Source organism: Furipterus horrens, unplaced genomic scaffold, assembly GCF_987537825.1.
Source record: "Furipterus horrens unplaced genomic scaffold, mFurHor1.1.pri manual_scaffold_11, whole genome shotgun sequence".
Lineage (NCBI taxonomy): Eukaryota > Metazoa > Chordata > Mammalia > Chiroptera > Furipteridae > Furipterus > Furipterus horrens.
Window position 1 is genome coordinate 98,322,660 of NW_028327181.1, and position 243,438 is coordinate 98,566,097.

The following is a 243,438-nucleotide window of genomic DNA, read 5'->3' on the forward strand; positions in this document are numbered from 1 at the left end:
CAATTTTTATCAAAACTGAAGAGTGTTTTATGATGCTTAGGAATGATACCCTGGGGAGTGTCAGAATAGATGGTTCGTTCCGACCAGAAGCTGGGGTGTCAGATTAAAGCGAGGACAAGGGAGCAGCCCAGGACATCGCTGCCGAGCCGCACCCTGGGGAAGAAACCAGCTGGTCCCTCAGTGACCCGCCCTCCGATGGTCCCAGGCTGTTGGTCAAGGGAGAGTGGCCAGGCCCAGGGTCTGTCTCCTGGGCCAGCCTCGGAGAAGCCACACTCATTGCACATGAGCCAAGCAGCCAGCGTGCACCTTACAGCTCACAACCACGCGAGGTCACTTCTGCTCTTCTCCCTGGTTGCGGATGAGGCGTCTGAGGCCCCAAACCAGGGATTTCGGTTTCCTGTGTCCCCAGCAACTCCCCTGACGCTGCTCTTGGCCAAAGGCGGGTAGAGTGTTTATCTGTTCAGCCCCTCTCAGCCCTCTTCCAGGGGAAACCACAAATATCCCATCATCTGCTGTCTTCTGCCACTACCCTGGGACGGGGACCTCCCCAAACTCCTCACTACCCCCTGCCACCTCTGATCAGAGAACCCCAGGCAGGAAGGGAAGGGGCTGGAACTGGTCCTCTCCGTGTGAACATCAGGGACTGCAGGCCCCCCCAACCCTGCAGTATTGGGGGGATGGAGGCGCCATCCACCCCACCAGGGGCGTGGAGAGGACAGCAGAGAAGGCCCACACAGAGCCAGCTGGTTCTGAGCTACCGAAGCTTCTCCCTTTCCCAGGAAGTCCATCTTCGGAATTCTCCTAATTTTAGCAACACGGGCCCCTCCCCCAGGCACAGGTGTGGGAGCAAGATTCCAGGACTCTTCACCTGTCAGAGGGGGAGCTTTCCCAGCTCTGCAGTTAAAGCCCAGCCAGAAATGGGAAGGGGGAACACCCTGCCCTGGTAACTGGGCCGGCTGTCTCAGCAGCTAGGAAGCCCTGATCATTGTCTTCCTCAGGGGCAGCCACAGGACTTGGTGTAGGCCTGGCCTCACCCAGACTGTTTCCCTCCTCCCTGCATTATTCCCCGCCCCACCTCCCCCTCCAGGGCTGACTTCTCGGCAGCAGGAAACAATGGTGGGGGGCGGGGGGTAGAAGCCAATTGCATCACAGCATTGAGACCAACTTCCCAGTTCTCCAAGCCAGCACATAGATTGCCTCCAGAAAGGGCCACCCTGAGCCCGTCCGCCTCTCTGGACCTGGGAAACCAGGGGTTCGAACCAGATGCTCTACAGACGGCCCCAACTCTGGGCTTCTGACAACTCGAGATGGAGCCTTCTGGCTCCCCAGCACACCCTGACCGCTGCACCTGTGGGTGCCCCACAGCTTCCAGTCTACAGCCCTTCTCCCCAGTCCAGCCTAGAACCCCCTTATCTGAGAAGATGCCTACGACCACCGTGTGAATGAACAGTAACCTACAGGACAACCATTTATCAGTTACTCATGCCTGGGGTCACTTCTGAAATTGCTGTTATGCCATTGCTGGTCTCTGTTGTTTCTACTTATGTTTCCTTTGATTTATTGTTTCTAAAAAAAAATGACTGACTCCTAGCAGGCAAGGGTGTTCCCCACCGGCTGCTCAGGTACCGAGCGCACTGATGGGTATGCTGATTGTAAGGTCTGTCACACAACCCAACACCTGCCCCAAGGGAAGGGGGCTTCAAAAGGATTTCAGTACCTTGGGATTTGCAGATGGCCCGCGAGCCTCCAGGCGCAGCGCTACAGAGTGGCTGAGCGGGAAGCCATGGGCCTCCTTCCAGCCACTGCCCACCCCAAAGGCCAAGCCATTTTTTTTTTAGACCAAAACTGTGCTCTGAAAATGTAAACCTGTGTTAATGTACATTAGATATAACCGCAGGGGAAAAAACAAGGCCTTCTTCGTCACTAGTGTTCTAAGCCCAGAATGTTTTCCCCTGAAATTGATTGGCCTGACCAAGTATTTCTTTCTATCATCTTAAAAACAAGTTACACAGGCAGGAGCTCTCAGCCCTAGCCACTCTCCAAGGCCCTTTGGAGAGGAGATGGAGGCGGGGTGCTCCTGGGCTCCCAGGATCAGGTGCGGGCGAGGGTCTGTTCCAGCCAGTCCCCCTCGGGGTTGTGACGAGCCGGCCCGGGCAGCCCCAGCCCTACAATGGCACAATTCGCCCATCGTGTTCCAATGAGGATTTGTTTTCTGATTTATACACAGCACGAGCCATTCCAAGAAAAAACTGGTTAAAAGGTCTGTTTGTCCTTTGCTATCAGGTGAAAACGGGGTGCAAAGGACAAGACACAGGAGAGGAACCGTGTGCAGCTCCTCCAGGCAGCTCCGACAAGGGTGCCACGGGCAAGGACGTCAGGGTCAGAAATGCCAAAAGTGCACCCCGGACGCCACCACTGATCTCCTGGGCATGTTTTACAACCCAAGCCGGGGACAGGCCCTCCTCGCAGGGCTAATAGGTAACTAGGGGGGCAGGGAGGACAAGGCCCTCCCGCCTCCAAAGCGGAAGGGACTGCCGGGGCGGTGGAAGTGGGGTACCCCACAGCCCAGGGGGGCCGAGGCTCAGGTCTGGGGCCAGCCAGGGTAGGAGAGGAAAGCAAATCCTCGCCGCCGCCACTTCTATTTCCTGCACTTACGTATGTTCACATACTGAGATTGAAAGCAAATGCCTGGCACTTTCTGGTCGAAATCTGTACGTCCTCTGTGCTCAGGGTACATCCTTTTTCCAAAAACAGGAAAGAGAACGTACTTCCCTCGGCTGAGCCCAGCCCCGGGGTGGGTTTATCCCTTTACAGTTCCCTGTAGAGATGAGTTGTGTGGATGGGGGTGCTGCCAGCCCAACACCAAGAGGGGGCTCCCCCTCAACAGACGCTCCAACTCCCAGCCCCCCAGGGTCCTCCCTTCCCTGGGCGCCCAGGTCCCCGAGCCCCCTTCCCACTCCCGGCCCCCCTCGTCTCCCTCCTGCCCCTCGCCGCGCGGAGGGCCCCGGGCACATGGCTTTCGGTCGAGACCGAGCAGCCCCGGAGGCCGGACCACAAAGTTGGGCGAGCCGGCCGGCCCGGAGCCGCTCTTTCCTGGAAGACATTTTGGCTCTTTGTTTACATCGCGGCGCGGCGCTCCCCGGCAACATGGCTGTCACCGCCGGCGGCTGACAGCGGCCCGGCCCGCGGCCTCGGCACCCGGGGCTGCGGCCCCGCGCGAGGCCCACCCTCCCGCCGGTGCCGGCCGCACTTACCATCTGGTGGTGGTGGTGGCTGTTGGGAATGTTAGTTTCTTGGAAAAACGTGCTCAGGGCGGTCTGCGGACAAACACAGTGGCAGAGAGGCGGTCAGCCGGCTCGGAGCAGGAAGCCCACGGGCCGGCCTCCGCCGCGTCCGCTCCAGGGGCATCCCCGGGCCGGGCGCAGGGCCCTCTGCGCCGCCACCGGACCCCGCGCCCCGCGCCCCGCCGCGGATCGCCTTACGGGAGATATAAATAGGGCTCCCCCAGCCGTCGAGGCGCGCGGCGGGGCGCCCCAGCCCGCGCCCCCGCCCCGTGCCCGGGACCGGCCGCCGCGCTCGCCCCGACCCGCGCGCACCTCGAACTGCCAGTGGGCCGCCTGCAGGAGCTGCTTCGCCTGGTCGGCCGCGCAGCCGGCGGCCAGCACGAACTGGTTGATCATGACCTGGTGCCGCAGCTCGTCCGTGTTCACCGACATGGCTCCTGCCGGCGTGCGACCCGGCTCGGTGGCCGCGCGAGGCCCGCCGCTCTCCGCTCGCGCTCGCCGCCGCCCCCGGCCTTCGGGCCTTCGGACCCTCGCAGCCCCGCGGCCGGCCCGGCGAGTGTTGTGGTCCGGCTCCCGCGGCCGCCGACACACAAACAACAGCGCGGGGCGGGGCTGTGTCCCAACGTTCGGGGGCCGCGAGCTGCCGCCGCTGATTGGCCTGCGCTGCTCGGCCAGCACCCGGCTCCGAGCGGACGTTCGGTTCGAATCCTGCGGCCGGAGGCTCCGCTCTGTTTCTCTTTTTGCCCGGCCGCGCCCATTGGCGGAGGCCGGCACCGTGGGGCGCCCCGGCATTGGTCGGCCGCTGTGTTTTGGCTCGTCCGCGCTCGTGGTTGGCCGCGGCCGGGAGTTTGGGGTGGAGCCGCGCGCGCTGATTGGTCTTCCGTGGGCCTGTTTGAACTCAACTTGAAAACCTTGAGTGCCTGCTGATTGGCCCAGGCCCCTCTGTTTGGTGTTGTAGGCTTGGGGGTGGTGCGGCGAGGTTCATTCATTACTTCATTGAATATGAACACGCTCAGCTGGAAAAGCAAGACAGAGTGGCTTTGACTCATTTCCTCTGAAAGATGTGGTCATCTCGAGAAACAGAGTGATCAAAATAGAAAGCAGATAGAGCCTCTGCAGCTGCTCAGGTCCCAAGATTGTTTATTTTTTTAAATCATTCAAGCAGTTCTACTTTTTTTTAGCATTTTAGTGAAATATAAAAACATACCCTTTCATGCCTCCTTCCAGTCACTACCCACCCCAGAGGCCAAGTAGGTTTTTTTTGTTTTTGTTTTTACGTTTTTAGACCAAAGCTTTACGCTCTGAAAATGTAAACCAATGTTAATGTACACTAAATATAATTGCAAGGGAAAAAATAAAACTTTCTCAGTTACTCACATCCTAACCCCAGGTTTTTTTCCCTTAAATTGATTGACCTAACCAAATATTTATTTTGTACCTTATTAAAAAAAAAAGGAAGAGTGTCATACAGGTACTTGGCTCTCAATCCTAGCCATTTGAAAACAAAGCTTGTTTATAGCATTCCACCTTCTAGATTAGGATTTCACCTTCAGAGCTGTGTTTGGGAATTGTGGGGGTGGATAAAGAACTAGGAATTTAAGCAGACTGAGGAAGGGGCAGACAGGTTAGGAAGGTAATAATTCTAGGGATTACTGTTAGAATATCTGTTTCTGAAAAACAAGAAGAAGAAAGCCAGCCATGGTTCTATTCTGAGTTTGCCGCAAGTGGATTTAACTCCACGGAAGAAAACTTGACTATATAAAATATAGGATATAAATAGGGAAGAAATTACACCCAATGTTTATTACTGGTGAAAAACAGCCTCAGCCACTATCATGTGTTTACTCCATTAAGTTAGTCTTTTGTTTGCTTGCTTGTTTTGAAGGGGGAGGAGTGAGCCTTTTGCCTGCTGAGATCCAGTTCTCTTGCGGTAATTAGCCTTGGCCACCCCGAAGTGCCCACGGGCTGAGGCCTAGAGTGGGCCGGAGAGTCAGGTACGGCTCGGAGCTCTTCCCTGCCAGTAATTGCAAGGTGAAAACAAAAGTGAGCAGCGGGCAGCTTATACCGCCAGGGAGCCCGGGCCGTACGCAGCCCCAGAACAAGGAAGTACAGTAGTTGTGAGACTCTAGTTTTCACAAGTACATACAGGTGTCCAACATGCCATGGCCATGAGTAGTAGGATCTACCTGGGCGGAGAGAGGTATTTCAGGCCGTGGGAGCCCTGAGGTCTTAAGCAAGTTCTCAAGGAAGTCTGGGGTCCTGAAAATGCCAAAAGTGCCAGATCTACTGTCTCCTGGATACCGAGGCCGTCTATCCTGAAGGTTTATTTAATGTTTACCATTTGTAGGGCACTGGGCACCTGGGAGAGGCAGGAAAACAAGACCCCCAAGCCAGGGAGACCAGGGTCGGGGTTACCTTCTGTGGACATGCGTTGCTCCTGGCTGAGTGATTCCCCTTCTCAGGCAAGTTAAGGTAGGTGTGTTCCCCTCCTGGGAGCACGGGGAGAACGAATGAGGTCATGTTTGTAGAGGGCTTTGAGCTGTAGGGATGAAAGCAACTCCCCAAGTGCAAGGTATTATTAACTAAAGGTGTTATTATTCTAATCTGTGAGGACAATGTGCAGCAGGTAAAACAGAGCAATAAAAACATATCCATTAACAACAAATAAAACGCAGTAGTGGCCTTGGAAGGAGCAAAATCCTCCTGACATCAGGGGCCTAGGCTACAGGGTGGGCCACGATGCAGCCATCAAGAGGAGCAACAGTCTTAGCCAGTGTTTCCTTGGGGTGGGATAACAAGGACGTTCCAGGTGGAAGTCACTGAGCTGGAGCTGAGACCAGCGACAATAGCTGAGCTCTGTCAAACAGCTGCCACTTACCGAGAACTTCCTGTGAACCATGCACCCAACACTTCAATATCAATCCACTCATTTCAGTCCTCAGAACAACCCAGAGTGCCATCTCGCAGGTGTGGCAGTTAAGGCACCAAGGACAGGAGCTTACCCAACGTCACGGTAAAAAGTGGTGGGGTGAGGCATCGGCCCAGTCTACTTCCAGAACCTTGTGGTTCCCCATTACCCCATACTACCATCCTTGATGCTGTATTTGTCGCCTCAGGGGGGCTCACAAAGGGGCCCTTTGCAAACAAGAACGATCGAGGGCTTCAACAGGAATGAGCCTTCACGGGGCAAAAGCGGCACCAGCTGCTTTGAGCAATCATGAGGGAGGGTGAAGAACTGATCATTCCAACCTCTGTCCCTGCAGTGCATTCAGGTCCTATTCCTTTTCCCCTCCTTTCTTTTACTCCCCTAACCCAGAAGGACCCCCCAAAGCCGATGGGGAAGTGGAGGGTGGGCTCCCTGTGAAACTTTGTATACCGCTGCAGAGCGTTTCTGACTTGGAACTCCCATTGACCCGAGGCTCAGAGAAGGGAGGAAACCTCTGCAAGGTCACACAGCCTCTGCCTAATTTGTGGCAGCAATGGGATCAGATGGGTTAGATCAGGTTTGATTGATGCAAGAGCTCATTTCCTTTCTCCCCTCCTTTCCTTTCCTTTCCTTTCCTTCCCTTTCCTCTCTCCTTCCTTTTCTCCTTCCTTGAATTATCTTTAGTTTCCCTTTTGCTGCTGTAAGATGCCAAGAAAAGGGGCCGAGGTGGTTGGGAGAAGCAGAAAGGTATTGAGAAAATGAGAGGATGATGGGCAAGGATGCAGCGGCGCAGATATGAAGGACAGAAGGGAGCGAAGCAGCACCCAGGCCTGCTGGGCGGCTCTCCCTGAAGCTCGGCCAAGGGGGGTGGCGGCTCAGGGACTGAAGGTGGGCTAGCTCCCCCTCTCCCTGACGCCTAATGCTGTTCCTGGTGTTTGTTTAATGCGACATCATTTTGTTATTACTACTTTTCATTGCGGATTTAGGCCATTTCTACTAGGTCTTGTGTGAGGAAGACCTTGCCACTCTTGAAGCATTCCTTTTTTTTCTTTTCTTTCCCCTTAAGGCAGGGTGCTCCCGCTCCTCCAGGCAAATTCCAGCCGTCCTCTGTGACATTTGAGAAGTACAGCTATGAACTCAGCTCTGCTACATTCTTTTTTTGAATTACCTTAATTAACACAAGGACCCAGCAATGTGGGGGCTGTGCATGGCCTTGGTTCACACGGGGGGTAGCAGGGGCAGAGGGGTTAAGTGACCCGTTCGAAGTCACTCAGCTAGCTCAGCGTGGAGCTGGGATCTGAACCCACGTACTGTGGTCGCTCCCAGAGCTGGTGCTCTTAAATACCACATTCTGCTTACGAGCTTTGCCTACCTCATGGCCACCTTATCTTCTCCCTCGGAGATACTGAAAGGACATAAAAGCTGGTCTATGTTGTCGCAAGTAGCAGAAAGGTCAGAGCTAGTCCTCGAGGGGATGGGTTCATGCTGGTAGCTACGAGATTAGTACATTTTTACCAAATGTCACATACCTTATAAGGAACAAAGGCCATACCACTCCCAATGTAGTTAAGGGCATTTTCCAAAGCAGCACTGTGGGCTGTGCTCTCTGTCCTGCCCCTGCCAGCCCAGATAAGGTGGCCTCACCTCCAGTTGCCAGGTGTGTCTTAGGGTAGGTGAGTCTCTGGCAATCATTTTGAAGAGGAACCAGAGGGTGGGTCTTTGCAAGCAAGCCAGAGAGACAGCTTTCTAAGGAGGGTCCTCCTTCTCAGGGGTCCCTGACTGTCGGCTTGGACTCAGGTCCCCGGCCCCTTTCTCTCAGGGGACAGGAATTGATTGGCGGGGAGCTGGGCCTCTCTAGCCCCACCTCGTGTCCAAAACGCAGGAGGCTCATTGCTGTGGCAGCTGCCAGCTTCAAGGGGTGAGGCAGCCTTCCCGCCCCACCCCCATTTTTCCTTAGAAACGGACCATACACCGAGTTCATGTATTACCTATGCACAGCTTGAAGAATACCAAAAAGTCACCCATGCACCCAACATAGAACTTAAGAAGTCCAAACCAGTACCTTCGAAAACGCTCACATGACCCTCCCCAAATACATATTCTTTCCTCCCCAGAAAAACTCACGATCCTTAAACCTGCATGAATCATTTTCTCTGTCCTACACTCCTGTATGTGCGTATCCTCAAACGAGGCACGGCGGTGTGATAGACTGATTCCACTGAATGAGGAGCTCACCTTTCTGTGGGGCGCAGTCCTGCTCTCCCCTAACTCAGCGGGGCAAGCTCAGCAGGGCCCCCTTGTCCATGAGGATCACTCGCAGCAAGGGCTTGCTGCTTCTGCTCCGTGGCCTCAGACAGCAGCTCGGATGGAGTTAGCAGCCCAGGTCCTAAGGAGGGAGTCCCAGAAGACTGCTTGGAGACCTGAAGCTGGGGAGTAATGGGGCAAACAGAAAGGAGAAGGAAGGGAATTTGTGGAGGAAAGAACAATGGAAACCGAAGCACAGAGTTACTTTAAAAGCAAGTGTATGGCAAGCCTCATCAGGACACGTGTTGGGAGACAGTGGGCTGGGGGGATGCTGAACTTGGAGAGCCGAGGGTCTGCGCCCGCCTGCTGTGGGCCGTGGGGAGGAGAGTGGTCCGTGTCATTGCCTTTGTTCACACACACACACACACACACCATGCTTACCCAAGACGGTGCAGAGACTCCTCCAGTGACCCAGGTGAGGCTGAGCTGTGTCGAGGCAACATGCGATCCTGAAGTCTTACTTCTCACCCTTACGAAGTTCACTGCAGGCGGGTGACTCGAGAAAAACTGCCCTCTGGGCAGTGACTGAATCATCCAGGCTGCAGGAGCTCCCCTGGTCTTGCAGCTCTGAGTTGGCAAATACAGCCCTCGGGCTGCGGCCTGTTTTGGGGACATAGCTCTCTGCTTATGGTTTATGTAGCATCTGTGAGGGCTCTCGGGCTCCAGCAGAGCCCGTAGTGGCGACATGGACCATGAAGCAGGACCTAAAAGGTTCCTCTCTGGCCCTTGGCACCGTCGGGAACAGGCCAGCAGGCAGTTCCACACTTCAGCCCGGAAGTACTACACTCTGTTCGCAGGTCCCAGTCTGGAAGGACTGTGTGGCCGCTCCTAACTTCCAGGGGCCGCGAGGCCGATCCCTGCCCACCCAGTGTCCATGAACGTTAGCAGCATCTGCACGCCCGCCTCGTTGCTCTGTTTCGTTTTTTAATGTATTTCTTTTCAATTAGTTTTATTGTTGTTCTGTTACAGTTGTCCCGTTGCCCCCCACATGCTGCTCTTCCCGGGGCAATGCGATGGGCCTGGGTTCCCTCGCTTGTCTCTAACTTGCTTATCTCTAAATCTCAGAGCCATAAAGGGAGTTAAAATCCACCAGGGCTCAGGAAAACAGGGAGGAATGCGCAAGAGGTCTGGCATTTCTGATGAGACGCTGCTGGAGGTTTCAGAAACCGTCATTCTTTGGATGCCGAGCTCGGGCGCTGTTAACACACGCAGGGCCGTGTTCTGCATAAAGAGGAAGGAAGTATTTCCCGAGAACCGGGGCGCTGGGTTGTACCCGGCCGTGCCGGGAAACCACCGGCGGCATCCGTGCCCACGTGCCGCGTCCCTCCGCAGTCAGATCCCGGCCCGGGCCCTGCCCTCCCGGGGCTTCCGGATGTGAGCTGCCCACTGACCCAGCTGTGGACGCAGCCTGGTCACTAGCATGGGTGGAGCAGGGAGGTGGGGTGTCTGTCTGGGCCTGAAGGCAGTTACAAAGCCCGAGGCCCACGGAAGTGCCTGTGGGAAGGCAGGTGATGCATCTGCCAGAACTCTCAGGATAAAGTTCAAGGCCCAGAAGGACTTCCAGAGACAAGAGGAGATGGAGGGTCAAGGGCTTGTTGAAAAATGGTCCTAACTCACACAAGGAGATGCTATAGAACAAGGGTCCCCAACCCCCCGGGCCGAGGACGGGTACCGATCCGAGCCTGTTAGGAACCAGGTCACACGGCAGAAGGTGAGCTTGACCTGATCTGAGAGAACCTAAGACCAGGGCACGTCTGTCCAGCAGCCCTGGGGATCTGCGGAGCCCTGATCCCCAGCAGTGCGTGGTTTCTGTGGCATAAACAGGCCCAACATGGGCCGTTTCACGCTACTGACAATGTGACAATTAGCTGGCAAAGCTCCTGAGTGATCAGCTCCGGGGAGCAGGCCCCAGCTCACTGAGTTCCCTTTCTGAATCACAAATGCCACATACGTGAAAAGTTAATGGTGACTCAAACACCCCCTCATCCCCTCCAGAAGGATCCAGACCGCAGGGGCTAGGGGGCCATTCACTTAGGGGTGACATTTGCTTCTACTGCAATGGCATGATCTGCGCTTTCGGGAGAAGAAAGTGTGTGGGGGGGGCAGCCTGGCTTTTTCTCTGGCCATTCAGCAGCCGTCACACACGAGGTAGCAGACACGTGTGCCTGGCATTTTGAGTTCCAGAGGGCATGAAATGAGGCTGTCTCGGGAGGTCCAAACCCCTGGGCTCTGCCTCCAGCCAGCGGGGCACCCCCACCCTGACGAAGGCAGGGTCTCCAGTGCACATCCTGGCTCTGAAATTCTGGAACTCTGACTTTTAAAACTTATCTTTGGGACCTAACCACCTCATAACATTTTTTGTTTTTTAATTTAAAAAAGTTAGCGTTGACTGAGCCCCTGCCGGTTGCCAGGAGTTGTCCTAGGGCTTCATAGGCCGTGTCTAAGGGAATGTTCAAACCCTCTCTGTTCTTCTAACGTCCATTCACAGGGGAGAAAACTAAGGCTTAGAGAGTCTGATGCCCTTTTCCCAAGGTGCACAGACAATCAGGGAACTGCTGGGTTCTGAGCCCTGTTCTGTTTGGCTCCAGATCCCTGTGTGCCTTTTGCCATCGGAGGCTGAGGATAGACTGCATATAAGTATCGAAGGAGTTATACAGAAACTCGTCCATCAGCAGGACCTCGGAGAAGGAGAGCCGGGGCCTGGGAGGTGGCTTCCTGGAAAAGGCAGGCCTTCAGCCAAGTGGGATTCACCTGGGCACGCGGGGGTTGGCAGGGCGCACGTGGGAGGGGTTTTCACGAGCAAACGTGAGCAGACTGATGGCTGCATTCGGGGTACAAGCGGGAGCTTTTGGGGGCACAGAGTGAGGAGAGGGCACAGAGATGAAGCGTCCGTTTTGTGTGGGATGATAGGCAGCCATGAAGGAGTACAGGCAAGGGGGGAACGAGATGCCTGCCGCACATCAGGAAAGTTAGCCTGAGCGTAGCCTTTAGAAGGGATGAGAGGCGGGAAAACCAGAGGGGAAGCTCAAGGAAGGGCCAGAGCTCTTTTCATACACAGATTTTATCTCGGAATATAAAAGATAACATTATACAACGAAGCAATACAATAAACATACACCTCATGGCGCATTAAAAAGATCTAAGGCTTCCAACAGTTGACTGTGAGAACCACAACAGTAAGGAGTATCTCTGTTTATGGCTCTGCCAGGCTCCCTAGTGAGGACAGTACTGATCACTTAACCAGGCAAGCAATTAGCTCAGAAAGAAATGTCTCATTGTAAATGAGGTCATTGACTTGCTGGCGGGTGGTGGACTTTAGCCAGACTCAGGCCGGAGCAGGGACACACTCACTCCGTGTGTGTATATGACACTCTTAACCCACTTGTTGAGAACCTGCTCTAACCCTTGGTGGCCGGCACTCCCCTTTCTCATCACCCTTTGGTGCCTGTGCTGGGAGGAGCTGGGTGACTCTCTGCCCTCCGCTCCAGTTTCAGAGATGCAGAGGGAGGGTGCAGGAAGCCTGCAGCTCAGAGAAGCTCTGTGGCTTGCTGATGCCAGTGTGAGGCCCGCGAGGCTAACTTCCATGCAAGAACCAATTCTTGCGTGTCAGTCCTGCCCTTGAGTTAGGGTTCTGAGCTTTGTCCTTGACTTGACGTCTCTTCTGACGCCAGCTCTAGCAGACAGTCTACTCCGCAAAAAAAGAAACCGAACCAGCAGGACGGGTCTCCCATGGCGAGGCCCGGTGCATGCGGCCTGGGTTCCCCGGGTTCTGAAGCACGTGCCCCTCACACCCCTCTCTGGGCTGGGCCCAATAACCTTCAGGCTTCTTCCAGCTCGGAAGCTCCAGCCAGGACACCCGTCGTCAGGGAAGCCCGGATGGAGGAAGAGAGCTAGTGCTCCTTTCCTTCCTCCGACCCTCGACCCTCTCGGTAACTGCGGCTGAGCATCTGGGAGCGCGGCGGGGAACCTGGCACCGCCCCGCCTCATCCTCGTTCCGGCTCCTCTGGGTAGCAGGGGAAGGATGCTGAGCTTTTTGCCTGCTTGCTGGGTTGCCCTGAGAGGGCAGCGAGGCAGCTGACCTGCACCTACTGGGCTGACGTGTGAGCGCTGCGTTTCACACTGACTTTGGCCCAGCGCAGCGTGTGGGGCTGAGCTCACAACCAGGAGCCGGGCAGAGTGACGAGGGCAGGGGGACTGCGTATGGCAAGGGGCTTACAGGGTCTGTGCGTGCTGGGATCGGCTTGGGACTAAACAGAGACAAATAGAACGGACTAAGTCTTTGAACTGGCCCTTGCGGAGGATTCACGTGAGGCCCCTGCCTGACGCCGAGAGTGAGCGCCAACGGAAAGGTTACCCTGGGCGCGTGCTCCTTGCCCTGGGCGCAGCCGCGCTGGCAGCCCCAATGCTGGCTTCCATTTGGGCCTTCGCTTGGAAAGGAGATCTCGAAGCTACAAACTCAACCGAAGTTTGCCGCTCGCTGAGTAGGTCTCCATCATAAAGGGCATGCAGCTGCGGAGGGAATTAACAGTGAGGAGTTCACTTGCGGCGAGAAGCAGACCTGAAAGCCATCGGCTGGTTTCCTAAAGGACAAGGTCGTTTTCCCTAGCAGCCCCTTGGGTTGCCAGGGAAACCAGGTGCAGGGTCCCAAAGCATTCAGGACCGGCTCCTCCGTTGGCTTCAGCCTTGCCCACCGATCTGGAGCAAGAAGGGAAATTCTCTGTTGGAGGTTTTAGCTTTAATCCGCTGAAGCCACAGCCTAGGACACAGAGAGGGGTCAGGGGCCGAGAGCTGGGCTGCTGATAGGGCCCAATTTTTGGGAGAGGCCCTGCGCTCCCTCAGAACAGCCAGGGCTCCAATCTTCCTGTGCCCTCGTAGGGGCAGGAAGGCCAGGCAAGTGGCCAGGAAGGGGCCTGTCCAGCTGCCCCATGTGTGACAAGCTACAGACCCGCCAGGCAGGGCTGTCAGCGGTTGACCTGCAGGCCCTCTCCTTCCGCTTCAAGGAAGCCACGGGAGTCCTTGAAATGGCTGGATGCCACGCAAAGGTGAGCTGAAACCAGGGCAGCCAAAAGGAACAAAATTAAAAGCCCAAAGGGATGAGCTGACCTGGAAATTATGCGTCTGTGTGCCCCCCCCCCCCACTTGTCCCTTCTCCCTTAGACAGGAGGTTGGGAAGGGCTCAGACCCAATGAACCGCATGGCTGTTGCCCCCCTGAGTTCTGCGGATGCTGGGAAGAAACCCCTGCGACCCTGGGCGCTCTGCTGGGATCCCCCCAGGGTGGTGCCGCAGCAGTGGCATGCCCGGCTCGCTGTGAGGCTGTTTACACAAAGCAGACCTGGTGTTTGCATGTAACTTCTCTCTGCGCTCTGTGCTCCCCTCCCCAGGCCGTTCAGTCACGTTAAAAGCATTTTTATAGTTCTCCCCACGGCAGTCACTTCTGGGATTTCTTTTTTTTCCCCCCTCTTGTCTGTGCCATCTTGTCCCTCAGGCCTTCTCCCTGGCCCAGATCTCTGGGAAGGGAGACAGGTGGCGCCCAGGAAGGGACAGAGAGGAATGCAGGGCGGGCTGCCCGGAGGGGCTGCTCCCAGGGCTCGGCTGCTTATCTCCCCTTTGCCCTGGACACCGGCTGCAGCTCTGTTTTCCCAAACTGCAACGCTCTGAGATTCCATTGCGGGAAGTGGGCTCTCACTCAGTCACAGAAAGCCTCTCTGATCTAGAATTTTCTCTGATCTAACCCCTAAGCCTTTCTCTTCTGCCTCATGGCCTTAGGCCTCTGGCTGTCCCTTCTTCTCCTTCCTCCTCCTCCTCCTCACCTTCTTATTTATTCTTTCTTCCTTTTCTGCTACTCCTTCCCCTTCTTTTTCACTGAGCCTGGACTGAATTATTGCTTGAGGGCTGGGCTCTTTCGCAGAGTGATACTTGTTACTGAGACCTCAGCCTGAAGTTACACAGGGTTAGGGTACATGTGTGTCCAACCCAAAACCCAGCGCTTTTTCTCTGCCTCAGTTTCTTCAGCTATAACATGCAGGTGCTAATAGCCCTGGCAGGTGAGTCCTAGTGGACTGAGTGCCATTGTGAGCCCAAATGTTGCTGGTTCGGTCCCTGGTCAGCGCACATGCCTGGGTTGTGGGCCAACTCTCTGGCTGGGGGGCGTGTGAGGGCCAGCCAATGATGCGTCTCTTGCACATGGATGTTTCTCCCTCTCTTTCTCCCTCCCTTTTCCTCTCTCTAAAAAATAAATAAGATCTTTTTTTTTTTTAAATGTGATGTTAATAGCACATACGTTATAGGGTTGCTGTGAGGGATGCAAGTTTCAGTATGTGTAAAGCTTTAAAAAGGGGGCCTGCCCTGGCTGGTGTGGCTCAGTAGATTGAGTGCCGGCCTGCGAACCAAAGGATTGCTGGTTTGATTCCCAGTCAGGGCACATGCCTGGGTTGTGGGCCAGGTTCCCAGTTGGGAGTGCGCAAGAGGCAACCACACATTGATGTTTCTCTCCCCCTCTTTCTCCCTCCCTTCCCCTCACTCTAAAAAATAAATAAAATCTTTAAAAAGTTGGGGGCTGGTACATTGTATTCAATAAGCGTCCCTAATGCTACGGTGCTTTGGTGCTTTGTTTTCCTTGACTGTTCCAGAGTTGATTCCTTACTCATTCGTGGGAAGAGAAACCTAGTTATAGGGTTGGGGAGCTGTGAGCAGGCTGAAGTGGGGCCAGAACAGATTCTTGGGAGCAACACGACTGAGCTGCCTGATTGCATCCCATCCCTGCCTCGCTCTGGCTGGGAAGAAGAAACCTTCAGGCACGGTTAAACCCCTAAAAGGCATGGTACCCCCTTCCTGCTGACAGCAGGAAGAACAAAGGCTTCTATACGGAGCCCAGGATTAGGAGGCAGCGGTTGGCTGTGACCTGATGAAGGTGCTGAAGCCCTATTTGGAAGCCGTTCCAGACTCTTCATGACTCTTAGGTCACCCTCACCAGTAATGACAGGTAGAGCTCGTGTGTGGTACAAGGTGTGTCACAGTGGACCCCAATTCTCAACCAAAGGTTATGTCTGAAAGCTTTCTAGTGGTCAGGGCCAGGGGCTGAAGGGAGGGCCCTGGACTCTGCCAGGGAGCTCTGGGGCTTGGGACAGGCTGCCATCGGCTTGTCTGAGCCAGAGACTTTCCCTGCCACTCAGCCTGCTCAGCGGCAGTCCATGTAAATGACCACAGAGATGTTCCTGCCACCCCAGAACCTTGGGGAAAACCAAGGTACCAGGTCTGTTGGCACCGCCGAAAAGGGGGTGATAGAAAATGCAAAAGGTCACCGGGAAAAGGCAAGATGCTGTACAACGGTGTCCCAAACGCAATCAAGGAGACCAGGCGCTCCCAACTGCGCATTAAGCCTGCAGAAGGGTTGCGAAGTCGGGTGCCAGCAGCTGGAGTTTTTGCTGATCAGTCCACCCTCTCAGGAAAAGAAAACACCAGACCCACAGAGCAAATAAAAGGTTTAAAACACAGGTGTCTGTAATTAAGCTTTGGAATGACGTCTTCTGTCTGTCCAAGCTCCCCACTGTTTGGTGTGGGTTTTTATCAGGGAAAGTCCCCAGTTCTGCCTGCGTTGCCCTGGGGTGACTCTCTTGGAACCAAGCCTTTCCAAAGTTTCTAAAAGGGACAATCAGGGGGTGACTGTCTTGATCTGATCTTGGCTGATGCTCTGCTAAGGTCGGGGCTATAGGAGCTGGCCAAGGGGCCCAGTACGCAGAGCCTTTGGAGAGATGCTGCCCGAGAGCTGGGGCGCGTCACCAGTAGGGACTCACCTCCCCGGGCCCTGGGAGGTGGGACGGGCAGAGCATCTTGGGACTGCGGTGCCCGCTGTGGAGGGAGAGAGGCCGAAGCCTCGTCACCCTCTATGGCTGCCCCCCTGCGGGGCTCTGCCTCTCGTCTTTGCGGATGCCGGTGGCGGGCTGCCTCCCGGCCAGGAGGCCCCGGGCCGCCTTGGGTTTGGGGACAATAGGGGGCCTCGCGCGCCGCACGGCCCTCGGCGCCGGGAGGAGCGGGCTCCACGGGCCACGCGCCCTCGGCCCCACGCGCGCGCCGCGGCCGCGAGCCCGGCCGCCGCTCCGCCGCATCCCGCCGCCCATTGGCTGGCACCGCGCGCCCGCTCCCGCCCCGCCGCGCCATTGGCCGTGGCCGCCACGGTCCCCGCGCGGAGCCGCCGCTGACATCACGCGGCCTGAGGCGGCTGCGCCCCCCGGCCCACCCGCAGCCCCCGCCGCAGAGGCGCCGCGGCGGGCCCCTCGGAGGATGGTGCGCGGCGCGCAGGGGGCTCCCCGCCGCCAGGGCCGCAGCGCCGACGCCCCGCCGGCCGCCCCGGGCAGCCGACCCCCTCTCCGGGCGCGGGGCGAGCGGCCGCGCTGAGACGCCGCGGGCGGCGCGCGCGCAGCGGCCATGGGCGCCCTGACCAGCCGCCAGCACGCGGGCGTGGAGGAGGTGGACATCCCGTCCAATTCCGTGTACCGCTACCCGCCCAAGTCCGGTGAGGGCGGCCCCCGGGCTGGGGAGGGGGTCGCCGCGCCGCTGGACGGGGGCTGCGGGCGCCCTGGGGGCCGAGCGGCCCTGGAGGGCGGGAGGTCATGCAGCAGGAGTGCGGGGGTGCTCGAGGGGCCTTGGCGAGTCGCCGCGGGGGGCGGCCTGCGCTCAGGCTGCCCTGTGACGGAGAGCCGTGCCCGGGGACTGCGGCTCCCGAGGGGCGGGGCGCCCTGGGCGCAGGTGGGCCTGCCGGCTGCAGCGCCGAGGCCCCCTCCTTCCCGCTCGGGGTCCCCCTTCCCTTGGGGAGCTGAGCGCTGGGCATCGGGAACGTGCACCTGTGCTAGGTGCTGGCCCTGGCCGAAGCATCCAGGCCCCGGAGAGGGACAGGCGAAGGTTTGAATTCGCTTTCTCAGGGGACAGCTCCCATCGAAAATGCGTTTGCAGTGCTGATGCTTTTCAAGGGGTGTCAGAAGGAAGAAAACGTGTTTAACAGAAACGTTTGGGAATTGAAGTCTGAGTCACCCCGGGGGCCCCCGTGCCAGGGCTCGGAATGGGGATAGCTCTGGGACGGGCGCAGGCATTTAAGATGGACACAGGTATAGTGTTTGTTTCCAGAGTCCTTGAAAAGATGCCCGTCCCAGCCGCTGGGTTGTGGCGTCGGCCCTGGAGAGGCAGCAGGGTTTTGACAGCAAAGGAGAGGCGCTCGCAGGCTTGAGCCGCAGCCAGTTCTGAGCGTCTGTGTTTCTCGTGGCTTTTCTCAGGACTTCTGGGGACCCACGGAGAGCCTCTCGTCTTTGGCTTTGGGTGGTTTTGGAGAGCTGTCAGGACTGGACAGGAGAATGAAGACGTGCTAATGAGATGAGCCAGTTTCCCAGCAGTGTGTCCGGTTGGTGCCAGGTGCCAGCCGGGACCAGACAGTGACCCCGCGCCCCTGCAGAGTGTCTGCCGGAGTCGGCTGCTCACTGCCCTGCTGCCGAGGGAGGAATCCGCGCCGAGCGGAGCGGGCTTAGGAGCTGTTTGGGGACAGTCTGAGACAGGGCCGGGGTCCGTCGGGTTTTAGTCCAGTTCTGGCTCAGGATGAGACATGCGATGCGGCCAGTGCTGAGGAAGCGTTCAGTTTGCATCTTAATAGGCGAAAATAACCACAAGTATTTGTGAGGTTTTTTTCTCTTTTTCTGAAATCACTTGGCTTTTATTGATCAGGACGTGGGGCGCGTCTTGCTGACCTTGGAGTTCTCAGTACAGTTTGCTGCTGCAGAGCCTCCACGCCTCCTTCGCACGTGGGAATTCACGTAGGCGATTCCTGGGCAGGCTGTCCCCCCAAGGATACTGATCTAAGTATGAACCTTGGATGATGATAACGAAAGGATAATGGACCGAACTAAAAGTTTTCTTAGCCAGCCCACTCTGCACATACAGTCTTCAATAATCCTCTCCACTCTACCAATTTTTTAAAGTCAACCTAACTGATACTCATTTTCCCCCTTTCTTTTAATCCTCACCCAAGGACATGCTTATTGATTTTAGAGAGGGGACGCAGGGGAGAGAGACATTATGTGAGAGAGAAACATCCATCGATGGGTGGTTCTCGTGCACCCTGACTAGGGCCGGGACCGCGACCCAGGCGTGTGCCCTGACCGGGAAGCCAACGGTGACCTTTCAGGTCATGGGATGCCGCTCCAACTGACAGAGCCACACCGGCCAGCGCTGTTCCTCATTTTTAATCAGAAATTTTGGATGAGAGCAACCTTTGCGTCAGGCGGACCAAATTATTTAATGCATTGAAGGTAAAACACAGGAAATAGGAATCGAAACATTCATGTCCTGACCAGCAAACCCTTGTGTACTTGGAAATTTGTGTGGACTTGCATATAGCAGCGTGCGCGGGTCTAGCGCATCTCTCTCTTCATCTGAGCCTTAGCTCGACCGCGCTGTTTATGGGACCGTGGTGTGTTAGACCGGAAAGGAACCTTTGAGAGAGTTTGCCCTAACCCCACTCATTTCTCCGGTGAGCGAATGCAGACCCCGAGGAAGGCTCTGGTTGGCCGGCCCGGGTGACCCTGGAGGTAGTGCAGGAAGGTAGTGCTCTTCTTACTACCCATCAGTCTCTGCCCTTCCCACAGAAGGAGATTTTGAACTTGCCCTTGAAGATTGTGGAAGGGAGGCTATTCTGTGTCAGGGCTGAAACAAACTCAGAGTCCTGTCCCTGTTGAGGAATCACACTGGCTTGGCTTCGAGGTCTCCCTGTCTCAGGCCTGGCCCAGGACAAAGCGAACGGCAGCGCCAGCCTTCCGCCGGCGCCTGACACCGGGCAGGCGCTGAGCCTCATGGCCTGTGCCATGTTGTTCCAGAAAACAGCGCTGTCATCCGCCCCTGCGATGACGGTCCCAGTGCCCAGCACAGGCTGCTTTTCCTCGTTTGCATCTGTAAAGGAAACCCTTAGTTCGTATGTGTGTGGAGCTGCAAACATTGAAAAAATTATTGGCAACAGCCAATTTCATGCCAGAACTTGGGTTTGTAGCTTTTTTAGAGAGCTAGGTGAAAATAAAATAGCCTGCATCCCTGAGAATGACTTATTTTTGGGTACTTCATGTAGTCACATGGTTCAAAGTTTGAAAGAATGAAAAGGCACCCTGTGCAGCCCTGGTCTCACGGCGGCTGTCAGCCCCCCAGTTCTCCTGACCCTCCACCCCTCCCCCGTGCCCACGTAACTGCTCTCCGTTTCTTCCAGAATTTCTTGTGTACACATAAGCAAAACATGCTGCTTAGACTCTTCTATACCCTGTGTTTTCCACTTTGAGAGATAGTGGAGGTATTTTTTTATTATCTCCATGTTGGAGAGTTTTTTTGCTTCTTTTTAAACAATAGTATAGTACTCCTTTGCATTCACATGCCATTATTTTAAGATTTTAGTTATTTAATTTTAGAGAGAGGAAGAGAGAAAGGGGAACCTGTGAGAAGAACATTGATCAGTTGCCTCTTAAATGCACCCAGCTGGGGTCCTGGCCTGCAACCCAGGCCTGTGCTCTGACTGGGAATCGAACCAGCGACCTTTCGGTTTGCAAACTGGAGCTCAATCCACTGAACCACACCAGCCAGGGCTATTTTTTAAAAAAAAAATATTGTCTCCTATTGATGAATATTTGGGAGTCTGTTTTTAGTCGTTTACTATTACAAATAATGCAGCAATGATTAATGTTACACATATGTTCTTAGGTGGTTTTTTGATTTGTTAATCAATCTCTGAATACTAATCATTTAAGGAACAGAAGGCATGGTGGGAGTTCGTTGCTCTAACATTTCTGCTTCAGCAAAGAAAGCTATTTATGTAGCGCTGCTCTGCGTTTGGTTTGGTCTTCGTCATTTTGAGTTAGAAGCTATACCAGCTATTAAATCCTCCTCTTAAGATTTTTGCTTCTTTCCACGGTCGTTTGTTTAGCAAAGGTGTGGCTTTGCTGAGGGGGTGGTTTTTAATGCCTGCCTGCCTTTTGAAAGGGGTGTGCACTGCTAACAACCCACTCTTAGGCCTGTGTTCTCTATCCAGGAAGAAGTCAGCATGCTAGAAAGACCACTTAATTCATTTTAATTCAGTGCCTGATAAATCTAGTTCCTTTCCCACTACATAGTTGAGCAAATTGAAAACTAGGAGAAATTAATTGTGCTCAAGTGTTAAGACATAAGCCTTTTATAAAAATTCAGAATGGTCGTCAGACTCCTGAGCAGCTAACATCATTATCCTCCGTGTTTTTGTTATGTTGGAGGACATATGTGCTCATGAAATGGGTTGGTAGGTCCTGTGGCAGGACCAGTCTTAAGAACAGGGATAATAAGTCTTTGCCTGTCAAATCATTATAAAAGTTCCTCTTAGCTTTTAGGAGCATCAGTTTAATGTTAGTTTTAAAATGAGGAACTTAAAAATATGGAACTTACTACCTAATAAAGAATTATTTGATTTTGCCACAGTCTGACTGATACTTTAACTAAAACTAAGTAGGTTCCTGAAATTTGTAGTAAATGCCTTTAATACCAGAAGAAACCAAAATGTCACTCTGTGTAATGATGAAGTCATTGAGATGAAGAGTTCACATGCTACTGTTGTTTTTTAAAGACTTAAAAGGTGGTACTTCTGTTACTTTAGGAAACTCCAGTGTATTTTCCTTATTTGCACTTTATCTCATTGAGAGCAGACCGACTGCTTTCACTTCTTGATTTTGTCTTAAGAGTTAGGGCCTTTGATTTCCCTGTGTGATGACAGTTACGCCCTTTTGCTCGGTAGCATCTCCTTTCTTGCTTGCTATCACCATGAATGCACGTTACCGGGCACCTGCTGCGTATCATGTGCTGCACTAGGCACCTGTGTGTGGGTCCTGGCCCTATGCCCAGCAAGTTTGATGCCTGTGACGAGCAGCAGGACAAAAGCCCTCAAACTGACTTTGTCATTCACGATGTGGGGCCCGGAGGGACTGCCAACATCACAGGGTGTTCGGTGGTTGTCGAGTCAGGATTCTCCGGATAAAGAGACTAAATAAATATATGTAAATTACTGGCTCATGGGATGGTGGGGGCTGGCAAGTCTAAAATTTGGAGGGCAGGCCGGCAAGCTGGCAGCTCAGACATCAGTTGATGTTGGCGTCCTGAGTCTGGTATTTGCAGGGCAGGCTGGCCACTGGGAACTCAGGCAGGATCTCTGTGTTACGGTCTTGAGGCAGAATTCCTTCTCTGGGGACCCTCAGTTTTTGCTCTTCGGGCCTTAACTGATTGCATGAAGCCTACCCACATTATCAAGGGGTTATTCCCTTGAGAATTACCCTCACAGCAGCACTAGACCAGTGTTTACCCTAAGCTGGTGCCATAGCCAAGTTGACACATGAAATTGAACATAGTGGCTTCCATTTTAACTAATTATTCTTACCACCTAAATGCTACACTTGAATTTTCAGTTGCTGAAAGAGCGCTTGGACTAGGAAAATATGTTTTTTAAGAACTAAACATTACAGTCTTTAAAAATCATTATTTAAAAATTCTTCACCTTCCAAAATTTCAGAGCTTATCATCTGGAGTCAGTGGTAGAATGCATGCATACAGAGGCAGACAAGAAGATAGAATGTACCATCACCAAATGGGATCTGTCCCAGGAATGCAAGGTTGGTTTAATAGCTGAAAAATTGAGTACATTCCTGTAAAAATCCCAATGGACTTTTATTTTGTTTTGACAAAATTGACCAGCGGACCTTAAAATTTACACGGACACGCAGGGGACCTAGATTTTCACAAAACAATCTTAAAAAGGAAGAACAAAGTTTTAGGACTTCCACTGCCCGATTTTAAACTTACTATAAAGCCACTGTAATCAAGACAGCGTCGTTTTGACACCATGAAAGGCATGTAGATCAACACAGCGGAACTGCAAGCCAGAAACAGACCCTTACATTTATGGTCAGTTGATTTTGACAAAAGTGCCACAATAATTCAACAGGGAAAGGGCAGTTTTTCAATGAATGGTGCTGGACAATTGGCTATGAACAAGCAAGAAAAGAATTTAGACCTTTTCTTCACATCACCAAAAATTAACTCAAAATGGGTCATAGAATGAAAACACAACACACAGAATGGGAAAAAACATTGGCAAATCATACATATGATGAGGGATTTGTATATAGAATATATAAAGAATTTGTACAGTTCCATAACAAAAAGAATTAATAAAGGGGCAATGGTCTTGAATTGACATTCCTCTAAAAAAGATATACAAATGTACCATATGCACATGAAAAGAAGTTCAACATCATTAGCCACTTAGAAATGCAAATTAAAACTAAAATTAGATACCACTTCACACCCACTAGGATAGCTGTAATAAAAAAATAATGACTCAGCAATTCCGTATCTATGTATGTATATATATCCATGAAAAGTGAAAAAAAATCCACACCAAAACATGTACACAAAAAACAATAACAAAGGCGAAACTCATACATGAATGCTTTTTCATAACAGCATTATTCATAAAAGCTAAAAGGTGGAAATAACCCAAGAGACCATCAACTGATGAATGAAACAACTGATGAATAAAACGTAGTAAGTCCCAATACAATGGAATATTATTTGGCAATAACTAGGAATGAGGTATTGATACTTGCTACAACATGGATGAATCTTGAAAACACTAATGCTAAGTCAAAGATAGCCGGATGTCTGGGAAAAGTCCAGCCATTGTCAATATAATGAGAAAAGTTTGTGCGACATGATGTAGCCTGGCAGCCAAGGGCAGTGGACCGGGACATGCATGCGTGAACAATGACGCCTTCACTGTACTAGTCGGTGGGGGCGGTAGACGCTGTTGAGTGAGCACATGTGCTGTGTGGCCGTCACATTCAAAATGACTGAGCGAGTAGAGCAACGAATCTGCATCAAATTTGCATTGGGCTTGAATATTCCTCTGTGGAAACTACTCAGATGATCCAGAGGCCGCCGCTATGGGCAGCTGGTGATTGGCAGCTTCATCGTGACAATGCGCCCACTTATGCATCACATCCTTGTGCAGGGCTTTTTGGCAAAACATCAGATCACCCAGGTGGCTCAGCCCCCCTACAGCCCAGATTTGGTGCCCTGTGACTTCTGGCTTTTCCCAAAACTAAAATCACCTTTGAAAGGGAAGAGACTTCAGGCCTTCCATGAGATTCAGGGAAATATGACGGGACAGCTGATGGCAACTGGGAGAATTGTGTGAGGTCCCAAGGTGCCTGCTTTAAAGGGGACTGAGGCGTCATTGTCCTGTGTACAATGTTTCTTGTATCTTCTTCAATAAATGTCTCTTATTTTTCATGGTATATGGCTGGATATTTTCTGGACAGACCTCATATATAATCCCATTTATATGAAATGTCCAGAAGGGGCAAATCCAGAGAGACAGAAAGTAGATTATTGACTGTCAGGGGCTGGGGAGAGGGAAGTGAGGAGTGACTGCTAATGGGTTTCTTTTTAGAGTAATGAAATGTGCTAAAATTAGACAATGGTGCATAGTTGCATAACTCTGTGAATATACAAAAAAACCCATTGGACTCTACCCTTTACATAGGTGATTGCATGGTATGTGAATTATATGTCAGTAAAGCTGATTTTCAAATGGACCATAGACCTAAATACAAGAGCTAACACTATAAAATGATTACAGTACAATTTAAGAGAAAATATTGATTTGATTCAACTTGGGCAAAGAGCTCAGTAATAAACCCCAAAACATAATCCATGAAAAGAGAAAAAAATGGATAAATTGGATGGCTTCCAAACTGAAACTATTTCAGCTTCAAAAGACAACATGAAGAAGATGAAAGACAAGGCATCCTCTGAAATATTTCCAAATCACATAAAGAATTTGTATCCAGAATATCAAGAACTTTCACCACTCGAAAGTAAGAAGACACCTGTTTAAAAACGGATGAGGAGCTGATTAGACGTATCGCCAAAGAAGGTACAAGAACGACTCCTGAGCACGTGGCAAGATGCTGGCTGTCGGTAGTCGTCGGGGAGGGACAGTTAGAACCGCCATCAGGGAGCACTTCACAGCCTCCGGGGTGGGGGGGTGGGGGGGCTCCAGTAAAAAAGGCGGACGGTGCTGCGTCTCTGGGGAGGATGCCGAGCAACGTGCGCTGCTCCCGAGCGTCAGAAACCCGGGACCAGCCCAGACGCCCACGGGCCGGGGAACGCTGCCACGGAACGAAGAGCGTTTGTCCCGTGAAGTAATATTCGGCGATTTAAGAGGGTGAATTCCCGATACATGTCACGCAGCGCGGGTTAACCTCAGAAATGGAAGACTAGGCGACAGGAGCCCAATGCAAGACTGCGCGCTTCTGAGCCGATGGAGACGGAGCGGCGAGAAGAGGCAGGTTTGCAGCGCGAGGGAGCGGAACAGCGTCCGCCTAAAGCCGGGGATGGGAGCGGCAGTTGGCGGTACCCAGACCGGGGGACATTTGGGGCCGATGCGAAGTTTACAGCTGGATCGAGGTCGTAATTAACCAGAGGCACTGAATTGCACCGTGGACGGATTTTCTGCCGTGTGTGTTAAACCTCAGAATGAAACAGAGAAGAGCTTGGTCACCAAGGCTGGGGTCCTTGCAGGCAAGTGACTTTGGAGGCAGAAGAGAACCCTCAAATAGTCCAGTGGGGAGAGTCACATGAATAATGGCAGGAAGGTTGCCAGTGTTCTTGATGGATTTAGAGAATAGTGACTAGATCAGTCAGTTGAGGCAGAGAGTTCTGGAAAGGCAGTGAGAAATAAATTTAGAAGCTAGGTAGCAGCCAAGACAGAGAGGAACCGAATGGTGTCACGAGGGAGACTTACCTGTTAGAGGGGTGTGTGGGGGCGGGGGGACTGGAAGCACAGATTTGCTAGGGAACCGGAGTGTGGGAACCCGCTGTAATCGAGCTGGAGGTCTCGACAAGGATGCTTTTCACAAAGCGCACGTGCAGGGTTTTTGGAGCTTTAACAACTGTGACATTTTTAGCGTGGGGGACCAGAGGAGTGAGGCACCGTGGACAGAACTGGGAATCTGGAGCAGACGCTGTTTTTAAAGGGAGTCCCAGATGTCAGCTGGGGCTTTGCTGTTGCTCAGGATCTAGGCGGATTAGCCAGAACCCCAGCTGCTCCCCCGAGCCACAGGGTACGGACTTCTCGTGCCCACGCCAGGACCTCTGTGAATTCCCCCGTGACTCGTGTTCTGACCATGCTGGGCCCTGAGCTCCAGCTTGTCTTAGCCCCACCACAACTGTGACATCAGTGCATTCTTCAAGTTTCCCAAAACTTCCATTCACAGGAAGTATTCGAAGTGTAGATGCTACCAAAGGTTTGGGGAGTGGGCTGACATTGGGGCTTGCGTTGCAGAAATACAAGCAGAGGGTTAGCGGGCATCCTTCCCCTCCCCGGGGCTTCTGCGACGGATCCCTGCTGGCTCCCGAGCTCACCCACCCGGCCCTTTCTCTGTCTTCACGTCTCTTTCCCCTTCACTCCCCTTTTGGTGACCCTTCACCCCTCCCTCTGAGAAGAAAAGTGGGTTACGAAGCAGTTTGAGTTCCATGAAGTAGCCCCCCAAGTGCCCATACCCTTGGCGTGGCTCCCCGTTCTGAGCAGCCTAATGAGGCACATTCCAGAAAAGGTCCTGCCTTCCCCGGAGGAGGGCCAGGCCAGGCCAGGCCTTAGGACGGGATGCGCTCTGCCCCCTCTCCTGCCGGCAGAGAAGGGTGTGCGCGGAGTGTCAGGCAGAGATGAGATACTGGGATGGAGAGACAGGCCCGGGGGCTGGAGATCTGGACTGGGCCCAAAGGGAGAAGAGAGACGCAGGCGTGGGAGCCGAGTGTGAGACCGGAGGAGCCGCTGGGTGGGGACCGCCCGTGGCATCAGGCCGGCTGCGTGTGCGCTGGTCCCGACAGTCCCCCTTGTGTGAAAGAAAGGATCATCCACTTCACAGATGAGAAAACCAAAGCTCCGAAAAGTTAAATCATGTGTTCTAGGTCACACCGCTGGTAGAAGGTAGCATCAGTGTCCCGTCCGGCTCTGTCTTGGGTCAAGGCCTTTGCTTTGAATCTGTTGGGGGGGGGGGGGAGATGAAAGAAACGAGGAGAGGGTGAACTCTGAGGGACACGTCCACGTCTCCGGCCCAGGCGGAAAGGGGAGCACGTGAGAGGCAGGAAGGGACTCGGGACTGCGAGGGGTTTTTTGAAGCCAAGGAACAAAACCCTCAGAAATGAGGGTCGACGTCTTCTGAGAGTTGCCGAGGGGAATGAAGGGTGAACGGGTTGGTGGCCGGGTCGGCGCTGCGGAGAACAGTGTTAGTGGCGCGGGGAGACGCGCAGAGATTCGAGGGCTGGGGGCTGGGGGCTGGGAGTGGACGGAGACGGGCGGGCGGGTGGGCTCTGAGGCATGGGAGGTGCAGCCGGCTTTTGTATTTGCTTTGTAAGCCGGGGCGGGCCTATGCTTGTATCACAGGCACGTCAAAGTCGGGGGCAGGGGGGGGGGAGGGCGGGGAGAGGAATAGAAATACGGAGGCAGGGGGGTGGGTGAGGCCCCCAGGAGGCAGAGGCAGGCAGGAATGAGAACCGGGGTGAAGACGTTAGCCTGGGAACGCGGGTGGGAGAGTACCCTCCGGAGACCCGAGAAGGCGCGGCCGGGAATACAGGGACCGGGTAAGGGCCCCACACGGAAGAGGCAAGGCGGGAGGGGACAGAGGGGGGCACCTGGGACTGTGGGAGCGGCTCGGATCCGCCATGGTGAGCCTCGCTCTGGAAACCGTGCAGGTACCAGCTACACCGTTTGTGCGGGTTCAGGATAGGATGGAGCCTGGATCTAGGTATGCATAGCGTGATAAAACGGGCGTTTCAAATAAGATTCCAAAAGGGTGGTAGGGACGTTTCCTAGTTGGAAAAAAAGTTCCGATCCTTATCCTACACAATGTGTAAGGACCAGTGCAGGTGTTAAAACAATCAAATAGCAAAAAATAAAATAAAAATATATATTTTTAACTCTCGGCGTCCAGTGGGGATGCGGTGCGATGGCCAAGTGCGCCCACGGGCTCTGGGATAAAAATAGCCGACTTTGGGGCCCGGCGCACGCCTGTGTGACCTCGGACATGCAGTAGGATCAGGCATTTACATACCTTGCAGAGTGGTCACCCCGATAAGTCTGGTGCCCGCCTGCCCCCCTGCAGTTATTACAGTATTATTGACTCTATCCCTCTGCTGGACTTCACAGCCTGTGACTTTTTTTATTTTTTCTTTAATAACTGGCAGTTTGCCCTTCTTAATCCCTTTCACATCCATCTTTTCGCCCGTCCCTGAATATTGAACTTGTATTAGTGTAGGTCATTCTGGGCCCTTCCTTGCGGATTTTTTCCTCGATACTGATATTTATTGTAAAAAATATATAACATCTACCTTCTTAGCTGTGTTTCAGTGTACAGTTCAGTAGTGTTAGGGTCACTGAAACATTTCTTTCCTGCAAAACTGAAAATCTATACCCACTAAACACTAATGCCCCCTTCTCCGTCCCGCCTGTACCTTATGTTTTAAATATAATTTTGGAGACCGTGTGTGACGCGTGTTCCTGTATTTTCCAGTGTTATTGAGATACAACATTGTGTAAGTTCAAGGCATCCAGGTGATGGCTTGATTTACGTACATATATCTTGCAAAATGGTTAGCACAGGACGTGCCTTCTTTGAGCCTGCAGAGAATTCTGAATATGAGTCTGATTAAGAATTACAGAAAAAGCCCCGCCTGGTGTGGCTCAGTTGGTTGGAGCATCGTCCCGTCACCGGAAGGTTGTGGGTTCGATTCCCTATCAGAGCACATACCTGGCTAGGTGGTGGGTTTGATCCCTGGTCCAGGAAGGTAATGTCCCCTGTCCGGTGCATATGGGAGGCCACCAATAAATATTTCTCTCTCTCCTTTCCTGTCTCTCTAAAAGCAATGAAGAAACGTCCTCGGGTGAGGATAAACAAACAAATTACAGCTAAATAATGCAAACCAAGGCATGCATATATTTTCCTTTCAGCAAACAGGCGAAGAGTTGTTTTGATATAAGTTCTTTCCCCCTGCCGTTTAGGACTTTAGAGCTCGGTTCGTGCTGAGAACGTGCACCGTGCTCCAAAGGCGTTTTCCCAGGAGCGGGTGGTGCGTTTGGGGTTAGCACCTGCTGGCTCATGCCCCTGGACGGGGCCGGGGGGGGTGGTGGTGGAAAGCTCCCCCCAGGCTGGGTAAACAGGGCGGGTCTGCTTTTTCACATTGGTCTCATCGGGGCAGGTTTTTAGGGGGGTCCATTTCAGAGAAAGGAGAGGGGAACCTTTTGGTGCAGCTTCCTTTCCTTGTAACTGGTGAGGTCTTCTTTTAAGGGCGCCGGGGGAGAGCAGCTTTTTAAAGGAACTTTGCGCTGATGCTTCTGCTGAAATGGAAAATTCATTTTGAAAATTCAAAATGGATTATTGACCCTAATTTTTGGTCTTTGTCTGTTTGGGCTCCTGATTTCTGATGCAAGGCAAAACCACAGCGAGCTTTAACACGATGTTCTCGATCGTTTCTTTTAATGTCACGGCAATAGAGGGGGCGTCTGTGATAGAGCCCCGGCCCCTGCTTTAGCCCCTCAGCCCCTCACCCCCAAGCCATTAGTGCTGTTCTCTTGCTGGGACCCTGTAAGCCGATTATCTGTGCACGTCCTTGTCCCCACGCCGCTCACAGGTGCTGGGACCTCAGGGCATCCCACCCTGACCTTGGCCTCTACAGCACCAGGCAGCCAGCCTGCTTCCGGCCATTGCCACGGCCCGGGCAAGCCACCCAGCGATGTAAACTCTTTTTACCTTTTCCGGTTTCACCTAATGGATAAGAAACACGCAATTTCTACTGCACAGAAAACGCATTTTACTCAGGGTCCACTGTAAGTGCTTAAATGATTTGAGATGGCCGTTTCTACTTAAGGCAGCCCGGCGCCTCCCTGCTCTATAAATTATGCACTTAGAAAACAGGCCTCGCGAGCGCTGGGCATAAATAATTGAGAACGAAGCTCTCCTAGACAACAAACGCACGCTCGCGTCCGGGCGGATGGCTGCCCCTCGCGTTTTCCGGTTTCGATGGGAGCCTCGCAGGCCCTCCTCGGTGACCGCTCCCGTCTTGGCGGCTCTGGCTTTCCAAGAATCCTCTCCCGCTTGTTGTTTAATCAAAGAATTGCCTCACTGTGTGGCGAGTGATGTTATCTGCATTGTTTTGCCTAAAAAGTGTTCCTAGACTAAAGCTCCATGTGTAGAGAATCCAAACATGAAATATTTGGTTTAGTTTTTCTGTTACAATTGTCCTCATCTTCCTTCCTGCGGCTCCTTCCCGGGCGGAAAGTGTCCCGGGGGAAAGTGTGCTGTAAACCTCCAGCAAAAACTGCAGCTGACTTCGGGGGTTCAGTCGGCATCCCAGCCCATGCGACCCGTGCAGAAGCCCCCCGCCGCTCCCTGTGGCCTCTGCTAACCCAAGAGCCGGGGCGGCCCGCCTTCCCCGGAGGCTGAGATTGCAGAAATTCGGGTTCAGGGGCGTTCCTTTCACTGTCACTGTTGGGACACATCCCCCGGTGGACTCTGCAGTGACCTGAGCCTCCCACGGTGACTGGCCAGGGCCCCCCTGGGCTGGCCCCGTGCCTGGCTCCACCTGGAGGAGCTGCTGGGGGTTAAAAGGAGAACACGACCGATTTTGTTCGGTGTCTTCCGTTCTCCCTGCTGCCATTCTGCTCGTGTATTTTGGGCTGTTGTCCCAGATCCCTCCTGGGGTTAGCGAGGGCCCTGAGTGTTTGTCGGAAGGGCTCACGTTTCTTCGAATCGGCGCTTTCTGCTTGGTTTGGTCTGACTGGTTCCGTTGGATCTTTGTGTCTCCCTCTCTAGGAAGCTACTTTGCCAGCCACTTCATCATGGGAGGGGAGAAGTTTGACTCGACACACCCTGAAGGATACCTGTTTGGAGAGAACAGCGACCTGAACTTCCTGGGGAACAGGCCAGTGGCGGTATGGCTGTCACCTGTTTGCTTCCTCCACGTGGGGCCAAGTGGCCCCCTCCTCCCGTCGCCGGTTCAGCAGCATTTGTCGCTTGGTCTGAGTTGAGGGGGGTCCTGGGAGGCAGAGGGCCACGTCCCTCTCTGGCAGAGCTGGGTCCCTGGTACCTGAATCTGAGCTGTGGAAAGGCCACCAGAGTCTGCCCGAGGCCGCGTCCGTCTCCCTAAAGCCAGCTCTGCCAAGGGTCGGACCTCTGCCCAGGGCCAGCTCTGCAGACAGCCCTGCCCCCGCGGCCCCAGGCCCCCAGCTGCTCTCTCCCTGCTTTTTTCCCTTCTTCGTAGCACTTAATACCGTATACACTTCGATTCCTCTGTCTCACCCTCTGTTTACTCTCTGCGTTCCCCTTTAGGATGCGGATTTCATAGGGCCAGGCCTGTTCTGACAGTCGCACGGGCACCAGAACAGGGCCTGGGGCATGCTGGTAGCCCTTGACAAAGGCGGCTCTGACGCACGGCGGGAGGGGGCCCGTGGTATCTGGGTCGCTGTCGGACGATATCTCTCTCAGTCCCTTCAGTGCACCCCATAAACCGTTACAGAACCCCTTCTCTGCTCCCAGCAGGAACCTGGCGGTTTTGTAGTGGCTGCCACATGGCTACTGAGTGGCTAAGGAAGGGCCTCGGGACTTCAGACGTTATTTCTAATCTTACTTTATTTTATTTTATTTACTTAATTTATTTTTGTATTATTCATTTATTTAGGCGTGATTCTCAGTCCCATTTGTAAGTGAGAGAACCGAGGGTATGTCTTGCGGGCCGGGCCCCGTTCTCAGCGTTGCCCACAGAATTTCCCGACACGTAACAGCATGTGCCAGGCCAGAGGACAGTGACCCTCCTTCCCACGGCTGCTCGTTGCTTCAGAACAGCCTGCCTTCCTCGAGAAGCCCCGAGTTTAGTCGGGCAGGCAAATCACGTGGACAGGAAATGTTTAAGCGGCGTGAAGGTCTGATGCAGCGGGAGTCCGTGGGAACTGACGGGCGCAGGAGGAGGCCAGGGCAGAGGTGCCTGGGTGCTGGGGCCGGGGAGGGGTGGCAGCGGCCGGCTGTCCAGAACGGCTGGGCTGTCAGCAGAGGGCTGGGGGAGGGGCTCCCCGGGAGCGCACAGGCCAAAACGCACTCACGGCTTTGTTGAATAGGCAAACGTTTACTGAGCACCTACTGTGTGCCCAGTACCCTGACAGGCGCTGGGGGTACAAAGCTGAATGAGCAGGGTCTGTTCCTCCCTGGGGCAAATAAGGGAACCGGTCCTGCAGGGGTTGACGTCCACTGATGGCCAAACGCAGTTGGAAAGATGGGCGGGGCTCCGTGACCCGGGCAGGTTTCGGACCCTCCTGTAGGCCGTGAGGGGCTCTGGTGACGCACAGGCAGGGGAGTGACCTGGAAAAAATTTTGGAAAGATTAATCCGAGGATGGCCTTCCCTCGTGAGCTGTACCTTAAAACGTTTTTGCTGGTGGTTTTATTGTTCTCGTCCTGTCTGGAGTGGCCCCTCTTCTAATTCCTCGTCCGGTGGTACTTTTCAAAATACCAAGCTTTTTTGGCTTCAAACGAAGTGACGCCAGCTGAGACTTATCAAATGTCCACTCTGACTTTGCTACGACTACCTTGGCAGGTAGAGAAGAAAGATCTTTTCTTTTCCCTGCCCGAGCCAGGGAGGAATTTTCTTACTCACCGAATCAGCTCACACTGGGAACACAGCCGGCCTTGCCCGTCACGTCAGTTTCTTCCTTCTTTTTTGTCTCATGTCCAAACAGTTTTTGTTTGTTTTTACATTTTTGACCTTTTCAGGCCATAAAGATGATTTTAAAACAAGTCAGCTCTTGTTGAGGTTCCATTCGGGGCCTGGGCTGGCCCGCAAGTGTTCCCAGGGTTTCAGCGCGGTGTTCGTGGCCCTTGGGGAGCGCATGGGCGGCCGGGCTCTGCCTGGAGCGCTGGTGAGCAGCCGCGGCCGTTTTGCTGTGGTTTTCAGGTTGTAATGGTTAAATATGCTTCACAGTGTACAGAGCGGATGTGTTTTCAAAAGACATCAAAATTTCATGTTAAGAAAGCAAGTTAGACACACTCGGGATGTAAAGTCCCGCACGGGGAACAATAACAGTGTGATTGCCAGGCGGTTACTGCCAGTGTTGGGGGGTGGGGGTCGCGTCGTGACGTACCTGATTGTCTAACCGCCATGCCGGATGCCTGAAACCAGTGCAAAGTGACATTGAATGGAAACTGTCATTGAAAAGTCAGATTGAAAAAGGAAAGCAAGCAAAGCCGGGAACTCCCTACAGCAGCTGGAAGTGGAGTCCACAGAATGATGCAGCCCACCGCCCTTTCCCTTCCGTTCGGCTATTTAATAACAATGGGAGCTGGCAGCTGTCTAACACTCACTGTGGGCTGCCTGCGTGTTCTGAGCCAGTGGGCACGTCGTCCTCACACCCTAACAAGGGAGGTTCTCGCCCGATGGATGAGGAACACGAGGCACAAAGGGCTTAAATGAAGGCGCCGAAGCCCGTCAGCGCCCGTGTCAGGACTCGAACCCGGCAGCCCAGCCCCAGCGCCGCGTCTGCTCTCGGATCGGGTGGACTCGGGAGCGCTGCCCGCGTCCTGTCCGCCGGCCGGAGCAGATCATCCAGTGCGCTTGGAGAGACGGGCGGAGGGGCGTCTGAAAGGGGACGTAGCGGCCACGGCGCGTCCTCCTGGAGCATTTCTTGAGAGCGTCCTTGTGGTGTGTGATTCCGTCTGCCAGCCTGCCCCCAGGGTTGCCATCCCTGCAGGTCACGCATGCTCAAGAGCAGGCCCCGTGATGGCAGAGCGGGCAGCCTGAGGTCTGAAGGACTGGCTCCTGCTCTCCGGTAACTTACCCCCCGTGTCAGGTTGCAGAGGAAAGAGAACAGCCTTCGAAAGCCACCCAGCAGCTCGAGGCAAGAGCAGCTCCTCTTTCCGGAGGGAACGAGGATGGGGGTTGAAATAAATTGTTCTGTCAAATAGAAATGCTGTAGACTGCCTGGCTTCAGGGGCTTGTGGTCCTTCCTGGCGTTTCTGGATGGTCAGACTGGAAAGAGCATCGTTTGGGGGACCATCACTCCACCTGTGGTTCTCACAGGAGCCATACTGAGCTACCCCTCAGGAGAACTGGTGAAAGTCATAGGTATCATCAAATCTCAAGGGTCACCTGTAAAGAACCAGAGGAAGCGTACACACAGCAAGATGGTTAAGATGGTTGGAGAGAGGCTGGAACAAGATTTCAGGGGTGTTTTGCCTCATAGCATTAAACTCTTTGTGACTTTGGCAAGTCTGTCACTCAGGCTCTCAGGTTACCCGGTTGTCAAGTGAGGGCGGCCGGACGTCAGAGGAATGTCATGCTTGAAACGTGCCCTGACCCTGCCGGGCGGAAAGAAGCCGGGAGCAGCCTTTCTGGTCAGTTCTCTGTGCAGCTGCTGGTGGCTCTGGGTGGGGAGAAGACTCCCCGCTGTTTGCGTCACAGCCCTCAGTGAGGAACGGGGCTTCTGCGGGCTTCTGTGCTCTGGTCCCTGAGTGGGGGCTGAGGTCGTTGTGTTCCTACCTCACAGTCATTCCATGTTAAGCAAAGGCCACTCCTGCCTGTCCTGGCAGGTGGAAGAGCTGGGGCTGCTTTTCTGCTTTGTTATTGTGTTTGGTCTTGTTTCATGGGTGAATTGCTGCTAAAACCTCTGTTATTTAGAGGCTTAGTGAATTTAGGATTGTGTGGATTTTCCACACATCAGGCTGGAACTGTTAAATAAATTATGAGGGGGACGCCCCCCCAACACACAAAATACCAGAATTATCTCCTGGAGGGCGGGCGGGCCCCTTGTAGCGCAGGCTTCCCCGCTAGGCGAGTGTTCTAGGAGCCCATCTGGATCCGTGCACCAGCTGGCGTTGTTGTGAGAGGCTGGGTTTGGCTTCAGGGAATTTTTTATTTTTAAGACTCAACACATTTGCCCATTTCACGACGGGTGATTTACCAGCACACCTGCCCACACTGTGCTGCGTGTTCAGCAGTTTTTGACCAAAAACAGCATGACCCCCATTCTGCATCCTCCCTGTTCACCCGGTCTCGCCCCAAGTGACATTTTTTTTGTTTCTCTGGGTGAAAAAAGTCCTCACAGGGAAATATTTTACTGGTGTGGAAGAGGTGAAACAAAAAACTGACAGAAGCACTAAAAGGCACCAAAATCAAGGAGTTCAAGAACTGTTTTGAGCCGTGGGAAAAACGTTTTGATAGGTGTATCGCGTCAAATGGAGAGTACTTTGAAGGTGACTGAAGTTTAAACATTTAAGAATAAATACACAAAATTTTAAACATTTATTTGTTTTTAGAGAGAGGGGAAAGGAGAAAGAGAAGGAGAGAAACATCAGTGTGTGGTTGCCTCTCACACACCCCCAACTGGGGACCTGGCCTGGAACTCAGGCCTGTGCCCTGGCTGGGGATAGAACCGGCGACCCTTTGGTTTGCAGGCCGGCGCTCAGCCCACTGAGCCGCACCAGCCAGGGCTAAATACACAATTTTTTATAAATAAATTCTGGTTTTGGGGTTGTCCTGCTCGTATGGTATATCCATACTATGAACTGGTATCCAGCCCCAAATAAGCTAGGTCTGTACCCACTGAGATGAAAATGTGCCCACAACCACATTATTTACGGAAGAAATCAAGTCGCTATATATAACGTAGAGCTGATTTCATGTGTGACAGAATAAGCATGTGTGACAGTTCCCGTGTAAGTACATGCGTGTATATTTATTGGTCCATAAAAGGACATGGACCGCGGTGCATTTTAACCTGTTACAGTGGTAACTCTGGGGGTACGTCATCATGTTCTTCTGTATGTTGTTTGAGTTTTCCCCACTGGACATGTTTTCACTTTTTAATTAAAAGCACCGAAATTTTCTTAAAATATAGAGAATGGGCCGCTGCTGAGCAGAGGAAGGAAGGAGGTGTACGAGAATCTATAGGAGTAGGAAAATGAAGCCGTTCATAAAACAACGGGTGTCATTTTTCCAGTGAAGTGCAGGAAGGGTGTGGCCCGCCGAGTGGGAGCGGGAAGTGGGGAGAAGGATGGACAATCAGAACAGGCAGCGTAAGGAATGGAGCAGGGTGGCCTCATCCTCTTGGAGCACTGGGTTCCGGACGGATGTGCCTGTTTTTTAACAGCCTGAGAGCGAAAGGAAACCCAGACTGCGGAAGAGCTGAACGCGGAATGAATATTCACACCCTCTGAGTGGCTTAGGGCTTTGCGGACACTTCTGCGTAAGGGTTTTAGAACAGCATTTTTATTATACACATCTCCCCATGTCTCGGCGCCCCCAGGGTGACGTCTCTGCCCAGGTCAGCAAGTGGTCTCCTCAACCTTCTCCCTCAGGGTGGTTGTCTTTTAACTGTGACAAAATACGTGTAACCCCAAACGGGACATCGTGACCATTGTAAGTGTGCAGGTTCGTGGTGCTGAGTACGTTCACCCCGCTGTGCAGCGCACGTCCAGACCTCTTTCCATCTTGGGGAGCCGGAACGCTCCGCCCGCGGAGTGTTGCTTCCCCGTTTTCCTGCCCCCGCCCCAGGCAACGACCCTTCCACTCCCGTGTCTGATTTCAGTGCTCAGGACACCGCACGTGAGTGGAATCTTACATCTCGGTCTTCTCGTGTATGGCTCTTGCACGGAGCATCATGTCCTCAAGCTCATGCATGTTGTAGCATGCATCAGAATGTCCTTCCTTTAAAAAATAAATTTGTTTTTATTTATTGATTTTTAAAGCAAGAGGAAGGGGAGACGAGAGAGAAAACATTGATTTGTTATTGCATTTATTGAGGCATCATTGGTTGATTCTCACATGTGCCCTGACCAGGGATTAAACCCACAATCCAGGCGTGTCTGGACGGTGCTCTGTCCAGCTGAGCTACCTGGCCAGGGCAGGACGTCCCTCTTTTTTAGGGCTGGCTCATCCTGTTTTATGGATAGACCACATTCTGTTTATCCACTCATCCACTGACGGACTTGGGTTGCCTCCACTTCTTGGCTGCCATGATTAATGCTGCCGTGAACATGAGTGTTAGGTTTAGTTTTTTTAAGGCATACATGCACACTAGTACTGGCCTAAGGAAGAAAGGATTATTCCGTTTTAGAAAATGATATAAATGAAATGATTTTAGTTCTTCAATTTTGAAATTTAGCTTGCTTTTTGTTCTTAACAAAAAAACTTATTCCGCCCTAGCTCGGTGGCTCCGTGGGTTGCAGCGTCACCCGCCTTACACCAAGAGGTTGGGGGTTCGATCCCCGGTCAGGGCACATACCAGGGTTTTGAGTTTGATTCCCGGTTGGGGCACATACGGGGGGTGACCAATCAATGTTTCTCTCTCTCCCCCTTCCTCCCTCTCTAATATCAATAAACATATTTTGTTAAATAAAAAATAAAAACTTCTTCCATCTATGTTACTTTTTATCCTTAATAGAGATAAAGAAATTATTTCAAATGCCTTCTTCTAGGGAAGGTTGCTTCGGTTTCCTTAGGGAATAAATATTGAACGTGTAAACAAAGACTGTTTCTGCAGCATGGAAATCAACATCATAGTCATAGTTCCAAATAACCAAATTGTAGGTTTTACTCAAGAGTTCGTTCCAACAGTTTCTGGATTCCGGAGGTTAGCTGGAAAAGCCGGTTCCGTGTGTGTGGGGAGCGGGGGAGGTTTTATTGTGCGCAGGTAAGCCCGTAGCAGATAAGCGCGTAGCCCGTGAGACGTCAGGGCCGCCGTGAAGTTAACCACAGCTTCGGAACACGAGGGACAGCATGAAAAAGACGGCTCAGCTGGGTCTGAGCGTTGGCTGCTTGGCCGTACGGAGGGGACTTTTATGTGACTCCCGTTCTGAGAGTTCTCTGCCCTGAGACCTCGGTTTTGTGGGGTTGGGTGTCTGCAGTCAGTGGCCGGTGAGAGGGACAGGGGTCCCCCCGGGGGGCCGGCAGCCGTGGGGCAGAGGCCAGGGAGTGCAGCTGCCCTTCACACCGCAGCCCTGCCCCCCGGGCCCCCCACCATGGGAAGGGCTGCTCCAGGAGACGAACTGCACCCCACTTTCTAACTTACTGTTTTGAAAACAAGAAACAACTGCTTTAAGTTTATTTGTATTTTTATTTTGCTTTTAACTTACCTTCTCTTGTTTTTTCTCTTTTTACTTTCTAATTTTGAATTGTGAAATATTCACGTGTCAGTATGTAAACCTTATACCTACATTTTTAAGAAACTGTGAGCAAACATCCTTGTAACCACACCCAGATCCAGATGGGACAGCCAGCCCCCCCTCCCCCGGCCGCCCTCGGGGCCCTGGGCCCTTGTGTTAGTTTGTTAAACAACAGCTTTATTGAGACATAATCCACCAGGGGCCGGATTTCCATAGTGACCATCTTTGCCTCTGTAGTTAAGGATCTTGGGGAAGATAGTTTGAAACTACTGCCTAGATCTTTTTCTTTCTCTTTCTCTTTTTCTGCACAAACCATCAACTGAGCTTGCTCCCTTCCTTAGCTACCGACCCGCGGTGGCTGAGGTCAGCAGATAGGATGAGTGTGTGTGTCGGATCTACCGCTTCGCTTGTAGATGTGAGGCAGGGATCTGTCTGGCGTGTGGACCTCAGGGCACAGTTTTAGGGATTAAGTGACAGGAAGGGGTAACCTGGAATTAGGAGGAAGGAGCGTCTCTGGGGAAGAAGCTGGGCTGGAGGCGCAGGAGCAGCTGGAGCAGCTCTTAGTAGCTGGTAGCCTAGTGGGTTCCTTCTCTGTATGAGAATTTCAAAACCAGTTCAGGTTGTAAAACTCAGCCCTGGGAGAAGGAACTAGAGGGTGTGAGAACAGTCAAGGGGAACCCGTTGTCCGAATGAGCCCTGATGGAAGTCTGACCTCGGGGAGCAGCAGCGCCCCGGCTCCGGTCCCCAGAGGTCCTTGGGCCCCTGAAGGACGCGCCCAGCGCTGGCAGACCCACGCCCACTCCGCTAAGCCTGTTGATCTTTTCTTCCAAAGACTGCTGGGCCGGCTCCGGAAACATTTCGCGTGGCCCGTGGCTTTTCCAAGCTCCCAAGAGACCCTCTCCCTGGCATATATTAGACCCAGCGCCCTTGTCAGGGTGTTAATCCTGTGTCAGGAGAGGGTGGCTCCGTAGCAATAGGCTTCCTCCTTCCGCTCCCTGTCCCACAGCCCTCGACCAGCACCTCAGGCCCCTCCACGCCCACCGCCGCTCCTGCCAGCGCCTGTGAGCCCGGCCCCACGCACCTCTGCCCTTACAGCGGCGCCTCCTCTCCTGGCCGGCCTAGCGGCCCCGCCGAGTCATACAGAGATTTGACCCCCGTTTTGGTCTGGTGGCCAGGAGGGAAGATGGGGCCAGGCCTTCGCAGGGCATTGTCTTGTAAGCGCTTCTCTTGTCTGGGACGGGGGGCACAGTCTTCAAGGAAGGGGGCTCCTCTGTCCTGCAGGGGGAGGAAGTTGACCGCTTTGCAGGCCCCGGAATCTGGGTTTGTGGTTCCCAGGTAATCCACACAGACACCCTCATCTCCAGCCTCCGAGTTCACGCCTTCCCCATTGCTTCTTCCCCTGACTGGCTTCGGAGACTTGCCTGGGCGGAGAGTTTTCGTTCTGCCACTCCTTAAAATTGGGTCCTTTAAGTGTCCCCAGATGAGGTAGGCTGGTCGTCACACTTGAGTTTAAATGGTTGACAGCTGGATCCAAGACTGTCTTTTTTCCATTTTCAGTGAACTTTGAATAACAGCCGCCCCGTTCCATTCCCGAATGTAACCATTGCTCCCGGACCTCGTGTTCTAGGGACAGTACCCCTGCCCCATGTCCTACTACTACCAGGGACCACACCCCAGGGATGGTCCTCCCCGCCGTCTGGGTGGGGGACCACCTATCCCCAGAACTCCCTCCGCAGAGCCCACGCCCTAGGCCACTGCCGCACCGCTGCTCTCGGTGTGCCTCCGGGGCGCGCCTGAGCCGACATCTCTGCAGAAGCTCTCTGTGGCTGGAGCGCTTCCTGGAGAAGGGGGCCCCGGGAGTCGGGCAGGGCGGGGGCGCAGTGCTGAGCAACAGTGTGGTCTTGGCACACATGTGTCAGCCCCGTCCCTCGGGAAAGCTCTGGGGTACGGTTTGTACCAGAGTCACTCCATCTGGAGGGAAGGGGCCAGCCTGCGGTGCACCCCACCGGTGAGTCACCGGCCGTCAGCTGTCCTGTGGTGGTGCGATGGAGGAGGAATCAGCCCCTGTCACGGGCCAGGTGGCGCTGCTTCCTCATCCCTGAGAGGGAACCACTGGGAAGGAGCGGGACAGGCTGTGTGCAGCCCCGGTTCTCGCAGCTGGGGGACGGCAGCACGCACCCGGCGGGGTGGGGCGGGGCGGGGCACCCACACGTCGCTGCACACCCTGTACACGCTTCTGCGCTTGCTGGTTAATCGGTGTGTCTCGGCGATCGTTCTAGATTCACTTACACAGGGCTGGCTTAGCTTTTAAAACAATTATGCTTATTGAACTCTAGCAGATACTGAAAGTCGGCAAATCACACATGTGTAGCTGATTCTGATAAAGTGAACGCACCTCAGGGACCAGCATCCGGATGAAGACATAGCCTGTGGCCAGCCCCCCAGAAGCTCCCCTTGGACCCCCTCCCCACCACGACCTCTGACCCAAGGTAACCCCAAGCCTGGCTTCTTCCCTGCGTTGCACCTGATGTAAGTGGGACTGGGAGCTGCGTGCCTGTCTCCGCTGAGTTCCGCAACTCAGAGCGCCCGTGAGGCGTTCATCCCCTTGCATTGGCCGGCCACCTCCCTGTGCGCTCTGGGGGCAGGGGTGTCGCAGCCCGTCCCGCGCTGGGCAGCCTCGGCCCGCTTCTCTATTTGGACTCGCCTGGGACTCGCGTGGGGGCATAGGCTGCTGAGCAGTTTTGCTCCCACCCGCAGGGGTTACAGTCCTCAGCACCCGTATTTCCCACCTTTTTAAAATTTTAGCCCTTCTGGTGGGTGTATAGAATTACTTTCCATTTTCCTGACGGCGCGTGTAAATAATTCATTATGTGGAGTATAAAGGGATGGTATAAGCAACGTGGTTTAGGCTCTGGAATTGCAGGTACAAGAATTTTCCTTCCACAGAAATTAAATTTGTTTTTCAAAATGGCTGTCATGTGATCTGTGCAGCGCTACAAAGTGACCTGCGGTCCCGCTAGCTCGGGATGCGCAGGGCACTGGACCGTCCTTTGTGTTCACGGGCCTTGGTGCTTCCCCCAACGGGGGCCCGGCGGTGCGGGAAGCACTTGCGGGCACAGAGTGACTCCGCGCGAGGCCAAGCCCAGTCTGACAGGAGGAAGAACGTTCTGTGAAACCCGGGCTTTTCAGTTTAACAGGATTTTCTCACGCATCTGTGTTCCGCCCTCGCCACAGTAATCCATGTTTTCTTTTAACACCAGAACTTCACCTAAACTGGAAGGAAATCTGGTGGTGTCTAGGACAGAGCAGTCGTGGGAGAGGGAAGCAGTGTATTTCTCTAGGGACAATTTGAAATAAAGAGGCCTTCGGCGGGGGGAGGTAGGAGCGGGTAAAGGGGGGTAACTGGTAACGGAAGGAGGCTTGACTCGGGGTGGTGAACACAGTACAACATACAAATGATGTGCTGTAGAACTGTACCCCTGAAACCTATATGATTTTATTAACCAATGTTACCCCAATAAACCCCATCAAAAATGAATAAATAAGTAAAATAAGGGGTCTTTGTGGATTGAAAGAGCTGCCTCACGTCTCCCTAAGACGGGCCCTGCTTTGGGCAGAGCGGGCAGAGGCCTCTCCGGCCGCGGTGACCTTGGCCGCCCTTCATACCCTCAGACCCTGGGCTCCCCTCCTCCGCACGTGCACACGCGCCGTGACCTGTGCGAGCCGAGCGAGGCCCTGGGCTGCTCCATGTGAGCCCTGTAAGGAGTGCGATGTGTCTTGTCATTCTGGAGACGCAAAGCCACAGGGTGAGGAAGCTGATCAGGAGTCGCCAGGGACGAGTGGGGTGGGGCAACCGCACAGGGGCAGGAAGGAGCGTTTGGGGTGATGGGATGCCCTGTACCTCGATTCTGATGTCAGTTACGTGGCTGTTTGTGTTTGTCAGAATTCATAGCACTGTACTCTAGAAAAAGTGAACTTTACTGGATGTAAGGTATACCCCGATATACCTGACTTTAACAACAGCAACAAAAAACATTTCTTAGAAAGAAGGGGTGGGTCACAGACATGCCGCGGAGCCCTGGGGGTCCTCGTGTGTACGTGTGCCACCAAGAGGTCCAGGCACCGTGTATATGTGACCATGGGAGGTGGCCGGTCAGCGTGGCTCCGCTCAGCAGCCCTCTGTCAGAGTGGTTAACCCCAGCCCCGTCTCCAGTGCTCAGAGCTCCCCGCCAGACGGACAGACGCTGCCTGGGCTTTCTCTCCACTGGAAGCCCTGCTTGTTCATCAGACCACCCAGGGCCACAGCAGGCGGGAGGCTAACTTGCTTTATGCCCATTTTATGCTAGCCAGTGTCTCCCATCAACTGAGACTCTCAGACAAGCTTTCAGTCACTGTGGGGAGGACTCGTGTGTCTCCGTGAGGGGTTGCTCTTCCCAAGGGGTTAAATTCCAACGGCGTGGTGGGAAGGGGAGTCACAGTAATTCTCTGGGCCACAGCAAAGGAAACATCCAGGTGGGTTTGTTCCAAGCGCGTTGGTATTCATAGATAAGAGATGCTTATCTAATGCTGGTATTTTACCCGCACATTCTTTTAGCCAAGTATTCAGAATTGCGTTCCAGGTGGAATTCCTTAAAGGAGATAATATTATCACTAACGATAATCACATCACTAATGATAGCCTGTGTGGGCTGCAGATTCCATTGTACGGGTGAGGACTCTGATGCCCGGGTCTTATCTCGGCAGGTGCTGACCCGAGGCCCCGAGCCTGGGTCTTCCAGCTCCTGGTGTGGCTCCGACTTGGTCATGTCAATTCCTGTCCACTCTCTGGTCTTGCATACAGCTCCCTGGTGGGGCCCGCGGGTCTCAGCTCCTCATACCCTTTATTGAAAAACCCCTGGCGGACTGTTTTTCAGTTACTGTGTGGCATTCATTGTGCCAGCCTGTCATTTCATCGGAGGGACAAACATTCAAAATTTGGAGTTGCCACAGGCACATGGCCCACTCACCCCAAGAGCTCACCCACCCATGCCTGCTACAAATCCCCCTCTGCCTTCCCGTGCCGGCCCCGGCACTCTGGGTCACACAACGATGACTCACGTGGATTCGCCATGAAACTCACAATCTCGTGGGAAGATCAGGTATAGACACACACGGGGGGCAGGGGGAAGGGACGTGTAGACCATCTCCCGGAAGCTTGGAGAGAGGCCCTTGATGACATAGTTTTGCTGACTTGGAAAATGCCACTACATGCTTGAACTTTTGGTTTGTTGTCAAATGTTAGGTGTCTTCACAAACCAGAGCTCAGAGAGTTCTGTGGTACTCGGCCGTGAAACCAAAGCAAGTGTTGTAGGAATTTCCTCGAAATGTCTTTGAAAGGTCCCGAAACCTGGGGTGCACACTCGCCTCTCTGTTTCCTGTTGCACACCCCGCTTACGGGAAACTGTGCTTACTGGTGTCGCAGTTCAAAGAAAAGTTTCGTTAACTTTTTCAACTTTTAAAGAGATGCATAGTGGCCTTAGCTTGTCATGAAACTGTTCTACAAAAGCCTCCAGAAGTCAAAGCCCTGTGGGTCAAACAGCTTCACAGTCGGTAACCTGTCAGCGGCTTCCCCAAGCAGCGCGCTAGGCCCTTCCTACAGCGGTCTCCCGCCGGCGACAGAGACGGAGCCCCGATTATTACAGAAACTGATCAGAAGTCGCCTTATCTTTGGAATGCAGCCCTGAGCAGCGAGCTTTGAGGTGGAGGTCACCTAATTACAGAACAGAATGCAGTCCCTAGCCGTAAGCCCCAGAGGCCTATCTCCTCCACATACTTTTTTTTTTTTTTAAAGATTTTACTTATTTATTTTTAGAGAGAGGGGACAGGAGGGAGAAAGAGCGGGAGAGAAACATCCGTGTGTGGTTGGCTCTCGGGCGCCCCCAGCTGGGGACCCGGCCCGCAGCCCAGGGATGTGCCCTGAGCAGGAATCGAACCGGCGACCTTTTGGTTCACAGACTGGCGCTCAGTCCACGGCGCCACACCCGCCGGGGCTGCAACACACTTTTAAAAGAGCCTAGGAATTTAATAGACACTATGATCAAAATATGATCTATGCCAGCGGGTGACATTTACACTCACATTCTTTCACAGCGAACATTTATGCCCCAAAGCACCCTCTGAGCTCATGCTCCCTGCGCGGCTGCGACTGTGTGGGTGCCGTGTCCCCACAGCCCGCCTCTCGCTGCCGGGCTCTGCCAACAGGGGCGCCAGGGGGCTGCGGGCTTCCAGGGGACCCAAGCCCCAGGGGTGAGGGCTGCTTCCCGCTGTTCCTCCGTCAGCCCTGCGTCCCCTGCCGGTGTTTTAGTTCTTCCGCGCCTGTTTGATGAGCCCCGTGTATTAACTTCTCTCCGTGAAAAGAGCTGGTGTGGCTTCTGTTTTCCCGGCTGGGCCTTGATTAACGCCCCCCTTCGTCTCACAGACGGTGAGGTGGCTCTGACTGAGCCTCCCTTACCCGGAAGGAGGTGGGGGCTTGTCAGGGTGCAGGGGTTCCTCGGGAGTCACCCAGGAGCCGAGACCTCCCCTTCCGCCGCGCCTCGAGACCCTCTGCTGCCCGTTCACCTCCGCGTTTCCCCCGCTGAGCTCATTCTTTCAAAGCCTGTGACCTCCTTACAGAAGCACCGCAAAGGTAGTAGAGAACTTCCACTGACCCAACGCTGACACCCTACCTAACCTCGGGCCACTGCGGACTTTATCAGGACTGTACCAGTGCCACCGCTGATGTCACCCTTCGGTCCCAGGATCTAATCCAGGACCCCACGTCACCTCTGGTTGTCACGTCTCCTTCATCTCCTGCCGTCGGGGACAGTTTCTCAGGCTTCCCTTGTTTTTTGTGACCTTGACAGTTTTGAGAGGCATCGGTGAAGCATCTTGCAGAACGTCGCTCTGGGAGGGCTTTCTGAAGTTTCCTCGTGATTAGCGCCGGGGATGGATTTGGTGGAAGAAGCGCAGAGGCCAGCACCATCCTTGCGGCATCACACCACGCACATAACGGCTTGACACTTACGACTGGGGACAGCAGCCCTGACCACGGGTTTACCCACTGCAAACCTTCCCTTTTCCATAACTTATTTGTTGGAAGCCGGACACTAAATCCTCTTGCTGCGCGTTGACTTCCCATTTGGTTATGGGGGCTGTGCTTTCTTGACAGGTGATTAACTAGAATCTCGGTATTGAAGACTAGGCCAGGATCACAGAGCCGGGAGGTCTGACCATGTGGCCCGGCTTGGGGGCTGGCTCTCTGCTGCACCAGTTTGCTTTGCACCGTGTTTGAACTTGGCATTTGGCTCTTTTAGTCTCAGAGAGCTGATGGTTAATGCTCAGACACCTATCTGTTCTTGATGACCTGGGATCACCTCTGACAAGCCTGCAAGTGGACCAGAAAGAAGCCCAGGGTCTCAGTCACAGGCAGGAAATCAGTAGAAAAAAGAGGAGCCATTCAGAGGCGGCTGCTGAGACCCGGGCAGTTGGAGGATGTGGCTCAGGAATGAAGACTTTCAAGGACGGACTGAGAGGTGGTCGGTGACAGACGTGGAAGGATGCCAAGATCTCAGGGAGGAGGCCAGGGAAGGAACGGGGATGGGACACAGGCGAAGAGAGCCGCCAGGGACAAGCCAGCGCAGAGGCGGACCCTGATACCTGCCTCTCGTCTCTGAGTTTCACCATCTAGAACATAACGTTATGCTTCTTTGGGAAAATATGTGTTGTCTGTTTTAAAATGCCTATTTTGACTGATATGGTGCTTACCTCTCTGGGCGTAGTCTTTACATACAGTAGCATCTGAAAGTCTTTTTTTACCAGGGGATTCTTATTTGTGAGCTGGGCGATGAGTCTCTGACCAGATAAAACCCAGAAGCCAGGAGTCTAGAATGGGGTGCTTGTCTGAAAGGCGGAGCTTCTCTATTAGTCAGAATTTACCAACTTGCTGGAGGGAAAAGATGACTGTTTCCGCTTTGTTTCACGAATCTGCATGTCACCCTCGTGCAGGGGCCATGCTAATAATCTCTGTATTGTTCCAGTTTGGTGTATGTGCTGCCGGAGCGAGCACCATTTCTGCTTTCCTAAAAGCACTGCTGTGTCTGTTTTAACTCTTCTTAAAATTAGCTGCTGTCAGTCACACTCCCTTGTCCCTAACACCAGCCCGTCCTGAGGAAGGTCCTTTTATTTTAGCGGCACAGTGGAATGGGGGGTGTTTTGTCCCGCTGGGAGGGATCCCTCGCACTGGGGAACCAGAAGGCGAGTAGGTTGCCCTTGTCACTAGCACAGCACACAGAGCCCCAGGGGTGCCCTTGATGTCTGACGTGCTGAACGGGTTGCCTGGGCTTAGTGCTGCCCATATGATGAGTCAAGACCGAACCGCAGGGAGCGGGGGAGAGCGGGGTAGAGCGGGGCTGTGCTGGGGGCTGGCGGAGAGCCGTGTGATTTTATGGTGGGTGCTTACTCTGCCGTGGATTCTTATCACCACATGAGGTGAACAGAGAGAGTTGGTTAATTGGGCGTACGCATGCTGGGATTTAAACATTCTGGAAAGAGTCCATGTTAGATGTGCTGTCTCTTAGCTGTGACATTGGTTCTGGGTTCTCCCTGCCGGGGGACCTAGCAGAGCTGTTAACAGGACTATAAATAGGCTGCCTTCCTGGTCAAAACCTTTGGTACCTGAACCTGGACACAGAGCATCTTTGTGTGAAGGTCACCTTGTGACACCCTCTTGGTGGCCCCCTCACGTCTTCGACCTGAATGGAAAGGATGTCTTCATCTCGTCAGCTTCGCGATCGCCTTTCTGTTGTGATGGTGAACTCCCCACGAGGACTGGGTAGAAAATGAGTGAAAAGGGGTTTTTTCTGCTGTAAATATAGCTCATTGACGTTCTGGTCTTCAGCAGGCCTAGTGCAGTCTGCCTCGGGGCCGCCGCTGGTTAAATAGGCAGATGTGCCTTCGTTGGCGGCGCTCAAGCAGAGGCTAAACTGCCCTCCCCTGACGCCAATCTAAGAAAATGTTCTAAAGCATCACCAGTCTAAAAATATCTACTGACAAGCCTTGGACACACTGCGTTTCTGAGAAGAGAGGAAGTAGAGAAAGCTGAGAAAATAACCAGGAGTCAAGTAAAAAGGAACTGAAATTTAAATACAAAGCCCTACAATCTATAAAAGAAAAGGTTTATGTGGTGCTATAAATGAGTTATTCATATGACCCAGATGTTGTTCTCCGTGGTAACTCTCATGTGACTCTTTGGCACAAATACTACACGTCTGCTAATGTAGAAAATGAGTACCTTTCTGTTTTAATTATAAATCGTCTAAAATAATTTCCTTTCTCTTTGGAAGCAGATTCTTGGCATCTGGGGCTTTCTGTTTTCCAAGTAAAAATTGCATTTGTGTGTATCAATTTGTTTTCCTTAAACACTCCCCTTTTATTTATTTATTTTTTAAAGATTTTATTTATTTTTAGAGGGAGGGGAAGGGAGGGAGAAAGAGAGGAAGAGAAACATCACTGTGTGGTTGCCTCTTGTGCACCCCCAACTGGGGACCTGGCCCACAGCCCGGGCCTGTGCCCCGACTGGGAATTGAACCGGTGACCCTTTGGTTCAACAGGCCGGCGCTCAGTCCACTGAGCCATGCCAGCCAGGGCTACCCACCCCTCCCTTAAATGAAGATTTCTCTCAAGAAATGCTCATTGCATCGTTGTTCCTAATAGTGGAACGTGGAAACGGCCATGTCTTCAGCAGCCAGAGGAGACCAGTGAGCAACAGGCGATCTGAGGCCGACTTCTCTGTGAAGGAGCCAGGGCTCCTTGAGGTGCAGTCGCTTCCAGGGACAGGACTGGGGAAACCCAAGGTGAACCTGGGACACCCTGTGGTGCTCAGAAACAATGGGGCTGGTCAGAGGGCATAGGTGTCGCCTGAAGGGGCCCCCAGGGGCCAAATCGGGGGTGTGAGAGGCATTTAGTCAGGCCTGAAACAAACAGCGAATGTGAGAAAATGGTATACATTTTTAAAAATGTTTAATGGAGTTATTAATTTTTTTGAGAGTATTATAGTCCTTTTTATAGACGTATGGGAATTGCCCCATAAAATACAACTGAAGCAAGATATCCTACTTTCTAATATGCATATGGACCATATTTTCTGCAACAAAAATGTGGGTGCATTCGTAGGGGTAGTTGAACAAAATATTTGAAATTAGAATGGCTTAAAAATATCTAGGATGGGAGGAGGTGAGGGGATGCAGGGACTGAGCACAGAGGAAAAAGGACGCAGGGACGTGGACAGCAGTGTGGTGGTGGCCTGGGGGCGGGGGGATACGGGGACTAAATGGTGATGGGAAAGATACAATAAAGACTAAATTAAAAGCATCTAGGATGTATGGTTGACACATACACGTACGCACGGGCGCGTGCACACGCACACGCGCACACACACACACACACACACACAGTGGCAGTTCCACGTTTGGCCACCAGGCGGCCCTCTGCCCGTGTAAGGCCCTCGGCAAGGACACGGGTGGACGCCAGGGTAGAAGGCCAAAGAGAAACGCGCCCAGGATCCCCCGGGAGCCCTGATTGGCAGCCCCCGCCCCCCACGCCCCGGGCCCACAGAAGGACTTCATCTGGCTGGACCCCCCCTGGGCTCCCACCCTGGGCTTGAGGCGTTTGGGATTTCGTGGCCGAGATTTGGGTGTGTTTCAGCATGGACGCCGCAGGCTGGTCCGGAGTGGGTGCGGTGCCCAGGGAGGGCGTGCGGGACCGGGTATAAGCCGCCGGGGCTCTGCCCCTACAGACGGAGCTAAGAGGGGGTTCCTGGCCCTTCCCGAACCCCAGGCCTGGCAGGGCATCGCCAGAGTGCGGACGAATGGGCAAATGCCTTGGTCCTTTGAAAATAATGTGGAGAAAAAGCCTCCGTGTCTGTCAGTGAGATGCGTCCGCGCACCTTGGGCGGGACATGAACGGCGGCTGCCTGCGGTGTTCTCTGCCGTCGTCCCGCGTGGGACGTCCATCTGTGCCTTGTGCAGGTGCTGGCAGAGCTCACAGACGAGGGTTTGTCACGCTGCGCCGCAGGAAAGCTTTCGTCTGAGAAGGCGCAGGGACTCCTGTTCACGTTTGGGGGTGGGTCCGCTTAGGCACTGCTGCCTGAGCACCGCGCTGCCGCCCAGAGGGCTGGGGCTCGTGCAGGGACCCCAGCCCACGTCCGTGCCTTCTGCAGGCCCTCCACGCTCCACTCAGGTTTCTAGAACAGCCGGGGCTCCCAACAGCAGCCCAGGCGGCGGCAGTAGAGGGAGCGTGGCTCCTGGATCTCAGTCCCGGTCCTGCTGCTCACTAGCCCTGGGACCCCCGGTTACAACACGAGTCTTTTGAGTCTCCGCGTCTGTGTAAGCAAAACGGGGGTGTTACTACTGGCAATCGCATTCAGTCAGCCAGCCGGCATGTTTCTGAGTTCCTCCCGCGCGTCGGGGGTCCTCCAAGAGCTCACAACCCGGCGGACGCAGCGGATGTGAGTGTCAGTGTGGGGAAGGTTAGATACGGAATAAGGGCGCGCACAGACTGGAGGGGGGTGGTGGCGAGGGGGCATGACATGCGAAGGGACTTCATGCGTGCTTGGGTGGGCACGGCGACCAACTTTGTGCTCTGCGCAAGTTACCGTAATTAAATAAAGTAAAATGGGAAAAGAGACCTAAAGAACCCAGCATGCTGCCTGGCACATAGTAGGTACCCAGCAGACGTCTTACTACCTTAGGGAGCGAGTGGAGACCAGGAGGACCAGCTAGAGTCGTGCCCCCCGGGTGCCAGCACCCAGCACACGGCGGCCGGGAACGGGAAGAAGCCGCCCTCTCTGTCTCCCACACAGCCTGCCCCCAGCCCACACCCGGCGGGGCCGGCCCTGCCCCCGCTGCGTCCTGGCTTCTGCCCCCAGCGCAGCGCAGCCCGGGCTTATGGGGCGTCTTCCCGTGTCTCCGACACGCTCTGGAGCAGATGAACTCAGCCGCTCTGAAGGACACCTAATGCAGCTTCTAGAATTCCATTTCACTTTTCGCAGTGAAGACAGGCTTTAGGTAAAGACAGGTGGCCAAAGAGTGCCAGGTGGCCTGCCCGGGGCCTTACGGGCCAACCCTTCGGCGTCTGTGCCTTTGTGACAGAGTCAAGCCTCAGGTAATAAAGTTCTGAGCGGGAGGCTGGGAACACCAGGTTTGTGCCACCCCTCCCTTTGGTATTTTTCTTTTTTTTGGAGGGTGCGAAGGACCTTTTCTTTTTCCTTTTTCTTTTCTTTCTTTCCACTCTGGAGGGGTCACGGCCCCCTCCCCAGTACCTGTGCAGCTATATATGATTAACTTTGCTACTCCAGAAAAAAAAGTGTTTTTAATCCCAAAGTCATTTATTTTGGCTTTAGAATAGACTAGCTTTTGTTCTGGATTTTCCTGCCTAATTACTTTCTGCTTCAGCTTATTTTTAAATTGTTTTAAATTCCTTCAGTGTGTCAGGCGGGGGAGGGCGTGGGGCCTGACCTAGGGTGTCAGCTCTCCTGGGCAAGAGCCTCCGGACACGCTGCCCGTGGGGGAGGAAACTGGAACCAGCCTTCTGGAGGACGATTCGGCAAAAAATAACTTTCGAAAAGTCTTAAAACTGTGCTGACTCTTTGATCCAGTAACTGCACATCTAGCAGTTGGTCCTAAGGACGGAATCAAACAAGCGTGGAGAAGTGTAGGCACTCACCACAACATTTATAGCAGGAACAGAAAGAGTAAAACAGCATAAAACATTGAAGAATATGGAATTGATTAAATCTAATAGGCTCCCATCGCGAACATGTGTGGTCATGTTGTCAAATTACAGACTTTAAGAATGTTCCCCATGCCTTTCGAAGGGAAAGCGACTGTATAACAGTGCGCCCAGTTTGAAGGGGACCATAGAGGCAGAGATGGATGAGGGCGTGGGCAGCTCCCGGAGAAGACGTTCCGCACCGTTAACTTCTGTGCCGCTAAGTGGTGAAATGATGGCTGATTTTGTACTTTTTTGTGTTTTTCAAGTTTTCTGTTTGAATTCGTGTTACTTTGTTATTAGAAAAACCAACAATCATGTATTTTAAAAATACACATGTTTCATGTTATCAGTGAAAAAAATAAAATGTTGCTATTCAGTGCCCACCACGTGTGTCATGGGGATGCGCATCTGATGGCTTAGGTTGAATGTGTTTTCTTCAGGGTCACATTCGTACACGTCAGTTGTCAGCAATCATGTTGACGCCCTAAAATCAGAGGGACTGCAGGTTATGTTTTCCAAGCAAAAGAACCACATTCAGCACAAATCTGTGGGGCACCTTGGAGCGTGACATGGGCGCCTGGTTTCCTGAAGCCACTGTCACAGACTCAGGTTTTCTATAAACTATACGCAGTAATTGCTTATTGCCCCTAAAAACAGCAGAACAATACTGAGGACATTTTAACTCATCCTTAATCTTCTGGAAGCAGTTCCCAGTTAAATCTGTTACTGTTTGTCCCTTCTCCTGTCCTCACTGTCATCAGCCGAGAGCCCCGAGAGTGACAGTGTAAGGTCCAAGCCTTACGACAGACCTTTGATGACCCTGAATGCGCTCCTGGCTCACGCTGGAGAGACCTGTGCCGCCCCAGACCCGCCGAGGGGAAGCCGGCCCTTGTTGGACCGCAGGCCCCAGCACTGTGCATGGGCTGGCCTTCTCTTTCAGCGCCTAAATCCCTAAGGCACCTCGGGGCTTCACTGAAGGAGAAACCTGGCCGGTATCGCTCCCGGTCGTCCAAGGTCAGATGGAAAAGCCTTTGGTGATGAACTTGGCCGCAGTGTGTCGTTGGTAGTTGGAGCTGTGGGATGCATTTTTATTAGTTATCCGCGTGCTAAATGCTGACTCAGAGGAGCTTCAGAGAACGGAAACGGCAGATAAATCTCGCTCTTCCGAGACCCGTTCAAATCCCAGTTGTACTGGCTGAGCCCCCAAGCAAGTTCACCTGGTGGGTCAGAGGTCAGTGTCCTCCCGCAGGTAGGAGACTGGCGCCTGCCCACCTCACCTCGCAGGGTTCTTCTTTGTCACCCAGGGAAGCCCTGGACCCGCGAGGGACAGTCATCGGTCTTTATAAGCACATGGCCTTCTCCCGCTTTGTTTCCGACAGTTTCCTTATGCGGCGCCTCCGCCCCAGGAGCCAGTGAAGACTCTGAGAAGCCTGGTCAACATTCGGAAGGACACGCTGAGGCTCGTCAGGTAAGGGCCCGGGGCTCAGGCCAGCGTGGGTCGGGGGCCCTCCCGCGGGCAGGGGCCGCCCCGCCCCCCAGATCAGGGCGCTCCGCACCCACACGGCTCAGACTCTGGGCCACAGCCTGCGTGTGTGCAGAGCTGTCCCCTTCCTGGAAGTGGTCACTGCTGGCTCCACTTCATGAGTGTTTTTTAAAGAGAAAAAGAATTATCGCAGGAAAAAGTGAACCTTGCAGATACCTCAGTAAGCCTGTGTGAAGACGGGGGTATTTGAACTTGGAATCTGAAATCCTTGTTTATGGCTTCTGTTTCCCACTTACACTTATTCTTAGTCTCTGTGCCCTTGCCCTGAGGCACGCAGAGCGCCCGGGGTTGGTTGCTTCATCTTCATCGTCAGCACCGTCCCTGATTTGCCCCCTTTGTGCCGTCCCCTGACAGGGCCATCGGACACCGGTGCCGCCCTCGGCGGAGCTCACCGGCTCCCTGGGCAGACCGTGTGCGGGGCAAGCCCGAGGTCCCGGACTTCTCCGAGGGGGCGCGGAGGGTGGCCCGGACTGTGTGTGTGGCTTTCGGTCAGCCTTATTAGCTCTAGGACGTTGATTTCTCTCCGATAATTTTGCTTCAATATCACAACTTTATTGAGCTACAGCTCACATGCCACATGGCTCACCCAGCGAGAGCAGACAACCCAGGGGTCTTTAGTATGTCAGTCATGTGCCATGGTCACTGTATCTAATTTCAGAACATTTTCACCACCCCCCAAGATGCCCCGTACTCATTAGCAGTCACTTCCCATGTCCCCGAAAACCCCTCTTCTAGGCCTAAGCAACCACTAATCTATTTTCTGTCTCTTTTCCTTCAGTCTTATACTTTGTTTGTCCCTGAAGTTTTTATTGCTTCCCTAAGTACGCTCCCAGCCGTGGGGTCACCTCTGGGGACAAGGGAGCCAAGGAGGCACCCCTGCTGCAGGACAGTCCCCGGGGACAGAACAAACTGAGGCTCCTGCGGCCATGGGAGCCTCCAGTGGCCAGCGACTCTGTCCCTTCTGTGCCTGTCGTCACATGACCTGCCCCGTGTTTGATGGAGGGGAGGCGGTGAAGGGGTTGAGCCGCGGGCAGTCCTGGCCTCGGGCGGGCGCGGCGGCCCTGGAGCACACGCGGCAGCTGCAAAGCGCCAGGGCCCCGGGGGAGCAGGAGGCCAGGGAGCTCCCGCCCCAGGGCTGCTGGCTTGAGCCTCAGGTTTCTCGTGGGGAAAAGGGGTGACAACCTTAGCTTGCGCGGCGGCCGTCAGAAGTGCACGAGATGGTGGACGGGAGAGCGCCTGGTGCTCAGCGGGGGTGGGGGAAGGGCGTCTGGTTTGGGCTTTCGGAGGCTAAGGGAACAGGGAACAGTAAGTTCTGAGTCTCCAAGTGCCGGGTCAAGGTGGAGGATTGGACGTCTAGTTTGGGTTCCTCTCAAAACCCCACCGAAGAGCACTGTTAAAAGCATGATCCACAAGAATTAAGAGACTGGGAAGGAGCGGCAGAAACAAACTTTTCCGAGCCGGGAACAGATGGTGCGTGTTAAGTAACTGAGCAGATCCAAGGAGTCAGAGCCCGGAGTAAGCAGACGGAAGTGCGGGGAACAGCCCAGCTTGCGCGGTGACATCCCCAGAGGCTCAGGCGCTGGCAGCACCAGGTACCCCTGGCCGTCAGGATGGAAGGCGAACATGAGGAAGATGGGTGGAAAGTCTGCTTAAGAGGTAGTAGGCCCCCCCAACCCCCGCCTTCCACTGCACAGCCAGGACTGCCTTCCGCACGCCCTGCAGGCAGCTGGCAGAAAGGTTCAGAGAATCCCCGGACTTGGGGGACCCCTGCTCAGATAAGGACTGGACACAGCGCTAACGTCAGGGGGGTTATGTGACTTTAGGCACACAGGGCACCCACCCTCCAGCCTGCCCCCCCGATCCCTCCCCCCAGAATGCCGGCAGCCAGGCCTTTTTCAGAAAACAGAGGAATTGGACCCCCCTGGATGGGAAGACCAAAGAACCTGGCATTGGAGGTTCCTAGACAGACTCAGATGAGCCCCCAGGGAGGCCAGGCGTCCCCAAGCCCCCCTGTGCGCTCAGGGTTCCAGTCGGGGGTTCTGCGTTTCTTAAAGAGAAGCAGACGACCAAAGAGTCCCAGATGTGGAAGGAAGGCCTGTAACGCGAAAGAAAGTGACAGCTCAAACCGAGGGGGAAAAACACCACGTGGAAATAAACATTCTGCAGGGAGAGGGAAGCTTCACTTACAGCCTCAGACACAGAGAAGGTGCTGTCTTCCTTACCGTGGCCACGGCGATTCAGCATTCCCGGGGGAAAGGCCCTTAGAAATTAACATGTTAGAATGAGGAAATCAGTGGAACGTAGGAGGAGAAGTTGAAATATTCTGGGAAGTGTAGCAAAAAGCAGAGCTCTGGAAAACAGAAGAGGATGATATGGGGAACGGAGCAGCAGCCTGGGAGGTTTAACATCTGGCAGGTGTTGGGGGAGAGAACAGAGGACATGGCAGGGAAGAAACCAGCCGTGACCTGGACTGGAGGAACTTTGGCCCCGGCTGGTGAGGCTCAGTGGACTGGGCAGCGTCCTGCAAACTGAAAGGTCGCTGGTTCGATTCCCAGTCAGGGCACCTGCCTGGTTGCGGGCCAGGTCCCCAGCTGGGGGCGCACAAGAGGCAGCTGATCAGTGTATCTCTCGGGCACGTCGATGTCTCTCCCTCTCGTTCTCCCTCCCTTCTCCTCTCTCTCAAAGTAAATAAGTAAAATAAAAAAGAATTTCTAAATTGGAAGGACCACCGCGCGCCTGGCACCATGGTGCCTTGGAATGCCCTTTTAAAGTATTTATAACCCAGGATTCTTTACGCAGCCAAACTTTCAATGAAGTCTGACTGTACAATAAAATCTCTCAGAAACTTTATCCCCCAACACGCCCTTTTCCAGGAAGCTGCTGGAAGCTGTGCTCCCTGCAAATGGGAGGAAGCCCGGAGAGGCAGGACACTTGCGATTCCCCAGGAGAGAGGAAAGGGACTCGGCGGGGTGACGGGCAGGGAGGTCCCAGGATGGGGCTGCGGGGAGGTGTGGGGAGGGGCAGGGGGGCACGGTCCAGGCAGAGCAGGGCAGAAGGCCCCAGAAGGGACCTCCTCAAGAAGACAGAATGCACAGAGCACCTGTGGCAGCTGACGGTCCAGAGAGTTCAGTTTTAAGTTCGCAATGAGGTGCAGAGGAAACTAAGCAACTGAGAAAAACCGAATGAGGACAAAGGCTAAGAAAAATGTCTGCAGGAAAAACACCTAATCAGGGACTCCTCTGTGGCTGAGCTGTGACTAGTGTTGCTATAATCAGAGTACTGTGGACACTGATGGACCGAACTAACAGTCAGGCCGTTGCTACACTGGAGGCAGGCGTGGCTGTAACACGGGGCAGAGTGGGGACAGAAAGAAATCCTCCTTTCCACAGCGGGAAGTCAATAGGTGATGCCTAAAGCCGAGAAACAAGGAGTAACCCGAGCATGTTGTTCGGAAACACGCAGGTAGATGATGAGGAATGGGCCCATGAAAGGGGCTTTGCCAGTGAGGCGGAAGCGGGACGCAGTGGGGCCTCGTGGAAACCATTTTGGCCGTGGGACTAGTAGCGGTGATCACGATGAAAACTAAAAATAAGTAGAGCCAGGCGGACACACAAGGGTGGTAGAGTCAGTGCTGCGAAACACGGGAAATCACCCAGCGCCCAGCGGCAGCGGCGAAGTCCTCCGGTGGCGTGTCCAAGGGAGATGGAAGCCAGAGTTTCTGGTCGTGGAGGGAAGGCCGCAGTATGTGAAGTTAAAAAAAAATTAAACATTTAAAATAATGACTTGCTCCCCACCAATGCTGAATCCTCGTGGTTTTCTAGGTGTGCTGAGGAAGTGAAGACCCCTGGGGAAGAGACCAGCAAAGCTAAAGTCCACTACAACGTGGAGTTCACCTTCGACACCGATGCCCGCGTGGCCATTACCATCTACTACCAGGCCACCGAGGAGTTCCAGAATGGCATCGCCAGGTGAGCGCGCCCTTTCCTTCCCAGCCAGGTTAGGGTCTGTGCCTCACGCGCTCCGCTGGCGGGGAAAACAGCCTTTTTCTACAACCAGGTGAGGTCCGGTTCTTGAATTTGGAGTTTCCTCTACAGAGACCCACACTTGCACCTTTCCCCTTGAAACTGCGCCCTCTGGGTGCAGTGGCACATGGAGGCGCGGCCCTTCAGATCATGAAGACGCTGTGGAAACTGTTAAGCTGCCTTTCCCAGGCCGGTGGGGGGGGGGGGAGTCACATTGATAAGTGTAGAAGCATTACCGAGCCAAAGCAAAGGAAATAGATAGCAAAGGAGGTCGGTCTTCTATTCTGTCCCCAGAGCCTGTGAATGATGGAGAGCAGGCAGGAGCCGGAGGAAGCAGTCAGACCCCTCTGGCCCGCACACTAACTCTGGCTTTGCTTCCGCCTTCGGTCAACAGCTACATCCCCAAAGACAACAGCCTCCAGTCGGAGACGGTGCACTACAGGCGAGGGGTGTGCCAGCAGTTCTGCCTGCCCTCCCACACCGTGGACCCATCCGAGTGGGCCGAGGAGGAGGTGAGCTGCCGGGAGACGGCGCAGGGCGGGGGCCACACGGGGCCGCACAGAGCCGCGGGCGGGCCTGGAAGCCGGTTAGGGCCGTGGCCAGCAGCGCATGGACTGCTCAAAGGTCACGATCACCATCCGCCTGTAGCTCCTTCACATTCTTAAAAGGACGCACCGAACCTCGTGATTTGTCTGCACAAACTAGCCCCTTAGCCTAGGGTATTTCAAGAAACCGGTGCTCAAGGAGAAGAACCTGGAGGTCACAGAAACTGGTGGCCTTCGATCAAAGGGACCCAGGCAGCTACGAGGCTGATGAAGGAGGGGCAGCGATGAGGCCCTTCACGACGGCCCCCCGTTTCCGATGGATTCCTGTGCCGTTCAGACATAGGAAGTCCTTCGTTCTTACTTTCTTTTCTTTCCTTCCAGCTCGGCTTCGATCTGGACCGAGAGGTGTACCCGTTGGTGGTCCGTGCTGTGGTGGACGAAGGGGACGGTACGGATGCCCTCTGTCTCCTTTGGCAGACACATCGCCCTTCCGTGGCACAAGGCCTGGGGCGGCTGTGGCCTCCTCTGTGGGGGTCGCTCAGGCCGGGTCTCCCCCACGCTCATATTCCCAAGGCCCTTGGGCTGACAGGAACACCGCTGGGTTCCATAACGCGCCCCTGTCGTGACAGCGCAGGACATTGGCGTGATGGCAGGGAACTGGGGAAGGTCAGAGGGCATCCAGGCCTGGTGTTTGGGTTCCTGCCTCACCTACGTGCCTCCGTTTCTTTCAGAGTACTTCGGCCACTGCCACGTGCTGCTGGGCACTTTCGAAAAGGTGAGTGAGTGGTTCTGTGGGCCTCACGTTAGCGTGTTTGATTCTTCGGTGGGAGGACGCCTGTCACCCTTATTGCCGACTGCCTGAGCAGAGGGGGTGGCTCGGGAGGCTGGACGGGGGTGGGGGGGCGTTGAAGGGACACCACTGCACAACGGGCTGCACTGGGGTTGAGTTCCAGCTCTGCCACCCACTTATGCATGACCTTCAACCCGGGAGGCCTCGGTTAGACCAGCACTAGGAGTCCAATTCCACATGGTGGGTGTCCTGCCACGTGTGTAGCGGAGCGAAGTAACAGCGAACAGCTGGGGCTTCCTGGCCTTCCTCCCTTCTGGTAACTGCCCTGCTCTCATTCCAGCACACAGATGGGACGTTCTGTGTCAAGCCCCTCAAACAGAAACAAGTAGTAAGTATGGAAGGCCAGGGACGGCTGGCATCCCCTCCCTGCCCCCCCCTTCCTTCCTTTTCCCCCTCTCCCTTTTTGCTAAGCACACTTCTTTCCCTCCCACCTCCCTTTTTAAGTCACAGAACAACAAAATGTATGCTTTTATGGTAGAAACTACTTGGGTGGCCTGAAAGGAATACTGATTTTTGGTGTCTTTATTGTCCCAGAGTTGTTGGTTTTGAGCCAGCCATGATCTGAGCAAAGCATTCTTAAAGTGAAAGGACACAGTTTGCCTCCCGACATTAGGTTTAGGGAGACATGCCAGGCCTGAAACACTTCAGGCCAAAGGATAAAGCGCTGGCGTCCTCCTCGGGGCCAGTTAGAGCCTGGGCTTAATGTATCTGACCGATGCTTTTCCAGACGTCAGAGTTCGCTGGCCACCCGCCCCCTCCAGAATGTCAGCCGGTTATGCATAGGTCTGCTAGGAGTCCTGCCCCGGCTGGGGCCCCGCTCTGTCCCCTGTGGCAGAAGGAGGAGGCGAGTCATGGGGGGGCAGGAGGGGGGTGGTCCCTGTGACATTGGCAGGCCCCTCCCATGGGTGATGGGCATCTGAAATCCTACATTATTCATTTTTGGAGGTTAAGCACTGTCCCCTGTTAATGAGGTCGCCCATAGTCAATAAATGCCTTCGTACAAATCAGTGGATAGTGTCCTTTCTAATGTAGTCACTGCGTTACAACGGGTTATAAGAGAGGCAGCGGAGGAGACAGACCTTGAGCCCAGGGTGCCACCTGTGGAGGCCAGGCCCTACTGAGCGCCCCGTGGGAGGCCCCGCTCCCCAAGGTGCCTGGGTAGGGCCGACAGCTGGGCTTGCTCAGTGAGAATGTTCTGTCTCTGTGGCTAGACTGGCCTGCCTAACAGACCTCGTCAGACCAGGAGTGGGGTACAAAGTCAGTGACAGGCTGGGTCTTGGGGAAGAAGCCAGGCAGGGGACAGAGGTGGCCTCGAATAGAGAGGCAAGGGGAGGGCCAGCTTAGCACTGACACAGCCCAGATCAGTGGCTGTGAACTTGGTGTTGACGTTGGGGTTTTAAGAAACAACCAACAGGCGTGCTTTTGCCGCGTGTTGGAGACTCCGTGGCTGGGAGGGGGCCCCCTTCTTTTCCTTGCCCACTTCTCCTCCTCTTCCTTTCTCTCCCACTCCTTTACTCTTGTGATGGCTACACCTCACTTTTACTTCCTCGCTAATGCTACATTTTGAGGCTAAGCCTAACGTTTCCTGTATAGCTGACGGGATAGTGTGAGGCAAATCCGTCCATCCTTTTCTAGTCTAGGCCTTTCTTAATCGCCAGGACAGCGAGGGGCGGGACGAGGTGGCTGCAGCCGTGAGCTTTCGTGTCCCCTGTCGGCACCCTGGTGGTGAATGAAACGTCTGACCTTCATTCTCCTCCCGGAGAGAAAACATACGTTGTCTCGGCCTCTGAGGACGTTTCTCATTCTGCCCCTGTGGTCCTTAGTGCCGGGGTTGGCGGGGGGCGAGGGGCCTCCCTGCCCGTCCCTCAGCCGGCCTGCCCTTGAGCTGCTTTCTGTCTGCTCTCCAGGTGGACGGGGTCAGCTACCTCCTCCAGGAGATCTATGGGATTGAGAACAAGTACAACACGCAAGATTCCAAGGCAAGTTCTGCCCGAAGTCCTGATGGCGCCCTTCCCAAGCGGCAGAGAGAGAGAGAGAGAGAGAGAGAACTCTCTGAGGGAGCCAGGGTCGAGGCCTGTCGGCAGCAAGCTCTCGAGCCGGGGTGGCCCTGGGAGGGTCTTTTCCGGCCCCTCATTTCGGATGAGTGTACTTAAATCACTTGGGGGAATGCACATCGCAGGCCGGTTTGGGGTAGTTCTCTGCAGAGCCCCGTGACCCCTGTTTGCTGGCAGTGCTTTCTGGATACTGAGCCTTGAACCCTCTTCTTCCCTGGGTGGTCTCCTTGGCCTCTCAGCCCCCGACGGTCAGAGAGGGCCGGACCGGAGCCTCGTAGGAGGAGCTTGGGATGACAGGGCCCAGAATTAGGGGGGCTGAGTCTGCGAACGCACTCGGTAAACCTCACTGAAGGTGCGTGAGATGGCCTCGCTGCTCGTCTCCGTTCCTCACGCAGCTGCCTGGCTCAGAAAGCTGTGTCTTCTGCCGTTGGCTCAGCTCCTGTCTCCCCGGCCAGGTGGCTGAGGACGAAGTGAGTGACAACAGTGCCGAGTGTGTGGTGTGTCTCTCAGACGTCCGGGACACCTTGATTCTGCCCTGCCGCCACCTCTGCCTGTGCAACACCTGCGCTGACACCCTGCGCTACCAGGCCAACAACTGCCCCATCTGCCGGCTGCGTAAGCCCCCGCGGGCCGGCCCGCCCGCCGGTGGGAGGAGGGGTCGCCATCTCTGTCTGGCTCCTGCCCCCAGCCGTCCTGATCCTCCCCATCCTTCTTCACAGCCTTCCGGGCTCTGCTGCAGATCCGAGCCATGAGGAAAAAACTGGGTCCCTTGTCCCCAACCAGCTTTAACCCCATCATCTCCTCCCAGACATCCGACTCAGAAGAGCACTCGGTAAGCTGGGCTCAGAACAACAACCCCTGCCAAGCCAGCACTGCCCCCTCCTCGCCGGCACTTCTCCCCTTTGGTCCCCCCTTCCACCGCTTTGCAGCAGGTAATTAAACCTGGCGGCCGCGGGAGCAGTTAGCGAGCTGGCCAACTCTGCGGCCCCCACGCAGACACAAGGGCTGGCTGTTTCCGATTGGAATATGGTTTGCTGTCTCTCTGAACCCCGCAGGAGGACCTGCTTTTCTTTGTCCCGGTTCATGGCTTCATGGGCTGGGAGCTGAGCCGTTGGGAGTGGAAAGCGGGGTGTTGGGGTGAAGGCGCGGAGCTGTGCCGTCACAGCCCAGCGGATACCGGCTTTCTTGACGCTCACACGGTGGTGGAAGAGATTTCTCGTCCAGGAAGCAGTAGCGGGATAGTTAGCTATTTGGGGAGGAAAAACCAGTTTAGCGCTTAACTCCTTACCAGATAACCAGTTCCTCGTGGAGTAACTAGTGAACTGTGTTACAAACAAAGCCGCCAGGCAAAACATAAAAAACTCAGATGAATTATCAGTGACTCTTTGGTGGACTTTGGAAGGGAGAGGCTCTCTAAGCTTAAAAGAGAAAAAAAAAAAAAAAACTGTGCAGGTTTTACCACCTAAAAATTTTAAAACCTCAGATGTGTAAAAGATGACCAAAATTAAAGCGGTAAACCACCAACCATTTAAAGAAAAAAAATACATTCGCAACATTTCCATGGGAGGAGAGGCTCGTGGCTCTGCTGTCGCTCCTGGGAATAAAACGGCAGGTAACTGCTCAAAGGAGACAGAAGAATTCTCAGAAGAGGAACGTAGCAGGTTAACGGTCATTTTTTTAAGTCAAACCCATTAAAAATCAACAATATGCAAATGCAAATGAGTGACCGTTTTTTACCTTTCAAATCTGAAAACCTTTTTAAGGTTTTCTGTCCTGCCTTTGGGAGTGTAACTAGAAGGATTGTTGGAACACACAGACTAGCTGCATACCTCAGGGGCCCTAAACACGCTGCTCCCTGGTCCTCTAAGCTCCAAGACTTTAATACCAAGAAAATAACCTGGAAAAAAGAGATTTACGCACACGGACGTTCCTCAGAATGTTCACAGTCCGAAAGGTCAGGCGCAACTAAAGCCCAGCACCAGCGGGACCATTGGGGACTCTCAGTGCCTTTAAAAAGGGGACGTGTGTGAAGGAGGGTATTTCTGTTCCATGAAATGAGCAGGATATAAAACTGTCACTGACAGACAGACTGGAACTGTGTACACAGCACAGAGGGGAAAATTGGAAAAAAGACACAGAATGTTAATAAAGTTACTATTTTGGGTGATTTGATTATTGATGGGTTTTCCCCTCCTTTCTACTTTTATGTAGTTTCCAAATCCCCTGTAACAAATGTGTATTTCTATTATGATAAAAAGCAAACTCTACTCGGAAGAAGGTCATGTAAAAGCAGAATCTAGGAATATGAGGCCCTCTGACCTGCCATCTTTCTTTGGCCTCTAGTACAGAAGCGTTTTTTTGGTAGACACCCCGCCCCCCCAGGCCAGATGTGAAAAAAGACATTTTTCCAGTGCAGAGTAAGAAACACTCTGTTCTGTAGAACGAAGCGCATTTACTGTTTCAACCTGTCCGACCCCCCAGTCCTCAGAGAACATCCCGCCGGGTTACGAAGTGGTGTCTCTCCTGGAGGCCCTCAACGGGCCCCTCACGCCCTCCCCAGTGGCACCCCCACTCCACGCGCTTGGAGACGGCCACCTGTCAGGAATGCTGCCCGCGTATGGCAGCGAGGGCCACCTGCCGCCGGTCAGGACGCTGTCCCCGCTCGACCGCCTGTCTGACGGCAGCAGCCAGGCACTGAAGCTCCAAAGGAGTCTGTCCAAGTGAGTAGCCGGCACCCAGCAGAGGGGGCCGGCGTCCTTGGTGGGGTGCTCCCAATGGTCCCTTGCCTCCCTGGGGCCAGCCCCATCCTGGGCGCCCGGGGACCTGGGGTGGCTTACCCCATTCCTTGGGGGGTGGGGGTCAGATGGCACACAGGGACTCGGGAGGACCCTGACAGAGGAGTCTGTAGCGCATCCTGCTGGGGGTGGGTGGGTTAGGGGCTCCCTTCAGTCTGAAGAGGAAAGCAGTCTCGGGCTCTGCATATTTTAAGCGTTTGAATCCCCTCGAGCCTTCTGTGGTGGAGTAAGGGAAGGCGTTTTGTAGACAGAGTATGAAAACACTAACTGTCACTGGTTTTTCCCAAGTTCAGACGCCAGTTCAGGGAGGAGCGGAAGAGGAATAGGCAGCTATTTGGGGAGGAGAGACCAGGCATTCCGGCTCCCAGGGGAGGCCTCCGGGCGCTCCAGTTCCTCCCCGCCCTCACCGTCCCCGTCCCCCTCCCCCGTGCCTGGCATGGCCGTGGGCTCAGCCGTCGTCCCCTCGGCTCTCACAGGTCCGTGTCCCAGAACTCCTCCGTGCTGCGTGAGGAGGAGGACGAGCGTTCCTGCAGCGAATCCGAGACGCGCCTGTCCCCGCGGCCAGGGGCGGCCCAGCAGCCTGAAGAGGTAACGGTGTGGCACGGCTGTCCGGTGTCGGACTCCGGCACCAGCCTCCTCAGGGCCCCCTGCGCCATCCCCTCACCAGACACATCTGAGCCCTCCGAGACCGCGGCCAGGGCTGTGTTCGATCCACTCACTTGTGGTGGAGCGTGTGCTGCTTGCCTGTCACTGCTCTGCACGCTGAGGACATGGTAGCAGCGAGGGGCCCGCAGAAGCCCCTGCCTCCCGGCACTCCCATTCTTGATAGTGGGCTGGGGGTGGGGACAAAAGGCAGTAAGTAGAAAGTGCCTGTCGATGGCACTGTGGGTCACTGTGGCAGATAAGAGAGAGGGACTCTCGAGGCCAGAGGTGGGGCTGCTATCTTTAAAAAGTAGCCTCTGAACAGAGACCGAAGTCCACGAGCTCTGTGGACGTCTGGGAAAAGAGGGCTCTGGGCACAGGCCCGGCGGGTGGAAAAGCCCAGAGGCCGGGGAGGGGGGAGGCGGGGAGGGGTGAGCTCCCTGCACAGACTTCAGCTAACGTGGGTTCATTATAGCCCCCCCCCCGGCAAGGCAGGGAGCTCGGGGCTCTGGAGCACAGAGAGATGACACAGAGGTTCCCGTCCTTAGGGACACACAGTCCAGCAGGGACAGGACGTGTACACAGATAACAGCACCGTGCATGGCGCACAGCTGTTGCTCAGTTACGTGCTGAATGAATGAATGAATGAATGAATGAATTGAACCACAGGAAACACGCGTGCCCCACACAGGGACAAGAAGGTGCTGTGGCAGGGGCCAAGTGGAGGAAACCAGGAGAAAGGGCGTGGGGGGCGGCCATGGAGCCGGATCTCAGGATGCTTAGAGGTGAAGGCAGAAGCGAGCGAAGCTTCGGGGCTGGGGGGCGGGGACCCAGGCTCTGCGCAGCTCAGTGGTTCCGCAGGAGCCTCCTCTCCTGAAGGCCACCTGCCGGGGGCGTGGGCCTGGGCTGGGGGCAGGCCGGCTGGGCCGGGGGCATCCTAGGAGCCCAGGCGGGAGGGAGTGCCGCGTCTGAGGTCAGAAAAGAATGGGTTCTGCAGCTAGAACCCGTAAGGCGTGGCAGCTGCTGGCCCAGGTGGGTGGCACGGGCCGGACGGGGGAAGGGTGGTGGTGTGCCTGGCCCGCTGAGCTGGAACTAACCCGACATCCGCGTGGAGGTGCCTGGTCAGCAGGGAGGCCTCTGCCGCTTTTGTGTGCTTTTCCTTCTGAAGAAGAGCTGTTGATAATCCCAGGGAAACCTGGGGTGTCCCCATGTCACAGCTGCTGGGTGACCTGTGTCACCTGAGCCGCAGGCTTTGTGTGGGCCCAGCAGACGCTGTGCCTTGGGCAGGCAGCGCTGACTGAAGCCGGCACCTCCCCGGGGAGACGGCCATGCGGGTCGGGGCTGCACAGGAGTGAGGACGAAAGAGACACCGCCTGCCTCTGCGTGTCACGGACGTTGTGGCCGTGGGAACCTCGGCCCCTCCCAGTGTCCCCTTTCCTCCCCTCTCCCCACGTCCCGTGCCCTTTCACTGTCCCCAACGGTGTTTGACTTGCACCCCCCCCCCGCCCCGTTGCCCCCAGGAATGTGGTGTCACTCCAGACAGCGAGAACCTGACCTTGTCGTCATCAGGGGGCATCGACCAGTCGTCCTGCACAGGGACGCCTCTCTCTTCCACGATCTCCTCCCCAGAAGGTACACGAGGGAGCAAGGAGGGGCCTCGTGTTCCCCCCCATCCCCATCCCCAACGCGCCTGCGTTTCCCCGGAGCAGACCTGGGGGCAGCCAGCTACCGCCTGACAAAGAGGGAAGGGGGCTTGCTCTCCTGGGATGGGGGGCCGTCTTGAGCTGAGTTGAGGGACAAGCAGCCCTCTGGTCCCAGAAGTTGAGTTCTGAGCTCTCAGTGCAAAGGAGCAGAGCCGTGGAAAGCCTTAAATCTGAAACCCTTTTAGGTGAGGGCCAGGCCAGGCCACCGTGGCCCTCGCTGCGTGGTGCGGGCGGGAGCGCCGCTCCTCCCCGGTGCTCTGAGCCCGTGCCTGACCTCCGTCTCCTCCCTTCCCCTCCTGTCTCCAAAGACCCTGCCAGCAGCAGTCTGGCCCAGTCGGTCATGTCCATGGTGTCCTCCCAGAGCCAGCACTCCCAGATCAGCACCGACACGGTCTCCTCCATGTCCGGCTCCTACATGGCCCCCGGCACGGGCACGGAAGACGAGGGAGAGGCGTTCCCTTCCCCGCTGGCTGCCAGCAGGGCCGCCTCGGAGGAAGGAGAGGTGAGGGAGGGGTGCAGGGACATCTGCGGAGCCCCCACGGTGCTGAAGGCTTGGAAGGGGAGCCAGGAAATGGGGAGCGTATAGCCCGAGGTGCCCCCTCAGGCCTGACTGCTTGGCACACCGGGTCCTGAGGGCATGGGCGGGTTTGCTGCCAGGCCAGCGGGGCTTCCGGAGAGCCACATGTGTGTCTCCCTTTGGTCAATCCTCTGCAGGCGATGCCAGCGGCGTCCCCAGACAGCAACTTTGTCGGACTCGCTGAGGAGCAGGACGCAGAGGTAACACCCACAGGGGCGGTGGCGCTGGCTGGGGAAGCAGATGGGATGGGGGCTCTTCCAGAACAGTCCTGCCCCAGTGGCATCTGGTCGTGTGTGGCGTGGAGAGACAGCAGCCCCACGCTCGGGTCGGGGGAGCATCTGGGCAGCAGAGGGCGCTGGTGTCTGTGCCGGGGGCCCACCACACCCGGGGCCCTGGCGCTCTGTTTGTCCCTCGTCAAGTAGCGGCTGGTGACGCAGGACGGCTGTGCTGCAGGCGCTTCCTGGCACTGGGGGCCACAAAGACCCGAGCAGCCCGGTGTCTGCTTGCCCCCCCCCCATACCTTCTGTGGGGGGAGACAGCCTTGACTGAGGCGTGCGGGAGGGCCGGGAGACACCCAGCGCACAGGGAAGGCTCTGGAATGGTTTCTTTTTTTCCTCTAGAACTCCTTCTTAGCCACATGTTCTCAAAGGGGTGTCTGGGGCGCGTTTGCAACCCTCTGGGGTTTCTGGAAGTCTGAAGGTCTCCTTGTTTGCTTCCCCGCTGGCTTTTTATCGCCGCCTTAGAAAACAGTACACGCTAAGCGATGACCCAGGGTAGCGCTGACATTTCTAGCACGCGTGCAAAACGCACCCGGGGCCTGGCCCCTACAGGCCTCACGGGCCCCACCCAGCCAAACCCGCCTCCGCCCGGCGCCCACAGTTCGATACCGTCAGGATGGTTCGTTCAGCCTCCAGCCCGTGAACAGACAGTTGCCTCTTTTCTTTCTTTTTTTAAATTTATTTATTTATTTTCAGAGAGAGGGGAAAGGAGGGAGAAAGAGGGAGAGAAACATCCATGTGTGAGAGCTACAACAATCAGCTGCCTCCCGCACGCTCCAAACCAGGGACCTGGCCCGCAACCCAGGCCTGTGCCCTGACTGGGGATCGAACCGGCGACCTTTTGGTTCGCAGGCTGACCCTCAACCCACTGAGTCACACCTGCCAGGACCCTTTTCTTTTTAAAATTTTTATAACCACTTATTTGAGCCAAACAGAGGACACCCCTGGAAACAAGATTTCATCAGGCTGAGAAAAATGCTCCTGCGGTCGATCCTCAACCAGCCAGGCTCAGACCCGCCTTGCTCCAGGGTCAGCTGCGCTCTCGACCTGCCCTTGGGCGGATGTGCGCGGAGGGCCGGCGGGAGCGCCCTGTGGGTTTTCGGCCGCGGGTGGTCGGTGCCCCAACGCCGGCCCCGTTCCGGGGTCCGCCGCCCTCATTTCCTGCGCCTTTCTTCTGTTGCAGGGAAATGACGTCACGGAGGAAGAGGATGGCTCGCCCACCCAGGAAGATGGTAAAAGACCTGGTCTTCTGCTCCCTCTTACTACACTCTCTCCTGGGGGTTCCTTCAAGGGTGCCAGAGGGGGCACTAGCGGGAGGTGGTGCCACCCCTCCGCGCTGTGCCACTGGGGAAGGGTCGTCTTCTTGGTGGAACAGCAAAGCCAGCAGGGTGCCCGAGCACTGCCGTGGCCCCCCTCCGAGCTCGTCTGCGCCCAGGCCCAGGCTGTCCGGGGAGGGTGCACCGAAGACACCTACAGTTCTCCGTTTACAGGGGGTGGGCCCTGAAGCTTCTCGGGCCACCCCGGTCGCCTGCCTTCCTGCCAGCTGTTCAGCCCCGTCCCCCGGCGCTGCTGTAGCGGCCCCCAAGTTTAGCAACAGAGGAGGGACTGCTGGACTGCTGGTTGTGTTTTGCTTTAGCCCAGAAAGTAGCTGACATTCCGTAGCGGGGACCTTAGGAGCCAGCGGCACAGGGAAGGTGGGGCAGAGACACGTGTTCTGTACTGTGACAAGGATGGTGTCGGAGGAGTAAGTCAGGCCTCCCTTACAGCTTCCGTTGGGAGAATGTGGTTTCCCGTGCGGCTAGAAGGGGCGGGACGATCTGCAGAGCAAGGGAGCAGGAAGAAGGGGGCGGGCTGGGGCTGTCCCCCCGGGGATGGAATACGGCGTGTTCCAGGACCCCGCGGCTCTGGGGTGCCTCCTGCAGAAAGGCACCACCAAAGCAGACCCGGACCGGGGACCCGGCCAGGACGCGGATGCCATCCTAGTTGCTTCTGCTTTAGCGCTGGCCGTTGCTTGGGAGTTCAGGGGTGTGCATGCGGACTTGGCCGCTCTCGCCTGGCCAAGTCGCCCTGAAGGAGGGGACGGCCACCATGGCTGTGACTCCGCCAGCCGAGGTGGGCTGGGCGCTTCACCGACCGGGTCGATGTCACCAGTGCTCGAGGCTCCCTTTGTGACTGTCCCCTCACAGAACATTGGCTTCTGACCCGGGCAAGGCCACAGGTGTTTCCCACCTGACACTCCACAGCCCACCCAGTGGGTTTATGTTTCTTCCTCTCCCGTTCACCAAGAAAACAAAGAGGGAGCTTGAAAAAAGTAACTTCTAAAAGTTTCCCCTTCCCTCGCCTATGTCTGTAGGTTTCAGGTCAGTCCCTTAAAACATACTCAACAAAGTAAATTTCCTAATTCTCCTAAGAAGAGAAATCATAACGTTGTGAATGTGGTGATTCTGACTTGATCTGCAGAATTATGCTCCCTGAGGCTCCCGTAGTTCTGGTGTGTAGCATTTGCAGAGCCCGACGGTGACAGGTGCACCCCGCAGCACCGGCAGACGCAGGCAGGAGCGGGGCGGCTTCCCCAGCGGGTCCCCAGCCTGTCCCAGCCTCCAGCAGAGCTCCGCTTCGGTCACGTTCCCTGGGGAGCCCACGACCCCGTGAGCAGCACCCCCGGGGGTCTGACTTGCTGTGGAACAACGGCCACAGCAGGGTGGCTCGAGAACACACATGTGCCCACACAGTGGGATTCCTATTATTGTCCACTCTTTACCCACCTGATTATTGTCTTCTTTTTTTTTAAACACATGATTTGATTTCTTTTTGTCTCCATCCTTAAGACTTTTATTTTAAGGACAGCAAAGCAGAGAAAAACCCAGCCAGCCCGTCTAACTGCATTAACTCCGTTACAGGCCAGAGGACATGCGCATTTCTAGGTATGGAGTGTGACAATAACAATGACTTTGACATCGCAAGCGTGAAAGCACTGGACAATAAGCTGTGCTCTGAGGTCTGCTTACCCGGTGAGTGGCCGTCTGCTGAACATGAACTTGGTGGGCGACGCTCCCCTGCTCACGCCCCTGCCCTCACCCTGGGACACCCGTCTCCTGGCCTGCTGCTCCCGCAGAAGCCACGGGCTGTGCTGAGGTGCTGGCAGCCCCCTTGCTGAAAGGAAGTGCGGAGCCTCGGGACAGCCCCAGAGCTCCGGGCCCTGAGGGAGACTATGAGGACAAGAAGAAGGGAGAGCTCTTCCTGTCCTTCCAGTCGGGCCGACCAGCCCCTCCTTCAGATCGTGGCCATTCCCGTGGCGTGGCGACCCCTTGGCGGGTGGCCTGGCCTTGCCTTTGTCAACAGGCAGTCTGAGGCAGGCACACCCCCCTGGGGTGGAGAGAGAGCCTGAGCGCTTGGAAAGGGCCTCCGCAGCTCCTCAGAAGGAACGTGTGTCATTGGCTCAGGGAGGAACTTGACTGGGGGTTACCAGTTGCCTTGTACTTGTTAGCTCTGGAACCCAAAGGAGAGGTCAGGGGCCGACGGGGACCGTGCTCCCTGGAGCCCTCGCTTTGAATGTCACCAGGGCTGTCAGTGTGCCCCTTATTCCTTCTCACAGCACTAAGCTGAATCCAGGCTCATTCCCCACAGAGGAGCCACATCAGTCAGCCGCTGAGCACGGCCCTCCTTCGGCCGATGCGCTCACGCCAGGGCTCCGCCGGCCACTGCTCCAAAGCCACGTCTTGCCCAAGTGGACCCGGTCACACTTGCCCTCTCGGGGTCATGGCAGACGCGGTCCCCCACGTGTTTGTAATCTCTCCAATGCCCCTGAAACAAAGACGCCCGTCAGCCTCAGAGCAGCCCCGTCACACCGTGGGTCCAGTGCTTTACTCGTTCAGCGACGTGGGCGCGGCGTTGGAGCCACACCGCCTGCTGTGGTTGCCACGCTCCATCCGCCTGGGAAAGGCGCGGGTCCTCCCACACCCGGGCGGCCGGCCTCGCGAGCCGCTTGCTCCAGCCTTTCGGAGGGCCCTTGGGTCACCGTCTGTTTGGCGCTGACCCAGTCCGGTCTGGACTTCACTCCCTGCCTCCTGCTCCCGACCTCGCTTCTGTCTGTCCGTTTGTTTTCCACGTCTTTTTGCCAAGTGTAAATCTGTGTGTCTGATTTGTTTCTTTTTCAGTTCATTTCCGTTACCTAGACTCCGTGTGAAAGTTCATGTTCGCTCTGTGGCCACACTGCCCCCACCCCGGCTCTGCCGCGCCCGCCCCCGCGCTTGCCGGGCCTGCGCGCGCCCGAGAGGCTCTTGCTTAGGGTCCCATTCCTAACCGCCAAGGGCCCGTGCTCCGGGTACTCAGATTTTCCAAGAAAAAGGTATTTGTGAGGGTCCATGAGTCCCTGAGCCAGAAAAATGAGGGTGCTTCTGGGCAAGGGCAAAGGGAAGGACTGGCTTTGGCCGAGGAGGACCCCTCCGCCCTCCGCCCGCCCTATGCCTGTGGCAGCCCCACCGCCCATCTGCCTGCTGGGCTTCGGGGGAGAACTTGGGTGCTGCCTCCCTGGAGGGGCTCCCCCACACACCCCCATTTTTTGGCAGCCGGAGCTGCTGGGAGTTGTTTCAGCCCACTGAGCCGGTGGGAACCCCTTCCTCCTCTTCCTGACTCCCGCCGCCAGCCTGCTGGTTGATACTTATTCCACTCTCGGGGGTTGCGGAGGGGTGTGAGACCTGGCCGGAAGCAGGAACCCGGGGGTCCTTGTGGGGATCTGGGAAGGGAGCCAGCCGACCTGAGATTAAACTGGGCTCACAACTGAGGCCAGACACGATCCAAGCGCCTGTGACAGCCGTCGGGATAGGGGCTCGGGGGCGAGCGCTGAAGGCACCCCGCCGTCCCCTCCCCGGAGGCCTCCAGGGCCCCTGCAGAAGAGGAGAGCTCACCTGCTCTCTAGGGTCGAATGTTCTCCGGTTCTCCTGTGAGCATCGTAGCAAAGTGCTGGGTAATGCTCTGGAAGTAGGTCCCGTGGAAGGAACAGACCTCTTCTCCCTGAGCCATAAGGTCCAACTTCCATCCTGAGACACCTGCAGGCCAGCTGGGCTCCTCTCGGCCTGCCTGTGGCCTCAGTTCAGCTTCCCAGGCCCTTGGTCTCCGCTTGACCAAGAGGAGGGAGGGCCAGTGAAAAGCGGAGCCTGGGGAGCGTCCCTCCTCGCCTGTCCACATCTCCTGCCCCATGCTCATGGGGCTCATCGGGGGGGGGGGGAGACCCAGCGGTGGCGAGGACCTTGCGGGTCCCCATGGTCTCCATTCTCTTCAGAGTTACGCTGGGAGGGCACCTGTGTCTTTCCAGCCCCTCTTCCTCTAAGAAGGTTCTGAGTGTTCTTGGGCCCCCAAACCAAGGGCGTGGGGGTGTGTTCTGAGATTGCTCTGAAAGGTTCTCAAAGGGAGGCAATCTGAATGGACAGGTACGGGCAGGGAGCAGATCAGAATCTTGAGACCATACAAAGCAAGTTGTGGTTTCAGGGGAGTCAATGGACTGTCACACAAGACAGTGGCCAGGGCCCGAGTGGTGCTCCTGTGGAAAGCCTCTGCAGGGGGGTGCGCGCTGGTGGATAGGAGCAAGGATAACGCAGGTTTAGTCGTGGAAATACAAATAGTTTTTAATGACTGCACTGAGCATCAGTGAGTCTCTCTACTGAAATCTAGAAGTACTGTGGGTTCCTGAAGTTCACGGGGACTAAGCTGCTCTTGGGAAAGTCGGCCCTTCCGAGGCACGAATGGAACATCCGGCTGGCTTTCCTTCCCTGGAGAGAAACTACCAGAGAGTTGAACTGTCACAGCCCTTAAACTTGGCCACAGGAAAGTGGGGGCGCAGGACGGCCCTAAATGTGCTCCCAAAATCCGCCTCTAGAGGTCTCTTCACTCTCCCATTTCTGGATCCCCCGAGATGGGGATGGAATGGAAAGCACCTTTATCTGTCTGCCTCCAAGGGTTTTAAATCTCCAAGCCCCGGCTTCTGGCTGAAGGGGCGGGAGGGAAGTTCTCCCAGCATCCTGGGGCCCCTTCCTGTGGCCAGGGGAGCAGAGCGCAAAGCCGAGTTTCGCTGAGGGCGTCAGCCTGCTTTGGAGGGGCAAGGACAGGGCGCGTAGGTTTCAGAGACCAGGGAGAACAGACGTCAGAGCTGGGGCTTGAGGCTGCCCCAGGAGCGACTGGTGGCAGCCTGGCTAAGGGTTCTAGGATGGCGTGTTCTGCCGCCGGGGCTCGCGCGGACTCGGAGCGGGCCGCCCGCCGTCCGCGGGCTCCTGGTGAGCTGGTGGCGGCGGAGTTCTGTTTTGTGCATGTGTGTGTGCCTTCTCTCCTGTTTACCATGTGCTTTTGGTCTCTCCCACCGAACAGCCGCAGCTCCGGAGTCCTGCCCCATAAACATTGAGGACTAGGTATGAGATCTACCCGATTACATAAGTGAGCACACACGCCTGTGCCGGCGGGGTTCCCAACGGGGTCTGGTCACACGGAGCGTGCCACCCTCAGAGGGAGAGAGCGCCGCTGACCACGTCCCAGACTCCAGCGCCCCCGGGGGCCAGAGGTTCCCCAGTCCTATGGGGGGGCGGGAGATACCGAAGACTTTCCTGTTCTACTCGCTTCTCTTCCCCTGGGGTCCATCTCCTCAGACTGTTATTAGAGCCTTAGAGGGATTATCCCACTGGGACACTTCTGGGAAATGAGCAGTTTATACCCTTAATCCTAGCGTGCCTGCCATTAGGCCCCACACATTTGTGAGCGTGAACGCAGCGAGCCTCAGGCCCACCCTCCAGAGCTGCCAGCCCTGCCAGGATGAGCTGCCGGCCTCGCGGAGGCACTCAGGGCAGTGTGAGAAGGCAGGTGGCCGTGGGGGCTGCTGGGGGGCCCTCTGAACCCCCGGGGCGTCCTCCGGCGGGGCAGCAGGGCAGGGTGTGGGGGAGGCCTTCCCTGACCGCTGCCGGAGTCAGGCCTTCATCCCAAGTGTGTGGGCAGCTGCGGCCCGCCTTTCCTCTCCAGGATGGAGCTGATGGAGTGATGGATGGAGCAAGGCTGTGGGCTGGGAGGGCAAGTAAGGGGCGGGGGGGGCAGGGGAGCGGGAGAGATGAGGACAGCCTGAACAAAGCCTGAGGTGCCAGCCCTTTCTGCCACTCGGTGTCCCGCTCGTCACTCTCCTGTGTGTCCTCATTCAGCCCTCACGGCAGACCTGCGAGTTAGTCTGGAAAGTGCCCTGCCCAGGCCATACAGTCAGTAAAGCCAGGACCTGGGAGTGGGGCCCCGCTGTTCTGACGACAGGTCGGACGTCCTAGGAAGTGAAGGAATGGCGAGGCGGCGGCCTGGATGCAGAGCAGGGAGGAAAGAGAAGAGCAGGACGGGTTCCGGCACAGCGTCCGGACTGGGGGAAGGGGAGAGGGTTAGTGGGCGACACCCGGGGGCCCCATGGTTCTCAGCCTAGTGTCTGCTGGGGTCGATGGCACCCGCAGAGAGCTCACCTCAGTGGGCTGCACGGGTCAGAAAGAGACGAAGAGCAGCAGGTGTGGGGGACGATGGGGTGCTGCAGCCATGGCACTGCCCCGCCATGTCCCCGGCACCCTGCTGGGTAGCCGGTCCCTTCCTGCCCTGACCTGGCTCGGCAGCAAACTCTGGGCCCAAAGGACACACGCTTCTCCCTCCACTCCACTCCTCCCTGCCCTGAGGAAAAGCCCAGCCGGACTCAGCTGCTTCCTCCTGGTCCGACCGTAACATACGGACCAACTCCGGGACAAACGACATGCAGAAGCGGGTCCTGGGGCAAGCCCACAAAACAAGAAACACCTGCGTGGGCCTCTGTCAGGGGGCCGCAGTGGCCGTGACCGTATGTGGCCCAGTGGGGCCAGAGCAGCCCCTGCGCCTGGCGGCACCCTCTTCTGCTGTTCTCCCACGCTGTGGCCCGCACAGGAGTTTCAGGCGACACGCACGTCTCGGTCAGCTTCCATGCCGAGCTCCTGGGCTGCCCTGCTGGCCAAAGGTCTGGCTGTGACCTTCCTTTCTCTCCTCCAGGTACCTGGCAGGCTGATGACAACGTGGTCAATTGTCGGAACAGACAGCGCCGGCGCCTGTCATCCAGCAGCCTGGAGGACGCCGAGAACGGGCCCTGCGTGTGGGGTCCTCTGGCTGTCTGAGAGCCCTGCCCCCGTACCAGAGCTCCCTCCTGTCCCCAGGTTCCGTCCTGGCCTCACCGGACCAATGGCCTCCTGGGCATCCTCAGCAGGTTACATGGAGACTTATACCCACATGGAAGCCAGCTTTGAGGTCTGCCTGCTCCTTCTCCCACCTCGTCTCCTTCCGTAACCAGGATCCCTCCCCTCTCGGAATGGACTGGAAGCCACCCTCCTCCCTGCGGGCTGAAACCGTCTGATGAACTGTGGCTCCTGAGACCCTTTGCGGAGACTCTGAAACATTCCCACTGGGCCGTGATCTGCAGGAGGAGCCAAGGCCCATGTGCTGGCTGTTTGCTGAGCACCCCTTTTCTCCTTGGGGGTAGACGGAGAGCCCTGGAGTCTTCCTGGCTTCGTAACGGGCATCCAGCTGGCATTTTCTGGTTTCTGGGACATCACAACCAACCTGGAACCTCCCGCTTGGGGTGGGGTTGGGACTGACTCCAGGGAGGAGGGAAAGCCGCATGGCACTCTAAGTGACAGTTTCCCACAAGGACAGGAGAAATGGTGGCAACCGAAAGGATGGATGAGAAAACAGGTCTTGCTTCTGGCAGGCGAGCTAGTCTCCGTGCCTGGTGTGTCTGCTTAGGAAGGAGGCCTTGAATTGGAGAATCCCCCCACTCCTTAACTGATCACCCTCAGGGGGTATCTTAGGATGGGGTGCGTTGGTAAAGGCCTGGGACTGCATCCTCAGGCAGCGTTTCAGAAAACACGTTTTTGACCACCCCTGTGTGCCGGGCCCCGCACGAGGGGCTGTTCCGTCACGGGCGCCGTCAGGTGGTACACTCATCCCGATCGTCCCCGTCTCCACCCCTTGCTGTTGGTAGTTGAAGAAATAGGCTGTGAGAGGGGTGGACCAATCCTCCCACTGGAACCCCGGAGCCCCAAAGGAGGTGAGAGAGAGCACTGAGCTGGGGCTCCCCACCCCCCGTGCCCCCCTGCCTTCCCATGCTCCCGAGCCTGGTAGGAGAAGGGGGGTATGGCCTCCCATAGGTTCGTGTGGGATTTGGAGACACTGTTCCTGTCTTGTGCCCGCCCCACCTCAGCCCAGTGTAAGGCACATAAACAGGCACCTGTCATAGCAAGGCCACAGCAGCCCCTATGCTGTTGGCTGTTTCTCTCCTCTGAACACTGGCATCATGGGTGTCACATAGCCTTCTGGTGGCTGCTTTGTCGATTGGCTTTTGGACACGGTGGTTCTTTAGTGGAGCGCAGGATCGGGCAGCAAAGGTGGGAAAAACAATTTAGGCTGTCCCCATCCTGGCGGCTTGTCTTAGTATTTGGAACTGTCACTCAAGAAGAGCGTCCCAGGGCCCTTTCCAAGGCCTCAAAGAGAGCCCCATCCCCAGAGGAACCTTTGCACCTGCTACGTGGCTGCTTTGCACCGCCAGGCGGCTGGGGACCCTCGCACGGCCTAGTGGTTGTGGCTCATGTTCTGCCCGGGTCAAGGGGGAGGCCAGTTCTTCTGACGTGTGACGTGAGCCATGCCGGAATGGAAGCTTCTCTCTTGAGTTCCCGTGTCCACCCTCTCTTGGCTCCTGCAATGGACGCTGCCGGTTCAGGCCCCACTTCATCTCCTTCTTTCCTCCAGTGTTCTTTCAGCCCCTTTCACATTTAAAAGCTGAGCAATAACCCCACTCCCTGATTTTCTTGAAATTTGAGCCCCAGAAACGTCAGGGAAGGGGAGCTTCCCTCGGCCTAGAGGAGTGGTGCGCAGACCCTCCTCCTCTCCCCGCAGGTAGTATTCACAGTGTGGTGTTACCTGAGATGAAGGAGATGCCGGTAAACAGTAGCCACAGCGGCCAGGCACCGTAAGAAGAAGCCATTATCTCCCCCCTTTCTGGGGGGTCTGTGTCCTCTCCCAGGAAGATTCTTCTAGGCCTTGGTTCCATAACCAAGACATCTGTGTTACAGAATGGCCCTTCAGTCCTTGTTTTTCAGACACTTCCTATCCTTCCTCCTACCCCCACCCCTCTGTTCTCATCTAGATCTTTGGCAAACAGAAAATCCCATCCAAAGAGGCTGGTCCTCAGCCTGATCAGGGACCGGGGCAGCTGCCAATGCTACTGCCCATCCATCATCTGGGCACTGTCTTGTAAGCGGTTGGCCCAGGAGAGCGGGCGGGGCCCGGCTTCTCACGCGCGGGGGCCCAGACTAACTGGAGGCCTGTGGCCCCTTCCTGACACACTCAGGTCTGTGCTCTCCCATGGCCCCTGGGTGGTGTGGGAATCCTTGCCTCCCCGCAGAGACATTTTCCCTTCTCCTTCGCAGGCCCATCCCCCCAAATTCATCCCCATGCTGAGCATCTCCTGGGCACAGACCCCCACACCTGAAGCCATCTCACCTGAGAGTGTCCTGTCCGCCTGATGGTGGCACGCTTGTTGCTCACTTTGCTTCGGGGTCTGCACACCTGGTGTGTGCCAGTGTGTACCCCTCTCACTCCCTGGGGTGACACTCACGGGCACACTACAGTGGGGACATCCAGGATGCACTATTTATGGATTGCTGCATGATTCTTAAAACTGAATAAAACTGTTCACAGGGAAGGAGAGCAGCTGACTGCAGTTGGCTTGTCTGTGAGAGTTCCTGTCTGACTTTCTCCGGCACCTTTAATGCCTTTACTCGAGAGGATGTGGACGCCGGAGGAGTGGTAGAGGCCAGGGCAGGAGTCGATGTGCCCCGCTGCCTGCCCTGCACAGGCTTCCTGCCCCAGCCCTCCAGCAGCCCTCGGCCCCACCCTTGCCCTTAAACCGGAGAACCTCCAACACTGCAGCTCCTCAATAATTGAGCAGGAAAGCTGGTGACAGGAGGGAGGCCAGGGGAAGGGAGGAGGAAGGGCCACAGTCCCCGTGTCCTTCCACCCTTAGTCCCTGTCACTTCAAGGTTGGTGAAATTAATGGGGCAAATGACCCCTCTGGGAGAACTTGGCGGGTCCGTGGCTTTTCTGAGTTTAGCGGGCCGGCTCTGCTTCCTGAGCTCTCTGGAGAGGTGGGAGACACTTCCGCAGAAGGCTCTGGAATGTCAGGGGCGGGGAGGCAGCCGCTTACCGGGAAACTGGATTACCCTACCCGCCTTGGTGTGCCTGCGATCGGTGCGGCCATGGCTGCGGACCTGAGCGGCAGGTGGCATCGGAGAGTCAGACCTGCTCGCGGGCACCAAAGCCGACACTCAGGATGGGAGAGGGAGAGGCCGCAGAGCGGGACGCAGTGCCACTCGCAGCCCAGGGGAGAGGACATGAGACCCCGCTCTCAGCCCTGCGCGCGCCCGGGGCTGCGTCCCAGGACCCGTCGAGGCCTCGGAGCAGCGGGGATGGGGAAGCGGGCAGGGCGGGAGTACGGTTCCTGGGGCGAACGGCCGTGCTGGGGGGCCGAGCCTCAGCGGGAGCGCCGAGCCGCGCGCTTCTCCGAGCCCTGAGCGCGGCCGTCGGGCGGGAATGCAGGAGCCCGGCCGCGGTGGCGGGCAGGGGGCTGGATGGCGCGGGACAGGGACGCAAAAGGAGGGAGTTTGAAGAGAATTACCCCCGGAGTGAGTGGCCGGAGCCCGCGGTCACCTTGGAAACGTGATGACCAATGGCAGAAGCGAAAGCTGTTTATGGGGGCGGGGCGTCGCCATGGCAGCCAGAGAAGCCTTCGGAGCCGCTACTTAAGGCCGTTCCCCCGGTCGCTGGCGCTCAGAGAGGCACCGTCAGGCTGGGGCGCGACGAGGGGTGCTGGCGAGGCCCTCTAGCTGAGGGCAGAGAGCCGCGGGGGGTGGGGGTAACTTCTTCCAGAACCTTCCTTTGGCCCGGGCTGCGCTCTGAGCCAGGTAAGGTGCTGGGAGGACTGCGGGCCGCAGGAAGGGAGAGAGTTGGTACCAGTCCACTCTCCCATTCGCCCCGACGGAAGCGGTGGGCCCGGGAACTGACGCCTTTGGAGTTTGGGGGTACCTCACCTCCCGCCCCGCATAACAATATGGCCTGTTCCCTTCCTTCCCCGTGACCTTCGTAATATCCCTTTTCAAGGCTCAGACGCACTCCCCGGTCCCCCATCCCGTCGGATGCCTCCGGGGCTCCCTCTCCCCTTTCTGAGGTGTTGCAGGGTGGGGGTGTCTGGTTTCCCGCTCTTGTGGAGAAGGAACTAGCCTCGGATGCCCCTGCTCTCTTCCCTGATTCGGCCTACAGTCTCCTGTCCGTTATCGAAGAGGAAAAGAAGGGCCAGGCGACCCTGAGGGGGTCAGTCCTCCAGGCACTGCTTCTGTTTCACAGACTTTGGCACTAAAATAGCCTCCCAGCCCCGGGAACGATTTTAGAGGGATTCTAACCCTCCCACACACCCTCCCCTGGGAGGTGGGGGGAGCGTGCTCAGCCCCCGCTGTGTTCCCCGCAGGCCCCACCGTTGTATTCGGAGGAGGCGATCCCGGGTCGCACGATGGAAGCGCTCGCCCGGGAAGCTGCGTAACTGGAGCCGCGGGAGTCAGCGGGCTGGCGATCGCCGCGGGTCACCCTCAGCCCAGAGTGGAGGTTGACCGCCCCCTCGGAGAGTCCCCGCAGATATGGCAGAGAGCTGGCTGCGCCTCTCGGGAGCAGGGCAGGCGGAGGAGGCCGGACTGGAGGGCAGCCCGGAGGAGCCCGACGCCCTGGATGACAGCCTGACCAGCCTGCAGTGGCTGCAGGAATTCTCCATTCTCAACGCCAAGGCTCCTGCCCTGCCCCTGGGGGGCACCGACCCCCATGGCTACCACCAGGTGCCAGGCTCGGCTGCACCAGGATCCCCCCTGGCGGGGGACCCAGCCTGCCTGGGGCAGCCCCACACGCCAGGCAAGCCCACGTCCTCCTGTACCTCGGGGAGCTTGCCCTCCGGGCTACAGGCTCCACCCCCCGACGACGTGGACTATGCCACCAACCCGAACGTGAAGCCGCCCTACTCATATGCCACCCTCATCTGCATGGCCATGCAGGCCAGCAAGGCCACCAAGATCACCCTGTCGGCCATCTACAAATGGATCACGGACAACTTCTGCTACTTCCGCCATGCGGATCCCACCTGGCAGGTAAGGGAGGGTGGGTTGCCCGGCTCCCTCCTGAGCTCCTCCCTCCCTCTCCACTCTTGCAGGACTGGACTCACTTCACTTCTCAGATCTGCAGGCCAATAGGCAGATGCAGTGCACCCAGGGCCCCAAGGGAGGAAGGCCATCGAGGAAGGACGTCCCAGGAGCCCAGGGCTTGGAAAAGCCCCTCATTTGACTTCAGAGAGAAAGGAGGAAGGGTGTTCAGAGGGGGCTTTAGGAGTGAGAATACTGAGGTTCAAGGGGCAAGCACTTGTCACTCATCCAAGAGGCTCAGTCCAAAGACTAGGGCCAGACTTTGCCGTGGACACAGCACCCCCACCCCGAAGGTGACAAACTGAGGGACACATTTTTGTCCCAAGTCTTAAAATTCTAGACTCTGTCCTGCCCAAGGGCAGTTTGTCAGGCCCTGACTCAGAGGTGGAAGCTGGAGCACTGCCCCCTGCCAGGCAAGCACCGCCCCCCCACCGCCCCCTACCCCATCCCCAGCCCATTGCAGTTGGCTGGTGGAGAGGGTAGGAAGTGCCACAGGGTGTGAAGGCCAGCTGTGTCTCAGTGGCCTGGGGATGGGACCTTCCTAAAGCTGCTGTCCCAGCCCCCACTCCAGCCCCTCCCCAGTTTTCTGCCTGTAATCCTTTTTCTCTTCTCAGTCAGCCTCCCTGGGGGGACAATTACCTAAGCCAGGTGCTTCCCGCAGGGGCTCTGCCTCCAGCTCTGGCTTCACGTTCCAAGCCTCTGGAACCTGGCACAGAGCAGCCAAGGGGCCAGGCCACCATGTAAACATCCCAGCCCTGCCAAGAGGCATTACCCGCCCACCCATCCTGCTCGCCCCACCATGGAATGAACAAGGCAGGATGGTGACTTGAGGCAGGGCAAACACTGACCTGAGAGTCCTCCACCGGGAGGATCAGTGGCTAGTCAGAGACAGAGGCCCTGAGGATGCCCAGACTTCCCCGGGGCACCCACAGCCAGCAGGCCACGCATCACAACAGTCCCAGGCTATTCTACGCTTGTTTGGGCCCTGACTGGGGCAGTGCCACCTGTAGCCTTGGTGGGAAGGTCAGGCTGCAGGCAACGGGCCCCAGGAATGAGCACTGTGCTCTTTGCTGGGTAATAATCAACTGGGACCAAACAGCCTAGGGTGGGAGGGAGGGCACGCGAGGGTGGGCCAGGGCCCTTGCCAGCGGCTGGTTCAGCAAACAAGAGGAGTCCTGGGCTCGCACTACACTCGTCCCCACACACACCCCTGTGCAGGCACGCACACACGCAGGTACCCGCACACCCACAGTCGCCCAGTGCTCCCCACCCCAACCTGCTCGCTGGCTTCACAAACAGAGGGCCGGCCAGGCCCAGGAGAAGGGGGATGGCAGTCCAGGCCCTGGGGGAGCTGAGGCATTTGGCCAGAGGCTGCGAACGGTGGGGTAAGGGAGGGAGGGCAGGACAGGGTGGCACTGAGAGCCACCCTGTGGCTCTGGGCTCGGATGACTGAGCAGGCAGATATCCCAGCAACAGGGAACAAAAGCCCCCGACAGCACTCCTGGCTCCCGGTGCCCTGTGGCTGGTGTCCCAGAGCCTCGGTCCCCCTTCCCCCATCAGAGAAGAGATGGCAGGAGGACAGGCAGGAGCACTAGTGGTCACTGACGCTTCCTTCCCGCTCACCTAGTCCTGCGTCCCTCGTCTCTCCCTGTGCCCAGAATTCCATCCGCCACAACCTGTCCCTGAACAAGTGCTTCATCAAGGTGCCCCGGGAGAAGGACGAGCCCGGCAAGGGGGGCTTCTGGCGCATCGACCCCCAGTACGCTGAGCGCCTGCTGAGCGGGGCCTTCAAGAAGCGGAGGCTGACCCCCGTCCATATCCACCCGGCCTTCGCCCGCCAGGCCGCACAGAAGCCCAGCGCAGCCCTGTGGGCCGGGCCGCTGACCGTGAACACCGAGGCCCAGCAGCTGCTGCGGGAGTTCGAGGAGGCCACGGGGGAGGTGGGCTGGGGCGCGGGCGAGGGCAGGCTCGGCCACAAGCGCAAACAGCCGCTGCCCAAGCGGGTGGCCAAGGTCCCGTGGCCTCCCAGCACCCTGCTGCTGACCCAGGAGGAGCAGGGCGAGCTGGAACCCCTCAAAGGCAACTTTGACTGGGAGGCCGTCTTCGATGCTAGCGCTCTGGGCGGGGAGCTGGGCACACTGGAGACCCTGGATCTGAGCCCGCCGCTGAGCCCCGCCTCACACGGGGATGGGGACCTCACTGTCCACAGCCACCACGTCGACTGCCCCCCGACCTGGGGGCCTTCAGTGGAGCAGGCTGCCGACAGCCTGGACTTCGACGAGACCTTCCTGGCCACGTCCTTCCTGCAGCACCCCTGGGACGAGAGTGGCAATGGCTGCCTGCCCCCAGAGCCCCTCTTTGAGGCCGGGGATGCCACCCTTGCTGCCGACCTGCAAGACTGGACCAGTGTGGGCGCCTTCTTGTAAGATGCCAGGCCCCGCCCCACCTCCGGACAGCATCCAAGTCAGGGCCCAGACTGCCCCCCAATACAGGCCCATGGAACCCCACTGCCCAGACAGGGGCTGGGCCAAGTCTCCCGAGGCCGGCCCCACGAGGCCACACATTCCCCAGCCCAGGCCGCCCTCAGATCCCAGCCCCAGAGGCTGAGAACCAGGGCTCAGAACCAGAATCGCCGCGTCCCCTCCCAGCCCTGCGTATACACAGTGTTCCATTGACCCTCATCTCTCTGCCCCAGGGAGCAGCTACACGGACCCTGGCCAGGCTGGGGAGCTAGAGGACAGGGCCCACCCCTGAGCACCTCAGCTTCGAAGATTCTCCCTCTCCCACCTTCCACCCCAGATCTCTATCCAGAGAAAGTTCCCAGGTACAACAAATGCTAATTAGGTGGCTGCTAATTAACCCCCAGAGGCCTCTCCTGGCAAAGCCTCCCTGGGGCTGGGACAGCAGTAGGTGGGAGGAAGGGGCAGGGGCTGAGAGAGGGGGACAGACAGAGGAGAGCACAGTGAGGTCCAGGTGTCTGATGGGACAGGGAGACTTTCTAAGGCCCCCTGGCCCATCTCAAAGTAGGGGCGGGGCAGAGGGTAGAAATCCCTCATTTCTGAGCCGACTGGAGGCTGAGAGCAGCGTGTAGCTGGGGTGAGGCATTGGGGGCAAGGGCAGCCAAGCTGCAAGGGGGAGGGGACAGACAGACTAACGTAGTGAGTGTAGCCGATAGCTGAGCTTTAACGGGGGATGGCCAGCCTTCCAGAACCGTGGGGACCAGGGAGCAGTGGGGATTGCCCGTGCCCCCGCCTGCACCCCAGGCTGCATCCTGAACCATCCTCCTGCCCCATGGGGCAGTTTAACCTTTTTCATGGAAAATTCTTTACAATAAACTTTTTTTGAAAATAACATTTAAAAAAATCTGAACATTGAACCTGCTTGCAACTTTCTTTGGGAAAAGGTGAGGGCAAGTTTTGGTGGGAAGGGCCTTCTCTTTGATGCTGAGGAGGAATGACTGGGAGGAAGTGGGGGGATTACTGAAGGCCTGAAGAGTGTGTCCCCCGCCCCCAGTGAACCCCACACACCCTCTCTGTCCCCAGGGAGAAAGAGGGAGAGGCAGCCATCAGGGGTCCCCTGCGGCCTGGGCCTCAGTGCCTCCTTCTGCACAGTGGGGAGAGCTGTGCCCACAGCCCCCTCCCCAACCCTGAGGACTCACAAAGGCCGAGCCTGCCCAGGGCTCTGCTCAAGCGCCCCCACCATGAGGGCCTGCCCGGGCTTGCCTGTCTGGATCTGCTGTCCCTGGTCTCAGCCAGTCTCCAGCACCTCCCTCCCTCGGTCCTCTCCTGGAGGGGACGGTGTGAGGTCAGAGGCCCCCAGCCCCAGGGGCCCCACGTCCCACCCTGGCATGTGTTCACCCAGCCTGGGGCCTTGCCCCCCAGGCCCACTGCAGGCTGGAGCAGAGGAAGGCCCCCAGGGAAGTCTGAGGGCCCAGACCCTCCTTCCCCACTCACACTGGCAGGTCTGCTCTGTGAGGACCCAGCCTACGAAGGTTCTGATGGGGAAAGCAAGGCACAGAACGTGTCTGAGCAACACAATCCCCTCCCCCCAGCTTTGTCTGGAACCCACTTCTCCACCGAGCCCCTGGAGGGCCACACACACACACACACACACACACACACCCCGGCACAAATGGGCACTGTCCTGCACAGTCCTGCCCAGCCTCCGCGGACCCCATTCCCCCCCAGCCTCTTTCTTTCCCCTCACTCAAGCTTGGCTCTCGGCCAGCCTGGCATTCCCCCTGCTAACTTGCTGCTTTCACTTGCTAATTATTCCAAATATTTCAGAAGGGCACACTGCAGGACTGGCAGGGTTGGGGACTTACTGAGCCCAGAAGCCAGCCCACCCCCTTCCCGCTGCCCCTCTCTGAGACGCCTCTCCCCCCCAAGCAACTCCCCTCCCCTCCCCCACCATCCACCATCCAGCCCCCAGCAGTGGGGGAAGGAGGCGGCCTTCCGCCTTCTGCACTGACCCTCACCAGCCAAAGGGGTTACATCTCAGATTGCCAGGTAGAACATGCCACCGTCGCCCCCGCCTCTCCCTGCGCCTCGGCCCAGAAGAAGGGCAAGGTCAGGGGCAGCTAGAACTGCCCAGGGAGCAGAGCAGGTGCTCTGACTCACCCCCGCCCACAGGGGAAAATCATCGGGAGCTCCTGAAAATCTCTGTGCCCAAGGCCAGAGTGTCTGGGGTTGGGGCCCAGGCACCAGCATCGTTTAAGGGTCTCCAGATGCCACCAAAGCCAAGAGGGAGCTGGAGCATAGGCCCTCCCGGGCCCCCGAGAAGGCAGCACCTCGGGACGGAAAGCGTGAGGTTCAGAGCCTGTCCCTCCTGCTCATCCCTGCCCTGGTGGCTTTTTTAAGAAGATGTTCATTTACTTCCTGCTCACTTCTGGTTCCGTGTACTCCCCATCACGACATGCTCCGCGGCCTTGGCGGTGAGCTGCAGCAGTGGTAATGCCCATGAGCACGAGCGGCTTTAGCATTTGCGTCCTCAGAACGAGAGCACTCCTACCCGACCCCCGTGCCACAGCCACCTTCAGGAGGCTGACGTTGGCCTGGTACCCCAGCTAACCTCAGACCCCACCCAGGTTTTGCAGACTCTCCCACTGAAGCTCCTCTCTGACGAGGTGCACTGAGGGTCCTATCTCTAGTAAGCCACCTTTCTGTCCCCTAACTGGCCACCTGGCCACCTCTGTTCCATCCTCCCTCCACCATGTATCCTTAGCCAGGAATGTGATGAGGGGAGAGGGCAGGAGCTTGGACCTTGGGGTCCCTCTCCCTCGACGCCCAGAGCGCACCCTGTCCCCCTGGACAGACCACCCCAGGCTCCAGTGACTCTTGGGTTGTCTGGAAGGCACCTGAGATTCCCATCAGCCCCCACTCCAAGCTGTCCTGGAGCGAATGGCCAGGCACCTGCAGAGCTGAGCTGAGGACAGGAACCCTCCCCACCCCCACGAATCACACACATGTGGACACAGACTTTCAGAAGGAAGAGGGTGAGCTGGAAGGGGGGGGTGGCAGGGCGGGAGGGGAGGGAGGAGGGCAGGCGGGGGCGATGTGGTCAGAACCAGTGCACTTCCATCCTGGACTGAGGCCCAGAGGTAAACAGGTGTATTTGGGCTCCCAGCAGGGGGCAGGGGGCAGGCCTGGGCCTGTCCCGGGTGGGGCTGTGGGGAGGGGCTGCGCTAACAATGGGGTGCAGAGTGGCCCCAGGTCCTGCCGACACATTCCTGTGTGGTGATGAGGAGACAACTCAGGTGACAGGGGAGGGAAGGCGCCCTGGGGCTGCGGGGGGCTTCGGGAGGGCATCCATGCTGGGGCTGCTCTGACCTGTGTGAGCCCAGGAGGCACCTGGAAGCCCTGGGGGGTCACCGCCCTCCTGGGGCACGTGTGTCTGTCCCACTTAGTGGCTCCAGGTGGGACAGGGACAGGGCAGAGCCACGTAACGGGCATGCTGGGGCCTGGCCTTTCCCTGTGTTCGTCAGGAGCACACAGGGACCAGCTGGAGGGCACTGTCCCCCGGAAGCCAACCAGTCTGCGGGAGAGGGGGGGTGAGTGCAGGGACAGGCAGGGTGCACATTGACCAAGAGGGGGTGGCAGGGCTGCAGGTCTCCATGCCTTGCTCCCAGCTCCAGGGCAGTCCCCCACCCTGCCTGGTGCCTGCTCTGAGGGCAGGAAGGCAGCCTGCGCCCCGAGGAAAGCGGGAGTCCCAGGAACTGGGAGGGACTGTGCGCACACAGCCCACCCTGCCCACGGCCCCCCGCCCCCCCAGCTACCTCACTCCGGACAAGTTTCCTCCGACTTGCTCACAGTGAACTGTGCGGGGCTGGGCCGGGGTGGGGGTGGGCTGGCGGGTTGGTGGGGAGGGGGGTAGCAGACCCGGCCTCGAGTTTTCCGTCTCAGAAGCTCCGGAGTCTGCAGGCTCCTGTGTGCGGAGAACCCGCCTGCCTTGCCCACTCCCACGTTCGCAGCATCGGCAGAGCCCAGCCCCTCAGGAATGAATGAACCAGTGGACGGCTGAATGAATGAATGAGTGCCGGCTGGGCAGAGGGGTGAGAGGCGGAGAGACAGCCGCGCGGCCCTGCCAGGGCTCCATGCAGACAGTGGCCACGGAGGGTTCTCCAGCCGGCGGGGCTGGGGCCGCTCCCGAAGCCCACGGCCGCAGAGCTTGGGGAGAGAGGCCCCAGGTCAGCAGGCCCTTTGAGGGGGGCCCCCGGCTGCCCTGTTCTGGACCCAGTGGGTGTGAGTGGGGCAGTAAGAGACAGGGGGGCCTTGAGTGCAGCTGAAGCTCAGTGGGACCTGTGGCAGGTGTGCGCCAGGTGAGGAGGGAGGGAGAGGGGACATGGGACCAGGAGGAAGGATGGAGGGAGGGGGAGAGGCACGGTCTTCCTCATCCTCGTCTGTTCCCTGGTCTCCCGTCCCCTGGCAGTGGGGACTGCAGAGAGCCAAGAGGCAGGGCTGGTGCGAGAACTCCACATTCAAGGACCCCCTCAAACCCACAGGATCAGCAAACAGGCCTTGCACCTCAGCTACAAGGTCACCGTGACAGAGCTGTGTCCAGCTGAGCTGTCCCTGCCTGGTCCTGCCCCGGTGTGCATCAGGACGGGCCCCGGAGCCACTGAGCTGATGCCCCTGGAGGCCCTGCTGCCCAGTCTCCAAGTCGAGGCCAGGAGACCTGGGAGGAGCACGGGGGCCCCCCAGCGCCTGGTACTCAGCTACAGATGATCCCTGGCCTGGGGGGCACTGCCTGCAGGCGGGCCAGGAGCTGTGCTATCTCACAGGCTGGGCGGGGTTGAGCCCACCAATTCTGGAGAAAGGGGGTGGGTGCACCTCACCCAGGGCCAGGACGCACACCCCATCCACGTTCCCTGGGTCTCTCTAGGCTCCCTAGGTCACGTATGGGCTTTATTGGGCTGAATGGGACATTCAGGGTCTTCCAGCCCTGGAAGAAATGCAGGCAGGGGAGAGAGAATCACCAGCTGGGCCCAGCTCTGTACCTCCACAAAGAGAGGCGGGTCGTGAAAAGCCAATGGTCGCACCCTGGCCCTGACCCAGAGACTCAGTCAGCTCCAAGGCTCGGCCAGGCTCCGGCCCGGAGGGCTCTGGTCTGAAGGAAGAGTTTGGGGAGGGGCAGGAAGATCACTCTGACCCCTGGCTCCGTGTGGCACGGACAGGCGAGTAGGCCCAAGCGTTCAGTGAGCACAGAGGAGGAAACCGACCTCTGTGCTTTTGTCCCTAATTCTGGAGTTGAGTGTCACCATGACTTGACCTGTCGGGGTCAGAGCCCAGCTGATGCCCAAAGAGAGAGTAGTCCCTACACTAGGGTTGCACTTTGACCTCCACCAAACTCCCAGTCCATCTCCCAGACCCCTCCACCTAGATGACCCGTGGTAACCTCCACCGGGACTTGGGAAGGGAATTCCAGCCTAGGAGACGAGACAGGCATGAGTGACAACCAAAGATGTAGCTACAGACTGAAAATTAATCCAGCCTGGAAAAATCGGGGACAGCTGGAAGGAGCGGGCACGAAACAGATACTTGCTGAATTCACAGATGAATGAGTGACCGTATGAATTAGTAAAGGAGGTGGAGCCAGTCTGGGGGGGGTGTTGATGCTGCAGAAGGTCAGCCCGGGTTATGCAGCGGGGACAGTGGAGGCCCACGGAGAGTGGGTGCCGCCCGCCGGAAGGACACAGAGCTGGGCTCAGGTGCAGTCCCAGGGCCACCGGGATGAAGGTAAAAGTTACAGCCCAGAGTGCAGGGACTCCTCCAAAGTGAGGCAGAAGAGGAGGAGAGAGAGCAAGGGCCGAGCCTTGGAAAAGGGCCATTGTTAGGGCCCCTGGTCCCCGCCACACACACACACACACACATACACACACACCACACACACACGCACACCTTTTCCAGGCAAGCCTCGCCCAAAGGAGCCTGCCGTGAGAGTCAACAGGCCAGAGTGGGCTCAGGAAGGAAGCCACCATTTGCCCAGGAGGGCCCCTGGCCCCCTGTGGGACATTCCCTTAGCATGCTGGGGGTAGAGCCCAGAGCCCAAGGGCAGGCAGGCAGCAGCTCAGAGCTCAGAATCCCGAGAAAGGAAGGAGAGCGTGGGCCCCGGTGAGGATGGGCCCAGGGAGAGGTTTGCTAAGCGAGCAAGACCTGCGTGTGTCGGAAGGGGAGTATGTTTCCAAAGAGTAGACATGGATACTCAGTGGGAGGCAGAGTGGAGAGGAGTCACAGGCAGAAGGCAGGAACGGGTGAGGCTCCAAGGTGGGGACCCGCCAGGCTGGCTCAGTACAGGGGAAGGTCAGGGGCCAGGGTGACCGTTCTCAAGTGCACTTCTTTTTTAAAAAATCATTTTATTTATTTATTTGTTTTTAGAGAGAGGGGAAGGGAGGGAGAAAGAGAGGGAGAGAAACATCAGTGTGCAGTTGCCTCTCGTGCACCCACAACTGGGGACCTGGCCCACAGCCCAGGCGTGTGCCCTGACTGGGAATTGAACCAGCGACCCTTGGTTCATAGGTCGGCACTCAGTCCACTGAGCCACAGCAGGCAGGGCTCAAGTGTGCTGCTGACCATGTCCCTCACCTCCCGAGGACACAGCAACGACTTCCCTCTCCCACAGAAGCACCTTCAGGCCCCTAAGCATGGTCAAGTTCTGACCGGGCTGCCCTTCATCTTTTCATTTACCTGTCCCACAGTGACCAGTCACACAGAATCTGCTTCCACCCTCCGTCCCCTTCGCCTGCCCTCTGCTTTGAATGACACCCTGCCGCTCTCCCCCTTCACCTGGGGAACTCCTTCCATGACTTAGTTGCAGGGTCTTGTGGTCTGAGTCTCCAGCTACGGCCCCGCCGGACGCCACCATCCCAGTACCAGTCAGGCCAACCCTTTCTGCACGCTGCTTGAGAAGGCAGTTGGTTACACACATCAGGACCCCAGGCTGGTGCCCAAATCAGTGACAGCACTGGCAGGGCCACACCCTCAAAGAAGGGCAGGGCAGGCTGGAGCAGTGTCCCCGGATCCCTGCTCTGCCCCAGCTGACCTCCCACAGTCCCTCCCAACCTGAGCCCTTTTATCTGCAGGATCTAAACTCAGTTTGGGGCATGACCTCCATCATAATCCCTTTCCATGCTTCGCCCCAGCTGTCTGTTCAGGACTCAAGGTCAGAGGTCAAGGGCTCATGCCCTTCCCCTGCCACCAGCACAAACTGCCCACCTGGGGCTGCCGGCTGCTGTCTGGAGTTCAGGTCTGCTGGAGAAGGCCTTGGGCCACACCCCAAGCTCCAGCAGGCCACCACATCAACTGACTGGGCCGCTGGCAGACCCCAGGCTCTGAGTGTGGTCTAAAGGACCTGCTGGCCCAGACTCCTGGGGTGCGGGGTGGGATGGAGCACGAGGCTGGCCTGTTTGCAGCTGGACAGGTCCATAGTCATAGGGGCATGGACTTCTAGTCTGCAGGAGATTTTAGGGGCCTTCTACATCACCTATGGATGGGGAAACTGGGGTGCAGGGAGAGGACACAGCTCTGAGGCTGTCGGCACAGACGAGGTTGGCTTCTCCTGGGTGCTATTAGCTGGGGACTCATCCGGATGATTGTCACCTCTCTACTCATTGCAGGCTTCAAGCGCCCCTTATTTCACCACACTGGCATTGTGTGTGCCTCTCCTACTGGACAGGGAGCTCCAGGAGGGCAGAGGCCATGCCCAGTTCTCCATGACACCTGCCAGGAATCGGGAGCGGCACATGGTTGTGAAGAACGGATGGAGGGGAGGCAGGGCACGGCCCAATCTCAGTGACCTATTGGGAGAGCTAGATCCAGAAGCCAGAGCTCCAAGCTGGGCAGACAGTGGGGAGCCAGGAGAAGGGCAGCTGGGGCCCATCCACCCTGTCCTCAGGGACCCCAGGCCTCACGTCCCAGCCCAGCCCTGCTCCTTGGCCTCATTAAAAAGCCCGAACTGGAGACCTACCTGTGTGTGGCGTGCCGCAGGCAGTGAGCACTGGGAACCACACACACCTGTCACTGGTCTCTCTGCTCACTCACTCATTTCTTCTGTGAATCTCAATTGGGAAGACGGCCCTTCCTTCCGTGGTGTGCAAGCCATGCACACAACAGACCACATACACGGGCAAGACCAAGTGGGTCCCATGGTGCACTGAGGAATCCCCCTCCCCGCCAGCCCCAGGCGGGGTCATCTCATTCAATCCCCTGCCCTAGGGCAGCTCCCAAGTCCGAGAAGGAGGCCTCCTGGCTTCCCACCACTGGGCAGCGTCCATCAGGGCTCAGCGTCAGGGAAAGACTTGGCCCTCCGCGCCCTGAGCAAGAAGACACCTCCTGAAAAGGGCTCACTGCGCTCAGATTAAAAACAAGAAACAAAAAGCAAACAGCAAACACAAAGAGAGCACCCCGCAGCCATTTCTAACAGGGGGGCCTCTCCCCCAAACTGCACTTCAGGAAGAAGCCTGTACTGAACGACCGGTCTGAGCAGCATTTCTGCCTTAGGACTGAGGCTTCCCCCTTCCAACTGGAGCCACGCAGCTATAGCCCCATCAGCATCTTTACCAACCGATCAGAGCAGCTCATTTCTGACCCGGCAGGACAGTGCCTTTTGGACCAACCAACCCGTGAGGATTGGAGTCCTCATTTGCACGAGGATGGGCCAGTCAGGTCTATATAAGTCAGCTCCCCTCTGTCTCAGGGCGCGCCCGCTCCCCCGCTGTTGAAGGCGGGTGGGGGTGTTCCTTTCCTTGGCCGAACTGAAACACTGAAGCCGGCACGGCTGAGCAGAGCGGAGCGGCCACAGCAGCCCAGGGAGGCGCAGCGCAGAGCGACCAGGGCCCAGGGCCGCCGCACACCCGTGCTGTGCCCACAGCGCTGCGGCCCAGCCGAGCTGCTTTGCAGAGTCGAGTTTCCTTCTTCATAACGTCCCGCATTGGGGGGCCTGTTGGTGGTGAACTGATGGCAATGACATCGGTTGGCAGCCCTCAGCCAGCTCCAGGCAGGACTTCCCTGGGCCCCCTACCCCAGCCGGCAGCTGCAGAGGCCCCTCTGTGCTTCTCCACCTGAGCCAGGCCATTCACTGCCATCTTCCTGCGGCAGCCCGCTTACCTGTGTCCCTGCCCCAGGCCGCCCGCTAAGGCTCTTCACCAAGTACAGCCCAGCTTTGGCTGCTTTGTGCTGCCCGAGGCCACCCTCCCTCCACTCCTGACCGCTCTCCTTTCTGGACACCCTGACCTGTCCCCTACTTCCCAGCTGCCATGAGGCTGGCTGTTTTCCTGGGGTTCTTCTTCCCAGCCTTCAAAATCCAGCCCACACAGCTGTGCCTCCTAAGGCCTCCCTGGTCTGCCTGGGGGACTGTGAAGCTATTTTCCCCAATTCGGGCTCTGGGCCCTTAGTCCCTCCCGTGGCCTGCATCCCATGGGCTTGAAGTGCACCCCAAATCCCCAAATTTTTCCAAGAGATCTATCTTCTTATCTGCAAACTTAGCCAGCAGGAGGGGTCTGGACCAACCCACAGCCTGGCGGCCCCTTGATGGGGGCTCTGTTACCTCTTCCTCCTCTGTCAGCACCCCCGAATCAATGGACAAATGATGGAGCTTGTCCCTCACCCCATAAAGATCCACCCCACCCAGAGGGAGGCATGTGTGGGGGCCATTCCTCTGCGGGGGTACCCCCTGCCCCAAGCCCACAGTGGCCCTCTGAGGCCGCGCTCTGAGAAGGCGCTGAATCGCGTTCAGGACTAGCGGCTCAGGCAGCCAGGCGTTGGGGCGCGGGGTCCGTGGGCTGCCAGAATGCGCCCCGGGCTGCGGGGCTGCGGGAGCGCGCCCAGGGGGGTCTGCAGGGCGCGAGGGCGCGCCAGGCTGTGGGGGCGCACCCAGGGCTGCGGGAATGTGCCCGGGCTGCGGGAGCAGGCGGCGGTGGGTGCGCGGCGGCCCGGCACCTCCGTGGAGGGCTACCCGACCGCGGGCGTCCTCCGTTGCCTGGAGCCGCAGGGCCGAAATGCCGCGGGTGCCAGCGGCGACGTCGCCACGGCCCACTGGCTTGGACCCCTTTCCCGGCCGCTGGGGGGTAGGGGGGCAACGGGAAGAAAGGCCGGGCGCGTTGGCCCCAGCCCGACGGTTTCTCCTCCCCGCCCGCCCCTCTCCCCGCAGCGCCTTCCTTCGTGCGCCCTGGAGTTTTGTCCGTTTATTGGCATTCTTCCTGCCTCCGCGTCCCCCTCCTCTTCAGAGCCCCCTCCTGCCCCCCTCTTTGTTTCCACCCACCCACTGCCCTCCGGCCTCTCCCCTCCCTTCCCTCGCCCCGCTGGCCGTTCTCCGGGGACCCTGCTCGGGGCGCCGCGGAGAGGCACCGGCGGTGTCGGGCGCCCCCTCGCGGCCCCGTGGCCCGGGCTCGCCCCCCCACCCTCCGCCCCAGCCGCCGCCGCCCGCGCTGCGCTTCAGCTCCCGGGTTAGCGGGGGAGCGCGCCGCCCAGCGGCACAGCCGCGTCCGCAGAACCCGCTCCGAGGCCTCTGGGAAGCCGGAGGGGCGACCGAAGGAAGGGACCCCTGAGGCTGAAGGTGCCCCAGGGAGAGCAGGCTGGGGCCGGGCGGGAGTCGGCCGCCACATGGACAGTATTCCCAGGGAACACGTGTCCGAAGCCGGACTCCCACCTGCCCCTGGGGCCTGCGCTGCGTCGGGTGACAAGTTGGGGTGGGGGTGGGGGTGGGGGGGTCCACAGAGGGGCAGGAGGCACCAGCGCCGCTTCTCAGCCACATCTCGGTGCGGCGTTGCTGCCGCCTGTGAGTACGTCGCTGTTGTCTTCAGGGTGGGGAGGACCACAGTGGTCCCCAAAGGCGCACCGACCTCCTCCCCCTCGACCCCCGACTCTGGGACACACACCCACGAGCTTGGCCACCCCTTTGGTCCGCCATCACTTATTTGTTTATTCGTCCACCCCAGATTTGTGGGGCGCCCTCCGTGTCGGCAGGGTGCAGGAGAGGCAGCCCAGGTCCACCTGTCACCTCCTGATCCCCCCCTGCCTGGGGGCCCAGCCTCCCTCTCCCGTTGTCACTCAGCCGTGAAGTCCAGGAGCTCCCTGCCTGCCTTTGATCTGCCCTCAGCGGGGTCCACCTGCTCCTTGTTCCCCGCTGTGGGCCATTTCGGGGGCGGGCCAGCAGGACCCCGGTGCAGCACCGCCCCCGCCCTCCCTTCCCAGGGTCACACTTGGCCTCCAGCCCCGAAGTGCGCATGGATCCCCCCAGCCTCTTTGAGGCCCTGAATTCCAACCAGTTTACTCAGGGGACGTTCAAGTTGCAGTTGCGAAAATGGTTTTTAAGCTCACCTGAAAAAAAAACAAAAAAAACAAAATGAGGTCTCTTTTCCTTCCTTTCTTTTTATTTATTTATTTTTTGAGAGAAAACAAGCCAAGAAAGAATACTAAACATGAAAGATATAATTAGGTTATAGGATTCCGTTGAATCAGCCTTGCTTACCTGAAATAAACCCCACCTAGTTGTGATGTGTAATTCTTTTTTCACATGGTTGCAGTTGATTTGCTAACATTTTGAGTATTTTTGCAGCTGTATTTGTGAGAGAGATTGGTCAGTACTTTTCCTTTCTTGTAATGACTTCTGCTGGTTTTGGTATTAGGGTGACGCTGACCCCTCTGCTTCTGTCTTCCGAAATGCTTCTGTCTTCATTAATGTTTGGTAGAATTCATCAGTGAAACCATCCGTGCCTGGTGCTTTCTGTTTTGGAATCTTATTAACTGACTCCATTTATGTCATAGCTATAGGCCTATTCAGATTATTTACTTCTTGTGTGACTTTGGTAAGTTCTGTCTTTCAAGAACTAGGTCTGTTTCACCTAAGTTATCAAATTTGAGGGCATAGGGTTGTTCATAATATTCTTTTGTAACCTTTTAATGTCCATGGGATCAGTCATGATGCCCCCAGTTCATTTCTGGTTTTAGTAAATTGTGTCTCCTCTCTTTTTTCTTGATTAGCCTGACTAGGGGTTATCAACTTTATTGATCTTTACAAAAAACCAACTTTTGATTTTCTTGAGTTTCTCTGTTAATTTCCTATCTTCAATTTTATTGATGCCTGTTCTAATTTTTATTCCTTTTCTTCTGCTTATTTTGGATTTAATTTGCTTTTACTTTTTCTAGTTTTCTAAGGTGGAAGCTCAGATTACTTGTTTTAGACACCCCCCCCCCATAGTGTATGCATGCAATGCTATAAATTTCCCTTTCAGCACTGCTTTTGATACGTTGCATTTTCCTTTTCATTTACTAAACATGAGATGCCATTTTTCACTTATCAGCTTGGCAAAAATCTTAAAGTTGATAATCTATAGAGTGTGGGTAAGACACAGAATGTGTAGAGGAATAAGCATGGGTATACTTTGGTAAGGCGGTTTGACGTTGTAGTCAACACCGGCAACTCCTGCGGCGCACCTGAAGCCAAGCTGTATCGACTCCGTCTTTCCCTTGGACCCTTCAGCTGCGAAGAGAGGGGGGGTCTGCTGCATGGGCAACAGCAGACCCTCCATATCACCCTGCCCAGGCTCTGTAGCTTCAGCTCCACTGGAGAGGACACTCCAGCGTCATCGCAAGATGTCAATTCAACACGGGAGGAGACAGATGCCATGTCACTCCCGAGTCGGACTGCACAGCCATTCTCGGCGGTGCAGATAGACACTTAAGAAGCTACACCATCGTCTCTCGAGACGGACGGCTGCCGACGACGACGACTTTGGTATGGGAAGTATGTGCGAGTTCAACCATTTTGGATGGCAATTTGCACATTTCTGTAGAAATTTTAAAGATACATATGTTTTAATTTAATAATACAGAGATGTCTGTACAGGTGTGGTCATGCACAAGCCATCTATGTATACGGGACAAAGTTTCCAATAGGAAAAACCTGGAAACAGCCCAAGTGTCCCAGAGTACTGCTCTGTACCTCTGGTCAGTGAAAGTCCAAGCAAACAACGGAGTGCTGTATATTTCTAATACTAATATTGAAAGATGGTCAAGGCATGCTATTAAGTGAACATGCAGGCTACGAGAAAATCTTTATGTGGTAGCGTTTCTGTTTTCTTTAAGAAAAAAAAGAAGAGCTTACTCTTATTTCTATGAATTTATCTAGAAAGTCATAACTGTGGTTACTTCTGGGACAGAGATGCTTGGGGACCAAGGCACAGGAGGGCGCTCTTTGATTTTTACTGCATCCCTTCTTCGCAGTTTGAATAGGATTACATTGAATTTGAAGATAGTTTTATAACATAGATTGCAAATTGGAGCCCACATGTGGCCGAAAGCACGCTAAATATTCCCTTTGCCCCTCTTCCTTATCAGAAAGCACACAGTCAGCTGCCCGCTCCCGGGCCTTGCGCTCCTAGGTCCTTTCTCTCATTTTATATATAAAAGGATTTCAAGGAAAAAACAAAACACCCCTCCTGACCACTCTTGTCAGATGCACTGTTGATGGCTGACAGTTGTTGAGTTAAAAAAAAAAAAAAAAGACTATTTGATTATTACAGAAAAAAGGAAAATCTGTTTTCTTAGAAGCATTTTAATAGAAAGGTAATTTAAACTCACCATCTTTAGAAACTAGAAAAACGGAACATCCCTTGTATTCAACCTACCCTTTTAGTGTTTTGCGGTGTTTTCCTGAGGTCGCTTGGCTGTGCGTTCACAATGCACCTACCGTTTCAGTGGCTGCGGCTCGCGTCGGAGCGTCCACACTCGCAGTGTGGCGGCAGGGCCGGAAACCATTACTTGGGAGGAATGTCACACTTGGTACCGCAGGAAAAGCACCAAGTCTGGAATTAGGAAATTACCAAAGATAGAACACTGTTGGGGGAGGGAGCTCTTCCTCCCTCTGGCACGAGACTCTCCGAGTTGGCCCAGGGGGGCTGGGCCGTGATCGGCACCTTTGTGCCCTGCACGCGTTTGGGAAGGAAAGTCAAGGCGTCTGAAACTGCAGCGGGCACCTCCCGTGCGCCCTGTGCCACAGCGGCTGGTGCTGAGCGCAGCCGCGGAGTGACGGCTTGTACTGAACCAGTGTCTGCTCGTCAGCTCAGGCCTGACATTGGGTTGAGAATGACTTAAGCTCATGTTTTCATTCTGTCTGCCTTTTTCTAGGTGTGGGTGTCAAATATGCAACCTTTTCACAGTGGATTTTCTTGAAAGTCAGATTGGTGTCTTGGCATGGCAACAACCACCCTCCTGAGCTAACAAGCGGGGGGCGGGGTTGAACCCCCTCCGGGCCAGCTGTGTTGACTTAGTGCAGCTGACCTTGCTGAGCCTGGGCTTCCGCAGCTGCGCTCCACCCGGAAGTTCAATGCGAGGCGTAAACAAGATAAGGAGCAAAGAAGGTGTTTGTAACAGAGATGGGCAAACAGAAGGCTCTCGGTGCCTGGCAGCTGGCGACCAAATTACACTAGTGAAGGAAATTTGAGAAACTACAACAGCGCGCGCGCACACACGAGGGGAAACCAATTTATTTATAGAATCTTGTGTATTTCTTTTTACATGTTTAAACCTCAGGCACCTTCAAAGCGCTCTTCATGTGATGCGATGCACCTATTAAGACTATTTTTTCCACTTCTCAGTTTTTGAACTCATTGATTCTGATGCTTTTCTAGGCTTCTGCTGTTTTTTTGTTTTACCTCTTCTACATCGGCAAAACGTTTCCCTTTGAGGACATTTTGTCATCCAGAGGGGAAAAAAAAGTTGCCCAGGGAGAAATCAAGTAAATAAGGAAGGGAGTGCATGGGGGTCATGGTGTTTTGGGTCAAAAACTGAACACTCAAGAGTGGTGTGCAGGTACGCTCGTGAGTCACCCATCATGAAATGGGCAAATGGGTTAAAAGTCTTTAAAGAAAATTCCCTGAAGCCGAATGCAGCCTCTCACAACAACGCCAGTCGGGTGCACTGATCCAGATGAGTTTCTAGAACACTCACTTAGCAGGGAAGCCTGTACTACACAGGGGTCCGCCCTCTAGAAGATAATGCTGGGTTTGGGAGGCCCCCCTCTCGTATGTAGTTCACTTACAAAAGTGGAATGACACTGTACAAAGGCCAAAGTATTTGTTCACAACCATAGGAGAGTCCCTTCCTAAGGCCTATAGAGCAATAAGCGACGCCTTTCTCGGGCTAGGTGCTTCTCAGGGCGGGGAAAGCGCTTAATGAGGCTTTCTGCCCCGCCCACCGCGCAGCCACACTTCCCGGCCACGCCCAAGATGGCCACTGCCGCAGCCCGGCCCTGTGCGTGGCATGCAGGGCACTTCCGCCGGCCACTCCCAACAGGGCCCCCACCAGCGCGCTCAGGGGCGGGGCCTAGGGCGGAAGTGGGTGTGCGGGGACGGAAGCCGAGAAGGCACGCGCACCGAGACAAAACACTGGCAGTGGGAGTCGCGGTGTCGCAGGGATGATCCCCCCGCAGGAGGCGTCAGCCCGGCGGCGGGAAATTGAGGACAAGCTGAAGCAGGTGGGCCTGGGGCCGGGAGGCGGGGGAGTAATTGAGGGAAGGGGCCAAGACCCAGCCCGGGCAGCCACTCAGGGAGGAGGCGGGGTGAGAGGGGCACTCGCGACGGGGAGGTGGGCTTGGCGGCCAGGCCGTGGGGCGCGGCGCGGGGATCTGCAGCCCGGGCTTCTGGTGATGCCCTCCCCTGCGCTCCCCCAGGAGGAGGAGACTCTGTCCTTCATCCGAGACAGCCTGGAGAAGAGCGACCAGCTCACCAAGAACATGGTGAGGCACCTCTCGGCGGGGGTCCCGGAGGCGAGCCCTGCCGCCCCGCGGCTGCGGCCCACCGGGCCCGGGGCGTGATGGCGGGAATGAGTGGTTTCCCCAGCAGCAGGGTGGTGTGAGTCTCACCCAGCCCCCTTCCCCTCATCCGCCTCTTCACGGGGATGCTGCAGCCCTCTGACCTGCACCCTCTGCTCTCTCTCCGGGCTCTCCATCTGTGGGCCTCTCCTTCCGCAAACGTTTGTGAGGCTGACTTAGGGGGGCTGGGTATTGCCCATAGGTCATCGTCAGCTCAGGGGACGTCGGAGGGGGTCGGAGGTTGGGATTAGCACTCTGAAGTCCCTGAAGGCGGTCGGGACTCAGCCGTCACTCCCAGAGCGTTTTGGGGTCCCATGAGCGCTGAAGCCAGACTGCTCTAGGAGGAGCTCGTCCTCACCTGGCAGAAAACTGAGCTGAGCTCGGCTAACTCATCGGATAAAACAGAGACAACGCCAGCGTCCCGGAGTGGCTGTGAAGGTCACAGCAGCCAATACACGGGCACGCGTCTTGTACGGGACCCGGTATACCACAGGTGCTCAAGAAGTGTGCGTTTTCGTCTTTAGTCCTAAGAGGAGACTGTAAAGCACAAACTGAGGAATACTAACTTATGTGTTTAGTAACATAATCATAAAATCCTGGTCCTCATTTAATGAGATTCGTCCTTGGAGAGAGAAGCTTTTGAAAATGCCAGCAATGCTTTCGAGGCTCCTCCACACGAAAGGACTTCCTGTTCGGTCTGGGAAAGCCTCAGGGAGAGCAGAAATTGGGTTTCGGCCTCAAAGGGTGGAAGGGAAGCCATCTTGGGGTGATTAGATCAGGAGGAGTTCCTTTGATGCTTGGGTTGCCTTTGAGTCAGACTTCATCCAGTTTCTTTGGACCACCTCCTGTGTGTCAGCACGTGGTGGGTGCTGAGGATACGGTAGTGAAGAGCTACACGCCGTCCCTTCCCCTGTGGAGCAGGCAGCAAATGCTGACGACCCTGTGGGTGTCTTGAGGCCGTGCTGGGACCACCACGAGGCCTGAGAGCACAGGGGTCCCCCCGCAGGTGTCGATCCTGTCTTCCTTTGAGAGCCGCCTGATGAAGCTGGAGAACTCCATCATCCCTGTGCACAAGCAGACGGAGAACCTGCAGCGGCTGCAGGAGAACGTGGAGAAGACTCTGTCCTGCCTGGACCATGTCATCAGCTACTACCATGTGGCCAGTGACACTGAGAAGATCATCAGGGAGGGGTGAGCCAGGGCCAGGGGGTCACATTCTTAACACCTCCTGGGCCAGCCGCCCTCGGCCTTGGAAGGGAGGAGTAGAATACTCGTATATTGGAGCCTCTGTATTAATTCTCTTTTTTCCCCTTCCCAATGCCATTCCCTGGGTCTTTCTCTTCATCTCCCACCCCCCGAGGCTTACACGGCTGTTTCCCTTCCCAGCCCCACAGGCAGGCTGGAAGAGTACCTGGGAAGCATGGCCAAGATTCAGAAGGCTGTGGAGTATTTCCAGGACAACAGCCCAGACAGCCCAGAGCTCAACAAAGTGGTAAGGGGCCAGCAGGGGACTGTGAGGGCTTCGGGGACACCAGCCCGGCCCTGGTCTCACAAGAGACCAGACCAGCTTGGAGGAGAATATAGGGGAGTAAACAGAGTTATATAATACAGGACACGTGCTGTAGCCCTTAAGATCTCTGCCTCAGGAATTACAGGTATACATTCTTGTTGCATTTATATAACATAACTAAGTTATAAGACATATGTGCAATATAAATTTAACACTTGATTTTTATAAATGCATTTGTGGGTTTTTTATTGCAGTAAAAGTACATGATATAAAAACTTAGCAACTTAACCATCTTTTAAAATTTAGTTTCTAATTGCAGTTGACATGCAATGTCTTATTAGTCTTAAGTATAGTGGTTAGACATTTACGTACCTTATGAAGTGGTCCCCCCAATAAGTCTGGTGTCCACCTGCCACTGTGCGCGGTCACTACAGTATCAGTGACTATTCCCTCTGCTGTACTTTGCGTCCTGTGTCTGTTTTAATAACTCCAGTTTGTACTTTTCAGTCCCTTCCCCCCGTCATCCGTCCCTCCAACCCCCCTCCCATCTGGTGACCGCCAGTGTGTTCTCTGTATCCATGAGTTTACTTCTGTTTCATTTTTTTATTTTACTTGTGTCTTAGATCCCACACATCCGTGAGATGGTAGGGCACGTGCCTTCCCCTGTCTGCCTTATTGCGCTCAGCATAACCCCCTCTCCGGGCCCGCCCCACTGCAGCCGTTTCTGAGCGCGCAGCTCGGCGGCACTGGGCGCCTTCACTGGGGCGTGCGGCCGCACCACCGTCACCGCCAGAGCTCTTCGCCAGCCCAGACTGAGCCTCTCGGCCACTAAACTCCAGCGCCCCTTGCTCCTTCCCCTCTGGCTCCTGGCAACTACTGTTCTACTTTCTGTCTTAACAAAGTTGATCTTTTTGGTGATATCATCTGCAGCACAAAAGTTGCTAATGGGACATAGTTCGATTTATCAATTTTTTTCTTTAGCAAACCCTTTTCTAACAAGAAGACGAATTAATAGGGCAGTGGGAACATAACCAGCTAATATTCATGAAGCATCTACTTATAAAACCCTGGGTTTCACCTGTGAACGTACAGTTCGCAAGAACACGAGGTGAAGATGTAATCAAGGGAGTCTTCCCGGCGTTTCCTGGCTGGGTTAAAGGAAGGGAAAGCCAGGAGAGGGAGCTGAGGGCCAGCTCAGTGCCGAAGCAGCGGCGGACGCTCTGCCTTCCTTCCCTCCGGCCCCGGCCCCCGCAGAAGCTGCTGTTTGAGCGCGGGAAGGAGTCCCTGGAGTCCGAGTTCCGCAGCCTGATGACCCGGCACAGCAAGGTCGTCTCCCCTGTGCTCATCCTGGATCTGATCAGCGGAGAGGAGGAGCTGGAGGTCCAGGAGGAGGTGCCCCTGGAGCACCTGCCCGAAGGCGTGCTCCAGGACGTGGTCCGCATCTCCCGCTGGCTGGTGGAATACGGGCGCAACCAAGGTGAGGGGGGCCGGGCCAGGATCAGGGGCGGGGGGGCCCCTTTGTTTTCTTGATCCACCTGTTTTGTTTCTTGTTTGTTTGTTTCTTGGGAATAAAACGTTTAATAGGAAGTAACATAGCAGTGAATCTACAGCTTATGCATCATATTGTGAGTCTAGCCAAACCCCAGCTTTTCTTTATATACCTTACTTTTCTATTTCTTTACTTTTTTTTTGGATTAATTATAAAATTTTCAAATAGTACAGAAGGCCTCAGGCGAAAAGCGAAAGTCCGCCGTCTCCTCGCTTCCCGGATGCCCGTGACATTGTGCCCCATAGATGAGCCCTGTTAAGGTTTCTTTATACCTTTGCGACTGAGAGTGTGTGTGCGCACGCGCGTCCGTGACCTCTCCTCGTTCCCGCATGGATGGCACGTGCAGAGCGCCCCCCACCGCGGTTCTCTCTGTAGCTCCTAAGAGGCCGTGCGATTGCTCTGCACCAGTCCGTGTGCGTGTGCTTTGGTTTTGTTTAACGGCTGCACAGTATTCCCTCGTGTGGCAGTGCTGTCGTGTCTTTGGCCAGTCCTGGGATTAAGAAACAAAAAATCTTGCATTAAGCAAAAATTTTAGAAAACAAAAGTTCCAATGACTGTTTAGTTTTAAGCCTTTTAGCCCTCCATGCGCCTCTCTTGGTTAGTACATGCGCACGCCAAGTTATCCGTGGGCGTTACATCATCCCCGCCTCCCCGTGAGGGCCGCCTGGTGACAGGTCTCCGGCCGCCCTGCATTGACTGCACAGACCTGTCGTGGTGCGTGTGCCGAGCTGGGAGGAGCCCAGGGCTCTGCAGGAGATTGTCTGGGGTCTTGGATAAGAGGGAGGCCAGCGGACTCCTCCAGACCCCTCCTCACCCTTCAGACAGCCTCTTGCTTCGGCCCATTTTCTACACTGGGGCTCCTTGCGACACATTTGTGGAAGTGCCGCAGCGTGCCAGGCATCGCTCCCTTTTTCCTCGCACATTGGCGTTTCTGGGTTGCCCAGCCTTTCAGTTCTGATGAGCAGCGCCCTCTGAGCATACTTACGTGAGGTGCTTCTCTCATTCAGGGAGTCCTTTGGGGTCTTTTCTCACAGGTGCCACGACCAGAGTTCCTCTCCAGTTAGCTGCGGACAGCGGACCGCTCTGTCCTGCAGCTCTTAGTCTTCTTAGGGCTGTCACAGCACTCTGATTTTTTAGAAGATTTTATTTATTTATTTTTAGAGATAGAGGACGGGAGAGAGAAAGAGGGAGAGAAACGTGGACGGGCGAGAGAAACATCTATCAGCCCCCCCCACCTCGCCGCATCCTCAACTGGGGACCGTGCCCGCAGCCAGGCCAGTGGTCAATCCGCTGACCCACACCAGCCAGGGCTCCTCTGATTTTTTTTTTAGTTTTCACTTTTTTAATGGCTGAAGACAGGGCATGTTTTTCATTCACCGGCCTTTTTTGTCTCTTTGCCTCCTATAAATTGCTCATACCCGTGACTCCTTACGAAGTTGAATCTGGATATTAGCTTTATATGTTTTATCTTAAAAAGAAACTTCAGCTTCAAACCTTAGAAGTTATCCGTTCAGCTGGGGGATCCTTTCCCCTCTGAGAGTCTGCCTGATGTGGGACGAGGCCCCGTACGTGGCTGTGAGCCAGAGCAGGCGCTAGGAAAGGGTTAGCAAGCGGAACTAGAGGGCGCCACTGCCACCCTGCGGAGCGGGTCAGAGAAGACGGGCCGCCGCCACAGCCCTGTCGCCCCGTCGCTCCTCAGATTTCATGAACGTCTACTACCAGATCCGCTCCAGCCAGCTGGACCGCTCCATCAAGGGCCTGAAGGAGCACTTCCGGAAGAACAGCTCTGCCTCTGGGGTTCCCTACTCCCCGGCCATCCCCAACAAGCGGAAAGACACGCCCACCAAGAAGCCCATCAAGCGGCCAGGTGAGTCCCCAACCCGGGCCCATTAGGCACCAGCCAGAAGTGGTGTGGGACCTGGACTGTTTTCGGCCACCTTGGGGTTAGCAGCATTGGCCCCTCCAGAGCTTGTCCTCTGAGTAACCCCCCGCTGTAGGGACACAGGACAGAAAGCAAGTGTCTACCCAGCCAGCGAGGCCCCCATCCAGTGAGGCTCTTCCTTCTACTCAGCAGAGTCTGGGGCTTCCATCACTGTCTGGAGTAGAGAAGGGGGTCACAGATGTGGAGAGGCAGGGCAGAGCCACTTGCTGGGCCCCATCGGGAGGCCCGCGTGCTGCTACAGCCGAGACCGTGGGATGGGTCAGGGGCAGCCTGCGCTTTGCGAAAGGTGACGCACAGCTGAGCGGGGGGAGTTCACACTTCCACAGCCCGTCCTCCCCGAAGGAGTGCCCCTGGCTTGCAGGTGCACTGCCCGGGTTAGGGCCTCGTGGCGGGGCAGCCGAGGGAAGGGTGTTGACCAGGGAGAGGCCTGGGCCACATGTCGCCGGTGCCCTGAGCGAACAGTTCCCTGTCTGTCCTTCTCCCGGTCATCGTGTCCCCTGTCTGTGCAGGCCAGCAGGTCAACAGTGTCCCTTTGTGTGGCTGTCGCTTGGCAAGCCTGGCTCTCTGGCTGCTGAGAGGTGTTGCCCTTGGCTGGCGCATGCCCCAGGCATGGCCTGTGGGGCCCTCCCCCCATGGCAGCAGGCTTGCTGTGGAGCTTATGCTCCTTTCGGGACCCTCGGTCTCTGTTCACTCTGCACAGGAGCAGCTTTGTGTCGGGTCTGGAGAAATGGCAGCACAAGCGCAGGGAACGTTCGGGAGGCTGGGTGGCCCTGGGAGAAAGTGCACTGCCTCCTCCCTCCAGGGTGGGCACCCAGGCCGCCCACCCAGGAAGTCGGAGACCCCGCCAAGCCAGCCTGCTCGGCTGCGGCTGCGGCACGCGGGTCGGCCCGTCTGTTGCTGGGAGGCTGCCTGGGCCCCGCGGTCTGTGCTCACTTGCCCTGTCCCTTCTCTGAAGGGCCCTGGAGGCCCCGGGCCCCGGTGTGCTCCGCCCCAGGCGTGACTGCTGGCCCTGAGGCACCGGGCCCCCTGCAGGAGGGGCTCACAGTGGACCTAACCCGGCCTCGGCTCGCAGACCCGAGAGGAAAACTTACCTGGGAGTGTGCCCGTGGTTTCTGTGGGGTTTCGAGAGTTGCCAGGAGCTGGTGGGCTCAGGACTGAGGTCGGGGTTGGGGAGTCAGGCCTGGGGCCCTCAGTTCTTGGCTCGGGGAGAGGATCAGGGAGGCCTCGGTTGGTGGTGGTGAGCGACACAGACTCACGCCCGTGGTGACTGCGTGCCTGATGGCCAGGTCAGCAGCCCGGGTCGCAGCCACCCCAGTGAGCTGGTGGGGCTCCTGAGGGCTCGCGGCCCCCTGCTGCTGCTCGGCTGTGGGCAGGGACCTGACGTGCTCATGCGCGGGAACGCGGACACCGATGCTTAGCTGGGCACCGCCCGCCTCCCCAGCTTGGTTTTCAGTGGCTAGTGGTGCAAAGAGAAAGCAATGAGCCCCCAGACCTCACCCCTTCACCCCACCTCGCCTTCTGTGGGGCATGTCCAGGGCTCCAGCGGCCTCACTGGCCTCCAGGGTTCAGGGGGCAGCCGGGCGGTCTCCAGGGAAGGGGGCCGAGGTGTGGTCCCGGGCGCCTCCCCGCCCCCAGCATAGGGCAGCTATGCTGCCGGCTGGAAACGCTGGTTTACAGCCCGACAGAGCGGCCCCGGGGTGCCCCGTGCCCACAGGTGGCCGACCCCCAGGCTGGGGCCCGCAGTTCTGTTCTCGTTGTTTTTACTTGTGACGCTGTTGTTTTCTTTCCTGCCCCAAGCATGTACCCTTCCTACTGCCCTCCCTCCGCTTCCTGTGAGGGGGCCTCCGTTACCCCTCTCAGCCTTTGAGTCTTTCCCTTCGCTTCGGTGGGGTGGGAACTCGTGCGGCGGGTGCGCGGGGCTGCGCTCCATGGGCGGGTGTTGGCTCCCTGCCCGCACCGAGCATGCACAGGCCTCCCCAGCCCCCGGCTGTCCCCTCTGGGGTGAGGGCTGGTGATCAGTGACTCTCCAGGGTACTTTTATTTTGGCTCCTCCCAGTGGGTCTTTGCCCCCCGCCCTTCACGCTCTGCACGGCCCAGATGAGCTCCAAGCCAGGACAGTGGGGGTTAGCCACAGAACCAGGAGGCCCATTGCGGGGTTGGGTGTCTGCTCCTTGTCTTCATCGGCTGGGTCTCCAGCAGCCCTCGGGGGGCGGTCTGCTGGGAGAGTGGTGTCTGGGCATGCTCCGTGTCGGGGGGCCGTGGGGGCCGCTGCTGTTTCTCTCACTCGTTTCCTAGGTCTTCTTACCTCCTCTCTGTGTGGCTCTGGTGACAGGGACGATCCGTAAGGCTCAGAACCTTCTGAAACAGTATTCCCAGCATGGTCTAGATGGGAAAAAGGGGGGCTCTAACCTCATTCCTCTGGAAGGTAATCACCCTGTGTTCCTCTCCTGTTCCTTCCCCCCCTCCACCGTGTGTCCCCGCCCCTGGCAGGGCAGAGCCTCCAGCCCCCCAGGAGGGCCTCGGGAGGAACCCTGAGAGGGGACCAGGGGTGGGGACTGCATGTCGCCGTGCCACTCACTGCAGCTGGTGCCGGGACAGGTTTTGGGGCCGGGGCCGGGGCCTGGTCCTGTCTGGCTGATGGCAGCTCTGCCCTCCCTGAGGCTCCCCACCACCCCCTCCCTGTCTCCGTCCTTGTCTCCTGTTTGAACTCTGAGCAAGTTCTTCGCCACGGGCAGCCCTTTCACGCTCAGACCAGCAGTGGCGGGACCGAGGCGGCCTAGGCCTAGGTCGGCCTTCCACCCCCAACTTCAGAAGGGGCGTGTGTGCAGCAAGGGGACAGGCAACTTGGTCAGCCGCGTCCCTTCCTCTCCTGTAAGAGAAAGGACAGCCCCACCCTGGAGGACCGGCCCTCCTTCATAAGCATGATGCTGGGGGACAAACAGAAGGCTGTCCCCGTGCACTTGGCAATGACATTTCTCTAACTGGGTCTCTCCCCATACATGGCAAGATGACCCCTGGGGCCGAGCCTCGGCCCCTGCAGCTGCCAGAGCACTTCCAAACTCCCTCTGGTTCTCACAGCGTTCTTCTGGCCTCCAGGCTTGGAAGCCAACTCCCGAGGGCGGTCCGGGGCCCTGCAAGTCAGGCTTGAAACGGCTGTTCCTAAGGTGGCCTGAGGCAGAGGAGGGGCTCAGAGCCCTCTCCAGTGTCCCTTCCCCGACACCCCCTCTTACACTGCCCCCTGAAGATCGAGGGCTTCTTCCCAGCCCCCCAAGGGCCAGCCCGCCCAGCCCCTGGATAAACGCTGCTTGTATTTGTGCGGCCAACGTCTCGCTAGGTCACGAGCATGATTTCCGAGTTAAGCACCTGTCCGAGGCCCTGAGCGACAAGCACGGGCCGTTGGCCGGTGAGTACCGTGGCCCAGCCCGAGGGCGGCCGCTGCCACCTTCACCACAGTCACCAGAGGGCCCAGCCGGCCACTCTGCTCCGAGGACGGGCCAGACCTGCCTCCTCGCTCTTCCCAGTCTCGCCCTTTCGGGCACGAGGTGTCCTTGCCTCTCCAGGTGGGAGCATGCCCCTGGCTCTCAGGGCGCGGGCCAAGGAGGGAAGCCACTACTACTTGGAAGGCAGGCAGACAGGGGAGGGGGCTCCTTGGAGGGCAGGGAGCCCCGACACCCGACCCCAACAACAGCTCCGGGGGACCCATCCCTGGGTGCACAGAACTAGGTTGCCTGCCGGCGCCCCTGCCCCGGCCTCCAGTGGTGGGGTCTAGTCTCCTCCTGGGGCAGCTGACAGCCCAAGGGCCCTCCCCCGCTGGGGACATCGTCTCTTCCCAGATTTTAAGCCAGCGGGCCTCATGGGCCGTAGTGCGTGGCCTTTGGACGTGCTCCGGGAGGCCTGCCTGGGCTGGTAACCGCCCTCACAGGCCCAGCATTGTGGGAGCTGGATGAGCATCTCAACAGGGACACCGCTCCCTGCCCATCCCTGGCTGCCCTCTTTCCAGTACAATCCAGACCCTCGGTCCTGGGGTCGGACATTCCCTCTCCCGGAAGTCCGTTGCGGGAAACGTCCTCCTCAGCCTGTTATCCATCTCCTACCGCCTCCAGCACCTGGCGCCCTGGGGACGTAAATGCTGTCATGGCAGAGCTAAAAGTGAAGCAGGCCAAGGCTGGACTCAGCCCATTCCCCCTCCAGGCTGGTTAGGCCTTCGGGTCCTCAGCTCCTGCCAGAACAGCCCTCCCCATCCGCTGCCAGGCCGGCCACAGGCCGGGCGCTGGGGAGACCCAGTCCCCGCAGCAGGGAGAGGGCTGTCCCCAGGCCAGCAGCTCAGTGCACTGCTGTCCCCCAGGGAGAGACGACATGCTGGACGTGGAGACAGACGCCTGCATTCACTGCATCAGTGCCTTCGTCAAGCTGGCCCAGAGCGAGTACCAGCTGCTGATGGAGGTCATCCCTGAGCACCACCAGAAAAAGACCTTTGACTCCCTGATACAGGTCCTGCCCTGATACGGGAGCTGTCCCTGCAGAAGCTCGAGCTTGGGCCATGCCCCCGAACCCAGCCGCCACCTGCACCTTGCGCCCTGGGGGTCTGTCCTGGGTGGTGTGTCTGCTCGGCTCCTCCCCATCAGAAGCTTCCCCTGTGCCCCTTTGGGTGCTCTCGCTGTCCCTGGGGACCGGCTGTCACCACTCTGCCCCGCCCTGAGCTGTGTCCTGGTCCCTCTCAGGATGCACTGGACGGGCTGATGCTCGAGGGGGAGAACATTGTGTCCGCTGCCCGGAAGGCCATCGTGAGACACGACTTCTCCGCGGTGCTCACCGTCTTCCCCATCCTGCGGCACCTCAAGCAGACCAAGCCGGAGTTTGACCAGGTGCTCCAGGTGTGTGCACGGGAGGCCTCCCCGGGAGCCACCTGCCCTCGCCTCTGCTCGCAGGGTGGCTGGCAGCCGCTCACAGCTTCTGGGAGTAAGGGAGAGGCACCCCCGGCGGGGAGGGGCGGGCAGCGGCCGGGGGTGGCGGGGCAGGCGCACGCAGCCCGCGGCGAGGCCGGGCCAGGGCCCTGCGCTGTGTAGCCGTGTGCTTCCTCAGGGCACGGCCGCCAGCACCAAGAACAAGCTGCCGAGCCTCATCACCTCCATGGAGACCGTGGGGGCCAAAGCGCTGGAGGACTTCGCTGACAATATCAAGGTGATCTCCCTCCTCCCGCCGCCGGGGCCAGCGCGCTGTGGGCAGGGCCCCCGGTGACCTGGCTGAGGAGCTTCTTCAGAGCACAGGGCTCCGAGCAGGGCGGGTCTGCCGGAGGGACGCTCCTGTGGGCACCCACGGCCTCCCTGTCCTTCCGCCCCCGTTCTCCTGGCACGTCGGGCTCACCTTGGTGCCTTAGGGGCGTCCTGACGCCTGCCCGCCAGGAGGTGGCGCCGCGAGCAGGCTGCCGGGCCTGGGGGAGGGTTGGCGGCCCCCTGGGAGCCCTTTCAGGGGGTCGGGCTGCTGTTCCCACAGAACGACCCGGACAAGGAGTACAACATGCCCAAGGACGGCACCGTGCACGAGCTCACAAGCAACGTAGGTGCTGCCGGCCCGCGGCCGCCTGCGGGGCGGGGGGCGGGGTGCCCAGAGCCACCGGGACAGGGCCGTGACGTGCTTAGCACCTCCAGCCCATCGGGCCTTCCCTCGCAGGCCAGACCCAAAGCGGGAAACGTGACGTTCACAGCCGCCCTTCCCACAGGGCGGGCCCTGCCCTTGCCCCTGCCCCTGCCCCGGAGGGTCACAGGGGGTGCGCTGAGGGAGGTGACCGGACGTCCAGGTCCGGCGCTGACCTTCCTCGGCCCGTTTCCCCACAGGCCATCCTCTTCCTGCAGCAGCTCCTGGACTTCCAGGAGACCGCGGGCGCCATGCTGGCCTCCCAAGGTACTCGGCACCTCCCGGCGGGGCCCCCAGCCCTGCGCCCCCTCCTCCCTCTTGCCTGGAGATGTAGGCTCAGGCCCCCCAGTGGGCACGGGCCTCATCTGGTGAGGTTTCCTTCAGCCTGTGGCGTGGGGTGGAGATGTGGCCTGCGGAGGGACCCGGGCTGGTGGGACCCTCAGGGCTGAGCATCAGAAGAGCGGGGTTGCCTGCCCCTCCCGCCCCGCCCCCCATCTGATTTCTCCACCTACTCTCGCCTTTGCCTGTCCTAATGAGTCTCACACAGCTGACACCTCCGGAGGCTGGCCCCTCAGGGCCCGCCTGGGGTCTCCCTGGGGTCGGCACAGGGGGGTGCACTGCACGCACTGAGGTCCAGCCCAGCACGTCTGGGCGTGGGGCCCTCCCTGCTCCCCCACTCGGGGGCGAGGAGCCGTGGGGCGGCCGCTGGCCTGGGGTTCCCTGGGTGTACACGGGCCCCCAGCAGGTCCGGCCGGGGGCGGCCTGCCGTCTGCGCCCTGGCTGCCGCGGGGAGCGGCCTGCTCGCCTCGGTGGGCACGGCCGCGTCTAAGCTGCCTTTGCACTTCACGTCTTTCTCCCTCTTGTCTCTGCCTCCTTCCCTCTGGCTCTGCCTTTCACTCCGTAGTTCTTGGGGACACGTACAATATTCCTTTAGACCCCCGAGGTAAGCAGGAGGGTTCTGCGGCCCCCCTCCCCCTCTGAGGCCCTGTGAATGAGGCTCCCTGGGGACAGGCAACTGGACAGACTCAGGACCTGTTGGGGGTTGGGGGTCAGAGAACACACGGGTCCCTTTGGGGGCTTCCAGCTCTCGCAGCTCCCCTCACAGCCCCTTTCTGTCTCTGAGGTCACCCAGGCAGCACCCTGCTGTGTTCAGCACCCCGAGTCCACCCCCAGCCTAGCCCAGCAGCTGCCTGTCCCTCCTCTCCCCGTCCTGGCCTTCCACTCTGTGTAGGCAGGTCCCCTCTGTTCAGCAGGCCATGGGAGAGGAGCTGGTGGGAAGTGGGGAAGGGGGAGCCAGGGGAGCCCGTTCTGACTCCGCTGGTGATGAATGGGATGGGGGGCCTTAAATACCACGCAGTGTGGGTCAGGGGTGTGGAGGGCAGGGGCAGGCCCACTCCTGTCCTGCCAGCCTTCCTGCTGGTCATGGGCCACCCTGTCACCATAGAGGGGCTCGCCCTGGCTTCCAGGAGTCCAAGGGAGGGCTCCGTGCAGCAGCGGGGAGCCCCGGAGCCCAGCAGACACGCAGCTCTGCCCCAGCTCCTTTCTGCCCCATCAGCCAGAGGAAGCAAGGCTCGGAGGCACCCCCAGCGTGACCCCATTTGCCCCCGGGGCTGAGGGGAGGTAAGCGGGGGTGCCAGCCGTGCCGCCGCGGTAGCAGGACTTCTCCCCTCGCAGAGACCAGCTCCTCGGCCGCCAGCTACAGCTCCGAGTTCAGCAAGCGCCTCCTAAGCACCTACATCTGTGAGTGCCCCCCAGCCCCTGCCTCCCCCCCTTCCCGTGCTCTCCTGCTCTTCCCGGTCATGCTTCTGAGTCCCCCCGGCCTTGGGATAACACCCTGACCTCTGGCTCAGGGGCAGAGCGGGGCTGGCAAAGGGCCCCTAAGGCTAAGGCTTGTGGAGTCTGAAGTTGGGGAGGGACAGGAGGGACAGGTGGGGCTGCTCTGCGGGTCCTGGGATTGCGTCCTTTTGGTCCAACAGCCATGTGGGCATGGCCACATCTTTCCCTGCGCAGGCAAAGTCCTGGGCAACCTGCAGCTGAACTTGCTGAGCAAGTCCAAGGTGTACGAGGACCCGGCTCTGAGCGCCATCTTCCTGCACAACAACTACAACTACATCCTCAAGGCCCTGGAGAAGTAGGTGGCTGCCGCTGCTGGCCGCTGCCCTCCCGGGGCCGCTGTGTCCGCGTTGGGGGGGTGGGGGGTTGCTGCCCTGGACCCAGGAGCCTGGGTGCTGCCTTCTTAGAGCTCCTGAAGGTCGGCGGGGATGGGCAGGCCCCACTGTGCTGCTGCCCCAGGGCCCAAAGCCTGGGGACCCTGGGGGCCCATTCCGCCCCCTCCACTCTGTCCCCAACCCCACCTCAGGTCTGAGCTGATCCAGCTGGTGGCTGTGACCCAGAAGACTGCGGAGCGCTCCTACCGGGAGCACATCGAGCAGCAGATCCAGACCTACCAGCGCAGGTGAGGGGCTGGGCCCGCTGCCTCCCGACACCTGCACCCACCACTCACGTGCCCTTCTCGGAGTCTCCGGACTTGGGGTGGTCGGAGTGGGGTCAGGACTGGGGACCTGTGGCCCCGTGCGCCCCAAGCCTCTGCTCGTTTTGTAATCCCACTTGTGGGCGGGGCAGTGGGAGCCCCTGCCCCCACCACGCTTGCTCCCTACAAGGCTGCTATGTCAGCGTCTTCAGAGGGTGGTCTGCCTGCCCAAGGTGCAGCTAAGCGCGGGTTACGGGCCGACTGGCAGAGATGCGGGTAATGGTTGGCCCAAGCGAAGGGCAAGGTTGCGCGAGCACTTGAACTTGGCTGCGAATCACTCTGCCGAGCTCCCTCTCCTCCTTCTGGGTTTGCGTGTGTCTCTCCCTTGGTGTTTATTCCCCTGAAAGTACCTTCCTCTTCCTTCCCGGAATCTGTCTTTGCCCCTCCTTTCCTGCTCATCTTATTCTCTATTTTTATTTGCTGTGATACTGATGTGAAGCTTAGTTGATATAATTTGTTCAATTTATTCAATGCTCTGTTTCCTGTTCTTAATTTTAAAAGCAAGCATCTCAGATACTTTCTGTTCTCAAGGAAAAATCTCAGTTGCCTTTTGCTTAGTCGTGACCCAGATCAATCCCTGCCCACCCCACTGCGCTTCAGTACGTAAAGAGACTTAAAACGCAAAGCCAACGAGCCCCGGGACGAAGCAGCTGCCCGAGGTTGGCCCCCCTCTGCCCTCTGCTCTCTCTCCCTCCTGGCAGTTGGTTAAAGGTGACCGACTACATCTCTGAGAAGAATCTACCTGTATTCCAACCGGGAGTCAAGGTGAGCGGAAGGCCTGGGTGGGCAGGGGTGTCTGGCAGGTGTGATACTTGTTGTCACGTCTCTGGGGGAAAAGGACAGGCGTCCCTCTGGGATGAGAGAGCAGAGGACACCTGTGGCCATCAGAGCAGCAGGAGGCGGGGCTGGGTGCAGGCACATGCCAGGCGCTGCTGCTCTGAGAGAGTGTCTCTGGGCCCCCAGCTCCGGGACAAGGAACGGCAGGTGATCAAGGAGCGCTTTAAGGTGAGCTGGTATCCCGTCCCTTCCGCTGCTTGCCGCTGCTGCTGCTCCAGTGACGTAGACTAAAGCATGTGTCTTGGTCACTTCTGTTCCACCTTTCTGATGGCCAGGGCTTCAATGATGGCCTTGAAGAATTGTGCAAGATCCAGAAAGCCTGGGCTATTCCCGACACAGAGCAGAGGGACAAGATTCGCCAAGCTCAGAAACACATGGTCAAGGAGACCTACGGGGCCTTTCTGCACAGGTGAGCCCACGCTCCCCCTCCCCCGCAGGGCCTCTGTGCTCTTCTTCAAGAAAACATGGCAGGGGTGGTGGGTCTGGATGGCAGATCCAGTGCCCTGGGCCAGGCAGGGACGTCACCCAGGGACACCCCCATCGGGAGGGCCTCAGACTATGGTGGGACGGGCAGCGGCTAGGCTGCCTGCTGACCTCAGCGCCCGGTCAGGTATGGCAGCGTGCCCTTCACCAAGAACCCTGAGAAGTACATCAGGTACCGCGTGGAGCAGGTGGGCGACATGATCGACCGTCTCTTTGACACCTCCGCCTGAGCCTGCCCCCGCCCCTGCCTGGTTGCACCAGACCAGCATGTTACTGGACACATAAACCAATGTTAACTTGCCTCTGGGATGGGTGAGTTTGATTTCCTTTGGGACAGGGACGTTTCTTCACTGCCCGGGCCAGGTGTCCTGTCCCAGGGCTCCTGAGCCCTGGTCGGTGCTTCTTCCCACAGACCCCGTTCTCCACCGAAGCACTCCCCTGGGTGCAGGGCTTCCCACTCTCCTTGTGTTTTGTGTCCCTGACTGCTGCCTGCAGGGGCCACAGGATGGCTTCAAGGAAAGGCCAGAGAGCGAGACAAAGGCCTGTGCCCGTAGCGGCACGAGAGCGGGAGGCAGACCACCCCACCGCCCGCTCCGCTCAGAGCTGAGGATGCAGCACCCCCTCAGCTCTGACCTGTGAGTAGAGGCGCAGGCCACGTGGCAGCCAGAGGGCCTGGAGAGTTCACAGGCGGGACTGACCTGCCCTCGGAATCGTGCGGAAAACGCACTCCCCATGGCCACGTCCTGAGGGCCGGGTGTTGCGTCCCCAGGGAGTGTGCTCTCGGGTCCCGCGCACCTGAACTGGTCAGAAGCATTCTGACCTCCCCTGTGATTCTCTGGCCCAGGGCCAAGCAGCAATGGTCACAGAAAGAGCAGTTAGGCTGGAAGCGGGGTACGGCTGGGTGACCGATGGCCGCTGCTGAGAAGTTCAGGAGTGGAGTCGGGATCAGTGAGCCCCACCCGCATAGGACAAGAGTGAACAGCTGAGCTCCGTGCAGACTGACGCTGGGGTGCACGCGGGGGGTCAGTTTATTTCACACGGGTTGCTCGCAGGCTAACAGAAGGGAGAGCTCGGGGGGCCTGGGGTCCTCCAGGCTTAGGACGGAGCCAACCTCCCTGCCCCTCTTTCCGGACACCCTGTCCTGGGCCCTGCGGTTACAGGTTACAGCCGGGGCTGCCCGCCGTGGGGTGCGGCCTCGCCGGGGGCGGGGTCAGACGTGCAGGCCACCCACATCCAGAGCCCCAGGAAGACGAGCTGGCTGCACAGCACCGCTCCCACGTAGACCGGGAAGAAGGCCCGGTCGGTGGCCTCAGCCCAGCTCCGCCGCGGCCCTGTCACTGTCACCGGCCCGGCTCGGGTGGCTCCTGCCGGGGGAGGCGGGAGAAGGAGCTGTGCCTCAGGGCTCGCCGCCCCCTCCCAGAGCAGCAGGGAGCCGGGGGACTGGCAGGGACTGGCAGCCGTGCTTCTCCCTCCCATGGACGCACGGCCCGGGAGGGTGGGCCTGGCCCATTCCGGGCCATCTTGAGTTGAAGAAGGACCCTCTTGGAGAGGCCCCACAAGGCACCGGGCTGTCTCGGGGAGCTTGCAGTCACCCAGGCCTCCAGGGGAGCTGACCTGCTCCCTGCCGCAGACCTGCTGCTTCCGCCTACCTTCAGGGTTAGGCCCCACGTTCTCGGGGCCGTGCTGTTCCCCTCCTGGGGCTGGGCTGGGCCTGTTCTGGGCCCCGAGGTGCTCCCGGGCCAGCAGCCCTGCCAGCAGGACCGTCTCTGTGGTGCTGATGAAGAGCAGCAGCAGCAGGACAGTGAAGTAGTAAACTGGGGAGGGGGGCAGAGGTCAGGGGCCAGGCCTGTGCCCTCAGTGCCCAGGAAACTGGTCCAAGCGGGAGGCGGGCCGCGTCGGGGCGCAGGGCTTACTGAGCAGCGGGTTGCAGGAGGAGGAGCTGGGCAGGGCCTGCACCAGGGAGGAGTGAAAGACGAGGTAGCCCAGCAGCAGGGTCACCTTGTAGGCAGTGCGCTCCGCGGCCTGGAGGGGCAGCAGCCCCCCGCACACGTCGGCCAACAGCAGCGCCTCCCCAGGCACCAGCAGAGCGATGACGGCCTTCAGTGCTGTGTTCTGGAGGCGCAACTGGGAGGAGGAGAGCTGGGGCTTTCCGGGGGGCCGTGCGGGGGGTGGGGAGTACAAAGGCGATGTCGTGCCTCCGGCTCTGCACCTCTGGTGCCCCTGCACCCCTCGGTCAGCCACCTCTTGACTCACCGTCACCCGGAAGCAGGGCACCAGCTGCTGGCGTGGGGCCTCGGTTTTCACATCCCGAACCACGTACTCCCTCTTGACGCTCACAATCTCGTTCACCACATGGGCCTGGAACTCCAGCTCCTTCCCTGGGAGGGAGGGGGTGAGGTTGGTGAACTCAAGATACCCGGCACCGAAACCTCTCTCGGGGGTGGGGGCAGGGACAGGCTGATGCCCAGGGACAATGGAGACTTGTGATGGCTGTGGGGAGCAGACTTGGAGAGGAAGCTGGCCCGTGCAAGGGCTTTCCGAACCTGAATTTGCGCACCCCCCAAATTTTCTCCAGTTAGAGGAAGGGCCTCTACAGATTCATAGGTGAATTCTCATTGTACAAATCAATGCACTTTGTGCCCCTTCACGGAGCGGTGGCGGTGGTCGCAGACTCATCTGCCAGTGTATCTCACGTCTGAAATATCAGGACTTGGGGGGCAGGGGCTGTGCTCCCCGGAGGGGAGGGGAGGGACAGAAGGGGAAGACGTCTCTGCTGAGCTGGACATCGCCTGATGGTGCTCCGGGGTGTTTACTGGGTGGCTACACCTCCGAATGTTTTCAGGGATGAGGCCGCAGTGGCCTGAGCTGGCACCAGTGCCCTGACCACTGCAGTGTGGCCCTGGCCGTTGGGGGCAGTTGCTCCGCAGTAGCTGGCGGGGAGGAGGAAAGACTGAAGGGGGGGCTATGCCGGAGTGGGGAAAGCTGGGAGACAGACTGCTGTTTGAACGAGGGAGAAGCATGTTCTGCCGCCGGGTTTATTCCACCCCCCTAAGCCCAGGGTTAGACTGGTGTGGACATGTGGCCACCACTGCGTCAGACCTGCGCTGGGGGCCAGGGCTTCCCCTCCCTCCCCGACCCCCCAGCTCCCATCCAGTCGGCACCGGTGTGGCTGAGAGCATAGAAGCTGAGGGTGCAGTCGCTCTGGTCCCTGGGGAAGTGGAGGAGCTCAAAGTCGCAGCTGGTCTCCGTGGTGAGAGCCAGGTAGAGCTCAACATGGCCATCTTGGTCCACTTGGGCCCGTGGGCTCTGATCCTGCCAGTCCACCCAGAGCCTGCGGGGAAAGGCACCACAGCCAGAGGCCCGGCCCCGTCTCTGAAGGGGTGGCTGGGGACTCTTAGACATGGGCCCAGCTGCCCTCCCCAGCTGTCAGGGTTCCAAAGGGGGCGGGACCACGGGGCAATGGAGATGTGCCAGTGGTCCGAGAGGGCATGCACTTCGAGGGTCACCAGGCTGTGGGTGGGGAAGACAGGGACGTGCGTGGTGGTTCCTGGGACTAGACTAACTCCTGCCTCACTTACGCCTCCTGGATTGTGAGTCCCGGTGTCCACAGTGAGTCCCAGGGCAGCGTAAGAACGTGCCGTGGGTGCACACTCATGTTCCAGGCCAGGCGAGTGTCCACCCAGGACTAGGGACACAAGGGCACCACTAAGGCTCTGGGTCTTCCTATCCACACGCCTCTCAGCTTGGCAGGTTCACGAAGACCGGCACTTCCGAGCTGGACTCGGAGCGGGTCCTCCTGCCCCGCCTCCACCCTGTGCACACGCCCCTCCCCCATGGGCCCTCACCAGCCGAAGCAGCAGCTTGGTGGACACTGTGTACCGAAGGATGTCCTGGGGAAGAGGGGCAGCACGTCATCTGGGGCTGGCTGCTACATGGTGACCGCAGCAGCCTGGGGACAGTCCTGCCCCCGCCCCCAGCTCAGCCCTTGCCACCCACCCCCAGCCGGAGGAGCCTGAGGACGCTTACCACATTAAACACATTTGTCACAAACACCTGCACATCCATGAGCAGGGGCGCACTCCCGTTGTCGGGGATCTGGGTGACTTCCTGAACTCCCAGGAGCGAGTTGCGGTTGAAGGATGGCCAGGCTGAGGGATGGAGGTCGATGTCACCCATGTACCCTGAGGCCCAAATCCCAAAGCTCATGACCTCACACCATCCCCCTACCAACTGCTGGTGTGCAGAAGCTGCAGCCCCGGGCCAACGGCCGCGTGGTGCCAAGTCTGAGCAGGGCGAGATGGAGCAGGAGCCACAGGGTCATCGTCAGCAGCGGCACAGAGGGCTGGATGCAGCAGCGGTGCCCAGGCTACAGCCTCTACTTGGGTCACTTGTCTCGGGGACTGAGCAGTTGGTTGAGGCACCTGCTCTGGGCAGTAACCCTGGAGCCCTGGACTTGGCTTCCCCCACCCCACACTGGGTTCCACAAACACCCGAAGACAAAGCCCAGGACCAAGCCCAGCCCGCCTCGCACCTGCTCAGGCTTTCCTGTCCTGCTCCATTTCCACCACCTGGAACTGGTTGCCACGTTCAAGGCCAGCCAAGTGGGCCAGGCAAGTACCGAACAGCCCCTCCTTCCCTGACTCAGCCCTTCCAATCTGGGCAGATGCCAGTGGCCTCCCTTGTGTTTCCACAGTGGGCACCTGCCTGGTCCAAGGGCCCTGCACTCAGCGGTGTGAGGTGGCCACACCCTTGAGAGCTTTCCCGTCTCTTCTTAAACACTGAACCCATTTCATGTAAAATACTTGGGCTCAAGGACTCCAGGAGTGGGGTGAACTCGGCATCAGGTAGAGGCTAGCTCGTGAGCAAAGCCCCCGGGCGTCCTGTCCCCGCGCGGATTCTCAGCCTGCCCCAGCCCAGCAGTGACTTAAAACCGTGGCTGTGCCCCCTGGAACGGGACCAGCGGGGGTGCGGGCGCAACTTTTCTGGCCAGAAGGAGAAAACCGAGGGAGCATTTGGAGACCTGATCCCAGAGCGCTGCAGCAATGGAAGGAGACCTGCTAGGGCTGCCGAGGCTCGAAAGGGCCCCAGGGAACTGGGAACAGGTGGCAGGGACGCTACTAGGACACACAGTGTCTGTGTCCGTCATCGACCGACTTTATCAAGTGCACGTAAACACCCTGCCTGCCTGCGTCACGCATTGGCTACGGCTGCTTTGCCGATCTGTGTGCCCCTGGCGTCTTCAGGTGGCCACCGGCAAAGGGCCTTTGCCCCTCACGCTCTCCCCAGCCTCATTAATTTAGGAACTTATACACAGACGTTGGACTCGGCTGTCTTTGGTGCAGATCGCCCTCATTCCCTTTAACTCAGGAAAGAACCTGCACCCAGTCAGCCAAACCTCCCATGTGGAGTCCCAGAGGCTTCTTACCACAGAGCCTCGTGAGATGGGTGGGGACAGAGCATCACTGCGCTGAAATGGTATGCGCTTTTTATTGTAGTAAAAGACGGAACTCCATCCACGATTCCCCAACCTCTGACTCTAATCCTTTAACATCCAAGCGTACTTCCTCAGTGCGCTTAAGTCACATTAACTGTCAAGACGCAGTTTCGGACCTTTTGGTTCGCCCAGGAGGGGCCCTGGACTCTCTGGGAGGCCAGACCGCTGGGAGGCTCCGGCTCAGTGCTGGAGGGCATGGCCGCCTCGCTCAGGTGCGTCAAGTCGGTTGACTCGCGCTCCCGCACGCTGCCGCTACGGGTGCTCTGCGCAGTGATGCACACGCGCCCCGAGGTCCGGGGAGGGGCGGGACGCAGCAGACCCTTGCAGATCTTGCGGAAGCCCTTGCGGAAGTGCCTGGAGACCAGCGCGTAGACGATGGGGTTGACGCAGGAGTTAGCGTAGGAGACCAAGTGCGAGAGAATGCGCAGCGCATAAGTGGCGCGCGTAAGTGGAAAGCGCCCGAACCACACACAGAGGATGAGCGCGTGGTGAGGCATCCAACAGAGGCAGAAGAGTGTTGCCACGATGATGATCATGCGCGTCACCTTGCGCTTGGCGCGCTGCGCGCCTGAGCCGGTGGACACCGGGTCGACCGCGCACCAAAGGTAGCGCAGAGTGTGCGCGTAGGTCAGGCCGAGCACCAGCACAGGCAGCAGGTAGCTGATAACAAAGGTGCAGAGGTCCATGGCGCGGCGTCGGGGCGCACTCCACGCCGGGTGGCACACGGTCAGGTTGGCCAGCCTCGACTGGCGATAGTAACTCAAGTAGGGCCCAGAGAAGAGCAGCGACAGCCCCCAGATGAGCCCGATAGCCGCCAGCGCGTTGCGAGGCGTACGCAGGTCTCGGGAGTGCAGCGGGTAGCGAATAGCCAGATACCTGCGGGTCAGACCAGAAAGGGAGACGTCGGCTGAGCCGGCGGTTTCGCGGGTGCGGGCCCGGACCCTTGTACCTCGAGCCCCATACTCGCTCTCAAGGAAGGTCCTCAGCGAATGGTCATGCCCCGTACCCGGAGGGCGACCCAGTGCATCCCACTCAGCTGCGTCTAGATGTGGGGCGAGACCCAGTAGCAGGAAAGGTGCGCGTGTAGGCCACTCATCTGCTCTTCCTGGGACTATGACCACAGTCAAACTCCACCCGGGAGGGCACCCCGAAGGCTGAACCGGCTTTGGGGTTCTGAGAGGCGGTGATTACCCACCAGTGACGGTGCCCAGAGACGTAGGACCCAGGCGCCTTGAGGCTCTAGCAGGCAGCCTGGAGACAGGTCAGGCAAGGTACCGCGAGGAAACTCCTTTAGAGAAGCCGACGCTCTGTGGGTCCCACCAGCACTCCTGGGACCCACGCACTCTGCGCTCAGTGGAACTGGGAGGTGTAAGCGGAATGCGGCCTCACCTCGCTGCTTTTCCAGGGGAAGTGGGGAGCGCGTTGAGGCAATGAGGGCGGCGGGATACCATAGTCAAACCCGGATTTCCTCCCCAAGAATCATCCAGGTGTCCTTCCAAGCTCCAGCTTGCGGGGTGGGTGAGCTCGGGCTTGTTCTTGTCCCTGCCCTTGACCCGGGCCTGGGGGCGGGGTGCAGAAGGGGCGGGACCCAGCTAGGGGCCCTTGGGCGTGCTCGCTCAGACTTTGGCATGGGCTCCCTCAAAGGACCCAAATTCCGCGGTCCGTTCCAGAGTCGAGTGCGCCGGGCAAAGCGTCGCTTCAAGGCTAGCGAGGTGGAGGCGCCTGAGTTTGACGCCATGAGACCGCTGGCTTCGCGCCCACACTTACTGGACGGGCGATGCTGAGCAGGTCACTTAGGAACTCAGTCTTGTCTGTAAATTGGGCGCAGTAATCCCGCCCATCCCAGCCTCCCAGGGACATTGCTCCTCCAGCCAGACCAAGCATGAGGGGAACGCCTGTACCCAGAAACACTGTGCTTTGTCTGGTGCCTGCAGCACGGGAGAGCTGACGTCTCCAGCCCGCAGCCCCAAAGACGCAACTAACAGAGGCACGCCGAGGTCCCCCGTTCTTGCTCCTCTTTCTCCAACACGCAGCCTTGTCTTTTACACTCTCCCGGTCCCCCTGCCATCTTAGAGTCCTTTTCTACTCCCTGCCCGTCTTTCCTTGACCCTTGAGTCCAGCCCCAGCCTGGGTGACGGACCCCTGGGCTGCCAGGGGGCTTGCTTACCTGTCCAGGGAGACGGCGGCCAGCGTGAAGCTGCTGGCATGCATGGTGAGGAAGATGAAGAAGTGCACGGCCTTGCAGAGCAGCGAGCCGAACACCCAGCCGTCCAGGGTGTAGATGGTGGCCTGGAAGGGTACACAGCACAAGATGAAACACAGGTCGGCCACGCCCAGGTTGAGGATGAACAGGTTGGTGGTGGTGACAGCCTGGCCCCTGCGCAGCAGCACCGCCAGCACCAGTACGTTGCCCACGGTGCCCACGAGAAAGATGAGCGCGAACAGTATGGGCACGATGACCACCTCGGGCTGCCAGCTGCCCTCGCCGCCCGTCTCGCTCCCGTCCTCGGCCCCAGGGCCACCCGAGCCATTCATGGTGCCGCCGAACTGGAGGGTACCCGGCTTCTCCTGCAGCCCTCGGGGTCTTGTGGTGCGCGCAGCTCCGGCGGCCCAGCCGCTACAGAACCCAGCGCGACTCCGCAGAGCTCCGGGCGGAGTAAGCTTCGCCCGGGCAGGCGCCGGAGACGAGGATGCACAGGAATCAAGGGGAGGAGCGAGCAGCCTTGCGGGTGGGATGGTCCCCCGAGGCGGTTGGCCGCGCTGGGGGAGGAAGGGCTGTCGAGTGGCTCTGGCGGGTCCACGCTGAGATACAGGCAGCCCACCCCGCTGGCGCTGGCGCAGGGCCCTCTGGTGTCGTCGGCGCTCTCCAGTCCTGGGTCCCCGCTGTGCCAGGCTAAGCGGCAAACTGATGTCCCTGGCACTCGCTGGAGTGGTGGAGGGGCCGATCGCAGGGACCTACGTGTGAGCCGCGCTGCGGGGAGCGCTCTCCTGGGACCCCGCGCGCCTTGGCGCTTCCCTGCAGCCTGGGGGGGCGCCGGACCTCTCCGCGCTGACCGGGGGGCGTCCTAGAAAGATTTCCTGGCGGGTGCTAAGAGGTGGTGGTGGAGAGGTGACACGGGGAGGAGGCAGATGCGGGGAGGAGTTCGGGTTTTCCAGAATTGGCGAGTGGGACGGCCCTGCCCTGTATTGCACTCCTCTTCCCATTTGTGATTCCCAGGAGGGCAACGCCTCTCAGAAGGGCCGAGGCCGCGGGAGCTCCGGTGGGGACAAAGGAACTTGGTCAGCTTCATTTCCTTCTCTCCTCCACTGACCGTTTCTCCCTCCAATTCAAGCCAGTCGATAGCATTCATTGAGCATCTCCTGTGTGCCAGGCTCTGTCGTTGGTGTTGCGCCTCAATTTCCTCAGCTGTAACCTGGGGTAATAACATCTTCTCAGGGGGCTCTGGGGCAGAGGAGGGAAATGTGTCTGAGCCTCCTGACGCCATTTAGTCGAATCTGAACGGTCAAATTCCTCTCGCTCTCCTTATCCTAGTCTAGTGATGTTCAACCTTCCTCATTTCGTGGCACACAGAAACGAATTGCTAAAATTCTGCCGCACACCAAAAAATATGTTTTGCTGATGTGACAAAAAATAATGTAGATACAATTTTGATTCATCCACACCAGATGGCCCTTGTCATGTTGGCTGTTGTCATTTTTTTATGTGACAGTCTAAGGGAATAGATGTCAGGACCCTAAATATTCAGGTTTTCCATGTTTAAAAAATTCTTACAGCCTAGCACGCCTCTCGCAGCACATGGGTTGAAAATCGCTGTCCTAGTCAGATCTCCAAAGAGGGAAAACTTTAATACAAAGTAACAGAGTTCCGTGTGCCACCAGCATTTCCCTAGGTGGCCAGGAAGGTGTTTAGGTGGCAATAACATGTCAATATTTGTTTTCAGTTTTGACGTATTCGTCATCAAGCATTTGTGGCATGGACTCATGACTGTTTCTGTAGACTTTAAACCCCCCAGTTCACTGAGTATAAAAATCTCCACCTTCTGCCTCTGTGGCTTGATCTCTGCTACTCCTTTTCCTGCCTTGTTCTGTGGCTTCCGGTCAAGACCATTCTTTTTCCTCTTCTCCCAGGATCTCAGCCTCAGGAGCCCAGCTACCTGCTCCTGTGGATAGGGTAACCTTATTCACACCCCTGCCCTGCCTGCCTTTTCCTTGAATAGGAAGGTAGTAACAATTCATGTTTATGAGATGCTTGCCCATTTGTTTATTCAGTAAGTATTTATTAAGCACCTACTCCTTTTCAGGCACTGTTCTGGGTCCTTGGGATCTACCAGTGAGCTCTACGAAGACCAAGGCCCTCCACGAGCTCACTTTCTCGCAGCGGAGACACACAGTAAACATAACTCAAGTAAGTTATTAATCTGGACAACGGTAATGGTGATGGTGCAGTTTAAAATCGGGTGGCAGGCAGACCTCACTAGGAAGGTGACATCTGAGCAAAGACTGGAAGGAGGCGAGGGTGCTAGGTTAGCAGGTATCTAGACAATAGAGAGGACAGCCAGTGCCAGCCCTGCAGCAGGCTTGTGCCCGGGTCTCTAAGCAAGGAGGCTGGCTGGCAGAACAGGAGGTGGGAGGGATAGCATGCGGGGCTTTTTCTATCGCAAAAACCGTGGCTCTAGTCTGAGTAAAGTGAGGAGGCACTGCAGAGTTTTGACTAAAGGGCTAACGCAATCTGGCTGACTTCAAAAAAACTTTATTGGAATATATTTCACATACCATGCGATTTATCCATTTAAAGTCTTTATTTGGTTTTTAGTACATTCAGAGTTGTACAACCATCAGCACAATCAATTTTTGGACATTTTCATTCCTCCCCAAAGAAACGTCTGCCCTTTAGCCATGGGCCTCCCATCTCCACCCCACTCAGCGCTAGGCAACCACAACTTCCTGTCCCTATAGATTTACCTGTTTACATTTCATATAAGGCTATGATATGTAGCCTTTCATGTGGCTCCTTTTGGTTAGTATAATATTTTAAAAACATCTAGGTTGTAGAATGTATCAGTACTTCATTGATTTTTTTCAAGTATTCGTTGCTTTTAATGACAAAATAATATTCCATTGTATGGACATACCACATTCTATTGATTCATTCATCGATGGACATTCGGGAGACTTACTTCTTAAAGATTTGTTCTTAATTGCAGTTAAACACATAAAACATATAATTTACCATCTTAAACATTCTTAAGTGTACAGTTTAGTGGCGTTAAGTATCTTCACATTGTTGGGCAGCCAATCTCCAGAACTTTTTAATCTCGTAAAACTGAAACTCTATACCTGTCAGACAATAACTGCGTTTCCTCTGCCCCCAGCCGCTGGCAAGCGCCATCCTGTCTATGAAGCTGACCACACTAGATACTTCACTGAAGTGGAATCACACACATCTGTCTTTTGTAACTGGCTGACGTGGCACAGTATTTTCCAGCTGCATCCATGTTGTAGCATGTGTCTGAATTCCTTTCCTTTTTAAGGAGGAGTTGAATGGATATACCGCCTTTTGTTTACCCTCAAGGGCCCCTGGGGGGCTTCCCTCTGTCGGCTGCTGTGACCCTGAGTGCACAGATGCCCCGACCCAGGAAACGTGACACTGGCTTCCACGGTGGCCGCACCGTTCTGCATTCCCAGCAGACGCGCGCCTGGGGCCCCACTTCCCCGCGTCCTCACCAATGCAGCATTTTGTTAAGAAAGTAACCGTCCTACTGGGTGTGTGAGGTGACACATCGTTGTGGTTTTGATGTGCATGTCGCTACTGATGAGGGGTGTTGAGCAGAGACTCGCTTTAAAATGCACCAGTTCGTTCATTCTTCATAACCACCGTCTGAATCAGATCTCCCCATCTCACGGATGAGGAAACAGGCATCTGCTAACCAGTAACAGCCGGCACCTCCTCTGGCTCTCGCTTTCTCAGGCTGTCCCCTCGCCCGCAGGGTGCTTCCTTCCGGTGCCTGGGCACCCCGTCCCGAGCCCCGGGCTCCAAAATCCAAAGCCCTTAACCACGCGCCCCCGGCCTCTGGGCGCGGGTCGTGAGCGGGGTCCTCCGTGCGCGGATGCAGGAGGAGCGGGGTTCCAGCCGTCTCCCGGTCCTTCGCCTTCGGTGGACAAGAGGCGCGATTGCCCCGGAAAGGACCTCAACGGCCCCGATCCGTGCCCCGCCCGGGGGGCCCGCGAAGGCGAGCCCGCGCGCAGGCGCACTCCGACAAGTGGGCGCTGCCTGCGGGCAGGGCCGCGGGCGGCGGAGTCCGCCGCTATCCCGGCAGCCCGTCCGGGCAGGCGCCGCTCTCTCCCGCCGCGATCGTCACGCCTCCTCTATCCCGTCCTGCTCTGCGGCGCTGGGCAAGATGGCTGCGGAGAAGCAGGTTCCCGGCGGCGGCGGCGGCGGCGGCAGCGGCGGCGGCGGCGGGCGCGGCGCCGGGGGAGAGGAAAACAAGGAGAACGAACGGCCCTCAGCCGGCTCGAAGGCGAACCAAGAGTTCGGGGACAGCCTGAGCCTGGAGAGTATCCTCGAGCGGTCGGGCCTACCGTGGAATGCCTACGTGTCGGTCTGGCGGGCCGGGGGCGGCGGGGGCGGCGGGTCCCGCAGGGCCGGGGCAGCGGCTGCCCCGCTCTCACCCGCCGACAGAGCTCCGGGGTCTGTGCTGGGGGCGGCCTGTCCCCGCACCTGCAGGCCGGGGGGCGTGCTTTTCCCCCGGGCGGCACGGGACGCTGGGCGGCTTTCTGCAGCTGCCGCGCGGTCGCCGGGCTGGTGGGCTCGTGGCGGCAGCGACGCTCTGGCCAAGCCGGGGAGCTGCTGCCCCGGCCCCTTCGGCCGCCGCCCTGGGGCGAGGGGGCTGCGGTCCTGGCGTCCGGGCTCGGTCCGCGCGGCCGGCAGCCGTCGGGGAAGGGGCGGTGAAGACGACGGCGCGGTGCTGGGGGAGCGCGGGCGCAGGTCGGCGGCGCGGAGGGAGGGCTGTGGCCCGCGTGAGACGCGCACCGTCGTCGCTTTCAGGGGCGCTTGTGTAGTTTCCTTAGGCCCGTGGGCGTCGGGCCGCGTAGAGTCGTTCAGGCGACCTGGAGGGGCCGATGCCCGGTAGCGTCGGCGGGGCTTCCTGAGACGGAAGAGCGGGCGGAGGAGGTGCCGCCGGGCTCTGGAGGGGACACAGGTGACCTGGCGTCGGAATGCGGCCGAGTCTCGGGGGCTCGGAGTTTCACTGTCCGAGCGGGCGGCACCGCCCCCCGAGTGGCCGCGGACCTTGGATCCCCGGGTCCCGTCCCGTTGCCGAGACCGTCCTGTCAGCTCGCGGCGCTTAAGACGCCCCGGTAACGGGGCGCCGGGGAAACGGGGGGAAAGTTAGGGTTGCAGGTGAGGCCGTCGGACTGTCCACCGTTCGGTGCGTGGTCTTAAACTGTGAGAGGGTTCTTAAGAGGGAGAGTTTGGGGAGGGTTTTTTCTTTAAAAGAAAACATCTGTCTGCGAGCTGCGGCCTCATTCGGTTGGCGCGCGGCAGCCGCAGGCCCACGCGGCATCCCAGCTGTTGAGAACGTCCGAGTTGGCAGGGCCGGGAGGTTGTACAAACGGGGAAATCCACGTCACCTGCAGCCTGGTCTGCTGCAGCGAGTGGGTGACTGGGGCCGGGTGGAAGCCCACGGGGCCCGCCCCCATTGCAGCCGCACTTTGAAACCGGCCGCTTTAGTTAAGGGCTAGCAAGGCCCCCCTTTTTCAGCCTGAAAGTGTTCAGTGGTCACGGAGAAGCCCGTCAACGTAGCCCCGGCCTGTGGCGACGGAGCCGTCGAAAATGATGACAGGCGGGTTCACGGGTTCCTGTGCTGTGGTTTGATACAAATACGGACCCGCGGGACCGACGGAGGCATGGTTTGATGTATCTGGGTTCTTGCCATTGGAAGCCTTTTCTTAACCTGGGCTCAAGTTCTTCAGATCATCAAGGAATCCCAGCAGCAGCACGGTTTACGGCACGGAGATTTTCAGAGGTACAGGTGAGTGTCACGTGCGAGATGCGCAAGTCACTGTGGCATCTTCAAACCTAGTGGCCTTTCTTAATAGCCTGCTTCCTCTGCAGTCACCGGAGAGTGTACCTAGATAGTCTGGCCCTGAATTTATATTGAGTCCTCAAAAGGGACTTAATTTTCAAATTTAAAGTTTTATGATGAATAAAAGGGTCCAGCCTTTATCCAATTTGCCTCACAATATTGCAGGTACATTGGAAGCTTCTGCTAAAGTTAATAAGCAGTTAATGGTAATCATCGCTTTTAACTTAACCATATTGTTTAGTCTTGGTTAAATGCAAAGCTTTATAGTATTTTATTTTCTAACTTTTTTTTAAAAGGTTTTATTTATTTTTAAAGAGAGGAGAAGGGAGGGAGAACAGGAGTGAAACACCGATCCAACCAGGGATTGATTGCCAACCAGGGACCTGGCCCGCAGCCCAGGCACGTGCCCTGACCAGGAACCGAACCAGTCACCTTTCAGTCCGCAGGCCAGCGCTCAGTCCACTGAGCCACACCAGCCGGGGCCGAAACTTCATAGTATTTTAAACATATAAGGGGAATTTACATCATCATCATTTATTGGTAAACTTTTATAACAGCCTTTAAGTTGGAAAACATTTAATACGAGTCTAAAAATATAATAGATGCCTAATGTGTAATGCAGTTCAATACTTGGAAAGCAGAGATATCCAGCTGTTTCTATATTGCAGATACTATAGGCTTTGGCTACCTGGCTTTTAAAGGTACCACTGAAACACTGCGCATGTCAGAGTCTAAGGCATCAGCCATACGGTGAAGGGTCACGGCGCTGGGCAGAGTGAGCGAGGTCGGGGAGTGGTGGGAGAGGCGGCGGAAGAGGTGGCGGACCGGCGTTCGTGGGGCCCTGCAGGCCAGGGCAGCTCGGCCAGGTGTGGGGAGAAGCCACTGGAGAGTCGGGCGGGAGTCTCCAGACTTGCTTCGTTTTTAGTTATTAAGGACATGAGCCTGTCACACATTCATTGCCCTGACAAACATCCTGCCCTTTTCAATGCGTCTGTTCCCTCTCTTTAAAAAGAACAAAACATTTTATTGAAGGATTTTTTAAACCATTCTATTGCAGTACGATTTGTATACAAAGAAGTGCACAGGAATTGATAAATTTTTTACAGCTTATAACCAGCACCCAGATTAAGAGACCGAACATTACCAGCATCCCCGAAGTCCTAATCACAGACCCTTCCTCCCCAAGGGTCACTGAGCACAGCGATCACTTCCTGCACCTTAGGTTAGGTTTGCTTATTTTTGAAACATAGCTACGTAGCACCGCATAGTTCTTGTGAGAGCCTCCTTCCCTTCCCCATTGCTGTGCGACTCTTCATGTTGCCGTGCGCGGGTGTCACTCTTACTGTCGTTGCCCTGTGGGGCTCTGCCACGTGACTGTGCCCCTGGCGCCCGCCGTACGGTCGCGGGGTGTTTGGCCAGTTCCTGTCTGGGCTGTTTGAAACAGTGCTGCCATAAACGTCCTTGTGATACGTCTGCTGCCAGTGCGATACTGTTGGGTGCCTGCCTTCAGCCGTAGGAGCATGTTGCCAAACCATTTTCCAAAATCACTGTTCCAGCTTTTCCACGTCCTTGCCAGCGTTTGGTATAGTCTGTGTTGCTTTTTTTTTTTTCTTTTTTGAATTATTTTAAAGCAAATTCTAGACATCATACCACTTCACCCATCAGTACTTCAGTTTGTATCCAACAAATAAGGCTTTAAAAATAACATAACCTAGTCCTGGCTGGTGTGGCTCAGTGGACTGAGCGCCGGCCTGTGAACCAAAGGGTCGCTGGTTCGATTCCCAGTCAGGGCACATGCCTGGGTTGTGCGCCAGGTCCCCAGTTGGGGGTGTGCGAGAGGCAACTGATGGGGGTGTGCGAGAGGCAACTGATTGATGGATCTCTCACACATCGATGTTTCTCTCCCTCCCTTCCTTACCCTCTCTCTAAAAATCAATAAATAAAATATTTTTTAAAAAAGTAACCTAAATACTGTTATCCCATCTAACTAAATTAGCAGTAATTCCTTAATATTATCATATAAAATAATGTAAAGAATATAAAAATGCTGTCTTTATTCAGTTTTTCTTGATTTTCTTCAATAATATTTAATTTTTTTAAATCTAAAATCTCATACTTTCAGAAAATTAGCAGGCACTCTACAACCAACATTTTTTTCCTGAACTATTGCAAGTAGATTGCCTGTCTGATGCCCGGTGCCCGTGAGCATTTTAATGTGTATTTCCACAAACAGGAATGTTCTCCTACCTGACTGCTGTAATCAAATGCAGGAAACTAATAACAGATGGTTAGTGTCTAACCCTCAGACCCCATTCAGAATTCCCTAACTGTCCTGGTAATTTCCTTTATAGCAAAGGAGTCCAGTTCAGAACGGTTGCATGTAGTTTTTATGTTTCTTTTATCTTCACTCTAGCAGTTTCTTTGATTTTTCGAAGTCTTGATGCTTTATTATTTATTTATTCTTTCTTTCTTTTTATCCTCACCTGAGGACACTTTTTTCCCATTGCTTTTAGAGAGAGAGAAACATTGATGTGAGAGGGAAGCATCGATTGGTTACTTTCCATATGTGCCCGGACCAGGGATCAGGAACCCGTAACCTAGGTACGTGCCCTGACCGGGAACTGAACCCGCAACCCTTTGGTAACGGGACGATGCTTCAACCAACTGAGCCACACCGGCCAGGGCAAGGTCTTGATGCTTTTGAAGATTACAGGCCAGTTGTTTTGTAGAACGTCATTCACTTTGAGTTTATTTGATGTGATGTCTTCTGTTGATGAGATCCAAGTTATATACCTTTTTCAGGAACGTCACAGAAGTGATGCTGTGTTTTTACCCATCCAGTGGCGCGCACTTTTAATTTGTCCCACCACCGAGGTTCACTTTGATCACTTGATGAAGGTGGCGTTGGCCAGGCTTCCCCATTGGCAAGTGACTTCTTTTCCCTTTGTCCTTCCTAAGTGTTCTGTAAGGTAATCTTTTGAAACTGTAGAGTTCGTTCCTTCATCAAATTTTGAACCTATTGATATGACTCATAGTTTCCTATTTCATTCTGAGTTGTAATCTGATACCATCACATACGTTTTGATGTTCTGATTATTCACCTAGATTTGGCCAGTGAGGCCCTTGATGTTGGCCACCGTGTCCTTTGACATGTTCTCGTCTTTCTTTAAGTTGGGCATATTGAAGTATTATTCATGTATATTAAAATTCATTGTTTTCAGGTGTACAGTTTGAGGAGTTTTGACAAACATGTATAGTTAGATAACCACTATAAAATCGAGAAGTAGAACATTTTCATCATCTCAAAAAGCTCCCCTGTAGTCAGTCCCCTCCCACCCACCCCCACCCCCCGGGCTCCTGTCAGTCACTGTTCTGGTTACTGTCTTCATAGCCTTGTTTTCCCAGAACGGCATGTTGGTGGTCCTGCTGCACCCCGCCTTTCTGTCTAGAGTCCTTCCCTCCCCGCACCGCTCAGCGGGGTTCCATTGCAGGGATGAGCAACGGTCTGCCCCTCTGTTCTCCAGGTGGTTGGATGCTGGTTGATTCCAATTTCCGGATTATTTCTAGTTACTCATTTTATTCAGTATTGCATTTTAATTGGGGTTTGGGTGGTGAACTATACATGACATTAAAATGACATTAGTGTGTACCTTTATATCTTTAAATACATAAACACATTAGTGTGTGTGTGCCTGCCAAATGGTATTTTTGGTTTTCTAGTTTTTTTCTATGCACTTTTTCATCACTTGCCCATATTGTTTATACAACTTTGTATCCCACTTTTCTTGCCTATAAAAGTATTCCCCACACACGGTTCTTATTAGTTGCACTGGTACCAACACACAGGCACACCACAGCTTACTTACCTTTCCCCCAGGTTGATTATGTCTACGATGGCCAGTTTTGTAGGTTTAAAATTTTTGTTCCTTGAATCTCTGTTCATACCTTTTTACATTTCTGATTGTTTCTTGAATATCAGATAGTATAGAAATTGGCTGGTTGGTTCAGGAAGTGTGAATATTGGATTGGTAACTGTCTCCATATCGCCATATGTTTCTTACTGATTTGTATTTCTCCCCATAATGTCTGACTGTTCCATTTGATGTTTATGTAAAAGGGTAAGTGATAATTAAAGCAAAAATTATGAATTGAAGGAAAAGATTAATTCATAGATTCAGCCAAACTATTATTTTTCTTTTAATAACTTATACCCTGGTAGCTTTAAGACTTAAGATGCTAAAGTATTATTTAAATATTATTCTGTATTCTAAATTATATGCTATATTATGTGGTTAAGATTGGTAAAACTTCGTATTTTTACACTAGTTAAGATACTTTTACTGAACATGTAAATGTTAGGCACTATGCTAAGAAATTTGAAAATAAAGTCATCTTTGCACTAAAGGAGTTTATATTAGACAGACATGCGAGAACATTATTACAACGCTCTGTGCTGTCACAGACACGAGAATAACGATCTGCATTAGAGCGAGGGGGGCCTGGCCTGGTAGGTGTGTCCCCCCCACCCACCCCCCGCCCCCCGTTCTCTCAGAGCCCGTCACATGTCCGCGGCAGTGAAGCCCGAACAAGAAGAGGGCGATTACGTGTGTCCTCTGCAATTTAATTGGACATCTGCCTTGCTTTTTAATTTTGTTGTTTCTTTAATTTTATTTATTGATTTTAGTGAGAGAAGGGGGAGAGAAACACTGATATGTTGTTCCACTTACTGATGCATTCATTGATTGGTTCTGGTATGTGCCCTGACCGGGGATCGAACCCACAACCTTTGCTTATCAGGGTGATGCTCCAACCAGCTGAGCCCCCCAGCCAGGGCCTGCCTTGTTTCTTGGTGACTGTTCTGAGTGGGCCTCCCTGGCTAGAGTATGGTTCTTTGGGAGTGGGCTCTGTGTCCTCTGCCTTCACGCTTTCTGTGACGCCCGTCAGGCAGCCCTGCGTGTGTTAGCTCAGTGACTGTTTGCAAGATGCGGTGTGGTACCTACAAAAATTACAGGAAGGACGCATTAAACCTTGGGCCTTACCTCAGTATAGAATCCACTGTTGAAGGTACTGTCAGCTTGGCTGAGTTTTTTGTTTAATACGGTGTTAACTCTAATATTCCTTCAGTAAACTTGACATTACTTTCTTGGCCTTGTTGGAGAACTGCTGGATGATTTTGTTTGTGGTTTCTTACAGGGGCTACTGTTCCCGTAGACAAAGACGTCTCCGGAAAACGCTCAACTTCAAGATGGGGAACAGACACAAATTCACAGGGAAAAAAGTGACGGAAGATCTTCTCACTGATAACAGGTATTGACTGCTTGGTGCTAAATGAATCGTTCCTTTATTGAACAATTACAGTGCGCCAGATGCTTTAAATACCTCACGCGCTTTTTTAGCAGCTCTGTGAAGTGGGCATTTTTACTGTTGCTCTTTTCTAATAAGATGAGAAAACTGAGGCTCAAAGAGGTTCACGAACGTGTTCGAGAGCTGTGGTGGGATGGTAGATATTAGAGTCAGTGGTTGAAGTGTAGCCAGCTCCTGGGCGATCAGCATGCACCAGTGAGACCTGCTGTGCGAGCGGCCCCTGCCCGCTGTTGGCTGCAGGAGTCCTCTGTCCGGCGACGTGCACTGAGGCCCTCGGGTCAGTTCCTCAGCTCCGGCCTGTGGGCCGAACTGGCCCTCCTGCCCCCGTCTTGTAAATAAAGTTGTGTTGGAACACCGCCCCACCGCTGGTTTAGTAGCGTTTACAGCCACTTTGTGCTGCAATAACAGTGTTTGTGAGGGAGACCACGTGGCCTCCAGAGGCTGCAATACCTGCAGTTGGGCCTAGTATGTGGCCAGGACTGAGCTGGATGCCGTCCGAGGTGTGGAAGAGTCCAGGAGGCGGCGTTCTTGAACCTCGTTGACTGTGGTCGTGTTGAGAGCGGTTGGGCACGTACAAAGCAGGAAGCACTGCAGGAGAGCAAAAATGCCACGTTGCGTGTCGCTGACTCTTAAGGCTTTTGAAGTCTGGGAGGGAGAAATTAGCTTGATGGTTCTTCAGAGGGAGCCAGGAGGCCTGCACGGCGGAGGCCGGACCGTGGGGGACGTGTGAGAGGAGAGAGAGCTGTGTGTCAGAAGCATCACGCCGGGGCCGCTGGCGGTCAGGAGCTGTCATGCTCCGGTCAGTTACCGGCCTCGGCTCAGGCAGCGAAGAGGCTGGGAGCTCGGTGCATGGAGAACAGCAGAGACCCGGGGCGCGGGGCCCCTGGTGGGCTGGGGCAGGGCGTCCTGACCAAGTCCGCTGGGATCAGGTCAGGCACAGTCCACAGCCGTAGGGAGAGCCTGTGTTTTGGAGAGAGGAGGGTCAGCTGACGCGTGAGGACGATGAATCCAGGCAGTAGCTGAAACAAAGATTCGCTGCAGTCACCATGAGGTCACTAGCTTAGATAGCACGCAGTACTGCCAGGCCCCGGTCTTAGCGAGTCACACGTGTCCCTGCACGGGAGGGTCGGGCACAGAAGGGTCAGTGCTGTGCCCCAAGCCACACAGCCAGAAGGGGCGGCCCCGAGTCCAGCCCGACTCCAGAGCCCCTTTCCTAGCCCCCCAGTGTGTTGCCTCCGAGAGCCCCGGTGTCTCCCCGGGTCGGGGGGAGGAGCTGATGCGGGGGGAGGCCGGGCTGTGTGCTTGGACCGCGTGCCTCCGCCGGCCGGCATGCGGGAGGACTCGGTCTGGGTTGCCGCGGAGGCGGTGGGAGCAAGCTTTCAAGTGACGCGTGTGTGGCGGTTGGCGAGCAGGACTCAGAGGCGCCGATCTGGGAGTCCTGCGGGGCTGGGAGAGGCAGCGCGGCGCAGGGGCGGGGGCGCACGTGGAGAGCGGAGAGGCCGAGGCCGCCGCGCCGGGCCTTGCGTGTCCGCTCGCTCACTCCCATCCGTGGCTTAGGTACCTGCTTCTGGTTCTGATGGACGCCGAGCGCGCCTGGAGCTACGCCATGCAGCTCAAACAGGAAGCCAACACCGAGCCCCGCAAACGCTTCCACCTGCTGTCCCGCCTGCGCAAAGCCGTGAAGCACGCGGAGGACCTGGAGCGGCTGTGTGAGAGCAGCCGCGTGGACGCCCAGACCAAGCTAGAGGCTCAGGTGCGGTCTCAGCGCCGGCCCTGCCGTGGGGCGTGGGGGGGTCGGCGCCGGGGCTTTAAGGAATAACGCGAAATGGAGCAGAGCATCTTAGGTTGTAAGCTGATGGTCAGGAGACAAAAAAACTGATCCTGGTTTTTCAAGGGGAAGTTAGTGTCTGTTCTTTTGAGCTCTTGGTTTTTAATAATTAACTCTTAACTTTTAAAGAAAGCTCATGTTTCTAATTTTATTTTTTGACCTCACCTGAGGATATGTTTTTGATTTTTTTAGAGAGAGGGAGAGAAGCATCAATCAATTGCCTCCCATACATTCTCCAACTGGAGCTCAAACCCACAGCCTAGGCATGTGCCCTGACCGGGAACCAAACCCACAGCCATTCGGTGTGCGGGATGATGTTCCAACCAACCGAGCCACCCGGCCAGGGCTAGAAGCTGGTTTTAAGTCAAATGAAGAAAACAAATTTCCTTTATTTTGAAGTTCTCTCCTGGGAAATAAATGAATAATAACAAGTTACCTGTGTCTCAGATTTGATCGGTGAAAGGTTTTTTTTTTTATATTTTACTTATTTATTTTTAAAGAGAGAGGAAGGAAGAAAGGGAGAGAAACATGAACGTGTGGTTGTCTCTGGGGCGCCCCCAACCGGGGACCTGACCCTCAACCCAGGCCTGTGCCGTGACTGGGAATCGAACCAGCGACCCTTTGGTTCACAGGCTGGTACTGAGCCACTCCAGCCAGGGCAAAGGTTTTCTTTTTTAAAGCCAACCTGAATGTGTATACTCTTGAAAGCTGGGCCGGAAGCAGGCTGAGGAGGCCGCGCTGCGCCGGCAGCGCCCAGCCTGCAGCAGCCCCTCTCCCCCCTGCCGCCCCCAGGCTTACACGGCGTACCTCTCGGGGATGCTGCGTTTCGAGCATCAGGAATGGAAAGCTGCCATGGAGGCTCTGAACAAATGCAAGTACGTGCTGATGATGTTTCTGGGAGCGTCAGTGCGGCTTCTTGGTTTTCCTTCCGTTAGAAGTATGGGTGGTTCTCGTGTCTTCTCATCGTGCCTGTTCTGGTCGCTGGTAGAAGGGCCTCAAAGTGCCGGGTTTGGTGTTGGGCCGCTGTGTTCCTTGGGAGCTTATTCTCTTGACGTGAGGCTGCTGCGAAACCTCGTGTCTCGTTCCTCGCAGAACCATCTACGAGAAGCTCGCCAGCGCTTTCACCGAAGAGCAGGCCGTGCTGTACAAGCAGCGCGTGGAGGAGATCTCGCCCAACATCCGCTACTGCGCGTACAACATCGGTGCGTGGGGGCCCTTCTCGGACGGCCTGGGGCTTCTGTAACTTGCCTCTCTTTCCTCCCATCCACCCTTGAGGTGGGGCTTTGGTTGATGAAAAAGGTAGAACTTCATGGACAAAAGAGTACAATAACTCTTAAATTAAAAAAAGACACCAAAAGGCAGACCTGTTAGTCAGCCCTGCTCCAAATTGCGGAAGGCGGCGCCTTTGCTGCATTTCACCCTGCCGTCCTCTGCCCCCCACGAGCTCCTCCAGGGACGGCGTCACTGCACGTGCTGTGCAGGGGCGCCTGCACGCCGAGTCCCGCCATGTGGGTTTGGAGAGAACAGACCAGGCCCGTGACGGTGTTTGCTCGCTCTCGTCCTCAGGGGACCAGTCAGCCATCAGTGAGCTCATGCAGATGAGACTGCGGTCTGGGGGCACCGAGGGTCTCCTGGCTGAGAAGTTGGAGGTAATCTAGCGTGCATGTGCTTGTGAAAAGTCTCTGGCCTAATGAAATCTAGAAAAAGCAGCAATTCATAATCCCATCACCCAATGTAATTGCTATTAGTGCCTATTTATATCTATACATTTTTGGTAAAAACCTTTTATCATTTAATATTTTTAAGTATTCAACATTTTACCATGTTAATTTATTTTTTTAAGCACTATAGGCTCATAGGAGAGGTGGGAAATACAAAAGATGGGGGAAAACAGTCACTTAGGTTACCACCCAGAGGTGGCTACTATTAACTACATGACGAATATCTTGCAGACTTTTGTACGTCTAGGGGGAAAAAGGCGTGTATTTTGTTTGTTTATTTATTTAAAGAATTTATTTAGTTTTGAGCGAGGGGAAAGAGAGGGAGGGGAACATCGGTGTGAGAGAGAGGCATTGATTGGTTGCCTCTCATAGGTCCCCAACCAGGGACCTGGCCCGCAGCCCAGGCACATGCCCTGGCTGGGAACTGAGCTGGTGTCTTTCAGTTTGCAGGCCGTCGCTCAATCCACTGAGCCACCCCAGCCGGGGCAAAAAGGCCTGTATTTTGTCAGTGGAATCAGTATACACTGTTTAGTAACATTCTTTGAAAGTAATAATGTCACGTGTGATTTTTACATTTCAGTAAATACATTTCCACATCATTGTCTTTTCTTGGGCACATGGCGCTCCTTTGAAGTCTGTTTTAATCAACCGCTTCACTGTTACTAAGTGGTAAACAGTATTACCATGAATATCTATGTCTCTAGTTTTTATACACATTCTTAGTTATTTCCTTAGGATCAATTCCTGAAAGTGGAATTGAATGTCTTGGAAGCTTTTGGTACATATTGACAAATATTTTAAGTTTCTACTAATTTACATTTCTGCTTTCGGTGTATACAAATATGCTTTTCTCCTTACACCCATGCCAGAACTAAAATTTGAGTTTCTGTAAGCCAAGGTATATTAAACCAAGGAGGAATTTAAATGTAAGTTTATATCTACCCCACTTTATAAGGTATAATATATTGGTTATAGAAAAAGATGAATATCTGTCGGTTATAGAAGAAGATGAATGCTAATTTCTTCTCACTTCACCCTGGCCACTGGTACGCATCAGTTCCCGCTGTAACTTTCTGATCCTCCCTTCCAGGCACTGATCACTCAGACCCGAGCCAAGCAGGCAGCCACCATGAGTGAAGTGGGGTGGCGGGGGAGGACGGTCCCCGTGAAGATCGACCGGGTGCGGATCTTCTTGCTGGGCCTGGCTGACAACGAGGCGGCCATCGTTCAGGTAAAGGGGAAGCGCCTGTTCTCGCCCCTGTATGGCTCTGAAGAGGTGTGTGTTTAAAGTGTAGTATTTTGTTGGTGTTCATTTATCACAAAACAAAAATTTATCTTAATGCTATTGGGGATTTGGTGACATTCTCAGGGTGCCACCTCTTGAATAAAATGATTTTGAGAGCTGAGTTTATAGAGGAGGTGTTATTATGTTTAAAGGGCAAAGAACTTGACGGTGTCAGTCATCAGCATAAAAACGGGGGCAGTAGAAGAGTGGCTGGAGGTTAGGGGGGCTTCTGGCCCACCAGGGGTGCAGCAGCGGCGCCGCTCTGTCCCTGCCGTCTGACCTCCTGGTCCTGGGCCTCTTACGGAGAGCCCGGCGGAGCCAGCGTGGCTTGTTTGGTACGTGGTGTGTGTGTGGTGTTCGTGCAGAGCTGCTTACTGTGGCGTAAGTGTCGCCTGCTGGGTGTGAGCAGCCAAGTGGGTTTCATAAGACCAGGCCCCGGTGCTCTTGGTCGTACAGAGTAGACGTGGACGAAGGCACCTCTTAGAGCCCCCCATCGGGGCAGGGGGCCCTGGGACGCAAAAGCAAAGCCAGAGCCGGCCTCACCCGGGGCCGCGGGGTTTCCCTCGCGGGGCTTTGCAGTGAGCTGTCGGCCCTGAGCACTGCACGCCGGGCGCTTGGTTAGCTGTGCGGGCGAGCTGTTTTAAGCTTCCAGGCTTCAGCGGTCCCTCTCTGTTCCGCGGGTCACTTACCGTGGCCTCACCGTATCGCGGGGTTTTTAAAAATATATTTAATTATTTATCGCGGCTTTTTCGCTATATCGTGGGATTTTGCGGTACTGTATACGTATGTTGTTAAAGTTACGTAGGTTTAAGGGCGTAGACTATGTTTTAAGAACGTAAGTAGTGTTTATAAAAGTGTGGAAAAGGTTAATAAGGGACTGGGAGCAGTTTATAAGTGTGGAAACGGTTTATAAAGCCTTAAAATATATATAAATACTAAAATAAATGTAAGGTTCCTACTTCGCGGGTTTCCACCTGTCGCGGGGGGGTCTAGAATGTAACACCCGGGATGAGGGAGGGAATACTGTATTCAGGGACTTGTTCCAAAATAGCTGCTCTGGGTTGGGGACAGCTTTCAACAGTGGAGTTTCTTTGTGCCTTTGTCCCAATAGGGGAGTGTGCGAGGCAGCCGATTGTTGCTCTCCCTCTCTTTCTCCCTCCCTTCCCTCTCTCTAAAAATAGATAAATGCAGTCGTTTATTTTATTTATTTTTTCTCTTTAAGAGAGGGGAAGCGAAAAGGAGAGAGGGAGAGAAACATCAATGTGTGATTGCCTCTCCCGTGCCCTCAACTGGGGACCTGGCCCAAAACCCAGGCATGTGCCCTGACTGGGAATCGAACCGGTGACCCTTTGGTTCACACGCCGGGACTCAATCCACTGACCCACACCAGCCAGGGCTCAAGATTCTATTGGCTGTCACAAAACTATCAATGATGTTGTAGCAAATCTTTGTCACATGGATTTTTCTATATTTTGGATTACTATTCTAGAATAAATTGCCTAAAATTAGAGTACCATATAAATTTAAACATATATATTTGACCTCTTCTGATTGAAGGTGTTTAAATTAAGGATTTCCTATCTTAATTTAATGCTTTTATTATTTAACATCTGCCCAGAAATGTCAGGGAGAGGGAGAGTAAAAGAGTCTCAGTGTATTCAGTAGGTTTCTTTGTTCGTGTTATGTTTTGTTATGGTTTTTAGGGTCTTTATCAAGGAAAACACAGTTCTTCAATAAATAGTCCTTTGCAATACTGGAGCAGCTCAGTCATGGAAGTGATGCATTTAAGAACATACTAGTGCCTCTGCACACAAGGGTCAGAGCCCTTCACCCGGGTGTGTTTTACACAGGCCCACGGAGGACTGGTCCAAGGGTCCTCGTGGCGGGTGAGCCGGGGTCAGTAGCCAAGGGTGCCTGCGGCAGCTAGGCAGGCTTTCCCGGCCCAGTGTGGCTGCTCCCGGGTCCCGCTGCGCCGTGAGGAACCCCAGCGGGGGGCTTCTCCTGGACCAGTAGAACCTGGGGTGTGCAGGCACCCTAGGAATCTTGTATGGGTTCTTAATTGCTGTTCCACAAGACACAGCGGGTGTTTGACCTGCGTCTGAAGTCAGGGCTGGAAGGAACCGTATGAGGACAGTTTCAAGTCGTCGGAGGCTGGAGGGCATTGGAAGCTGACGCAGTGAATCACGCTGACGGGTTTCAGCGTTACACCAGCAGCTGTGTGTCTAGGACCACCTCGCTTGGTTATGATGCATTGTGTATATATATATTTTTTAGTATATTTTATTGATTATGTTGTTACAATAGTTCCAATTTTTCCCCTCTCCCCCAGCAATCCCACCCCCCTTAGTTCATGTCCATGAGTCGTGCGATACATTGTATTTTTATGTATTGCTGACTTGACTTGTTACTTTTAAGAATTTTGCATGTTTTCATGAGGAATAGTGGCCTATAATTTTCCTTCCTTATAACGTCATTAAGTTTGGAAGTGCCCTCCTCTGCTTTCAGAAGGAATTTATGTAGTATTGGTATTTTTTCCCTTAAATGTTTGTTATAATTCATCAGTGAAACTACTGGGAATGGAGTTTCTTTGTGGGAAAATTGTTTGTTTGTTTGTTTGTTTTGGGGGGATCAACAGAACATTAGTTTCAACTGTACAGCAATGATTTGATATTTGTGGGAAGGTTTTATAAAATTTGTTTTTACTTGTTTTAAGCAAATATAATTCCTTTACAAGATACAGGGCTATTCAGATTTTCTATTTCTTCTTGTGTCAGTTTGGATGAGTTTTATTTTTCAGAGAAATTTATTAATTTCATGAAAATTGTTTAATTTATTGACATAAGGTTTTTAATATTCCTTTATAATTTTAATGTTTGTAGGCTCTGTAGTGTTATTTCATATTAAGTACCTAGTTAATGTCCTAGTTGTGGCGAATACAATTACCTCTGGTTTTTAACAATACTGCACTGTGTTAGGGTCACTTCCGAGGATCAGAGACTTTGAAATAATGTGGTAGATGAACAAGCTGTAAATCAAACAAAATGTGTATTAATCCCAGAGAATCCTTGGTAAGGTTTTAATATTAAGAACAGTTTAGTGCTTCATGCCCTCTATCACACATATACCAAATCCAGCTGGTAAATAAAATAAGCGTCAAAGGTAATTAAATCCTTAGATGTCAGATCTAGCTGATTAAACGTCTATTGAATGAAGAACCTGGGTTATTCAATGTGGGAAGTACCCTCTGGCCATTGAGTTCACCCCAAGAAGAACCACGTGCCCTGGTGACAGTGCCCGCTGGCTTGGCTGGCTCCGATGGGGCCTCCCCCACCCTGCCAGGCCTGGTGCTTGTGCTGAGTTCTCTGCCCCGGAAGCTGGGAGCTGGGCCTCAGGGAGAAACCCCTCATTCCCGGGCTCCTGACCTGCCTGAGCCCGGTGTCTGCCGCCCTCTCGGACCCCGGCCGCCAGCCCTGGCAGCCCAGCCCTTGCTGCTTGCTTGTTGAGGTTTTCATGCCTTTAGATGCTGAAACAGCGTGCAGGGTTACTAAGAAGCACGGAAGGAAGGAATAATTCAGGGAGATAAAGCACTGGACTGAAGGCCCTGGAGCTGGGACTAGATCATCTGCCCAAGTCCAGTTGCAAAATCCTGAGTCTCTTCAGCCAAGCTCTGCGTCTTCATGTCTTCGATGTTGTCTTACTTTAAAATTTACTTCTATTTTGCTTTAATAATACTTTGTCGTCACTATGGTTGCATCGTGAGGCAGCTCTTTTGGGAGGGGAGGGCAGGGTTAAAATATCTACAGGTTTGATGATTCTTATCAAGGTGTGGTTAATATTTTAATGTTTGTGTGGAAAGGAAACCATTTACCCTTCTCTTTTTTAAAACATCTGTTCGTAAGTGAGGCTTGTAGTTCCCTTACCAGATACCCATGGTTTTTTCTAGACCCCAGTGGGCTGGTCGAGCCGGTCCCATCCCCTTGGTTCTCCGATGGGCGTGGTGGAGAATGTGGTCAGACTGGCCTCGTTTGTTGGTCTCCTAGTCATACCGCCCCCTTCCAGCAACTTCCATAGACAAGTGAAAAGCATCTGAAAGTCCTTAAGGCGGGAGCGTCTCCAGTTAAGGGTGTGCAGCAGCTGGCTTTCCTCTGTCCTAGGCAGCCTTCAGGCGACCTCAACCCACGTCCTGGGATGCGTGAACTTTTTAATAGCTGAGCTGGCGTGTGTGTGTTAGGGCTCAGAAGCACACATTCCTTCTGGGCCTGTGGTTTCTCTGCGTCCTGGGCACGCCCGGGGCAGCGGCCCAGACAGGCCAGAGCCCTGAAGCAGGGAGCTGGCCGTGCGTGTTTGGCGCACCTTCTGCGGGTCCATGGCAGCCTTGGGAGGCCTGCGGGTGGATTCCGAGGAATCCTGCTCTACATGTTCAGAGGTGTTTCTCTGTCCTTTGTCCTTTCAGGATTACCGCGGCCTCCAAGACAGGTTTATAGAATAAGTAGCACCATATGCTTAAAGCTTCCTGTTTGGAGACATTTGCCCGGCCCAGGGAGAATCGGGGGAAGTTCTGCTCCACGGTCAGTGGCCTCTGAGTCACTGCGCGCCGCTGATGAGGTCCTCCCTCGGATGGGCGCTTTCCTTCGCTGTGGTTTCAGACTTCTGCACCGTTGCTGGTGGGACTAGGTGTTGTGGAAGCAGCGGGAGGTTGGCCTCGTTCCGCACCGTGGGGCAGACGGGCCTTCATTCAGAGGGGATGACAGTGACGCGTGGCAGTGAAGGGGGTCAGCGCGTGGCCCTTTTCTTACCTGCACCGCCCGCCCGCCCCGCCCCGCAGGAGCGGAGGCAGACCCTGCACAGCTGGTTGCCCTTTTCCTCCTTACGCGCCCGCCCGTCTCCGAGGGTGTTGGTGGCCGTGTGCCGGGACGGGTGGCGTCCGAACTGGAGCGGGCGTCCTGCCTGCTGAGGATGTGGCTCTGTGGGGGCAGTGGGGTTGGTGCCAAGGCTGTCACAGATCTTATTCGCTGCCCTGTCCTACAGGATTTTTACTTAGAAAACTGGCCAGCAAGTTTGATGAAACGATTATAAAGAATCTTGTAACCTGAAGTGCTTAACAGTGTTTTTGTATGACGTGTGTTTCTCCAGGGCTGCGTTATCCAGTATAGTAGCCACTTGAACACATATGGCTAAGTTTAAGTTAATTAAAATTTCAGGTGCTCAGCAGTCACAGGTGGCTGACATCTGTTGTATGCGATGGTGCCGGTCAGAGCAGCTGTGTCCCCACAGCAGGTCCCTTGGGGGGCACTGCTCTGGGTTTCTGTGAGCTGGTGGTGGCTGCGTTTGCCTTTATAGGTTCACAGAATGACCGTGACCCTGACTTGTCCCTAAGTTAGCATACAACAGGAGAGGCAGGTGACTTACAGATAGAAAAGTATGTTTAACTTACACTGAGTGATTCACAAGGAAGGTTTTTTCCACACTGAAAACTAGGAAAAACATCTGCGTTCTTAAGAGAACAACAGGTTTTTCTTAACCTCCTCCCACCCATCTCTTAAAGGAGGGTGCAGTTCTGGGGTTCCTCTTGGGCTTGCTTAGAGGTCGGCTGAATGTCAGGAGGTCAGGTTGGATGTTAGTTTCTGTGGAAAGGCAAAGGCGATAATGGAATGTTGGTGTGTGAATGGCACCGTGGGCTTGCCGGTAACACAAGTTCACTTCCTTCCTGCCTCTCGTCCCCGTGCACCTGCTCAGCTGGATTCCTCAGAGCAGGGAAGTGGTGTGGCGTGTGCTCGTCCAGTTAATGAATCACTATTCCCTTTCCCCACTCGCTGGTCTCGGCCCAGCCGGCGCTGCGCAGACTCGCCACGTGCTCGCCAGCCCCGTCTTCCCTGAAGGCGTTCTCGGCAGAGCCATCTGGAACGTCTGAGTGCAGAATTTCGGCGATGAAGAGGTCCCGAAGGGAAATAGGTTTCTGATTGGTGCTGACTAGCGACGTTGCCCACGTGCTTGGACGTAAAAGAAATCCAGTGTCAGCAAGCCTGTTGTGTCACGTTTGTGAGGGTGATCCTGCTGGCCTACAGCAGAATTTAAGGCAGTTTGTTCTGGAGGGAGGAAGGAGGAGAGACTCCGGGTGTACTTCAGTGTGAGGTGGCAGTGTCCCAGGCATCGTCGTAAGACCCCCCCGGGGAGGCCAGCTGCAGGTCCTGAGCAGAGGCAGGAGCTTTGGAGGAAAGCAGTAGGAAGTTCTACGATAGGAGAAAATTGGAAGCCTCTGTGGCCTGACAGATCGTTTCAGGTGGTTATACGGATCTATCTTCAGTACGTTCACTTTATTTATATACATAATTCCCATTTCCGTATAAATAATGTGAATATAAGGAAAATTTTATATATGGTGCAGAATAATAACAGTGAAATGCTCTCTGATTCGGGCCCTTCTCGTCGGGTGAGTGATGGGGTATCAGAGCCCCGTAACGCCTTCCTCCCATCAGAGCGCTCGAGCGAAAGCCTTGACTGCGTTCTGCCTTCGTTTAGGCGGAAAGTGAAGAAACCAAGGAGCGTCTGTTCGAATCCATGCTCAGCGAGTGTCGGGATGCCATCCAGGCCGTGCGGGAAGAGCTCAAGCCAGACCAGGTAGGACCGGCGGCGGCGGCGCCTGCGGCGCTGGCTCTTGCTCTGGGCTGGGGTCAGCCTCGCTCTGAGGGGCTCGTTCCCAGGAGGGGTCCCGGCGGTCTGATCCTTGACTCTGCGCCTCTGCTGTTGTGGGCTGTGGGGCTGGCTGACAGACAGCAGGGCCTCTGGGCCCCACGGGCTGAGGAACTGTCTCTTTGTCCTGTTTATCCTGGCGGGTCCCGGTGTCACCGTGCAAGCCTTTGGTCTACGTTCAGGCGGACGTCCCCGGTGCTTCCTTTTTCTAGTAAAGTCACTGTAGTTCATTCAGGCAGGGAACGGTCAGTGCCATTTTTGCCTCTTTCTTCCCTGTCACCCGAAACCCCGCTTCCTCGCCCTTTGTGATTTCTTGTGGCTGCCCGTCCATTTCTCCTGATGTCAGTTCTACCCAGCGGTTCCTCTTGGTCTAGAGCAGTGGTCTCCAAACACCCATGATAATGCGCTCCCATAAGTAAAGTTGAGCGTTTACTGCTGTGCTTATTTGTAAAGGTATACCTTATTGTTCAGCTGGTTTATAATGTACGAAGTTCATGAAAAGAAAGTGTTTAGACATGAAATAAACCTAAGTAGAAATCGTAGCTTTCTCCTTGTGCCCACACCCTTCAGCTAGTGTGCGCCGCACGTTAGAGGACACGGGTCAGCCCACGCAGTTCAGGCTCCTGGGCTGGCGAGCGCGCCTCCCACGCTGTGCGAGGCCCGGCTCCCAGCCTTGCGGCCTCCGAGAAGCCTGCTTGCACTGTCCTGGCCCACAGACAGCCTCTGTTTTCTCAGTATCTCGTACTTACAACCAAAAGTTTTGTTTGACAGTTCATCACGAATTGCCTTTTAGTATTTTGTGTATTGTCTTATATTACCTTTCTGTCATATTTTCTTCAAGGTTATAAGCATCTTCAAAGCGATGACGTATTTTCTTCCGCACCTGCCGCAGTGTGTGGGCATAAGTTGCTGAGTAGCTATTTGTTAGGCTGCAGTGGTCACCTGTGACCCCTTCCTGTTGAGCCACCTTTGTGTGTGACACTTCCTGGCGTCCGCTGACCAGGTGCTTACAGAGCCCAGCCCCACCGCTCGGCTGGGGTCACCGCCACTGAGGGACCCCCCAGAGTGTGATGGGCACGGTGCTGCCGAGGTGTGTCCCTGCTGCTGCTGTGACAGGGCCACAGGCTGCGTGGCTGCAGGCAGCAGAGTTGTCACGGGGATGGTTCTGGAGGCCGGAGGGGAGCCCAGGCAGAATTCACTGCTGTGTCCCGGGGGCGCACCCTCTGGCCCAGCTTCCTTGGCCCCTGGTCCCTTCCTCCATCTTCAAAGCCAGCAGCGTGGCCGCTTCTCTCCCCTCTGGCCTCTGCCTTCGTCTCCGGCCGCGTCACTGGCTCCCGCCTGCTGCCTGTGAGGAGCCTGTGGTCACGCGGGCCCTGCCCAGGTGTTCTAGGCTCAGCCAGAGGCCCTCGTCTTCATCACATCTTCAGGGTCTCTTCCCGTGCAGGAGACCAGCTTCACAGGTTCCAGAGCTGGGGTGTGGTCATCTTCGAGGGGCTCTTACTCGGCCCGCCCTAAAAGGCAGCGCTCATGGCACAAGGGGTGCAGCTTGGCGCTGAGGCCCCGACCCTAAGTGGAGCCGTGGGCTGTGGGGTGTTTGACGTCAGCGCTGGGGTCTGGCCCCTGGGGGCTGCTGGCCGGAAGCCTTCCTCTGAGCTCTGTCTCACTCAAGGCCACTTTTCAGATGCCAGTAGCAACCGAGTGGCATGTCGTCCTCGAGGATGTCCAGCAAGGCTGTGGCGTTGGAGGGCCTCCTCCGGGGCCCTTCGGGGGCCACATCGTTGCGTGAGGTGGGCAGAGCCAGGGATAAGGTCCTCTGTTTTATCTTTACCTTTTCACTTCCTGCAGAAACAGAGAGATTACACCCTTGACGGGGAGTCGGGGAAGGTGTCTAATCTTCAGTACCTGCACAGGTAAGGGTTGGGATCTTCTTTTACTTTTTAAATTTTGTGAAATACATCATTGGAACAAAAGAGTGCCTATAATATTTGTGTGTGTGTGTGTGTGTGTGTGTGTGTGTGTGTTAATGTATAATTTAGTACATAATAAGTAATACTAATGTATGTATGGACATTGTGCCATAGGAGATTGTATATACTGCATTTGGGAATCTGATCTATATATAATTTAAATTTCTTATACAGCCTAAGGACTAGAATACAGCCAATGACTTTGAAGTGCCTGGTTGATTCCTCTCTCCCCTCCAGACCAACCACTCTGTGGTCATCCTCCCGTGTTCCGAATCTCTGACATTGTCCCTTTCACAAATAAGTTCAATTTAAACTCAAGTTTAATTCCACTGGAGTTTATTTTTGAGTGAGGTGAGGATCGGCTTCACTTTTTCTGTGAGGATGCTGATGGCTCAGTGCAGTCGATAGGGTGACTGGCCTCCCGCTGACCTGAGGCGCCGGCCCGGCAGGTGCAGCGCCCCGTCCTCCCTGTGCTCCTTCTCCTTGTCTGGGCTCCTCTGCCCCACTGTCTGCACTTACCCGAGAACAGTGCTTCTCTCTGGTTTCACGGGAAGCCTTGGCCCTGGCGGAACACGCTTCTGGTGGTTTCCTTGGGCACATCCCGACTGCTTGTGTCTTTTGTTCCATCAAATACATTTCCACATCACTCGGTCAAGTTTAATTTTTTTAAAGAAGTGGGTCATTTGTTTCACAGAAAAAAGGAGGAAGGAAGAGCGGCATTTTGGAACTTCCTGGGGAGAAATAAAATTTGTTGGGAAAACTCAGTTTCTCATCAGATCCTGTTCTTCATTGACTAAGAAGTTAAAACTGGCTTATAACGTGTTGGTGGACCTGGCAGTATTCTCACCTGTACCCCAGCCTGCTCGCTTTTTTATAAAAACAAAACCGCAGAAACTTCTTACCTTCGTCGCCATCCTCAGGGCATTTGATGTTACGCGAATGTCACACTGCCAAGAATTGCCCTTAGATGGCCAGTATTTCACCAGCCCGATGGGAAAACTGCAGCTCCGGGCGCTGAGGGACCAGTGTGCGGGTCACAGCTGCAGAGTCCGAGTCCGCAGCTGCCCCAGCTGCGTCAGCTGGGCTCAGGGCTTCCGGCCCTGCTCCCCCTTCCGCTGCAGCCAGCACCCGCTGGGGGGCGCGTCAGAAATCAGGCCGCTCTGGTATTTGAATCAAAGTTTGTGGCAATGTATCCAAGTCCCTGTACCCCTTTGTGAATAATACTTTGTTTTGAGTCTGATTTTTCTTCAAAGCTTTAAGAAATTTCGTCTCATGACCTTCTCTCCTGTTTCTTAGAAGCAGCCATTTTTCGTTCTTTTAACAAAGTTTTTTGGTGCTTATCTTCATGTCTCTGGATGGCACACACGTTGCCGCTGCTTTGTGGGGTTTGGGCATCTTGTGCTGCTTGCAGAGCGCCCTCCCTCACCCACCCCACCCCACTGCCCACCCTGACCCCTCTCGGCCTCATCCGAGCCCTGTGGGGCTCTCAGTTCTGGTACTATTTCAGTTTCTAAGAACTTGTGTTGTTTGAATATTATCTTTAAAATACAGTGTCTCATTCTAAGTTTATGATCACAGAGTCTTTCTGGGGTTATTAGTAAGTTTTCTTAAGTTTTCTGCTCCCTGCAAAGTCTGGTTCTTCTAAGTTGCTTTTTTCCCTCTCAGTTTGGACCTCGTCTGTCTTGTTAGAGGTTGGAATGTCTGACTCACCCACTCCTGTAAAGCCGAGTGCTCTCACGCACGGGGCTCGCCAGCTTGGGCCTCTCTGACGGTGTGCAGGCTCTGTCCCTCCACCGAGGACCCGGCTCTAGAATCCTGGAGGGTTTGTTTCCTGGACAGGGTAGGTGCCCAGGATATTCCAGGCTGCTCTTGCTCTGGAAGCTGAGCGGGGGAACAAGGCTCGGAGGTCAGGCAGCCCTCTGAGCTGGGCCGTCCTTCAGTCCCGGGTTCATTACGGAGCCCCACCCCCAGGCCTTGTTTGAGCCCTTTCCCGGGGTTGCCTCTGGTCTTCTGCCAGAGGAGGGTGGGGCTCCTGAGGCCTGAGCACCTCTGAAACCAGTCTTTAAATGGTTACCCAGTTTTTATGCGCAGATATTAGACGTGCCTGGTGGAATAGTCAAAGTGAGCAGGCTTCGTGCGTAGTTTCTGGTGCACACACACATTTCATGTGCACCGCCATCCGAAGAGACTGCCCCTCCCTCTGTTCCCAGAAAAGCAGGGCACCACTGAGGGAGGCAGCAGCTGTGGGAGCGCGCCGTCCTCGTGGCGTGCTTGCGGGCCGGGCCGGGAACTAGTTCTCGCCCCAGGCGTGAGCCTGCCCTCCGTGGGTCACCGCAAGGGCTGCCTCTGAGATGAGGAGCTCCGTGTGGCTAAGATCAGGTTTTGTCACAAGGTCTTACACTGGTCCCTGCAAATCTGCTAAAAAGCAGCCAGAACCGAGGGCCCCTTCTGCTCGAGGACCAGGCTGGCTGGCTCTGCCACGTGATGCACCCCCACCCCGTGCCTCCCCAGGTCAGCCCTGGCCTGTGGTCCTGTGCTCTTCTCAGCGCGTCGGCCGCCTGAGCATAACCTGGGCTGACATTGGTACATTCCAGCTACCTGACGTACATCAAGCTGTCGACGGCCATCAAGCGCAACGAGAACATGGCGAAAGGTCTCCAGAAGGCGCTGCTGCAGCCGCAGCCGGAGGACGACAGCAAGCGCACCCCGCGGCCCCAGGACCTCATCCGGCTCTACGACATCATCCTGCAGGTGGCCGTGGCACTGGGAAAGCGAGGGCCTGGGCTTTGCATGTGCTGGACACCAAGTGACTTTGCTTTGCGTAGCGAGAGGGTGGTGGTAACCAGCCGCTGTCAGCGTCCTGGTAAACGCCAGAGGTCTTGTCCTGGTACCGCTCCAGCGGTCGGCGACCGCGGCGTGGCACGTGCTGCTGTTGAGACTGGCAAGCCTGCAGGTCTCACTGAGCACCTTGCCTGCATGTGGTATCTGCCCCTGTGCTGCGGCGCATCCTGAGCCCAGGGCCACACTGTCCCGGCCACTGGGAGCTGGCCGGTGCGTGGGCTCGTGAGACACCTTCACATGCAGGCGGCCCGCCAGACAAGCAGCCGCGTGGAGGGGGACACGCAGAGCCAGGACAGCCCCCCCTAGCTGAGCTGCTCTCTGGGGGGCTGGTGTGTGAGCTGGTCAGAGAGGACAGATGGGTTTCAGAGTCCGAGAGGATGGAGGTGACACAGGTGTGGCCGCTGCAGACTGTCCCCTCTAGTCCCAGCTCAGGCCCTTTCTTTTCACCCTCGTCTGTCCTCACCAGGCTTCGGTCAAAACTCGGTCTGGCGGCCTCTTCATGAGCTTTCTTTCTGCATCTTGTGCAGAACCTGGCGGAACTGCTCCAGCTCCCGGGCTTAGAGGAGGACAGAGCCTTCCAGAGAGAGATGGGCCTCAGGACCCTGGTGTACAAGGCTTACAGGTGAGAACGGGCGGGCGGGGCTCCCCTCAGCCCCCCGGAGATTTGGGTCGCTGGCTGTGTGGCGACCTTGCCCGTGATCGGAGAATGGTCACCCCAGCATGTTTGGGGGCGGGTGGGGGAGGGGGGTCTCAGGTTGTGACCGGGAGTTTCCAGTGCCCCTCGTTTGCTCTTGCATAGGTTGGGGGGATCAGAGAGCACACACATCGGCTTCTTCCCCTCCTCTCAGTGGAAAAGGGATGAGTGTTGGGAACGCTGTTAAGTAGTAGAACCTAAGCTGCAGCGGAGAGAAAGCCAGACTTGGATTTTTTAAATGACCCGTGTCATTTCTAACCTGGCTGGCTGTGTAGCCAGAGGAGGCCTGGGCACAGTGCAGACCGGAACCCCCCTCTTTCTGGCTCCTGCGCTGCAGCGCCCTGGCTCCATTCCGCCCGGCCCCTGCGGACGCACTGCCGTTCGGGGCCAGCCGCCCCCAGGCTCTGTGGGTCCCAGGGGACCGGTTTCCGTTGGGAAGAGGATTGTGGGTTTCGTGGTTGAAGGAGAGATGCGCAGAGATGAGCGATTGTGACCGGCTGTGTGGCAGGCGCTGGCTGGGGTCTGTGTGCGACCTTCACTGCCGCCTCCAGCTGCAGGGACAGGTGAGGGCAGCCTGACACGCCTGCCCGTTGAGAAGCTGGTGTCTCCCAGGCAGTGATCCTGAGGTTAAGAAACCTGTTTCCAAATTTAAAATTTAGGCTGAACTTCAAGGAAAGCCTCGCTCCCGGGAAGTCATCTCTTTGGAACCCTGTGGCTCTTTCCCCTTCTCTGTCAGGTGCTTTTTTATTGCTCAGTCCTACGTGCTGGTGAAGAAGTGGAGCGAGGCGCTTGTCCTGTACGACCGGGTCCTGAAATATGCAAACGAAGTAACTTCAGACGCTGGGGCCTTCAGGAACAGCCTGAAGGTGAGTCGGCGGCCTGTCGCTAAGCGGGGAGAAGTGCCAGGAGCCTCTGCAGGGGCTGCTGCTCCTCGGCCGTCCTGCCTGGCCGCCGGGAGTGCCCGGGAGCTGCGGGCTGGGTGACTGGCGGCGGCGTTCCCGGCCGAGGAGGGCTGAGGCTCTTAAGAGGGGAAGCCATTCCTCCGGATGAAATAAACCTGGTGTTCTATTCTTAGACTCAGCCACGTGTTGAAATCTCCAGGGAAGGTTTTTCTTTTAATGGTTGTCTGGGTTCACATTCCTCTTCAGTCCCCACGCACCACGTGATTTATCTTGATTTGCTGCCTTGCGGGGGAGGGGGGATACATGTCTGGGTCGTACTCGTAGGGATTCTGATTGTGATTGGTGTGGGGTCTGGGATGAGCATTGGGGATTTTCAGACTCCCCTGATTCTGTGCGCAGCCAAGCTGAGAGGCGGTGCAGAGGCCTCTCCCCACGCAGCTGCCTGGGCCGGTGCGGCAGCACTTGGGCCTTTGCTGGAATGCAGACTCTCAGGCCTGCCGCGTCGAAGTCTGCGTCATAGAAAGACCCGCAGGCGTATGTCAGAGCGTGTGTGCTGATCTAGAGCACTGGGGGGTGGTTCCTAGTGCTGATTGTCAGGTGAGAGCGGCTTCTTAAGCTCATGGTCTGCTGTGGTGACGCACAGACTCAGCACTGTCTGGTCCAAGGAATCCCAGCGTCTCCTCTGAGGAGAGACTATTTAGAAAGCGAACAAGGGTTTACAGTAATCACACTGTTACGAGCGTAGTCTCAAGGCGGAGGGTGAAAGCCGCTGCTCTTGGACTCGGGCTGTTTGCTCGGCACAGCGGCAGGCCGGCGGGGGGTAGGGGGAGCAAAGTGTAAACCCAGTTTCTGCCCGCAGAAAGCTGGTGGAGTTGTCACAGCCACAAGACCTGCCTGCAGGAGCCGTCATGAGTACAAAAGCAGAAAGGGGTTCGGGAGCAGATGGTGTGGGCGGGGGGGATGTGGAGGCAAACCGGTGTGCTCGCTTCTCTCGGGGGAGAAGAGACGTCTTGCAAAAGCCCGTGCTACCTCCTGCACCCTAGGGGTGGGGCCGTGCTAGGGAATAAGGGTGCGCGGGCTTCAGCCACTTCCAGGCCTTATCAGGTCACTCTCAACGCCGCCAAGTAAGATGCGGAAGCAGGAGAATGGCCACGCACGCGAGCCAGCTGCCTGGGCGAGTCCCAGCTTTCCAGCCCCTGTGAGTGCGGCCGGGCACATCATGTGGCCTCACTGTCCTTCAGTCTAGTCTATAAAATGGGCGCAGGCCACCCCAGGATCACCGTGAAGGTGGGATTAGCAGCCACATAAACTGCTCAGGACAGCGCCTGGCACAGAATGCACCTGGTGTGTGGTCAGCGTGTTTATTAACATCATCCTTAGTCCAGGCACGGTACTTAATCTGTGGGTTAGCTTTTCCCGTTTGGAACAGGCTAGTGTTTTTTTGTTTACTAGGGAGACGTGCTTTAAAAGTCTAAATCCCAGGGAAGCCTGATGGGATGGCCTGGCGTCGGGTGGGCTGGGCTCACGCCCGCACGGCTTCTGACTCGTTGCAGGACCTGCCCGACGTGCAAGAGCTCATCACCCAAGTGAGGTCCGAGAAGTGCTCTCTGCAGGCCGCGGCCATCCTGGGTGAGCCTGCTGTCCCCCGGAGGCCCCTCCTGCCCCTGCCGGGCTGCTTCTCTCCTGCCCCCACGCTGCTCTTGAAGATCCAAAGGGGTTGTTTTGGTTAATCAGCACGATTCCCCGCCATTGCTTCCGCTGCAGTAAGGCCCCAGTTGTGTGGAAGAATTCAGAGAAACTATTCTGTGCCTTCTCCCTGGTCGTAGCTTCCGCGTGGGGTGCTGGCCGGGCTGGGGTTCACCAGCTGCTCTGCGCGGCTTCTCAGCAGCGTTTGGGCCCTGGAGGGAGGGGGCTCACTCGCCCACGGGTTGGCCTCATCTGCTCTTGGGACTTAGAGCCTGCGTGTGTGATAGGTGGCATCTGTGAATCTCGTTCGCTAAGTCCCTGTCCTTATGAATCCCTATGAAATTTTCAGATGCAAGTGACTCCCACCAAATAGAAACCGCCTCCCCAGTCAAGGACAGTAAGGTAAGTCTGGGCAGTGGCTTTGGAGGACGCACTCGCTAGGAATGCGTGCTCACTGGTAGGGTGGACGGCCCGTGGTCCTAAGGACATACCGCCTCCCCCCTGTTACTCACGTACCCGGAAACTGCCTGTAGGCTTGCCAGGCATCACCTCCATGGTCCTGAGCAGGGCGAGCCTCCCCAGCCGGGGGCTCTGGCGTGGACGTTGGGCAGCCCGCCCTGTAACCTCCAGGCGTAGTGGCTCTCAACTGTAAAATGGGGCACAGGAGCACTCCTCCACGGCAGACTGTGGGGATCAGGCTGGGTCGCACACAGAGGCCCTGAACTGGGTGCTCCACGCCTAGTGGGTGTCCCGCTGTTACTCTGTGATTGACCCCCAGTTCCTCCCTTTGATTTGACTTCCAGCCCCTGGTCGAACGGTTTGAGACATTCTGCCTGGACCCCTCGCTCGTCACCAAGCAGGCCAGCCTCGTGCACTTCCCGCCGGGATTCCAGCCCATCCCTTGCAAGCCCCTGTTCTTTGACCTGGCCCTCAACCACGTGGCCTTCCCACCTCTTGAGGACAAGCTGGAGCAGAAGACCAAGAGCGGCCTCACTGGCTACATCAAGGGGATCTTCGGGTTCAGGAGCTAACCGGGCTCTTCCTGGGGGCAGGGGAGGTGCTGACGCAGTGTGTGTGACGAGGAAACCGCCGCGAGTTCCGTGACATTAAATCCAGGTCCGCATTGGCCCAGGGCAGGAGTGTGACAGCCTCAGCCCTGCGTCCCTTGTCTTGTGTGTTCGTGCCCTTACATCCTTGACCATCGTGCTGGGGGGCTCCCTGCTGTCTTCTGCTACATGTGTGCGGGGTCCCTCTGTCCACTGCTCCCGGGGGCGGGCGCTGCCCTCGGTCCTGCGTGAGCTGTGATTGATTTCCTGTGGTCAGTGTGTGTTCGGGCAGGAGGTTCACACCAGGCACAGAAGGGGGTTCGGAACGTTCCGTCCCGTTTCTTCAGTCCCGCGGGTTTGATACGAACTCCTTGCTGTGAGCACCCAGAATCCTGTGAGAAGTTGGCTCGTGACTAGGACACGTGGGCCCCGTCCCCAGAGCACCACAGGCAGCCTCACCCCCCACCTCCACGTGAAAGCGAAGTTTCCAGAACAAGCAAAGAGCTCTATTTTTAGAAGAAATGTGTTACACTCAGAAATGATGAAAACAAATCTTATATTAAAAGGCAAAGATGCTGGAGACTGTGCCCGCTTCTTTCACGCCCCCCTCACACCCACACCCAGCCTCAGGGCCCTCCTCGGGGACCCGGGGCACCGTCCTGCTGCGTCCGTGTGCCCCGACTTCCTGGCAGAGCGAGTGTGATGCCAGATAAGGGAGTTAGACACACTGTAATTTTTAGGTGCCAGTCAGTTTCTTACACTACCCCTTTATTTTTTCCTGAGTCACATTTCTATTACAGTAACAATAATAAGTCAGAAAAGCAAGTGTGTGGAAGCAAGGAATGAAAGTGACCTCAGCGTGAGACATCCCTGAAACTCTGAATCGCTTTGGAAGTAGAAACTCATCCCCAGGAAAGAGAATCCACCGCGGGAACGTTGGCTCACGTGTGGTTCCGCCACGGGGCCGCTAGCGCAACTCGAGAAGGCTGAGCGGTGGCAGACCTGAGGACGCCAGGGCCAGGTGGCACCCCGCGGTGGGCAGGAGGGCGCCTCGTCCTCCCAGTGAAGTGCAGGAAGAGGCTGCCGGGCGGTGGGAGAGAATCTAGAGACTGTGCTAGAGCTGAGCGCTGCCAGGCCCCGAGGGGCTCCCACCAAAACCGCATCACCCCACCCCCCGGGAGTTCCTTTGGGTCGCAGAACCCCAGGAAGTGACTGGTTTTAAAAGGAAAGTTTCATAGCCTCTGCGACACAAGTTAGGGTGTCCTCCTGAAATGGAACAGATGGTCTTAGGTTGTGTCCCTGGATATTTGTCCCCAAGGGTCAGCGCCTAATGGGCTGAGGGAGGCTGGGGGCTTTTGTCCTTCCTCGCCGCCCTCCAGCAGCCCAGTGTGCTCAGCCCCACCAGGGCAGTGGTCCAGGCTCCGCATCCCCCTTGCCTCCTTGCTCTGACCTTGGCCACAGCCACCCCTGGGCTGTCCTCCGGCACCAGGAACCCAGGGAGAGGCCCCAGCCTGCCGGTGCCAGTGTCTGCGGCACTGGGTGGGCCCCAGGCTGGGGCAGCTCCTGTCCTCATCCTCTGGGAAGGTGTCCCTTGCCTGTGGCCCTTCAAGCTCCCGCCTTCACAGAGTGCCGGCTTCAGGCGTCCCGGTCCCAGCTCTCCTGAGCAGTTCCTTCTGGTGTCCCTGCTGGCTGCTCTGACCAGGAGTGGCTGTCCTCAGCCAGGGAGGCTATGACAGGAAGTGTTCCGTATTGTAAGTACGTATTTCCATAGGGGACAGCTGGCAGGGCCGAGTCCCCGGTTAGCTCGTGCATCCCTTCCCATAGGATCCCGGGACGTGAAACGGGCTGTGTTGTGGGGGACGGAGTGCCAAGAGCAGACCCCCATCCCGTCCTCAGGCCCGGGGAGCGGCTGTCGCCTCTCAGGGGAACAGGTTGAGTCAGGCCCTGGGCCAATGGGTTCAAGAGTGAAACCACGAGGGCCCACATGGTTCTTGCCCAGGGAGCAGGCGATGCCGGTCTGGGTGTAAGTAAGGAGTGGGCGTGGACACCCGCTTTGCTCCCGGGGGTCTTCCTGCCGTGCGGGCTGATGCCCCTCCGCCAGGGCGAGTTGTGGCAGTCAGCAGGTGTGACCCTGCAAGAATTCCGCCTCCCCAGGTCCAGAGCAGGAGGAAAGCTCTGTTCAGTCTGTATTTTTAAGACTGTTAATGATTTTTATTTTTCTTCTGGGGATGGTGATGGTCTTGCCCTGCGGGAGCACTGCTGGGGGACGCTGGCGTTAGTCATCGGGATCACGCTCAGCCCAGTTTGCCTTTCACCCTGTTGGTTGGTTAGAGGCGCGAGGCAGCGGGAATGGGGTTTTTCCTCCTTCCTTCTGCGTCGTTTGCTGTGCTGTCTGGTTTTACGTTAACGAAGTGAGAGCTCTGGGCTCCCTGTTTGAGACGAGACAGTGCTGGACTGGGCTCCGTCCCCATCACCTGCCAGCAGCTGGGGCCTTTCGCCCTGGCCATGGGGTAACCGCCTGGGCTGGCTGTGCACTCCTCCACCCAAAATGGCCCCGGACCATCGTCCGTCTTGCGTCTCGAAGCTGAGGCGCTACACTGGACTCCAGGGACCGGAAGGCGGGGCTCACTGTCCCCCTGCGCAAAGCTGACCTTCCGTACACTCGGCAGCGCTCATTACACGCAAAGCTAAGTGGTCCCAGAATTCTACACAGCACGCCACTGTCTCAGCCTTGGAAGGCTTGGAGCCCTCAGAGGTCGAGGAAGATGTCCAAAGATAGCAAAAATATGTGTTCTGATTTTTTGTTTTGAAGACACTTGTTGCTACAGAGGAGATGGAAACCAGATTTAGCTGTAGAATTTATCGATGTTCCAAAGCTCAGAGATAAATTGGAGACTGCCCGCATCCTGGCGGCAACAACTGGAAGGATCCGGCCTGTTGATGTGCTGGGTGTTGGAGATGCGGGGGGGAGCAGGGGGGCGAGGGGTGGGAGCACACAAGTGTCAGACACAGCCCCTGGCTGCAGGGGCTCTGCCCTGCCTGCTGGCACCGTCAGGCACGATGACACCCTGCATGTGTTAGCTAGCTGTGTCATTAGTTGGTACAAGTTAAAATATAATCTCAAATGACAAGGCCTGGTGGAATTCCTGTGGGAACCTTGGGCCTGACCTTTTCCAGCTGTGAAGGCAGGGCGATCTAAGGACCTCAGGTGTGTGTTTGCTTTTGCTTTTGCTTTGGGGGCAGGATTGTGGCAGCCTTGGCAGCTCTGTCAGAAGCCCGCAGAGACCTCCCAGGTAGGCAGGCGCTGCTTTCCTCCCAACCGCGGTGACGTTAATTGTCGGCAAGCGGGGCCCTGCTTCTCTGGCCCGGTGTTGAGCAGGTGGTTCGTTCACCTCCACGACCTGCAGCTACCTGTCCTCATGCTCAGTCTGTGGTGGGACGACCCCTCACCCCTTGGAAAAGAACCGCACCCTTTACGAGGCTGCCCGTACCCCAGGGATCCCGTGGCAGGAGGCAGGACAGGCAGGTGGCCGGGTCCCTGAGAGCGGTAACGGCAGTGAGCTGTCTGACCTGTGGAGCAGAGGGGCTGTGGGGGTCGCCATCTGTTCCTCCAACTTACGGAGGAAGAGGAAATGTGCAGAGGGCTTAGTACCCAGCAGGCGCTTGACCCAGGGGGACTCCCCAGCCCCCACCCCCACTGCTGCCCCAGCCCTGTCCTGGGCCCCGGGGAGCAGCCCCTGCCTGGCCAGGGCGGAACCTGTGGCCGTCTCCTCTTCCTGACGGCAGCCTGGGCCCGTCTGAGCCTGCGGTCCGGTGCACGTGGGCAGCTCTGCCCTGCGCTGGCGAGGACACCCTGCCCTCCGCAGCGGCGCCTCTGCCTCCTGGAGCCGCGGCCTGCCAGGGCCCAGCACTGCCGTGCGCCGACGGCTGAGTGCCGTGAGCGGCCCGTGTGCGCTTCCCAGTTTCCTGGCAGTAAAGACTGATTGCGGGTTGGTCTATGCAGACTGCTGGCAGCTCTTTATTTTTTTCCCGTTTGGTCATTTTGCAACCCTTTTTGTTCCTCAGACCGGGGCTCAGTGGGACTTCACCTCTTCGGTAAAACCGCTGTAGCTCTGCAGCAGCCGCGCCCCGCTGTGGACCCGAGGGGCACTCGGTTACCTAGCTGCCTCCATCAGCCCCGCGCGTCTTCAGGCCAGGGCCACGGGTCCCCAGACCTAGCCGTTAAGGCTGGCCATTCTTCAAGGCGGCAGAGGGGCCCAGAGCCCAGGGCACCTGGGAGACCCGGGGGCCCGGAAATGTGGGCTGTGCAGCACTGGGACCACGGACGACCAGGGGCCGGCACCGTTGCCCAAGGCGGGGGGAGGGACGTGTACTCAGGGCAGCCTCCGTCTCGCCCTCCCCGCCAGGCTTGGGACTGGACTCCCGAGGTCTCCTCCCAGTTCTCTGCCTTGCCACCTAGTATGGGGAACCGTGTTCTCCCAATGCAGGCAGTGTGTTTGAGTCGCTACCTCTAGGCTTCCTGTAAAAGGCCCCAGGGGAACGGCCAGCACCTTTTCTGGCCTGCTCTGCTCCAGGTAGGCAACCAGGGTCACCTGCTTCTCTCTAGGCCGACGATCAGCGTTTCTTCTGATCAGACGCGCGGGGCAGACTTGCAGCCAAGAGGGAGCTTCCTCCAGATCGCTCTGTGGATTCCTGGGGCTGTGGCCTCTGCCTCCCCCGGGCACCTGTGGACAAAAGCAGGTTCATCTCCTGACCCCATTCCCAGCAGCCCTTGTCCCCTCTCATCCCAGCTGGTGGAGGGACCTTCACTCCTCAGTGAGCCAAGGAAGGTAAGTTATCAGCCAGCTCGGACCCAAGGGTCCGGTGGCAGAGCTTTTGTATAAACAGAGGGCAGTTGCCTGAGATGGCAAAGCTTGTCCCGACAAGAGCTCACGGGCAGCCTGGCAGTTGACCCCATTGCTTCAGCAGGGAGGAGAGTGCCCTCCCGCGGGGGCCCCGTGAGCTGGAAGAGAGAGTGGGTAGCTTAAGCCCCAGAGCCCCATCCAAGCTGCCGCCCTGTTGCCTAGCTGTGTGCGTGCGTGCGTGCGTGCGTGCGAGGCAGCTTCGGAGCTGGAAGCCCGCCTGCTCCAGCCTCAGGCCGCGGGAGGCGTAAGCAGCCCCTCTCGGCCTGCCCGGGAGCTCCAGGCCAGGGAACAGGAGGGCGAAGCTGCTACTTCACGCCACAGCTGCATAGTGCTGGGGGGAGACTTGGGATCCGGTGATCTCAAACCCCTCGTCCAGGCCCGGGCTAGTGTGGCTCAGTGGATTGGGTGCCAGCCTGCGAACTGAAAGGTCGCCGGTTCGATCCCCAGTCAAGGCACAGGCCTGGGTTGCGGGCCAGGTCCCCAGTTGAGGATGTGAGAGAGGCAGCTGGTTAACGTTTCTCTCCCTCCTTCCCCCTCCCTTCACCTCTCTCTAAAAATAAATAAATAAAATAAAATAAAGAAAAGAAAGAAAAACCTCTCAGTCCACAGAGGAAGCAAATGCCACGCGAGCGGAAGGCCTTGGGGCAGGACAAGAAGCCAGGTCTGGGCTTCCTGCCTGGTTCAGAAGGAGGAGACGGGGCAGGGGCGAGGCCTAGGAAGGCTTTGAGCTGGGGCCCCTGCCAGCTTCTAGGTCAAAGCTGTTTGACAGAACTATACCGTGAGCCACAAACACAAGCCACATTTGAGTGCTAGCATTTCTAATAGCTGCATCAAAAAAGTAAAAAAGCAATGGGCGAAATTAATTTTTATTCATTTATTTTTTTGGTCTTTTAAAAAAATTTTATTGTTATTCTATTACAGTTATCCCATTTCCCCCCCAAAATTAATTTTTAAAAATACATTCCATTTAACTGTCTATCCACACTATAATTTTGACATGTAATCAATATACGTTATGGAGATACTTTACATCCTTTCTTCTTACTGCGCGGAGCTTACCCTCACGGCACATTTCGATTTGCACCGGCCACATTCATGTCCTCAAGAACCCCACAGGGCTCGTGGCTGCTGCATGGGGCCACCCAGGCCCACCCCTGCCTTCTGGAGGAGCAGCTCTTGTTTCTTTTCTCACATATTTAAAACCATCTGTCTGTCTTTGTCCTTTGGGGGCCAGGACGCTGCCACCAGAGCAGGAGCATCCCTCGGTGAGGGGAGCGCCGGCTCCGACCCAGCTGCCCTGCCCGCGGCAGGGCGGCCCTTGTCCTCAGCTGGGCTCCGATTGTCTTGGGCATTAGACAGTCACACCAGGGATTCAGCTCTTATTTTTCTTGCAGTGAATCAGTTAGCCCCGATCTCTGGGGCCTATGAGGGCCCCCATGGCGCCCATTTATTCCAGGAGGGCTTCTGCAGACAGGAGGCGAAGAGCAAAGGCTGCATCCCAGCCTGGCTGTCTTCCACCATGTGCCCTGTCCCAGGGGGCCGCAGCGCTCTCCCCCGCCCAGCTCAGGGGACCTCTCCTGGCTGGGGTCTGGACATCATCTCCCCCAGGGGCTCTGCCGCCAGTGATCACCTCCTCCCAGGGAGGAGCCTGCAGTCCCCGCGGAGGTGGGACAGGGAGTGAGCCGGGGGCTGCCTCTCCCTTCTGGCTCCCCTGGGCGTCGCCTAATCTCTGAGATAAGGAAGTGTGTGCTGACTCAGTCGGGATGAGAGACCCTGCAATCATTTAAACAAAAGGCTCCTCTCTGAGAACAGTTGATTGCCGGGTGCTACACTCGTGGTTAGAAGGAAATTGTCACCCAGGAGCAAAGGGGAGAGGGGCAGGGGCGGAGGCCGAGTGGCCTCTGGGCCCCACCTCCCCCCTCGCCCCGCCGCAGCCCCCGTGGGAACAGATCTACAGAGTCTGTCTGCCTTCCCGCTGCCCTCCCGCTCCACCCACTGCTGCTGTCAGCAGCCCCTCCAGGACGGGTGACTCCAGTGTCCCCTTTCCTCTCTGGGGCTCAGATTCAGTGGCTTGTCCATGAGATGCAGCCAAAAGGGACTCAGGCCTTTTCTGTCCCACCGGGGCAAGTGGCCAGTCTCAGGCCTCTGTCCCTGGCCTCCCCAGTCTGCTGGGACCTTTCCCTCTTCTCTGGGTGTTTGCTGCCCTCAGCTAGGCCTGCCAGGATGTCCCAGCGCTCCAGCCCCACTGGGGCACCTCCCACCCCTTGCCCCCCCAAACCCTCTGACCACCACTGCTGTAGAGATGCCTTTCGAGCTGGGCCCATGAAATGGGTCGGGGGCTGCCTCAGAAGAAGGCAGCTACCAAGATGACCTTTCTGGGACTCATCATGAGGAAAAGTCCAATAAACTGGCACCACGGTCGGCCACTCCATCTGACTTGAGAAAAGCCACCAGGGGCCACTTCCAGGGCACAGGAGGCAGGAACACTCAAGCACAGTGGGTCCCCAGGGGCTCAGCCAGCAGCACCTGAGGACTAACACTGGGAGCCCTTGGGGGAGGGGTCCAGGAGAATCCTTGCCCCTCTGGAGTTAGTCTGAGACTTCTGAGGGTCCCAGTCACGCCTGTCCTACTGCATCTGGCCCTAGAGCCACGAGCAGGCCAGATAACTGACACCGAGCCAGCCGGGAAGATGGCACGGCGGGACTGCCGGGTGGAGCTCTGCGGAGCCGCGGGTTGGTGCCCACTTTTAAAATGTACCTTGTGCCAGTCGTCTGGGGTGAATGCCCCTGGCTTCCCCATCATGTCAGAAGAGAACACGGAGCAAAGACCTGGACGCCCTGGTGGTGAGTGGAGAGCGTGGGCCCTCCAGCCCGCTGCGGGGGTGGGGGGGGGTGGGGGGGTGATAGCCATGGGGCTGGGCACGCCTGTCAGCCCTGCTGCCGCCCCGCTGGAGGGGTTTTAACCCAGGCTCAGGCTCTGAGGCCGGGCCTGTCCCCGGCCTGCACGTGCGTGCATGCCTCTGTCTGTCTGTGAGGAACCCTGTCCCTCCTGCGCCCGGCTGCCTCCCCAGCTGGGTGTGACCGCTGCTGGCTCCCTCTGAGCCTGTGGGTGTGACTAGTCCAAACCTTCTCCGGGAGTCGGGCAGGCTCGGGCGCCCCGCCCTCGGGCTCTGCCCTTTCCTCCCAAACTGGTTGTGCAGGAGCGGGTGTGAGCGTGGGCGAGTGTGGGTGCATGCGCAACTGCCAGGCCTCACCTGCAGAGAGGGGCCTCCCAGAAACTGCCTCTCCTCCCGGTTCCCAGCCACCCCACCTCGCCAGAGCCCAGCCGAGCCGCCAGCCAGGACACACGCCGCTGCCCGCCGAGCCCAGCCTGAGCCAGCACCTGCCTCCACCACCATGTTCAAGGGGCTGAGCAAAGGCTCCCAGGGGAAGGGGTCCCCCAAGGGCTCCCCCAAGGGCTCCCCGGCCAAGGGCTCCCCCAGCAAGCCCAGCCGGTGAGTGGGGCCGGGGGCCGGGGCCGGGTGGGGCGGTGCCGGAGCCAGCTGCTCCCGCCATCCGGAGGTGCAGCCAGAGCCCAGGACCAGCGCAGGGCTGGCGTTCTGTGTCCAGAGGCAAAAGGGCCCGGGGCGCAGCTCTCTCCCGGTCCCAGGCGGAGCTGCAGTTCCGGCAGGAGGCCAGGGATGGCCTGGGGCTCCTTGCGTTCTGGGGGGGCAGTGGTTTAGGAGCAGCCGGTGGCTAGGAGTCAGGCCGCTCTGCAGCAGTCCTGCTGGACAGGGGCCTGAGCAGCTGCCTCCTGCCCGGAGGCGGGAGACTGGAGTGCCTGGCTGCTGTTCTCAGCTCTGCACCCAAGGCTCTGCTGGGGCTGGGATGACCCCTGGGGCCTGGGCACAGGGTGGGCAGCTGGGGGTGGGGTGCCACTGTCCCCAGGGACTCTCACCGCACTGCGGGCATTGAGAGTTTATTTTTGGGTTTTTGTTCTTTTTCTTCCTTTTGTTGTTTGTTTGGCCTTGAGAGTTTTGTCAGAATCGGGGTGATTCTTTCACTGAGTGGGTGTGTGGAGAGGGTGCTGTGGGGAAAGAGGAAAGGCCCACAGGCCTCAGACCTCCTCAGAGCTTCCCCTGGTCCACGCAGCTCTCCACAGGGCCCAGCCCGCCTCCCCACAGCCCCAAGCTGTGCGGACAGCCGTGGCTGACATTCCTGCTGCTCACTGGCCATCAGCCCCCTCGGCAAGCCCGGGGGCAGCCACCAGGGGTCCCGCGTGTGGAAATGAGAATGGAGCCAGAGAGCCTGTTATCCCGATAGAGATCAGGGTGAAGGAACCGAGGCTGGGCTTCTGGGCGGACAGGAAAGACGGCATGTAAGACTGTCGCTGGGGCTCCTGAGCCCTGCCCAGGGCGGAGTGTGCTCCTCCTGGGGGGAGAAGGCCTCCCGGGGCTCAGGACACCCCCACTCTGCTCCCCACCCCCAGGCAGCCTCCTGGGCAGCGCTGTCCTGGCCGGGGCTTCTCTGTCCACAGGGCCCTGTCCTCTGGCCGCAGCCCCCAAAGAGCACTCCTCATCCCCCTCGCGTGTAATCCACTTGTTCAACGTGCATATACTGCACTCTGCCGTGTGTGCCAAGACTGCATATTCTGGGCCAGGACAGGTCCCTGCCTCACGGCACTTCCGTCCTAGTGGCATAAAAACTGACCCTGAAGCCCTGGCCGGGTAACTCGGTTGGTTGGAGCGTCGTCCCTGATAGGCCAAAGTTGAGGGTTTGGTCCCCCATCAGGGCACATACAAGCCAGCCAATGACGCATCAACAAGTAGAACGACGAATCAGCGTTTCTTTCTCTCTCCCTTCTCTCTCTAAAGTCCATCAGTCAATAAATGTTTTTTAAAAAACCCTAACACTTCCTGGGTGCCGCCCTTCCACAGGCTCTGTACTGGACGCTTCAGATGCCTTAGTTCTCTTAACACGAAAACACAGGCAAGCAGATGTGACTTTAACAAATTTTTTCTTGATCCTCACCCAACGACACGCTCATTGACTTCAGACAGGGGGAAAGGAAGGGAGAGAGAGAGGGAGAGAAACATCCATGTGATAAACATCGATCAGTTGCTTCTTGTATGTTCCCCAACTGGGACTGAACCTGCAACCTAGGCATGTGCCCTGACCGGGAATTGAACCGGGAACCTTTCAGTTTATGGGATGACGGCTCCAACCAACTGAGTCACACTGGCCTGGGCCTGATATTACTAAAGCCCCACTTTACAAGTGGGGAACCTCGGGCACAGAGAGATTAGGTAACTTGCCCAAGGCCACACCGCAGCAGTGATGGAGAAGGCTCAGACTCACACTGTCTGGCAGAGTTCTTTCAGACTGGGTCTTCGCTGCGCGGCTCCTGGGCCTGGGGTCCCGCCCTTCGATCCCTGGGTCCAGGCCCAGCTCCGTGCTCCTGAGGCCTGGACTGCTCTTCCTTTGCTTAGGTCTTCCTGACCCTCTGGGCCCAGAGAGTGCGCTCATGCACACAGCAGGCGCCCCGTAGAGGCTGCTGATGAGCGCATGGAAGAGAATCCTGGGGATCCCGTTCAGGCTCAGGGTCTGTGACCTGGAGCAAGTCGGGTCCCAATTTGGGTTCAGAACCCCTAAATCCTGAAAATGTTGGGGTGCCCTGGAAATCTGTTGGCAATCCCATGCCCCAATGCTATGTGGCTCCTCTGGATAGAGCCTGGGCACAGGCAAAGCCTGGGGTGGAGTGGGGGTGGGGCGAGACAGGGCTGGGCTGGCAGGAAGGTGGGGGGGCCTGCTGCTGCTCCCCGGCCCCCAGTCAGTTCAACTGCCCCTCCCCAAGGCCCAGCCCCCTTGTCTCAGGTATTAGCGGTTGAGCTGTGATTCACTCCCTAGGCTGCTGGCCCGCCAGGCAGGGAGCTGGGTGGAGTCCGGAACTCACTGCCAGGACAGTGAGGTCAGCTGCCTCAGAGTGCCATGCATACCTGGGACCCTCACTTTCTGATCCCTCCCCCGACACATGCAGAGTATCTCAGCCTTCTACGGGGAGGCCAGAGCGCCCACGTCTTAGACTCCTCCTTCCAGGGCTATGGGCCTGGCTGTAGGGAGGGGTAGGGCTGGGGGGAAGGGGACCCCAGCTGGGTGGGCAGACTTCTGCCCAAAGGGAGCAGAGGGACCTTTGCCAACCATCCTGTCCTCTGTCCCTACCACCCAAAAGAGCTGCCACCCAGGAGCTGGCCCTGCTCATCTCCCGCATGCAGGCCAGTGCCGACCAGGTGGAGAGGGACATCTTGGAGACCCAGAAGAGGCTGCAGCAGGTGAGGCCTGGGGGGTGGATAGCAGGACAGGGGGCATGGGAGGCCCACTGTCGTGCCTTGGCATGGCCACTGGTCATGGTGAAGACGGGACAGACGACCTTTGTTCTTCACCGGCCACTTCCCAAGCACAGTGGAAAAGAGGGCTCAGCACTTCTCTGCTGAGCTTCTAACTTGGGGAGTCAAAGGGGCTCGAGGGGGGCCGAGGCCTCGCCTGTGTCCTTGAGCTCGCCTGCTGATGCCCTGGGCCTGTCCCTCTGCCGCTGTGGGCTGCGGGGCTCCTGGCGGGGCTCGGGCAGGGCCGGCCGGCGAGGGTGCTGTCCCCTGCTCACAGGACCAGCTGCACAGTGGGCAGGGCCAGGCCCTGCAGCACCGGCAGGAGGTGGGTCGCAGCCTGAAGGAGGCCGAGGTATTGCTGAAGGACCTCTTCCTGGACGTGGACAAGGCTCGGCGGCTCAAGCACCCACAGGCCGAAGAGATCGAGAAGGAGTGAGTGGGGTGGCGGCAGGGGGCTGGGCTCAGAAACCGAGGCGGCGGGGGTCCCGGAGGAGCCCCAGCTCAGCCCTGACCCGCTGGCCACCTCCCTGGCAGCATCAAGCAGCTGCACGAGCGGGTGACCCAGGAGTGTGCCGAGTACCGTGCCCTGTACGAGACGATGGTGCTGCCTTCGAACGTGGGGCCCAGGGTCGACTGGGTGCGGGTGCTGGAGCAGAAGCAGGTCAGTGTCGGAGACGCCTCAAGGCGCTGGAAGTCACACCCAGAAGGAATCAGAGCAGTAGAGTGTCATCAGGGGCCTGACCACATGCTTGGCCCTGGAGGCGGTTCGGAGTCTGAAAGGGAGAGAGTGAGGAGACAGTGCAGTCAGGGAAGGCTTCCTGCAAGGGGGGGCTCAGAGGCCTCAGGGAGGGGGAAAGGCTTGGCTGGGTTGGGGTCAAGTGGGAGGAGAGGGTGCTGAGGCTCCTGCCGGAGGACGCCTGGGATTCTCTGGGCAGGCCGGCCAGACCAGGTCATGGGCACGCTGAACCCTCACCCCAAGTGAAGAATTGTGCTTTAATGCCACACCAAAGGGGTGCCGTGAAGGGACAGTGGGGAGGCCATGGGCAGAGCAGGGCATGCCCAGGCTCCCGGAGAACGGCTGGAGGTGTGCAGGCAGGCGGTGCTGAGCTTCAGGCCAGGAGGCAGGGCAGGAGATTTTTCAGATTGAGAGCCAAATCCCTGGGGACCAGTGGGATTCAGGGGCCGCAGTAATGCTGATGCCAGGGCCTCAGCTATGGCCACTGGAGGATGGCATGTCCCCCAGGGGGAGCTGCCATTCACCCAGGATATCCTCCTGGCTTGTCCACCCTCTGCCCAGATGAGCAGCCCCACTCCTGCTGATGGGGATGTGGGGATGCAGGGACGTGGGCAGGGCGAGGGAGGCTCCTGCCCCCGGCGCCAGGGCGGGGCTGAGCGGCCGGCTCTTCTGCAGAAGCAGGTCCGCGAGGGTCAGTACGGGCCGGGCATGGCAGAGCTGGAGCAGCAGATTGCCGAGCACAACATCCTGCAGAAGGAGATCGACTCATATGGGCAGCAGCTGCGGAGCCTCGTGGGGCCGGTGGGTGAGCCTCCTGCACGCGTCCCAGCCCCAGCCCGCTCTGCTCCCCTCAGAGCCTGAGCCGGGCCTGCTGGCTCCCGGGGCGAGGGACCGAGAAGGGGCCCCAGCTGGCCCAGCGCATGCGGTGTGGTCTCCCCAGCACCCGCAACTCACGGGACCTGTGTTTTCTCCCCCTTGGTTGAGGCAGGACGCGAACACCATCCGGAGCCAATACCGGGACTTGCTGGTGAGCAGGAGGAAGGGCCAGGCTGGCGGTGTGGGAGCAGGGCTGCCCGGCTGTGGGTGCAGCCTGACGGTGCCTCCCGCTCCCCCTCCTCCCGCCGAGCACAGAAGGCGGCCTCGTGGCGTGGGCAGAGCCTGGGGAGCCTGTACACACACCTGCAGGGCTGCACGCGCCAGCTGAGCGCCCTGGCCCAGCAGCAGCAGCGCGTCCTGCGGCAGGACTGGAGCGACCTCATGGCGGACCCCGTGGGCGTGCGGCGGGAGTACGAGGTGAGCAGGGGGACAGCGGGGCGGGCGGGGGCACCAAGGGCCTCCTCGTCCTCACTGCCTGCTTCCGACTGCCCCCCACCCCTCTGCCCCCCTCCAGCACTTCAAGGAGCAGGAGCTGCTGAGCCAGGAGCAGTGCGTGAACCAGCTGGAGGACGACGGGGAGCGCATGGTGGAGCTCGGCCACCCGGCTGTGGGGCCGATCCAGGTGCCGAGGCCTCGGGGACCCGCCGCTTTGATCGAGGGTTTCCCGGGGAGGCTGGGGAGAGGGAGAGGGAGACAGGGCCCCGGTTGGGGACAGAGGGCAGGGCCGGCCGAGTGGGGGCAAGGACCAGGGTGTGAGGGCTCCCTGCTGCTGCACCCAGGTCCACCAGGAGGCCCTCAAGATGGAGTGGCAGAACTTCCTGAACCTGTGCATCTGCCAGGAGACCCACCTGCAGCACGTGGAGGGTTACCGCCGGGTGAGCCTGCGGGCTGTGGGTCCCGGGGTAGAGGACTGGGGGCTGGGGACAGGGCTGAGGCAGGGGCAGGGAGGGGGCGCGGCCACCAGGGCCCCAGCTGGATGACACCAGAGGACGCACTCTCGTTGTGGGAGACAAGGCAACTCATAAAAATGACAGAGGTGTGTCTCTTTGACGAGGTCCGAGGTCCCCGTGGGAAAGGAATGTCACACCTACATTCTCAACAGAGAGATATCGCTCCCAAGGGAGTGAAAGCTGGTTCTTATGAATGAAAAAGTGCTCGGCGCTGTGAGCGTAGACCGCAGATACACATGCGGAGAACATACACACACCCATGGTGTTGGCGTGGCGTTGGCATGTCATGGAGGTGGAGGGGAAATTAGGGAAAAAAGGTCCAAAATACCTCCTTAGAAAAGACAATAATAGGAAGTGTTGAGAAACATTGATATAATATCCAACAGGGACTTTTTGGGGGATAATGTAAAAAATAATTATTTATCGCTTTTTCTATTACCGTTATCCCACTTTTATTTTTTGGTAATATTTACCCAAAATGTTTCATATATTTTGAGAGAGACAAAAGCCAAGGAGTCTTTTCCTCCTGTTTCTTTTTCTGTACAACCACGATACCATATCGCGCCCACAGCACGAATTCCGTAACATCACCCGGCCGTGGGATGTTTCTTTAATGCCCACCCCCAGCTGGCACCCCGGGCCCGGCCCGGGCCCAGCCCGCCAGGCCAGGTGCGCGCGGCAGAGGCGGGGGCCTCGCCTGTGCGGGAAGGACAGAGCCAGCGCGTTTGTAGCTCTAGAGGAAACTCAGTTCGGCGAAGCAAGCAGGCCCTGTCTGCAGAGCACTCCAGCTAAGAGGCCCGCTGCCCGGGCACAAAGGCCAGCGGTGTGGGGGCAGGTGGCAGTTTGGGGTTAGCCAGTTGGCATTCAGCAGCTTTGCCGGGTTGGTGGGCAGTGGGGTGCCCTGGGCTCTGCACTTTACCACCCACCAACCTCAGTTCCAGGAAGAGGCCGACTCCGTCAGCCAGACCCTGGCAAAGCTCAACGCCACCCTGGATACCCAGTGTGACCCTGCCCCTGGGGGGACCCCTGGTGCCTCCACAGAGCTGCTACTACAGCTGGAGGTGAGAAGGCCCCACCTGGCCCCCTGCACCCCACTCCTGGGAATGGGGCCCGCCCATGTGTCTGGGCCTCACCCCTCCCAGGTACCTGGTCCTGCCCGAGACCTGGCCTGGGGGGCAGGAGGGGGCTAGCCTGTTACCAGCAAGCTCGTCCCCTCCCTGGATCTGTTTCCTCACCTGTAATGTGACCTCCAGGATTGTTCTGAGCCCCTTTCAGCCCCTACTCTGGAGGCCTGGATGATTCCGGGCAGCCCCCACCCACCCTATCCAGCAGCTCCCAGGATCCTGGGACCCCAGGGAGGGGCTCATTTTACTTTGCTGACCAAGAGACCACCTTCATGAAGGCCAGGTCCCTGGCTCTATTTGAGGGGCTGGGTATGGGGCCGGCCTGGCCTGAGCCCCCCATGCCTGGGAACCCACAGGCAGAGGAGAAGAAGCTGGCTGTGGCCGAGAAGACCATCGGGAACCTGCAGCGGCGGAGCCAGGAGGTGGCCCCTTTGCCACAACGCAGGAACCGGCCCCAGCAGCCTCTGCACGTGGACAGCCTTTGTGACTGGGACACGGGAGAAGTACAGGCTCAGCCCTCTGCCCCGTCCCTGCCCCACTCCTGCCCATTCCCCCACCACCTGCCAGCCCCCGTCCTCTCCAAGCGCTGCCCTGCCTCTGGCCTGTCCCTGTCCCTACCCCTGCCCCACCTCCTGTCCCCAGCCGCTGCCCCATCTTGGCTTTGGTTCCTTCTCCGGCCCCTGCCCCTGAGCCCACGTGGCCTGTCCCGCCGCCCCAGGTGCAGCTGCTGCGGGGTGAGCGGCACACACTGGTGGACAACAGCGACCCGCACACCTGGGTCGTGCAGGGCCCCGGTGGGGAGACCAAGCGCGCCCCAGCCGCCTGCTTCTGCATCCCAGCTCCAGACCCTGAAGCCGTCGCCAGGGCCTCCATGTGGGTCTGCCTGGGGAAACTCAGGGGCGGGGGCGGGCTGCGGGGTTGGAGGCTGTCGCCTGGTCTCTGCCTGGACCGGTGTCTGTGTGGGTTGGGGGGAGGAGGAGGAAGGCGGGCCATCCTTCTCTGGTGTCCTGCACCCAGGCTGGCCTTGGAGCTGCAGGCCCTGAAGAAGAAACTGGCCACAGTCCAGAGCCGCCTGAAGGCCAGCGTCACAGAGCCCTTGCAGCCCGGCCAGCAGGGTACCGGGGCCGGCCGGGGTGTGGGGGCAGCCTTGTGGGGATAGAGGGAATGCACTCCTCCTTTGGCCACTGCTGAGGGGCTGGGATGGGCAAGGGTGGACCTCGGTTAGGGACATCTGCTCTGGGGATTCCATCTCCTGGGTGGGCAGGTCCCTGGGGCTGTCCCTCCCTCAGTTGGGCCCTGCCCACCCCCTCCCACCCTACCCCACACGGGATGAGCTCCTGAGGCAGATGGGCTGTGCAAGGTCAGCCCCGGACCCTCAGACACCCTGCGCCCCCAGTTCCGACCGGCTCAGCCACAGCTGACCTGCAGGCGCAGGAGCTCCTGGCGCAGATGACGCGGCTGGACGGGGACCTGGGGCGGATAGAGAGGCAGGTGCTGACCTGGGTGCGGGCCCCGCTGAGCCGCACCGCCCCCCTGCAGGACCTGGAGGGCCGCATCCAAAGCCACAAGGTGGGCGGGCGAGGGCAGCTGGGGTAAGGGGTGGCCCCTGCTCAGGGTGGGGGGACAGCCGCAGGGACCCGAGGTGAGGAAGGGAATGCACAGCCCAGGGCTCACGCAGACTGGGTCCTGTCCTGGCTCCTCTGCTGACCGTCTCTGTGACCTTAGGTCATTCACGTCCCCTCTCTGGGCTTTGGTTTCCTCATCCCTGAGAACAGGTACCATAGTACCCAGCGCCGCTGGTTGTCTAGAGAACAGTGTAGTGAGGCCCGGGAGGCTCTAGAGGAGCAAGGCCCAAAGCGAACGCCCTGTGACCTGCACCCAGGAGGTGAAGGCAGCGGAGGCAGCAAGGAAGCCTGGGGCATCTTTGGGGTGATTTCTCCTGGGAGGCTGGGCATGGCGTGGAGAGAGCAGGGGTGGGGGCGCCTCCCTGGAGAGGGCAGAGCGTGTAAACAAAAGCACCCTGAGGTGCGACAGTGAAGGGTCCCTTCCTCACCCCTGGGTCATAGTCTTCCAAGCCAGTGGCCACTCAAACATAGTGATCGGGTTTGGTTTTCTAGAGCTGGGGTCACGTCGCCCACTTTGTGCAGCTCGGGGCCTTCGCTGCCCGATGCACCGCAGGTGTCGGGAGTGGGCCCTGCCGCTGGGCCAGAGGGTGGTGGGGCGGGAGGGGTCCGGGTGCTGCGGGCCGGGCCTGGGTCCGGGGGCTTGCTCTGCGGCAGGGGTGCGCGTGCAGGGCGTTTAGTCGGGCGTCTCATGGGTGCTCCCTGTGGGGTTGGAGAGGGAGCAGGACCGAAGGCAGCACTGTGCCTAATGCCGTCTCAACAGACACTTCTGCCAACCCCAGGGGACACTCTCGATCTGACAGAGGTCTGGGCCTTCAGACCCTGGTTACAGCATTGGTTACACTGCCCAGGTGGTCCCCAAATAGGTCCTTGGGTGTTGAAATCACAGTCTCCACCACATTGGGGTTGTGGGGGGTCCACTGGAAGCCCCGTCAGACTGGAAGAGGGCAGGGCATGGCACAGTGTTAGCACCTATGACGTGTGGAACGGGTGAATGGGGCGCTGACAAAAGAATGAACAAAAAACCTTGAGTGGACAGAGAGGGCTTTGCTGCCTGACCCTCAGCGATGGGGCAAGGGCTGAGGGTTCGTGAGGACAGTGACATGAAGACAACAATGGGCAGCTGTGTGGCTGGTGCTGCTGAACTGACTCACGGCGCCGTTTTATTCTTCCATCAATCATTTGTAGAGGAGGAGACTGAGGGTCAGAGAGGCCCACCTGCCATGGTCACCCACACGGGGAGTAGCAGGACCAGGACTGTTCCCAGATGAGCACATACCCACCACACTCTCGGGCTTGTGGGCGGGGTTAGGCCGACCTGGCAGGAGGGCTGCGGGAAACGCACCTGCCCAGAGAACAGACCCCTCACCCCTGCGCCCCCTCAGGGCACAGCCCAGCAGCTGCAAAGCCTGGGAGCAGAGAAGGAGGCTGCCCAGAAGGAGTGTGAGGCATTCCTGTCAGTGCGGCCCATGGGCCCGGCTGCCCTGCACCTGCCTGTGGCCCTCAACAATGTCAAGAACAAGTACAGTGACGTGCAGGTCCTCTGCAACCTCTACGGGGAGAAGTGAGTGCTCCGGGGTCAGGGGAGGGTTGGGCCGGGCAGCAGAGGTGTGGCCACGGGGGCGACTGACCAGGGCCTCCCCTCCGGCAGAGCCAAGGCTGCCCTGGGTCTGGAGCGGCAGATCCAGGATGCGGACAGAGTCATCCAAGGCTTCGAGTCCACGCTGGCCCAGGAGGTGCCCCTCCCCGCTGGCCCAGGCGCCCTGCAGGAGAGGGTCAGCCAGCTGCAGGTGAGGGGCCAGGCCGTCTCCTGGAGGGAGGGGTCACAGCCTGCACACACTTCCAGGGGCCGGGGGGCTCCCCGTGGCATCTCACGCGGGTGCCCCTCCTCCCCCAGCGCCAGCGCAGGGAGCTGCTGGGGCGCCAGGCCTGCGTGCTGGGGCTGCACCGCGAGCTGAAGGCCACCGAGCACGCGTGCAGCGCGCTGCGGAACAACGTCCGCGAGTTCTGCCAGGACCTGCCGGGCCAGCAGCGCCGCGTGCGGGCCCTCACGGACCGCTACCACGCGGCGGGGGACCAGCTGGACCTGCGGTGAGTGGTGGGGCCGCCGGGGCTCGGGCGCGCCCCCGTGTGACCTGGACGGGTGGCTTCACCTCTCTGTGTGATCTTGGACAGTTTCCTCGCCTCTGCAGTGGGGTAAGAGCAGCACCCCCACACACACACCTGGGGGGTGCCTGGCAGAGCCTGTCGGGCTGTCTGCGAATGCCCTGCCCCAGCGTAGGGCCACAGTTGGAGGGTCAGCGTGGTGGTCACTCCGGCCTCCTGACCTCTCCCCGCGCGGAAGGCGCCCAGCAGCCCCTCTGTGCACCCCTCGCTGTCCGCAGAGGGCGGCTCTCACCTCTGCTCCGGGCTCATCCCCGCGCAGGGAGAAGATGCTGCAGGACGCCGGCCTCACCTACCAGCAGCTGAAGAACTGCAGGGACAACCTGAGCTCCTGGCTGGAGCACCTGCCCCGCAACCAGGTGCGGCCCAGCGACGGGCCCAGCCAGGTCTCCTACAAGCTGCAGGCACAGAAGGTGAGAGGCTGGGGATACAGGCGACCTGGGGGCAGGTCACACCCCTGCCCAGAGCTGGGGCCTGCAGCCACATCCACCTCCCTGCCAGCCTCTCCCATAGGGAGAGCCGCCTGGGCGCCAGGGGCCCCCTAGTGGCCGGTGTTCTAGAAACCCTCACGGCTCAGACCACAGAGGCCCTGGGGCATCACCACCCCCACCCCCAGCCCAACCGCTGCACGTGGCTCCCACAAACAGCGAGCGCTGTCCGGTCTGACGTGGGCAGCAGGTCAGCTGCTCCTGGCAGTGCCGACTCCTCCTGTGCCCGCCACCGCGTCCGTGCCAGTCCTCAGGCAGCTCGGGCTGGCGGGAGACCAGCGTGTCACGGGCCATGAGGTTGATAAGCGCTTGGTGGAGAAGCCAGAGAGCCGTGGGAGCCCACAGCAGGACACGTGTGGGGTCAGGGCAAGCGGTCCGGAAGGAACCGGCGTCTAAGCTGAGGCCTGCGGAACAGATAGGGTGGCCGGGTAGAGAGGGTGAAACGTCCCAAGCCGAGGCCACGAAGGGTCAGGGGAGGGAAGGGGCAGTTTCCCACAGAACCCTTCCTGCCCCCGCCTGGGGCCCTGCTGGCAGCTGTGAGGGGTGAGTTGTGTGGGCTGAACCCCTGACTCTCACTGTCCCTGGGCAGAGGCTGCTGCGGGACATCCAGGGCCGGGAGCGGGACAAGGCCACAGCGTCCCGCCTCTCTCAGGACCTGCAGGAGGCCCTCCAGGTGAGCGGTCTCGCTCCAGCTGCTCCCTCTATCCTCTCGCCCCCCCCCCCCCGCCCGTTCCGCTCCCCCTCACTGATCACAGCCTGCTGTCCTTCCCTCCCTGCTCAGGACTATGAGCTGCAGGCAGACACCTACCGCTGCTCCCTGGAGCCCACCCAGGCAGGGTCGGCCCCCAAGAGACCTCGAGTGACTCCCCTGCAGGAGAGCATCCAGGCCCAGGTGAGACGGGACCCAGCAGGGCACCAGCTCGGTCGCCTCCGAGGTGGGAGCTGACCCTGCCGTCCCGCGCCCCGCTCTGGCCTCTGCAGGAGAAGCAGTTGACGGGAGCCTTCACGGAGGCGGCAGCTGTGCACCAGCAGCAGCTGCACCAGCTGGAGTTCGCCAGGAAGGTGCTGGAGAAGGTACGGGGGGTGCGCACTCCAGTCCTGACCTGGCCGTTTTCCTTCCCTTCACCCACCCCCTGCAGTCCTATAACCCGGGGCCCACAGCTTAGTCACCGGGCAGTCCCCTGGTGGGGACAGGAGAAAAGTCCCCATTAAGTCTTCAGCCGTAGGACCCAGCAGCCGTCCTCCCCGGGAGACCGGGAGCCAGAAGCTCTCCATGACTCTTGGTGACTGGCCAAGGGACTTGCCAGCTTTTGCTTCCCAGAGGAGTCCTCCAGCATCCCCAGGGGCGTTGGGCCCATCTGGGAGCCGAGTGGAGCGGAAGGGGGGAAGGCTGGAAGGCAACGCCTGTCCTGTTTGCGCGCTCCTGTGTGGACTTGGCCTGAACCCCACTTTGTATTCTAACGTCGTGGGATTAACAGGTCCTCTCAGAGTCCTGCGACCAAGCGTCTCCGGTCTCCTCCACCTCCCAGAACCTACTGGGAAGGAGGTCTCAGGAAGCAGGGAGGGGTCTCTGATCGCAAGCGGGAGGAGGAATGGGGCTCTTGCTTCCGCCCCTCCCCAGTGCTCTCCCCTTCTTCCTCTCACTCTGCAGAAGGAGCTCAGTGAGGACATCCAGGTGACCCACGGCGCACAGCAGGGGTCTGAGAGCCCAGCCCCAGCAGGAAGGGAGTCAGAGGCCCTGAAGGCCCAGCTGGAGGAGGAGAGAAAACGGGTGGCCCAGGTGCAGAGTGAGCTGGAGAAGCAGAGGAGCCAGCTGCTGCGGCTGAAGACCCAGCGGCCCTTGGAGAGGCTGGAGGAGAAGGAAGTGGTGGAGTTTTACCGGGACCCCCAGCTGGAGAGCAGCCTGTCCAGGGTGAAGTCCCAGGTGGAGGACGAGGGCCAAAGGCGGGCCGGCCTGCAGGCAGAGCTGGAGGTGGCGGCCCAGAAGGTTGTCCAGCTGGAGAGCAAGAGGAAGGCCATGCAGCCTCACCTGCTGACCAAGGAGGTGACCCAGGTAGAGAAGGACCCCAGTCTGGACAGCCAGGCGGCCCAGCTCAGCAGGGAGATCCAGCACCTGCGGGAAGAGAACACGGCCGTCGCGGTCCGGCTGGAGGAGCTGAAGAAGGAGCTGCTGGCCCTTGAGCAGAAGGAGGCAAATGTGAAGGAGCGGGTCGTGGTGAAAGAGGTGGTGAAGGTGGAGAAGGACCTGGAAATGGTCAAAGCCGCCCGGGCGCTGAGGCTGCAGGTTGAGGAGGATGCCGCGCAGAGGAAGAGGGCAGACGAGGCCGTGGCCAGGCTGCAGGCTCGCATCGAAGGCCTGGAGCAGGAAATCAGCGCTGTGCAGCCCAAGGTGATCGTGAAGGAGGCGAAGAAGGTGGAGCAGGACCCAGGTCTCGCCGAGGAGGCGTCCAGGCTCCGGAGCCTCCTTGAGGGGGAGAGGAGTAAGAATGCGATGCTGGCCAAGGAGCTGAAGGAGCTGCAGGCCAAGTACCGCGCGGTGGAGAAGCAGAAGCCCAAGGTGGAGCTGCAGGAGCGCGTCCACGAGACCTTCCAGGTGGATCCAGAGACGCAGCGGGAGATCGCGCGGCTCCGGGCCGAGCTGCAGGCGACGGGCAGCCGGAGGAGCAGCGTGGAGAAGGAGGTGGAGAGGCTGCTGCCCGACCTGGCGGTCCTGCGGGCCCAGAAGCCCACGGTGGAGTACAAGGAGGTGACGCAGGAAGTGGTCAAGCACGAGAGGAACCCGGAGGTGCTGCGGGAGATCGACCGCCTCAAGGCTCAGCTCAACGAGCTGGTCAACAAGAGCGGGCGGGCCCAGGAGCAGCGCATCCGGCTGCAGGGCGAGCGTGACGAGTGGAAGCGGGAGCGGGCCAAGGTGGAGATCAAGACGGTGAGCAAGGAGGTGGTACGCCACGAGAAGGACCCTGTCCTGGAGAAGGAGGCCGAGCGGCTCCGCCAGGAGGTGCGCGAGGCGGCCCAGAAGCGGCGGGCCACCGAGGACCTGGTCTCCGAGCTGCAGAACAAGTACCTGCTGCTGGAGAGGCGGCGGCCCGAGGAGAAGGTGGTGGTGCAGGAGGTGGTGCTCACCCAGAAGGACCCGAAGCTCCACGAGGAGCACAGACAGCTGAGCCAGAGCCTGGACGAGGAGGCGGGCCGGCGGCGGCAGCTGGAGCGGGAGGTGCAGCAGCTGCTGGCCAGCGTGGAGGAGCAGGAGGGCCGGCTCAGCTTCCAGGAGGACCGGGACAAGAAGCTGGCTGTGGAGAAGGAGCTGCGGCAGCTGACGCTGCGGATCCAGGAGCTTGAGAAGCGGCCGCCGGCCGTGCAGGAGAAGATCATCACGGAGGAGGTGGTCAAGCTGGAGAAGGACCCGGAGCTGGAGAAGTCCACGGAAGCTCTGCGGCAGGCCCTGGGCCAGGAGAAGGCCCAGGCGGCAGAGCTGCATCGCGAGTGCAAGAACCTGCAGGTCCAGATTGACATCCTCCAGAAAACCAAATCACAAGAGAAGACGATCTACAAGGAAGTGATCAGGGTGGAGAAAGACCGGGTGCTCGAGAGCGAGCGGGCCCGGGTGTGGGAGCTGCTCAGTAGGGAGCGCGCGGGCCGGAAGGGCCGGGAGGAGGGGGTGCAGCGCCTCCGGGAGCGGATCGACAGGGCCGAAGCGCTGAGCAGGACCTGGGCCCGGGAGGAGGCCGAGCTCCAGAAGGCCCGGGACCAGGGGAGCCAGGAGTGCAGGCGGCTGCAGCAGGGGCTGCGGGAGCTGGAGAGGCAGAAGCAGCAGAAGGTGCTGCAGCTGCAGGAGGAGTCGAAGCTGCTCAGCCAGAAGACGGAGAGCGAGCGGCAGAAGGCCACCCAGCAGGGCCAGGAGCTCTCACAGCTCAGGGCGGCCATCCTCCAGGAGAAGGATCGGATCTACAAGAAGGAGAGGGCTCTCCGGGATCTGCACACCAAAGTGAGCCGGGAGGAGCTCAACCAGGAGACCCAGACGCGAGAAACCAACCTGTCCACCAAGATCTCTATCTTGGAACCCGAGACAGGGAAGGACATGTCCCCGTATGAGGCCTACAAGAGGGGCATCATTGATCGAGGCCAGTACCTCCAGCTGCAGGAACTCGAGTGTGACTGGGAGGAGGTCACCACCTCAGGGCCCTGTGGGGAGGAGTCAGTGCTCTTGGATCGCAAGAGCGGGAAGCAGTACTCCATCGAGGCCGCCCTGCGCTGCCGGCGCATCTCCAAGGAGGAGTACCACCTCTACAAGGACGGGCACCTCCCCATCTCTGAGTTCGCCCTGCTCGTGGCCGGGGAGACCAGGCCCTGTGCCTCACTCTCCATCGGCTCCATCATCACCAAGTCCCCGGCCACCTCTCCAGCCCCCCAGGGCCCCTGCTTCTTCTCTCCCGGCTTCTGCCTGGGGCTGGGTGATGACAGCTTCCCCATCGCCGGGGTCTACGACACAACCACAGACAACAAGTGCACCATCAAGACGGCCATGGCCAAGGATATGCTGGACCCCATCACCGGGCAGAAGCTGCTGGAGGCCCAGGCAGCCACGGGAGGCATCGTGGACCTCCTCAGCCGGGAGCGCTACTCCGTGCACAAGGCCATGGAGAGGGGGCTGATTGAGAACACCTCCACGCAGAGGCTGCTCAATGCCCAGAAGGCCTTCACTGGCATCGAGGACCCCATCACCAAGAAGAGGCTATCGGTGGGCGAGGCCGTGCAGAAGGGCTGGATGCCCCGGGAGAGCGTGTTCCCACACCTGCTGGTGCAGCACCTGACCGGGGGCCTCATCGACCCCAAGAGGACAGGCCGCATCCCAGTTCCACAGGCCGTGCACTCCGGGATGATCAGCGAAGAGCTGGCCCAGCTCCTGCAGGATGAGACCAGCTATGAGAAGGATCTGACAGACCCCATCTCCAAGGAGCGGCTGAGCTACAAGGAGGCCATGGGGCGCTGCCGGAAAGACCCCCTGAGTGGTCTGCTGCTCCTCCCAGCCGCGCTGGAGGGGTACCGCTGCTTCCGCTCAGCCTCCCCCACCGTGCCATGTGCGCCACGCTGACAGGGGTTAGGTCACGGGAGTCTATGTGAGGGGGAGGGTCGGATGCACGCACCCCTCACCCCAGAGCAGCCTAATCCGGGGTACGGGTCTTCTCCTGTCTCCTCCCTGTCCTATTACTCTGCATTCACGGTGTTGGCCCCCCCCAACTTTGCTGTGCAATCCAACCCCAGACCCAGAGACTAGCAGACCTGTTCCTCCCCATCCCAGTGCTTCCAATAAACGCATTCTCCCAGCGTCTTGTTCTCATTTGGGGGCGCAGAGTGAATTTGTTTGGGGTGCGAGCACCAGGGACCCCACTTCCCAGGTGGGGTGGGAACGTGCCCACTGGGCCTCGTGGGAAGCTCTCAGGAGGGAGGCCCCTGTGACTCTAGGGGGGAAATGCTGGCAGGTCCTGGAAGGAGATCATGGACTGGCAAGTCCCTGGCGTACCCCCGAAAGAAAAATGGGACAACTCAGTGAGTATCACTTTTATTTCCTGTTCTTAAAGTGAGAGGTAAACACACAGAAGCATGTCCTAGGTAACTACTTAGAATAGCCACACACACACCCCGACTTCTCCTGGGACCAGGAAAATGTCCCCTCCCTCCCTCCTTTAACTTGGGACTCAAATGGAACTCAACTCTTCTTCAAAACATTTTAAATCCAGAAAGACCAGCAGGGGGCACCCTTTCCCGCAGTCTGGCTCTGCCGCTGGGGGCTGGGCCGGGAAGGGCCCGGAGCACCCTCCCCGCAGCAGCAGCACCAGCCGGGTGGGTGCTGGCTCTCCTCAGCCTGTTGCCCCACTGCCAGGAGAGCCGCCTCGAACACACCCCTCGTGCACAGAGCTTCTGCACCCCATCCCGAAACAGCACCGTGGAACCCAACAAGCAACACAGACACTCGCTAACTGGTTGACAGAACTGGCCCAAACCCCACCCCCTGACGGCTGATGCCGCATTCCGAGCCCTGCTCTCTCCCCAGACAGGTTTTCCTCCTTGGGAAGCTGGAGAGGGGGCAGCGGGGGGAGCGGTGGGACAGAGGCTTAGAGGCGCTGGCCTCCGTTCTCAGTGGCTAACACCATCCAGCACACACTGGTCAGGGGCGGGGGCGGCCTTGGTGGACAGGAAGTACGGATGCGCAAGGGCGCCCTTGGCTGAGATCCGCTGGCTGGGGTCGTACTGCAGGAGTTGCTGTGAAACAGGGAGGAAGAGGAAGCGATCGGGCCTGGGTGTGGCCGGGCTGGGGAGAGGACCGACCCTCCCCGGTAAATCCCGGCCAAGGGCCCCAAGCCACAAATTGCTGCTTCAGGCCCAGGGCTGCACAAAGCCACTGGCTCCCACCTCAGGAGCCAGGTCTGGATGCCCTGGAAAGTGGAGACGAAGCCAGAGCCCAGGTGCCACCCTGCTGCGTCACCCTGGTCTCCTACAGGCGGCCGAGGCCGAGTCCCTCTCTCCCTTCCCCAATGAGGTTTCCAGGCCCCAGACAACCTCTAGCTGAGACAGACCTCTCTCTGTGTACGGGCCAAACCTGCCAGGAAGCACACTCGAAGCTGGGGCGAGAACTCCCTGTCCCTGTTCCCAGCCAGGCTGCGGAAGGGCCCTGCCTCCGAGTGGCCAGGACAGAGTGCAGAAAGCCTCGGGAGTCTGTGCCGTCTGCTGGCTGGATGGGTAAACACACACTGACTTCTGGAAGCTGGACCTGGAGCCCGAGATGAAGACATGCCCAGCCTTCCTCTGATCAGCACCAGGCTAAAGGGAGGAACATGCCCGAGTCTTTGTGGGCAGTCTGGTCTGGGCCAGCCCCAGGGCGAGGCAGTGTGAGGATGCGGTGGGGGCCCAGGCAGCTGGCCGGGGGCCTTGTGGGAGCGCAGCCTCTGCGGGAGGCCCTGCAGGGATCCCTGATGCGGAAGGGGGCATGGGCTCTGCCTGGAAAAGCTTAGTTTCCATGGGGTAATAACGAACACAGGGAAAATTACCAGAAACGTGGCAACTTAGGAAAAAAGGTCAAGGATGACAGCATAGAGCTAACTAGGACAGAGGGAAGGTGAGCACTGGACTCATCACGGGGGAGGTCTCCAGGTGGGACAACCGATACGCACAGGGACAGGGACGCGCCAGCTGCGTACAGGAGGCAGAGAAGAGGCCAGCTTGGACTCCCAAGAAGCCGGGTTGCATAAGGCACTGGCTAACAAAAGGGATGTTTCTGGGGGCGGCGGCAGCTGGAGCCGGGAGGCTGTTCTGCCCTCCCCAGCCGCGGGCCCGAACCTACCGTGAGCAGGTCCTTGCTCTCTGGTTCCAGATTGGGCACAAAATCCTCCAGCCTCTTCCTGGTCCACTTGGGGAAGCTGCACTTATAGTCAGGCAGCTGGGTGACCCCCGGCCACACGGTTTCATTGGGTGTCCCCAGGGCCCGAAAGATGTGAAAGAGCTGGTCAATCTCAGAGTCACCAGGAAATAGAGCTTTGCAGGTCAGCTGCAGGGGGAAGAGAAGGTGTGGGGTCTCCTCCCTTATCGTTGAGAACCCGACACCAGACCAGAAGCCAGACCAGGGAGGCCCTTCAAGGTCTCTCCCAGGGCTGTGCTAAGACCCCTGGCCTTTCTGGGATAAGGCCCAACTGCTCAGTCCTTCAGCCAGACCCTTACCCCACCTCTAACGGGGGAATCGGAGCCCCCCGCCCACCTCGGCAGGACCCCGCCTGTGCCTCCCTGTGGCCACGGCTGCCCCCGCTCTCTACCATCTCTGCAAAGATGCAGCCGATGCTCCACATGTCCACAGCGGTCGTATAGAACTTGCTGCCCAAGAGGATCTCGGGGGCGCGATACCACAGGGTCACCACCTGTGGGGACAGGACGACGGCATGGTTGAGCGCCGCCGAGGGCACGGGTGACCGCCCCGCAGCGGCCCCCGCTCCCCTCTGCCCCGTGGCACCTCGTGGGTGTAGGTGCGCAGGGGCACCCCGAAGGCCCGGGCCAGCCCGAAGTCAGCCAGCTTGATGGTGCCCAGGTCGTCGATGAGCAGGTTCTGCGGCTTCAGGTCGCGGTGGATGACGCGGTGCGTGTGGCAGAAGTTGACGCCCTGCAGCAGCTGCGAGAGGTAGCTCTGGAACGGCAGGGCGGGGGGGGGGGGGGGGGGGCGGGGGGGGGGGCGTCAGCGGGCGGGCGGCCGGGCTGCAGAGCGGGCGTCGCCGTCCTCCCGGGCCCTGGTACCTTGACCAAGTGCAGGGGCAGCTCGGAGACGGCCGCCGAGTCCATGAACTTCTTCAGGTCCTGGCTGAGGAACTCGAACACCAGGTACAGCTTCCGGTCGCTGTGCACCACGTCCAGCAGCCTGGCCCGGCACGCCCGTCAGGAGGCCGCCCGGGGCGGGCAGGCCCGGCGCCCCCCACCCCCACCCCGGCCTCCGTGCCCCGTCCGCGCCTCACCTGACGATGTTGGGGTGCTTCAGCTCTTTGAGCAGCGAGATCTCCCTGATGGCGGTGCTCGGGACCCCCTCGCTCTCCCTGCAGGAGAGGAGCGCTCAGCCGTGGAGGCAGGGCGCCCGGGACGGGGCCTCTGCCCTGGGGAGTCGCCCAAGGGTGGCCCGTTCCGGGCGCTCGGGCGCTGGAACGCGCCCCTTCCCACGGCCCGGAAGCACCGCGCGCGCCGCACGCGGGAAAGGAGCGGAATGCAACAGCCCGAGGCGCGGCCGGGGCCCCGCACTCACAGGTCCAGCCGGATCTTCTTGAGGGCCACGAGCTGGCCCGTCTGCTTGTGCCTGGCCTTGTACACCACCCCGTAGGTGCCCTCTCCGATCTTCTCCACCTTCTGGAACGCGTCCATGTCGGCGAGCTGCCCGGAACAGACTGCGCCGCGGCGTTCGCTGCGCGCTCCGCCCCGCGCGGCCCGCCTCCGCCACACCCTGCGGGACCCCCCCCCCCTACCCCCCGGCGGGACGCGGGCGGGACCGGACCTCTCAGGCCAGCCCGCCTCTGCCCAGGCGGCCTGCGTTCCGGGGACCCAAGGCTGCCCCGGGCCGGGGAGCGGGGCGCAGGGGGACGGCAAGCTCAGCTCAGGGGCACCAGTCAGGGGTCAGGAAGGGGTTCCGCGGCCACCGTGCCGCCCAGGCCGCGCGGCCAGGGCGAGGGCCTCGGCCCAGGCCGAGGGGCGCCCGTGTGGCGCCGCTCCCCGCGCCTGAGGGAATGTGGGCGGGGGTCGGGCGGCACCTGGCCTCGGCGCCCGCCTCAGGCTCCCGCCGGAACCCACGGAAAGCGCGCGCGGGCCGGCCGCCTGCTCCGCGGCGCCCCCTCCCGGCCGCAGCGCGCGCTGCACCACGTGCGGGACCGGATTCCGAGGTCCTTCTGGAACCCGCCCTGTCCCCGGCCTCGCACGAGGCCCGCAGCCCGCCCGCGCCCCGGGCTCGGCCCCCCGCGGTCTCCGGTGTCCGGCTTCGGCGCCTGCCCTCCGGGCTGTCACCTCCGGGACGCTCCCCCGTGAACAAGCGCTCCCCGCTCGTGTCTCTGCTCCGGAGAGGGCCACCATCACGGGGTGTCCCTGCGTCTTCTCCGTCGCGCTGCGGCGCCCCCCGCGGGCCCGATCCCCGGCGCCGCCGTTTCCTAGGCGCTGCTGCCCCTCTCCCGCTGGTACAGCCTCTGCTCTGCGATGGCTTCTTCCAACCGCGCGAGGTTCGCTCCTTCCACGCAGGTCAGCACGCGCGCCTTCACCACGCAGCCTCCGCCTGAAAGACACACCCGGGTGCGCCAGCTGTTTCCCTCCCCTGCCCTCAGTCCCCGCCACCCCAGGGCACGTTAGTGGGTTTGGGGGCGGGCGGAGAAACACCCCCGCGCTGCTCCCCCCCCCCCCCAAGCACCCCGGCGAGGGATCGAGCCCGCACCCCTTGGGTGGACGCGACGACGCCCTGCCCACGCGGGCCACCAGGCCAGGGCTCAGCCCCACGCGCTGACAGGACGCGTCTGACCAAGCACAGGCGACACTGGCAGTTAGTCGACCTGGGCCCCCCCACGCACCGCAGGCCCGTGTCCGGAGCTTAGGGGGCGGCCTGAAAATCCCGCCCCTCCAGGGAAGAAGGGCCAGAGGGATGTGCCTTGCACGTCCCTCCCTTGTCGTCTTAATTCTTGCCGCCTTCTCTGTAGGTTCCAAGGGACGGCGGTTGAGGAGGAGTCCCAGCCACCATCCCAGTTTTCCACGTGTACCAGGGCAGGGCATCCTGGGGCCCTCTGGGATCGGAAGCCAGGGCAGAGGGAACCCCGTATTTAATCACTCCAAGGGGAGAGTTTGGCCTTGCGGGGGCGAGCCGTCCCACCCCGGGCGAGGGGGCTTAGAGCAGATGCTGTGGTGGCCTGACGACAAGCTTTGTCACTGTTCGGGTGACATGGAAAAGAAGAGACATCTGGGGTTTGCCCCAAGCGGGTCTTCTGTGGAAGAAAAGGGCCACACGGTAACCCGACAAGCTCAGGGAAGGCCTGCGTGGTGGCCTTACAGACGCGGAGACCTACAGTAGCCGCACAGGACGGTCTGAAAACTCATTCACTAAAAAAGCAGTTCGTGGGGACTCCCGGGCTGGTGTTTTTCCTTAACAAACGCCAATCCTGACCTCACCTGAGCGTCACTATTGCCTTTTTGCGCCCATGATAACAGCCCTTGGAAGGTCAAGGTAATGCGACCCCCCGCCCCCAGCGGAGACCACGGAGCTCCTCACAGTTGCTGTTATCCTGTTAACTGCTGACGTTAACGATCCTTTGCCCACCTGCATATGGGAGGCGTCTATCATTTTACCTTTTACCCTGTTCGGGAGGTGCCCCACCCCGCTTTGCTTTCTCCCGCTTCCCTAACCGGTCGCCAAGGGACTTCACGGAACCCCTCGGTCTCCTTGGCTGTAATGTATGAAATCGGGCGCTAGCCGCTGCTCTCCGTGCTCCGGATCATTTCTCAGTCCGCTGAGATTTTGCTTCCCAGCAACTGTCCGTTTGGCTCAAACTCAAACCTATTCTCTACGGGTTTGAATGTTTTTGCATTGACACTCGTGTTCTCTGTACTCTCTGGGCGAATCAATGAATACGTTCGATGTTCTAGGACATGATCCTGTCTTCCTGTGACGCAGTTTAGAGACAGAGACCCTCCGGTCAGAGAAAGCCCAGGCCCAGCCTGCCCTGCAGCCTAGGCCACTGTTATTGACTTAACCCTGCCTGGGGTTGGACTATGTAGATCCCAGCCTTCCACACGGGAAGATTATTAACTTGTTGGAAGCATGAGGTCACCTGTGTGTCATTGGCTTCTGTTGCGAGGCACAGCCTGGCTGCAGAGGGCCGGTGACAGCCTCTGGTCGGTGTAGACTGTTCCCGTCCCTCTTCGGGACTCGCGGCCTGGCTACGCTGGTCAAACAGGGTATTCGCTCAGCTCTCTCGTGGCACTAAGAGGTCGAGGCCTTTGCTTGTGACACATGTAGCCCTACACCGTTTTCATAGAGCAGCTGCGTGTGTTCAGGATGACACGGGGGAAGCAAGGACAAAATCACAGAGTTCAAGTCACAGTTTAAAGCCTCAAAATAGGAGCCTACGTCCAGTGCTTCCACAGCGCCCGGATGGAGATTTTCGCAGTGTTCAGCGTCACCCCGCAGTCCTTCCCTTACAGCCCCCTCTCCCTGCAACCGGGGGAAAGCCTCCCTGCTAGGTTTACAGAGCAGAACCAGCTGTTTCTCCTGGGCGTGAAAATGCGCAGCCATTAGCCATGGAGGTGAGCTTCCAAATACCATTATCGCGAGGGACCGACCTGGTCGTCCCCCTGCGAAGGTCAATGGCATGAAAACAAGACAGCTAGAGCAGTAGCCCTTCAGGGGAATCTCTTCTTGCAAAGATCAAGACCCTGGAACAGGAGGCCGGGACTGAGTTACAGGAGCCGTCACAGAGCAGTGGGTAGAGGTGTGAGTAGGAGAGGGGGAGACCTTTTGGGAAGCCTGACTGTGAGAGGAAGGAGGGGCACAGCTACATGGGCAGATGGGACAGAACTTGACGCTGTTGTTATTATTGAGGCAGGAAGGTTCGGACAGGGAACAGAGGCCTCAGGCTCTACCCCTCCCCTTCTCTGGCTTGGCGAGAACATCACAGATGCGACCTTTGCTGACCACCTATTGCCCTGCTACCCGCTCCTCAATTCCCCGTAATTGAGAGAAAAAGAAAAAAAAAAAGCCCTCTATCTGGAGAGGAGGGACAAGGACGGTCGAGCTGTGCAGGCGGTCACCCCACGGCGTCCAAAGCCCACGTTTAATGGAAGCCCTCCGCCGACCCATGGGCACGTCTCGTTCTCTGAGGTCGCCCGCTCTCACTTCTCGAGTGCGTCCTGTCGCTTTGATAAGTTTGCTGTGCATCACTAAACCTCCCCGTCACGCTCTTGGATTCTCTCTTGTCCCGGGATAAGGGCCTGGGTCTAGCTGAGGCCTCCCTTGGCCTCCCTGGGTGCCCTCCAGCATCGGCTACTATTATTATGGTTCCTTTAACTTGGAAGCGGCTCCAGTGCTTTATACTCTGAGGGAGGAGCCAGTGGTAACAGGGAAGGGCTCCGCAGAGAGAGCAGAGTCCCCGCGGAGGGCAGGCCATGGGCATGGCCCGGGGATGCGCCTCCGGCAGGAGGGGCCCTTTCCTGCCCCGGACTGGAGGGAAGAAGCTACTGACGGGTGTGGACACCTATAATTTTAGGATGGCCGGCCGCTGTGGCCCCAATTTTACCTGGGATGTAGGAGGTGAGGAAATTTGCAGAATGGGACAGGGGAGGTGACTAAGGAGGGGTCTTGCGTAACAGGTGGGTGCCTGAAATAGTTGTGTGGGTTATGGGACTGGGGTTGATCGGGACCTATGGGAGGATTTCTTAACTTTTTACAAGTCTATTTTGTTGATTGTGCTGTTACAGTTCTTCCAATGTTTTTCCCTTTGTGCCCCTCTGCTTGTTACCCCCCTTCCCTTCAGCAATTCATATCCATGGGGGTGCATGTAAGTTATTCGGCTTCACCCTTCCCTATACTAAACACCCTCCTGTCCAGTTTGTACCTACCAATTATGCTTCTTGATCCCCGTACCTTTTCTCCCATTTCTCCCCCTCCCCACTCCCAGCTGATAACCCGCCAAATGCTCCCCACACCTATGATTCTGTTCATATTCTGGTTGTTTGCTTAGGTTTTTTTTTTTTTTTAGAGTCAGTTGTTGATAGTTGTGAGTTTGTCATTTTAGTGTTCATAGTTTTGATCTTCTTCTTTTTCTTAAGTAAGTCCCTTTGACATTTCATGTAATAATGGCTTGGTGATGATGAACTCCTTTAGCGCTACCTTGTCTGGGAAGCACTTCATCTGCCCTTCCATTCTAAATGATAGCTTTGCTGGATAGAGTAGTCCTGGTTGTAAGTCCTTGCTTTTCATCGCATTGAATACTTCTTGCCAGTCCCTTCTTGCCTGCAAAGTTTCTTTTGAGAAATCAGCTGATAGTCCTATAGACACCCCTTTGTAGGTAACTCTCTGCTTTTCTCTTGCTGCTTTTAAGATTCTCTCTTTATCTTTCACCTTGGCATCTTAATTATGACATGTCTTGGTGTGGTCCTCTGTGCGTCCAACATGTTTGGGACTCTCTGTGCTTCTTGGACTTGTATGTCTATTTCCTTCGCCAGATTAGGAAAGTTTTCTTTCATTATTTCTTCAAATGAGTTTTCAATTTCTTGCCCTTTCTCTTCTCCTTCTGGCACCCCTATGGTTCGGATGTTAGTACATTTAATGCTGTCCCAGAGGTTCCTAAGCCCGTCCTCATTTTTTTCAATTCTTGTTTCTTCTTTCTGTTCCAGGTGAATGTTTATTTCTTCCTTTTGTGTCAAATAGTTGATTTGAATCCCAGTTTCCTTCCCATCACTGTTGGTTCCTTGTATGTTTTTCTTTATTTCACTTTGTATAACTTTGACTTCTTCCTTTATTTTGTGGCCATACTCAATCATTTCTTTGAGCATCCTCATAACCAGTGTTTTGAACTCTGATAGATTGCTCATCTCCATTTCATTTAGCTCTTTTTTGAGTTTTGTTCTGTTCTTTCTGGGCCATGTTTCTTTGTCTCCTCATCTTGGCAGCCTCCCTGTGTTGGTTTCTGTGTATTGGGTAGAGCTTCTTTGACTCCATGTCTTGGTCATGTGGCCTAATGTACTGGGTGTCCTGTAGGGTCCACTGGCACAGCCTCCCCTGTCACCCAAGCTGGGTACTCCAGGTGCACCGCTTGGTTGGGCTGACTCATCCTCCTCTTGTAGCTGAGCCCTGGTTGCTGCTGGCAGGTCCATGGGAGGCATTTACCAGGCCAGTCAGCGGCAAGGACTGGCTGCGACCACTGACCACCACCCTCCTCCTTCCGTGGGGGATCAGCTGTGCAGGGTAGGGTGCTGGTGCTCCTACATGGTCTGTAGCTGTGCACTGGCTGCGCTGGCCCTGGGGTTCCCCAGGTGGTGTAGGCCAAGGTCAGCCCCCACCTGTGTTTGCCCGGGGCCGCCCTGCCTGAGCTGTAAATAATCTGAGGTGGCTGCTGCTTGTGCTGGGCTTGGAGGTTCCCAGGTGAAGCCAAGCTGTGAATCTAGGCCAGCTGCTGCCAGTGCTGGGCCTGGGGCTCACTGAGGCCAGCTGTTGTGTGTTTGAGGATTTAGGAAGTTGTGCAGCAGGAGCCAGGACCAGCCATTCGTATGGAAAAGCAGCGTGGGTCGGCCTAAGCTGGGTAGGGCAGAGTCTCAGGGGGTCTCCAAGGCAGGACAAACCATGTTAACCAGGTTGATGGAGTCTCAGATGTGGCATCAGCTTGTCGGCTCTATGGGCAGAGGTTTAGAAAAGAGACAATGGCTTTTGTTGGCCTTCATGCTGGACATTTGCATTTCTCCCTGAGTACCACTGGTGCCTTTCAAGCTACCAGAGGGAGTGACTCTGAGCAGGTAAGTCCGGGTGCGGGTTCTTTAAGGGGAACTGCTTGGGGCTCCGGCAGTTTCTTCCACCGACTCAATCCCCGCTGGGTTTTGCAGCCAGAAGTTGTGGGGACTTATCTTCCTGGCTCTGGAACCCTTGGCTGGGGGCCTGGTGTGGGACTGGGACTCCTCACTTCTGAGATATCCGTCCCGAATTTTTATCCCATGTAGGTGTGGGACCAGCCTGTTCCACATCTGTGCCCCTCCTTCCCATCTCGATGGATGTGGTTTCTTTAATTCCGTAGTTGTCAGACTTCCATTCAGCTTGATTTCTGATGGTTCTGGCTGATGGTGGTTCTATATTTCAGTTGTAATTTTGATGTGGTTGTGTGAAGAGACGAGCCACGTCTGCCCACGCCACCGTCTTGACCCGAGCTCCGGATTCCTAAGCAGCATGGAGGCCCCCAGTTAGACAGGAGGCCCTGGAATCATCGTGCTAGGACTCCGGGGAACTTGTGAACTTTCTCCATCAACAGTCGGATGGGGCCCAACAGGGTGGAGGTTGGGGTTCAGTCAGGCAGGAATGAGAGAAGGCAAGGGGCTGAAACTTCTGCCAGGAATGTCATTGAAATGACAGTGAGTCCAGCTGGAGGGGAGGAAAGCAAACAGGAGAGAGAAGATGGAAGGAAAGGGAGGAGTCCGAAGTCCACGGGGTGGAGGAGGGAAAGGAAGAAGCTGTTTTGGGGAGCAGAGGTGGGGCCTTTCTGGGAGCAGCCAAGGGTGTCGGAGGCAGGGGTGGGACAGAGCACACAGTGACAGAACTGGTGGCCCGCAGAGGCCGAGGAGAAAGTGGGCACTGACAAACCCGAGGAGCCAGCAGGACTCGGGTCACCTCTGGGGGCTGTGTGGCTTGGGACGCTGACCGGGCCTCACGTGGGAGGGTGGGCGGGGAACTGCGGGCCTGGGGAGAAGCCAGGTTCCAGGCAGGTCCCGAGAAGGCGACAGCATGCAGAGGAGGCCCGAGGCGTAGGAGCAGCGGTCCCGGAGGCCCCACGGAGCGGGGGACGGTGGTGCCAAGGAACAGACTAGAAGGGGTTTACGGCTGAGGGTTCTAGGGCAGCCCCGTGCTGCAGGCCCAGGAATTCTATTAGGGACGCTGGGGAAGAGTGGGGAGTGGCTGCGCCCCAATATGTTAGTGCCTGGACAGGAAGCCCTGGGCCTGTGGATGGTGCCAAAGACGGTGGTGCCAGCCAGCGAGTTTCGACACAGAGCTGGCATTTCTTCACCTTTTCTATCTCCTCACAAGCTCTTCATGTAAACACGTCAGACAGGTGGCTTTAGGCAGCACTGCCATCCTGTCACGGGGCACGACTGGTATCTGGTTGACCTTTGTGTCCCCACAGGAGTTTGGACCTGACCAGGGACCAGCCACGCTGTGCCCCCTCTGCCCAGGCTGGGGGCGGGGTGGCCACGTCCGTGCCCAGCGCCTGCCCAGCCCCCGCCTCCTTGTTGCCATTTCTTCCCTTGTGTCAGTTGCAAACGAGCATGTGTGACTTTTAGAAACTTGGGGAATATTTTTTAAGAAAAAAAAATATATATGCAGGTTATAACGTAATCAGTAAACTAGCCAGAGCCTAGGAAGAACGCTGCAGGGTCTGAGGGCTGATTGCTCAAGGTTCCATTTTTCCTTTTTCTGGCCAGAACACGACAGGGCGGCCCTGGGTGCCTTCCCACAAGTCACGCAGAGGCCCTCAGCCGATCATCCGCCTGGTCGGTGGCTGGACGGGCCGGGCAGGCCCAGGTGCTGGCGGGTCCCTGTGCGACCACAGTCCCCACAAGCTCTCGCCTAAGGAGCCGCGCAGCTGGTGACCGTGACCATTGCTTGGATGTAGCATTTCATCAGGGCTTTGAAAGAGGTGACATTCAAATTCAATCACTCCTCCAGCATTTATTCACTGTGATTCTTCTCTAGAGAACTTTTCCTCGTTAATCATTTGCTTTCACTGAAACACAATCCAAACAGAAAAAGGCAGGATCCATGCGAGGTAAGGAGGCAGCAGGTGTAGGTAAGGCAGCCAGGAGGAGAGAATGAGGAAGACCCAGATTCCAGTAAATTCCAGTCAATTCCATAGAACAAACGACTAAGTTCTTCTGGCATTTTAAAAAAAAAGGAAGACAGAGACTTGGGATATGTGACCAAGTGTGATGCAGGGACTCTGGGACCCCGATCTGAGCTAGCCAATTGTAAACACTCTTCTTTCTTTCTTTCTTCCTTTGGCAACGGGGGGAAAGCACACACGAACAAGGTATTAGAATCTATGGAGCACAAGCTATTGATTTTGTTGCGCGTGGCGTGGAGGCGTTAGGGACGCACGCTGAGGTATTTATGAGTAAGATGTGACAGAGTCTTATACCTGCCCTGAAACCCAGCAGTGAGATGGACGCAGGCGCGAGGCACCGGGCAGCGGGGTGCGGGCTGCGCCGAGCCCGGGCGGCGGGGGCGCAGCCGTGATGTCCGTCGCGCTACGGCGGTGTGTGTTTGAGACAAGAAACATTACACTTAAAGGAATATATGGGTCGCCCGGGCTGGCATGGCTCAGTGGATCGAGCGCCAGCCTGTGAACCAAGGGGTCACCAGTTTGATTCCCAGTCAGGGCACAGGCCTGGGTGGCGGGCTGGGTCCCTGGTTGGGGGCGCACGAGAGGCAACCACACATGGATGTTTCTCTCCCTCTCTCCCTTTCATTCTCTCTAAAAGTAAATAACTAAAATCTTTAAAAATAAAAAAACGATACGGGTCAAATTTACACTATAAAGCTTTTTCCATTTTTCTTCCCACATATCCTCCTAAATGTCCATTCCAGGTCCTACCCCTGTCCTGGCCTGCTGCCCCCTCTCCATTTCCACCGCTCCCTGTATTGGCCATCGGCCTCAGGGTTCCGGACACCGGAGAGTCAGGGCTCCAGAGCTCCCAGGACCTGAGCTGAGGGCGGCTGCTTTGACTCCCTGAAACTGTTACAGGAAAGAAGTGAGCTGAGGCTGCTTCGGCTCCCTGGGAGGTCAGAGAACAGGGGCCTCGGAGCCAGGTTCAAGCCCAGGACGAGCTGCTGCTGCCCACTGCTCCCCTGGCTACAAGTCTCCTGGGACCCCTCGTTTAAGGGGTGCACGTCTGAGAGGGAAGGGCGCAGCTGTGCCCCCGGGGGCAGGAGCACCGAGTACGCGGGTGTCACAGCGCAGCCTGCGGCTCTCAATGCCAGAGCGCCTCCCAGGTGGCTTTGACTGCTCCCCTTGCGTTCTGCTTCTCTCACCCCGACTTCCAGGATGGGCATTCCAGCCCCATCCGCTCTGAGCCTTGGTTTTCTCACCTACGAACTAGCAATAATAAGACTCAGATTAAGAGCTGGTGGGCAGTTTCAAAATGACTGAAGCAAACCTGGAACTAGGCCTGGACGTCACAGGCCTTCAGAAATGAATGTTTCTCTCCACTGTTTCTCAGTCCCCTGGGGCAGACGGGCTCTGAGCCCAACCATCTGTTTCCCAGGAGTCCCTGACCTTGTGGGCTGATCTGGAAGGAATGCTAACCCCAGTGACGGACTCCTGTTGGCTCAGAAACCAGGGGCTCGGGACCCGGAGTGAAAACGCAGGGGCGAGGCCCTGGCTCACCCCTCTGCTGCTCAAGCTCCCCGAGGACCATGTACAGGAAGCCCATCTGGGCCTGGAATGGCTCCACCAACTTGGTACAGACAAGGACCTGGTGCTGCTCGGATCCGTGCTGCGCCGTCAGGGTCACTCGGGACTGGGTCACATCGTAGAGGCACAACCTGGAAGTCAGGGCAAGTGCGATCATTTCTGTCCATAGACAGAACCGCCACCAAGCTTACAAGGCTTAGGGCAGCCAGGAAATCCAAGGGAAAATGATCAGCCTCACTTTGATCAGACAAAATAAAAATGGTGCCAACAAATCAGAAACACCATTTCAGTCTAGAGTGTTGGGGTGTAACCTGTGACCCGTTCAATGAGTCTTGACAAAAAAACACACTTGGTGTAACCACCACCCCAGTCACGATTTAGTACATTTCTGTCACCCCCAAAAGTTCCCTTGTGCCTCTTTGAAGTCAATCTCCCCATCTCCCACCCACGCTTTTTGTCTCTAAAGGTGGGTTTTCTGCTCAAGCATCCCATCCAAATGAAATGATAACAGCATGTGTCCTGTGTCCAGCTTTCACTCAGCACAGAGGTTTTGAGACTCGCGGACCTGCTGGGTGCAACAGTGCTCTGTCCCTTTTCATTGCTCAGGGGTACTCTGTTCAATGGGTGAAGAAATGAAACATCTGTTGCTCAGCAACACTGGCTGCAGTATCCTTTCCCAGCTCCATTACATTGAGGTCTTTGTCAAAAATCAACACATTTTGGTTAAGTAAATAGGTTACGGTTAAGTAAATTATGATATAGCTATCCATGAAATAGAAGGGATCTATTTAAAGTAATGATATAGGTCCACATATGTGGCATGGAACTAGGTCTACCATATCCAAGTCATAAATAAATGGTATCACCTAGCAATACAATAGGATCTCATCTAGCTTAAAAGATTTCTATGTATATGTGTACATATGTCTCCAAGAGAGTCCTGAATGATTCTTTTCTCCCTGTGTAGCCCCCTTCCACCCTGATTAGCAGTGACCCATGTACCCAACAGGACATTGCAGAAATGAGAGAGTGACCTCCGAGGTTAGGTCACAGAAGGCACTGTGGCTTTCTCTTCGTGCTCTCTGTTGCACCCCTCATTCCAGGGGAAGCCACCAAGTCCTGAGGATCTGCCAACAGCCCCAAGGAGAAAGCTACATTGTGAGGGACTGAGCCTTCTTGACAGGAGCCAGCACTAATTCTCCAAACGTGAATGAGTCGCCTTGGGAGCAGGTCCTCCAGGTCCGGTCCAGCCTTCAGAGGTTGGCAGTCCCGGCCGACACCTTAACTGCAACCTCATAAGTGGATCTGAGCCAGAACCACCCAGCTAACCCACTCCCAAGCTCCTGACCTGTAGTAACTATGAAATAATAAGCTTTAGTTATCATTTTAAGCCACTAAATTTTGGGGTAAGTTGTTACACAGCAATACATGACTCACATAGTATATACATGTGTATATACATAAACACACACATACACAGTGCATACACATCCACCCACTTATACATATATACATACATACACACATGAAAAAGTACGTGATCACCAAAAGGTTAGCAGTGGTTGCTGAGTGCAGGATCACAGGTGATTTTTGCTTGCTTTATGGATTGTCTACATTTTTTATAATGAAAGCATATGAAGTTTTTGGCATTTTAAAAGTAATTAGACAAAATGATAATAAAACCATTTAAATTGTTTTGGGGGGCCACTTAAACATCCCCCACTTGTGAAGAAAACCGAACTCACCTGCCAAATGTCCTCAGGGTGCCCCCGTCAGGGACTTGGCCGGTGCTGACCTCCCAGGGGAAGTAATAGATCCCAGGCTTGGGAAGCGTCATTGGCTCCTGTCACCGACGAGCTGGGACGGATTTCTGAAGATTTCTGACAAACCAAGCAGGCAACGAGATGGAGATTAGCAGATACCTGAGACCTATAACATCTGAAAGGCTACTTCCAGTGGGTGGTGGTTTAAAATTTTAAAAACATTTTTTTGATAGGTTATGCCTTCACATAGTACAGTATTGTTCCTACCCCACTCCTGTGCAACCCTAGCCCCCCTCACCACCTAAAGCGGGGTGGTCCGCCAAAGGGCGGGTGGTAATCTACCATCTGTCACAACCACTCAGTGCTGCTGTCACCGTGCAAACAGGTACACACATGTGCACCAACTAAGGAGCACAACGGGTCTGCAAACTGTTTATTTCCGGGTGAACTACGGATACATGCTGTTAGACTGGGGGTACGGGTTTTGTTATAATTTTTTAAAAAGAGAAAAATCTGGTTAAATAAGTGATGTAATAACACAATGGAACACTTGCAGGATTTTTCTCTTTTTGTATTTTATTTAATCTTGTATTTTTTTTCTCACAGGCTTTTCAAAGATGAGGCTTTAGACGTACTCATATGGCAAGATCCCCAAGATACAGCATCAGGAAAAGCAGTAAGGGGCAGGCACATACATATAATTTGTACCTTTCTGCGTGTGTGTGTGTGTGTGTGTGTGAGAAAGAGGGCAAGAGGGAGAGAGGGAGGGAGAGAGAGAGAGAGAGCAATCCTGACCGTGAGAAGTCTTGTGCAGAATGTTAGCACGGTGGGATTCGTCACTAATTATTCAGCGACAACGGGATCTTGCAGGTGAGAGCCTTCGGCTGTTTCTTGATAGGACAGGAGAGAGGAGACAGGAACAAAGAAAACGGTATGAAATAAGGCCAAGGAAGACCCTTGCCGAGCTCAGGCAGCACAGCTTTAATCCAGAAGGGGAGTGTCACTTAGGCTCCCGCACGACTGGCCTCAGTCTCCTGACGAGGCTGGCAGTGCTGTCGCCCACAGCCCACGGTCACGTCAGCACACCAGTTCTCTCCCCATAAATGCATGTGCTCTGCAGTGCGCGACCAGGGAGCAGAGCCTCTGTCACCAGAAACGAGACAGCCCCCTAATCATCTTTGGCATGAGAGAGAAGCAAAAAAATAAAACAAAAAAAAACAAACCCCAAACTGCCAAGACATTGTCACCCTTCCTGTCTGGGGTGATGGGGACAATCTCGCCCAGTGCAGCAAAGAGCTGGAACTTTTTTAGGCTAAGTTTTCCACTCTCAAGCATGATGTATATTATAAGCTAAGCTATAAGTAACAATGCCATTACATTTATTTTTTATTTTTAAATTATGATGCAGTAGAATTGACTCTTTGGGGAGCATACACTTATAAATTTAACCTCAATTTTTTTTCAAACAGAAGTTGCCATGTTTAAGACAAGCGCAGCCGGCTCCATAAGTCATTATCCACATATTGTCACACAGTCAAAAAAGTTTCTGAGCCCTGGCTGGTGTGGCTCAGTGGACTGAGCACTGGCCTGTGAACCACAGGGTCGCCGGTTCGATTCCCACTCAGGGCACAGGCCTGGGTTGCAGGCCAGGTCCCCAGTAGGGGTGAGTGAGAGGCAACCACACAGTGACATTTCTCTACCTCTCTTTCTCCCTCCCTTCCCCTCTCTCTAAAAATAAATACAATTTTTAAAATGAATTTTAAAAAATGTTTCTGAGAAGGTATATCAGAGCCAGCTTCTCCTGTGACTCAGCCAGATGGCAACCAGTCTCCTTAGAAGTCTGAGTAATGGTGCCGCCTGTAATTAAGGGCCTTGCCCTTTCCTCTCCCCGAGGTGCTTCTGGGAGAGAAAGCCCTGATGGGAACGGGAGAAACAGCTTCTTTGTAAGGACTGGGCACAGGAAGGGTGGGGGGCCACTCTGACCCCTCCTTTCAGTCTCTCCTGAAGCGACTGCCGAGGCTTCTGCAGTAGGACCGGCGGTAGCAGAAGTGACACCCGTAACGGAGTTCGTCAGCGCTTTCATCACCTTTGGGTTGGTTTCTGTTCTTTTCCTTAACCCTAATGGTGTTTACTGGGAAGGATCCCCGTCCATCCTGATTCGGGGTGCTTTCGTGCCGCTTCCCTCTGAGCGGCAGGCGCGAGGCTGCCATCTGTGCTCGGTGGCGAGGGCGAGGGCGCGGCCTCCGGGGTCACTGCGCACCAGGGAAGGACCGGGGCTCTGCACCTGGCGCCTCCTCTCGTGCTTCCTCTTCTCCTCGTCTGGAGCGGGACGGAGGGGGTCTCTTGTCGTGGGGAGGTGGTCACTGCCAGAAAGGTGACGACCTTTCTCGAAAACAAGAACCATGACTATGTCTGTCTGCCACCGCACAGCCGGATTAGATGACTGGTCTGTTACGAAAGGATGGAACTCGGCAATGGCCAGGCAGAGGGAATGCGCAGGGCGAGGTGTGTGGGGTGGGCGTGGGGCTCCCACACAGCCCTGCGCGTCCACCAACCCAGAAGCAACTCATTAACGTCTTGGAAGCGACAGTTCTTTGTTAGCCTGTATTGCACAATGAATCTTCAACATGAAAACTCGAGTTACACCCTCCGGTTTGAACTATGGCCTCAAAAGGTTCTATCCCATGGAGACTACAAAATTTACACGGGATGGGATCTCAGTTAAATGGATTTCACATTCACCAAATAAAAGGATTGTTTTTCTATGTCTTTAAAAGTTCATGGGTGGGGTAGGAGGAGGTGGAGGAGGATATGGGGGGACACATGGTGATCAAAGGAGACCTGACTTGGGGTGGTGACCACACAATGCAGTGCACAGATGGTGTGTGGCAGAACTGTGCACCTGAAACCTGTATAATTTTGTTATCAAGTGTCACCTCATTAAATTCAATAAAAAGAAAAAAAATAAAAGTTTCCAATCACCAGAGGAAAATGGATCAGAGAAGAACCATCTGTGGACGCTAATACAAGCTGATGAGACACAGGCTATTTACATATCTCCCACAGAAGACTTATGAGCTACAAAGAGAACAATGGTCTACTGCCCAGTAAAGAAACCCAGGAGACGCAGCCTTCATGTACCTCCCGGATATGATGCACTGAGACTTCAGGACTTTGGTGTTAGTTACAGTTCATAGGCTTAAGAGAGAAGCGTGTGGAAAGCTACTGTTCCGGAATTGGAATACGTGGCCCTAGGAGGCTGACAGCTGAGCCGCTGTGTTCCAGTGAGGAAAAGTCTGTGACGCAGATAAAGAATTGTTGCTCAACAGATAAAGAAATACTAGGAAAATCACCCGCTGACTCTGACTCTTAGCTGATTAGCCCTTTTCCAAACCCCTTACCTGCCTACCCTTTTCTTCTCCTTATAAAAAAGTCGACTTGAGATGAGATGTTCAGATGTGTTTTTGGGTCCATAACCCACCATCTTCTTAGACCACTGGTATCTGAATAAAGTGCCCATAAAGATTCAACCCTTGTCTCTGCTTATTGGTCCTGGTAGTGACGGGCAGCACTAATGCCTACCTTTCCGGTTTCGCCTCTTCCTCAGCAAGGCCTTCCTTGTCCAGCCCACCTAAAACAGCGCTCTCCACACCGCCAATCACTCGATCACCTCACCTTTACTTTCTTCATTGCAATTTATTAAATAATAGAATTTCAAATAGTGATTTGTTTGCTCATTCGATGTCTGTGCCTCCCACTAGATTATCAGCTCCAAGAGGTCAGGATTTGCATTATTCCTCAGTGTATCCTCCGTCTAATACAGCATCTGGGACATCATATTAAATATTCATTGAGTGGGTGAACATATTCGTGCAGAAGGGAGTGGAAACAGAACCATCCACTCCCACACTCAGCCTGGACACAAACAACCCAAAGCACACCTTCCTGCCCACGCTAAGGTGACTCTGTGGTCTGCTCCTTCACTGGCAGTTTTTTACTCTTCCTAGACCATCCAGCCCAGGCAGATGGTATGAACATCAACCGCCACTTTGCCCACTGAGAGCCTTTGAATTCATTCCCCTATTGCTTCCACGAAGTTTGGACTCTCGTACGGTGGTTCTTAACCAATCCCAGTCAAGATCCTGAACTGAAAGATCCACCTCAAACCAAACTTCCAATTCTCAAGAAGTCCTAGCCTTACCTTCTCCCCTGAGATGCAGCCAAAGCTTTGTACTGTTCTCCTTCCCCGAGCAGCAATAAACTCAGCCTTGTCTATCAGCAGGTTGTGTTGATGATATTCTGAGTCAGTTTTTAAAAGTCAGTTAATTTTTTGGGCGGAGGAGAGCAAAGGGGGAAAAATGGGGACAACTGAAATAGAATAACAAAATATTTTTTAAAATTAAATTTAAAAAATATTTTATTTTTAGAGAGAGAGGAAGTTGGGGAGGAAGAGAGGGAGAGAAACATTGGTCTATTCCGTCTCAAAAGCACCCTAACCAGGGACTGAACCCACAACCCAGGGATATGCCCTGACCAGGAATCAACCAGCGACCTTTCGCTTTGCAGAACGATGGCCAACCCATGGAGCCACACTGGTTTGAACCTGAGCCAGCCTTGGACAAGAAAACAATCTAACCCAGTAGCCAAACCAACCAGCATCAGTAACAGTGCCTTCCCTCAGAAGGAATAACCAGGGTCTTTCCCCTTCCTTTCTCCCGAGCTCCAGGGGCCTATCTACTGTAACCTCTGTAACTTTCTAAATACTTCCTTATCATTTGAAAAATAAAAAGAACAATCAGCAATAATCTTGATTTAAATTTTTGGTATTTTGTTCATTGTAGGTTTTACTGCATTAATTTGGGTTTTTTTTTTAATGTTTCATTAAAACACTATCAACCTTGATTAATTTTTTGGCGCTTCTTTAAACCGTGTTGGAGGTGAGTGCCTCACTCACCGTACCCTAGTCCCGGTACTGGAAGGAACACGGTGTTAAACGTCTAGTTTTGTGGACAGAGGGGAAAGAAGGTCCTATGGAAAGTTACCTCGCCTATAACGTTAATGGAAGGTTTCGGGCCAGCCCGGTCCGGTTCTGGTGCATCTAGGTTAACACACCTTTGAAACACGCGTGATCACCTCCAGAGAGCTCGTAATCCTGTTAACTCCTCGGAAATCTAATCCCTCGCTTGTCCCCACCTCCATGTCATCTTTGTGTTTTCTCCCTAATTTCAAAACGCATAAAGGAAGCTGCAAAACTGTTACTGTCTGGAGCACTCGAGGCCTTGCTTCCCCAAATATGTTGTGAGTTTAACTCAGACTCTTACAAAAATTCTCTACAGGTTTGGCCATTCCTTACTGTTAGAAATAAAACACCGAAACCAGGGTCGCTGGGGTGCGAGGTTTACTCAGAGGAACCTGCCGGGCTGTCTCGTGGCGCACAGGCTGCCGCGGCTCTAAAGGGAGGGGTACGGAAATGGCGGGAACAGAATAACGGGGCGCCTAGGGATTGGCCGGGCATTTGGTAATGGCGGCAACGATGGCGGGAACCATTGGCCGGGCACGTTGCTGGGGAGAAGAATAAGGAAAGAAAAGAAAATTTTTCTACCCCCTACTGGTGTTTTGCAAGATTTTGGGTGCCTTCCACCTGCGCCTCCACCGCCATTGTCGTGGTTTTACTTCCTGCCGAAGGACGGAACGGGCGCGGTCCCCGTTTGAGGCCCTCGCCGACCCTGACTGACTGCGACAGCAGTGCAGAAACGCTGGGTTTAAGTGTGAAGTTGCGACGGTAAATGAGAGTATAAAGGGATGGCGTAGTGTGCTTCGTCTTCACTATCAGAGCACGAAATCAGAAGCTTACGAAAACGAAATAAGAACATTTAAGTACTTTACTTCCCTATTTTTTAGGAATCCGAACCAAAAGCACCACTGATTAGCAGGGGCTGCTTCCGAGGGTGGAGAACTTCCGCTTCTCATCACAAACCCCCCTGTACTAGGTTTATAAAACGTGTGCGTGTCCAGTCTCGATGACGATGAGGATAAATGGGAAAATAAAGTGGATTCCAAGGTATAAGCACAGGGGTAGCTCGGCCTCCTTCTACGTCCGCGCCCGGCCCACCGACAGGCGCGGGCACCCGCAAGCGCACACCCAGCGCCAAGCCGCCCACGCTTCCGGCAGCGAAGTTGCCATTATCTCAACAAAATATAACTGGGGCCTCTCCCAGTGCTACTTCGGTCCCCGTCCTTTCTGGATCCAATGCGGGAACGTTTGGGGAAATCCTATGCCCTTCCTTAGCAACTGCGCAACGACCGCAAGTCACCCACCCCCACGCCCTCGAGCCCTCTTCCCGGGAGGGCTTTGCGCTCGGACCCCGGAGCGGGCCGGCCGGAGAGTCCCAAGGCGCAGGCGCACTTTTCCTGAACCTTGTTGTCCCGCCCCCCGCAACCCCCAGCCAACCTGTCTGGGCGTCCGGGCGGCCTTGGGCTTCCCACTTCCGCCCCGCGTGATCACGTGACGAGGGCGGGGCAAGTTGCCGAGAGCCCCTCGCTTCCCCCTCTCCCTCACCGCTGGCCAATTTCTTGAGCTTCTTCGGGGGTCTCCTCCTCGGTGTCTGTGGGGGTCCGCTCTGGAGCTCCCCTGGCCGAGAGCTGGGAACTCGCCTCTTCGGTGGTCGGCCGGGACACGGCGACCGCGCCTGCGCCGCCTCCCCTTTGGTTAAGGTTTTCCCCGCCCGGAGAAGAAGGGGCGGGCCGGGGGCGGGCCGGGGGCGGGGCCTCGCGCGGTACTGGGGCAGCTCTTCGGCTCCGGCCGGCAGTGGGGCTACGGATCTCCTTCGTCCCCTGCGTCGCGTCCTCCGCCGCCTCTAATGGCCGTCACCATGAATCAGGACCTGCGCCGCGAGCGGGCCGCCGCCAGCTTCAACCCGGAGCTGCTCACGCACATCCTGGACGGCAGTCCGGAGAACACCCGGCGCCGCCGAGAGATCGGTGAGGGCGGCGGGCCGGGCCTCCTTCCTTCCCCGAGCAGGGCTCCCCGAATACGGAGTCCGGGGGTGCTGTCGTCGTAGGCCGCAGGTTCTGGCCCAGCCTTCGGGGCGCCGGGGGCGGGGGGGTGGCCCACCCGGACAGGGGACCCGTGCCGGGACTCAAACCAGCTGTGACCCAGGGCGGGCTCGCGGCGCGCGGAGGGTCTGTCTGCGTCTTGATGCCCTTGAATCCCCCGCAGAGAGCCTGATTCTGAACGACCCCGACTTCCAGCACCAGGACTTGAACTTCCTCACCCGCAGCCAGCGGTACGAGGTGGCCGTCCGGAAGAGCGCCACCATGGTGAAGAAGATCCGGGAGTTCGGCATCTCGGACCCCGATGAGATCATGTGGTTTAAAAAGTGGGTATCCCTTAGCGCGGGCGGAGCTCCTCTCGGGGAGAAGGGCCCCCGCTCCGAGTCCGCGGCCCCGGCCGGCTTCGCGCACGGCCCGGCTCCCGAGTTGTCTGCGGGAAAGAGGGTCCGCCTTTGTCCGGGAGCGTGGGACGGGGCCGGCGGCCTTGCGGTTTCCCTGCTGAAGGGCCCTCCCGCTGTGTCCGCCCGCGCGTCTCGGGCTGGAGGGGTTTGAGTTCAGAGGCCTTCGCGCCTGGCGGGGAGGAGGCCTGATCGATGCAGACGCGGAGTTCGGAAGGGTTTTTCAGTTGCAAGACCAAACCCTCCGATATTTTTTATCGATAACATTATTCCTTGAGAGTGTAGATCCTGCGTTTTAAGTAGCGGAGAAGAGGGGGTGGATGAGGAAGAACACGGGTCGCATCTCAGAAGGAATAGGAAGTATTCTAAGAACGTGGCATTGTTGAATCTGGGGGCAGCGCTTAAATGGCTCTGCAGTGCGTGTGAGACTTCATTAAAACATCCCTGGTCCCAGTGCTGGAAAGAGTACTTCCTTTTTTCTTTTTAAAGATTTTTTTTAGAGAGAGGGGAAGGGAGGGAGAAAGAGAGGGAGAGAAGCATCAGTGTGTGGTTGCCTCTCACGTGCCCCCAACTGCCTACCCAGCCCGCAGCCCAGGCCTGTGCCCTGACCGGGAATCGAACCAGCGACCTTTGGTTTTGTGGGACGGTGCTCGGCCTACGGAGCCACACCGCTCAGGGCAAGAGCACTTCCTTTTTTCAGACCATCTGTTTTGTTGTTGTTGTGTCTTGTTTTTTTACTTTTTACTTTTTATTTTTTATTAAATTCATTGGGGTGACATTGCTTAATAGGATCATAAAGGTTTCAGAGTACAGACTTGTCTTTTATTTTATTTTTTCCATCACCATTTATCCTCCCTATACCCTCTCCCACCTCCAGCCGACCCCCCACAGTCACTGCAGCAAGTCTTGTTTTTCAGTTTGAAAAAAAATGCACTTTGTTTTCACCTTTATCTCAGTAAATGCTCTGTAATTGCATAATCTTTGTACAAGGTCCCTTTGGCCTGTAGCACCTCTTACACTTCTCATTTGTTCCTGGTACTTTCCTCCTTTAGGTTTCTAGTTTTAGAACTCCTAATATTTTCATTAATAAGATTAAATGGCATGAATGGTGTATATTGAAGAGCCAAGAAAAAAAACAGGTTGCAGGTTCTGCCTTTATGTAGCAATAGTCATTCCTCCCTTAATAGTACTGCCTCTGCTACATTTGGTTTTTCGTTATTTTCAACTTTACCTAATTATTATTATCAAGATGAAATCATTCATTCTGGCTCTTAGGGCTACCTTCAGAATTCCTTTCCATTTTAGTTATAAAAATACCATTTGTTTTTAGTAGCCCAAATCAGAGTGCTTAACTAACTTCCAAATGCTCTTTTTTTATTGTTAAAGTTTGTAACTCATGGCTGTGGGAATATGCAGGTAGAGGAGTGACTTTTAATATTTTTCATCTCATAGCACACATAAACTAATTACCAAGATTCTGTGGCATGCCAAAAAATATGTATTTTGCCTATCTGACAAAAATATATATTATCTTGACTCATTCCCACCAGACGGCTGTCATTGTATTGGCTGTTGTCATTTTTTTAATTGGCCCGTCTAAGGGAAAAGAGCTCAGTGCCCCTGACTAAATAGCCAGGTGATGCGTGTTTCAGAAATGTGTGCGGCGCTCCTGTTGGAAATTGCTGAGGCCGAGTAACTCCCAGGAGATTATGTGTCTGAGTTACTCGAGTTGGGTTTGTACACCTTAAAATATTAGTAAGATTTCATTCCTAAAAATGACACAAAAAGAGAGATTTATTTAGTTTTGCTTTTAGATATGGTTGATGCAATGTGGTTCAGAGTCGTTCAGAAGATTTCGTCATCTGTGGTGGTAACCAGACTCACTCGAAGTCACAAGGGAATAGAACAAAGTCCTTTATGTGGGCTAAAGGTCAGTGGCCACCAGCCAGTTGTTTAATTTTTCATGAGGCAGACCTTGCTGTTTGGGGAGTCTGAAGGGAGATCTTGAACACGCCCTTTGACATTCTTCCAATGTCGGCAGATAGGACAGGGAGAGCCACTGAGGCCGTGAAGCCCAGGCTGCCACTGACTGTGACTCACACCCACGCTCTGTGCACCATCAAGAAAGTCAACTAACATGAATCGTGAGATCCGTCAGGTTCCGTAGATACCAAACTTGGGCTGGGACATGCTAGAAGTGATGGAAAGCGGTGCTATCTGTCTTTCTGGGGATTTGGGGCATTGCTGGTCTCTTACATCCACTTCTCCTATCAAAATACAACTCCCCTACGTGAGTGTTTTGAAGTTGGCTAAGTATTACTAAAATACTGAAACCTCTCAACCTGAGCAACAAAAGAACTTCTCAGTCCTTGGGAAAAAATAAGACCTTCCTGTTGAGGGAATATAAAAGTTGTTTTCCTGATCTCCGTTCTTATAATTTTGTCTGTTAAGGACACTGCTGTGAAAAAAATCTAAGTGTTCCTAAGACTGATTTAAAATTCTAATGACAACCAGTCATGGTTGTTTTTTCTTTTTTTAATCCTTCTTAGGCTTTGAAAGCCAGTTTCTTGAAAAGCATCTTCAGGAGGGATTAAACATGACTTAAAAACAAGCCCTCAGATTTTGTTCTTGAGTTGATTTTCAAGTGGCCTCAAAAAAAAAAAAAAATCTCAGTATGTTATTAAGAACATCAATATTTGGCAGTCTTTATTTTGTGTCGCAGAATTTTCTGTTCCCTAGAATGGTTTTTTGTCCATGTCATGGGTTTATAAACCCAGAACCTCAGCTCCCCCAGGAAGTAGCAGCGTCTTACATTTCTGCCATTACTTGCGCCCGAGGGACCGCTGGTCTTTCTCAGAACTTCCTGCGTGCTCTTCTCCTCTTGGTAAGACAGGACTGTTAGGGAGAGTGTGCCGCCTTCGAGGATGACCCCTGCACTCAGTTGTTCCTTAGGCCGTGGCCCCCACTCCGGTGGGGTGGGGTGTGTCTTGGGAAGTACGTTCCTTTCCTACCCGGCGGAGGCAGCAGAGCTGCTACTCTGAGTTCCCTGTTCAAACTCCCCCTGCCCCCCTTCCCCTCCATCCACTTTCAGTTGACATTCGATATTGCTGTAAAAATCATAGCACCTTGATGATGGCTGGTGCCACCATTCCTTGCGCGTCTGAGTCAGCCCCGGCACCGCTGAAAGGGCGTCCTCCTCCCCAAAGGGGGTGGGTGGTTTCCGGGCCCCTCTGCGGAAGGGAACGGGCAGCCCCCTATTCCGTCCTTTAATCCGTGCTCTGCTTGCTGTACAGACCAGGACATGCCGCCGGGGGGGGGCGGGGGCACCCCTCTTCTTCATCCCTTGAGAGGTCATGAGCATCAGTCATTTATGTCATACCTCAGGCCCTTCGGATGGATGGGTGGCTGGGACTCAGTCATCCCCTAGGCGCCTGTAATGCAGGATCGCCAAGGCTGACTGTGGTTTATATTTTGACTATTTCACAGATTCTCTTTTATTAGAAAATGGTGGAAGACTGAATTTCATCATGATTAGAGTTCATTTAATCTGGAGTGATTTTTAGAGACCACTGGTGATCGGTGTGTAACATGTTCCCATTACCTACTGACCCACCTGTGCTTCGGCCCTGGAATATATATTTACCACCGTGGATGTTTGCTTTGGTTATCTGGGGAAAAATAGATTATGTTCTTCTCGTTTTTCTTTTTTCCATCTGTAATATTTTATTATGTCTCTCTAAAAGAACTCCAGTTTTAATATAGCCACAATCGTGTACCATACAGAAATAAGTTAACAGAAATTCTGTAAAAGGACAGATTCTGCTATTGGCTTTTTTAGGTGGTAGGATGATAAATTTTACATTTAATTTCATAAGGAAGGGGTTTCAGTTTTCTTAACCTGCGTCCCAAAGGCCACGCTGTCTGGCAAGAAGGGGTTGGTAGGGTGCAGTTTCTGGAGTGAGGCTGAGAGACCCTTTTCTTTTCTCTCCTGTAGACTGCATATGATCAATTTTGTGGAACCCGTGGGCCTCAATTCCTCCATGTTTATTCCCACCTTGCTGAATCAGGGCACCCGTGCTCAGCAAGAGAAATGGCTGCTTCCCGCCAAAGGACTCGGGATAATTGGCACCTACGCCCAGACGGAGCTGGGCCACGGTTAGTCCACATTTGAGGGTCGTGGGTAACCCACCTCAGGACTTCAATTGACAGCTGACTCCTGGCGTCTGACTTTTTTCTGCTGCTTCACATTTAGGAGTTTATTTTTAAATTGTTCAATCTTAAATAAAATTCAGCGCCTTGTCCTGCGCAGCGCCCCATAAACTGACCCAGGACTCTGGCCTGAATTGTCCTTCATTGCTCTCTACCATTGCTACCTACACCCATTTCAGAGTGCGGCAGACTGCCCCACTGTGTTGGTACCTAATTATTAAAGCCTTTCTTGGAAATTTTTGAGAGTATTGATGCCTCTACGTCCGGTGGATGTCCCTGCTTAAAGCAAGGTAAACGTGGATTTTACTGGAGACAGAGGATCAGCAGTCAAGTGCCTTCCTCTTTCCTTGCCCGCTAACAGGGTTTGAAGAAGAGTTGATTTCTTTGTTTTTCTTACACATCCTATCTATACGAGTCCGTGGACTTCCCATTACAAATACTTCTTGGGGGAATTGTTCCTAGAAGCCTGACTGCTTCAAAAAAGTCTTGTGTTTGGTCTCAACGTGAAGTAAGTTTTCATGGGCGAGGCCGTTGGCACGTCTGTGTGTCTTGATTTGCGCTGCCCAGTCTCAGTCCTAGTTACCACGCTGCTTCTGTTACGTAACTGAAGGCGAGTAAAGAAAGGGAGAGGAAGGGCTGCAGGTGTCAGGAGAGCTTCGTTTCTGTATTTGATTTGGTGCGTTGTGATTGGTGCGTTGTGATTGGCGAACGGGTTTGAGGAAATGCCTTTTCTCACAATCCCTGGGAGGGCGGCAGATTCTGGTGTGGCATGGGCACCTTGTCCAACACCGGAGACTTGGGCTGTAGGATGGCCAGTGCTGAAGGACGTGTCCTAAGGGGAGGGAAACGACATTTGTACAGCCTTTGTGTGTGTGGGGTGGGGGGTGAGGCGTGGAGAGAGAGTCTTGAAGTAGCTTTGTGGGTCTGGTAGGGTTGTCTCTTACTGGTATAACCTTCCCGCCTCTCTTTGTAAAGTGCGTTCAGAACACATGTATTCGCCCTAACTCACTGGTTTGAGGAGCCCAGAAATTGGCCTGAGGGTCCTGTGTGCTCTGCGAGAGTTTGCAGGGTGGAGTTGTCTCTCCCTGTTGCTTCTAGTTTTCGGGTATTTTCTTGTATTTGAACCAACTTTGTCTTCCTCTCTGTAATTTACCGTAATTTACTTCTGAGCCGGCCTGCCGTAAGAACTGTTAAAGCGTGCAGAACCTATTTAGGCAGGGACACTGACCGCTTTCCCCTTAGGTGGTCAAATCAAAAAATGACAATGGGGGTGGGGTAGGCGGAGGAGGGCAAAGGAGGAAAATTGAGACAGCTGTAATAGAACAATAACATTTTTTAAAGAAATTAAAATAAAATAATTTATAAACAAAAAAAAATGACGACAGCCAACACAATAGCCATCTGGTGTGAAGGAATTAAATATATACTTTTTTTTTTTTTTTTTTGTCAGATCAGCAAAGACGATGTTTTTGGTGTCCCGCAGAATATTAGGGGTTAGTTTATGTGGGCCATGAGGTGAGGAGGGTTGAAAGTTGCTGCTTTAGAGACTTTTTTACCTAAAAGTCTGTTTGTTTGTTTGTTTTTAATCTATTTTTTATTGATTTGAGAGAAACATCGATTTGTTGTTCCACTTACTGATGCATCATTGGTTGCTTCTTGTGTGTGCCCTGATCAAGCATCGAACCCACAACCTTGGTGTATCGGGATGATGCTCTAACCAGCTGAGCTGCCTGGCCAGGGCAAGTCTGGGACTCCTTCCCCTCTGGGCAGCCGCTGAGAAGTGAAGAGACTCCGCAGAGCTCATGTTCATTCCAGGATTCTCAGGAACCCTAAAATTCTGTCACCTGCCTCTAGAGTGTGTTGTCACCTCTAACCACGCACCTGTCTGCATAGGTGCACAAGGTCTGTGAGCCTTAATTAAGGCAGAGGTCTGGGCTGAGGAAGGACCCGCTCCCTGGAGTTTGGGTGTTACAGGGGCAGCTAGAACGTGGTCCAGCATTAATCATCCTGACCAGGCGTTTCCCCAGGTCCCAGAGCAGGTAGTGTATATGGTCTTCACAGACGCAGTCATCCCAAGTTTTGGTCACTGGGTGATTCTTCCTGCCTCTTGTTACTACTGTCATTAACACTAAGGAGAGTGGTGCTTGTACAATATGTAGCGATCATCTGAAGATAGTGCAGTATCTTCGCAAATCCCCACTCCTAATACTCAAATGTGAGATAAAGTGCCTCTCATCCTCTGAAACTTGGAAAACTAAACTTGGTTTTGTAGGGCACTGATCTTTCTGCCCGGGTCTTCACTGCTGGCTCCCCGCCAGCTCCTGCCCTTCCCCCAGGTGGGCCTCTTTCCTACCGGACCCCCCGCGGCCTTGCTCCCGGGTGCCCGGGCTAGTCTCCTTTCCCCACCACTACATAACAGCATCAGCTTCTTGACAAAAACTCTGTTCTTCGGGGTTACCGCTTTAGAGTATCTCAGGAAGGAATTAGCGCACTGCAGGAAATGAACATTTTATAGACTTTGTTGTGTAGTCCAAGACTTTTCCTGAAACAGAACCAGTTTATAATATATTTTGCAACTTAATTGGTATACTTGTCTTTCCATGGCCCCATCAACAGGATTACTTTAATTTTGTTTTGCTACAGTACTATCTAAGAGTAAGAGTTAATTTTCCAGTGCTAGTGAGCCTGGATATTATTACATGTTTTGGCTTATTATCTGTCTCTTACATGTGTAAAACTGGGTTTTCCTCCCGGGTATTGATTAAATGGAATGTGCATGTTGATTACATATCATTATATTGTATCCTTCCAATATTTTTTCTATTGCCTCCTGTTTCTTTAAACATTTTGGTTGTATGTATTCAATGCGTCCTTCTCTGTAAGTTTTCTATTTTCTCCAAGTTTTGTTGTCTGATAGATATTTAGTGCTTTGACATGTGGGTGCTAGAGAGTGAGGACTGAGTCCCGTACTGTTTTTATGTTTCTCAACTGTTAGCTCATTTCCCATTTTTATGTTCTTTCTAGTTCATCCTGGAGTTTTATAATAGTTCCAGTTTGCTTTTGGAATCTAATATGTTACAGTGATTTGTTTGTTCCTTTGGTTTTCTCCTAGTGTCTTAAACTTCGGCCCATTGTTGCTTTGTAAGATATTTTAAAATCTGATAGGTTAAGCCTACTATTGTAGCATTTCAAGATACATATACTTGATGTTCTTGCACACTTATTCTTCAGATGAATTCCAATCTCAATTTGTCAAGTCGTAAAAATATTCAACAGGAATTTAAAATTCGTATTACATTAAATTCTTTTGTTTTCTTGGGAAGTATTAACTTTATTTAGTCCTTTCAGCCAAGAACTAGCAATTTCTTTCCTGTATTCTTCGTTTATTTATCCTATTAGTACAGCGGTTCTCAACCTGTGGGTCGCAACCCCTTTGGGGGTCAAACGACCCTTTCACAGGGGTCGCCTAAGACCTTCGGAAAACACATATATAATTACATATTGTTTTTGTGATTAATCACTATGCTTTAATTATGTTCAATTTGTAACAATGAAAATACATCCTGCATATCAGATATTTACATTATGATTTATAACAGTAGCAAAATTACAGTTGTGAAGGAGCAACGGAAATAATTTTATGGTTGGGGGTCACCACCACATGAGGAACTATATTAATGGGTCGTGGCATTAGGAAGGTTGAGAACCACTGTATTAGTATTTTTTCCTAATTAAATCTTTAATATTCTGAGCTAAGTTACTTAAATATTTTGTTGCTTTTGTAAAACTCTTTTGTGGGGTTTCTACTTGAACGGGCCTAATGGATAAGAATGCAGTGATTTTTTTTCCCCTTATAGCTTACAGCTTTTCTGAAATCATTTATTTATAATGCTGTTATTTTTATTTCTTCTCCTGTGTCATTAACTGAATCATTAAGAATGCAGTGATTTTGTTTCCTTACAGCTTACAGCTTTCCTGAAATCATTTACTCGTGATGGTATTATTTTTATTTCTCCCCTTCTCATATCATTAACTGGATCGTTTTGTCTTCACTGCCAACTGCCAGCCTGTGCAGCTCTGTGTGTCACAGAAGGAGAGCCTGGAAGGGCTTTAGGAGAATTAATTCTAGTCCTTCACCAAGTAATATGTTGGCGCTTTGTAATTTTAAAATAAATTATTTAAAAATAATATGTAATCTTTATTATACATCATTAACTTTTTACAATAATAAATTTAAGTTAAAAAATTATCTAGGTCACTGTCTCCTTGTGACATGTCTAAACTCCATCCACTTCTGAATAATCTTGGTCACAGAGACATTTTTCTCCTGAAAACATTCTTCAGTCTCGAAAGAGTTTCTGATTATAGCCGTTTCACCCCTGCCCTGCTGCGTGTGTTTTGTGCTAACCCCTAGGTACCACCCCGAGTGCCTCACCCCGCTGCAGCGCCCCTGTGTATCTGGTGGGCGCTTCAGAGCGGCCTTTCCTGCACCGGGTGCTGCCCTGGATTCTAGCGATGCAAAGCGTCAGCCCTGGAGGTGGATGGTCCCAGGCACCAGTTTTCAGTCCTAGTTCAAAATTTTTTCTTCTTGAGTTGTAGGCATACATGTAATTTTCTTTGTAGGTACCATTCTTTTCTTTTTTCTTTTTCTTTTAGAGAGGGTGAAGGGAGAGAGAGAGAGAGAGAGAGAGAGAGAGAGAGAGAGAGAAACATCAGTTGGTTGCATCTCGCACGTGCCCCAGCTGGCGGGACGAGGCCCACAGCCCAGGCCTGTGCCTTGACTGGTAATTGAACCGGCGACCTTTGGCTTTGCGGGGTGATGCTCAACCCACTGAGCCATGCCAGCCAGGGCATTAGTTACCATTCCTTTTAAAATGGGGCAGTTGGCATTCCTGATTGTAGGTGAAAGGCACTCTGTCATCCCAAGAATTTTTTAAGTTTTTATTTTGAAACGATTACAGATTCGTAGGAAGTTGCAAAAACACCATGGAGCAGTCCCGCGGCCCTTTCATCCAGTTTCTGCACGCGGCCACATCCTGCTGGGTGTTCCCTCAGGCAGCTGCTCCGCTGGTGGCAGGTCTCTGGTGTCCTCAGCCCGGGGCACTGGACTAGACGATATGATTAGGCGATGAGATTCTTTTTTGTTCCTCTCTTTTTTTAGAGAGAGAGAAATGTTGATTTGCTGTTCTACTTATCGATGCATTCACGAGTCGATTCTTGTACGTGCCCTGAGGGTGGGGGTTGCAACCCTGGCATATGGGGCAACGCGCTAAGCAGCTGAGCTGCCCGGCCAGGGCTGGGCAGGGAGGTTCTTGTCCTCCTTTTGCCATTGTCTTGTTCTGAAGGCTTGATTTCTTTATAAAATGAACAGGTCAGTGACACATTCTTTGTTGCTGTTTTATGTGTTTGGTTAGCTGAGAGCACAGCCACCCAGTCGGATGACAGACTTGGTCAGCCCTTGCCTGGGGCCGTGTGCCTTGGTTATTTCCTCCCTCATATGGGACAAATGGAAATATCTTAAAAATTCAATGTTTCTAAGATGATTAAAGAGAGTAAGACCAATGTAGAGTTAATCAGCTTAGAGCGGAAAGCTCAGTAGCATGTCAGTAACATAAAAATACAAGGGGCCCTGGCTGGTGTGGCTCAGTGGACTGAGCACTAGACTGCAAACCGAAGGCTCGCCGGTTCGATTCCCAGTCAGAGCACAGGCCTGGGTTGTAGGCCGGGTCCCCAAATGAGGGGCGCACGAGACGCAACCACACGACGATGTTTCTCTCCCTCTCTTTCTCCCTCCCTTCCCCTGTCTCTAAAAATAAATAAATAAAATCTTTAAAAAAACCACAAGAGCATGTAGAAGGCGTGTAGAACACATTAATACAGAAGTCTAAGACATCTGCAGATTTAAATGGGACAATGAAAGTGGAATTTAAATGACTACTAAGATGCTTACTATCAATAGTAACAAGTTCCATAAATTGTAATGGAGAGCTTGTTACTCATGAGTCTGTTATTTATAATTAAGATCTTCACTAGAAATTGCATGTCTTTTTTATTGCTGAAATTTATTGGGATGAAGAGCACTGCCAGTTTTTGTATCACATTGTCTCGAAGGCATGTGGCTAGGTATTTATGATGAACCCGAGTGAAATGACCAGAGTTGGTCAAGAAATGTGGGTCAGTGCTAGGTGTCTGTGGACAGGCAAGGCCCCAGCACTGTTGAAATTGCACCCAGGGAAAACTGCCCTCTGAGAGAGCTGCTGTGTTCCGTCTCAGCTGCTCATCAGTTTGAATTTTGCATCCCATACAGCTTCTTCACGTGTTTATTGCCTTTGAATTAATGGCAGGCCTGGAATCCTCAGCCTCGCTCACATGGTTTGTGCTGCACAGGCTCTGGAATCGGCAGCCACTCCTGCCAAACTGGGTCACTTTAGCGATGAGTAGTGTATGAGAATACTTCGTGCCTAACTCCAAAAAAATGGACATCGCCAAGAGTGACCAAGTAATACAGAAAGGGGCAGTGCTCCGTGTGTGGCAAGGCCACCCGACAGACTCATACTTACGGAAGATTTTTTATCTCCTCCCCTTGCTCTGTCCCCACCGCTGGTTCTCTCACACCCGACGGCGCTCCTTGAATGCCCGCCCTTGGTATTCCTTCGAAGCTTTGTGCACCGAGGGCCGTCGCCTCTGGATCTTCACTTGGGCATGTTCCTGCCCACCTTGCTTCACCAGGCGACTGCGGAGCAGCAGGAGCGCTTCTTCATGCCCGCCTGGAACTTGGAGGTCATTGGCACTTATGCCCAGACAGAGATGGGTCATGGTACGGTGCGTTCAGTCTACCTTCGGGGCGGGGCAGGGCGCACACGCTCGGCAGGGGCGGGGGCGCCCCCCGTGTGTTGGCGAGGGCATCTCTGCGCGCTGCGGACGAGCTGCTGAGATGCGGCTCTTCTGCAGAGGCCGGGTTTTTCAGCATACACGTCTTGGCGAAAGCGTTGCTTTGGGCAGTGAAGATGAAAGGTTATGTTATCAGGAGATACGCTGACTTTTTTTACTTGGTTCCCCTTCAGAAGGTCAAGAATTACAAGTCAGGTCTTACTAAGCGGTTTTCCAGGCTCGCCGGGGTGGCGTGGAATGTGCGTGCTGTAGACTCCGAACACACCTTTCTTTCTTCATCACTGTCTGATTGCTCGTCCTGCTGATACCGGGTGAGCTTGCCGCCACCCCAGAAGGCGTGCAGATTCGTGGCGGGTGTGCTCTTTGGTTTGCTCATGGGAAATGAGCAGCTTATTTAACCAAGATATGCAGCGTTTAAAAAAATTATTTATTTTTAGAAAAAGGGGAAGGGAGGAAGAAAGAGGAGAGAAGCATCAGTGTGTGAGAGATACATCAGTCAGTTGCCTCTCACGCACCCCCCAGCCGGGGATCCGGCCCAGAACCCAGGCCTGTGCCCTGACTGGGAGTCGAACCAATGACCCTTCGGTTCACAGGCCGGTGCTCAGTCCACTGAGCCACACCAGGCAGGACAAATGGCAGCATTTTATACTTGGAAGTTATTGTGCCTGATTCAGCGCATGCAGTCACGTTCTGAAGGTGGCTGAGCCGGCGTTCAGAAGGGTCAGCTGAGCTGGTTTCACTCTAGCTCCCACCTGCTTTCTTCCCACCGCCTCCGCCTCTGTCCGTCTGCTCCGGCCTCGTGTCTGCTCGTCGTCCTCTGCTCTGGCTTCTCTCTCTCCTCAGGGGCTTCCGGCTCTGGGGCTGAGTGGCGCGTCACGGGGCTCCCAGGGCTCCGAGCGGGCGCCGGTGGTTCGGCCATGGCTTTGAAAGCACTCGGGCACAGTGTGCTCTGTGAATGTTGTCTCGTTTTCTTAAAACCTGCTGCTTTGGTGGAAGGACTCTGAAGTGTCTGTTCCCTTGATTCCCAGTCTGGGGAAGGTTGCTGATGTTCCTGTTACAGTTTAAGTGTTTAATGAGCTTTGTACTGGGATTTACAACGAGACTCCCTGTCCGTCTCCAGTAAACGCAGGAAACTGGAAACTCATCCTGGTCCCACCAGTGAAGCAGCCAGGACAGAGTCCCTGTCCTGGGTCTTTCCCACAATGGCTGTGCCTTTTACAGTCTTGTTTTCCGCTCTAGCGATCATTCTGACATAAGCCCCCCACTTACGAGGCCTGTAACTGGGGCCCTGCCGGCCACGCGCCGTGAACGCGGTGATAAGCGCCGAGGCGGGCGTGCTCCCCACCTAGAGGCAGGCCTCGGAGAGTGGGTGGCCCTCCCGGGGAAGGTCACGTCCTGTGGTCTCGTGCGGCTGTGACTCCCAGCTGCCTTTACCACTTCTCTTACTGGTCTAGATAGATACTGCCCGATACAAGTATAGGAAGTTGTGTCTTGGTTATCAGCCATTCATAGCTCATAGAAAAGCACTTCAGTGCTGTCAGACCGCGTTACTCTGCGCTGTCAGACTTTGAAGGGTTGGGCAGGAGATTTTACCCTGTACCCATTTTTTCCCATATTCTGTCTGAGGTAAATGTGGTTTATTTCCTTAGGGACGCATCTTCGAGGCTTGGAAACCACAGCCACTTACGACCCTGAAACCCAGGAGTTTGTTCTCAACAGCCCTACTGTGACCTCGATCAAGTGGTGGCCTGGGGGACGTAAGTTAGGCTTCTCGCGGTTTGGGGTGTGGTGAAGATTTGTTCTAAGATCACGTTTAGGATGTACAGCTTATATGAGAATATAACTTGGAAACATAGGAAAAACTCTTAAGGCTTAAACGATTCTGAGCTAGTGAGTATTTCACGTTCTCTGGCGCATGTTTCAGATATTTATAGATTTCACGAAGCGCGGGAAGCACAGCTCTCTGACTCTGCTTTCTCAGGTTTTCGTCCGCACACTGCCATGGGTCAGCATCGTTTCCGCTGCCGTTATTTAAAGTAGCTTTGTAGTCCCTGTTTAGCTAGTCATTTCTCTGTTGAAAGCACTTGAGTTATTTTCAAATTTTTATTATAAGAATAAGTTTGACATGAAACTTAATATCATCTTGTATTCTGAGTCAGTTTTAGGATATATATTTCAGATGATGTTAGCACTTGAAGGATTTTGTTATTCACATTATGTATTTTAATATGTAACATTACATTTTCGTAATAAAAAAAAAACTAGCATGCAAAAAGAAGATAAATACTTCCGTGTGTACTAACCAAAAATCTCTTAAAGCGTCTCCAGCCCACAGAACTCTGCAACGAAAGGAAAATGCCCCTTCTCTGCTGTTCAGTGTGGTAGCCACTGGCCAGGTTTACCTGCTGAGCCCTTGAAATGTAGCTAGTGAATTGGGAACTGAACCTTTTATTTAGTTATAAAAATAGCCATATGTGGCTAGTGGCTACTATTATGGAAAGCACTGCCTTAAGGGAGAAAAAGGAAGTAATTTAGGGTTCTTATGGTTCTCCTATAATTTTCTTTATATGAATGAGTAACTAAGTAGTTACTTTTAAATGGATTGCTTAAACATAGACAGTATATAGGTCAGTCATCCCACTAGGGTTGCTTTGGTAACATTCCACAAGTTTTAATAACCGTCAGCTTATGTAGGTTGGCTTCTGGAGACTGGCTGTGACGCTGTCACGGACAGGCTCTCTGAGCACCCTTTCCTGGCGGCGCCTAGTGTTCTGGTTAACGGACGTTCTTCCCCCGCTTCTGTTTGTGCCCTTGGAGCATGTAAGGACGGCTGCTCACCCCTCCCTCACGTTGTCTTTGACTTTGCAGTTGGAAAGACTTCAAACCACGCGATAGTGCTCGCCCAGCTCTACACCAAGGGGAGGTGCTATGGATTACACGCCTTCATTGTGCCTCTTCGTGACATTGGGACCCATAAGCCTTTGCCAGGTCAGAATCGCTCCCCCGGTGTTGAGGTGAAAACTTAAAAATGGAGCTTTTTTCTTCTGCAAAAAGTACAGTACACAGAGGGGCGGGGCTAGCCAGGGATTTCAGAGCACCAACACCTGGTGACTTTCCTTTCTTCTGCGGAAGGCATCACCGTTGGTGACATTGGCCCCAAATTTGGCTACGATGAGATGGATAACGGCTACCTGAAGATGGACCATTTCCGTATCCCCAGGGAAAACATGCTGATGAAGTACGCCCAGGTATGTTCAAGCAGGAAGCCAGAGCAGAGGCGTGGAGCACAGGGGTTGCCGAGGCTGCTGATAACCACAGGGTTAAGCGGGCCTTTCTGCAGGCGGCCGTGACATAGTCTTACTTCTGATGCTGTTTCTGTCGTGACAGTGAAACCAAGCGCCATTGGCAAGTGTGAAGAGCACATTGCAGTCTGTAAAGCCGGTGGTCTCGGGCTGGAGGGTGCTTTGGAATCCCCTTGAGGGCTGGCTGAAATCCAGATGTCTCGGCCCCCAGAGTTTCTGATTTAATAGGTCATGTAGGGACTGAGATTTTTTTCATTTTTAAGATTTTATTTATTTATTTTTAGAGAGGGGAAGGGAGGGAGAAACGTAGATCGGCCAACTCCTGTACACACCCTGAGTGGGGGGCCAAACCTGCAACCCAGGCCTGTGCCCGGACCAGGAACTGAACTGATGACCTCTCGCTTTGTGGGCTGATGCCAGCACAGTGAGCCACACCGGTCAGGGCAGGACTGAGGTTTTATATTTCAAACAAGTTCCCAGGTGACCCCAGTGCTACTGTTCCAGGGACCACACTTGGAGAACCACTGGCCTTAACTGCCTCTTGGGTGAACAGAGGAAGCATCAGTCCCGTGTTCTTTTCCCAGGTAAAGCCTGATGGCACCTACGTGAAGCCCGTGAGCAACAAGCTGACGTACGGGACCATGGTGTTTATCAGGTCCTTCCTCGTGGGAGAAGCTGCCCGCGCTCTGGCCAAGGCGTGCACCATTGCCATCCGGTACAGCGCCGTGAGGCACCAGTCTGAAATCAAACCCAGGTAAGGGGGAGGCTGAGCCGGGCCCCTAACCGAAGGCCTGGCTCGGAGCCCGTGCCAGCCTCATGGTCGCCGAGTGCGGTGTAGGGAAGGCGCGCCGGCCGTAGTGAGGTGAGATGGCTAGTGTAGCGGGTCTGCTACTTAGCGCCTAGACCGCCTATCCTCCCGTGGAAAGAGGAGAGGACCACCTTATTATTTTTAACCTAAAAGAAAAACAGTAATATTATTTGAGCTTTATACGTGAAATGCTCAACACATTGCAGGCAGTTTGAGAATCCTCATTGCTGCCAACAACTACAAATTGATCATGGTGGAAGTGACATTGAGCTTTTTTGCTTCTTGTAAGAAGTATGTGTCTACTGTTCTACCTGTTTTTAAAAATATTTTATTTGTTTATTTTTAGAGAGAGGGGGAGGGAAGGAGAAAGACAGGGAGAGAAACATCAGTTCAGTGTGTGGTCAGCTGGAGACCTGGCCCGCAACCCAGGCCTGTGCCCTGACTGGGAATCAAACGGGCAACTCTTTAGTTTGCAGGCCGGCACTCAGGCTACTGAGCCACAGCAGCCAGGGCAGTGACATTAAACTTGATTCTTTGTTGTGTTCATGCCTGTAGTTCATTCCTACGACTGCCTTTCCCTTGGGCATGACTCCCTGATAATAACCTTTTTACTCTTTTTGTTTTGTTTTGTTTTGTTCGTAAAGCCTTGACCAGGGATCGAACCCACAACCTTGGTGTATTGGGATGACATTCTAACCAACTGAGCTACCCAGCAGGGCAACCCTTTTGTTCTTAAAGAGGGAATAAAGAAATTGATAAGAGTAGATATTGGAGTCTTCAAATGTTGAACTCTGTGCAATGATTCTTCTCCATAATTGTGGTCAAAATATATCAATAGTGTACATATCAGCCATGCAGTCCGTGGGTTAGGTTTTTTTAACATTGCTTTCCTCCTGTGAAGTTAACTAACTTTGATTTTGTATGTTGTCACAAGATATAGTTTTCTTAGTCACACTGGGAAGACAAAGGAAGATATGCACTTCCCAGCTAGAAACTTCTGTTTACCTGAGATAGCTTAACAAGGTGCTTAAGAGCATCGTCTGTGGCCAACAACCTCGCTGTGGGTCGAGGATCTGCTACCTACTAGCTGCGTGAGCGCAGGCAGGGTCTTTATTATGATTAAAAAAGTTAATGTGTCTCGGCCTACGAACCAAGTGTTGCTGGTTCGATTCCCAGTCAGGGCACAAAACTAGGTTGCAGGCCAGGTCCCCAGTTGGGGGCGTGAGTGAGAGGCAACTGCACAATGATGTTCCTCTCCTTCTCTTTCTCCTTTCCCCTCTCTCTAAAAATAAATAAATAAACAAATAAAACAATTTCTTTTTTTTTTTAAGTTAATGTGTCAAAGTGCTTTTTAGACGAGAACCTGGTGCAGAGTTAAGTTCTCATGTGTGTGTGTATGTTACTTTTTGTGTATCCTTTAGTGAACCAGAACCACAGATTTTGGATTTTCAGACCCAGCAGTATAAACTCTTCCCACTGCTGGCCACTGCCTACGCCTTCCATTTCGTAGGCGCATACATGAAGGAGACCTACCATCGGATCAACGAAGACATTGGCCAGGGGGACCTGAGTGAGCTGCCCGAGGTACGTGTGGGTCCCATTCCCTTGTGGGCGCCCTCTGTCTCGTGTCTGCCCGTTAGGTAGTGTCCAGAGGGAAGTGCACGTGGGGGCTCCATGAGCGGCCCGTGTGGTCTCAGCAGGTTCAGAGATGGTTCTGACTGAAGGTGGATTAGGCACGAGGACGTGTGGGTCTTGTCCTTACATCTCAGAAGTGCTGCGCCGCGTTGGCCATTTGTTGATCCAGGGGGCGTGGGTGGTGACTCTTTGCCCAGGGGACCAGTTCGGTAGGGGGAGTGGGGTGACCGCGCTGCTTCAGTTATGTGCGTGGCCCGGGGTTTTGAAAGTGGCCGGTGCTGGCAGAGGGGGCTCGCATTCCTGGTCGGGACTTGGGCCGTCTGCTCTCCCCACAGCTTCATGCGCTCACCGCCGGGCTGAAGGCTTTCACCTCCTGGACAACGAACGCTGCCATCGAGGCCTGTCGGATGGCTTGTGGCGGGCACGGCTACTCGCACTGCAGTGGGCTTCCCAATATTTACGTCACCTTTACCCCAACCTGCACCTTTGAGGGAGAGAACACTGTCATGATGCTGCAGACGGCCAGGTGAGAGTCTGAATTCATGGTGCCTGGCGCCTGGGAGTCAGAGCGTTGAGTCCTTTTCTCGGTCCCTGTTACCACGCTTTCTCTCCACGTGCTGTTTGTTCCTCCTGATGGACGTCATCCCGCCTTCCGTCGTGACCCACTTTCTGTCTTGTGCCCCAGCTGGCGAGGATGAAACACCCGTCACATAACTGAAAGCCTTTTGGAGACTCTGCTTAGTTCTGTGTCACAAGGAGCAGGGTTACTGAAGCGCGTGCGCTGGTGGTTTTCAGGTTCCTGATGAAGAGCTATGAGCAGGTGCACGCGGGAAAGTTGGTGTGCGGCATGGTGTCCTACCTGAACGACCTGCCCAGCCAGCGCATCCAGCCGCAGCAGGTGGCCGTCTGGCCGGCCGTGGTGGACCTCGACAGCCCCGACGGCCTCACGGAGGCGTACAGGCTCCGGGCGGCCAGGTGCGCGCGCCCCGGGCGGGGGCGGTGCGGGGCTCGGGCATGGGCCCCAGCGCGGAGGGCGGAGGGCGGAGGGCGCAGCCCTGGCGCGGAGGGCGGAGGGCGCGGACGGAGGAGGGCGCGGGCCCCGGCAGTCACCGCCTCCGGCCTTCAGTTCTCCTGTGCTGCCTCCCAGGCTAGTGGAGATTGCTGCGAAAAACCTTCAAACGGAAGTGAGTCACAGAAAAAGCAAGGAGGTGGCCTGGAACCTGACTTCCATCGACCTCGTTCGAGCCAGTGAGGTCAGTGGCCGGGCCCGCCCCATCACCCCGTCTGTGCGCTCTGCGCCACCGCGTGCCCTCGCTTGGGGCGCAGAGACCCTGCCGCCGCATGGGGGGCCCCCCCAGGGCCTCACGTGCCGCCGCTCTCGTTGCCCAGGCGCACTGCCACTATGTGGTGGTGAAGCTCTTCGCGGAGCAGCTCCTCAGAGTCCAAGACCGGCCCACCCAGGCTGTCCTAAGGGTCCTGTGTCTCCTGTACTCCCTGTATGGGATCAGCCAGAAGGCCGGGGATTTTCTTCAGGTCAGCATTTCCCTAAGTTGAAGTTTTTTTGTTTTTTTTTTTGTACAAAAAGAATTGCGATCAGCTCCATAACTGCACATGTATAATCTCTCTACCAGTCTGGGTACGGGGCGGTTACAGGTGTAGCGGGTTCACAGCGGTTCGTTTGGAAAGGGAAGTGCAGGTTATGCTGATTAAATGGCTTCATTAACGCGAGCGTATGTGTCCCTTCTCCCAGGAGAACATCCTGACAGACTCTCAGGTCACGCGGGTGCACCAGCGCATCAAGGAGCTGCTGACTGTCATCCGCCCGGATGCGGTTGCTTTGGTTGACGCGTTTGACTTTCAGGACGCGTCGCTGGGCTCTGTGCTTGGCCGCTACGACGGGAACGTGTATGAGAACTTGTTTGAGTGGGCCAAGTCCTCCCCGCTGAACAAAACGGAGGTAAAAAATGATGTCTTTTCTTTCACCTTCTAAACTGCGTGATTTAGATACCAAGACAGGAAAGACCTCTGAGTGTAGTCCATCAGTAAAGGCTTTGAAAGCTCACCACGGACAGTTGCTTTGTTCAGGCAACAGGGCCGGAAGGGAACTGGGTCATTCCCACAGGAAGCAGGTCTTTAATTTCCTTGACTAGTAACTAACTGGAGTTTTCAAACATGCACACAGAGTCCTGGGAGGCAGGTCCAGGTGCCCTCCGACAGGCCTCAGCGCCTGTCTGCTTACAGCAGCTCTCTGCGACACTCCCTCGTCCTGAGGATTATTTTGAAACAAATCTAAGATCATTGTATCCGTAGATATTTCAGTATGAATCTCTAAAAGAGAAGGATGTAACCACAATACCATTCTCACGCCTACACACATTAATAATTCTTTAATACCATGAACTACTCATTGTCCAGATTTTCCCATTTGGCTTAGTTCTATTTTTTTTACCCCTTTGATTTCTTTGGATCAGTATCCAAATAAGGTCCCGGTAATTTCTTGGTTAAAGTATGCTGTTTTACACTGCAAGCTCCTTATCAGTCACTTCTCTCTCCCTTCCCTCCAGGTCCACGAGTCTTACTACAAGCACCTGAAACCATTGCAGTCCAAGCTGTGAATGTCACAAGTGACAGAAAGCAGCTGTACTCCTCTGCTCGCCCAGTACCTATCACACAAATCTGCGCAGAATCTTCATCGAATCAGAGAACTATCAAAATGATAGATTGTCCCCTTTCCTCTCTATAAATGAAGGGGGTGAAATGAACAGCTTTCAGAGATTAAATGAAAAAAACAAATGTGTTTTAAGTGCAATTAACAATGAAAGAGACCTGTTGAGCATTCAGAAAATCCATAAAGAAATGCAATCAGCCTTCCCTTTGCTACGCTACTGGTCCCAGTAGGCCCTAACTTTTGATAATTAGTAGAATTTAACTACTAAGTAGTTAATTAGTTAATGTTTTCACACCTTAAATGCTAATCTCTGGATATATGTGTTTCTAAGCAAAGGTATTTTTGAAGTGGGGTGGAAGCCTTCTAAGCTTTCCTGCTACGTGTCCTCCTGCTCCTGCGTGGGCCCTGGCGTAAAAGCAGGGCCGGAGAAGACAGAGTGGGGGAAACAGACCAGTCAGGGTGTTCGGTGGGTTTGTGCTTGACACGCCTCCTGCCTGCTTGCCCTTCACTGCTGACACAGTTTGTCCTTGTTAACAGTAGCATTTTTCCAGCACCAGGCTTTCTTCAGCAACATCCTTGTCCCGTGTAACTGGGAATTAATCTTCCGTGTGAAGGATCCCTAAGTTGTCACTGTAGTAACACTACAACCGCCTTTGTCCCCAACTTCTTGGGAAGAGGTAGGTAGCAAAGTAATGAACACACAGGACATTTGGCAACTGATGGGACTTCAGTCAGTGATGTCTGCTCTCCCTCTCCGTCTCCCTTAACCTCCTAAAAGGCGGCGAAGAGAGGAGAAAAGTCGCAGTTCCTTCCGGCAGAGTAAGTATAGGGCGCGCGCTCGTCACATTTGCTGTGACTTTGGTGGCCGTGTTAGCTGGATAGCCCGGAACAGTCCGGGTTTCACATGTTCTGTCATTTTGGCCTACACCACCAAGATGCTTGGTGGTGACTGTCTGGCGTGATAAAAGTAAAAGCATCACTCAGGGTCCTAACTCTCAGGCCCAGGAGTAGCACAGAAAAATCCTTTACAAACCATGTGTTCTGATTTGGGGATCAAAATACAGTCGAAACTATGGCTAAAGGCTAGATGGCAGTTCCATAGCACCTACCACATGTCTGGTTGTATTGTCAGTGTTTCTCGGGGCTTCATCTGAGTTGCTGAATTGTCCTTTCAGCTGAACTGTAACTCACACAATCATTCTGTACTTAAAGGGTAAACATGTACCTCTTAATGAAGTTTGTTCTTAAGATAAATGTAAACAACACGTCACTTGATTTATTTTTCAGCCTGTTAACTATCTGTGATATCTGCCTCATGAAACCATTTACTCTAGAATCAGTCTTGTGAATATAGTATTCAGTGGAAATGTAATTCCTGACTTGGGACCTGAATAAAATCTGTCCCAGTGGAACTGGTAATATGAGCCAGTGGAAATACTATCTGTTGACTCAAGCCTTAATCTTTCCACCAGGAGAATTAACTGATAATTGTGTTAGTCTCACTTGGTATATCTTGACAGTAGTTCAGATTCTGGGAAGTAACAGTACATTTAAATTGCTTAATATTGACCTGTTAAATGTAGAATTGTTTCAAAATCAGTGCTTAAATACCTTGCAGATGAATATCTGTAATTGGGAACTGAGGGTGCTTGAAATGACATGAACCTAATAAAAAACTAAATCTGATATTTGATACCAGTTTTAATAACTGGAATGTTTGTGTTGAACTTTATTCACTGTAATCAAAGAAAGATGTAGGAAAAGCTCATTTGTACTATCAAGAGGGAAAAACCACAATGAGATCACCTCACACCGGTCAGAATGGTCATCATTAATGACGGGTGCTGGCGAGGATGTGTAGAAAAGGGAGCCCTAGAGCACTGCTGGTGGGAACGCAGACTGGTGCAGCCACTGTGGAAAGCAGTATGGAATTTCCTCAAAAAGTAAAAATGGATCTGCCTTAGTGATTCCACTGCTGGGAATCACTAAGAATACCCTAAGGTATTCCCTAAGAATCCTGAACCCCAATTCAGAAGAACCTGTGCACCCCTATGTTCATAGCAGCGCTGTTTACAAAAGCCAAGGGCTGGAAACAGCCTTAGTGCCCATCTGTAGGTGAGTGAATCAAAAACCTGTGGTACATTTACACAATGGAGTACTATCCAGCAGAGAGAGCTCCTACCATTTGCAACGACATGGATGGAACTGGAAACTTCTGCTGAGTGAAAAAAGCCACTCGGTGAAAGACATGCCATGTGATCTCATAATGAGTGATGAACAAATAAACAAGAAAAACGGAACCAGAGACATGGAACAGACTGATAGCTGGAGGAGGGGAGGAGGGAATGGAAGGAAGCGGAAGGGACCAGTTGAAGAACATGTATGAGTGATGCGTGGACAGGGACAATGGGACTGACTGGGAGGGGGTGTGGGCTGGGTGGCGGGGGGCAAAAGGGAAAGAAAATAGGGACAACTGTAAGAGAATAAAGAAAAAGAAGGAAAGTGTACCACATAATTAAACATAAGTTTCAATTATGAAGAATTTTAAGATAGTAGGTCTATTGCTAAAAACAAAAGAAGGAGAGCCACCTGAACTGATGGCACTAAATTTGTTGACTGCTAAAGAGGAAGCAGCAGGTTTAGTTTGCTGTCCCTAAGAAGCCAAACTTTGCCATAGATAAATTAGGTTTTGTTGGCTTCTTTTATGAGCTGTTTCCAGAGAGTACAAAGATAAACTTCAACCTAGTCTCCAAAAGAAGATAAAGACTGAGTAGAATTAATGAGATTTTTGTATTATGTGATATTGATATAAGCCTTTTTTTTTTTAAGTACCCTGAACAGTACTCAGAATTGAGTATTCGAGGTTTATTAGGGATAGTTTCTCTATTTTGAGCTCTTAGGTACGTGCTGAGGAGGATTCCAGTGTTTGAACGGTAGTCACCTCCCAACACGATTGGTCCCAAAGCCTTGGGGCCCTTGAGGTTCTTGTTTTCAGAACACTGCTCAAGTACCAGCTTATTTCAGAACACTTGAATTGCAACATTAACTATGTTACCATGGTTTCTGAGAACTTGCTGCTTATTTCTGTATACCTTGAAGCATTTTGTAATTCCTGAAGTTAACCTGTTAGATCTTAATTCTTGGCTTTATTTTCTGTTCAGAGCTTTAGCTGGAAAAAGGTAACTTCGAGTTCATGATCCTAGAGTTCTCTGGGGGGTGCTGCTTAGTCCCACCTCCCCCTTTCTGAGTTCTTTCCATCTTATTAGGAAGGGAGAGAACAGGTACAGGTGGGTTGTCACAGCTGCTAACCTTCTGACACGGGGAAGATAGGCCTGGAGTTCCAGGTTACCTATAAGCAGCAGCTGCTTCTGCAGCTGGAGAGGAGCAGAACCTGGAGACTGGTTATTCCCACGAAACCCAGGCCTTGTTGCGTCTCCTGACTCTGATAAAGATTTAGATAATTTTCATGGAATAAAGCAGAGATCATCTCAGTTAGTTGAATATCTACCACTCCATAGTTGGAGGATTAGACCAAGTCATACGTAAAGGACTAAAATGATTTTTCATTTAAAATGTCGGTGGTGGAGTTTTGACTTTAGCTGTGGTCCATGATGGTAAACACAGAAACATATAAGGAGCCTTTGGTGTTAGTTACCAGATATTAGCTGTTGCAGACCTGCAAGTTCCGAGATTCCAAGGGGGCTTTTGTTTGATTTTGCCTTGAATTTAAGTGAGCCATTCATGATCTCGGGAAGATCATGGTAAATTGAAAGTGATTTTAAGAATTCTGGACCAAAATAAGTTGTTTTACCACAATCCTATTGACTGTTTCCTGGATTAGGTAATAAACATGTGGTCTTCCACACAATATTCAGACTGCTGACTACTACTTTGTAAACACTATTTTATTCCCACTTGCTGTGCATTCAAGAATAAGATTTTTATCCTTTGGGGGGTATCGTTACTTTGCTACCATTATTTTTTACCGTTGTGGTTTGCGTTTGACTCCTACCTGACAAGGTGCAGTTATCGCGTGTTGTTACGCATCCCCGGCTGGACTAGTCAGCGGGGGCGGGACTGCCCAGAGACGCGCGGGTCCAGGGCGTGTCATTCTACGTTAGACAGCGGTGACCAGTCAGCACTGCTTGGCCTGCGGTTAAGCCCCTTCTCCTTTGTAAAATTGAAAGACTCTTAATAAAATCTGTAATTAACACAAGAACGTGTTATGTGTTTGCTGGTGACGGTATTGGGTTTCATTCTGGCTTTGCATCTTGGATTTCCTTCATTGAACAGGATGGTCAGCCACCTCCCTAAGCTTTGGAATGTGGGATAAATACGTGACTGTGGTTTGACGTGTCAATCTTTCAGTCCTCACACATTTCTCACACCATCCCCGTCACGAGTCAGCCCTCGAAAGAGTGTTCGGCCTTGGAGCCCCGGCTTCCAGGGAATGGCAGGAGGAAGAAAGTCCCCACCTGCCTTGGGGCCAATAGTCCTATTTCCAAAGTGGCAGCTCCTAGCAACGCGCTGAGCAGCAAACCAAGGCCGGTCCCGACTAACGGCCGCTGGGGGAACTCTGGGAAATGTAGTTTATGTTGGCGTCCCCTGCTCCCTTGGTTCCGGCAGGTGAGCGGGTCGTGGACTACAACTCCCAGGGTGCCTCGCGAATCGCTCATTCGGGGGCCGAGTGATTGAGAGATGGGCGGCCGCTGGGCCCCGAAGCTGGAGGCCTGACCGAGGTGGGCTCCGGAGGATCCGGGACCGGCGGCTATGGCCCGGATAAGTCCCAGCGGTTGCGCCTCTGAAGAGAACGGCGCATGACCCGGGGTAGTTCAGGGGCTGGGAGGATCGTAAGTTGCGCTGGGGTCGAGAGGGGCTGGGCGCGCGGAGGGGTGCCGCGTGGAGGGGCGCGCGGTCTCGGGACTGAGGGGTGCTTTCGGGAGGGTCTTTGCTACGGGGCGAGCTCGGCATTTTAAAAGGCCTGGTCGGGAGGTGGCTGAGCAGATGTGTGGCCTTCGCGAGCCCCTGTGAGAAGTTCCCGCGGTCTGGGAGGCAGGCACACGGTCCACGGGAGATGACCGGAAGCTCCTGGGCAAGACGTGGGGCGAAGCGAGTGGCCCTGCCGGTCGCGACGGTGCCGCTGCAGAGAGAACTAACCTCTGCCCCCGAGGGGCCAGCGCGACCCGCTGCGACTCCTTCCCCCCGAGGCGCACAGAGGCCGGCGCTGGTGACGCCGGGGGGCGCGGGAGGGGGTAGTTCAGAGCACCGCCCTGTTAGCCGGGGCAGTCGGACTGATGGTTAGCGCGAAGGGAAAACCGTGGGCGGGCAGCGAACGTGGGCACCCAGGGCGCTGTCCGTGCGGAAAGCTGTCTGGAGAGCCGTCGGGGGCGTGTGGCCTGGAAGGTGCCCTGGCCCCCGTGTCCTGCTGGCACCGCCTTACTGAGAGGGGCGCCTGCCTTGCCGCACCCTCTGCCCTCTGGGCTGATCCCCGCAGTCCCCAGGCCGCCCCACGCTCATCAGAGGACCCCAGAGGACCCTGAGCGCGGGGCTTCTCGCCCGAGGTGCGCTCCTACAGGGAATTTTTAATACGTGGAAGCAGGTTTGACCTCTTGAATGAGTCACGTGAGAGGAGTGTGCTAGGCTCGGGACCCAGGCACAAGTAAGGCGACATCACTTTTCAGCAATCCCTTTAACTTTCTTCACCAGGGGCAGGAGCCTACAGTGGGCAGAGGTCAAATGAGCTGGACGCGGTGCCCCGAAGAAGCTGCAAGGCGCCCCGAGCATGGAGATGGTAGGCGGAGTGCAGAGCCAGGTGCCTGGAGAGAAGATGCGTGGAAGTGGGAAGCCCCCCCCGCCCCGCCCCCCAGATCTTGACTGCGTGGAGTACCGTGGGGGCTGGGCGACCATGGCCAGGATGGGGTCCCTGGACAAAGGAAACAGGGGACACATTGGTAACGGACTTCAAGCCTTTCTCTGAGCCTCTGAACTTCCAGCCGGAAGCATTTTTAAGTCTGTCGCTGGTATTGAGCTGGGGATATGGGACAGAGAAAAGCGTCCCCTGTCCCGTTGGGTCCTGGCCGGGAGGGTGTGTGTGTGTGGCGCCTTGGAATTCAGGGAAAAGGAGAGGCTTCTGCCTGGTGAGGAGGGGCGTGGGCCCCCGGGGCATCCCTGCTCTTTCCGCTCCAAGGAGTCCGTTCTCAGAACAGCGGGAAAGCAGAACTGCCTCCTGCCTCTGGGTGCCCTCTGGGCTCCTCAGCCTCGGGTGACCTGGTGGCCCGCCTTCTCAGTTTCAACCCACATTCACTGTCTGATTTCGTTAAAGTGATTTGTTTTTCTCATTTTAGGCACCAAAGACCAAGAAGGGATTGAAAGGTGAGTGGAGAGATTGAACATCACCCTGAAGCCAAACGTAACCCGCCCACCTTGGGCCCAAAAGCAGCTTACATGTGTCTGTGCCCGAATGCTCCTGGCAGTTTCCCCAGAACCCCGCCGGCAGCTCTGGGCTTTTAGGGGCTCCTTATGGGGCCCTACTGCCCTCAGAGTGATTCAGAATAAACAAGGGACAGCCCTCGGGAAGAAAATCCTTCTCTCTGGGCTCTGTATCCGGGAGTGCTCGGCCGGGGCCAAGGGCCGGGGAGGCCCTCCGGCTTCACGCGAGAACTAATTCAGAGTGCGCGCTCGGGTGTCCGTGTCCCCATGTGCCCTGGGAGAGGGGCCAAGGGAGCATGCCCCCCGGGCAGTTCTGGGGGCCTCAGATGGAAGGGGACTAGGCGGGTGCTGGGGCGAGGGACGCTTCTGTGTGCACGCTGTGCTTTGTTCAGTCTGGAAGATAGGCTTGGTGGCCAGGGCGTCACATAGAAAGTGGGTTCTGCCGAAAACCTTCACCATCTGCCTCTGAGAAAGTTGTTTTCTATTTCTACCCTGGGGTCTTCCAACAAGGCATGGGCCCTGGTGCCAGAGGGGGTGAAAACGGCTGGGGGCCAGTGAGGACAGAACCAAGCTAAGGCCCAGCGCTGGGAGCCCCGAGGTCCTGGGTGCAGTCTCGATGGGAGGTCCGGAAAACCGCTCTTTCCTCCTGAAATCCTGACGCCACCCTTTCTGTTCCAGGCTCCATTGCTGATGTCCTTGGTGACCTCCTGGGGGATGAGAGTGAGTGCCCCGTCCCAGACTCCCCTGACTTAGGCTTGCTCTTTTTTCAACTGAGGTATCATTCACATAAAATTTATTCTTTTAAAGTGTATGTTTCAATGGCTTTTACTTATTCACAAAGTCTGACTCCGGAACATTCCATCACCCTGTAAGGAAACCCCACACCCATTAGCAGTCCCCCCTCATCATCTCCTCTCCCAACCCTAGGCAACTGCTACTCTGCTTTCTGCCTCTGAATTTGCTGCTTCTGGGCGATTGCTATAAAATGGAACCGTACAGTATGTGGCGTTTGCATCTGGCTTCTTTCGTTTATCGTGTCTTCAAGGTCTCTTCCCTCATTCCTCTCCGTGGCCGGGGGACGTTCCATTGCGTGGATGGGCCACATTTCGTTTACTCCTTCATTCGTGGGTGGACATTTGGGTGGCCGCCACATTTTGCCTGCGCTATTCCAAGTAAGGCTGTTATGAACATTCGCACCCAAGTTCTTGTGTGCTTTGGGGGTATAAACCGAGCAGTGGAATTACTGGACTATATGGTAACTCTGTGTTTCACTGTTTGAGACACCGCCAGTCTGTTTCCCACGGCCACCATACCGTGCTCCTTTCCCGCCAGCGCTGTGAGAGGCCTCGTTCCTCCCTGGCCTTGTCCGCTTGGTGCCGGCCTTCCTCGTGGCTGAAAAGTCGCGTCTCATTGCAGTTTCAGTGTGCATTTTCCTAGTGACTAGTGATGTTGAGCACCTTTTCATGTATTTGTTGGCCATTTGTTTGTCTTCTTTGGAGAAGGACTATTCAGATCCTTTGCCCGTTTTTTAATTGGTGCATTGTAAGGAGTCCCCTATTATCTGGGATACTAGTCCCTTACCCTGTGTGTCCGTCTTTGATGTTCCGAGGGGCAGGGCTTCAGGGTCACGCAGAGCTCACTGGGGACAGGGAGGCTGGCCCAGGAGAACCCACCAAGCACAGGTCCTTGTGTTTCAGCCGACAGCTTTGGGCCGTGGAAGCGCGTCGCTCCTCCTGCATCTCCATGGGGGTGGGGGGGGAGTGGCTTCTTCACATGCCATCAGTTGGCATTGACTTCCTGCTTGGAAATATCCCGTCCTCTCCCCCATTCAGGTTTTCCAAGGGATAACATTGGAGCCTACCTGTGGGGCCCGTTCCCTTCCTCCACACAGGCCCCTTCCCACAGGAGGTCCTGGGAGACAGCTTGGGGGGGGGGACTTGTGACCCTTTTCACCTGCACCCCAGTTCTCTGTAGCCAAATGACATCTTTTCTGTTTTCTTTTTTTCCAGTGACACCTCCTGAGAAGCCTGTTAAACTCGCTTCACATGTCAGAGCTAACACAGGCGTAGCCCAGACGCTCCCTTCTGCCAAGACTGGAACAAAGTAAGCACAGGACCCAGTTCTGGCCAGATGCTCTGCCTCCCCGCCCCCCACTTTGCACCCACTGTGTGCCCCACTCTTAATGTTAATGATTTCCTCCCTCCCTGAGCTCCTGGTCAGGGAAGGAGCTTGGGGCAGAACAGAACCGGAGGACAGATGTCCTGGCTTGTAGCCCTACATCTGCTACTTACTGTGTGACCTTGGGCAGTTCCCGAACCACGCTGAGCCTCAATTTCCTTATCCGCAGAATAAGAGGATTGGCCTAGATTGGTGATTCTCAGGTGGTTTGTTCTTTGAAGGTTCTCCTGCCAACCGAGCGACAGGGAGGAGCTTCCTGAGTTTTCCATTCCACCTTCATTTAGCTAAAGCAAACCTGTTTTCTCTCTTACCAGTTGTTTTCAACAGTTCGATTTTAGAGGCTTTACTCCTTTTTTTAAAAGTTAAAATCACTGCATTGGGTGGCCTGTGAAATTCCTTTTAGCACACTCTTCTCCCGGAGAAGAGTGACTCTCTGAGTTCACTTGGACTCTAATCCGTTCTTACTTAGAATCACCCTGTGGGATGCAGGTGGGTGCTGACTCCGCCCCTTTGCAGGTCCCGCCTGGAACGCGATGCCCACAGCCCCGAGGCGGACCTGGCAGGAGCCGATGCCGAGGTGAGCCCGGCCCAGTCCCTACCCCCCACCTTCACTACTTACCCCCCGGGGGGAGGTGGCCCAGGGGCTGCTCCCAGGACAGGTTAGAAGCCTTGCAAGGCCAGTTCGTTCTTAAAGCAAAACGCTGCCCAAGGGCTGCCGAGCGCCCAAAGCAGCGTCCTCTTCCTTCCTCCCGGGGAGGTGGCCTAGAAGGCAGAGCTCCCGGCAGCTCCTGGAGCCTTGAGTGTGGCCCCTGAAACTGTGCTTTCGTCATAAACTCTGCTGCTGCCCGGTCACGTGGGTGGGCAGTGGTGTGGTTTGCATCCTGTGATGGAAAGGGTCTTTCCAGTGGGGAGCAAGAAAGCGGCAGCGCTTTCTGGGTCTCCACACCGGGGCAGGTGCAACTTCAAACAGCCCCCAAGCCCCACGGGAGGGCAGGACGCTCCTCTTTATGCCCCACTGGCATTGGTGGGGCTCTGCTCCCGCCCTAGAGGAGCAGGGCTGCGGGGGGCGAGCGCCCTGAGCCGCGAAGGGCCGGGACTGACACTGCCCTCGCCCGCCTGTGCACCCAGGTTTCGGAAGTCTCAGAAGCAGACCCGCAGGCTTTGCTCCAGGCCATGAAGGTAACGAGCAGCTTGCCCGTCCTGGGAGCCCGGGGACTGGGGTACCGGCTGGGGTACCGGTGTTTCGTGCCAGGCCTTCGCTCTCCCTCTACTTTCTCCCTTTAAAGATTGTGTTTTGAGCCCTTCCTTGGACAGGAATGGAGCTCATCCATGAGCCATTGCCCTCTGCCCCACTGGGGATGAATCTGTTTCCTGGCTTATAGAGATTCACCGACCCAGAGACATGTGAGCCCCAGGCCCCTAGTGAAATGGGGCCAGCTCTCACCCTAAAACTCACCTGGCTGCGTCCTCTACCACCCGGTGGGAAAGACGAGGGGACTGTCTCTTCTAAAGTTTATTCTTAACCTTCCTCGCTATTTCTCCCCACACCGCCTGCCAGGTCCCCTTCAGTATAGTTGTCCTGTGATCAGACCAAGCCCCAAGCTGATCTGACGATGGGACTGTAAGACATAAGTTCTGCAGACCTTCTACCCTCCCAGTGCTCAGGTGGTCCAGTCGCGCTTCGTTGCCCTGCGCCCCCTCCAGCAGCTCACACGTGTCGCCCGGTCCCGGCCAAGCTGGGCGCTTGCTCTCAGCCCGTGGGGCCTGAGGAACTGCAGTCGGTTCCCTTCCTGGCTCCAGATTCAACTTCTTTAACCTCAGCCTGAACCTGCTCTTTCCATGGCAGCCAGCTCGGCCCCGGGCATGACGCTCGGGTCCTCTGACTCTGTTTTCCGCGGCAACTTCGAGTCTCTCGCTCCAGAACCATGAGCTAGGCCCCCACCCCTCCGCTTACCTTTGGTTCTCTTTTCTCCCCGGCTCGTCTCTTTCTGAGTCACTTTCTCCTTTCCCTCCGTTTCCTCCCAGTCCTGCCCCTGGGGTGCCAACTGCCTTCCTTGTCCAGCCCCTCATTCAGCGGGTCCGTAGTGGGTGCTGTGGGGGCTCCTGGCTTGGTTCACGTGGCTTTTAATGTCATTGCCGTGGGGCAGGCACTGACCCGGAATAGCGCTCTCCTCACACTCCTGCCTCTCAGTGCCCCTCGCCACCCCCCCTGACCCGGCAGGCTAAGGGATCCAAATTCCCCCTTGACTTTGGACAAAAAGCCTCATGCCCCTTCTCACTGCCTGGCAGCTGCCCCTCAGGGTGCTGCCCTCCCGCCCCCTCTGCAGACAGCTGTGAGGAGCTGCTGACAGGCAGTGTAAGCGACCCCGCCCTCCAGCATGGAGGCCGCAGCTGCTAAGAGGTCCCAGCCTGAGACCTGGGCCTGCCTGAGGCTGGTTGTGCAGGGACTGTGCTTTGGCCCTGCCTCTGTCCTGTTCTGTAACCGTCAGGCCAGGTCCCCGTTTGTCCCACGTGGAAAAAGAGGCCACATCACCACCAGGCTGCTAGGAGCAGGAGGCACTTGGCAAGCACCAGCTGAGCACCTGTGGGGATTCTTCCCTCCTTCCTGCTTTTCCAGGGTCTGGATGACATGGATGCTGATCTCTTAGGTCTGAAGAAGTCTCGTCTAGCCGCTAGCAAAAGCGCTGCAGAGCGTTCTGGGAAAGAAGAAATGTCTAGCAACCCCAAGCCTGCTGCCATGTTAGCAGCCAGTGAGAAGGGTGAGTAGGACATGGTTCCTCCGATCTGGGGGGCTTTGGGGCTTTCGTGTCCTGAGGGTTTTCTCCACCTGGGATGCAGAGGCTGGGAGCTGTGTGCGTGAGTGGGTATAGTGGGGGAGGGGACAAGCTGACCTCCCTTCCTAGGGCTGTTCCAGTCCCTCTAAGTCCTGCATGGCAGCTCCTGGAGGACCCGTCAATGTCTGAGTTAGGCGGGAGAGTTTATGGCAGCCTTCACGTCTCTCGGGGGTGCCTGTGACTAGGGGCAGGTGGCTTCCATGTTTCCCTGCCGGGAGCCGGTGTGACAATGGCTGTGTCCTTGGCCCCACCTGGAAGAGGTGCCCGCCCTCCCCCAGCCCCAGTCACAGTGCGCTAGGGGCGCCTTGACCAGGACAGACCCAGGCCCGTGGCCTTGCCTTCTCTTTGCTTTCCGCAGGGGATGCTGTTCCCACCAAGAAGCCACCTCCCTCCCCCAACTCTGGGCGTCAGTACAAGAAGTTTTCTTTTGAAGGTACTATGGGCCTCACAGTCACGCTCTGGGACACTCCAGTCTGCGAGTGGAGTAGCCATGGCAACGCTTACTTACTTGCCCGCAGCCGCCCTGCTGTGTATATCAGACAAGGAGCAGGCGGCTGGTGCCGCTGACTTAGCTCCTCATGACCCCAGGGAGGGACTTAACTGTGTGTCTTCACCTTGCTGTTTGGGAAACTTATTTGCAAGGACTTTGAAACCAGATGTCAAACTGAAGATTTATAAAGTATAGGAAAAATTCCTTTCCCTTCATGAATACACGGATGTTTGACTTCTCTTCTGATGCCTGGGGACATTCCCGGAAGGCTGGGCAGGCAGCGGAGTGTGGGGTCACGGGCCAGCCTGGCACAGTGATGCCGGACTGCAGGCCCAGGGCCCTCCCTGCTCCTCCTCCCTGTGCCCGGCCTGTGTCGGAGCCCCTCACACAGACTGCTCCCGGTGCCCAGGGTCTGCTTCTCTATCGGAGCAGCTGGGAAGGATGATAATAACATAATAGCTCCCCAGCAGGGCCCAGGGCTGTGGTCCTGAAGCAAGTGTGCAGTCTGACCTGTGCTTTCCCTTCTGGCCGTGAGACGTGGAAGACCCGTTGGCAGGACTTCTCTCCGATGATGAGGAAGGAATCACCAAGAAGCCGCCTGGGACAGAGAGTAAAGCGGTTTCCAGAAAAAGCCCAGCCCCAACCAGAGATCCAGGTAGGGAGGGTGGGCTTGTTTCTTGTCCTGGGGAAGGTACAGAGCCCGAGACCCACCAGGCGGGGACCGCAGGACTAAGATCCGGGATCAAAAGATTATTCCTCTCTCAGGACAGCGGGGTGAGGTGTGCAAGCCTGGGAGTGGGTCAGGGTTGGGGTCCTGTGGGCAAACCAGACATGTTTGATGCCTGCTGCCCCCTCCAAAGGTCAAGGTGGCAGAGAAACATGTCCCTCAACCCATCCACGCATCACAGTTGAGGGCAAGGCGACTGGTCACTGCACCCTGTGTTCTGAACCGTAGGTCCCTCCATTCCTGTAACTCCTGGGGACACCCCCGTCCGAAAGAGAGAAGAATTGCTCTTTGACGATGACGATGACTTCGTGGCCACCCTGGGGTTTGAAGACAGCCCCAAAGCGGAGAGGAGGCAGACAGGAGACCAGTAAGGATCCTTAGGAGGGGAGAATCCCTGGTCAGGCTGCTGCTTCAGGTCTAGGAAGGAGCTAGCATGTGGGTACAGCCTGGGCCCCCCAGCAGCCCCTCAAATTCACACATACCAGCCCTGCGTTCTGTCTTGCAGGGAAGGGCCCCGCTCTGCTCATTCCAGGCTGGATGAGCTGCTGGGTCGAGGCCCTGCCTCCAAACATCTGGCTCGTCCGGACACTGGGGAGCACCGGGAGTTCAAGCTGAACGAGAGGTTCCAGAGGCCACAGGGTGAGAACGTTTGCGGGGCAGGGAGGTGGAGTGGGGACCCCAGAGCAAGCTTCTCCCACAACCTGTAATAAGAAATAAGCTTTACGTCACACCGTGGCACGCACACATCAGTATGCACGCTATAACTAAGACAAGTGCTATGAAATCGTAATTACCACGTGTAATACTGCTACTTTTTATTTATATGCTTTCTGAGTTATAAATACATTGGTTGCAGCTCATTGAATTCCTTTCTCCGCCTGCTAATAGGTAGCAGCTCATAGGTTGAAAACCACTGCCGCGTTTCTCAGCGGTGGCCCGGGGCCGCCTGTTGAACCGTTCTTGTTACACACGCAGCTCGCGCGTGGGCCTCCCCCGAAGGGTGCGCGACAGGCCGCGCCGGTGCATCGTTAGCAGCTCCCCGCTGGCCCTCCGCGGCTGGGGCTGGAGCCATGGAGCCCAGCCCTCACCCCGCCTCCCAGAGCAGCGTCACCTGCGTGTGGCCTCCAGGGCAGGCTGCCAGCTCAGGTGGCCACAACAGGGTTGGACTCCCCTGCCCTAGATCACAGGCTCATTAATTCACAGACAAAGAAGATGCCTGGGGCAACGAGGACTTCATCTTTGGGGCCTATCAGCCCACCGTGGGCTCCTCCGAGGGCCGGCAGTTCCGCCGGCAGTCGGTCAGGTAAGCGGGTCCGCAGGGAGCTGGGCCTCGCAGTCACTGGGAGACGGACCAGCCTCGCCCATCCCATCAGTGGTCTTCTTTGGGGGCCGCGTGGTGCAAGGCTTGGGCTGTGCGGGTGCCGAAGTGGGGGGGGGGGGGGCGCAGTCCCGCCAGCGCAGGCCGCGTGGTAAAGACGGCCCCCAGCAGGAGCCTGGGCCCTGTCCTGCTTCTGGCCTCCTCGGGGGGACAAGGAGAATTGTCTGAATTGGGAATTTTTCTCCCAGAGTATATTTTAAATTTTGTATTTTGAAATAGTCTCAAACTGACAGAACAGGGCAAAGAGCTCCCCTACCCTCCGCCTGGACTTAGCAGCTGTTAACGATCCCCCAGCCGGCCTTGTCGGCCCTTCTTCCCCTGACTAACCCTCCCTCCGTGCGCATCAGCGTCGGTTTCCCATCCCAGTACGTTCCCCAGCCTTGGCCCCTCTGCCGCTGGCCAGTAAAGCATACGGCCGTGGCCGAAGAAGTGAACGGGGGACAAAACGACTGTTACTGTTTTTTTTGCCCTGGACACGTGTGTCTGTGGTGTCATTTCGTCCCATTCACTGCAGATGGGATTGTCCCTGGCTCATGTGATGGATTTCAAGATGTCTGTGTTTCATGATGTTTCATAAACAGCGCCCAGCTGCCACCATGCTGCCACCTGAACTGGTGCAGGCGCCATGTTCTTGGGGCCTCAGGCTGGCCATGCCAAGCCCCTGGGCACCCCAACTCCTTGACGTGGGCCTTCCAGTCCCCCCACAGCAGTGGAGGGGGAGACTACTCAGGGGCTCTTGGGACAGGCTGCTTGCCCTGTCCTGGACCCTGTCCTCTGCCTTGAAGTAGGTTCTCAGCAGAAGATGGCACAGACCTCAAGGGAGAACCAGGCTGCACGCAGAGCACCCCGGCGACCAGCAGCGCCACCCACCCCAGGAAGGGAGGAGCTGACTGGTTGGGCCTCAAGGACGAAGATGAGGACCTGCTTCCTCCCTCTCCCACCAGGGAGCCTCGAAGGGGAGAATCTGCGCTCTCCACACCCTTTGTACCCCATCCTGAGAGCCAGCTCTCTGCCCCAGGCCAGCACGTTGCCCCAGTGGGGCTGCCTTCCTCTGTGGGGGCCAAGCCACCACCCGAGGGTGCAGCTTCCCCTGCCAGAGCCAGCCGGCCCTCCCAGCCCAGAGTGTCTGAGGACAAAGAGGAGGAGGATTGGCTGAGCCACGCCTTGTCTCGGAAGAAGTCCTGGGGTCTGGCCGGAGAAGAGCGCGCCGTGGCCTCTAAGGGCCAGAACTTGGTGGAGGCAGCAGGCCGACCCCCTTCCGGCAGGTACGGGCTTGGGCCGCTCTCCGGTGGAGGGAGCACCGCCTGGGCCCTATTTCTCTGGGCACTGTGCAGAGGGGCCTGGGGGCTGTTGCCACTCGCACCCCAACGTCTGTGGGGACAGGTGCTGACCCAGGAGTTTGGCCTGAGCTGAAAGGAGTGCCGCATGTGCTCCTCGGGGGTCTTAGAGCAGACACAGCGGCCACAAGGCGCTCCTGGGGGAAGCCACAGAGTGGCGGTGGTGAGGGGCAGGGCCATGAGTGAGCACTGGGGGCAGGAAGGCGGAAGGGGCTGCAAAGGCTGGGGTCACCCAGAAGCAGTGATAAGGTGCTGTGTGGCCAGAGCAAAGGGAACATGAAGTGACAGGCCAGGGACATCCCCCATCCCTGGGGTGGCTGTGAATGAGGAGGGCGGCTGTGACCTGGACCTGAAACCAAGAAGGGAGGTGAGGATGACAGACAGGAGAAGGGAGGAACCCCAGGGACAACTGGACCTGGCAGGAGCGTGAGCAGAGCCTCAGTCTAAAGGCCTTGAACTTGGACTTAACTCTGGTGCCTGTAACATCTCCATTGTCGCTCCTTGGATTGTTATTAGATGGTCACTGTCCATTCACTGTGCCGTGGTGGGCACCGGGGCAGGGAGGGGCTTCTGGAAGGCCTTGGGCTCCAGCGTCAGAGGATTCCCACGACGGGACTGTGGGGACAAGAGGAGGGATAGCCGCACGGCTTTGTGCTTGGGCCTCGTTCTGTCTGTCCAGCCTGACCTGGACCTCTGCCACCTACACTCTAAACTTTACTTCCTCAGCCAACCTGTTGCCAGCAGTCAAGGGTTCAAGCAGGCCGCTGCTGAAGGGACCTCGGGGTCAGCCACGCAGAAGCCACCGGGCCGGCCTGCCACTGTGGGGTATGTCTGCAGCCAGGGCTGAGGGCGCTGAGGGGCAGGTGGGAGCTGAACTGGGCCTCCTTCCAGCCTAGGCCGTTGGCTTATGGTGTCTGAAGCCAGGGCCCCGGCCTCTTCACCCACAGAGATCTCTCTCCAGCAGGCTGCCGGCCACTGGGGCCTTTCCAGTCCATGGCGTGGAGCTGGTTTTCCTTTACTGCCCCCATTCCTGTGTCCGCAGGTCCCCTGTGACGTGGAACCCGGCCACCTCGGCCCTCTATGCAGGTGACTCAAAGAAGGACACAGCCCCTGGAGACCTCTCCAGCACGGGTTTGTTTTCTGCTTTGTTTGGGGATTAAATCTGGGAGGGAAAAAGGCACTTTGAGCCTCCTTGGGGCCTCCCAGAACACAGCGACGCTGGAGCGCACAGACGCACACACGACCTCGGGGCCTCCGTGGGCCTCCTTCCCTCTCAGTTCTCTGCGGTTGCTTTTTCAGAGCCGGCAGTGCGTTTCCTGAGCCCCCAGGAGCCCCCGGAGCTTTCTGTGCCTGTCCAGGTAGGGGTGGCGGGCAGCAGGGGTCGGCCTCGGGCCCATGAAGCAATTCTCCCGACAGTCTGCCAGGACGCCAGAGGGCACACCCTGGCTCTCCCTGCCAGCAGTGTCTCACACCTGCAGCCCTGGCAGGCAGAGCTGGGTGCTAACTTGCCAGCACTAATAGGGAATTAGAGGTGGCACCCAGGCGGGAGGGGGGCCAGGAAGGCTCCAATCAGAAAGCAGGGCTGCAGGTGTCTTATAGTTCTATCTAGAAAGTCTCCTCCATTCTTGCCATCCTCCCTCCACACCTCCATCTGTTTCCCAGGTGTGGTGGTCACCTCTGACCCCTGGGCTTGAGGAGGCCTAGCCCCACAGCAGCATATCCCTGCTAACCCTGAAGCACCTTTGGAGATGGGGGTTGGGGGACAGCCAGCCTTGGAAGCAGGGTAGCTGTCAACATTAGGACTTCAGGCCTACTAAAAAGGGTCCGTGTCATAAACTTTCGTCCTCGTTAAGACTCTGCTGGGGCCCCGGTGTAGCTCAGTTGATTGGAGCATCATCCTGATGCTCCAAGGTTGCGGGCTCCGTCTCCAGGCGGGGGACGTACAAGACGCCACCAATGATGCCTAAGCAAGTGGAACGGCAAGTCAGTGTTTCTTCCTCTCTCTCTAAAATCAATCAATATATATTTTTTTAATTAAAAAAAAAAAGGACTGCTGGGACTTGACCATTTGTCTAGGGGTCTGGACCACTGCTGGGGAGAGTGCCACTCTGAGGACGAAGGGAGGCTCATTCTCAGCAGACCTGAGAGGGGAGGTGCAGTGACCACGTGGCTCTCCAGGGCCTCGTGCTTGGCTTCCTGGTGTCACGTCCTAGTCCCCACCTGCAGCCCCGGATCAAGCACAGGGCCTGGGAGGCCCAGGGGGCAGAGGGCCAGAGGCAGCTGAGCTTTGCTGAGTGCCCGCTGCCCTCCAACCCGGAATGTCTCTCGACGTCTCCCCCAGCCCCCACTCCCGGACTCTCCGGCGCAGGGCCCGCTGCTGGGCGCAGGGTATCAGAAGCAGCTCCTGGCCGCTCAGGCGCAGCTTCGGAGCGGCACCGCCGAGCTGCAGGCTGAGCTGCTGCAGAGTCAGGCCCGGCGGGCAGAGCTGGAGGCCCAGGTGAGTCAGGGACTCGGCTGCCTGCAAGGGCAGGGCTGCTACGGGAAGGTGTCACCGTGAGAGCTGGAAGGCTTCCCCCGGGGGCCTAAGGGCCCTGCCTCCCGCCCCCCAAGGTGTCCCTCTTGCTCCCTCAGGTGCGGAAGCTGGAGCTGGAGCGCACCCAGCACAAGCTGCTGCTGGAGAGTTGGCAGCAGCGACACCAGGCCGACCTGGAGCTCATCGAGGACGCGCACAGGTGCCCCTCCTCCGCCCACAGCCCCTGGGCTTCCGCAGCCCGTGCCTGACCCCCTCGCTGTGCTCCGACAGGCCCTCCGGGCGGCCGCCATCGCCGCTGAGCCTCACGGCTGGGTGCTCTGTTGGCAGGAGCCGCGTCACGGTGCTAGAAACATCGTACCGGCAGCGGGAAGAGCGGCTGCGGAGAGAGAACGAGGAGCTGTCCGCCCAGTACCGTGCTCTCTGCCAGGAGGCCGAGCAGGCTCGGGCCAAGCTCACCGCCCAGCACCAGCGGCGCGTGGTGGCAGCTGCGCAGGAGAAAGACCAGGAGATCGAGCGGCTCCGGGAGCTGCAGCGGTGAGGGCACAGCCCGGGGTGCAGGCGGGCAGGGGCAGGCTTCAAGGGGGCCAGGGCAGCCTGTTTGCCATGAGACCCCCAAAGCCGTGACTCAGCAGCCTTCGAACCGAGGCCTGACCCCTTCCCTTCCAGGTGAGAACCCGGGCCCGCACCCTGACCCGCCGCACTCGTGAGTGGTGGGGGCACCCACAGGCCCTCACTGTTTGGGCCGGGCCTGGTGGCAGCGAGCAGCCCCAGCTAACTCTGCCCAGGTTAATCCGCTCGCCCGCCGGGCCTCTCGGTCTAGTTACCAGACCAGCCCTGGGCACGGTTTGCACTGAGTGCCTGCTGTGTTGATCTGCTTGCTTTTCTCCGTTAGAACAAAACTAAGGAAAGGTACGGGGAGGAGCTGGCTGTTGAGGGCGGAGCTGGCCTTCCAACACCGCTCAGAGTCCCTGCACACCTGTCCTCTACTCTGTGAAGTGTCCTTTGCTGAGTAACAGAGGACTCTCTCCCTGAGGGAGTGGATGTGGCATTGGCATTAAGGCACCAAGACAGATAAGGCTGAGGAGCCAGGGAACCTGGGGCAGTGCCTGGTGGGGGAGGATGGGTGTGCGCCTCCCTCAGAAGCGGCCCACAGCCCGCCCTCCCCACGGCCCCACAGGGCCTCCATCCAGGAGATGCGCAAGGACCACGAGGAGCAGCTGCAGCGGCTGAAGCTGCTGAAGGACCGAGAGATCGACGCTGTCACCAGCGCCACCTCCCACACGAGGTACGTGTGAGGTCGGGGCCCTGCCCACACCAGGGGCCACTGCTGGGGTCCCCAGGCCGGGCTGACCAGATCCTCCCCAGGTCCCTGAATGGCATCATCGAGCAGATGGAGAGATTCTCCAGCAACCTGAATGAGCTGTCCTCCCGCGTGGAGGCCTCACACGTTACCACCACCCAGGAGAGGGAGCTGGGCGTCCGGCAGCGGGACGAGCAGCTCCGAGGTACCGCCCGGGCCGCGTGTCCCCCCGCCTCTCCCATCTCAGTAGGAGGGTGGGCGGACAGTGAGTGCCCTGTGGGCGCCCCCAGCATTGCAGGAGAGGCTGGGCCGGCAGCAACGGGACATGGAGGAGGAGCGGAGCCGGCTCCAGGAGGTCATCGCGAAGATGGAGACCCGCCTGAACGAGCAGAGCCGGCAGCTGGAGCAGGTGGGGCCGTCCTCGGCATCCAGAGCGCCCCAGGGAGCGTCAGCAGCACCCTCAGGACGGCCTCTGACATGCCTCCTGCGCCTTCCTGCCCCGGCTCCCCTCCTCCCCACGGCCGAACGTGCCCCCGCCCGCCGCCGCTGAGCGCCTCTCTGCCCGTCAGCTGCACGTCCCACGTTCTTTCCAGTCACTTGAATCTGTCACGACAGGTGATGCCTGTGATGTTGGGAGAAATGCTCTTGCCTAACAGATGTTCTGAACTCCCTGCTACTTTCACACATAAAAGCAGGCTTTATTCTTTATGAGATACCTGTGTCACCTGGCACACGCGGTGTCGGGCCCACCCTGGTGCTCTGCCCGCTTGGGCGACGGGAGACAGGCAGGCTGAGGGCGGGCGGCTCAGGGAGCAGGGGCGCTGCTGCCCCCAGAGCCCCCCGCAGAGGCCCCGGCGCCACCGGTCCCGGTGCAGTTAGTCCTGGCAGCTGGCCCTGAGTCCTTCCCCGGGGCCCTCCTCTTGTCTCTGGAAAGGGGGCGATTGTGACATCGTGTGGGAGGCGCAGGCAGGCTTGACTGGGAGCGGGGGCGCACGCTCAGCCCTGACCTGCCGCAGGAGCGCTGGCGGGTGAGCGCGGAGCAGGCCAAGGCCGAGTCCACACAGCGCGCCCTGGAGGAGCAGAGGAAGGTCATGGCCCAGCAGATGGCCATGGAGCGGGAGGAGCTGGAGAGGGCCAAGGTGAGTCCCACCACACCGTGCTCAGCTGCCGTCGCTGCCGTATGCCCAGGGCCGCTCAGCCCTGCCCTCCTGCCCCCCTCCCAGAGTGCCTTGCTGGAGGAGCAGAAGTCCGTCATGCACAAGTGTGGGGAGGAGCGGCGGCGCCTGGCAGCCGAATGGGCCGACTTCTTCGAGCAGCAGAAGCTGAGTAAGGAGAGGGCTGAGCGAGAGGCGGAGCGGGCGATGCAGATGGACACCCGGCGGGAAGGCACCCTCGTCAGCCTGGTCAAGGTAGGGCCCAGAGCCTCCAACCCTGCCCCTTTCCGTCCGGGTCCTCACTGTCTGCTCCTCCGTCAGGATTGGTCAGCTTAGCAAAGGGCACAGCAACAGGGTGCCAGAATTCAAACCACAATAACTATATAAGAGTCACAACTTCACTCACTGTCCTAGGTGCTTTGTACACATGGCCCACTCAATTGCGTCACGGCCCATGACTTCGGTGTTCCAGATAAGGAAACAGGTTTAGAGAAGTTGAGCCCAGGGTGAGGCACAGCATCGAGGCTTGGCTCCAGGCCTCTGTCACCGGACCCCCTCACATCACCACCCCCGCCCAGAGTCGGGGTCAGGTGGAGCCACAGCAACAAATCGGGCAGGCCAAGGGCCCCTCAAACCCTGGGCAGAGCCCACTTCAGCTCCCAAGAGGGCAATTCAGCAAAGGCTTTGCCTCCTCCAGGAGCAGGCAGAGCTGAAGATCAGGGCAGGCGAGCTCCGGGCCAAGGAGGACCAGCTGGCGGCCGAGAGGGAGGCTCTGGAGCGGGAACGGCAGGAGCTGCGGCTGGAGAAGGAGAGGGTCAGCGCCGCTGCCCTGCGCACCAAGCTCCGCACCGAGGAGGTGGAGAGGATGAGCCAGGTGCCCGGCAGCTCGGGCTGGGGCGTGGCTGGAGCCCGGGCAGTTCCCCGACCTCAGCCTGGCTGACCCGGTGGCCTCCCTGTAGGTGGCCTCAGAGAAGTACGAGGCGGGGGAGCGGGCGTTGCGTGAGGCCCGGCAGGTGCAGTCCGAGCAGCAGGCCCGGCTGCAGCTGGTGCGGCGGCAGCAGGAGTGGCTGCAGCAGCAGGAACAGCACGTGCACCAGGTAAGGCGCCTCCCGGCTCAGGCTCCCCCATCTGGCCCCACTGACCCCCTGTCTCCAGCCTCTAACTCTCACATATGTGCCCTTACCTCCGGGGATGGGGACAGGAGCATCTGAGTCTGGCCCAGCAGAGGCTGCAGCTGGACCGTGTCCGACAGGACCTGCCCACTGGCCCCACGGGGCTGTCCTCTGGGACCCAGGGCCTAGCAGCCTCCGGCCCGAGTGGTAAGTGACTCCAGAAGGACCAGACTTTGGCCACTGGTTGGGGCAATGCCGGGAGCATCCTGCCCACACCTCCCTCTGCTCAAATTAGGGAGCTAGCTGGGTTTTGAGTCACCTCGTAATTACTCTTTTACACAAGTAATGCATGTTTATTATAGAAAAGAGAGGGAGAAAAACTTAATTTTTGTTTGTTTTTTTTTTCCATTTTTACTCTCGCCTGAGGACATGCTTATTTATTTCAGAAAAAGGGGAAAGGAGGGAGAGAGGGAGAGAAACATCAATGCCAGAGACAAGACATCTGATCAGGGACTAGACCCACAACCTAGGCATGCTCCCTGGTTCAAAATTGAACCAGCAAACTTTTGGTTTATGGGATGATGCTCCAACCAACTGAGCCACCCAGCCAGGACAAGAAAACTCTTTTTAAATGTCACTTTCATCCCCACTCTAGAGAAAACATGTGCATAGCTTTCTAGGCTGCCGTGTGTATCCTTTTAAAAACAAAATTGACATCATATCATGCTGTTTTGTACCCTGATTTTTTTTATTTGGAAATATATGTATGGAACATGTTGTCATAGCAGTAATTAAACATTTAACCATAACGTTTAATCAGTATAAGTTTCCATTAGGAGGCTGTTCCATATCTTTAATGATTTTCTACTGGGTGATTTTTTTGTCATGAAGATAAACAGCATGTCAGTGGAAATAGTTTACATACGTCTGCACCTTTGCCTGATTCTGCCCTTGAGTAAATTCCTAGAATTGGCCTTGCCAGGTAGAATCCCACGAGCACTTTCAAAGGCTTTTGAGAGTTGGTGCATATACCCAGAAGGTTGGCCCGGCTGCACCTGCCCGGAGTGGAGAGAAGGCCCCAGGGAGACAGGCTGGGGCCGTCCTGTCCTCCCACCGACGCCTCAGTCCCTGACTTCTTTCTTCCGCAGGCTTTTCAGCTGTGGCTCCTGCTCCCACCAATCCTCGGGGCGGCCAGACGCCAGCCAGCCTGGGCCCCTCGCTCCTCCGTGCCAAGCTGATGCTGCTGAAACACGCAGCGGAGCAGGTGTGTCCCACAGCAGGGGTGGCCCTGGCCCACTGCTCCCCCTCGCGGTCACATTGGTGACAGGCAGCCCAGGGCGCAGGCAGAGAGGGGCGCGTCCTGGCAGGGGGCGGGCTACCCCTCCACCCCGCCCCCCCACCCCGCTATTACTTAGTGGCCATCTCTGAGACCTGTCCTCTAGGCCAGGCTCTGTCTGCAGCCATTGCATAGATCATCCCAGTGGAGTCTCCCAATAACCCTGCGATGACCGTGAGAGCAGTTACCATCCTCAGAGCGTCTTCTGTGTCCCAGGCTCTGTACTGAAAACTGTGTGTGCATTATAAGCCTTTACCCTCCCCCTGCCCTACAAGGCAGGTGATGTTACAACCTCCAGTTTACAGACAGGCTTAGAGAGGGGAAGTCATGTGCTCGCCAGGACCGATACCTGGTCTCTCTCCAGTGCGCGCGCTCCTCCCCCGCCCCCTGCCCCAGAGCCAGGGCGTAAGTGGGGAGGGGCCCCAGGCAGGGATCCACCTCACTCTCTGGCCCCCGCCCACGTTCCTGCTCACAAAAGCGGTACCGGACGGGGCCAGAGGGTGCCTGCTCACCCAGCTCTGCCTTCCAGGACCGAGACTTCTTGGAGAATGAACAGTTCTTCCTGGAGACCCTGAAGAAAGCCTCCTACAATGTGCTGTCTCATTCAGCCTGAAGGGCCCCGCTGCCGCCTCAGCAGAGGACTCAGACCCCGCCAGCTGCCAGCTCCCGCGAGGGTCCGCTCAGGGCCTGGTAACAGCTCTTCCCGTGGACAGGGTGCCAGGGCGTTCTTCCCGAGCATGCCAACTTGTGGCTGAGGCAGGCAGGCCCCACCGTGCCTCTCAGCTTCAGGGTGCGATGGCCTCTGGGGGGCACAATGCTGAGTGTCTCAGCCCCAGACACTGCCAGCCTCAGCTTTGGTTCTCTCGCCCTACAGACGTCCAGCTCAGACCCCAGGATCTGACTGGGCTCTCTGGACCCCACCCCTGCTCGGCAGGCAGGTGGTTCTGGGGGTCTTTTCACCTGGGCCTCTTCTGGGGCACGGGGACTTCTCAAAGGATGCCACAAGCAGCCTCCTGCGCTCTCGGCACAGTGTCCCCTTCCTAATGGGGACGTGCAGATGGACCGCACGTTTTGAAGGGCCTCTCTTCTCCCTGGCCAGGGGTGGAGGGTGCCAGACCCAGCCAGCTTTCACCTCACAGCCTGGTATGTCCCAGGACTCAGCTAGCCCTTCGTGCTCTTGTCCCCAGCTGCCTGAGTGACTAGCTCGGCAAGGACACTGGCCTTGTTGGCAGGGGGTAGGGGGGCAGAGCAAGAATGCTTCTCTTGTTCTGTTCACCTGCCACGAAGCCACAGCTGGTGGGAATGAAGACGGCAGAGGGAGGATAAGAGCACTGGGGAACCCTGAGGGACACACCCAGGATGCCCCCCGACCCAGGAGGGCACATTTACACATGTGGGTGTGTACCAAGACCAGCTGGAAGGGTGCCAGAGGAGAGGCGTGGAAATCACAGATACTTGTAAAGCACCTTCTCTGGGCAAGCAGTTAGCTAACTGCAGTCCGAGGGAAGAGTGTCCTCATGAGCAGGACGGCAGAGGGGAGCGGGGTGAGTGGGCCCCGAGCGGGCAGTCTATGTCTCTGTCTCAGAACAGCTTTCAGAGGGGTCTTAACCACTTTCCCAACAATGTACAGTCTTCGTCTTGGACCCTTCAAAGTGTTGTGTGCTTTTTTTTCATCCAACTACTGTTCATTTCTTGCCATACATGATTCTGAGATAGCCCTTCCATTTATGGTTTTATAGTTTCACTCTATGTATGTATCCACAAATAATACACAGTACTGGTTTGTGTGTTTAAAAGTCCATCTAGCCCTGATCAGGCAGTTCAGTTGATTAGAGCCTCATCCCCGATACACCATGGTTGTGGGTTTCATCCCCGGTCAGGGCACGTACATAGTCGGCAGCCGTCCGTCTCGAGAGACGATGGTGTAGCTTCTTAAGAGTCTATCTGCACCGCCGAGAATGGCTGTGCAGTCCGACTCGGGAGTGACACGGTATCTGTCTCCTCCCGTGTTGAATCGACATCTTGCGATGACGCTGGAGTGTCCTCTCCAGTGAAGCTGAAGCTACAGAGCCTGGGCAGAGTGATATGGAGGGTCTGCTGTTGCCCATGCAGCAGACCCCCCCTCTCTTCCCAGCTGAAGGGTCCAAGGGAAAGACGGAGTCAATACAGCTTGGCTTCAGGTGCGCCGCAGGAGTTGCCGGTGTTGACTACAACGTCAAACCGCCTTAGGGACTCCGGCTCCGGATTTTCTGTCGGGGTTTACTCCCTTAGCCTTTCCCCTGAAGAGGTATGCCGCAAGGCAGCGGAGGTTTTTTGGAATCAGAGTTTTCCTTCTCTGATCAGGGCACGTACAAGAATCAACAATTAATGCATAAATCAGTGGAACAGCAAATTGATGTATTTCTCTCTCCTTGCCCCCCTCTCTAAAACCAATAATTAACAAAAAAACATCCATCCAAATGGTATTGTATACATTGTTATGCAAACTCTTTTCTTACCTTTTTTTTTACATTTATTCATGCTATTGTGTGTGGCTCCAGTTTGTGAATTTTAACTGCTGAATACCTTTTCCTTCTTTAACTGTAGCACAATTTACTTATTCATTTTTCTGCTAACGGGCTCTTACGATGTTTCCAGTTTTCTGTATTATTTACAACGCTGCTACGGACAGTGCTATGCATGCCTCTGGCGCATAAGGGAGCGCCTCTCTAAGGCAAATACCTAGAAGTAGAATTTCTAGGTCACAGAATATGTGCTTCACTTCACTATAGTTTTTGCCAGATTGCTCTATAAAGCATTTGGGCCAATCTACAC

At 56.2% G+C, this 243,438-nt stretch overlaps 12 protein-coding genes and 1 non-coding gene across 25 annotated transcripts in view; 7 read left to right on the forward strand and 6 right to left on the reverse strand.

The window, feature by feature from the left end:
- Positions 1-4,013, reverse strand: part of UBALD2 (UBA like domain containing 2) — a 4,782-nt gene extending 769 nt beyond the window's left edge. Inside the window, exons 1-2 of the mRNA XM_090292255.1 lie at positions 3,597-4,013; positions 3,255-3,317 (exon numbers count right to left, since the gene is read on the reverse strand). Of these exons, the coding sequence (XP_090148381.1) occupies positions 3,255-3,317; positions 3,597-3,716 (183 nt within the window). The 5' untranslated portion in view covers positions 3,717-4,013. The remainder of the gene's footprint in view (positions 1-3,254; positions 3,318-3,596) is intronic.
- Positions 4,014-16,916: 12,903 nt separating this feature from the next.
- RNF157 (ring finger protein 157) lies at positions 16,917-76,309 on the forward strand. 4 transcript variants are annotated; one of them, XM_090257897.1, is made up of 20 exons: positions 16,917-17,027; positions 30,427-30,545; positions 51,925-52,013; positions 55,910-56,056; positions 56,505-56,622; positions 57,037-57,103; positions 57,387-57,430; positions 57,786-57,833; positions 59,413-59,484; positions 60,015-60,174; positions 60,279-60,391; positions 62,041-62,279; positions 62,831-62,942; positions 64,517-64,628; positions 65,008-65,201; positions 65,414-65,476; positions 66,738-66,786; positions 68,455-68,565; positions 71,915-71,955; positions 73,577-73,639. In XM_090257897.1, the coding sequence occupies exons 1-19, from the start codon at positions 16,940-16,942 to the stop codon at positions 71,953-71,955; spliced, it is 1,986 nt and encodes a 661-aa protein (XP_090114023.1). In that variant the 5' UTR covers positions 16,917-16,939; the 3' UTR covers positions 73,577-73,639. The 4 variants fall into 4 exon arrangements, with proteins under 4 accessions (XP_090114023.1, XP_090114022.1, XP_090114025.1 ...); XM_090257896.1 differs by lacking the exon at positions 71,915-71,955 and having other exon boundaries at positions 73,577-76,309; XM_090257899.1 differs by lacking the exon at positions 68,455-68,565.
- On the reverse strand, positions 45,737-45,842 carry LOC149998959 (U6 spliceosomal RNA). The gene has a single exon (XR_016507272.1). It is a non-coding gene; the product is annotated as a U6 spliceosomal RNA (small nuclear RNA).
- Positions 76,310-77,421: 1,112 nt separating the features above from the next.
- On the forward strand, positions 77,422-81,909 carry FOXJ1 (forkhead box J1). Its single transcript, XM_090291255.1, has 3 exons — positions 77,422-77,538; positions 78,099-78,762; positions 80,472-81,909. Exons 2-3 carry the CDS (start codon positions 78,265-78,267, stop codon positions 81,237-81,239), a joined length of 1,266 nt encoding a protein of 421 aa, XP_090147381.1. The 5' UTR covers positions 77,422-77,538; positions 78,099-78,264; the 3' UTR covers positions 81,240-81,909.
- Positions 81,910-96,645: 14,736 nt separating this feature from the next.
- Positions 96,646-111,902, forward strand: EXOC7 (exocyst complex component 7). Of its 6 annotated transcripts, XM_090257233.1 has the most exons (21): positions 96,646-96,780; positions 96,976-97,041; positions 98,123-98,307; positions 98,503-98,608; positions 99,881-100,103; positions 101,875-102,042; positions 104,450-104,542; positions 105,452-105,520; positions 106,463-106,608; positions 106,839-106,991; positions 107,200-107,298; positions 107,611-107,673; positions 107,952-108,018; positions 108,656-108,694; positions 109,426-109,491; positions 109,762-109,882; positions 110,111-110,206; positions 110,983-111,046; positions 111,245-111,286; positions 111,394-111,527; positions 111,729-111,902. In XM_090257233.1, exons 1-21 carry the CDS (start codon positions 96,721-96,723, stop codon positions 111,829-111,831), a joined length of 2,163 nt encoding a protein of 720 aa, XP_090113359.1. In that variant the 5' UTR covers positions 96,646-96,720; the 3' UTR covers positions 111,832-111,902. The 6 variants fall into 6 exon arrangements, with proteins under 6 accessions (XP_090113359.1, XP_090113360.1, XP_090113361.1 ...); XM_090257234.1 differs by lacking the exon at positions 108,656-108,694; XM_090257235.1 differs by lacking the exon at positions 105,452-105,520.
- Positions 111,903-112,439: 537 nt separating this feature from the next.
- On the reverse strand, positions 112,440-116,035 carry ZACN (zinc activated ion channel). Of its 2 annotated transcripts, XM_090257241.1 has the most exons (8): positions 115,829-116,035; positions 115,628-115,749; positions 115,447-115,491; positions 115,180-115,286; positions 114,763-114,932; positions 113,855-113,979; positions 113,515-113,725; positions 112,440-113,415 (listed from the first exon to the last, which is right to left on the reverse strand). In XM_090257241.1, exons 1-8 carry the CDS (start codon positions 115,920-115,922, stop codon positions 112,763-112,765), a joined length of 1,527 nt encoding a protein of 508 aa, XP_090113367.1. In that variant the 5' UTR covers positions 115,923-116,035; the 3' UTR covers positions 112,440-112,762. The 2 variants fall into 2 exon arrangements, with proteins under 2 accessions (XP_090113367.1, XP_090113366.1); XM_090257240.1 differs by having other exon boundaries at positions 113,515-113,979.
- Positions 116,036-117,032: 997 nt separating this feature from the next.
- Positions 117,033-119,849, reverse strand: GALR2 (galanin receptor 2). The gene is made up of 2 exons (XM_090291653.1): positions 119,263-119,849; positions 117,033-117,971 (listed from the first exon to the last, which is right to left on the reverse strand). The coding sequence occupies exons 1-2, from the start codon at positions 119,628-119,630 to the stop codon at positions 117,176-117,178; spliced, it is 1,164 nt and encodes a 387-aa protein (XP_090147779.1). The 5' UTR covers positions 119,631-119,849; the 3' UTR covers positions 117,033-117,175.
- Positions 119,850-123,482: 3,633 nt separating this feature from the next.
- SRP68 (signal recognition particle 68) lies at positions 123,483-151,783 on the forward strand. Of its 2 annotated transcripts, XM_090257872.1 has the most exons (16): positions 123,483-123,650; positions 125,059-125,125; positions 130,373-130,486; positions 132,101-132,296; positions 133,164-133,246; positions 133,464-133,573; positions 133,938-134,020; positions 135,183-135,323; positions 141,897-141,995; positions 143,913-143,977; positions 146,629-146,785; positions 147,403-147,497; positions 148,306-148,435; positions 150,025-150,100; positions 150,507-150,559; positions 150,961-151,783. In XM_090257872.1, exons 1-16 carry the CDS (start codon positions 123,494-123,496, stop codon positions 151,186-151,188), a joined length of 1,854 nt encoding a protein of 617 aa, XP_090113998.1. In that variant the 5' UTR covers positions 123,483-123,493; the 3' UTR covers positions 151,189-151,783. The 2 variants fall into 2 exon arrangements, with proteins under 2 accessions (XP_090113998.1, XP_090113997.1); XM_090257871.1 differs by lacking the exons at positions 123,483-123,650; positions 125,059-125,125 and adding an exon at positions 127,707-127,780.
- Positions 151,784-159,350: 7,567 nt separating this feature from the next.
- EVPL (envoplakin) lies at positions 159,351-175,765 on the forward strand. The gene is made up of 22 exons (XM_090290558.1): positions 159,351-159,600; positions 162,315-162,414; positions 162,746-162,900; positions 163,003-163,129; positions 163,880-164,005; positions 164,193-164,231; positions 164,336-164,497; positions 164,595-164,702; positions 164,860-164,955; positions 165,966-166,091; positions 166,511-166,657; positions 166,873-167,027; positions 167,172-167,269; positions 167,551-167,723; positions 169,162-169,340; positions 169,428-169,566; positions 169,674-169,867; positions 170,202-170,352; positions 171,017-171,100; positions 171,209-171,319; positions 171,409-171,501; positions 172,079-175,765. The coding sequence occupies exons 1-22, from the start codon at positions 159,503-159,505 to the stop codon at positions 175,517-175,519; spliced, it is 6,102 nt and encodes a 2,033-aa protein (XP_090146684.1). The 5' UTR covers positions 159,351-159,502; the 3' UTR covers positions 175,520-175,765.
- Positions 175,766-175,971: 206 nt separating this feature from the next.
- CDK3 (cyclin dependent kinase 3) lies at positions 175,972-179,375 on the reverse strand. Its single transcript, XM_090290564.1, has 7 exons — positions 179,201-179,375; positions 178,920-178,997; positions 178,705-178,825; positions 178,427-178,597; positions 178,233-178,334; positions 177,767-177,970; positions 175,972-176,688 (listed from the first exon to the last, which is right to left on the reverse strand). The coding sequence occupies exons 1-7, from the start codon at positions 179,314-179,316 to the stop codon at positions 176,563-176,565; spliced, it is 918 nt and encodes a 305-aa protein (XP_090146690.1). The 5' UTR covers positions 179,317-179,375; the 3' UTR covers positions 175,972-176,562.
- Positions 179,376-180,077: 702 nt separating this feature from the next.
- TEN1 (TEN1 subunit of CST complex) lies at positions 180,078-197,585 on the reverse strand. 2 transcript variants are annotated; one of them, XR_016513924.1, is made up of 5 exons: positions 197,304-197,585; positions 190,835-190,969; positions 189,063-189,220; positions 180,797-180,908; positions 180,147-180,211 (listed from the first exon to the last, which is right to left on the reverse strand). XR_016513924.1 is itself a non-coding variant. In XM_090290553.1 (4 exons), exons 2-4 carry the CDS (start codon positions 190,924-190,926, stop codon positions 180,090-180,092), a joined length of 372 nt encoding a protein of 123 aa, XP_090146679.1. In that variant the 5' UTR covers positions 190,927-190,969; positions 197,304-197,585; the 3' UTR covers positions 180,078-180,089. The 2 variants fall into 2 exon arrangements, 1 of the variants encoding a protein (XP_090146679.1); XM_090290553.1 differs by lacking the exon at positions 180,797-180,908 and having other exon boundaries at positions 180,078-180,211.
- Positions 197,586-197,604: 19 nt separating this feature from the next.
- Positions 197,605-217,941, forward strand: ACOX1 (acyl-CoA oxidase 1). Of its 2 annotated transcripts, none has more exons than XM_090290563.1 (14): positions 197,605-197,833; positions 198,072-198,231; positions 209,172-209,329; positions 211,053-211,160; positions 212,272-212,391; positions 212,536-212,651; positions 213,290-213,459; positions 214,935-215,097; positions 215,484-215,674; positions 215,944-216,123; positions 216,296-216,401; positions 216,538-216,681; positions 216,899-217,105; positions 217,713-217,941. In XM_090290563.1, exons 1-14 carry the CDS (start codon positions 197,713-197,715, stop codon positions 217,761-217,763), a joined length of 1,995 nt encoding a protein of 664 aa, XP_090146689.1. In that variant the 5' UTR covers positions 197,605-197,712; the 3' UTR covers positions 217,764-217,941. The 2 variants fall into 2 exon arrangements, with proteins under 2 accessions (XP_090146689.1, XP_090146688.1); XM_090290562.1 differs by lacking the exon at positions 209,172-209,329 and adding an exon at positions 202,298-202,458 and having other exon boundaries at positions 197,606-197,833.
- A 6,816-nt stretch (positions 217,942-224,757) lies between these two features.
- Positions 224,758-241,733, forward strand: FBF1 (Fas binding factor 1). The gene is made up of 28 exons (XM_090257587.1): positions 224,758-224,767; positions 224,924-224,965; positions 226,255-226,348; positions 226,940-227,000; positions 227,552-227,602; positions 229,041-229,182; positions 229,616-229,690; positions 230,283-230,402; positions 230,703-230,841; positions 230,980-231,113; positions 231,678-231,777; positions 232,641-233,117; positions 233,916-234,014; positions 234,232-234,320; positions 234,489-234,547; positions 235,531-235,686; positions 235,821-235,921; positions 236,050-236,256; positions 236,900-237,007; positions 237,088-237,227; positions 237,313-237,431; positions 238,039-238,161; positions 238,246-238,431; positions 238,874-239,050; positions 239,136-239,273; positions 239,378-239,495; positions 240,437-240,552; positions 241,154-241,733. Exons 1-28 carry the CDS (start codon positions 224,758-224,760, stop codon positions 241,235-241,237), a joined length of 3,465 nt encoding a protein of 1,154 aa, XP_090113713.1. The 3' UTR covers positions 241,238-241,733.
- The last annotated feature ends 1,705 nt before the right edge of the window (positions 241,734-243,438 follow it).

Coding starts and splice junctions, on each gene's coding strand:
- RNF157 (XM_090257896.1), top strand. CDS start 16,940: ATGGGCGCCCTGACCAGCCGCCAGCACGCGGGCGTGGAGGAGGTGGAC. Junction 30,546..51,924: donor TGGGGAACAGGCCAGTGGCG/GTATGGCTGTCA, acceptor TGTTTCCGACAG/TTTCCTTATGCGGCGCCTCC. Junction 64,629..65,007: donor CACGATCTCCTCCCCAGAAG/GTACACGAGGGA, acceptor CTGTCTCCAAAG/ACCCTGCCAGCAGCAGTCTG.
- FOXJ1 (XM_090291255.1), top strand. CDS start 78,265: ATGGCAGAGAGCTGGCTGCGCCTCTCGGGAGCAGGGCAGGCGGAGGAG. Junction 78,763..80,471: donor ATGCGGATCCCACCTGGCAG/GTAAGGGAGGGT, acceptor CCCTGTGCCCAG/AATTCCATCCGCCACAACCT.
- EXOC7 (XM_090257233.1), top strand. CDS start 96,721: ATGATCCCCCCGCAGGAGGCGTCAGCCCGGCGGCGGGAAATTGAGGAC. Junction 106,992..107,199: donor AGTTTGACCAGGTGCTCCAG/GTGTGTGCACGG, acceptor GTGCTTCCTCAG/GGCACGGCCGCCAGCACCAA. Junction 111,528..111,728: donor TACGGGGCCTTTCTGCACAG/GTGAGCCCACGC, acceptor GCGCCCGGTCAG/GTATGGCAGCGTGCCCTTCA.
- ZACN (XM_090257240.1), bottom strand. CDS start 115,922: ATGACCCTGTGGCTCCTGCTCCATCTCGCCCTGCTCAGACTTGGCACC. Junction 115,492..115,627: donor TGACAAATGTGTTTAATGTG/GTAAGCGTCCTC, acceptor CCTCTTCCCCAG/GACATCCTTCGGTACACAGT. Junction 114,933..115,179: donor GGACTCACAATCCAGGAGGC/GTAAGTGAGGCA, acceptor CTTTCCCCGCAG/GCTCTGGGTGGACTGGCAGG.
- GALR2 (XM_090291653.1), bottom strand. CDS start 119,630: ATGAATGGCTCGGGTGGCCCTGGGGCCGAGGACGGGAGCGAGACGGGC. Junction 117,972..119,262: donor GCCGCCGTCTCCCTGGACAG/GTAAGCAAGCCC, acceptor TCTGACCCGCAG/GTATCTGGCTATTCGCTACC.
- SRP68 (XM_090257872.1), top strand. CDS start 123,494: ATGGCTGCGGAGAAGCAGGTTCCCGGCGGCGGCGGCGGCGGCGGCAGC. Junction 130,487..132,100: donor GATCTTCTCACTGATAACAG/GTATTGACTGCT, acceptor TCCGTGGCTTAG/GTACCTGCTTCTGGTTCTGA. Junction 147,498..148,305: donor CTGGTGTACAAGGCTTACAG/GTGAGAACGGGC, acceptor CTTCTCTGTCAG/GTGCTTTTTTATTGCTCAGT.
- EVPL (XM_090290558.1), top strand. CDS start 159,503: ATGTTCAAGGGGCTGAGCAAAGGCTCCCAGGGGAAGGGGTCCCCCAAG. Junction 162,415..162,745: donor CCCAGAAGAGGCTGCAGCAG/GTGAGGCCTGGG, acceptor CCCTGCTCACAG/GACCAGCTGCACAGTGGGCA. Junction 164,232..164,335: donor GCCAATACCGGGACTTGCTG/GTGAGCAGGAGG, acceptor CGCCGAGCACAG/AAGGCGGCCTCGTGGCGTGG.
- CDK3 (XM_090290564.1), bottom strand. CDS start 179,316: ATGGACGCGTTCCAGAAGGTGGAGAAGATCGGAGAGGGCACCTACGGG. Junction 178,335..178,426: donor TGCGCACCTACACCCACGAG/GTGCCACGGGGC, acceptor CTGTCCCCACAG/GTGGTGACCCTGTGGTATCG. Junction 176,689..177,766: donor AGAGCAAGGACCTGCTCACG/GTAGGTTCGGGC, acceptor CCTGTTTCACAG/CAACTCCTGCAGTACGACCC.
- TEN1 (XM_090290553.1), bottom strand. CDS start 190,926: ATGACGCTTCCCAAGCCTGGGATCTATTACTTCCCCTGGGAGGTCAGC. Junction 189,221..190,834: donor ACCCTGAGGACATTTGGCAG/GTGAGTTCGGTT, acceptor CCTGACTTCCAG/GTTGTGCCTCTACGATGTGA. Junction 180,212..189,062: donor GGAGCTTGAGCAGCAGAGGG/GTGAGCCAGGGC, acceptor TGTGTCTTTCAG/GCGGAGGCTGCGTGGTGAAG.
- ACOX1 (XM_090290562.1), top strand. CDS start 197,713: ATGGCCGTCACCATGAATCAGGACCTGCGCCGCGAGCGGGCCGCCGCC. Junction 198,232..202,297: donor GAGATCATGTGGTTTAAAAA/GTGGGTATCCCT, acceptor TCTCTCCTGTAG/ACTGCATATGATCAATTTTG. Junction 212,652..213,289: donor TGCTGATGAAGTACGCCCAG/GTATGTTCAAGC, acceptor TTCTTTTCCCAG/GTAAAGCCTGATGGCACCTA.
- FBF1 (XM_090257587.1), top strand. Junction 226,349..226,939: donor TCTGCCAAGACTGGAACAAA/GTAAGCACAGGA, acceptor GCCCCTTTGCAG/GTCCCGCCTGGAACGCGATG. Junction 227,603..229,040: donor CTTTGCTCCAGGCCATGAAG/GTAACGAGCAGC, acceptor CTGCTTTTCCAG/GGTCTGGATGACATGGATGC.